General features: G+C 42.9%; 1 protein-coding gene across 2 annotated transcripts; it reads left to right on the top strand.

Moving 5' to 3' along the window:
* Positions 1–20,633: 20,633 nt before the first annotated feature.
* On the top strand, positions 20,634–225,505 carry LOC129814859 (copine-5-like). Of its 2 annotated transcripts, XM_055867956.1 has the most exons (21): positions 21,359–21,380; positions 77,416–77,456; positions 77,907–77,953; positions 83,965–84,068; positions 85,771–85,810; positions 87,664–87,678; positions 87,976–88,052; positions 148,179–148,242; positions 164,232–164,335; positions 166,331–166,435; positions 178,738–178,779; positions 179,641–179,716; positions 185,246–185,299; positions 186,595–186,656; positions 193,901–193,947; positions 203,957–204,138; positions 204,428–204,555; positions 207,547–207,649; positions 218,887–218,944; positions 221,393–221,466; positions 222,166–225,505. In XM_055867956.1, the coding sequence occupies exons 1-21, from the start codon at positions 21,376–21,378 to the stop codon at positions 222,352–222,354; spliced, it is 1,617 nt and encodes a 538-aa protein (XP_055723931.1). In that variant the 5' UTR covers positions 21,359–21,375; the 3' UTR covers positions 222,355–225,505. The 2 variants fall into 2 exon arrangements, with proteins under 2 accessions (XP_055723930.1, XP_055723931.1); XM_055867955.1 differs by lacking the exons at positions 21,359–21,380; positions 87,664–87,678 and adding an exon at positions 20,634–20,827.
* The last annotated feature ends 14,069 nt before the right edge of the window (positions 225,506–239,574 follow it).

The following is a 239,574-nucleotide window of genomic DNA, read 5'->3' as shown; positions in this document are numbered from 1 at the left end:
CAAATATTTTTGTTCACTCATCAAACTGCACACTATACCCCCTAATGACCAAAGCGAAAAACAGGTTTTTAGAAATGTTTGCAAATGTATTAAAAATAAAAAACAGATACCTTACTATAAGTATTCAGAGCATTTGCTATGAGACTCTAAATTGAACTCGGGTGCTTCCTGTTTCCATTGATCATCCTGGAGATTGGAGTCCACCTGTTGTACATTCAATTGATTGGACATGATTTGGAAAGGCACCCACATGTGGTCCCATAAGTTGGCAGTGCATGTCAGAGCAAAAACCAAGCCATGAGGTCGAAATAATTGTCTATAGAGCTACGAGACAGGATTGTGTCGAGGCAAAGATCTAGTGAAGGGAACCTCAAAATGTCTGCAGCATTGAAGGTCCCCAAGTACACAGTAAATGGAAAAAGTTTGGATCCACCAAGACTATTCCTAGAGCTGGCCGCTTGGGTCAAACTGACCAATCGGGGAGAAGGGCCTTAGTCAGGGAGATGCAGCAGAGCCTGGACCTGCTAGAGCAGTACTGCCAGACCTGGGCCCTGGCAGTATACCCCAAAAATACTAAAATAATGATTTTCCAGAGAAGATCCAGATCTCAGGGAATTAGACCAAAGTTCTCAATTGGTACAAAATATATAGAGTACTGCACACACTACAATTACTTAGGTTTAAAAATAAGCTCAACTGGACACCTTAATGAGGCAGTGAATGAACTGAGAGAGAAAGCACGCAGGGCATTCTACGCCATTAAAAAGCTTATTCAAATTGAAATACCTATTAAAATTTGGCTAAAACTAATTGAATATGTCATTGAACCAATTGCACTTTATGGCAGCGAGGTGTGGGGTCCACTTGCAAAACAAGATTTCATAAAATGGGACAAACACCCAATTGAAACCCTGCATGCAGAGTTCTGTAAGATTCTCCTACATGTCCAGAGGAAAACTACAAACAATGCATGCAGGGCAGAATTAGGCCAATATCCACTAATAATAAAAACTCCAAAAAGAGCAATTATGTTTTGGAAACATCTAAAATACAGTGATCCCCTCTCATATCATTACCAAGCCCTGGAATGCCAAGAGCTGAGCAAAGAAAAGTCCCCTCATCCAGCTGGTCCTGGGGATGAGTTCACAAACCTGTTTTACTAACACACTGAAGCCTCAGGACCAGAACATCCAATCAATCAGAATAAACCAAAATTACAACACAGTCAAAACAAAACTACATTGCTTATTGGGAAGCACAAACACAAAGCAAAATGCAGTGCTATCTGGCCCTAAATCGACAGTACACCGTGGCTAACTATTTGACCATGGTTACTGATCAAAACCTTAGATAAACCTTGACAAAGTACAGGCTCAGTGAGCACAGCCTTGCCATTGAGAAGGGTAGACACAGGAAAACCTGGCTCCCTGTAGAGGAAAGGCTGTGCAACCACTGCACAACAGCAGAACCTGAGTCGGAGCTGCATTTCCTGACAAAATGTGAAAAATATAAAACAATTAGAGTGTCATTTCCCCAAATTTGAAACCCTTATTCAAGGTTTCTAAAATGACTAAATGACTGTTGGGGGAGGACGCAGAGAGCTGTGGGTTGGCAGCGCACTACATTGCTGCCTGCCGTAAGTTGAGGGACAGTGTCTGACAGACCAATCAACCTGCACATGTCCTCTACTGTATGCTTATTGTTATTGTTCATTGTTTGGTTCTTTTGACCCTTGGTTATTGCTGTTACTGTTGTCCCGTTGACAATTTTGATTACCACTATTTTCATATTGTAAATATCCAAAACAAGCTTTGGCAATACGTACATTGTTACGTCATGTCAATAAAGCAAATTGAATTGAATTGAGATGATCAAGAACCCAATGGTCACTCTGACAGAGCTCCAGCGTTCCTCTGTGGAAATGGGAGAACCTTCAAGAAGGACAACCATCTCTGCAGCACTCCACCAATCAGGCCTTTATGGTAGAGTGGCCAGATGGAAGCCACTCCTCAGTAAAAGCCCGCTTGGAGTTTGCCAAAAGGAACCTAAAGGACTCTTAGACCATGAGAAACAAGATTCTCTGGTCTGATGAAACCAAGATTGAACTCTTTGGCCTGAACGCCAAGAGGCACTGCTTATCACCTGGCCAATACCATCCCTACGGTGAAGCATGGTGGTGGCAGCATCATGCTGTGGGGATGTCTTTCAGCGGCAGGGACTGAGAAACTAGTCAGGATCGAGGGAAAGATGAAATGAGCAAAGTACAGTGATCCTTGATGAAAACCTGCTCCAGAGTACTCGGGACCTCAGACTGGGGCGAAGGTTCACCTTCCAACAGGACAACAACCCTAAGCACACAACCAAGACAACACAGAAGGGGCTTCGGGACAAGTCTTTGAATGTCCTTGAGTGGCCCAGCCAGAGCCCGGACATAAACCCGATTTGAACATCTCAGGAGAGACCTGAAAATAGCTGTGCAGAGACGCTCCCCATCCAACCTGACAGAGCTTGAGAGGATCTGCAGAGAAGAATGGGAGAAACTCCCCAAATACAGGTGTGCCAAGCTTGTAGCATCATACTCAAGACTCCATGATGTAATCGCTGCCAAAGGTGCTTCAACAAACTTCTGCGTAAAGGGTCTGAAGACTTATGTAAATGTGATATTTCAGTTTTTATATTAAAAACAGTTTTGCTTGGCATTATGTGGTATTGTGTGTAGATTGATCAAATACAATTGTATCCATTTTAGAACAGGGCTGTAACGTAACAAAATGTGGAAAAGGTCAAGGGGTCTGAATACATTCCGAATGCATTGTATTTTTTAGAATATGTAAAAGTCATATTTCATTTTTTTTTTTAAATAAATTTGCAAACATTTAAAAAAATCTGTGTTTTTCCTTGTCATTATGGGGTATTGTGTGTAAATTAATGAGGCAATGCCTAGAGTGTGCAAAGCTGTCATCAAGGCAAAGGGTAGCTACTTTAAAGGATCTCAAATATAAAATGTATTTTTATTTGTTTAACACTTTTGTGGTTACTATATGATTCCATATTTGTTATTTCATAGTTTTGATGTCTTCACTATTATTCTACAATGTAGATTAATAGTAAAAATAAAGAAAAACCCTGACTGTACCAGGCAAAAGTTTGGACACACCTACTCATTCAAGGGTTTTTAGTTATTCTTCTATTTGATACAGTTGAGTCACAGACAGTATATTGAGCCAAAGCAAGTGATTGAAAATATACCATACTGAAAATCACTCTTTATCTCTCTCTCTATTTCTCACAGCCTCTGTTTGCCTGCCATCAAGGTCCCTTTGAGCCTCATCAAGGCTGTGGCAGCCAACCAATCATTGTACTGTGTGTGTGTGTGTGTGTGTGTTTGTGGCAGCCTCGCAATTATAGCATGTTTCATATTTGGCTGAAGCGTCATAGACACTCTGAGGTACATACCAATATACCAAGAGTTCTAATTCCTAATTATATGATTAGAACACACAATACCCTCTCTGTCTTACAGCAGCCTTGCAATACTAGCTATAGTTTCTCTGTCTTAGCAGAATTGCAGCAAAGTCCACTGCAATTACACTGAAGTTAAATGGCGCCAACAGAGAGGGTGCCTTGCTTCTAGTCCTTAGGAAACTTTGCAGTATTTTTTAAAAATATTTTTTATTTCTTACGTTGTTAGCCCAGAAAATCTTAAGTGTTATTACATACAGCTGGGGAAAACTATTGGATATCAGAGCGACGTCAACAGGCACTACGACAAGGAATCCGACTTTCCCGAAGCAGATCCTTTGTCCGCACCACCCAGGGCATTTTAACTGATTTTACAGGCTGAACCAAAACAACGAAGCTGGAGAAGAGGGAGACGGAGCGGTCTTCTGGTCAGACTTTGGAGGAGCGGACACCACCCACCTCTTCAGAGTATATTACTCGCTAATGTCCAGTCCCTAGATAACAAGGTAGACGAAATCAGGGCAAGGGTTGCTTTCCAGAGAAACATCAGGGAATATAACATACTCTGTTTCACGGAAACATGGCTCTCTCGGGATATGCTGTCGGAGTCGGTACAGCCACCTGGATTCTCAGTGTATCGCGCCAACAGGAATAAACATCTCTCTGGGAAGAAGGGCAGGTGTGTATGTTTCATGATTAACGACTCATGGTGTAATTGTAACAACATACAGGAACTCAATTCCTTTTGTTCACCTGAGCTAGAATTCCTCACAAGCAAATGCTGACCGTATTATCTCCCAAGAGAATTCTCTTCGGTTATTGTCACAGCCGTGCATATCCCCCCTCAAGTCGATACCAGGATGGCCCTCAAGGAACTTCACTGGACTTAATGCAAACTGGAAACCATATATCCTGAGGCTGCATTTATTGTAGCTGTGGATTTTAACAAAGCAAATTTGAAAACAATACTACCTAAATTCTATCAGCATATCGACTGTAGCTCTCACGTTGGAAAAACACTGGACCACTGTTACTCTAACGTCCGCGATACATACAAGGCCCTCCCCCGCCCTCATTTTGACAAATCTGACCACGACTTCATTTTGCTCCTCCCTTCCTACAGACAGAAACTCAACTGGAAATACCTGAGCTAAGGACTATTCAACACTGGTCTGACCAATCGGAATCCACGCTTCAAGATTGTTTTGATCACCTGGACTGGGATATGTTCCGGGTAGCCTCAGCGAATATCATCAACGTATTCGGTGAGAGGGTTCATAAGGAAGTGTATAGGAGATGTTGTACCCACTGTGACTATTAAAACCTACCCTAACCAGAAACCGTGGATAGATGGCGGTATTCACGCAAAACTGAAAGCAAGAACCACTGCATTTAACCATGGAAAGGTGACTGGGAATATGGTCGAATACAAACAGTGTAGTTATTCCCTCCGCAAGGCAATTAAACAAGCGAAATGTCAGTATAGAGACAAAGGGGAGTCGCAATTCATCGGCTCAGACACGAGACAGATGTGGCAGGGTCTACAGACAATCACAGACTACAAAAGGAAAACCAGCCACGTCACGGACATCGACATCTTGCTTCCAGACAAACTAAACACCTTTGCCCGCTTTGAGGATAATACAGTGCCACCGACGCGGCCCGCTAACAAGGACTGTGGGCTCTCCTTCTCCGTGACCGACGTGAGTAAGACATCTAAACGTGTTAACGCTCGCAAGGCTGCCGGCCCAAACGGCATCCCTAGCCGCATCCTCAGAGCATGCTCAGACCAGCTGGCTGGTGTGTTTGCGGACATATTCAATCTCTCCCAATCCCAGTCTGCTGTCCCCACATGCTTCAAGATGGCCACCATTGTTCCTGTACCCAAGAATGCAAAGGTAACTGAACTAAATGACTATCTCCCCGTAGAACTCATTTCTGTCATCATGAAGTGCTTTAAGAGACTAGTCAGGGATCATATCACCTCCACCTTACCTGTCACCCTAGACCCAATTCAATTTGATTACCGCCCCAATAGGTCCACAGACGATGCAATCGCCATCACACTGTACACTGCCCTATCCCATCTGGACAAGATGAATACCTATGTAAGAATGCTGTTCATTGACTATAGCTCAGCATTCAACACCATAGTACTGTACTCTCCAAGCTCATCATTAAGCTTGAGGCCCTGGGTCTCAACCCCGCCCTGTGCAACTGGGTCCTAGACTTCCTGATGGGCCGCCCCCCCCAGGTGGTGAAAGAAGGAAACAACATCTCCACTTCGCTGACCCTCAACACTGGAGCCCCACAAGAGTGCGTGCTCAGCACCCTCCTGTACTCCCTGTTCACCCATGACTGCGTGGCCATGCACGCCTCCAACTCAATCCTCAAGTTTGCAGATGGCACAACAGTAGTAGGCTTGATTACCAACAACGACGAGACAGCCTACAGCACAGGTGTCCAACTCATTCCACGGGGGGCCGAGTGTCTGCGGGTTTTCGCTCCTCCCTTGTACTTGATTGATGAATTAACATCACTAATTAGTTAGGAACTCCCCACACCTGGTTGTCTAGGGCTTTATTGAAAGGAAAAACCAAAAACCTGCAGACACTAGGCCCTCCGTGGAATGAGTTTGACACCCCTGGCCTACAGGGAGGAGGTGAGGGCTCTCGGAGTGTGGTGTCAGGAAAATAACCGCTCACTCAACGTCAACAAAACAAAAGAGATGATCGTGGACTTCAGAAAACCGCAGAGGGAGCACCCCCTGTCCACATTGACGGGACAGCAGTGGAGAAGGTAGAAAGTTTTAAGTTCCTCGGCATACATATCCCTGACAAACTGAAATGGTCCACCCACACAGACAGTGTGGTGAAAAAGGCGCAACAGCGCCTCTTCAACCTCAGGAGGCTGAAGAAATTTGGCTTGTCACCTAAAAAACCCACAAACTTTTACAGATTTACAATCGAGAGCATCCTGTTGGGCTCTACCACCGCCTGGTATGGCAACTGCACAGCCCTAATCCGCAGGGCTCTCCAGAGGGTGGTGCGGTCTGCACAACGCATTATTGGGTGCAAACTACCTTCCCTCCAGGACACCTACAGTACCTGTTGTCACAGGAAGGCTAAAATTATCATCAAGGACAACAACCACCCGAGCCACTGCCTGTTCACCCCGCTACCATCCAGAAGGCGAGGTCCCAAATCTGGGACCAAGAGACAGAAGTTGTGGTTCAATCTCAAGGCCATCAGACTGTTAAACAGCCATCACTAACACAGACACAGCTGCCTACATACAGACTTGAAATCATTGGCCACTTTAATAAATGGAACACTGGTCACTTTAATAATGCCATTTTTTAAATAATATTTTACATATCTTGCATTACTCATCTCATATGTATATGTATTCTATACTATCTATTGCATCTTAGCCTATGCCGCTCTGTCATTGCTCATCCATATATTTATATATTTATATTCCATTCCTTTACTTAGATTTGTGTGTATTAAGTATTTGTTGTGGAATTGTTAGATATTACTTGTTAGATATTGCTGCACTGTTGGAACTTGAAGCACAAGCATTTCGCTACACTCACAATAACATCTGCTAACCTAACCGTGTGTATACGACCAATAAAATTTGATTTGATTTAAAACTGAACAACTATTCCTCCTTATTTTGAGATGAGAGTTGTTCATGTTTGCTCCTACTCTGACAACAAGTTTGTGATCTCTACTGCTGCACACCTTATCTTACCCAGTTTGACATTTTATTCTTCTTCTCTTGCTTTCCTTCCACCTTTCCTTCCTTCCGTCTCTCCACTCCCCTCCTGGCCCGTGACAGCTGTATTTCCTGTTCCTTTCCATGGCAGGAAGCTGCAAGACACCAGGGCTGTGATGAGATATATGAGCATGCCTGTATAGTGCCCCACCACCAGGCAGTGCGGCTGTGCCAGGACGAACAGACAGAAGACGTTGACGCTGGCGCCCTCTGCCAGCTCCACCCGGTCCTCCTGACTGGCACTCAGCACACCGCAGAAATAGATCAACTCCACAGCCGGGTAGAATGCCAATTCCACCATGACGTTGTCCGAGGTAGATAGAGAGAGCTGCCTTGAATAGATGTGTTAAAACACACTTGTTCGAAGGAGAGAGTAGTGTGTTGATCTTGAGAACACACGTATAAACACACAGGGGTATGCAGACTGAAGTAAACGTGCAGGCACGATTAGGATATACAGTACAACAACAACAAACTCCTCTTGGAAGAAGAATATGTTTTACAGGTGAACAGAGGGCTTTTTAGTCACACACACACACACACACACACACACACACACACACACACACACACACACACACACACACACACACACACACACACACACACACACACACACACACACACACACACATGCCTTTTGGTCCTTCCGTCACGCACACTCACTCTCCCGCAGAGAGTCAGACACTCTGTAAGGGTGTGTCCTGTGGAGATGGAATGTTGGCCTGTGGAGATGGAATCTTTGATCATCAGTGCATTAACCAACTCAGGTAGTATCTAAACGGGGCAAGGCCCTCACAGCACACAGCTCTACTGACAAGACATTATCAATTTATAAAGGATTAAAATGCTTATTTTGGTCAAAATATACTTTACAGAAGACGTTTTTTCAACCTTCACCCTGACAGTGTTTTGCAGAGGAGGCTACATTGGGTTGTTGTAATGAGGTTCTCTTTCAGGCAAGTCGGTTCAACATCTCACTATGGGACACAGGTTCGTGCATGTATTCGCTTAAGCCTTATTCAATCACGCCTAACGGGCCAATCAGAGCTTTGAGGGTGTGAGCACCGCTCAATGCTCTGGTTTCCTCATTCTACTCCTTTTCACGAGTCTATTTGCTTGTGAACCGGTTTAGCAACTTTCTTCAGAAAACATACCTCTCTACTCAACTGTTCCCTTCGGTGTGGGTTACCACGCCACAACAGGGCGTTGAGTGGCTTCTTTTCTATTTTCAGGAATTCTGCTAACTTCGGCTTCTCTTTACAGCGTAACGTTAGCATGTTAGCAGCGCTGCTTATCGTCAGCTTTTCTTTGATGTGTAAACTTCTTGAAAACATTTCAATAAATGCAATTAACTTTTTTAAATGAATGATCCGATTGTGGAACTCCTCCACTCATTCAGTGAATGAATCAAAAGGGAAAGGGAAAACTTGCAATGCATTCAAGGCTTTTCAAAATCTCTGACCTAAATCTCAGAATCTAGGGTTTTTCTATTTCTTTGTTTTTCTCTTTCAATGGTGGAATCCGTTACCACAGCATCTAGTGTTGCTTGCTAGGTCTGTGAATGTCCAATGAATACATTTAGCCTACCTTGTATTATTTATAATCATGTTTTATGTTGGACGTGCGCTCACAATCAACTGTAATTGTTACAGTGTTTGGCCAATGATTTAATATTTATTAAAGATATTTCTTAAGGAGCGTGGCAGTCCAGCTTAACACAAAATAAATCGAACCCTACAAATAGGCCCATTTATTATAATCCACATAAGAATTAACACAAGACGCTGTAGCCTGCACGTACCCTATATAGGCTACTTGAACTGGTGCCCAGTGGACCTGCAGTCTAAGGTACAATGTAGGTACGGTACTGCATTTTCCCAAAACATCTGCTCCCTGGCGGCGATTCTAAATATTTCTTCAGATATTAAAATCCTCCTGCTGCAGTCTTATTTTCCACCTGGGAAGAAACGGATCAAATTAAGATCTGACCTCTGTAGTTAGCTAGCTATCATCACTCAGGTGGTGATGGCTACCTAATAAGCTAGCATCCCTTCTAGCGCTACTGTACTTTCACTACCCTAAATGTATAAAGACTGTCTTTATCTCCCACTCCCCTGGTAAATAAAGCATTCTGCCTACCTGGCTTCCAGCTATTGTTACCCCGTGTCTCGCCAGACTTCTCTATCTAGTTAGCAGCATGTGGAGTAGCTTGTCTTGGCAATTTCGGCCATTAACTTGTCCCAGTCTGATTCCCATCAGTTCTGCGTTACCTGCCTCAGCGTGGACCACACTGGCTCTCGTTGACCCTGCTAGATGTGCGCATAGCGGCCGTGCATGACTGGATCCACCGATCTACAGCTCAGGTGGGGCGCTCCGTTAATGCAGCTGCCCTCTTCTCTGTCTACATGGCAATACAGGCTAAGGAGCTGTTCAAACTCCCTGGCCGAAGGTGGTTGCACTGTTGACCAGGAGAAGTTATCAGAGTTAAGCCACCTTGCTGACCATTCCATCCGGACCCTCATGTGTACCGCTGAGGCTTCTGGGAGGGTCATGGAGTATGAAAAGCCCCCGTTCCCCACCACTGTTTCAGGGCTCCCCGTTCCCTCAGGGAACAGGTGAGTTCCCTTTCTCCTCACAGGGAGAAGTGGCTCACGTGCAGTCTCCCTTTGGGTCCTATGCATCGTAGGCCAGGGGTACAGACTACAATTCCTGGGGGTACCCTGCGTTTCATGGGAACAGTGCAGTCCATTTCTGAAGTGTACAGTGGGGGTCTGAAATGATTGACACTTATACATTAAGGTGGATGCTACCATGATTACTGATAATCCTGAATGAATCGTGAATAGTGATGAGTGAGAAAGTTACAGAGGGTCAAAGATCATACCCCCAAGACATGCTAACCTCTCACCTTTACCAATAACCGGGAAGGTTAGCATGTCTTGGGGGTATGATTAGGGCTGTGGGGGTCATTCAATTTTGTCAGCCGGTGATTGTCAAGCAAATAACTGCCGGTCTCACGGTAATTGACCGTTAATTAGCATAAACACATTTAGCATCTCCTGGCTTCCACACAGCCTACAAGCCACTGATGCTGACCTTTGGACCATCTACATGTTAAAAAGTAGAATAAATCCATGTAATATAGCATACAACATCACAATAAATCCATGTAATATAGCATACAACATCACAATAAATCCATTATTTATATTAGACAGGTCTAAAGAAACATGATATGAAGAAAATGTAGTCTATTTCAGAAGAACAGAATTGTATACTCTGAGTTGTTCTTATGTTAGGCCTGATGTGGCTATGGCTGTGGGTTACACTAGTTCATTTAGCAGACAAGATTTGCTTAGAATTTTGTGGCATTCTTTTTAAAATTATTTTCTAGTATGAAGAATACAATTGAACATAGCTTAATAAAATAGAAAGGATGTTTTCTCCAAATGATTTCAAAGGAAGTGTACACATCTGGCTATTCTGTGTTGAGCGGTTAACAAAGAAACTAGTAATCCTATATGTTTCATTTAGAATTATTTATGCAACTTTAGTTGTGATACAAACATTGGGCTATATGTTTTGATGTTTAATACATTCTAAGGCTGCATGATGGGACTCTAATGATGTTTAGAAAAAATTTGCACACACTTCATCACTCTCTCATTCACAATTTGACAAGCACTTGATAATATTCTCACTAGGCCTCGATATGCCCCCTAAATAATCCATGCCTTTTGCGGCCAAAGTCACCATTGTAACCTTGGGATGAATATAATATGCTAATTATAATTCCCTTCTCCCTTCTCCCGGCTGCAGTGCTCCGAAGCACCTCTCACTCACATGGCTCTCTCAGATGAAGCCAGTGCCCGTCACGTGATCGGGTCCTTCTCACAAGCATTTCAGATAAGAAGTAGGCTACAAGTGAAGACAGACACATCGGGGATGCAACTGCGCGTGTCCCTCTTGTCGAATTCTGAGGCGCATATGGATGATGTTAGATCTGTCCACATTTATCCTACTTTTCACCAGCCAACAAGATGAGTAGGCCTAACAAACAGCAAAAGCACCCGTCTATTGTATGTCAATCTACTACCCCCCATAGTCAAAAAAAAGTATCTATTTTATTGGTTAAAAGCAATGAGGCTCTTTGTTTAGCTTAAAATGTTGATAAACTATTAGGCTATTTTTTCACATTATAAACGCAGCAATGTTGTAACGGCTGTCGTCTTCCTCGTCTGAGGAGGATAAGTTAGAAGGATCGGAGGACCAATGCGCAGCGTGGTAATTGTCCATAATGTTTAATGAAAACATGAACACTACAAATACAAAAAACAACAAATGTGAAAACCGAAACAGTTCTGTCTGGTGCAGACACACAAAGACTTAAGACAACCACCCACAAAACCCAACACAAAACAGGCTACCTAAATATGGTTCCCAATCAGAGACAACACAAAACACCTGCCTCTGATTGAGAACCATATCAGGCCAAACACAGAAATAGGAAAACATAGAAATACAAACATAGACATGCCCACCCCAACTCACGCCCTAACCATACTAAATAAAGACAAAACAAAGGAAGTAAAGGTCAGAACGGGACAAATGTGCTCACGGCAGGAGGTTATAAGCGCAAATGTTCCAAAATGCAATCAATTAGCGAAAAAACACTGTTCTCCAAAGTGACTGCAAATATGATTATGCATGTAATGCTTTATTATAAAGGTGCATTTTTGTGGGTTAAATTATTTTCCCCAAACTTGAAACGCACACAAAGGTTATGTATGCCAGTTAGGTTCTACACCGGTTATAAAGTGGATTAATAATGTGCTTAATTTTAAGAAGTTACTTGACCACTTTAGTTGTGATACAAAGCTTATCAAAACATACAGTATAGGCACATGGGCTAGGATACATGAGGTGTGCGACTATGATTTGAAAAAGTCGCAGAAGAAGGTATGTTTTGTTTCTTGCCTTAATGCGCAAGCTGGGCATCATTCACAAGTGATAGGCTTATATTGTCACCCATCCGACTATTCTTAATTGAATGGTGTCTTTACATACAGTACCAGTCAATATTTTGGATACACCTACTCATTCAAGTTAAAACAAAAAAAAAACTATTTTCTACATTGTAGAATAATAGTGAAGACATCAAAACTATGAAATAACACATATGGAATCATGTAGTAACCAAAAAAGTGTTAAACAAATTCGTTAAAGTAGCCACCCTTTGCCTTGATGACAGCTTTGCACACTCCTGGCATTTTCTCAAATTTTGATTTGTTTAAAAAAATATTGGTTACTACATGATTCCATGTGTGTTATTTAATAGTTTTTACGTCTTCACTATTATTATTTATTAATGTAGAACATATTATAAATAAAGAAAAACCCTTGAATGAGTAGGTGTGTCCAAACTTTTGACTGGTACTGTATAATAAATAATATATGTGGGATATTAGTTTTGATTTAGAATGGACCATTATCATGCACCTGTCATCGGAACAAGGGCATGGGAAAAAATTATTATAAAAAAATTGCGAATGGAGGACGCTTTTCCCATGGTTCATTTTCATGTCAGCCAGGTAGGCTATACTCCTGTTGTAAAGCGAAGCAATGTGCTTAATATTAGGAAAGGTGAGAAATAAATATAGTAGGCCTTGTCTATAGAAAGCTGATGGGATCCTCCTGTTTTTAATAGAGGCCATCACTCTGTTTTCTCACGCAATTGCATAGCCTATAGAAATGTTGCACAACATGAGCTCATGGGCTCTCATGAAGTGTTTGATTATATTTTCGATCACTTTTGCATTGATGTCAGAGTGATTAGGGGGACAATAGAGTGCTGAGTACCAGGCAGTTAGCTAGTTTGGTGGGCTACTAATCACCAGCAGCAGCATCAGAGCTTGGAGCAGCCTAATTACCGTGACTAAACGGTCACGTGGAATTTGACTGCCGTCATGACTCGTGACCGCCGGTGTGGCAGTATGGTCACCATAACAGCTCTAGGTATGATCTTTGACCGTCTGTAACTTTCACACTCACATTATTCACAATTTATTCTGAATGATCTGTAATCATGGTAGCATCCACATGAATGTAGAAGTTTTTAGGAACATATTCTAAACATATTATATTCCTGTTCAGTGGATGATGTGTAAGATCCAAAATTATTTATTTACCTCTCTTACATGTGTGGTCTTTGTAAATGTCTTGGAGAGCCTTTTGCTTTCTCTCTACAATCTTACCACTGATCTGCACAACTCTCTCGGGTAATCTGACTTGTCCATGGGATGGAGCCAAACCAGGCAACTACACGAAATGTTAAGACAGGCTCCATAAAATATCTGTATAAGGAATATAAAACAGATTGATTGACAATCAGCCTTCTAAGTTTAGCAGGGAAAACAGTCTGGGTTGACATTTAGATAATAACACTCGCCCACTGTTGGCTCTAAAAGTTCCGCTTATTATCAACTATTGTACCGAAGTACTTATGCTTCTCCACTTGTTTTATGCTCTGGTCACCGATGGTGATTGCCTTTGGAGCTGATGGTTGCTTCCTAAAATCTATGATTAGGACTTTGGTCTTGGTGACATTCAGATCCAAGAAAGAAAGAAAGAAAGATAAATAAATGTTTGCCCGTGCTACGTCTCAATCCACTGCATCCGCCTGTTGGCTTTCTGCATCTGCGGTGGAAGGTGACCGAGCTACAGCTGTGTTTGTCAGACCATGAGACATCCCAAAAATCGGTCTTCTAACAATAACATATGTAGCGTCCGAACTGTATGGTCTATAGATATACCACTCTATGGAAAGGGGAGACTCTCACGGACATGATGGTGTTCTCCGTTTCGAGCTAGGATCCCCACAAGTGTAGCGGTTGTCGTCGGTGGAAGAAGGTGAGGACCAAAGAGCAGCGTGGTTAGTGTTCATCTTATTTAATAATAATCCAAAACTGAACACTTCAAATACAAAACAACAAAGTGAAAACCGAAACAGTTCTGTCTGGTGCAGACACACAAAGACTGAAAACAAACAAACAACCACCCACAAAACCCAACAGAAAACAGGCTACCTAAATATGGTTCCCAATCAGGGACAACGATTGACAGCTGCCTCTGATTGAGAACCATATCAGGCCAAACACAGAAATAGAATATCATAGAAAAACGAACATAGACAACCCACCCAACTCACGCCCTGACCATACTAAATAAAGACAAAACAAAGGAACTAAGGTCAGAACGTCACAACAACTGTCACAGGACTTGTCTGAAGTCTGTAACGCTGATGGGCCAACTTCAGTCTGTAGCATCTGAACCGTTTGAGCTACAAACTAATATGACCTCCACTATGGAAAGGGGAGACTCTCACAAGCACAATGGTGTTCTCTGTTTTGCTCTACGACAAGTGTCACAGGACTCATCTGAAGGTAACCTATACAAACAAATGGAAGTATAGAGGTAGTTTTGTGCAAACAAACAAATCATCAAATCAAATCAAGTTTATTTTATATAGCCCTTCGTACATCAGCTAATATCTCGAAGTGCTGTACAGAAACCCAGCCTAAAACCCCAAACAGCAAGCAATGCAGGTGTAGAAGCACGGTGGCTAGGAAAAGCTCCCTAGAAAGGCCAAAACCTAGGAAGAAACCTAGAGAGGAACCAGGCTATGAGGGGTGGCCAGTCCTCTTCTGGCTGTGTCGGGTGGAGATTATAACAGAACTATGCCAAGATGTTCAAAATGTTCATAAGTGACAAGCATGGTCAAATAATAATCATGAATAATTTTCAGTTGGCTTTTCATAGCCGATCATTAAGAGTTGAAAACAGCAGGTCTGGGACAGGTGGCGGTTCCATAACCGCAGGCAGAACAAATAACAAATATTTCCTGAGCCGCCTTATATCTCCTAGATATATTTGTATTTATATTTATTATGGATCCCCATTAGCTGCTGTCAAGGCAGCAGCTACTCTTCCTGGGGTCCGGCAGAATTAAGGCAGTTATACAGTTATAAAAACATTACAATACATTCATTACAGAATTCACAACACACTAAGTGTGTACCATCAGGCTTATACTCCACTACCACATATCTACAACACAAAATCCATGTGTACGTGTTGGTATAGTGCATATGTTATCGTGTGTGTGTATGCATGTGTCTGTGCCTATGTTTGTGTTACTTCACAGTCCCACTGTTCCATAAGGTGTATTTTTACCTGCTTTTTGAATCTGATTCTACTGGTTGCATCAGTTAGCTGATGTGGAATCGAGTTCCATGTAGTCATGGCTCTATGTAGTACTGTGCGCCTCCCATAGTCTGTTCTGGACTTGGGGACTGTGAAGAGACCTCTGGTGGCATGTCTTGTAGGGTATGCATGAGTTTCCAAGATGTGTGCTAGTATATTAAACAGACAGCTCGGTACCTTCAGCTTGTCAACACCTCTTATGAAAAAGTAATGATGATGTCAATCTCTCTTCCACTTTGAGCCATGAGAGATTGACATGCATATTATTAATGTTAGCTCTCTGTGTACATCCGAAGGACAGCCAGGCTGCCCTGTTCTGAGCCAACTGCAATTTTCCCAAGTCCTTTTTTGTGGCACCTGACCACACTACTGAACAGTGGTCCAGGTGCGACAAAACCAGGGCCTGTAGGACCTGCCTTGTTGATAGTGTTGTTAAGATGGCAGAGCAGCGCTTTATTATGGACAGACTTCCCCCCCATCTTAGCTACTGTTGAATCAATATGTTTTGACCATGACAGTTTACAATCCAGGGTAACTCCAAGCAGTTTAGTCACCTCAACTTGCTCAATTTCCACATTATTCATTTCGAGATGTAGTTGAGGTTTAGGCTTTAGTGAATGATTTGTCCCAAATACAATGCTTTTAGTTTTGGAAATATTTAGGACTAACTTATTCCTTGCTATCCATTCCGAAACTAACTGCCAGCTCTTTGTTAAGTGTTGCAGTCATTTCAGTTGTTGTAGTAGCTGACATGTATAGTGTTGAGTCATCCGCATACATAAACACACTGGCCTTACTCAAAGCCAGTGGCATGTCGTTAATAAAGATTGAAAAAAGTAAGGTGCCTAGACAGCTGCCCTGGGGAATTCCTGATTCTACCTGGATTATGTTTGAGAGCCTTCCATTAAAGAACACCCTCTGTGTTCTGTTAGACAAGTAACTCTTTATCTACATTATAGCAGGGGGTGTAAAGCCATAACACATCAGTTTTTCCAGCAGCAGAATATGATCAATAATATCAAAAGCTGCACTGAAGTCTAACAAGACAGCCCCCACAATATTTCTCTCAGCCAATCATCAGTCATTTGTGTAAGTGCTGTGCTTGTTAAGTGTCATTCTCTATATGCGTGCTGAAAGTCTGTTGTCAATTTGTTTACTGTGAAATTGCATTGTATCTGGTCAAACACAATTTTTTCCAGAAGTTTACTAAGGGTTGGTAACAGGCTGATTGGTTGGCTATTTGAGCCAGTAAAGAGGGCTTTACTATTCTTGGGTAGCGGAATAACTTTAGCTTCCCTCCAGGCCTGAAGGCTCACACTTTCTAGTAGGCTTAAATTGAAAATGTGGCAAATAGGAGTGTCAATATCGTCTGCTATTATCCTCAGTAATTTTCCATCCAGATTGTCAGACCCTGGTGGCTTGTCATTGTTGATAGACAACAATACTTTTTTCACGTCTTCCACACTGACTTTATGGAATTCAAAAGTACAATTCTTGTCTTTCATAATTTGGTCAGATATACTTGGATGTGTAGTTGCTGGCATGTCATCCCTAAGTTTGTTTATCTTGCCAATGAAAAAGTAATTAAAGTAGTTGGCAATATCAGTGGGTTTTGTGATCAATGAGCCATCTGATTCAATGAATGATAGAGCCGAGTTGGCATTTTCCCCAAAAATTTCATTTAAGGTGCTCCAAAGCTTTTTACTATCATTCTTTATATAATTTATCTTTGTTTCATAGTATAGTTAATTTTTTATTTAGCGTAGTCACATGATTTCTTAATATCACATACATTATCAAGCATTTCACACATATTATTCGGATACTGACTGTTAACACTTGGTGGTCTATTGCAGCTTCCCACAATAATGGGTTTTAGGTGAGGCAAGTGAACCTGTAGCCATATTACTTCAACAGTATTTAACATTAGATCGTCTCTAAGCGTTACAGGAATGTGGTTCTTTATATAGACAGCAACACCACCCCTGTTGGCATTTATGTATTTTCGGTAGATGTTATAACCATGTATTGCTACCACTGTATCATCAAAGGTATTATCTAAGTGAGTTTCAGAGATAGTCAGAATATGGATGTCTGTTACAAGCAAGTTATTGACTTCATGCATCTTGTTTCTCAGGCTGCATGTGTTCATATGGGCTATTTTTAGCACTTGTCTGGGTTGCTTGATTGTTTTTAATGCTTTACTGGGAAGCTTATCAGAAGTAGACTTGATAGTGCAGGGTGAGCTGCACAAAGTGGTCTTCCTAGTAAGGCACACCGCCTCAGGGCTAACAGTATAACTCTGGTTCATAGGCTCATGATTACTGCATCCAATAGCTGTTGGATTAACAGAAGTATTCAGGGAAATTAGAGGGACATAAATTAACTTACTTACATTGTGTCTGCCAACGGCCCTAGGGTAATGTGCATTTGATACAGCATTATGACGACTCATTGTCACAATGGTAGGGATTAACTGAGCTGGTCTTGGGTCATTGATAAGTCATTGTTTCAACGCAGCCTTGAAATGCGTGGACAGAGTTCCAGGAGCCAAGATGATTTGGATGGACTCCGTCATTCCTGTAAAGTATCTTCTGTTTCCAGAAGGTGGCAAAGTCATCTATAAAAGTAACTCCAGCAGAGCTACAGTAATATTTTAGCCAGATGTGTAATGCCAGCAGTCTGCTGAATCTTTCACACCTGCGGCCCAACGATGGCACTGGACCTGAAATGATTGGCTGTTTTTTGGAGTCTTTTCATGCTAGAATCAGTTCTTTAAAATGCATTTTCAGATGTTCTGAGCTAGTCCTCTTGATGTCGTTTGACCCCACATGGACTACAACAGTGTCAGCTCCCGGCATCTGTCATAGAACAGTCGGAAGCAGCCTTGTGATGTCCTGTGCTCGTGCTCCTGAGTAGCACAGGGTTTTTGCCTTGGGGACCGAGATGTTTCTCACCATAGAGCTGCCTATGATGACAGCTGGTGATGTTAAGTGGGCCGGTCTCTCAGGACAGAGACTTCAAAACCTTATTCCTTATGATTTATTTATTTTTACTCTATTTTTTTGCTATTTATGAATGAGTTACTCAATGCATTTCTGTGGGCTATAGTAGTAAAGGCTAAATTTAATAATTTATCAAGTAAAATGAATTATTAAGAAATGGAGACCTAAAGGGGTCCTAAAATTCTAAATCAAATAGCTAAATGATCCATGGTATGACTACCTTAAAACAATTCCATATGTTAGCTTAGTCATATTTATTTATTATTATTAAAGAAGGTTGACTAGAGGCGGGCACAGTAGGAGCTGCCCAGTTTACTGTGTGCCATTGTTATCACAGGGCCAGTGACAATTGTGACTAAGGCTGTCGCAATTACAAATGGCAAGGTCTCACTCCTCCTCCTCTTCCTCTATCTTTGCCAGGCCATGCCAACCCCCTTATTGGACACATCTGCGTTAACACCACCCACCCTTAGCCTGCACTCACCAACCCCAGCCACCATAACTACCATGCCCTTTACAGGCATGACTCTTCTACCAGGGAAAGTGGTGTGTGTGTGTGCCGTGCTGTGCCGTGAGAGAGAGAAAGTGAAAGGAGAGGGGTTAAGGGACGTTATCTTTGTATTTGTGTTTGTATGAGAAGGAGCAGGGTTGTGTGTGTCTGAGTGCATCTGAGAGAGAGGTTGGGTTGTCACTGTCAGCCTAGTTCCTGTTGTAGAGAGAGACCAGCGTGAGCCCATGTTGGGGTGTAAATTGATTTCTGGGAGCCAGACCCTTAGTAAGAACTGGGAGCATTGAGGTGGAGGGCAACTTTTACAGATGAAAAAGCACCACTATCCTGTGTGGCTTCTAGTCTCGAGATTCACTTTGTGTTCACTGTCTTCCACAGAAAAATTGTGGGGGGAAATAGATGATCGCTCGATAAAAGCGGGTCGCTCTATGAAAGCAGCACAAGCTGCGCCGACGACTTGGGAGCTGTCCACCAACGTGGTGCTGAAACGTGACACACTTTCAATGTAGCTCTGTACATTCTCTCTCGCGCTTTTTCTTTCTTTTTCTTTCTCTCTCACACATATAGTTATGTAACAGCAACAACTGACTAAATGAATCAATGGATCGATATCTAAAAGAGCAGACGTGTCGATAACTGCATAGGCCTAATGCATCCATGTCGGATTCAGGTTTCCTTTAGAGTTGGAAATAATGGAATTATAATTTTGGTAACCTACATTTTTTTAAATTTCTAGCAGCGCTGCAAAATAATTTTCTCACAGAAAATAACAGATTTAGTTTCTTCTTGCTGAGAGAAGTAATATTATCCCACCCACACCCATGTGTCAAAACGGCTGTCCATCTCATTATTACACTTGGAACTGTGACAGCAGCAAACCCAGAGCTGGCCAGCTGTAGGCTATGCATCTGGCTAAGAGGCGGGCATGGGCTGGTCTGGGAACGCCCGCGTGGAATAACTTGTGTAGAGAAGGGAGGTGGAGTACAGAGCAGTAGTGTAGTGTAGAAACCGCTTTCTCTCTCTTCAGTCTCTGGTCCGCGCAGTCTGAGCTCATCAGCCAGCGGTTCGAGTAGAGCTCTGCTTGACGCGCAAAGAGCAGGTCAGCAGGCTACTCCCCTACGATGCTCTGCCTGTCAGCGGTGCGGCAACAGCTGTAGCTAGCGTGGTAGAGCGGCACGTCGCTTTCATGGTCTCTCCAGCCAAAACTGCACTATCTTTGGACAGTTTGCTAAGTGCGCTTCTTCAGAGAAAGGCTGTTGGTGTCCGGTTTCCCTGAATACCTCTCTCCCACTCTCCCTCTCCCTCTCTCTCTCTCTCTCTCTCTCTCTCTCTCTCTCTCTCTCTCTCTCTCTCTCTCTCTCTCTCTCACTCTCCGTCTCTCTCTCTCTCTCTCTCTCTCTCTCTCTCTCTCTCTCTCTCTCCGTCTCTCTCTCTCTCCGTCTCTCTCTCTCTCTCTCTCTCTCCGTCTCTCTCTCTGGCTGTCTCTCTCTCTCTCTATCTCTCTCTCTGGCTGGCTCTCCCGGTCTCATCGCGGTGGGCTGGCGTGTGATCTGATCTCCGACCTGTCCTCGCGACCCACCGGGAGGGGGGACACGACACAATCACCACCCAACACGCGCTCGACTGGGGCCAGGCTGTGCGAGTCACGGATCGCTCCCGAGTCGCCCCGCGCGCTCGCCCTTGGGCTTGCGCCCATGGAGGGGGACGTCATGGACAAACTGGGGGACATGGCCTCGGTTTATGAGTTCGACCCGATCACCGGGAACATTCCCGCTACTAAAGTAGAGATCACCGTCTCATGCAGGTAAGTTGTTAACCCCGAGTGGACCGGGAGTCTTTGATATTCAGTTCTAAGTTCTTCCAATATTGTTCCAAAGCTGTGCTATTCTTAACCGCAGTGGTCCGTGGTCAGTTGTGGACGTCCACGTGTAGGAATATCCCAAGGCTTTTCGTGTATGCTGTGATGTTTGGCAACGCCTTTAGAGAACATACCGTTAGTTTTACATTTGGTAACACACCACTCAGCAAGTAGTCTTCAACTGCTGTTGAACGGCCCTAGGATAACGCACGACTGGCCGCGCGTTATGGCGAGGACAGATAGCCTATGGATCGTAGATATACAATGAGTATACAAAACATTAAGAACACCTGCTCTTTCCATAACTGGCCAGGTGAATCCAGGTGAAAGATATGATCCCTTATTGATGTCACTTGTTAAATCCACTTCAATCAGTGTAGATGAATGGGAGGAGACACGCTAAATAAGGATTGTTAAGCCTTGAGACAATTGAGACATGGATGTGTGGCATTCCGAGGGTGAATGAGCAAGACCAAATATTGAAGTACCTTTGAATGGGGTATGTGCAACTCAGTATTAGGAAGGTGTCCTTAATGTTTTGTACACTCAGTGTATAGTCTTGTGATTGTGCATAGCGTCAGTGCAAGATAGGGTCAGTGCAGATAGTTCAGATAGTAACCATTAATCAACTGAGATCATTAGCAAGCACGCTGTAGCAGCATCACATAGTCAATTCAATATTAGGAAGGTGTTCCTAATGTTTGGTGTACTCCGTGTAGACATGTAGACTAATGGATACGGGGGACTCACTGAGCGTGGAGGGGTTTTGGGTGGGACTGCTATCTGCATTCGACTCAGGTAGGCTGTGGCTGAATAATACAGGATAGGAAGTTACAGCTGAGATGTCAGTATCGCAAATGCTGTTATCTTTTTCACATCAGCTTTTTTTTTTTTAAATTAGGGATCAATTCTTTCATTGAGGAAAGTTACACTTGGATTGAAAACAAAAGTGTCAACTACACAGACCTGTGCGCTTTGTTTGTTACGTAATTATCATTGTGCTCCAGTGCCACTTTCCATCCAGCCGCTCTCCAGAACCTAGCTGGATGAATCACTTTTCATAGATCGGCTGGCTCCACTGTGTCACCATGTATTGGCTAATTATTTTGTTGTTGATGGTGGTGAATGATGCTCCAGTGTAGAGTACAGGTTGCAGGAATACGTGCACTTTGATGCACCCGCAGTGCACGGCATGTGTGAATGTGAGTCTGTGAGTCTTTAAGTGAATCGAGAGTCCGCTTATGTCCACTTTGCAGTGTGTGTGTGTCAAAATCAAATGACATTTTAATTGGTTGTGTACAGTACACATATTTTGCAGATATTATTGCAGGTGCAACAAAATGCTTATGTTTCTAGCGCCAACAGTACAGTGATATCTAACAATACACAACAAAACACACAAATCCATAAAATAAAAATTAAGAAATTAAGAAATATGAGAACGAGAAATCAGTCCGGAATATAAATATGTATATAAAGTGTGTGTACAGCAGTAGTTATATATGATGACTAGAATACAGTATATACATATGAAGTGGGCAAACCAGTACGTAAACATTATTAAAGTGATTAGTGTTCAATAACTATGTACAGTACATAGGGCAGCAGTCTCTAAGTTGCAGGGTAGAGTACTGGGTGATAGCGGCTAGTAACAGTGACTATGGTTCAGAGCAGTGTACAGGGCGGAGGCCGGCTAGTGGTGACAATTAACAGTCTGATGGCCTTGAGATAGAAGTTGTTTTTCTGTCTCTCGGTCCCAGCTTTAATGCACCTGCACCGTGGCTCGGGTGACTGAGGTCCTTGATTATCTTCTTGGCCTTCCTGTGACACCAGGTGCTGTAGATGTCCTGGAGGGCAAGCAGTGTGCCCCCGGTGATGCATTAGGCTGACCCCACCACCACCCTCTGGAGAGCCCTGCGGTTGCGTCGGTGCAATTGCCGTACTAGGTTGTGATACATTCCGACAGGATGCTCTCAATAAAACATCTGTAGAAGTTTGTGGGATTTTTCTTCTGCCCCCTGAGATTGAAGAGGTGCTGTTGTACCTTCTTCACCACACTGTGTGTGTGAATGGACCATTTCAGGTCGTCAGTGATTTGCACGCAGAGGAACTTGAAGCTTGTCACCCTCTCCACTTCTGCCCTGATGATGGGAGCATGCTCTCTCTGCTGCCTCCTGAAGTTCACGATCAACTCCTTCATTTTGTTTATTTTTATACGTTTGGAAAAAATTCAAAAAACTTGTTTTTGCTTTGTCATCATGGGGTATTGTGTGTAGATTGATGAGAGAAAAAAATGATTTAATACATTTTAGAATAAGGCTGTAACGTAACAAAATGTGGGAAAAAGTCAAGGGGTCTGAATACTTTCAGAATGCACTGTAGCTGGTCTGTTTGTACACATCCATGTTCACAGTCACCTTGTTGTGGTTAAATACGGTGCTTCGCGCTTTCAGTTTTGTGTGCGAACGCCGCCATCTGTCCACAGTTTTAGGTTTGGATAAGTTCCAATCATCACAGTGGGAACAAAATCCTCTATGCACTTCCTGATGAACTCAGCCACCGAGTCAGTGTATAGGCCAATACTATTCTCAGAGGCAACCCAAAACACTTCCCAGTCCACGTGAACAAAGCAATCTTGAAGCATAGATTTCTGATTGGTTAGGCCAACGTTGAACTGAACAGTCCTTACCACAGGTACTTCCATTTTAAGTTTCTGCCTATAAGATGGGAGGGGGAGGGGGGGCAGCAATGTGGAGGCGTGATCTGATTTGCTGAAGGGTGGGTGAGGGAGGGCCTAGTAGCCACCCCGGAAGGGAAAGGAGCAATTGTGAAGAGTGCTTGATGCGCAAGTAGCACAGAAGATGTTGATAGAATTTCGGAAGCGTTTCCCTCAGGTTTCCTATTTTAAAAGGTAGGATGCGAGAGTTTTTACTCACTAAAGTAAGCTCGCATCCGCTACAAGACCATGGTGCTTGCCTACGGAGCTGTGAGGGGAACGGCACCTCCGTACCTTCAGGCTCTGATCAGGCCCTACACCCAAACAAGGGCACTGCGTTCATCCACCTCTGGCCTGCTCGCCTCCCTACCTCTGAGGAAGTACAGTTCCCGCTCAGCCCAGTCAAAACTGTTCGCTGCTCTGGCACCCCAATGGTGGAACAAACTCCCTCACGACGCCAGGTCAGCGGAGTCAATCACCACCTTCCGGAGACACCTGAAACCCCACCTCTTTAAGGAATACCTAGGATAGGATAAAGTAATCCTTCTAACCCCCCCCCCCCCCCTTAAAAGAGTTAGATGCACTATTGTAAAGTGGTTGTTCCACTGGATATCATAAGGTGAATGCACCAATTTGTAAGTCGCTCTGGATAAGAGCGTCTGCTAAATGACTTAAATGTAAATGTAAAGTAACGACACAGTTTGGTGAAAGACTTAGTAACGTAGTTGTAGTCACAATGTGGTTATCTATAACTACAAACATAGTTATATTTGACAGTTTTTACATATGAACTTATTTCCGGATGTCTACCTACAGTGCACTATTTCTCAACGTCATATGGAGAACCGGTGCTACCTAGCTGGTTCCAGCTGGCTAACGTTAGCTACTAGCCATGCTAGAATGTAATTACATTCCAAACCAAGTGTTGGCGCTGGGGAGCTACTATGTACAGTTGAAGTCGGAGGTTTACATACACCTTAGCCAAATACATTTACACTCAGTTTTTCACAATTCCTGACATTAGTTCGAGTAAAAATTCCCTGTCTCAGGTCAGTTTGGATCACCACTTTATTTTAAGAATGTGAAATGTCAGAATAATAGTAGAGAGAATTATTTATTTCATATTTTATTTCTTTCATCACATGTTTTATTTCTTTCATCACAAGTTTACATACACTCAATTAGTATTTGGTAGCATTGCATTTAAATTGTTTAGCTTGGGTCAAACGTTTCGGGTAGCCTTCCACAAGCTCTTGGGCCATTCCTCCTGACAGAGCTTGTGTAACTGAGTCAGGTTTGTAGGTCTCCTTGCTCACACAAACTTTTTCAGTTCTGCCCACAGATTTTCTATGGGATTGAGGTCAAGGCTTTGTGATGGCCACTCCAATACCTTGACTTTGTTGTCCTTAAGCCATTTTGCCACAACTTTGGAAGTATGCTTTGGGTCATTGTCCATTTGGAAGACCAAGCTTTAACTTCCTAACTGATGTCTTGAGATGTTGCTTCAATATATCCCCATCATTTTCCTACCTCATGATGCCATCTATTTTGTGAAGTGCACCAGTCCCTCCTGCAGCAAAGCACCCCCACAACATGATGCTGCCACCTCCGTGCTTCACGGTTGGGATGGTGTTCTTCGGCTTGCAAGCATGCCCCCTTTTCCTCCAAACATAACAATGGTCATTATGGCCAAACAGTTCTATTTTTGTCTCGTCAGACCTGAGCACATTTCTCCAAAATGTATGATCTTTGTGCAGTTGCAAACCGTAGTCTGGCTTTTTTGTGGCGGTTTTGGAGCAGTGGCTTCTTCCTTGCTGAGCGGCCTTTCAGGTTATGTCGATATAGAACTCGTTTTACTGTGGATATAGATGCTTTTGTACCCGTTTCCTCCAGCATCTTCACAAGGTCCTTTTGCTGTTGTTCTGGGATTGATTTGCACGTTTCACACCAAAGTACGTTCATCTCCAGGAGACAGAAAGCGTCTCCTTCCTGCGCAGTATGACGGCTGCGTGGTCCCATGGTGTTTATACTTGCGTGTTATTGTTTGTACAGATGAACGTGGTACCTTCAGGCATTTGGAAATTGCTCCCAAGGATGAACCAAACTTGTGGAGGTCTACAATTATTTTTCTGAGGTCTTGGCTGATTTCTTTTGATTTTCCCATGACGTCAAGCAAAGAGGCACTGAGTTTGAAGGTAGGCCTTGAAATACATCCACAGGTACACCTCCAATTGACTCCAAATGATGGCAATAAGCCTATCAGAAGCTTCTAAAGCCATGACGTCGTTTTCTGGAATCTTCCAAGCTGTTTAAAGGCACGTTCAACTTGACCCACTGGAATTGTGATGCAGTGAATTAAGTGAAATAATCTGTCTGTAAACAATTGTTGGAAAAATTACTTGTGTCATGCACAAGTAGATGTCCTAACCGCCTTGCCAAAACTAGTTTGTTAACAAGAAATTTGTGGAGTGGTTGAAAAACGAGTTTTAATGACTCCAACCTAAGTGTATGTAAACTTCCGACTTCAACTGTACATCCACAAAGAAGAAACCATATAAATTCATGTGTAAAACTGTATCTCCTTCTCGTGTTCGTTTGGTTTTGGCAGTCGAGCGAGTGGGTGAGTTATTGTACTTTTCCCTTGTTTGTAGCAAGTGCAGTAATACCCACATAGTGCAGTAATATCCACAAGGACGGGGTTACGACTCATTTGTCTGCAAAAAACAAATACTACTGTTGCACCATCGAGAGCGTCCTGATCGGCTGCATCACGGTCTGGTACGGGAATTGCTCAGTCCTCGACCGCAAGGCCCTCCAGCTTGTGGTAAAGATGGCCCAGTACATCATGTGCTCCCACCCATCCAGGACATCTACTCGAAACAGTGCCCGACGAAGGCTGTATCAAGGACCCTACACACCCTAGCCACAAGCTGTTCTCTCCCTTACTGCTGGGCAGATGGTATCAGAGCATGAGTTCTGATAGAAACTGTCTCTGAGCCTGTTGGTATCTACAAGCCATCAGACTGCTGAACACTTGTACTGGACTGACCACCTGCTTTGATTGTCCGTACCTCAACACATATGCACACACCCACACAGACATACACACACACACATATACATTCATGCTACACACACACGCATCACAACTGCTGCAGCCAGACTCCTATTATACTGCTCAATTAATACACTTGCCCCCCCCCCCCCCCCCCTTCCCCAATACATGTGTAAATTTTGGACCATAAATTGTGCCTTCCTGTATTATACTTATGCTAAAATGTTTATTCTATTCTACAGCTATTTACTTTGTTTGTATTCTTCTTTTGTATCATTTCCTATTGTCGTTGCATTGTTGACAAAGGAATCTACAAGTACGCATTTTGTTGAACGACGTATACCATGCACATCCTGTACATACGACAAAAAAACCTTGAACATGAACTGGAACCAGCTGCTGTGCTGAGCATGAATGTGAAGCCTCTATTTCCAACCGACCCACCGGTACATCGCGAGTGTCAGCAGTGATGGAGATAAGCCGGGTAAATTCAATGTGGATTTACCTCACTTATGGAGTGAGTCCACTAAATCAAATTGCAGCATTTAGTTGAAGGATTGAGTCAAAATTGCGCAACATCGAGCAGAATAAGACCAAATTGCACCCCACTGGGCACACGCTGGTTGAAACAATGTTGTTTCCACACCATTTCTTTAAATTTACGTTAAACCAATGTGGAATATATGTTGAATTGATGTCTGTGCCCAGTGGGATATCGTCACACTTAAAAACACACTCTTTCAAGTGTGGGTGGGCGGCCCCTCTACCTCTCCATAACTCTCTTTTGTTAAATGTAGGTGTTAAGAAGCACTCAGCCAAATGGAGTGAGTCCACTGACTAAATCAAGACTTAATCCATTTGGCTGAGTGCTTCTTAACACCTATGTTTAACAAAGAGAGGTAGAGGGGGTGCAATTGGGTCTCATTATGCTTGAGGATGTGCAATTTTGGCTCAATCATACAGCTAAACGCTGTAATTTGATTCAGATGCAGTGCCACCTTTCCTTGTCCCAGTATGTCCCATACTGCTGAGGTGACTCATCTCTTTCGAGCGGTTTGATTCCATTGGCTTTCAGAGAGTGTTCCAGAAAGATGAGGATATGGGAAAATGTGTGTGTGTGTGTGTGTGTGTGTGTGTGTGTGTGTGTGTGTGTGTGTGTGTGTGTGTGTGTGTGTGTGTGTGTGTGTGTGTGTGTGTGTGTGTGTGTGTGTGTGTGTGTGTGTGTGTGTGTGTGTGTGTGTGTGTGTGTGTGTGTTAGTGATGCACGGGTCAGCTGTTTGTTCACCCGCTGCGTAATTGCTAATAACCCATCCACAACCACCAGACTATATGTGATAAAATGAATGTCTGAGGCCCGCACCCGACCTTAACCCACAAATGAGTCGATTGAAAAGGCTCTGTAGGCTGCAGTCAGAGACGTCAGAACGAGTTTCTGACAGGGGTTGCAGGATACATTTTTTTAAAGCCTAATTTAGGTGTTTTGATTTCTGACATTTTGGTAGGCGTTTTGCTAGTGAACTTGTCTATAATTAGGTACATGCAGCTTCTCTTCTATCATTACTGCCATAGAAGACTAAATTAACTCTTGCTCACCAGAATAATATCATAAATCGATGAACGCTTCAAACTATGCAACCTCTTAAAACCTGTTAAGGCTAGGGGGTGCTGTTGTCACTATTTATGGAAATCGTGTAATTTTTGAAACGGCTTCCTACAAAATTCTTGATCGTACAATATGCATATTATTACTATTATTGGATAGAAAACAGTCTATAGTTTCTATAGGCGTTGAAATTTTGTCTCTGAGTGGAACAGAACTCATTCTACAGCAATTTCCCTGACATGGAGTCAGATATCACACATTTTGGCCCCTGTTCTGGAGTCAGTTTTAAGGCCACTGTTATTCCTATGAGTATACGGACACTGCTTACGTCTTCCCCTGGATGCCTTTACGTGATGACGCTTTGAATGGTATCGATTGCCCAATCACAGCCACTATAAATGAAAAAATCCTGAAGGTAGGAACTCTTTTCTTGGTGCGTCAGGTGCGCGGAGGACACCGACCTACTGTTTTTCCAAGCATTAGTGTAGCCAGTTATATTTCTCCGGTCATATTTTTACTCGTTATAGGAGTTAAAAACATCATAAGGTAGTTAATTTAAAGCGTTTTATAGCAATTTATATCCGTTTAGTGCGATTTTGGGACATTTATTTCTGAGCCACTGTGAATCTCTGGGCAACGTTCCAGTTCATGCCGAACGCAATGTGCATTTCTACATGGCAAGAGTACAGCTTTCGACCAAAAGACGATTAGACCCAAGAAAGGATTCTTTGACCAAGATTCTGATGGAAGAACAGCTCAAAGTAGGAACAATTTATTATGATAAATCGTGTTTCTGTCGAAAAATGTTAGTGGCTTAGGACGCCATCTTTTTTGACGTAGCTTCGCTTGGCGCAAACTGTATTGAAAAGTAAGGATAATTTAAAAAATGTAATTCCGCGATTGTATTAAGAATTAAATTGTCTATCAATCGCTGTCCACCCTATATTTTTTAGTCACGTTTATGAGTATTTATGTATACGACTAGATCACTGTCTAATATGGCGCACGACATTTTCTGACCAGCTGGGCTACTTTTCTCATTGTCTAACCATGATTTTGGTGGCTAAATATGCACATTTTCGAACAAACTGTATATGTATGTTGTAATGTGATGTTACAGGAGTGTCATCTGAAGAATTCTGAGAAGGTTAGTGAAAAAAATTAATATATTTTGGCGATGTTTACGTTATCGCTCTCTTTAGCTAGAATCAATGCTGGGGTAATGTTTGCACATGTGCTATGCTAATATAACGATTTATTGTGTTTTCGCTGTAAGACACTTAGAAAATCTGAAATATTGTCTGTATTCACAGGATCTGTGTCTTTCGATTAGTGTATGCTGTGTATTTTTACGAAATGTTTGATGATTAGTAGTTAGGTAAACACGTTGCTCATTGTAATTATTCTAGTCCATTTGTGACGGTGGGTGCAATTGTAAACTATGACATCTACCTGAAATATGCACATTTTTCTAACAAAACCTATCCTATACCATAAATATGTTATCAGACTGTCATCTGAGGAGGTTTTTTCTTGGTTGGTGGCTATCAATATCTTAGTTTAGCCGAATTGGTGATAGCTACTGGTGTTGGTGGACAAAGAAAAGATGGTGGATTATGCTAATGTGTTTAGCTAATAGATTTACATCTTTACATATTGTGTCTTCCCTGTAAAACATTTTAAAAATCGGACATGTTGGCTGGATTCACAAGATCTGTGTCTTTCATTAGCTGTATTGGACTTTAATGTGTGAAAGTTAAATATTTAAAAAAAAATGTTTTTTGAATTTCGCGGCTCTGCCTTTTCAGTGGGGGTGGGGGGGTGTGTGCCGCTAGCGGCACCCCGGGGCTAGACAGGTTAAGGATTGGACCCTTTTTTCCCCAAATTTCGCCTAAAATGACATACCAATAGATAACTGCCTGTAGCTCAGGACCTGAAGCAAGGATATGCATATTCTTGATACCATTTGAAAGGAAACACTTTGAAGTTTGTGGAAATGTGAAAATAATGTAGGTGAATGTAACACATTAGATCTGGTAAAAGATAATACAATGAAAAAAACATGCGTTTTCTATTTATTTATTTGTTCCATCATCTTTGAAATGCAAGAGAAAGGTCATAATATAATATTGCAGTTTGGGCGCAATTTATATTTTGTAGTGAGTGTGTGTGCAAAGTTTCAGATTGATTCAGGGAAGCATTGCAATACTGCACAGTATTTTGTATCAAGTCTGCCCAAATGTGGAAAAATTGGTTAATTGATACATTTTCAAGTACATAACTATAGGGAACATACAAAAATGATATGGTAATACAAAATGTAAGTTTACACACTCCCAGGAATTTCGTACATGATGGATCATTAGCTTATACACTAACTTTCACACATCTAGATGGCCGGGCGGGGTGGGTGTGGAGCCAGAGACAGCAAGGGTTCAAACTGTAGAACCCAGTTCCTACATTTAAAATATAAAAATAGATTTTATCAAACAAAACAATGCTACATTTTATCTCTGGGACCCTCAGGATGACAAATCAGAGCAAGATTACTGAATGTAAGTACATTTTTTACCTGCAGAGGTGAATGTATCAGACCAGTTGCCGTGATAAAATGTTGTTGTTGTGCACTCTTGTGAGGCTGGTTGGACGTACTGCCAAATTCTCTAAAAATACATTGGAGGCGGCTTATTGTAGAGAAATGAACATTAAATTCTCTGGCAACAGCTCTGGTGGACATGTCCATGGGAGGGAATAGCGGTGGGAGGGGGAAGCAGGTAGCTGATTAGTGGTGGCTATTCAGCTGCCTGATGGTCTGAGGGTAGAAACTATTGGCCAGTTTTTCAGTTTTTGCTATGATGTTCCTGCACTGGCGCATCTGAGTAATTGAAGCGGGGAGAACAGGGCATGGTTAGGGTGGCTGGGGTCCCTGATGATCTTCTTGGCTTTCTTGGGACACCTGGTGTTGTAGGTGTCCTGTAGGGCACCCAAATGGTGCGTTCGGCTGCACGTATCAATCTCTGAAGAGCCTTGAGGTCCGCGGTACATCACAGCCTGCTGTACCAGGCTTTGATGTAGCTCGACAGTATGCTCTCGATGGTGCTCCAGTAGAACACAATGAGGGAAGTTCTTTAGCATACTGAGGTTAAAGAGTCACTGTCGTGCCTTCCTCACTATGATGTCCATGTAATTAGACCATTTCAGCTTCTCTGAGATGTGTACGCAGAGGAATTTGAAGATATTGACTGTCTCCACGGTGCCCCATTGATGAGGATGGGGTCGTGTCCAGCCTGGTTCCTCATGAAGTCCACAATCAGCTCCTTTATTTTGCTAACATTGAGGGAGAGGTTGTTTACTTGGCACCACGCCGTCAGAGTGTCTACATCCTCCCTGTGGGCTGTCTCAACGCTGTTGGTGATCAGGTCTACTACTATCATGTCATCAGTGAACTTGATGATGGAGTTGGAACTGTGTGAGGCCATGCAGTCGTGGGTATACAGAGAATACAGGAGGGGACTGAGGATGCACCCTTGTGGGGCCCCCATGTTGAGGAGATAATGTTCTGAAATGGTAATGAAAATAAAATAAATAGGAAATGGATAGCATCCACTTCTCATATTTCGTCAACCCATTTTTCACTACCATGTTTTTATGTTGGGATTTGTATTTTGTAATGGATGCTTCTTTTATGCTCCTTTTATGTTGCCTACCTTCACCACCTGCGGGCGGCCCGTCAGGAAGTCTAGGACCCAGTTACATAGGGAGGAGTTCAGACCCAGGGCTGTGAGCTTTGTTTATGAGCTTATAGTGCACTATGGTATTGAAGGCTGAGCAGTAGTCGATGACCAGCATTCTCACATACTGTATGCATTCCTTTTGTCCAGGTGGGTAAGGGCAGTGTGCAGTGCAATGGCGATTGTGTTGTCCGTGGATCTGTCAGGGCGGTAGGCGAATTGGAGAGGGTCAAGTGTGTCGGGGAGGGAGGAGGTGATATGGTCTTTGACTAGCCTCTCGAAGCACTTCATGATGATGGAAGTGAGTGCTACTGGTCGGTAGTCATTCAGTTCAGTTACTTTCCCTTTCTTGGGTACAGGGATGATAGTGGACATCTGGAAGCAGGTGGGTATAGAGGCCTGAGCTAGGGAGAGATTGAAAATGTCAGAACACAACAGCCAGCTGGTCTACACATGCTCTGAGAGCACGGCTAGAGATGTCATTTGAGGCGACAGCCTTGTGAGGGTTAACACGTTTGAGTGACTTAGATACGTCCTCAGTGGAAACTGTCAGTGTGTAGCCCACGTTGTCATCGGGGGCTCTCCGTGGCAGCTCAGGGTCATTGTGCTTGAATATTGAGAAAAAGGTGTTTAGCTCGTCTGGTAGGGTGGCATTTGTGACCGTGATGTGGCTGGCTTTCTTTTTGTAATCTGTGAATGTTAGTAGCCCATGCCACATACGCCTTGTGTCCAACCCTCTGGATTTCTCCTCTATACTTGTGTTTCACCATCTTGATCAATCTGCGTAAGTCATATTAGTACTGTTTAACAAACTATTGTCCCCAGTCACCTTGCTCTGTATATAAGCAGCATCTCTATCTTTCAGTTTTCCCAAAGGCTGCTATCAATCCACATTTTTTTGATTCGGGTACGTTTTGAAATATACAATCGGTATCATGTCATCTATGCATTTTTTGATGAATCCCGTGACTGAGACAACATATTCATTGACATTATCTCCAGAGGCAACCCGGAACATATTCCAGTCTTGGAGTGGGAATTCTGATTGGTCGGACCAACGCTGTACAGACCTGATCAACGGAGCTTCCCTCTTGATTCTTTGTTTGTAGGCAGGGAGAATCAAGATGGAGTCCTGGTCGGATTTTCCGAAAGGAGGACGGGAGAGGGCCTTATACCTGTGTTTAAAAGGCGTGTAGCAGTGGTCAAGAGTAGAATTTCCGAGGGTTAGACAGTCAATGTGTTGGTAATAATTTGGGAGCCCCCCCCCCCCCCCCCCCCCCGCAACAATGAATGCTGCCTCTGGGAATCCAGTCTCCAGTTTGTTCAGGACCCAATGAAGATCTTTGAGAGCCTTTTTGCTGTCGGCTTGGTGCGGGATGTACACAGCCATGGCGATAATCCCGGTGAACTCTTTCGGAAGTTAAAAAGGAAGAAATTTTATGACCAAGTATTCCAAGACGGCGGAGCAGAAACTCGGAAGATAGGAGCCCGCTTCCTATCCGCTCGAAAAATTGTTAAATCCCTCCGGTTGTATATAATCCATCTGGGTGTTGGAAGAAAGCCAAGACTCAGAAAAATGGAGTATATTGCCGGATCTGATGTTCCTCTGGAAGGAGATCCTCGCTCTGAGTTCATCAAGTTTGTAAATTAATGATTAAACATTGGCAAGTAGTATTCTCCACTACTGTTCCCGAGTCGAAATGTACAAGGGGTTTATCGTTCTACTGCAAGAAAAGCTTAATTTATAATAGTTCATATAATATTAGGCTATGTGAAAAGGTTATAGACCTACAGTCAGTGTCCAGATTTCAGTTAGGTCATTATTCGATTTAACCCATCTGAACAGGCTAGAGTTTCCTTGATGTGCCATATTTGAAGTCCCAGTCTTGCGACTCTCTAATTTGTATAGCGCCTCACAATCGTCACACATAACATAGTCGTCACACATAACACCTGCCCCACAGATATAACCACGGGGACTGCGGTTGTGGGTCAACCCGCCTATTACTAGTGTGCGTGTGTCTGTGGTATAATATTGTCACACCTGGAAGTGGTGTAGATGGCATTGATGGGGCTCTCATGACACTTGACCTCTCCTATGGGGGTGAAGTTGTCAACTGCCATTTTATGGTGCAAAACAATTCATCTTTGAATAGAATTTCTGCATGTCTGTGACACCAAATGACACATTGCATCAACCTGGCCTTCCAAAACTATACAGACATTATACATCAATCTGTCACACTTCTCAAGTACGTCCACATCCAACCGTTTAATATTTCAAGGCATTACAAATCTATCTTAATGGCTTTTGCTAAGGCTGTGAATGAAATGGCAATGAATAAAATACATTCAGGTTGTATTACGGGCAGGGTTCTAATCTATATTGTAACAGTACATTCTCTCCCCAAGCCCCCCCCCCCCCCCCCCCCCCCACACACACACACACACACACACACACACACACACACACACACACACACACACACACACACACACACACACACACACACACACACACACACACACACACACACAGACACACACACACACACACACACACAGAGACACACACACACACACAGAGACACACACACACACACACACACAGAGACAGTAATCATAACCATTCAGTGCTCATACATACTGTCAGAGACTACCAAAGGGAGTAAACTACCGGGCCTGTTGAAAATGTCTGGTTATCATAATGGGTGGTACATGTGGGATGGAAAATAGAATGTTGATTTTAGAATATCCTATAATATTTATATACAGGAATGTATCTTTGCAGAAGACAGTTGTTGTGAGTAAAATGTTATTTTTTTCATCACATACAGTACCAGTCGAAAGTTTGGGCACACACCTACTCATTCAAGGGTTTTACTTTATTGTATTATTTTCTACATTTGTAGAATAATAGTGAAGACATCAACAATATGAAATAACACATATGGAATCATCTAGTAACCAATATTTTATTTTATATTTGAGATTCTTCAAAGTAGCCACCCTTTTGCCTTGATGACAGCTTTGCACACACTTGGCTGGGGAACGCTGCTGCACAGCTATGTTCAGGTCTTTCCAGAGATGTTCGATCGGGTTCAAGTCTGGGCTCTGGCGGGGCCACTCAAGGACATTCAGAGACTTGTCCCGAAGCCACTCCTGCGTTGTCTTGACTGTGTGCTTAGGGTCACTGTCCTGTTGGAAGGTGAACCTTCGCCCCAGTCCGATGTCCTGAGTGTTCTGGAGCACTCTTCATCAAGGATCTCTCTGTACTTTGCTCCGTTCAACTTTGTCTCGATCCTGACTAGTCTCCCAGTCCCTGCCGCTGAAAAACATCCCCACAGCATGATGTTGCCACCACGCTTCACTGTAGAGATGGTGCCAGGTTTCCTCCAGGCGTGACGCTTGGCATTCAGGCCAAAGAGTTCAATATTGGTTTCATCAGACCAGAGAATCTTGTTTCTCATGGTCTGAGAGTCTTTAGGTGCCTTTTGGCAAACTCCAAGCAGGCTGTCATGTGCCTTTTACTGAGGAGTGGCTTCAGTCTGACCATTCTACCGTAAAAGCCTGATTAGTGGAGTGCTGCAGAAATAGTTGTCCTTCTGGAAGGTTCTCCCATCTCCACAGAGGAACTCTAGAGCTCTGTCAGAGTAACCTTCGGGTTCTTGGTCACCTCCCTGACCAAGGCCCTTCTCCCCCGATTGCTCAGTTTGGCAAGGCGGCCAGCTCTACGAAGAGTCTTGGTGGTTCCAAACTTCTTCCATTTAAGAATGATGCAGGCCACTGTGTTCTTGGGGACCTTCAATGCTGCAGAAATGTTTTGGTACCCTTCCCCAGATCTGTGCCTCGACACAATCCTGTCCTTCGACCTCATGGCCTGGTTTTTGCTCCGACATGCTATGTCAACTGTGGGACCTTGTATAGACAGGTGTGTGATTTTTCCAAATCATGTCCAATCAATTTAATTTAGCACAGGTTGACTCCAATCAAGTTGTAGAAACATGATCAATGGAAACAGGATGCACCTGAGCTCAATTTCGAGCCTCATAGCAAAGGGTCTGAATAATTATGTAAATAAGGTATTTCTGTTTTTTTATTTTATATATATTTGCTCAAATTGATAAAAACCTGTTTTCGGTTTATCATTATGGGGTATTGTGTGTAGAATTACAATTATATTTAATCCATTTTAGAATAAGGCTATTACGTAACAAAATGTGGGAAAAGTCAGTTGGTCTGACTACTTTCTGAAGGCCCTGTAAGTATAATTAAATAGTCTTAATTGGTCAACCATTGTAACTGGTTGATGAATGGTTGGGTCATTTAGAGTCAAGTCCCAGGTGACTAGGCTAGGCAAGTTGTGATGGACGGTTAGAGATCAGGGGTCAGACAGGGTGAGTTATGGCAAAGTGAAATACTGTAGATCAAAGTAGTGAGAGGAAAACCCCATCACATGATTACATCATGCTGCACTTCCTGTGTTTTTGTTGAATGACCGCTCCTCTTGAGAACGTAGTACAGTGTAGCACATGGGTACTTTTTATATGAACTGAATATATTTATTGAAATGGATATTGTACTTGTAAAAATGACAAAACAAATAGAATCTTGGGTAAAAAAAACAAACCGCAAATAACATAGCTAGTAGTACAGTGTGACAGAGACAAATAGGAAGTGCTGCTTCTGTGATCTGTTACTACTGTTACTACAGTATTTGGAGCCCTCTGGGTTTCACACTGTAATATGGGGTAAACTGGTCATGAAACTGAGAAACACATCTATTTGAGTTACTTTACATCTAAGAGATGAGGGAGATCAAGAGAAAGTGGATGGAGGTATGGAGAGAGAGACAGAGAGAGAGATACTTCTGGGTTGGTACCATCAACACAGTAACATCTCCACTATACTGTATTCAATATATTTAGATATAAATCCCTGAGTCTCCACTTTAAATTACCATAAAGTTGTATGCATGGTTTCATATGAAACCAGACACTCTCTATCTGTATCTGATGGTTGAGTTCCCATTCCTTTTACAGTGCACTACTTTCTACTGTAAAGTAGTGCACTATATAGGGAATAGGGTGCCATTTTGGGCACATCCTATATCTGATGGTTCGTCACTGATCTGGGGCAGATTGGACAGCAGCACATCATGAGGTATTAAATCCCGGAGACTAGACATAATGTCGCTACGGTAACTCCCACTCACCTTCAAAAAGGGTGTGTGTCCTTGGCTGCTGTACACTTACTGTACTTCTTCACACTATGGAGGGATAGATGGATGCATTGACTGTGGACGTTTATGAAGTGCATGAATATTCAGTATTAATATTTAGAGTGTAGAGAATATGTTAAGCGAGAAAGCCGGCAGACAGACGTGGTAATAATCTCAAACACAGCTGTTCAGATCCATCCACATTTGGCAGGACTGTATGGAAGACGCTAACCTGGTCCAAGATGTGATTGGAATTGGAAAACAGATCTGAGAACAGGCTAGGAAGAAGCTTGTATCATCTCCACAACTGTCAGTCCCTAAACTCCTTGTCATACACGGGTTCTACTGTCCTCAGGTCAGTCTCAGTCTCCGATAGGAAACAGCTGCAGTCTAAAGCCCAGAACAGAACCCAGAGACCTCAGGTCACAAACACTGTGGAGCCCATACTTGCGAACATTAGAAGAAGTTTCTTTAACCTGGACCTCCGTCTCAAAATGCACATCAGCCATTTACAATCGTTGGTGTAGTTGCGCGTGATAGAACGCTACATTGTAGCTTTTCCCATCAGATAACCTAGCACACCTTAACCTTATGGTACCTCACCAGCTGACAGTGATTACTTCCTGTAACAAATTACGCAATCAGCCTATCACGTATCTTTGACTTTATTTCCACCAACCAATGGCAATTTCTTAAAATAAAGGTAGATTGGGCCTCCAAAGGGATATTTTAAAACTCAAAATTCTAGGTCTGTAAAGTGTAGTGTCCCATTAATATTGTATGACTCATCCTTGACTAGGCTACTAGATACTAAATTCAAAAGGCACCTTTTCAGGTATATGACAAATTCACCCGTTTTTCCGTTTCACACACATTCATGTGCTTTCACAGCAATAAAGATGTAGGGTGATTATACAACATGTAATTTTATATGCGTAACAGCATTTTTAAGTCGAAGACGCTCGTGGTCATGTCAAATGGCTGTCATTTACCCCTTACTGCTATCGCTAATTGGTGGTGTGATCCACTAAGGCGTTAAGCCCAGAGACATCGAGATATGATGTCGCCGATTTCGGCTCCCCTCGGGGCAAAGGTTTTTATTTGAGGAAAGAAACGACAACTATTGGTCCTCACGCATATGTGACAAAGTACATTTTTATACAAATGCATGTAGAAAGTTGTAGGCCTACATTTAGGCATACACATTCGTGTAGTATAGCCTATGCAATATGACTATTAGGCCACAGCAGTGTGCTTGTCTATAAGGCTGAAGAAAGACCTAGCGCCTTATTAAATTCATTCTTAATCTTCATATTCAAACGGTTGGCTGCACTTCCTTCTCAGCGCACTAAAACAATACATGTTATTCTACATTTCAAAGGGGGGAAAACTCAAACCCGTGCCACATTTATGAGGAGGTAGGTGCTCTACTCTGTGAGCTATAATATCAGTCAGTCAATTTTAATTGGCTGTTATGGGATTTGAACCTGATATAATCACAGCCAGCTGTGCAGGTTAATTTTGCCAGGTTATCTGATTGGAACACCTAACATATAACGTTTGATCACCTGCCACTATGTCAACGATTGTAATTGGCTGATGCGCATTATGAGACAGAGGTTCAGGTTAAACTGAAGCTTTTTCTAATGTTCACAAGTATGGCTCCACTGTGTTCCAACTACAACAGCCCGGAACCCAGAGATTAGTCAGGTCACAAACGCACTGTGTTCCAACCACAACATCCCAGAATCCAGAGACTAGTCAGGTCACAAACACACTGTGTTCCAACCACAACATCCCGGAATCCAGAGACTAGTCAGGTCACAAACACACTGTGTTCCAACCACAACATCCCGGAATCCAGAGACTAGTCAGGTCACAAACACACTGTGTTCCAACCACAACATCCCAGAATCCAGAGACTAGTCAGGTCACAAACACACTGTGTTCCAACCACAACAGCCCGGAACCCAGAGACTAGTCAGGTCACAAACGCACTGTGTTCCAACCACAACAGCCCAGAACCCAGAGACTAGTCAGGTAACAAACGCACTGTGTTCCAACCACAACATCCCAGAATCCAGAGACTAGTCAGGTCACAAACACACTGTGTTCCAACCACAACAGCCCGGAACCCAGAGACTAGTCAGGTCAAAAACACAGTGTTCCACTAACACAAAGCTCTGAGATACTGTAGGTCACCAACACAAAGCTCTGCCTCGCTCCATGTTCCAACCTGCAACACATTTCCACTCCAGAGTCGAGGGAGGAAGGGGGAAGGAAAAAGACGAAAAGAGATTGATTTTTGTGACAGAAAGGAGAAAAATAGCAGCCTGGTCAAAATGTCATAACACGCCCCAGGACAGAGAGAGAGGTTTCTCAAAATGACAACAGGCAGGCAGGAAGTTATATTTATGTAGGGGGGGGGGGGGGGGGGGGGGGGTGTTAGAGGTGCAATAGACAAGACTGACAAGATCTGTTTTAGTCAGTCTATTTCCATGTCAGACTCAGCCATTTCTGGAGCTAACTGGGTGGACAGCTGTCTAGTGAGAAAATGTGCTGATGTGTGAAGCCACAAATGAAAGTTGCCTTCTGTCGTAAAGACACTGTTACGCTGGGTGTCGATGCGCTCTACAAAGTGAACTCTACAAGGTGTCGAAATTCTTCCGAAGGAATGCTGGCCCAAGTTGACTCCAATGCTTCCCACAGTTGTGTCAAGTTGGGTGGATGTCCTTTTGGGCAGTGGACCATTCTTGATACACACAGGAAACTGTTGAAAAACCCAGAACCGTTGCAGTTCTTGACACAAACCGGTGCGCATGACACCTACTACCATACCTCGTTCAAAGGCACTTTATTTTTTGGGGTTGCCCATTCACTCTCTGAATGGCACATACACAATCCATGTCTCAAAGGCTTGAAAATCCTTCTTTAATCTTAAGGATCTCTACAGATTGGTGTCCCACCCACTGGACGGTTGAGTTACTTAGCATGACGTTGTAAGTAACAAGAACATTTCTCAGAACATAGACATATCTGATATTGGCAGAAAGCTTAAATTCTTGTTAATCTAATTGCACTGTCCAATTTACAGTAGCTATTACAATGAAAGAATACCATGCTATTGTTTGAGGAGAGTGCACAGTTATGAACTTTGAAAAGTTATTAACAAACCAATTAGGCACATTTGGGCAGTCTTGATACATCATTTTTTTACAGAAATGCAATGGTTCATTGGATCAGTCTTAAACATTGCACATACACTGCTGCCATATAGTGGCCAAAATCTAAATTACGCCTGGGCTGGAATAATACATTATGGCCTTTCTCTTGCATTTCAAAGATGATGGTACAAAAAAAAACAGTTGTTTTTTTCTTTGTATTATTCTTTTTACTAGATCTAATGTGTTATATTCTCATACATTCATTTCACATTTCCACAAACTGCAAAGTGTTTCCTTTCAAATGGTATTAAGAATATGCATATCCTTGCTTCTGGTCCTGAGCTACAGGCAGTTAGATTTGGGTATGTCATTTTAAGCAAATATTGAATCAAACGGGCAGATCCCTTAATTAACCTGTCTCCTCCCCTTCATCTACAATGATTGAAGTGGATTTAAGAAGTGACATAAATTAGGGATCATAGCTTTCACCTGTATTGACCTATGTCATGGAAAGATCAGGTGTCCTTAATATTTTGTACACTCAGTTGCGGTCGGTGCCGTTTAAGATGAGGGAGGATGATTTTCTTTTTTTAAATGAGCATGGCCTTATTTCTATTACAGCATATTGGATGACTATCATTCATATTCCATTCACCCAGTTCAATGTAACAGTGATAGGTTTAGGCTACTACATGATAGTCAAATTTTCCCTATACCCATCATGAGGTTGCTACAACCTCGCCTATGAATGAAAGTTTACAACGTAGGTGCACACAGGTCGAGTCAAAAATTTGAGGTGACACGGACAGACAGTGACACAATCAATACCACCTTGCACACTCTTGCCTGCATCTAGCTGATATAGGGTGTAATCATTAGTCCAACAGTTGCAAACAAGAGTTTATATTGGACAAATTCAGGTATGTCCCCGTTTTGTTCTGTTTGCTTCCATTTAAGAAACATTGTTTAATAGAATCTGTGGAATTAATACACCCCTGATCACGTGTTCACTTTCATAGCAGCCATGTTTTTTTCCTTCTCGCATTTATGCGCTCTCCTCATCTCACATTTTCCCTTTGCTTGTGGACTTCAAAGCACGTCACAGCACACGAAAATACCTTTCCAAACCATATCATAACCGCTACACATAGCCTACATTGTTGTCACCATATTAGCTAAAGTAAAGTCATAGTCAACATAACTAATAGAACTAAATTGTTAGTAAACCCGCTACAATCATGCAGCAATGTTACAGTGTACAGTCAGTAAGCAGTTTAGCACTTACACTGGCGGGCTCAGGCGGCAATAAATTTGTCAAACCAAAAGACCTTGACTTGGAAGAGTTCCAGTGTTGTGTTTGATAGTCATAGCCAGCTAGCTAACATAGCATCCCTCTCTTTGAGCAGGGTGTTTGAGTAGGCTAAACTAGCAAGCTGCATTTACTAGCTAAGTAAGTTAAACTGAAAGGGCCTTTTTTTACAATATCTGTCTATCTTTCTCTTGCTTCTACTTCATTTTGGAAGAAAGTAATTTGTTCAAACTGTTCAACTATTGTCTTTCTCTCTCTCTTTGAGTCAACTACTCACCACATTTTATGCACTGCAGCGCTAGCTAGCTGTAGCTTATGCTTTCAGTACTGCTGTAGATTCATTCTCCGATCCTTTGATTGGGTGGACAGCATGACAGTTCATGCTGCCAGAGCTCTGATAGGTTGGAGGACCGTCCTCCGGAGTTGTCATAATTACTGTGTACAAGAAGTCTATGGAAAGGGGTGAGAACCATGAGCCTCCTAGGTTTTTGTATTGAAGTCAATGTAGCCAGAGGAGGACAGAAGCTAGCTGTCTTCCTGCTGCACCATGGTGCTGTTGAGGCTACTGTAGACCTTAATTTCAAAATAGTGTGTTTTAATCAATTATTTGGTGACGTGATTGTATTTAGTATAGTTTTATCTAAAAAGGATAACTTTAAAAAATATATATATACTGTATATAAACATTTTATAAAAATGAAATTCACTGAGGATGACTCTCACCTTCCTCCTCTGAGGAGCCTCCACTGGTGTACATGCATCTCTGACAGGCAGTGGTGTGTGTCTCAGAGCACAGATATTGGTCATGTGATCAGTCTGGCATTCGAAAATGTTCTGGAAAACGTGGTGACCGTTTTAGAGAAAACCCATTTCTGTTTTGGAGTGAAATGTTGGCCCTTCAAGTCGCAAATGTTTACTCACTACAATATATGATCATGATACTGTGTTCAGTTTGTCATGTTGAACTGACTAAAATATCCATGTATGTGCAGATGCCAACCAGAGTGAATGCAATGTCAATGGGACAAACTGGTTAAATTAGCTAGCTAATTACATTTAATTTCCCGCATTCACATCTTTCTAGCTTATGATTATGGAGTTAGAAGTTTGCTGAATCTCGTTATCGTCATGTCTGCATTGCCATTGACTTGACTGGCAGCAGGGTGAATGGCTGGACAGACCAGGGACAGTACCACCTTGTTTGTTAGCTTATGAATTTCAGCACAGATGTGGCTGTTAACTGGCAGTAAATAACAAGCTATAGGAGATTTGTAAATAAATTGGGAAATAATGTTTTAAATAAATGTATAAAATCTATTATTCATGTGCATCTTGCTCATTGATCATCGTTGCTCCAGTGTCTCATACCCCTCTCACCGTTACCAGCAACCAGTAGCCGTGCGGGGGTAAAATCACTGGGGAAGCCCAAAAAGAAGCCATATTACAACCTGTGTTGTGATAATTGCGTAATTTGCTCTATAACCTGTTAATTCATATGCCTTGCGACTGTGATATATAGGCCTAAAGGCCGAGACAATAAGGAGTCACAGTGGCAGAATAAATTCAACCACACCTTTGTTTCATCACAAAACCAAATAGCAACCTCTGTCTTTTTAAGTCCACAAAGCATATTGCATGTAACAAACAGTTACATAACCTACATTTTACATTTTTTTAAACATTTTTAGTCATTTAGCAGACGCTCTTATCCAGAGCGACTTACAGTAGAGTGCATACATTTTATAATTTTTTTTACATACTGAGACAAGGATATCCCTACCGGCCAAACCCTCCCTATCCCGGACGACGCTATGCCAATTGTGCGTCGTCCCACGGACCTCCCGGTTGCGGCCGGCTGCGACAGAGCCTGGGCACGAACCCAGCCCAGCCTGGGCGCGAACCCAGAGACTCTGGTGGCGCAGCTAGCACTCCCTAGACCACTCCCCACCCGGGAGGTAATGGGAGGTAACCGGGAGGTAACCTACAGAATGGTCAAGCAAGTTCATGTTTCTGACATTTCTGGACCACTACACAACTATTGATTTAGAACCACAGAGAGTTACCACAAGTCGCAAAGAAAACAGGAGCTGCCTCCACTATTCCAGCACATTTTCAATTTCAGCATCATCAAATCACCTCTGGTTAGTCTAATACAGTGATAACTAAAAGATACCAAAAACAATTTAGTCCAATCAACGTTAGCTAAATATGATGTGGCTGTCAATGGTTCTGATTTCTGTGTGCGTGTGTGTGCGTGCACGCTCAAGCAAGTAGAAAAACATGTTGGCTCACCCTACTTGTATAGAAACGCTAATGCCATTCTCCTCTTTCGTGTTGACAAAACGGGGTATCACTCTGTCATACAGTAGACACTTTTATTTTGTGGCTAAAATGCTTGCTCGCTAGGCTATATTCCATTCATGGGCAATGTTAGCTAGTTAACATTAGCCTTCTACGTCTAGCTACATATTGAACTTCCAAATCCCTATCTCCATCCATGGTTAATTTAGGAACGGGCCCATTTTAGCTAGCTAGCTAGCCACTGGAGGAAAACAACAGTACAAGATGCAACAATTCAATTTATTTCTGTCAATGATGTATTCTCTCAATGCGATTTGATAGCCAAAATCCAAGCTGGCTTCCCTCTACTCTTTTTTTTTTTTTTTTTTTTTTTTTGGTGTGCCAGGACCATTCACAGTTGTGTTCTCTGTTTACCTCAATGTGAATTGGCAATAAAAAAAAAAGAGCCAAAAGCTCGCTGGCTTCCCTTGCATTCAATATTACGGGTGGCAACAATGTCATACTCGTTTGGACCACACAGGATCTGATTGATGGCCTACACACACAGAGACAGGGGTGCTGTCTTGCTCACTCTGATCCATTATCTTATGAGATTCATTCAGCCTCTCGCGAATTGAAAGAAAATTATGAAAAAATCTGAGACGAAAGATACATAAAAAAAAAAAAAATCTATTCTTAGTCAATTTTGGGGGGAAGCCTGGCTTCCCTTGGCATCCATGAATACACACCACTGCCAGCAACATTGCTCTGTGATATTGCCACAGAAATTGCCAATGTATCGTGGCCTTTTATGACAATGAGTTTTCATTCATCATTTTTTCTCAGCATCATTTCATTCTTAGCGTCATTATGCATGACTATGCACACCAGATAACTAATTGTAGTCTGTTGCAGAGAAACCCACGTACAGAAATATGGCATTGTCAATAAATGGAATATACAGTGCCTTCAGTGAGTATTCACACCCCTTGACTTATTCCACATTTTGTTGTGTTACAGCCTGAATTCAAAATGGATTAAATATATGTTTTATTACCCATCTACACACAATAGCCCATAATTAGTTATTATTTTGTTGTTGAAATTTTAGCAAATATATTGATAAGTCAGTACATGTTAGAATCACCTTTGGCAGTGATTACAGCTGTGAGTCTTTCTGGGTAAGTCTCTAAGACCTCTGCACACCTGGATTGTACAATATTTACACATTATTCCTTTTAAAATTATTTTTGCTCTGTCAGGTTGGTTGTTGATCCTTGCTAGACAGACATTTTCAAGTCTTGCCATAGATGTTCAAGCTGATTTAAGTCAAAACTGTAACTAGGCCACTGAGGAACATTCAATGTCGCCTTGGTAAGCAACTCCAGTGTATATTTGTGTTTAGGTTATTGTCCTGCTGAAAGGTGAATTTGTCTCCCAATGTCTGTTGAAAAGCAACGTTGCTTTTTATCCCTCAAAAATCCCTAGTTGTTGCAAATGTGTGTGTGTGTGTGTGATAATCTACAGTATGGCTGGTGTCTTTGAGAGAGTTAATCAGAGTTAGTCATTGCCATGCAGGCAGAGGCCAGTGGTAGAGGAGGAGTTGAACTATGCGTTAGCTCTTTGATGTGAGGAGGAGTTAAGTGTAGAAGACTACAGTCAGTCAAAGTTCTGTCTCTGTGTGAAAGCCTTTCTCCCATTAGGATCTGGATGAGTCAGAGAAGCCTCAGAGTACATTCAAAGTTCTGGTTGTGAAAACCTTTCGTTAGTTTGATTTGGTCTTATGTAGCAAAATTTGAAATTGTCTTTTTTTTTTGCATTGGATAAAAGCAGAGACACAGAGCTACAACATGGTATATCATACACTGTATTTGAGGAGCGATGGGAAAGTAATTATGCTTTGAAAGTTGATCAACTTGTAACCTTACTGTTAAGAAAATGGCTTTTGAAGGTTTTTGGTACCTACTGGAAAGCTCTTCTTTGTCTAAACCCATTCACATCGTTCACACCATCTTAAGCTTTAGCTCCACCATCTCTTTAAGGGTTGATCTGAGTGTTCTGTCCTAACAGCAGCAGTCAAGCACCCAAGCTAACTGGCTAACAGTTGTTGCAGTGACATTCTATTAAAATGGACACTTGCATAGTGGAGTCTTTTGTTAAGACATGTAGCTAGCTCGTTAAACAATGAACCATAATCCCAACTCATGACATTACTACCCTGCATGAATCTGCAGCTAGCTAACCAACCAGGTTCAATGTTAGCTAGCTAACATTAGGCTATAACTAGCCAAGCAAATGGCTCTGAGATATGAATAATAAGATCATACACGTAACAGTAGCTAGTGAGCCAGACAGCTAACATTAGCTACCTAGCTAACAGCCCACTTTAACTTGACATGAAATCGATTTTGTCAAAATTAGAAACGTGTAATATCTGAAAATGTAGCTAGCTAGACTATCTTACCCATATACATCATGGTTGGATGCTTCTCCCTGTCACGGATGCCATGGTTGCACTTAGTTTGAAGATGTAATCCGGAGACAGGTGTTTTCTCCATCTCCTTAGCTGTCATACTCTAATTCCACTGATTTCAAAACTCGGTCCTCCAGAAAGTGGAGAGCAACACTTATGCAGCTCTACTAAGCAATATATATATTTTAAAGCAGCATTAGACAGGATTACCTACTCATATTCACCAGCTCAAATAGACAGAAGTGTGCTATATGGCAGACCAATCTGGACTCATCTTTTGGCATGTCCAGCCTACTCATTATCTTAGCCAATCATGGCTAGCAGGAAGGTTGCTGGCTTTTTCTTTTCTAGGCTCATAACTTAACAATGTTGTTTGTATTTACAGATGGCATACACGTTTGTTATTGAGACACATTAAAGTTCACATGTTCCAGAAGGCATCTCTGCCAAAAAAACACATTATGATAAAAAAAAAAGAAGGATTATATTCAAATGACTCTCGTGTGAAGTCGTGACCCGCGACATATGCCTAGTTTCCTGAAACGGGACACAAAATGTAGGGTTTAGGATGATCAGGGTTTGGGATTGTAATGCATAGATATAAAGATGAGCCAAATCGCTTCGATGATTAATATTCACATAGAACATGTCATGCATCAAAGGCCAGTTGAACGGTGTTTCCTCTGACACATTGGTGTGGCTGGCTTCCCGGGTTAAACTTGGAGGGTGTTAAGGAGCGCGGTTAGGCGGGTCATGTTTCAGAGGATGGATGACTCCACCTTCGCCTCTACCGAGGCCGTTGGGGAGTTGCAGCGATGAGACAAGTTCAAAAAAGGGGGTAAAATAGAAGAAGAATGTAATAAAAACATTTTAAAAGACCACCTGGGAACATGAATGAACCCCTATAACCTTTTCCCAGGTAAAGTATTCCATAGAGTGAGTACGCCCACTCCTGGCGAGGAGACATTAACAATACATCACTTTCTACATACATCCCTGTAAAAAAAAAAGACTTAGAAGTAAAAGAACTGTAAAGCATGAGAAGAACATGTTAGTTGTTAGGGGATAAAACATGACAGTAATCCACATCCTTACTATACCGTGACTACAATATGTAAACACAGAACACTTTCAGATAAACAGAATATAAATTATAAAAATAAGAAGGGATAGGAGATTGTGCAAAAACAATTTGGGAAAGTACATTTGTAATCTGTTTATATGATTGATCTGAAAGTGTTCTGTGTTTGCATGTTCTAGTCATTCCGTTACCCATTATCTCATGGACATGGTTTGAGACCGCACGGCCCACTGTCAGCTACTCCTGTGATAGTCCAAGAGAGTCCAAGCACTATATATTTTTTACCAGACAGGGAGATGTTTTTTTGTTGTGTCACTCATTTTCTTTTCTTGAAAATTTTTCTCTCCTTTTTTTTCTCAAAAATCTATCTGGAAATCATAGTCCATCAGCTGCTGTGGCTTCTGTATATGCCCCGAGGGGACCCTGTCGGAGTGCTCTCACAGGAGTAGCTGACAGTGGGGCTGCCTGTCTCAAACCATTTTCATGAGATAGTGGGTGACTGAATTCAAAATACCCCTGAGAGGGCAGTGAGTGGGGGGTATGGGACTTGACTGAAGGTACAAAACCCTGCTGACACTTGTGGCTGCCTATTGGGTGGGGGATTCTTTGCAACGCCATCATAGAATGATGGATAACTTTTGGGGTAGTTTGAGGCGATTTCAAGTCCACTTTTCAAGTCCCAGTACCTTGTATGTGACACCAGGCTGTCCATCTGTGTCGAACTGATGTAGGATTTTGCAGGGGCCCTACCAATGTGGTGCTAGTTTACAGTGCAGCTTGCCTGGATCTGTCATGAAAACCAGATCACCAACTTAAAATGGTTTGAAAACAGTTCCCTTGTGGATATTTAACTACAGTCGGTGCTGTTTGGTTTAGGGTAGCATAGAGATTGTCATATTTTGTGAAATAGTCCATTATGACCAAATTGTATATTTTTCCACCAGTAGTGGGGTTCAACTATGCAAAATCTGTAGTCACTTTCTGAAATGGGCGTAAAGCTATTTTTTTTGCTTGAGGGGAGCTTCGAATTAAGCGTTGGGGAGTGGCTAGATTGACATGAGAGGCAACACTGACAAAAGTGGCCAATATCTTTGTTCATGAATAGCCAGTAACAGAGTTTCCTAGCCCGCTCAAGTGTTGTCGCTGGGCCCATATACCCACAGAGGGTGTCCATGTAGGTGGGCTAGGGTTTCAAGGATCAGTGCATCTGGAATCATAACCTGCTATGCCAGCGTATCACCTGGAGGAAGGAGGACTTCTCTACACAAGAGACTGTTGTGGATGAGAAGCTTGGGGTACTCCTACCACAATTTCCAAAGTGCTGCAGGGGAGTTTTGAGGTGGTCTCCCCATTGGCCTCATCTGATCCAGTTTGAGCCAGTGGAACACTTCCTGTAGTACTGGGTCAGCGTGTTGGGCAGCTTGGAGGCTATCTAAATGTGGTAGGTCATCCTCAGGTGGGGATGGTTGCTCTCCAGTAACTGAATCAGGTGAGTGTGGTGACGTTTGGTCAAGCTTGGCAGGAGAATATTGCACAGCTGCAGAACCTGACTGGGCTTTTCCTGTGTCTGATTTGGTCGACGCTTTTGTAGCAGAGGCGGAGTGTTAGCCGCGTAGAGGGGTCATCTTCCATTGCTCGAGCTGGGCAACGGATCAACGAGTCAGCATTGATATATTTTCTTCCTTCCCTGTGTTCGACCATGTAGTTATAAACATTGGGTTCCAGTGCCCATTGTGCTCTCCACCCTGTGGGGTCATTGTCCAGTGGGATCTTCCTGAGTGCCACGAGTGGTTTGTGAAAAGTTACGACCTTGAACGGATTGCAGCCTAGATAATGTCTGAAATATTGGATGAGTTCCTTGTCATATGTGGACCAGTTTGACTCAGACGGGTTGAACATGTGACTAGCATAGGTGATCACTGTTTCTCTGCCATTCTGCACTTTACTGAACTGAGAACAGCACCAACTGCCAGCTTGAATGCATCACAGTGAATGAGGAAGAGCTCGGAAAATAATTACTGTACGGTGGATCTGAGAGGGTCTGTCAAGTATTTGAAAGCTGCTCCCCTTGACCACTCAAAAGGAATGTCCTTGTCTGTGGGCTGCATTTTGGGCAAAGTTTCTTATTAATTAGAACCTTCCTGTAGTATGATCACAGACCCACGAATGCTCTGACTTTTGTGGGAGAGGATGAGACAGGCCAATTTTTCACATGCTCCACATTTCTGGGATCTGGTCTCAAGTCCTGGGCAGACACAACATGGCCTAGAAATGTCACTTTGCTCTGAACAAAGGTGCCATTTTGATGGCTTCAGCTTCAAACCTGCTGACCTGAATCTCCGGAAAACTTTGTTCAGTTTATGATGGTGTTCTTCAAAGTTCCTGCTGAACACGATGACTTCATCCAGGTAAACTAGGCAGTGGTTACCGTGACAACCGGCATGAATTTATACCAGAGGCCGCTTCTTGTGTTAAACGACGTCTTCTCCCTGTCTGTAGAAGCCATGGGAACCTGCCAGTAACCACTGGATAGATCAACCGTACTGAAAATACGTGTTTCCGAGCGACTCTAGACTGCCATCCACTCGAGACAGGGGATGGGAGTCACATATTAAAGCATGAATATTTCTGTAATCGACACGGAACCTGTAGCTTCCTTCTTTCTTTTTGACCATAACCGCTGGAGAAGAACAGGGGGCTGTGACTTGGTTCGATCAGATAATATTCAAGCAACCGATCAACATTCTCGTCAGTCATTGCACGCACACTAGGTGGAGTCCTGTAAGCAGGCTGTCGAATCGATGCTATGTCTCCCGTCCGGATATGATGTTTCGTTAGCTCAGTGTGTCTGTAATCCCTTTTGTGTTTGTTGAAGATACACTACATATACAAAAGTGTGTGGACACCCCTTCAAATGAGTGGATTCGGCTATTTCAACCAAAATCGAGCACACAGCCATGCAATCTCTACAAACATTGGCAGTAGAATGGCCTTACAGTTGACCGGGGCAGCTCTTCAGTAAGTGCTGTTATTGAACCTCACAGAATGGGACCGCCGAGTGGTGAAACGTATAGCATGTAAAAATCTGTCCTGGGTTGCAACACTCACTACTGAGTCCCAAACTGAGATCCCAATGCGCAATGCCAAGCGTTGGCTTGAGTGATGTAAAGCCCGCCGCCATTGACCTCTGGAGCAGAACTGAAAAGCGTGTGCGTGCAAGGAGGACCTACAAACCTGACTCAGTTACTCCAGCTCTGTCAGGAAGAATGGGCCAAAATTCACCCAACTTATTGTGGGAAGCTTGTGGAAGGCTACCCAAAACATTTGACCTAAGTTAAACAATTTAAAGGCAACGCTACCAAATACTATTTGAGTGTATGTAAACGTCTGACCCACTGGGAATGTGATGAAAGAAATAAAAGCTGAAGTAAATCATTCTCTCTACTATTATTCTGACATTTCACATTCTTAACATAAAGTGGTGATCCTAACTGACCTAAGACAGGGAATCTTTACTAGGATTAAATGTCAGGAATTGTGAAAAACTGAGTTTAAATGTATTTGGCTAAGGTGTATGTAAACTTCCTACTTCAACTGTAGCTAGCTAACTTGTTCAGTGCTGTGGTCGGTAGTGCCGTCATACAAAACAGCACATAAAGTCCGTAAATCCTAACAGAAACTGGAAAGTTATGTTCCCCAGACGCTGTCACTATTTATGTAAGGCGGGGATATAAAGATTTGCCGAATAACTTTGCTCTTAGATAATTAATATTTAATATCCAGCAGCTAGCTTTACATAGAACATGTCATACATCAAAGGCTAGTTCAAAAAGACCACCCGGGAACATGCATGGACTTCAATAACCTTATCCCAGGTCAAATATTTCAGAGTGATTACACCCACTCCTGGCAAGGAGACATTAACAATTTTTATAGTTCTGAAAATTACAAGCTGGTCCCAAATCACTGAGATATCTTCATCAGAACCCGAGTTATGAGCTTTTAAAGTTGACTTCAGCTAAAAAATAAAAAAAAGGAGGAAACAGCATGCGAAAATTCCATTGAGAGGCATTAAAAAAACACTAACACTCAGCTTGACTGTTTCAAAACAGCATCTGCTGGTATTGTTTGCATTAAATAATCATTACTAGAACAAATGATCATACTGTACAATAATAGATTCATATATTTGAATTGGAGCCAAAATAATGTACATTTCAATGCAATTATGAACCGTCAATAACACATCCTTTAAAAAGAAAAACATTCAAAAAAAATATCTGTTTGATGTGACAACACTGGATGGCATGAAAATTCAGCTTGTAGGAACGGGTAGTGGAACGATTTGCCTACGTCTCTATGGCCAGGAGGAACAATCTCATCTGCTGAGAGATTAGATGAAATTAGTTTTTCATACAGGCAAAGTAAAAACAATGTAAATACTCACCAAACTAGAAGACAATCACACGAAACCTAAATATAACTGTAGAGGCAAATAAAAGAGTACAGTACTAGTGTGCAAAAGCATATAAAGTGATTGGGTAGTGTCGTGTGTTGACTGTGACCTGCTATTGTTGATGGCCCGGATTACAGTTGGCAAGAAGGATTTAATTAATATTGATATGAATGAATTTGACTCTCTCTCTGACAAACAAACGCAAAGAGATCTCTAACACACACAAACACAAACTACTACAGTAGGTCTTCATTCTTGCCTTAGCCGAGTGCTCCATGGTGACGACCTTACTGGATCCAGCGCTGACCACTAGATCCATAAGCTAGCCTCTTCCCTTCACCGTCTTACCCTGAGGGGAAAAAACATGTTTCACTGCATTAGCAGTCTTATTTATTTTGGCCCAAAATAAAGTCAATTGTCATGGAGACCCAAATGTAATAAAAAAAATGACATTCTTGTTAGCTAGCTAACATGTTTTGTAGAACACAGGGATGAAAAATACCACGGCTGGTGAAATAGTCAGTGAAACATTTAGGCTAACATTAGCTATAGCTGCTTGTCTTCAGACTTGTCTTCAATAGTACTGTCACTCCAACAACACTGGCTAAAGCCTACTGTCACGTTCCTGACCTGTTTTCCTTTGTTATGTATTTGTTTTAGTTGGTCAGGGCGTGAGTTGGGTGGGTTGGTCTAGGTTTGTTTTTCTATGTTGGGATTTTTGTGTTTGGCCTGGTATGATTCTCAATCAGAGACAGGTGTGTATCGTTTGTCCCTGATTGAGAGTCATACTAAGGCAGCCAGGGTTTCACTGGTGTTTTGTGGGTGTTTGTTTCCTGTGTCAGTGTTTGGGCCACACAGGACTGTTTTCAGGTTAGTCACGTTTGTAGAGTTTCGTAATTTGTAGTGTTTGTTGTTTGTTCATTAAAGCATGAATACCTACTACTCCGCATCTTGGTCCAATCCATGCTCCTCCTCGTCTGAGAAGGAGAGCGACTACGACAACCTTAACAGAAACACCCACCAAACAGGATCAAGCGGAGTGGAGAAGGAAGGCAGGAACAACAACAATAGGGAAAAGAGGAATGGACTTGGGAGGAGATCCTGGACGGTAAAGGACCCTGGGCAGAGCCAGTGGAGTGTCGCCGCCCCAAAGCGGAGCTGGAGGCAGCGAAAGCGGAGAGGAGGTTGTATGAGGCTAAAGCAAGGCAGAGCGGCTGGAAGCCCGAGAGGCTCACCCAAAAATTTCTTGGGGGGGGGGGGGGGGGCTAAAGGGGAGTGTGGCGAAGCCGGGTTGGTTACCTGAGCCAACTCCCCGGGCTTACCGTGGAGTGAGAGGGCGTCGTACTAGTCAGACACCGTGTTATGCGGTAAAGCGCACGGTGTCCCCAGTACGCGTGCTTAGCCCAGTGCGGGCTAATCCACCTTGCCGCACTGGGAGTGCTAGGTTGGGCATCAAGCCGGATGTCATGAAGCCGGCCCAACGTATCTGGCCTCCAGTACGTCTCCTCGGGCCGGCGTACATGGCACCAGCCTTACAGGTGGTGTCCCCGGTTCGCCTGCATAGCCCAGTGCGGGTTATTCCACCTCGCCGCACTGGCAGGGCTACGGGGACCATTCAACCTGGTAAGGTTGGGGAGGCTTGGTGCTCAAGAGCGCGTGTCCTCCTTCACGGTCCGGTATATCCGGCGCCACCTTCCCACCCCAGCTCAGTACCCTACTCCACGCACCAGGCTTCCAGTGCGTTTCCAGAGCCCTGTTCCTCCTCCACGCACTCTCCCTGTGGTGCATGTCTCCAGCCCAGTGCCTCCAGTTCCGGCACCACGCACCAGGCCTACTGTGCGCCTCAGCAGGTCAGAGTCGGCCGTCTGCCCAACGCCGCCTGCGCTGCTTGCCTGGTCAGCGCTGCCCGTCTGTCCCGAGCCTTCAGAGCCGTCCAGCCAGGACCAGCCAGTGCCGTCCAGCCAGGACCAGCCAGAGCCGTCCAGCCAGGACCAGCCAGAGCCGTCCAGCCAGGACCAGCCAGAGCCGTCCAGCCAGGACCAGCCAGAGCCGTCCAGCCAGGACCTGCCAGAGTCCCTCGGCCAGGACCTGCCAGTCCCTCGGCCAGGACCTGCCAGAGTCCCTCGGCCAGGACCTGCCAGAGTCCCTCGGCCAGGACCTGCCAGAGTCCCTCGGCCAGGACCTGCCAGAGTCCCTCGGCCAGGACCTGCCAGAGTCCCTTATCCCGGTGCTGCCCCTTATCCCGGTGCTGTCCCTTATCCCGATGCTGCCCCTTCATTTAGGTGGGTTTAGTTGGAGGGTGGTCATTGGGAGGGGGATACGGAAGCGGGGAGTGACTATGGTGGGGTGGGGACCTCGCCCAGCGCCAGAGCCGCCACCGTGGACAGACGCCCACCCAGACCCTCCCCTAGACTTTGTGCTGGTGCGCCCGGAGTTCGCACCTTAAGGGGGGGGGGGGGGGGGTTCTGTCACGTTCCTGACCTGTTTTCCTTTGTTATGCATTTGTTTTAGTTGGTCAGGGCGTGAGTTGGGTGGGTTGGTCTAGGTTTGTTTTTCTATGTTGGGATTTTTGTGTTTGGCCTGGTATGATTCTCAATCAGAGACAGGTGTGTATCGTTTGTCCCGAATTGAGAGTCATACTAAGGCAGCCAGGGTTTCACTGGTGTTTTGTGGGTGTTTGTTTCCTGTGTCAGTGTTTGGGCCACACAGGACTGTTTTCAGGTTAGTCACGTTTGTAGAGTTTCGTAATTTGTAGTGTTTGTTGTTTGTTCATTAAAGCATGAATACCTACTACTCCGCATCTTGGTCCAATCCATGTTCCTCCTCGTCTGAGGAGGAGAACGACTACGACAACCTTAACACCTACCTTGAACAAATACAAAGTAGAGGCAGGTAGTGAAGGCCTGATGGTTTTTAAAGTCTCGCTAATGCACGGTGTACTTAATGAGCTAGCTAGCTAGCTTAACATACCTTGCTAGCTCCTCGTTGAAAATGCTCTCAACTCTTCATCCATTATAAGGTGACAGACGATCGTTGGGACCACTCGTAAAATAATCATTGATTCCTGGTGATTCAGAGCATAGTGGCAGCTTTGCTCGAAGTAATGACAACTAACTAGCTAAATCAAACAACAAGCAACATCGTTATTTATCTGAGAAGTAGCTGTCAGCTTCAACGATGGTTGATGACTAACTAGAAATGGGAAGACTGTGTGCATGTGCTACGGTACTACTAGGATGACAGGAGCACAATCCCAATTCGCACCCCTTGTCGCCTGTGCACTCGTTCAGACCCCCGCAAAGATTAAAAGCAGTGGCTTGGTGTAACTGTATAGGTATACAATTCATCTACTGCTTTTACATCTTTTGAGGGGAGTGAAGGCGAGGGAATAAAACACCAAATGTAAAATACAACAGGGAACTCTATAAATAATCCATTTTGTTTTTCTCCCTCCAACCTTTAATTTTATTCCACTGTTCATTTTATTATATTCCCTTTGGAAGAAAGAACAGGTACAAACTGCCCTGGTACAAAGAGCTTCTTATCAACGCTAAGCAAACATAATTAATCATAGCTCCTCTGTGTGCTGGAACATGGGTCTCTGTGACACGTTCCATGATAGTCAGTTCCAAGATTCCCTCTGTGGCTGTCGGCCGGTAACTGGTGTGTGTGCGTGTGTGTATATTTGCAATTGCGTGTGTGTTTGCATATGTGGTGGCTGGCTCCTGACAGGGGATCACCCCAGAGAGAAACACTTATGAATAATTAAGGGCTCTCTGAGAAAATGATCCAGCTCCGCCATCGATCCCACATCCACCCTGGGAAGACCGACGCTCATCCACCCTGTGAAGACCGACCTCGAGTCTAATGCTAGAGGTCTGCAGGGGGGCAATGCCATCCCTCATTCCGTTACTGCCTTTATCCTCCTCTATTATGCTCCTTTCTCCTCATCCGTCCCTCTCTCCTCACAACTTGTTTCCTTACTCCTCCACCCTATTTCTTCTCTCTCTCTTCCCTTCCTTCATCCTCCTCTCTTCTCCCACACCATTACCCTCCTCCTTCCCTTCCTTCCCTCCGTATCACCGTCTCCATCTACTCAGCAGCGTGCAAAGCCCTTCATTCCCTACTCTCTCCTCCCTCTCCCCCTCCTCTGTCCTCCAAACATTCTCTCTCTGCTGACATTAATCCCAGGAGTGATTGAGGACTAGGGGCGGAATATTAAAGAACTCTTATTTCTGCATCTAGATGCTGCTGTGTGCCTTCTATATTCTGATTTCAGAACTGTGGTGTGTCTCCCCCGGGCGACAATCAATCAACTTTGTGTGGTTTCTTTTTTTGTGTATTTAGGGGTGAGAGTCGAGCTGATCTCATAACTCACAATCAGATCATATCCTGTAAATTGCTGTCTGGATGATACTAGTGTGGCTGTGGCTGAGGCCATCGATTGGGATCTAATTGAGAAGCACAGATGGTTTGTGATTTTATTCAGACAGTGCAGAGCTAGAGAGGCGAGCAGAGGCAGGGAGAGGGAGAAGAGGAGGTAGGGCAGCCAGGTCATACCAGATCCACTGCAGTATTAGATGATTGCCCAGGTCCCCTTGTGCATGCATGCAATTCCAATAGGTTTCCTACTGTCCACTAGGGGCAACGTGAGCACCTTTTATCATCTCGTAGGCTTGCGGCTTGCTAGGAGGGTGTTGTGGATGGGGATAGAGGAAAAGCTTAAACTGCGGCTCCGAGGATCGGGAATTCAATCCCAGTGCTTGACACGTTTTTATTAGAAATGATTTCTGTTTCAACCTTAACCCAAACCATAACCCTTACCTTAATCACTAGGAATGAATGCCTAAATTTAACCGTTGAGTTTCACTTTTGGTTTCAACTGGCGCAGTTGCAACATAGCAGGTCTACCTTCACTTCACACACAGACGTTTTTCCCTCCCTGGACAAAGATTGAATACTGAAGTGAGAACATGAGGTCTTTTTGGGTAGGGAGAGGCAGCTCACCAAACAATGAATATGTTTGGCGAGGTGTGCACCCCTTTTCCAGATCGTTTTGTTTTCATTGCGATTCAAATGCGAGGTCATGCCTTGATAATATCCCTCCTCCGTTGTGAACATAATCTCAGTGGCATTCAGGCCCGAGCAGAACATCAGCCTGGTTGAGTCCATTAGCTGTCCATCAGCCTGGTTGAATCCATTAGCCGTTTTTGACCAGCAGATGTATTTCTTACACAGTATGCTAGAGCTGAGAGGTCAGATAAACATTGACCTTTGTATACATATTCATGTTATGCACCCACTAGTGGAGAGCCTACTGTGCATACAGCTGGCCAGCTAGGGTTGGAATACACTCTGGATGTGAACTTTTGGACTTAGAAGATACAGCATTCAAAATCAATAGGACTGTTTAATGGGAATGAATGGCAGTAGATGCATAATCCGGATTTTACTGATGCAGGAAAATAAAAGTATGGCAAATCAAATAAAAGTTTATTGGTGGCACACACTGTTTAGATGTTGTTGCAGTTATAGCAGGTGCAAAGCAGTAAAATGTCAACCAGTACACAAATAAATCAACAACCGCAAAAAAAGTATAGTAAAACAAGAAATATTAAAATGTCAGAAAAAATCCAATGAACTCAAATAGCACTGTAACAGTAAAATGCAATCTCTACATGTAAGCTGGATGAATTTACACAAGATATACTAAGAATGATATGTACAGCAGTAGATATGGTAGAGTGAGATGTGTCAAGAATCCAGTATATAAATGAATATGTGGTATGTATAAGCAATGTAACTAAAACGCAATGTACAGTGGTAGAAATAATAGAATGAGCTATGTCGAGAATACAGTATTTAAATACACAGTACAAAAGCCCATAGCAAAATGGATAGAATTGCAAGAATTTAGCTTCCGGACCAGGGTCCAGAATATATATCTACAGTGCTGTGAAAAAGTATTTACGCCCTTTCTAATTTTCTCTACTTTTGCATATTTCTAATACTGAATTATCAGATTTTCAACCGAAACCTAATATTAGATAAACGGAACCTGAGTGAACAAATAACACAACAATGACATACTTACTTCATTTATTTCATAAATAAAGTTATGCAAAAAGTAATTGCCCCCTTCCACATTTAGCTGCTATGACTCCAACCAAACACTTCCTGTAGTTGTTGATCAGTCTCTCACATCGCTGTGGAGAAATTTTGGCCCACTGTTCAATGCCGAAAGTCTATAACTCAGTGACATTTGTGTTTTCAAGCATGAACTGCTTGTTTCAAGTTCTGCCACATCATCTCAATTGGAATTAGGTCTGGACTGACTACGCCATTCCAAAACATAAAATGTGTTTATTTTTTAGCCATTTTCATGTAGATTTGATTGTGTGTTTTGGATTATTGTCTTGCTGCATGACCCAGCTGCGCTTCAGCTTCAGGTCACAGAAGGATGGCCTGACATTCTCCTGTAGAATTCTCTGATACAGAGCAGAATTCATGGTTTCTTCTATTAAGGCAAGTTGTCCAGGTCCTGCGGCAGCAAAGCATCCACAAACCATCACACTATTACCACCATGCTTGACCGTTGGTATCAGGTTCTTACTGTGGAATGTAGTGTTTGGTTTTTGCCAGGTATAATGGGACCCATGTCGTCCAAAAAGTTCTACTTTTAACTCATCTGTCCATAGAACATTCTTCAAAGAGTCTTGATGATCATCCAGGTGCTTTTTGGCAAACTTGAGTCAACTTTTTGGATGACATGGGTCCAACAAAAACCACCGATGTCAAAGTTTGTATCGACACAGTTGTTCCTGTAAATGTTTTTTTTTACCATTTTCTGTGGAAATTGTTAAAACTAGTCTTTGTGGATAGAGTTCTATGGTTTGTTTAACATTGAAATCTATGGTTTTTGTTTGGTATATATCAACTGAAAAATCCATTACCATGGAATTGCCCCAACTCCTTGACCTTTATCCCATCATAAGGTCCATGTCCATTCTCGTGTTCTAATTATATGGGCAAAACTCTGTTTAAGTGCACATTTAGAATTGTTATGACCACCATGTTGGCATCAAATGTTCCATGACATTCCAGATAGAAGATAGATCACATTCTAGAGTGGTGGTTGAATGTTTGGTGCCAAAATGGCAGACCGTTAGCTGAGCCACCGGAAGACAGCTCATAATAATGTCTGGAATACAGTGTAATGGAAGGAATTGAATGGTATCAAACATATGAAAACCACGTGTTTTATACCATTCCATTTACTCGATTCCAGCTATTATTCGGAGCCATCCTACCCTCAGCAGCCTCCACTGCTCTGTGCACATAGTAGTGGAATAGAACTACAGATGCAAGTCTATGGCAAGATCCCTAGCCACCAAACTGTCATCCTGTCCTCCGATTTAGGGCATGACACTCAGTCACCCCATCAGAGAATATGTGGATGCAGTATTTTTGCATAGGGAATCTCAGGATCCAGATTTCGCCACTCTGGTGTTGTCTCTTATTGCTGATATTTACTTGGCGTTTATATAGGACGAAATCTCACCTGCTTGCTTCTTAAACTGCACACTGTGTACTATTTAGCACATACTGTTTAGTAAAGAAATATGCATTATGCCACAGCCAAAACGTCTTACTTTTGGTGTGTTCAAGACAACTGGGAATTCAGAAACAAAACGAGCTCAGACTGGGAAAAATCGTGACGTCTGTTACCTTTAGGTCGGAGACATCGGAGCTCTAGAGTGATGCCGGAGTTACTGACTTGCAATTAGTTCCAAATTCTAGCTACTTTTTACTATGTATTTGGAATAAACTTGTGTACCATAGGCCTCCGCCTATCAACTGAAGAGTCACCTGAAACTTGAGCGGAATGGGAGATGCAGTGACGAGGCAGAGAAGGCGTAATGACTGGCTACTACTCTGAACTGTGTGGCAGGCTTTCTGGCATATAGAGCTGCTGGGGCATCACCCAAGTGGGTGCCATACAGTCGTGGCCAAAAGTTGAGAATGACACAAATGTTAATTTTCACAAAGTTTGATGCCTCAGTTTGTATGATGGCAATTTGCATATACTCCAGATTGTTATGAAGAGTGATCAGATGATTTGCAATTTATTGCAAAGTCCCTCTTTCCCATGCAAATGAACTGAATCCCCAAAAAACATTTCCACTGCATTTCAGCCCTGCCACAAAAGGACCAGCTGACATCATGTCAGTGATTCTCTCGTTAACACAGGTGTGAGTGTTGACGAGGACAAGAGTGGAGATAACTCTGTCATGCTGATTGAGTTCTAATAACAGACCGTAAGCTTCAAAAGGAGGGTGGTGCTTGGAATCATTGTTCTTCCTCTGTCAAACATGGTTACCTGCAAGGAAATACGTGCCGTCATCATTGCTTTGCACAAAAAGGGCTTCACAGGCAAGGATATTGCTGCCAGTATGACTGCACCTAAATCAACCATTTATCAGATCATCAAGAACTTCAAGCAGAGCGGTTCAATTGTTGTGAAGAAGGCTTCAGGGCGCCCAAGAAAGTCCAGCAAGCGCCAGGACCGTCTCCTAAAGTTGATTCAGCTGCGGGATCGGGGCACCACCAGTACAGAGCTTGCTCAGGAATGGCAGCAGGCAGTTGTGAGTGCATCTGCACGCACAGTGAGGCGAAGACTTTTGGAGGATGGCCTGGTGTCAAGAAGGGCAGCAAAGAAGCCACTTCTATCCAGGAAAAACATCAGGGACAGACTGATATTCTGCAAAAGAAACAGGGATTGGACTGCTGAGGACTGGGGTAAAGTCATTTTGTCTGATGAATCCCCTTTCCGATTGTTTGGGGCATCCGGAAAAAAGCTTGTCCGGAGAAGACAAGGTGAGCGCTACCATCAGTCCTATGTCATGCCAACAGTAAAGCATCCTGAGACCATTCATGTGTGGGGTTGCTTTTCAGCCAAGGGAGTGGGCTCACTCACAATTTTGCCTAAGAACACAGCCATGAATAAAGAATGGTACCAACACATCCTCCGAGAGCAACTTCTCCCAACCATCCAGGAACAGTTTGGTGACGAACACTGCCTTTTCCAGCATGATGGAGCACCTTGTCATAAGGCAAAAGTGATAACTAAGTGGCTCGGGGAACAAAACATCAATATTTTGGGTCCATGGCTAGGACACTCCCCAGACCTTAATCCCATTGAGAACTTGTGGTCAATCCTCAAGAGGCGGGTGGACAAACAAAAACCCACAAATTATGACAAACTCCAAGCATTGATTATGCAAGAATAGGCTGCCATCAGTCAGGATGTGGCCCAGAAGTTAATTGACAGCATTCCAGGGCGGATTGCAGAGGTCTTGAAAAAGAAGGGTCAACACTGCAAATATTGACTCTGCATCAACTTCATGTAATTGTCAATAAAAGCCTTTGACACTTATGAAATGCTTGTAATTATACTTCAGTATTCCAGAGTAACATCTGACAAAAATATCTAAAGACAGTGAAGCAACAAACTTTGTGGAAATTAATATTTGTATCATTCTCAAAACTTTTGGCCACGACTGTACACTGTGAAGGAGAAGTCCAGTGGCTACACAAATCAGGCTGGTTCCCAGATTAGCCCTCTACAAGATCGTTACCAGATTCCATCTTCATCAACCATCTCCCTGACCACCTTCCTCTGATCAAGCCATGAACTGTCCCTCTCCATCTTTAGAGGATCCATGCACTCAGACTTGGCCTCTAGTGGTTGACCTAGCCAACTATAGCTAGGCTACTTGTGATCATGTATTGCTTATTCGTTTTTTATACTTTTGATGTGCTTGACATTATGAAAAGCGCTATAGAAAATGCCAATTATTATACCACAGATGGTTTATTTAGTTTAGTAGAGCAAAAAAGCTCTGAAGGCCAAGAGGCCAACACAGGATGCTAGCAAGAGCAGTGTACAGGTTTCTTTTAACGTATCTAATTGTTACCATGCACCTGCAACAAGATAGCTCAGAGGTGCGAGTGCATTTTTATGTTGAAAGTAAAACACACCAACAGTAGATGTTCCGGTAAACACTTTTTTATTACAAACAAGAAACACTTTTCTTTGAGAAAACAGAAATCTACTTTTGGTTAAAAAAAATAAGAAATTCACCAAAAACAGTAGAAAATGAATAAATTAATAGCTATAAATGACTAGGGTGGCTGGAGTATTTGACAATTGTCTTTGACAATAAAATACATTCTCCTGCCTCCACATCTGGACCTTTTGTGGGAGGGAGAGGAGCCCACAGCTGTAGTGTATGTTTTGTTTAAGCCTAAGGTTCTCCCACTTCTTTTTAACCCCCTCCAGCTCACACTCTTTCACATAGATCCTGAAAAATACATAAGACGAAGTACAACATTAACCAAACATGAACCAAGCTATTGCTGTGCGAACTTTCTGTAGCTAGACTGACTCATACTTTATCAAATTGGAGTGCCATGGTGAAACAGTAATGAGTGCATTACTTTTACCATAATAGGGGTGTATACTCCTAACAGTTGCAGAGTGTTCCGTTTTGTAACAAAAACTAGCATTTCTATTGGACAGGTTCAGCAAACAGGGAGGGACCTACCTGAATCTGTCCAATAGAAATTCTTGTTTTCATTGCAAAACAGATCGATCTGCAACTTTTGTAATAACGATTACAACCCTATGTGCAATGAAACTCGCTAACTAGCTAGGCTAATGTTAAATATGAAGTTGTCGCTCAACAGCAAGTAACCAAGTAGCTAATGTTACTGTTCAGTTACAACTTCTAGTCCTAGCTACTAAAGCATATAGCTAGTTAAATGCACGGCAGGCAGTAGGCTGTAAATCTATTTTCAAATATGTATGATGGAATAGTCGATCAGAAGCTTTGCTATTCACCATCTTCCAAGATGTTTTGTTGTTTACTTGAAGAGGTCTAGCTATCAGAACTCACAGCCCTCCTCTTCCAATGCATTGTGGCTGTGAAATTCCAGAAAAGTGTGCAGCGAATTCTACTAGATGAATAGCCAAAATGAGTATAACATTCTGCATATACAGCATACTCGATATATTCAAACACTATAAAACGTTCTATTTTCGCATACTGAGAATGCATCATGTGCGATTGCGATGTTTCCAACTATTGGTTCACTTCGATAGTGCATCCCCATATCTAATTGACAGCTGATTATCAGCTGTTGTCAAGGCCGAAATGAATATAACATCCTGGCATTTAAAGTTTACTAGATTTTCTAAATGTCACATACTATAAAACGTTTTTTTCCCACGCATACTCAAACAGCCTACTATTTAGGACACAAGTATGGGCATTTGGCCACTGTCAGCTGCGGCTCATAGAATATTCCGAGTCCATGCATGTCTCTACTCTCTAACATAGCAGTTTAAGGCGTAGATGAGAGTTTTTAGTGTATGGTCATTGTCATGATTTTCATTCCGTTGACAAGGGACATTGGGTTGATTTGGATTGACACCATTTGATGTGTGTATGACAATAGGATTTTTATTTTTTAGGCTTTTGGGATTGACACCATTTGATGTGTGTATGATAATGGGATTTTTAGCTTTTGGGATTGACACCATTTGATGTGTGTATGACAATGGGATTTTTAGCTTTTGGGATTGACACCATTTGATGTGTGTATGACAATGGGATTTTTCGTTTTTAGGCTTTTAATCTCAATAGTATTTATTCAGTCAACAGTACTCCATTCACCAAAGCTGTTCAGTTGTTTTTTTATCAGTCTGCTATGATGCTGTCTATCAGACTTCCACCGAGTGTTGAGAGAGAGAATTTCAGTTTATCATCAGACAGCTGATGAAAGTGAGTAGAACTTCTGTCTGTAATAAAGCCCTTTTGTGGGGAAAAACCCATTCTTATTGGCTGGGCCTGGCTTCCCAGTGGGTGGGCTCCTGCACACTCATGTGAAATCGCATAATTAACTTATTTCCATTGACTCGTTTCCTTATATGAACTGTAACTCAGCCAAATCATTGAAATTGTTGCATGTTGTATTTATATTTTTGTCTATTATATATATATATATATATATATATATATATACACACATATATACATATATGTTACATGTTATGTAAATTTCATAAAATCCTCAAGTTTCCTGTAGATTTCTGGTAAACTTTTAAATATACCCTCCCCTTAATCTCAATAAACATTCCTTGGTAAAAAGAAAAGGTCAATGATAAATTATAATAATATATATCCGTATGCTTGTCATTAGACCAATTATGATAAACAATCCAACTGACGCCAGCATTACCTTATGCATGGTTTTAAAGCACATGGAGTCATACTGGTGAATTATCCTAATGGATTCCTTGTTGACAGTTTTAACAGCTTCGTAAAGCTTCATGCCACTAAAATGTATGATTAGCTGTAGGCTAATTTGTAAATGGCCAGTACTTAAGCCACTATAGAGCCTGTTTTGGCGGTTATCTTTTGTCCGTGTCACTTAGGCCGTATCAGTGAATCAGGCCTGGGTTCAAATACAGTGCTTTCAGAAAATATTCAACTCCCTTGACTTTTTCCACATTATGTTGTGTTACAAAGTGGGATTTTTATTTATTTAAGAGTTGTTGTTTTTTGTCAATGAGTTACAAATACTCCCCCCCAAAATTCTACAATTTGTAAAAAAAAAATATATATATATATATATATATATACATAGTAATACTAAAATATCTTGAATTGATAAGTATTCAACCACCTGAGTCAATACATATAGAATCACATTTGGCAGCGATTACAGCTGTGAGTCTTTCTGGGTAGGTCTCTAAGAGCCTTGCACACCTGGATTGTACAATATTTGCACATTATTCTGAAAAAAAAAAATATTTAAGCTCCGTCAAATTGGTTGTTGATCATTGCTAGACAGCCCTATGACGCCCACAAGCCTCACAAGACTCGTCTGAAGGTCCCCGTACCGTCTGAAGGTCCCCGTACAGGTTTAACAAATGAATGGAAGTACATATATGGAGATAGTTTAGTGCCTTAAACAAGGAGATCAATACTAGTAAAAAATAATATAAAAAATCCTGACCTTTTTTATATCTCTCAGATATAGGACAGACACTTCAGAACAAACTTCATTTTGATTATGTTGGGACTATCTGTTGCTCCATGTTGTGAATCTGTTATTCAATGTGTTTCTATTGGCTAATATATTGTTTTGATATCGTAAGGGGTCTTAAAATGAAAAATCAAATAGCTAAATGATCCTTGGTATGACCAGCTTAAAACAATTGCATATGTTAGCTTAGAACAGCCCCCTCCCCTGGCTTGTGTTTTAGGTTATTGTCCTGCTGAAAGGTGAATTTGTCTCCCAGTTTCTTTTGGAAAGCAGACTGAATCAGGTTTCCTCTAGGATTTTGCCTGTGCTTAGCTCTATTCAAATGTATTTTTTATCATAAACTCCCTAATCCTTGCCGATGACAAGCATACCCACCATGCTTGACAATATGAAGATTGGAACTCAGTGATGATTGTGGACTTCATTTTTGCTGCGTCTCACGAATGTTCTTCTTTGTGATCCAAACACCTCAAACTTATATTCATCTGTCCATAACACTTTTTTCCACTCTTCCTCTGTCCAGAGTCTGTGTTATTTTGCCCATCTTAAACTTGTATTTTTATTGGCCAGTCTGAGATATGGCTTTTTCTTTGCAACTCTGCCTAGAAGGCCAGCATCCCAGAGTCACCTCTTCACTGTTGATGTTGAAATGGGTGTTTTGCGCATACTATTTAATGAAGCTGCCAGTTGAGGAATTTTGAGGTGTCTGTTTCTCAAACTAAACACTCTAATGTACTTGTCCTCTTGCTAAGTTGTACACCGGGGCCTCCCACTCCTCTTTCTATTCTAGTTAGGGCCAGTTTGCGCAGTTCTGTGAAGGGAGTAGTACACATCGATGTACGAGATCTTCAGTTTCTTGCCAATTCCTCGCATGGAATAGCCTTAATTTCTCAGAACAAGAATAGACTGATGAGTTTCAGAAGAAAGGTCTTTGTTTCTGGACATTTTGAGCCTGTAATCAAACCCACAAATGCTGATGCTCCAGATACTCAACTGGTCTAAAGGTCTTTAATGGTCTTTAATCAGAACAACACTTTTCAGCTGTGCTAACATAATTGCGAAAGGGTTTTCTACTGATAAATTAGCCTTTTAAAATGATAAACTTGGATTAGCTAACACAACGTGCCATTGAAACACAGGAGTGACGGTTGCTGATATTGGGCCTCTGTACAAGTATGTAGATATTCCATAAAAAATCTGCCGTTTCCAGCTACAATAATCATTTACAACATTAACAATGTCGACATGGTATTTCTGATCAATTTGATGTTATTTTAATGGACAAAAAAAAATTGCTTTTATTTACAAGGACGTTTGGAGGATTTGGAGTAAGTATTGTTGCTGTCTAACGTGCACATGACACACACACACACACACACACACACACACACACACACACACACACACACACACACACACACACACACACACACACACACACACACACACACACACACACACACACACACACACACACGGATGTTAAAGCAGGGACTGTAATATAAAGCTGCTTCAACAGCTGGAGCATCAAACACCAGCACCATTCATTATTCATATACATCTTAAAACAATTCCATATGTTTGCTTAGTATGGTTATTTTACCTCCATTGTGGAGGTCACTAATGAAAGAGTTGTCAAGCGCCTCAGTCTCACACACACACATGCACACGCACACGCACACAGAAAAACAGACACAATGCAAACTGCGAAAAGCTTACGGGGAAGTGTTTGGAGTGCAGTGTGATTGTGCTCAGACAGGCGAGGAGCTGTATTTCTCTTAAAGTATAGTCTCTGTGTTGTTGAAAGTCCACAGAGAAGAAACAATAGAATCTTTCTTCTTCTGGTGAAGAAATGAAGATGAAGGGATTGAGATGAAGGATAGAAACAGTGTAATAGATCAGCTCTATCAGCTCCCTCCTCTCTGCCTTTCTTTCTTGCATGCACACGCAACCATGCATGCAGGCAGGTAGGCCGCATACAGGCAGGCACACAGGGACGCACGCCTGCGGGCACGCACTCACGCACAAGCACACACATATACACACACACACTGTTCATGTTGATGGGGTCTCAGAGGACAACAAAGGGCTCGAAAATGGTTCTTTGACTGTCTCCGTAGGCGAACCCTATTTGGTTCCAGGTAGAACCCTTTTTGGTTCCAGGTAGAACCCTTTTGGGATCCACGTAGAACCCTCTGTGGAAAGGGTTCTCTATGGAACCCAAAAGTGGTTTTCAAAGAGTTCTCCTATGGGGACAGCTGAATAACTCTTTTTTTCTTAGAGTGCATTGTAGATTATTGGGATGGAAATAGAAACGGCCACAGCCACCTTGTCTCGCCCACTTCACTTTATATACTTATACCCAACGCCTCTCCTCCCACACACGTCCCTGTTGCTCTCTGGCCGCAATCTAAGATCCAGCAGGTTCATTAGAGTAAGTGTTTCTCTCTTAGGTTCATTAAGTCCAGGAGTGTGTAGGGGGAGTTGAGGAGAGTCGGGGAAGTGTGGTAACTTTCAAGCATTCAGATTCCCAGAGTGCGTCTTTTTTTCCTCACTATCTTGCCGTCTCACTCAGTCACACGCTACCCCACCCCCTCTCTAAGCCACACCGGTCTCCTTGCATTGTAGTCATTCAGCAGACGCTCTTATCCTTGGATTTACATGGGCAATTAGGGTTAAGTCCCTTGCTCAAGGGGCCACAAACATCTTTTTCACCTAGGGGATTCGAACTACAGCAATCTTTCAGTTACTGGCCCAATGCTCTTAACTGCTAGACTACCTTCCGCCCCATCAATGCACATTTTCTTCATCACACTCAACTGGCACTGTTTTTCTCTGGGCTCCCGTAGAGGACTGTTTCATTAAAGACATGCTCCGGAACTTTGGCGACTAGTAAGTCTTTTTAAAACTGTCGCGTTGGGATGGATTTGTCAATGTGAAGTTTATAGATGCATAATCTATGAGTAGAATTAACTTCTTCGAATCGGTGTCCCTTCCACGGAACGGTTGAGCTAACGTAGGCTAATGCGATTAGCATGAGGTTGTAAGTAACAAGAAAACTTCCCAGGTAATAGACATATCTGATATTGGCAGAAAGGTTAAATTCTTCTTAATCTAACGGCACTGTCCAATTTACAGTAGCTATTACAGTGAAAGAATAACATGCTATTGTTTGAGGAGAGTGCACAATTTTGAACATGAAAAGTTATTAATAAACAAAGTAGGCACATTTGGGCAGTCTTGATACAGAATTTTGAACAGAAATTGAATGGTTAATTGGATCAGTCCAAAAGTTTGTGCATACACTGATGCCGTCTAGTAGTCAAAATCTAAATTGCACCTGGGCTGGAATAATACATTATGGCCATTCTCTTGCATTTCATGGCCATTCTCTTGCATTTTTTCTTTGTATGTAAGGCAATAAAACTTCTCCATTCTTGTGTGTAAAGCCATTTCAAATAACCTAGCTGCATCTTTACCCTCCATTTTAAAGATTCTCCGGTACTTATATACTTTTTAGCTAGTAGTTCTGAAAGTAGCGGTCACGAGCCAAAAATGGTCCCAGAAATGTGTCACATATGTGCAGATATGGACACCACGTCATTGCTCTCACTCTTGCTCTGCTGTGTGATCATCTTGCTAGATGTCACTCAAATGGCAAGGAGCTGAAGCTCATTAGCTAAAACTCAAATTTCTAGGGGGCTGGCCTATGTGGGGGAAAATATAGGTAAAATGGAGCCGGAAGCATCCAGAAACCAGTCACTTTCAAACTAGGGATTTCATGGCTATTTGAGGTAAGACATGAATTCTGCTCATAGATTATGCATGTATGTAACTACACATTGACACATCCAGCCCAACGTGGCAGGTTTACAAAAGACTTACTAGTCGCCAAAGTTCCAGAGCATGTCTTTAATGAAACACTTCTCTACGGGAGCCCAGAGAAATACAGTACCAATTGAGTGTGATGCAGAAAATGTGCATTGATAAACATGACAGATGGCTTGTGTGTGTGTGCGTGCGTGTTTGTTAGCGCGCCTGCATACCTGCGTGTGCGTGTGTGTGTGTGTGCACATCCATGTTCAAATATTCATCATGATGTGATTCATCAGCCCAAGAACATAATGTGAAGATAAAAATCTAAAAATCATGACTATCCCATCAAATCTTCATATTAGTGTTATTTAAATGTATTTATCTTTTTGTGGTTGGTTGTTTGTGAGCTAATTTCAACAGCACAGAAACAGAACAACAGTTCTAGAAGGATGCATTGCAAACATTGTGATGTGTTAACTATTAGATGCTATAATTCTATGATATTGAGTGTGTGTGTGTGTGTGTGTGTGTGCGTGTGCGTGTGATATCGTTGATAAGCGTCAATCTGGTATGACTGTGCAAAAAGATAGACATCAAGGAACATGGCGCTTATGCGAATATATTGCATTCAATGTCAGGGTGGTTAGCCTTACACTATTGACGCCTAGAGATGGGCATCAAACGACATTTCTAATAAGGTTTACATGGAGAAAATCGGACCTCTGTTTTACCTAAACCCTCCCTGAACGCTTAGAGGAAAAAACAAGGGACCCTCTGCTATACCCCAAATAATAATTCAAACAAAGTGGATAACAGAGAACATGTCTACCGTTTATCCTCACTTCTTGGTCAGACAAGGGCTCTGGATATGCAGTTTCAGAAACTGTTTTTTTGCATCCTGTAAACATTATATGGCAACACAGGAGTTTTGATGGCGCAGATGGCTGCGGGCCAGAAGGTTGTGGGTTTCTCAGACCACCGTGGACAAGAGTAGAGGTGGAACGATCTGCTTTATAGTAAAAGCATTTCATGAATCTATCATTGCATTTGAAGGTCCAAGAAAAAAGTAGCCTTTCATAAACATTTCATGCAATTCTAGATAATTTTACATAATAGCAGGTTATTTTTATTTTTATGCCACACAAATTACCATAATTACAGGCAAATAGACAGAGAGATGAGTCTATGCGTTCATCTTCATATTTCTCCAATGCCAAATCAGTGTCTTGTTTGCAATGAAACTGTCCCTGTTTGCAAAGAGTGTGCTAAGCTGTCATTTAAGGCAAAGGGTGGCTCTCAAATATGAAATATATTTTGTTTTGTTTAACACTTTTTTGGTTATGATTCCATATGTGTTATTTCATAGTTGTGATGATGTCACTATTATTCTACAATGTAAAAAAAAAGTTAAAAATAAGAAAAAATAAGAAAAACCCTTGAATGAGTTGGTGTGTCCCAACTTTTGATTGGTACTGTATATATTTATAAAATGGTTGGTTCGAGCCCTGAATGCTGATTGGCTGACAGCCATGTTATATCAGACCGTATACCACAGGTATGACAAAACATGTATTCATACTGCTCTAATTACATTGGTAACCAGTTTATAATAGCCATAAGGCACCTTGGGATTTTGTGGTGTATGGCCAATATACCACGGCTAAGGCCTGTATCCAGGCACTCCGCGTTGCGTTGGGCATAAGAACAGCCCTTAGCTGTGGTATATTGGCCATTTACCACACCCCCTCAGGTCTAATTGCTTAAATATACAGTTATCCATGACTTGTTGGAAAGGTGGCATCCTATGATGTTGCAGTATACAGCTGACAAGGAAAACTGAACAATTGCTCATCAAGCATTGATGAGTCCATGGAGTGTGATCTTAATCTAGATAATACTACATGATTGCCACTGAAGGTATGACTGTGTAGTGCTGGAATATTTTATATGCAGTATGTTATATATATATATATATATATATATATTGTCACGTTCTGACCTTTATTTCCTTTGTTTTGTCTTTATTTAGTATGGTTAGGGCGTGAGTTGGGGTGGGCAGTCTATGTTTGTATTTCTATGTTTTGCTATTTCTGTGTTTGGCCTGATATGGTTCTCAATCAGAGGCAGCTGTCAATCGTTGTCCCTGATTGGGAACCATATTTAGGTAGCCTGTTTTGTGTTGGGTTTTGTGGGTGGTTGTTTTCAGTCTTTGTGTGTCTGCACCAGATAGAACTGTTTCGGTTGTCACTTTTGTTATTTTGTATTTTGAGTGTTCACCTTTATTAAAACAAGATGAACAATTACCACGCTGCGCATTGGTCCTCCGATCCTTCTAACTTATCCTCCTCAAACGAGGAAGATGACAGCCGTTATATACACTGCTCAAAAAAATAAAGGGAACACTTAAACAACACAATGTAACTCCAAGTCAATCACACTTCTGTGAAATCAAACTGTCCACTTAGGAAGCAACACTGAATGACAATAAATTTCACATGATGTTGTGCAAATGGAATAGACAAAAGGTGGAAATTATAGGCAATTAGCAAGACACCCCCAATAAAGGAGTGATTCTGCAGGTGGTGACCACAGACCACTTCTCAGTTCCTATGCTTCCTGGCTGATGTTTTGGTCACTTTTGAATGCTGGCGGTGCTCTCACTCTAGTGGTAGCACGAGATGGAGTCTTCAACCCACACAAGTGGCTCAGGTAGTGCAGCTCATCCAGGATGGCACGTCAATGCGAGCTGTGGCAAGAAGGTTTGCTGTGTCTGTCAGCGTAGTGTCCAGAGCATGGAGGCGCTACCAGGAGACAGGCCAGTACATCAGGAGACGTGGAGGAGGTCGTAGTAGGGCAACAACCCAGCAGCAGGACCGCTACCTCCGCTTTTGAGCAGGAGGAGCAATGCCAGAGCCCTGCAAACTGACCTCCAGCAGGCCACAAATGTGCATGTGTCGGCATATGGTCTCACAAGGGCTCTGAGGATCTCATCTCGGTACCTAATGGCAGTCAGGCTACCTCTGGCGAGCACATGGAGGGCTGTGCGGCCCCACAAAGAAATGCCACCCCACACCATGACTGACCCACCGCCAAACCGGTCATGCTGGAGGATGTTGCAGGCAGCAGAACGTTCTCCACGGCGTCTCCAGACTCTGTCACGTCTGTCACATGTGTCATGTGCTCAGTGTGAACCTGCTTTCATCTGTGAAGAGCACAGAGCGCCAGTGGCGAATTTGCCAATCTTGGTGTTCTCTGGCAAATGCCAAATGTCCTGCACGGTGTTGGGCTGTAAGCACAACCCCCACCTGTGGACGTCGGGCCCTCATACCACCCTCATCGAGTCTGTTTCTGACCATTTGAGCAGACACATGCACATTTGTGGCCTGCTGGAGGTCATTTTGCAGGGCTCTGGCAGTGATCCTCCTGCTCAAAGGCGGAGGTAGCGGTCCTGCTGCTGGGTTGTTGCCCTCCTACGGCCTCCTCCACGTCTCCTGATGTACTGGCCTGTACCGCTGACAGACACAGCAAACCTTCTTGCCACAGCTCGCATTGATGTGCCATCCTGGATGAGCTGCAATACATGAGCCACTTGTGTGGGTTGCAGACTCCGTCTCATGCTACCACTAGAGTGAGAGCACCGCCAGCATTCAAAAGTGACCAAAACATCAGCCAGAAAGCATAGGAACTGAGAAGTGGAGAATCACTCCTTTATTGGGGGTGTCTTGCTAATTGCCTATAATTTCCACCTTTTGTCTATTCCATTTGCACAACAGCATGTGAAATGTATTGTCAATCAGTGTTGCTTCCTAAGTGGACAGTTTGATTTCACAGAAGTGTGATTGACTTGGAGTTACATTGTGTTGTTTAAGTGTTCCCTTTATTTTTTTGAGCAGTGTGTATATACCTCACATGTGACCAGTAATGAGACTATGGAAATAATATAAACAAGGCCTATCAAGGAGTATATTATCTGACTCCAATAGATAAATAGCAATGTGTAAGCAAGACTCTTACAGAGTTATAGGAATATAGTATTAAGAGAGGTCTGAGAATGGAATACTAGAAGCAAATACAATTCATTACATCTTAAAATCAAGTCAAAATGTTTTGGTCGTATGTACACAGATTTGCTGAAGTTATCGCAGGTGCAGCACAATGCTTGTGTTTCTAGCTCCAACAGTGCAGTAATAATACCTAGCAATACAAACAATACGTAAATAATCCAAAAACTGAAAAGAAAAACTGAAAAGAAAGAGATGAAGAAACAAAATACACACTGCACGACCAAAAGTATGTTGACACCTGCTTGTCAAACATCTCTTTCCAAAATCATGGGCATTAATATGGAGTTTGTCCACCCTTTGCTGCTATAACAGCCTCCACTCTTCTGGGAAGGTTTTCCTCTAGATGTTGGAATATTGCTGCAGTGAATTGCTTCCATTCATGCACCAGAGCATGAGTGAGGTCGGGCTCTGATGTTGAGCGATTAAGCCTGGCTCGCAGTCGGCGTCCCAATTCATCCGGAAGGTGTTTGATGGGGTTGAGGTCAGGGCTCTGTGCAGACCAGTCAAGTTCTTCCACACCGATCTCAACCTCACCTTGGACCTCACCTTGTGCACGGGGGCATTGTCATGCTGACACAGGAAAGGGCCTTCCCCAAACTGCTGCCACAAAGTTGGAAGCGCAGAATCGTCTAGATTGTCATTGTATGCTGTAGCGTTAAGAGTTCACTTCACTGGAACTACGGGGCCTAGCCCGAACCATGGAAAAAAGCCTCAGACCATTATTCGTCCTCCACCAAACTTTATAGTTGGCACTATGCATTGGGGCAGGTAGTGTTCTCCTAGCATCCGCCAAACCCAGATCCGTACGTCAGACTGCCAGATGGTGAAGTGTGATTCATCCCTCCAGAGAACGCGTTTCCACTACTCCGTAACAGCACTTACAGTTGACCGGGGCAGCTCTAGCAGCACTGAAATTTGACAAACTGAGTTGTTGGAAAGGTGGCATCCTATGATGTTGCCACATTGAAAGTCACTGAGCTCTTCATTACGGGCTGTTCTACTGCCAATGTTTGTCTAAGGAGATTACATGGCCGTGTGCTCGATTTTATACACCTGTCAGCAACGGGTGTGGCTGAAACAGCCGAATTTACTTATTTGAATGCGTGTCCAAATACTCTTGGCCATATAGTGTATTTTGATGTGCAACCTAATCCAGTGATTCTCATCAATTGTGAGTTGACAATAGGGTATTGTTATAATATTTTACTATTAAAACAGGGCTCAAGAATTTTCTGCATTTTTTGTTCAATAGAGATGAATTTGCCTACATCTTTTTGTGCACTAATATCATAGGCTAATTCATTTTGGAGCTTATTCACCACGAGGAAATGAAAACTCCAAACACATTAGTTAGATCTCTAACACTAAATATAATACCCACAGCTAGTGGTCATGTATAGGGCTGTCATGGTGACCATATTACCGCCACACCTGCCACACAAGTCATGACCTCAGTCAAATTCCACAAGGGCACGGTAACTAGGCTGCTCCAAAGCTGCGATCTGATGCTGCTGTTGGCAATTAGTAGCCTACCACACTTGTTAACTGCCAGTCGCTAATGGCCTGGTACTCTGCACTCTATTGTCCCTCTAATCACTCTGACGTCAATGCAAATGTGATTGAAAATCTAATCAAACACTTCATGAGAGCCCATGAGCTCAAGTTGTGCAACATTTCTATTGGCTATGCAATTGCGTGAGAAAACAGAGTGATGGCCTCTATTAAAAACAGGAGGATCCCATCAGCTTTCTATAGGCTAGGCCTACTATATTTATTCCTCAACTTTCCTAATATTCAGCAGGTTGCTTCGCTTTACAACAGGAGTATAGCCTACCTGGCTGGTATGAAGATGAAACATGGGAAAAGTGTCCTCCATTCGTTATTTAAGTACATAGATAACATGGTTCATTCTAAATCAAAACAAATTCCAGACTGTTCAATGCATTTAGACTGTTCAATGCATTTAGCGTAGAGCAGGCCTAGGCTACATCCGATAAAAAAATTTCTTTCTTTGCATGGGAGGAATGTGGCCTTTTAAAAACACATTCCATCTAGTTCTACTACACTTTATATATGACTGGAGGCATTAGCAGAGTATATTTAATAGGACAAATTGAAGGGTAGTCTACTCTGATGACAGTGACGAAATATCAATAAAAATGACATTGTCCATATAATCGATCTATGAGAAGTGGAGACACAAATATAATATGACTTCCATCTAAACTGGAGGAGGAAATTATTGTCCAAAAATACATTTTTAAGTGGCGCTGACCCAACAATTATAAATAGTGAATATGCGCAGTGGGCAGTCACCGAGGATATTGCCGATGCTCTCCCGCTGGTGCTAATAAGATAGGCTATACTGTTGTTCGCTCAATTAACTTGGGAATTTTAAGAAACTAAAAGACAGAGTAGTCTTTTCATTGTCGTCTTTTTACAGCAATAACCATTTGCTTTCCAAACTATGTTTTCCCACAATTGTATTTTGAAATATTGCATATGCCTGGTTTGGCCTCTTTTCACAGACAGTTGCAACTCAACAATAATCTACCAAAATTACGCGTGCTGCATTTCCTTCAGACTATAGGCAATGCGATTTAAAACATTCCACTTTTTTTTTTTTTAAGAAACGAAATATCTTCTGTGGCCAAATTATGCTTTAGTAGCCTATTTGTAATGATTCTATGTATTTTTTTATTTTATTTAAAACGTATGCTTCCCCTAGCCTTATGGACGCTGCCTATTCTTGCATGAAAACATAACTGCACAACCTGCATTTGCTATTTGATGACATTTTGTTTTTGTGGGCCATTCTAATAAGAAATTATTCCACACGTATATCAGTAGGCTATATGTAAAGACCAGATTAAATTAAGAATAGTCTGATGGGTGAGAATATGATCAAATTCTTGTCAAATTGTGAATGAGAGACTGATGAAGTGTGCAGCCTGCACAAGACACAGAGTAGAGCTCATGCCTTTCATACAACATTATCTGGCCTTAGAATGTATTAAAAATCTAAACATGTAGCCTAATGTTTGTATTACAATTAAAATTGTGTTAATAGCTCTAAATTAAGCATATAGGAGGAAGTGTTTCTTTGTTAACCAGTCAATACAATACAATATTGCTGGGTTGCAGGCATTGGTTCAATACAGAATAGCCACATGTCCGCACTCCCTCGGAAATCATTGGAGAAAATATCCTTTCTATTTATTCAGATATGTTCAATTGTATTTTTCATACTATAAAATAATACAAAATAATGCCTCGGAATTCAAAGCTAATCTTGTCTGCTAAACGAACTAGTGTAGCCCATAGCCATATGGAGCCATGTGTTTCCCGCAAATTCGATTTTTAAATGTTATACAATCAGAAGCCTTTTGTCTCTCTCTCTCAGAGCACACATCAAGTGGCTCACTCATCACAGCAGGGGCCACTTGCCAGCGGTACAGGGCCCAGCGAAACAGGCCCACGGGCTGGGCAGACACTATAATTAGAGGAATCATGAGGATAATGCTCATTAGGACGTTTTGAAACTTTGAGCGAAGTGACCATGTAATGAATGTTCCACTTGCATGCAAGCAATTACAAATGTAACTTGCGCAGTCCGGTCAAATGGTCGCAAAATGCCAAATGATTGCAGTCTGGACGACCTGCCTGGACGACCTTGACATACTGTAGCTATCTTGTAATCAAAGTTGTGTCAAAATTAGTGGCCTGACAGGTTTCAGCAAACTACTAGCTAGCATTATCAATCTGTTATTAGCCTACCTTAGCGTAGGCTACATATTGGGATGGTGCACTTTTGGATTTCTCTTGAGGTAAGCAGTATTTTTCCTGGTCAACTTGTGGGAGCAAACGCTGTCGTCTCCCGTGGAAACATTGTATTCGGTCTTGTTTGAATCTGCACGATATGTAAAGTGGCTCCGAACATCTTCCCTTTTTCTACCGGGAGCTTTTACCACCAGGAGAGTAGCCATGGCATGTGCCTTATATGCATCAGTAATTTGTTGCCTCTAGATTGCAAATAACACTGAAAAGATCTCGTTTTTTCCAAAAACTCTTGCCCAGTCCATTTACTAGTCAGATTTTAGTCACAGAGATAACTTAGTCTCGTCTCGTTTTCGTCAACCCAAATGCAAAAGGATTTTGGGTATAATCACTCTGGGTATACGTCGTCATTATTTTAGTTGATGAAAGGAACACTGCAAGCCACTACAGCTGTTGGATGATATGAATAGGTACTCAGTCAGGACCTCTATGGTTAACTTAATAGATCTCAGGAGCAACTCTGAAAGCCATTAATGCCTGTGTAATGACTCATGCAATAACTGAAGCACAGAACAATTGGATGAATTGGTCTCTGAATTGGACTCTGATATGTTTCGATAAGATTATGAAGTTGATATTGCTTGACAGCTTTCCTCTTTCCTTTTTGCCTTTCAGGAATCTACTAGATAAAGACACATTCTCCAAATCTGACCCATGTGAGTATGACTCCACCTTTTATGTGCTCCTTGCCTGTCTACCTACCTTCCTTCCTTCCTCTGTCCCTCCCTCCCTCCTTCTTCTCTCTTTCTCCCTCCCTCTTTCCCTACCTCCATCCGTCCACCCCCCCTTCCCCATCCCTACCTCTCTGTCCCTGCATGATAGTTGACTTGAGGAGTAGATGTTAGCTTTGCCTTTAGCCTCCGTCTGTTGTTTGCTCAGTGTTCTGGGGCTAAAACTTTTGTATGAATCTGCACTGTTCAATCTGCCAGCATCTATTTCTGACTGTCTTTCTGCCCTGTATGTCTCGCTTTCTCTTTCACAATCTCTATATCACTCTCTCTCGCTTTCTCAATCTCACTCTCTATCCCTCCCTCTCTCTCTCTCTCTCTCTCAATCTCACCTCTCTCTACCCCCACCCCCTCTCTCTCTCTCTCCCTCTCCCTCAGTGTGTGTGCTCTACACCCAAGGAGTGGAGACCAAGCAGTGGAGAGAGGTGAGCGCACACACACATACACACACAAACACACACACACACACACACACACACACACACACACACACACACTTCAGAGGCTTCTAAAGTTCAATGAGTCCCTTGCAGTTGGGTATTGACTGTTTGTGAGGGAAATAGCTTCTCTTTATTTTTGTCCTTTTTTTTCCAAATACCAATCAATTTAGCCCAGTGCTGACATTTAAAAGTTAGGATTCGTTTTGGAATAAATGTAGCTTTAACTCTTCACACACCCACCTCTATACTCAACATATACAAGCCACAGCGTGAGATTCAAAATAGGACAAACTCATTACCGTAAGAACCTTTCTGCGTACATGCATGTTTGTGTGCATAGGGGGATGATATGTTTATTCAGAGCTGTTTAGTGGAGATCTGACAAGCTTGACCTTTTCAAGCCCTGATGGTCTGATTTGCCTGTTTGTGACATCATTGCTGTACACTCCAGGCGAGAGAACATGACCAGTTCCCACCGCCCGTGTCTGTGTGCTACCATACCGATCGCTGCCTGTGTAATCGCAGTATAAGTTCCGCAAAGGGAGAAACTCAAAGTTCCAAACTTTTTAAAGTAAGTGACCAGGTGACAGTCAAGGATAAGGTTGAGGGGGGCTGTCCTGTGAATCAGAGCCCCTCTAGTGCTGCCAGTGTGTTTGCCAGTGTGTGTATGTGTGATGGAAGTCTGTTTCAGACAGTTTTGAGAAATATTGAGCATCATAGCATAAAGAACTTACTCTCAGTGCACTGATCACTCTATCTATTACTACAATGTGTCTCTGGGAACACAGGACTGGCAAGACAGCATAGAGCTAGACAGAGGAAGAAAGCAAAATTGATAGATCTGTTGCATGGAGAGAGACTGAAAAACTGAGGGAGAGAGAGGGGTTAAAGAGAGAGAGAAACAGAAAAGCCATGATGACACACATCCAAATGCTACAATCCTCAACACCCTAAATCAGCTGCTGAACAGAAAACACCGTCAGAGAAGAACATCAATAACAGCCAATAGAGGGATGCAGTCTTCTATTACTACAATCTGCCTATCGGAACACAGGACTCTACCCTGTTATATTGTCACAGTGTCACTCTGTCCCTGGTTCTTCTCGGGACAAGGAGGTTGGTGGCACCTTAGTAGGGGAGAACGGGCTCGTGGTAATGACCGGAGCGGAATCAGTGGAATGGTATCAAATACATCCGACCCATGATTTCCAGGTGTTTGACACCATTTATTTGCTTTGTTCTGGCCATTATTATGAGACGTTCTCCCCTCAGTAGCCTCCTGTGTGTCACATGCAGGGAATTCAACTGGTTTAAGACTTTACTGTGAAATGCTACTGAGACCTCCCCAACAATGCAGAGTTGAAAAATAAAATAGTAACACAATATTTTTTTAAAAGAGGTATGTAGACACCCCTTCAAATTAGTGGATTCGGCTATTTCAGCCACACCCATTGCTGACAGGTGTATAAAATCGAGCACATAGCCATGCAAACTCCATAGACAAACATTGGCAGTAGAATGGCCCTTACTGAAGAGCTCAGTGACTTTCAACGTGGCACCGTCATATGATTTCACCTTTCCAACAAGTCAGTTCCTCAAATTTCTGCCCTGCTAGAGCTGCCCCAGTCAACTGTAAGTGCTGTTATTGTGAAGTGGAAACATCTAGGAGCAACAACGGCATAGCCGTGAAGTGGTGGACCACACAATCTCACAGAACAGGACTGCCGAGTACTGAAGCGCGTTGCACGTAGAACTCGTCTGTACTCGGTTGAAACATTCACCACCGAGTTCCTGCCTCTGGAAGCAACGTCAGCAGAAGAACTGTTCATCGTGCTTCATGAAATGGGTTTCCATGGCCGAGCAGCCACACACAAGCCTAAGATCATCATGCGCAAGGCCAAGCGTCAGCTGGAGTGTTGTAAAGCTTGCTGCCATTGGACTATGGAGCAGTGGAAATGTGTTTCTTTGGAGTGATGAGTCACACCTCACCATCTGGAGAACGCTACCTGCCCGAATGCAGGATGAATAACGGTCTGAGGCTGTTTTTCATGGTTCAGACTAGGCGCCTTAGTTCCAGTAAAGGGAAATACAATGACTTCCTGGATGATTCTGTGCTTCCTACTTTGTGGCAACAGTTTGGGGAAGGCCCTTTCCTGTTTCAGCATGACAATGCCCCCGTCCCCCGAGCGAGGCCCATACAGAAATGGTTTGTTGAGATTGGTGTGGAAAAACTTGACTGGCTTGCATAGAGCCCTGACCTCAACCGCAACGCCGACTATGAGCCAGGCCTAATTGCCTAACATCCGTGCCCGACCTCACTAATGCTCTTGTGGGTGACTGAAAGCATGTCCCCGCAGCAATGTTCCAACATCTAGTGGAAAGCCTTCTCAGAAGAGTGGAGGCTGTTATAGCAGCAAAGGGGCGGACCAACTCCATATTAATGGCCATGAAGTTGGAATGAGATGTTCAACGAGTAGGTGTCCACATACTTTTGGTCATGTAGTTTATCTCCCTTCAGGTGGGAGAAGGGCAGCGTGAAGTGCAATGGAGATTGCGTCATCTGTAGATCTGTCGGTGCGGTTTGCAAATTGGAGTGGGTCCAGGGTGTCTCGGATGACGGTGTTGACGTGTGTCATGACCAGCCTTTCAAAGCACTTCATAGTTACAGATGTGAGTGCTACAGGGGGATAGTTATTTAGGCAGGCTCTTGGGAACAGGGACAATAGTGGTCAGCTTAAAACATATTGGGATTACAAACTGGGACAAGGAGAGATTGAAAATGTGTGTGAAGACACTTGCCAGCTGGTCTGTGCATGCTTTGAGAACGCGCCATGTTATTCCGTCTGTGATTGCTAACCTGGTTTAAACGTTTTGCTCACATTGGCTTGAAAACATAGCTAAAATGGTCTGCAGTTTACTATGAGGTATTCTTTATCAGGTGAACAAAAGCTTGAGATTTCCGTCACACTTGAAGCAGCACACCATTTGTTATTCATGAAAAAACACACTCCTTTCGACTTCCCCGAAGACCCTGTACGATCCTGCTGCTGCTTGGGGAATCCACCGTCATCATCCAGCCACGTTTCAGTAAGATAATATTGCAGCTTTTCAAATCTCTCTGATAGGAGACTCTAGAACGAAGCTCATACACCCCCCCCCCCCCCCCCGCACAAATTATTATAATAAATAATAATATACAGTATATATTTATACTTTTTTTTATGAACTAAGTCCGGGTTTAAACCTACTCTTGAAAGCTGTAATAGTAGAATGCACAAGGTGCAATTTCGCAATTGGGTGGTGCATCATCAGTTCCTCTTGTCATGTCAGTCATTGCATACCTTCGAGACCTATTTATAAATTGTCAGAAAATGTCCCGATCAACTAGCCCATGTCAGACAACAATTTTTTTGAGTTCATTTTTTTAGCCCATAGATACTGTATGCATTGTATGCAATGTATGGAATTGTAAGAAAATGTCCTTGAAAACTGCAAACATTTCTTTGCCCCCCCGCCCTCCCCCCTCCCCCCCCATGACAAAATGTGTAGAATTGCAGGGAATAAACTTTAAACCTAGAAAATGATCTTGACCAACAAGAGTGGTTTGAACAGTTTGTGTCGTAAACATGACTCGGGATGTTCCCCAATACTGGAAGGGGGGCCCCAGAGTGACACTTAACCTCAAGGGATTGTATCCTGCATGATTAAATAAAGGATAAACGAGGTTAATCTCTGCATTTAGAGGGGATGTATTGATTGCAAATGTCACCAAGAGTAATTACAAAGTAAACACACAGAATCCCAAATGGCAGATCGTCTGCTTTCTCCGATAGGAATAGCAACGGAGAGAAAAAAAATGCCAATGAGGAGGCGTTGCTCCCATTACACATTGTTATTATTTAACGAGTCTGTTCGTCAGGAGATTAGAGCTGTAAACTCACAGCTATGTATCTTGTAAAAAGGTCATTTATTTCCAAAATGAAAAACAATTAGCATCATCTGAACAGTTCAAATAACTTTGCTAATTTATCCAATTTAAGTTGTTGAGTTCTCAAAGTTCTTCCACTTCTCGTCTCCAAATACGTAGGCGACGTTGACTCTCGGGACTCCCTTAAATAGTACAACTGAAGCCCTCTCTATTACGTCTTGTCCTCCAACTTCAGAGAATGGAGACGTTTTAACCTAAATCCTCTAACTTTTATAACTGGCCTTGTTTAGAAAACGACTAGCTTTCTCTCGAGTGTGAGCCAGGCAAGCACAGTTGGGAAATGGCTGTTTTATTCATGCATTATCAGAGAGGCTAGGTTTCTCTTCCTCTCTATTTCTGTCTATCTCTGTCGCTCTTTGCTTCCTCTCTCACACCTTCTCTTCTCCCGCCGTCTCTCTCTCTCTCTCTCTCTCTCTCTCTCTCTCTCCATTTCTCTACCTCCCCCTCCTTTTCTCTCTCGCTTTCTGTTTCTCAGTCTGAATAATTCATGGATCAACACAAATAGCTGTGAACAAACTGCAGCCCACCTCTGGGCACAAGCCTCCAGAGTCGACCGCATTCAACTACTGTGTTTCTACACCACACGACCATAATGCTGCTGTTTCACCATGCCGTACACTTGTTAAGGGCTTCAGATGTCGGCCCCGTTGTTACTCAGAAACCAGACTGAAACAGTGATTTTTCAGCAGTTTACAAAACATTTATAGCATGTGTCCCAAACGGCAGCCCATTCCTAATCGGCAGCCCATTCCTAATGTAGTGCACTACTTTTGACCAATACACCACGTGCTGCCTCTCTGTACTGTTTCCCCATACATTACAGACATTGGCCCATTTTACACGACCGCTGCAGACGGCACTGCCTCCCTGTTAAGGGATGTAGACAGACGTTGCCCCAGTTTGACTCCGAAGCAGCCATATTTCAGTAGTTTATTTACAGTCTCAATTCATGTGAGATCAATGGGTGTACTTCACCCCAATGTATCTCCTCATAGAGAGTTGCAATGAGAATCAGACCCCTTACTGGACTACATAGTCTTTGTTTCAGACATGTTTAAATGTATAGTCAGAGAATTCCCATTACCATATTGGCTTACCAGGTCTCCATGATTGAAACCCGTATCTTACAACAGCTATATTTAGAGAAGGGGTTGTAACCCCTACCGTATATTTAGGATTCCTCCATGGGCTTTACCAACAGTGTCATGTCACTCACACTGTCCTCTTTCGGAACTAGGTGGGGTGTGTGATTGGGTGAATTCCAAGCTTGCTGGCTTTATTCCTGGATCTGCAGCCGTTTGTGTAGGAGTGAAAATCCCAGTAATTAACTGGGTTTAACCCCCTGCCCATCTCCCCCCCTCTCTTTCTCTTTATTCTCTACTCCCCCTCTCTCTTTCTGTTTTCTCATCTCCCTGTCTCCCTTTTCCTGGTCCCCGGTGCTAATTCTGCCTCTTTCTCTCCTCCATCTCTCATACTTTGCCTTTTCATGTCTCTTGCCAACTCTGCCCCTCTGTAACGCTCTCTCTCTCTCTCCTCCCTCTCACCCTTCATCTCTCTACACTCTCTCGCCAAGCCCTCTCTCCTTCCCCCTCTTCTTCCCTCTTCCTATTCTTCTCTCCCTCCTCCCTCCTCTCCCTCCCTCCCTCCCTCCTCCTCTCCCACTCTCTCTCTTTCTCTGGAGGGTGAGTTGAGGTGATGAGTGGGTGTTCTCTGCCTCAGTAATTAGAATGGGAGAAAAGAGACGAGACAGGATCAAGGAAAGACACTCACACAACAGGAGTGTGTAATGTGTTGGTATCACGTGGTGATACTGTCTCCTAATCATCCCTCTTCTGTGTCTCTCTCTCTCTCTGACAGGTGTGTATGTGTCGGAGAGAGAGAGAGATAGATATAGAATACTAATGAAGAGATTGGAACGATAGATTGTGTATTTGGAGGATGTATAATGCTGAATAATGTTTTTTTTCTCACATTTCCTTCCCCCCTCTCTCTCTCTCTCTCTCTCTAGTTTGGGAGAACAGAGGTGATTGACAACACTCTAAACCCAGACTTTGTCAGGAAGTACATCCTGGACTATTTCTTTGAGGAGAAGCAGAATCTACGCTTTGACTTGTGAGTGATTATTTCCTTTACACACTGGCCCTGATGAGCCCCCACATGACAACCCTCCCTCTGTTCCCTTTCTTTCTCTGTCTGTGTCTTTCTCTTTTCCCCTCTCTGCGTTTCCCATTCAATTCAAGAGGCTATATTAGCGTGGAAAGTGTAGGGACCTAAATTGTCAAAGCAAACATGAAGAAACATATACACATTCCGTTATACTGTAGTCACTATTCCGTTCCTTGTTGGCCTCACATTCACACTGAGAGGAATCCTAGAGACTGTTTCCTCTCCTTTCAAATGGCGTTTAGTCACGAACAGTAAACATCAGACAGACACTATAATGGTTGGCCCACAGCTGTCTCATTCTCTCAAACATAATGTAACCAGGAGGAGGTTGTGCAATAACAGGGCTAGGGTGCAATTAAATGGATGCAAACTATAATCGCAAATGGCTGGGCGATGATGGAATATGGCAAGCTAATATAATATTCACAGAACATTAGGAATCTTCTCTTTTGGAGTTTAACAGTTAGTTCAAGTGATCTATGACTTCTATGATAAAATATAGGGCGATAAAACACATGTAGCTTTGGTTTCAACCCTCAGCCAGTCCCGTCCAGAGAGAACAGAGGAGAATGGTGGGGTAAGGACTTCCCATAGAGGTTCAATTCAACCCTGTCAGACGAATATGATTTCCCCAATTTGTATAGTGTAGAAGTACGCAGAGTCAGAAATAATGAGAAGCTACCCCTTTGCTCTGAGGTGATGACCCTTATTAATCTGAGTCATCCCGATTCATGATCTGTATTGCGTCATTGTGTGCGTGCGTGAGTGCCTGCTATAGCATGTGCGGCTCTCGTCTAACTCTGGGCTGTGGTGATCTATTGTATCACGGTCTGTTTCATCTTCACAGGGCTCATAGAGTTCACGTCCTTCTCCTTGATGTCTCTATGTTCAAGGAGTTCGAGAAATGTATTTAAGTGTCCCTCCACAGCGACACAATAACACAGAATACAGCAAAAGAAAATAAGAAACACATTGCGGACCACTCAGATTGAGCTTTGAGACACGGAAAAAACAACCAGTCAAACATGTCACAGGCCTCATCTATAGTGCATTACGTCATCTATACGCATGTATGCATCAACAAAATACAGTGGATCAAAGGACAATTAGGCAGTTCTATAGAAACGGAGGATAAGGTGGCAGGCTTTGGTGCAGGCCTTTCCACTCATGTGCCGATCAGGCCCGTAACAACTAGCCTCCAATAGTGAGATATCGTCCCACTAATAAGAAGGTGAAATGGATAACCAAGATGAAATACAACCCCCTTAGCATTCACTCACATACACTGATAGATGTGAAAATATTAGATCAGGGTTTCCTAAACTCGGGTCCTCGGGACCCCAAGGCATGCACGTTTAGGTTTTTGCCTAGCGCTACACAAATAATCCACTAATCATGAAGCTTTGATCATTTTGAATCAGCAGTGTAGTGTTAGGTTAAAAACTCAAACGTGCATGCCTTGGGGTCCCGAACACCGAGTTCTGGGAAACGCTGGATTATATGGATGTAAGTAATGAGCAATGGATAAACTTCATCTACCAGAGGCCTCGTTAGAGCTCCCTTTCTCTCTCTCTCTCCCTCTCGCTCTCTCGTTCGCTCACACACACACACACGCACATGTAACCCGTGTTACCTATCTCTCCTCCAGATATGATGTGGACTCTAAAAGCCCAGACCTATCCAAACACGTGAGTGACACACCCTCTCAGACCTACAGACACAGATGAACAGGTATTGGCCAATACTCCCAACAATAATCAACGTAATTGACTTGAAACCATTGATTTTCAAAGTCATTATTGATCAATACAAGCTAACAGAATTTCCCGCACAAAATAATCAGAGCTAAAAGCATAGGACTCATCATGGACAACTGACGGAATGTTCAGAGAGATGAAACGTGAGAGTCCTGCACTCTGATTGGCCAAACTCTCCTTATCTATGACTCTGGTCTGATCGTGAAGTTGCATGGTTTGATTAGTTGTGCCTGCTACATGTTGCATGCTCTGTCAACAAACTACCTTCATGGATTTATGCAAACCTAGTGGTTAGAGCGTTGGGCCAGTAACCGGAAGGTTGCTGGCTCGAATCCCCGAGCTGACAAGGTAAAAATCTGTCTTTCTGCCCTGAGCAAGGCAGTTAACCCACTGTTCCCGGGGCGCCGAAGACGTGGATGTCGATTAAGGCAGCCCCCCCCCCCCGCACCTCTCTGATTCAGAGGGGTTGGGTTAAATGCGGAAGGAAGACACATTTCAGTTTAATACATTGTTAGACAACTGACAAGGTATCCCCCTTTCCCCAAAGAACCATCCAGGTATCCAAATATACAGCATGAAATTGTTATGAACCTTTGGTTTGTTCATACAATGTGGTTGTTACTACAAGTACATACAATGGCTCCGTGACCATACAGTAGGGCAAACCTTCTGTGTGTTCAGTATGCCTGTGCATCCAGTGCAAAATAACAATTAGGCAATTATAAAGAAACGTCTCCATTGGAGGATAAGGTGGTAGGCTTTGGTGCAGTGGTGTAAAGTACTTAAGTAAAAATACTTTCAAGTACTACTTAAGTAGTTTTTTGGGGTCTGTACTTTTGGGATCTGTACTTTACTTTACTCTTTACATTTTTGACGACTTTTACTTTTGCTTCACTACATTCCTAAAGAATATAATGTTATTTTTATTCCATACATTTTCCCTGACACCCAAAAGTACTTCCATTTTGAATGCATAGCAGGACAAGAAAATGGTCCAATTCACGCACTTCTCAAAAGAACCACCCTGGTCATCCCTACTGCCTCTGATCTGACGGACTCACTCAACACAAATGCTTCGCTTGTAAATGATTGTGTTGGAGTGTGCTCCTGGCTATCCTTAATATATATATATTATTATCTCATCTGGTTTGTTTAATATAAGGAATGTGAAGTGATTTATACTTTAACTTTTGAGTATATTTTAGAAATTACATTTACTTTTGATACTTAAGTATATTTAAAACCAAATACTCTTTTTTACTTTCACTCAAGTAGTATTTTACTGGGTGACTTTCACTTTTACTTGAGTCATTTTCTATTAAGGCATCTTTACTTTTACTCAAGTATGACAATTGGGTACTTTTTCCACCACTGCTTTGGGTGCATGATTTACATTCATGTGCAGAGGATTAGTAGTTGTACTACTGTTGTAGAATAATGTACCTTCTGTGTCCTCAACCAGACTAGAATTGATCATGAAATGCTTTAGTGCATTTGAATTAGATGAACAGGATGTATGAATCATCATGTCACTATTTGACTGCTAATAAGAGGATAACAATCTTCACATTCTGTCGCTTGGGAGACTGTTGGATCAAAACGGTCTAACAGATTATTTGAGGTATTTGCATACAAAGAGACGATTTGCATATCTCCAACTGCATGATTTTTATTCATTGTATTCCTCCCGGTGCTAGGTGTTCTGGGTATTGTAGTGTTTGTGTGTACATGATGTGTTCTGTTGTTGTTGACCCTGCTGCCTGCTCTCCCCTGCCCTCTGGAAGCCTTCTGATCTCAACGTACGTCTCTGCCTCTTTCCTTTTCTTTTCGTACTGTAGCTGTAGTATATTGTAGCTAGAGATACAGAAAACACACGCAGCTGTAATGCATGTAACACACTCTAATAACCTAGGTATATTACCTCCCTCCCTTCTTTCGATCTCGCTATCACCTTGTCCAATCTTCTCCCCAACTCCCTTCATCCCTGTTTACTTCCCCTCTCCCCATGTTTCCCTTTTGTAACCCTATACCTCCTCCATCCTGTCTCTGTCTCTTATTCCCTCCCTCTCTCTCCCTCCTTCTCCTCCTCCTCTCAGGACTTCTTGGGTCAAGTGTTCTGTACCCTGGGGGAGATCGTGGGGTCACCTGCCAGTCGACTGGAGAAACCACTGGGGTGAGTCTCTGATAATATCATACCTTTTTTTCAAACCGCTGTTGTCCTAAATGAGACCATTACGGGTGAAATGTTGGCCACTGTCCTGTGGTGGTGAACGCCAGACCTCTGGGATATGGTTTCACCTCTGTCCATGGTGCTGAAATCTCCGATCCCCCACTATTTGCTTGTTGTTACCTTAAGCACCATTGGACCTTTTGCTCTTGTTGTGGCAAAGTCACACACCCTTGTTTTCCACAAGGGTGTCAGTTGGGATTGTTTTTCTGGAACCCCTAATGTTGCTGAAGTAGCTGCCTGAAAAGTACCTACCTGCCTGGACCCCCTGCTGGTGCCCAAAACTGCTGGGTCCATTTCAAGGCTGTTGGTTGTCACTGCGTGATAATGAGAATAGACAGGAGTCTTATTTTTTTTTTTTTTTTACATATTCTAATGAGACTATGTTGACAGAAAAGGGACAGAAAGACATACAAAGGAAAAAGAATGAGAAAAGAAGATTACTTAAAATGAACAGAGAGGGAAAGAAACAAAAATAAATAAAATTGTACTCGTTCCGACAAATTATTGTCATTAGAGAAAGGGGGTGAGGCGCTGAACCAGAATTACAACAATTAGTAGTAATAGCGCCTTGGGATTCATTTAAGATACTCTTTGAAGACGTAGGGTTTCAGACGTTTTCGGAAGATGGGCAGGGACTCTGCTGTCCTGCTTCCACCTTAGGGGTGCCAAGAAAGAGAAGAGCATTGACTGGGCTGAGCGGGAGCTGACCCCCCGAAGAGGTGGAATGGCCAAAAGATCACATGTAGCAGAACAGAGTGCTCGGCTTGGGGTGTAGGGTTTGAGGATACCCTGAAGGTAGGGAGGGGCAGTTCCTTTTGCTGCTCCGTAGGCAAACACCATGGTCTTGTAGTGGATGCGAGCTTCAACTGGAAGCCATTGGAGTTTGCTGAGGAGTGGGGTGACTTGGGAAGGTTGAACATCAGGTGGGCTGTAGCATTCTGGATAAGTTGCAGGGGTTTAATGGCACAAGCAGGGAGCCCAGCCAACAGGGTTGAAGTACTGTAGTCCAGATGGGAGAAGACAAATGCCTGGATTAGGACCTGCGCTGGTTCCTGTTTGAGGAACGGTAGTACTCTAAGGATATTGTAGAGCATGAACGTGCAGGAGCTAGTCACTGCTTTGATGTTTGCAGAGAATTACAAGGTGCTGACCAGGGTCACACCAAGGTTCTTTACACCTACAAGGGGGACACAGTGGAGTTGTCGACCATGATGGAGAGGTCTCGGAGCGGGCAGGCCTCCCCCGGGAGGGCGAGCAGCTCTGTCTTGTCGATGTTGAACTTAAGGAGGTGGGCCGATATCCAAGCTGAGATGTCTCCACGTCACCTGGTAGGATCGACCTCCCAGGTAGGATGCAATCCAAGAGTGTGCAGAGCCTGAGACGCCCAGCCCTGAGAGGGTGGAGAGGAGGATCTGATGGATGAGAACAGAGTAGAGAGTGTCAGCTTTGGCAGAGTGGAGAGCCTCCGGGACTCAGAGGAGAGCATTCTCAGTTGAGTGAGCTGTCTTGAAGCCTGACTGGTTAGGGTCAAGAAGATTGTTCTGAGAGAGATAACGGGAGAGTTAGCAATAGATACGCTCAAGTGTATTGGGAAGAAAAGAAAGAAGATCCTGGTCTGTAGTATTTGACATCAAAGGGGTCGAGTCTTCATTTCTTGAGGAGGGGAGCGACTTTGGCCATCTTGAAGTCAGAGGGGATGAAGCCAGTGGTCAGGGATGAGTTGATGAGGAATGGGAGGTCTCCAGAGATGGTCTGGAGAAGGGGATGGGGTCGAGCGAGCAGGTTGTAGGGCGATTTGGATATCACAAGTTGCCAGATTGCATATGGAGAGAGAGGGGCAAAAGAAGTCTCTTCTTTTCAAAGTGGTTGACTAAGTTGACCATGGAGAGGGAGGGGGAGGAGGTTGAGGAATAAGGAGGGAGGATCAGAGGCAGAAGCTTGAAATTTAAAGTGATAGAAGGTTCTCCGTAAGTTTAGTTTTCCTCCATGACCTCTCAGCTGCCCGCAGCCCCATTCTGTAAGCTCGGAGTGTGTCACTACGCCACAGAGCAGGAGGGGATGGCTGAACCAGCCAGGAGGAAAGGGGACAGTGAGAGTCATAGGATGTGGAAAGGGATGAGAGTAGGGTCATAGAGGCAGAATCAGGAGACAGAAGGAAGAGATGATAGGATAGGAGAGGGAGAGCAAAGATTGCGATGGTGCACGCCCATCTGGATAGTGGCTGAGTGGGTAGGGTTGGAAGAGAGAGGGAGAGAAAAATAAACAAAGTATTGATCAAATACACGAAGGGGGGATAGTCGTGAGATTAGTAGGCAAACAGTCTCTAGTAAAGATGAGGTTAAGTGCGTTGCCTGCCCTGTGAGTGGGAGGGGACTGGGAAAGAGTGAGGTCAAACGAGGAAAGGAGAGGAAAGAATTGAATCGAAGTCAGGCATCAGGAGGTTTATGTCACCCAGTACGATGAGTGGTAAGCCATCTTCGGGAAATGAGCTTATCAAGGTGTCAAGCTCATTGAGGAACGTGCCATCCGCTGGGCGATAGATGGCATCAATGTAACGTTTGAGTGGACAAGTGACAGTGACAACATGGAATTCAAATGAGGAGGTGAGACGGGTGAGAGGGGGAAAAGATCAAATCTCCACAGGAGAAATGAGTAGCCCTGTGCCACCACCGCGATGACCAGATGCTCTCGGACTAATCAGATGATGATAGAACAGCAGGAGTAGCAGTGTTCTCTGGGGTAATCCGTTTCTCCGTCAGCAACTAAAACTGTAGAGACTTAAGGGCAACATAGGCTGAGATGAACCAGTTATGTTTAACCAGTTATGTTTATGTAGATCTGTCCACAAGAGATTAAGTTGGGGCCTATATGACAGAACTGAAAGAGGGGATAAGAATGTGACGGGTGAAAGTGGGGACGAGTGGGAGTGCATGAAGAGTGTGATTTGAGGGGGTAAGTTGAGGAGATGAATGTGTGACGAGAGTCAAAGTGGCAATCGTGGGAGTTTGTTTGCTCACTTCATGATTAAAGTACAACACTACATTTCCCACCCTACTGCAAGTATACAGGCTGCTTTATTAAAACAGAGATTGCATGTCTAATAAGAATCTGAAGGAGGCTTTGAAATTAAATGAAAAGTCCAAGCCATTGGCTTAAGCTAGTGTACAGTATGGAATTGTTTTAGCTATTTAGCTATTTGATATTGAATTTTAGGACCCCTTTAGGTATAAAAAAAATATATTGAATTTGGCTACTACTATATCCCATGGAAACACATTGAATAACACATTCATAAATGGCAGTAAAAAAAATAAATCATAAGGAATTAGGTTTTGAAAGCTCAGGAAATATATTTGAGTTTTTTGGACACATATTTATCCCCTTATTTTTGTTGGCACAAAACTACCTCCATACTTCCATTCATTTCTATGGGTTACCTTCAGACTAGTCACGGGACACTTGTGGGGGTCATAGAGCAAAACGAAGAACACCAATCGTTGTTAGGTATGCGTATCTGGCTGTAAGGGAGTCTGGTGCAGGAGAGCAGAAATTGGGTAGCCAAAGGAGCCTTTTATTTCGGCGAACAAAAAACATGGCACTAAGAACATTAAACACAGACATGGGGGGAACAGAGGGTTATATACACGTCTAATACTGATGGAATTGAAACCAGGTGTGTAGGAAAACAAGACAAGACAAATGGAAAAATGAAAGGTGGATCGGCGATGGCTAGAAAGCCGGTGACGCCGCCCGCCGCCCAAACAAGGAGAGGAACCGACTTCGGCGGAAGTCATGACAATCGTGTTCGTGAGAGTCTCCCCTTTCCACAGACATTTTTGTAAGGCCAATTTTCGGGATGTCTCATTGTCTGACAAACACCGCTGTAGCTCGGTCACCAAGTCCGACATAGGCGGATACGGTGGATTGCGACGCAGCCCATGCTTAAACTGACATAATTCTATTTTTATTATGTTAAGAGTCAATAGACTCTTAAGGATTTAAAAATAAATCATTTTACCCCTTTTTCTCCACAATTTCGTGGTATCCAATTGGTAGTTACAGTCTTGTCCCATCTCTTCAACTCCCGTACGGACTTGGGAGAGGCGACGGTCGAGAGCCATGCGTCCTCCGAAACACAACCCAACCAAGCCGCACTGCTTCTTGATACAATGCACATCCAACCCGGAAGCCAGCCTCACCAATGTGTCGGAGGAAACACCGTACACCTAGCAACCTGGTCAGCGTACACTGCGCCCAGCCCTCCACAGGAGTCGCTAGTGCACGATGAGACAAGGATATCCCTGCCGGCCAAACCCTCCCTAACCCGGGCCAATTGTACATCGCCCCATGGGCCTCCCGGTCGCGGCCGGCTGCGGCAGAGCCTGGGCTCGAACCCAGAATCTCTGGTGGCACAGCTACCAGAGTTTGTTAGGATCAAAAGAAATATGACAGGAGCAATTTTTACAAAAACTATGGATATACAGTATGTTGCCTTAATAAGAGTTATGCAACGTTGGTAGAATGTCATATTCCAAATATTTCACAGCTGTAATGGCTGCCAAAGGTGCTTCCACCAAATATTAACACAGGAGAGTGGAGACTTATCCAATTATAATATATATTTTATTGTATTTTTTCTTGATTTGGAAAATGTTCTCTAACTTTCTTTCACTTTGCAAATGTGGAGTAGGTTGTGTCGATATGTAGGTTAAACAATCTAATTGAATCCCTTTTTAGATGACATTTTAAGGCAGCAAAATGTGAAACAAAGTTGAAGGGGTTTCTATAGGCACTGCATTTACAGTTGCTAATGGTAGAGAACATATATACGATGAGGGTCATAAAATATGGTGTCTCTAGCACTATCGATCTGTGGGTAATTAGGAAAAAAACAAAAAGTGTTACTTTCGTCCCAGTTGTCCCCTACCCACACATCAAATTGATTTCAACAGTACTTGAGCGAGTCCACTAGCTTGCTGCACTGTCGTAAAATGTCACTATTGCATATGATTTGTATATTAACATTTTGGAGAACACTTATGGATTTGCCTAGACGCATACTGTACATACATCTATTTCTTTTCACTGTAAACTGATTTTCATTTCTGTGGTGAAGTCGGGCTAACTAATGAGAAATGGTGATCCAGGAGAAGTGCAAATACAGCCTACTTTGTGATATCAAAAAGTGTAAACAATGTGTGCGTTAAGCTATTCTTTACTTCAGATGCACAACGTCCAGGGGTGCGTTGCAAATGCCATCATACTGTAGGCCAGTGGTTCCCAACTCTGGTCCCCGAGTACTCCCAACAGTACAGTTCTATTGTAGACCCGGACAAACACACCTGATTCAACTTGTAAACTAATCATCAGGCCCTCAATGAGTTGAATCGGGTATGTTTGTGCTTTTGGAGGTATGCAAGGACTGGTGTTGGGAACGACTGCTGTAGGCGTATGGCTGCACTGGTGTTGCATGCCATTATCAGTTAGAAAATGGGTTCAAATGGATGATATCCTGAAAGAATTGCTTATGACGGAACAAAAAGGTCATGTTCATTTGAGAATATAACACAGAAACACAGACATATTAGAGACAGATTCCCCTTCCCCTCTATTGCAGGATTGTGATCTGTGATTAATCAACATCGACACTAGTTCGTCTTGAATAATAGTTAAGTTAACAATTGAAACAAGTTTAAACACTTAACTTCAAAGAATCAACACTATTTCATATAATGTCAAAGCGTAGACGTAAGCTAACTCATATGTCAAGGTTAGACAATTTAGTAACACGTAGGCTATTACTACTAAAGCATAATTTCAGGTGAACAACAAAAAAAGCCAAAACCAGAGGTGGCCAACCTCACTCGACTGATCGCTGATCTACTGGGTGAGCAGACTTCCGTTCCAGCCCAGCAATAGCACACGTGATTATTAACTAATTCGGTTTGACACATTGAATCAGATGTGTTAGTGCTGGGCTGGAAAAGAAGCGTGCACACCCAGCAGGGTTGGCCTGCTCCAGTTGTAATAGGTTAATACATTCTGTGTGACTTAACATGTATTTTTGCTCACAAAATGTGCCAATAAAGGTACACATATAATCCATGGTATACAAGGATGTACCCTCATTCTCTTGGAACATTCGTTTGGACCTCTTCATCTGCAGACAGGGTTTCACGGCTCTATCTGAGGACAGAAAACATCACAAAGCAACAGGCTGCATTATACAAAAAAATAGACAGCCCTGAATATTATGTTGCTATATATCTCTGTCCTCAGTTTTTCTCGCTAGGGACTGGTACTGGAGACTATTTCCATAATGTCCTCCCTAAAAGGTACCTGTTCTATCCAGGGTAGCCTACTCACCCTTCTCTGACAGCTGGAACTGCTAGCTAATCCTTTCACCCTATTCCAAGGTTGTTAGCTAGCTAACTAACCCTAGCTACAAATGCATTTAGTTATAACATTAAATACATAAAGATAGCTAGCTGACTAGGTAATATGAAGTTAGCAAGCTGGTGATATTTAATTCACTTAGCTAGGTAACAAACATTACTTTCGCAGCTCATTTGAGTTTGCCTACACACTAAGTTTATTTAGCAAGCTAGCTAATAATAGCTTGTTTTTTGATCATTTTCTAAATATATTTATTTCCTTGAATATATGTTCTTCCACTGCCTCAGTTTTATGCGTCCTTACAAAAAATAAAATAATGGGCAATCTTCCGGAAGTTTCTGGTGGGTGCAGAACGCAGCCAGCCATGTGGACTATTGGAGGCATCCAACAGACTGATTCTGGTCTTCCAACATGGCGCCGGGTGTGGTTGCTAGGTGATTTGTGACGCAGATGCAAGCCCTCTATAGCCATAGCCAATTTTGACTTTGTGGCTGTGGTAACTATTGACAATCAGTCCAGACCGGTTAGGAAACTGCCATTTGTGTTCATCTTTATCAAATACCGAGGTGAGAGAGCGCGAAAGAGCGAGAGGGATGGAACCGAGGGAAGGCTTTTTGAGAACAGACGAATAAGAAGGGCGGAAGGCAGTATATTAGGGAAGCCATTTGACAGGCAAGTGTGTGAGGTATTTTTTCCTGCTCAAGCAAATTTGTGAGAAGGAGTAAACAAAACAGTTCTGCTGGGAGGGAAGTTTTATGCCACGATTTATTCCTGTTCCACATCTATCGTCAAGACCCTCTCCTTGTGTCATTGTCTGGAGAGTCCCACACTTGTGTGGAGGGAGGACAGAGACTCACTGGTAATTAGTTACGGAGTAGTAAGGAATGCATGATGAGATTCAGCTGCCCCAAGTACTCAGGAGACTTGATACATTTCAATGTGTTATAGCTTAAATACTTTAATACTCTTTAGTTATTCGTGACATGCCCAGCTACAGCTTCAATTGAGCTGTATTCAATCAAAGCATATACGTGGAAGTTTACAGGAATATAATATTTTCCTTGTGTTGTGAGGAAGTACAATACCTTCAGAAAGTATTCAAACCCCTTGACTATTTCCACATTTTGTTGTGTTACAGCCTGCATTTAAAAAGGATTAAATTGAGACATTGTGCTTAACAAGTCACATAATAAGTTGCATGGACTCACTCTGTATGCAATAATAGTGTTTAACATGATTTTCTTTAATGACTAAGTCATCGCTGTACCCCACATATACAAATTATCTGTAAGGTCCCTCAGTCAAGCAGTGAATTTCAAACACCGATTCAACGACAAAGACCAGGGAGGTTTTTCCAATGCCTCGAAAAGGAAGGGCACATATTGGTAGATAGGTTAAAAAATCAAAAATAATAAGCAGACATTGAACATCCCTTTGAGCATGGTTGGATGGTGTATCAATACACCCAGTCACTAGAAAGATACAGGCATCCTTCCTAACTCAGTTGCTGGAGAGGAAATAATCCGCTCAGGGATATTACCATGAGGCCAATGTTGACTTTAAAACAGTTAGAGTTTATTGGCTGTGATAGGAGAAAACTGAGGATGGATCAACAACATTGTAGTTATATCACAATACTAACCAAGTTGACACAGTGTAAAGAACGAAGCTTGTACAGAATACATTTTTCCCAAAACTTGCATCCTGTCTGCAACAAGGCATAAAGTAATACAGCAAAAAATGTGGCAAAGCAATTCACTTTTTGTCCTGAATACAAAGTGTTATGTTTGAGGAAGATCCAACACAACACACTACTGAGTGTAACAGTTTAACTTTACGTCCGTCCCCTCGCCCATACCCGGGCACAAACCAGGGACCGTCTGCACACATCAACAACAGTCACCCACGAAGCATCGTTACCCATCGCTCCACAAAAGCCACGGCCCTTGCAGAGCAAGGGGGACCACTACTTCAAGGTCTCAGAGCAAGTGACGTCACCGATTGAAAGGCTATTAGCGCGCACCACCGCTAACTAGATAGCCATTTCACATCGGTTACATGAGTATCACTCTCCATATCTTCAAGCAAAGTGGTGTCTGCATTATGTTATGGGTATGCTTGTAACATTTAAGGACTGGGGAGTTTTTCAGGATAAACGAGAAACAGAATGGAGCTAAGCACAGGCAATATCCTAGAGGAAAACCTGGTTTAGTCTGCTTTCCACCAGACACTGGGACATTTTAGCAGGACAATAAACTAAAACACAAGGCCAACTCAACACTGGAAATGCTTAGCAAGAAGACGGTGAATGTTCCTTGAGTGGCCGAGTTACAGTTTTGACTTAAATCTACTTGAAAATCAATGGCAAGACCTGAAAATGGTTGTCTAGCCATGATTGACAACAATTTGACAGAGCTTGAATAATGTTGAATAGAATAATGGGCAAATGTTGCACAATCCAGGTATGGAAAGACTTGAAATCACTGCAAAGGTGCTTCTACAAAGTATTGACTCAGTGGTGTGAATACTTTCTGTATTTCATATTTATTTTTTTATTCTATAAACATGGTTTCACTTTGTCATTATGGGGTATTGTGTATAGATGGGTGAGAAAAAATAGCAATTTATACCATTTTAAATATAGGCTGTAACACAACACAATGTGGAGTAAGTCAAGGGGTATGAATACTTTCTGAAGGCACTGTATGTTATGGCTGATATCCAGGGATTCAGAACCATTTGGAGAACCATAGCCTGGTCAAACGTAGTGCACTGTGTAGGGAATAGGGTGCCATTTGGGACACACCCAGTATAGTTCAAACAAATGGATCCAGGCTGGGTGGCCAGTCCTGGAGGAGGGGGTGGTGGAGTGGACACAGTTTGAAACCTATTCAGTCAAACACCTGTTGGGATTGTTGGAAGTCAAAAATGAAAGCGTTATATAACGAATACACGGTTGATTTTTGGGGGGTTTGTTTCGTATCTAACCTTTTGTTGTTGCCCATGAGGTTTGGACTGATTGCCACATCTCCTCTCTACATATAGGATCATCTAGTTTTCCATTGTAACGGTAGAAGCCAGGCTAGAGATTCCAAATGTGCACTGAAACAAGACTGATGTTTTCACCGTATCTCCAGTTCCACCTGGATTTGGTGTTTGTTTGAATAGTGTCTTTGTTATTTTCCTCCAGAACGACTCCGGTGTTCTGTCTCTAACTCTGTGCTTCCTGGTAAAGAATATTTACTGATGTTGGGTTGTTGGTTGTTAGTGGGCCTCAAGCACTGGTGTAATTTGGTTGTTTAGTTGCTAGGTAATTTGAATTAGGCTGCCTATGCCTTGCAGGGGAGGCAAGGAGCTGGTGGAGAGCTACACGAGTGGTTTCTGGATGTCTCGAGCACACACAGGCACACACACACACTCCATCAAGAGGAAAGGAAAGGAGCTGCAAATGATCAAATTACCTCATTAAGATGTGGTGCTTGAGATTAGCCCATTTAGCAAGCAGGTACTTGTGTGTGTTCTCAAATTTCATTAAATTACATGTTTCTGTAAGTGAGGAATGAGCTGTGTGTGACTTAGCCGATATATATTTGTACCTTTATTTAACTAGGCAAGTCGGTTAAGAACAAATTCTTATTTTCAATGACAGCCTAGTGGGTTAACTGACTTGTTCAGGAGCAGAACGACAGATTTTTTTACCTCGTCGGCTCGGGGATTTGAACTTGCAACCTTTCAGTTACTAGTCCAATGCTATAACCACTAGGCTACCCGCCGCCCCAGCTTAAAGCCATCTACCAGCTGCTACTACATTGTAGCATGAATTGTACATTAGCATGACCTGAAGGGTTCAGAAGCAACCCAGGTGCAGTTTGTTGTAGTACGGTAATGTGGTCCGAACAAAATGGGTTGATTTACGAGCAGTGCTTGTGGATGCAGATTGCATTGCAGTTCACTGAGCACAGTAGGCGTTGTGGAATGTTGTGGCGTTGTTGTTATCGTAACGAAATGGCTTACAAAGCATTATGGCCTAAGCCTCATAGGAATTAGTTTGTATTATGTATGGAGAGGAGGAGAAGGCAGAGAGGAAAGAGAGGAGAGGGAGAGGAGGGATACCAGGGCGAGGGTGGAGAGGAGAGCGAGATATAGGATAGAGAATGAGGAGAGCGGTACCAAGGCAAGAGGTGGTGGAGAGGAGACCAAGAGATATGGGTGGCGGGGGAGGAGAGGGTGAGGAGGAGAATAGTTGGGGTGCGTAACAATGGGTTAGAGTGAGCGTGGCCTTTGCAGGTTATGTGTTCTATCAGTAGGGATTAGTGATACAGTGTAGCAGAATGAAAGGAACGTTCTCGGGAACATTAATAGAACTGTATGACGAGAACAGAGCATGGAGACATCCTGGTGGGTCTCACAATGACAGGCGCACAGAGTCAAAGTGGGGAAAGAGAAACAGAGATGGTTCGGTCGGTGAACTATAGTCACGTGATAATAAAATATGTGTTCGCTCCTCGGACTAATACCTTCGGCTTTAGCTCAGCAGTCGAAGACAGTCTTTTCACCTAATGTACAGTATCATTGTACATCGCGTGCCTACACAGTACATTGTGTTTCGTTTTATAGCGAATCCCACTCAATCAATCAATCAATCAAATGTATTTATAAAGCCCTTTTTACATCAGCCGATGTCACAAAGTGCTATACAGAAACCCAGCCTAAAACCCCAAACAGCAAGCAATGCAGATGTAGAAGCACGGTGGCGAGGAAAAACTACCTAGAAAGGCAGGAACCTAGGAAGAAACTTAGAGAGGAACCAGGCTCTGAGGGGTGGCCAGTCCTCTTCTGGCTGTGCCGGGTGGAGATTATAACAGTACATGGACAAGATATTCAAACGTTCATCGGTGACCAGCAGGTTCAAATAATAATAATCAGAGTGGTTGTAGAGGGTGCAACAGGTCAGCAACTCAGGAGTAAATGTCAGTTGGCTTTTCATAGCCGATCATTCAGAGTTAGAGAGCAGGTGCGGTAGAGAGACTTAGTCAAAAACAGCAGGTCCGGGACAAGGTAGCATGTCCGGTGAACAGGTCAGGGTTCCATAGCCGCAGGCAGAACAGTTGAAACTGAAGCAGCAGCACGACCAAGTGGACTGGGAACAGCGAGGAGTCATCAGGCCAGGTAGTCCTGAGGCATGGTTCTAGGGCTCAGGTCCGAGAGAAGATGGAAAAAGAGAGAGAGAGAATTAGAGGGAGCATACTTAAATTCACACAGAACACCAGATAAGACAGGAGAAATACTCCAGATATAAAAGACTGATCCTAGCCTCCCGACACAAACTATTGCAGCATAAATACTGGAGTCTGAGATAGGAGGGGTCGGGCAACACTGTGTGTCTGACGATACCCCCGGACAGGGCCAACCAGGGCCAGCCAACCCACTTTGCCAAAGCACAGCCCCCACACCACTAGAGGGATATCTTCAAACCACCAATTTACTACCCTGAGACAAGGCCGAGTATAGCCCATGAAAATCTCCCCCATGGCACAAACCCGGGGGGGCGCCAACCTGGACAGGAAGATCACGTCAGTGACTCAACCCACTCAAGTGACGCACCCCTGCTAGGGTCGGCATGGAAGAGCACCAGTAAGCCAGTGACTCAGCCCCCGTAATAGGGTTAGAGGCAGAAAATCCCAGTGGAGAGAGGGGAACCGGCCAGTCAGAGACGGCAAGGGCGATTCGCCGCTCCAGTGCCTTTCCGTTCACCTTCACATCCCTGGGCTACACTCAATCATAGGACCTACTGAAGAGATGAGTGTTCAATAAAGACGTAAAGGTTGAGACAGAGTCTGCATCTCTCACATGGATAGGCAGACCATTCCATAAAAATGCCTCCCAACTGTTTGCTTAGAAATTGTAGGGACAATAAGAAGGCCTGCGTCTTGTGACCGTAGCGTATGTGTAGGTATGTACGGCAGGACCAAATCGGAAAGATAGGTTGGAGCAAACCCATGTAATGCTTTGTTGGTTAGTAGTAAAACCTTGAAATCAGCCCTTGCCTTAACAGGAAGCCAGTGTAGAGCGGCTAGCACTGGAGTAATATGATCACATTTTTGGGTTCTAGACAAGATTATAGCAGCTGTGTTTAGCACTATCTGAAGTTTATTTTGTGCTTTATCCAGGTAGCCGGAAAGTAGAGCATTGAAGTAGTCTAATCTAGAAGTGACAAAAGCATGGATGAAATTTTCTGCATAATTTTTGGACATAAAGTTTCTAATTTTTGCAATGTTACGTAGATGGAAAAAAGCTATCCTTGAAACAGTATGTTCGTCAAAAGAGAGATCAGGGTCCAGAGTATCGCCCAGGTCCTTCCAATTGCCGCCATCCACTTCCTTATGTCTGAAACACAGGCTTCCAGGAAAGGCAATTTTGGGGCTTCACCATGTTTCATTGAAATGTACAGCTGTGTTGTCCGTATAGCAGTGAAAGTTAACATTATGTTTCCCAATTACATCACCAAGAGGTAAAATATATAGTGAAAACAATAGTGGTCCTAAATGGAACCTTGAGGAACAGCGAAATGAACAGTTGATTTGTCAGAGGACAAACCATCCACAGAGACAAACATATCTTTCAGACAGATAAGAGCTGAACCAGGCCAGAACTTGTCCGTGTAGACCAATTTGGATTTCCAATCTCTCCAAAAGAATGTGGTAATCGATGGTGTCAAAAGCAGCACTAAGGTGTAGGAGCACGAGGACAGATGCAGAGCCTTGGTCTGACGCCATTAAAAGGTAATTTACCACCTTCACGAGTGCAGTCTCAGTGCTATGATGGGGTCTAAAACCAGACTGAAGCGTTTCGTATACATTGGTTGTCTTCAGGAAGGCAGTGAGTTGCTGCGCAAAAGCTTTTAAAAAATGTTTTGAGAGGAATGGGAGATTCGATATAGGCCGATTTGTTTTTTATATTTTCTGGGTCTAGGTTTGGCTTTTTCAAGAGAGGCTTTATTACTTGCACTTTTAGTGAGTTTGGTACACGTCCTCTGGATAGGGAGCCATTTATTATGTTCAATATAGGAGGGCCAAGCACAGGAGCAGCTCTTTCAGTAGTTTAGTTGGAATAGGGTTCAGTATGCAGCTTGAAGGTTTAGAGGCCATGACTATTTTCATCAATGTGTCAAGAGATATAGTATTAAAAAACTTGATCATCTCCCTTGATCCTAGATCCTGGCAGAGTTGTGCAGACTCAGGACAACGGAGCTTTGGAGAAATACGCAGATTTAAAGAGGAGTTCGTAATTTGCTTTCTAATGATCATTATCCTTTCGTCAAAGAAGTTCATGAATTTATCACTGCTGAAGTGAAAGCCAACCTCTCTTGGGGATTGCTGCTTTTTAGTTAGCTTTGCGACAGTATCAAAAATACATTTTGGATTGTTCTTATTCTCCTCAATTAAGTTGGAACAATAGGATGATCGAACAGCAGTGAGGGCTCTTCGATACTGCATGCTCTGTACATTGTGGACGTGTTGATTCTCCTGTAGGAATAGTATGGGGAGATACTATTGGACAGCCAATCTCCTCCAGTAGCAGAGCTTGTTGCACTTCAGTGACCCAAGTGTAGGACAACAATATGTCAGCCATGCTTTCACAGATGGAGGGATGGATAGAGTTTGCTCCATAAAATTAAGAATTAGTATACTAGAATGGACATGAACCTTATTATGATGGGATACATGCCAGCCATTTTGGTCAGGGAGTTGGTCAAATATGGTTTATTTGAAATGATAAACTGGGTGGTTCGAGCCCTGAATGCTGATTGGCTGAAAGCCGTGGTATATCAGACCGTATGCCTCCGGTATGACAAAACATTTATTTTTAATTCTAATTATGTTGGTAACCAGTTTATAATAGCAATAAGGCATTTTGGGTTTGTGGTATTTGGCCAATATGCCACGACTAAATGCTGTATCCAGGCACTCTGCGTTGTGTCGGGGTACAGTAAGAACAGCCCTTAGCCGTGGTATATTGGCCAAATACCAAACCCCCCTGTGCCTTATTACTTAGTCATTTTCAGAATTAAATCTCTTGAGATGCGCTAAGAAGAAGAAAAAAAACTAGACTTAGTGACAAGAATAATATTGCAAACACTGTCTTATAATAATAACAATGAAATAATATTAATAATACAAATAAAAAACCTACATTAACAGCATTTAAAAAGATGTTGTGCAACTACTAATACACCTACAACTAATATGAACTACTACTACACCTACTAATACAACTAATAAAATACTACTGCTACAACTACTAATACAACTAATAAAAACTACTGCTACAACTACTAATACAGCTAATGAAACGAAGTAAATATAATATATACATACGTATTTACAAATATCTTGTTTCTATTAGCTGAAAACTGAACAGTGTGTTCTTAACCTTTTGAAAAAAGGGTTTCTTAACTACACTTTTTGATTTTAATGCCCTGACTTCTATAGGTACATTTTTCCAGTCAGCTGGGCCATTGTATCTGAAAGATCTTACTCCAACCTCATGAAAGGAGTAGTCTTGTAAAGTTTGGTGTTCCTTAATATATAAACTCAGCAAAAAAAGAAACGTCCTCTCACTGTCAACTGCGTTTATTTTTAGCAAACTTAACATCTGTAAATATTTATATGAACATAACAAGATTCAACAACTGAGACATAAACTGAACACGTTCCCGGACATTTCTCGGGGGAATGGCCCTGGCACTCACTCTCCGATCCAACAGGTCCCAGACGTGCTCAATGGGATTGAGATCCGGGCTCTTCGCTGGCCATGGCAGAACACTGACATTCCTGTCTTGCAGGAAATCACGCACAGCAGTATGCCTGGTGGCATTGTCATGCTGGAGGGTCATGCCAGGATGAGCCTGCAGGAAGGTTACCACATGGGGGAGGAGGATGTCTTCCCTGTAACGCACAGCGTTGAGATTGCCTGCAATGACAACAAACTCAGTCTGATGATGCTGTGACACACCGCCCCAGACCATGACGGAACCAACACCTCCAAATCGATCCCGCTCCAGAGTACAGGCCTCGGTGTAACGCTCATTCATTCGACGATAAACGCGAATCCGACCATCACCCATTGTGAGACAAAATCGCGACTCGTCAGTGAAGAGCACTTTTTGCCAGTCCTGTCTGGTCCAGCGACGGTGGGTTTGTGCCCATAGGCAACGTTGTTGCCGGCGAAGTCTGGTGAGGACCTGCCTTACAACAGGCCTACAAGCCCTCAGTCCAGCCTCTCTCAGCCTATTGCGGACAGTCTGAGCACTGATGGAGGGATTATGCGTTCCTTGTGTAAGTTGTTGTTGCCATCCTGTACCTGTCCCGCAGGTGTGATGTTCGGATGTACCGATCCTGTGCAGGTGTTGTTACACGTGGTCTGCCACTGCGAGGACGATCAGCTGTCCATCCTGTCTCCCTGTAGTGCGTCTCACAGTATGGACATTGCAATTTATTGCCCTGGCCACATCTGCAGTCCTCATGCCTCCTTGCAGCATGCCTAAGGCACGTTCCCGCAGATGAGCAGGGACCCTGGGCATCTTTCTTTTGGTGTTTTTCAGAGTCAGTAGAAAGGCCTCTTTAGTGTCCTAAGTGTTCATAACTGTGACCTTAATTGCCTACCGTTTGTTAGCTGTTAGTGTCTTAATGACCGTTCCACAGGTGCATGTTCATTCATTGTTTATGGTTCATTGAACAAGCTTGGGAAACAGTGTTTAAACCCTTTACAATGAAGATCTGTGAAGTTATTTTATATTTCTACGAATTATCTTTGAAAGACAGGGTCCTGAGAAAGGTACGTTTCTTTTTTTTGCTGAGTTTACAAGGAAATGTAAGTTGATACATTGGTACCAATGCTGTTGTCTTCTGTTTGGTAGTGACAGCCAATTTAGTGATTCATACATTGTATAATGGTGTGTCTTTATAATGGCATCCAATAATTAATCTGCAAAGATTGTTATAAATGACATCTAAGTCATAAAGTAAGGTCTTGGTTGTGCTTTGATAGATGTCACCATAGTCTAGGATAGGAAGCAGCAGTTGGGTAACTAAGGTATTTCTAATGGATACAGTGAAACTATTCTTAGATCTGTATAGTAACCCACGCTTACAGTTAATTGTCTTTGTAATGTAATTCATATGCGTTCCAAAAGATCATTCAGAATCTATCCTCAAACCCAGATATTTCAAACAATCAACACTTTCAAGTTTTGTTCCATCCCCTGCATTAATTTTGAAATTGCTCGCTGTGGAGTTTATTCTTTGGCATGTACCAAACAGCATGATATAGGAATTGTTTGATTTAAAACCCAATTATTTGATATAAACTTTTTTTTGTAAAATGTTAAAATCATCTTGGAGAGTTGGTTGTATCTGCAAAATATTAGAACCTGATGTATAGTGCATTCGGAAAGTATTCAGACCCTTTGACTTTTTCCACATTTTGTTATTTTACAGCCTTATTCTAAAATTGATTAAATCGTTTTTTTTTTATCAATCTACAAACAATACCCCATAATGGCAAATCATGTGCCTTTAACTAAGGAGTGGCTTCCGTCTGGCCACTACACCATACAGGCCTGATTGGTGAAGTGCTACAGATATGGTTGTCCTTTTGGAAGGTTCTCCCAACTCCACAGAGGAACTCTTGAGCTATGTCAGAGTGACCATCGGGTTCTTGGTCACATCCCTGACCAAGGCCCTTCTCCCCCGATTGCTTAGTTTGGCTGGTCGGACAGTTCTAGGAAGAGTCTTGGTGGTTCCAAACTTCTTCTATTTAAAAATGATTGAGGTCACTGTGTTCTTGGGGACCTCCAATGCTGCAGAATTTTTTTGTGACTTTTCCCAAGATCTGTGCCTCGACACAATCCTGTCTCGGAGCTCTACGGACAATTCCTTCGACTCATGGCTTGGTTTTTGCTCTGACATGCCCTGCCAACAGTGGGACCTTATATAGACAGGTGTGTGCCTTTCCAAATCATGTCCAATCAATTGAATTTACCACAGGTGGACTCCAATCAAGTTGTAGAAACATCTCAAGGATGATCAATGGAAACAGGATGCACCTGAGCTCAATTTAAAGTCTCATAGCAAATGTCCTGAATACTTATGTAAATAAGGTATTTCTGTTTTTATTTTTTATAAATTAAAAACCTGTGTTCGCTTTGTCATTATGGAGTATTGTGTGTAGATTGATGAGGATTTTTTTATTGAATCCATTTTAGAATAAGGCTGTAAACGTAACAAAATGTGTAAAAATTGTCTGAATAGTTTCCGAATGCCCTGTATAGAGCACTGCATCATCAGCGTATAACTAAACATGTGTATTCTGACAAATTAGAGGCAATTCATTTAGGAATATAGAGGAAAGAAGGGGGGCCAATACTGAGCCTTGAGGTACACCTCTACTGAGTCCAAGTTGTGATTTGTGTCCTTCTATGAAAACACATTGTTTTCTATTGCTAAGATGTACATGGAATCCGTTTAGTGATCTGTTAGTGAAACCAATGTTTTGAAGTTTTCCTAGTAAGTAAAATGTTTTGATTAATCAATAAAGATGACACCAGCTAGTTTGCCTTGGTCAGATTAAGAATGTGTATAATTAGTAACTTTCACTAATGCTGTAATGGTAGAATGGTTAGGTCTAAAGATGGAAAGGGTGAAATTAAATGAATCTATGTATTCATTTCTCAAAGATTTTTGCTATCGAATAGATTACTGATAGTGGTCTATAGTTGGTTATTTGGGTCAAAGGAGTTTCCACCTTGATGAAGAAGGGTCACTTGGGCACATTTCCATACCAAAGGTATTTCACCAGTCGTTGAAGACATGTTGAATAGATCTGCTAGAGGATACATTATAACACTAGTAGACCACTTTATAAAGTACATTTGTGTTCCAGTCCATCTAGGCCAGCTACTTTGTATATATTTATTCAGTTGGTTTAATCTTTCTAAAGCGAAATGTCTGATTTGGGGTGTTGATCTCCTGGTGCCATGTACGGTATACCTAGCAATGTGGAATTGTGGGTGAAATTATTAACAGATGAGAAATGCTGATTAACAACATCAGCTATATCTGCTGGCTCTTGAATGACACTGTCATTTAGGATTATTTGCTGAATAGGTTGATTATTTGACCTATTTAAAAGGTCATTTGTGTATTTCCAGAACTGCTGTGGATTTGTTTCATTCTCTGTAAGACTATCCATATAGAAGGAGGCTTTTGCATTTCTAGGTTGAGTTTTACTGGCGTTTCTTAATTTTCAATAGGACTCCCAATCAGTTGGATCTTTGGTTCTACGGTACTTAACCCAAGCTTTATCCCTTTCTCTGAACAGATGTATCAAGTCAGAGCTAAGCCAGGGCCGATGACGACCCTTAACTTTCACTGTTCTCCAAGGTGCATGTTTATCACATAGCTTTGTGAATTCACTGAGAAAGTAATCCCATGCATTTTGGGCTGCTGAGATTAGTTGGAATATTTTAACAGTTTATGGATATCAAGAGTCACTCCACAAGGAGTCGCTAGAGCGTGATGAACCAAGTAAAGCCCCCCCGGCCAAACCCTCCCCTAACCCGGACGACGCTGGACCAATTGTGTGCCGCCCTATGGGACTCCCGGTCACGGCTGGTTGTGACACAGCCTGAGTTCGATCCCAGGCTGTAGTGACGCCACAACACTGCGATGTAGTGCCTTAGACCACTGCGCCACTCGGGAGGCCTCATGTAGAGTTATTTTAACAAATAAACGTTCAAAATCTAAAGGGACAATTTTAGGTGAAATCCTCATAGGCAGTAATTTATCGAGGACATAGGTTGCTACTCCCCCACCCCGAGTGCACCTATAAATTCTATTTAATATGAAACACTGGATTTTTAACTCAGTCTCTAAAATTGTTAATATCTGAGGCTTATAAGGTTCTACTCATGCTCTGAGCATTGTCTATTTTGGGTAGCAGGCTTCAAATGTGTACATGTATCATTTTTAAGCCTTTATTATCTGTTATTCTATCTGGACTTGTCATGCGTAAATAATAACAATACAATGAAGAAAAACCAAATGAATGCATCAACCGACTGCAGATGATGTTCAGGAGGTGTCTTCTTTATTTGATTCAGTTCAGAAGCTGCAGGGTTTGCAGGCCTGCGTGCGATCTCAGCATAGCTCTCCGGGTGAGCTCCTGGGATTCGCTCAGCTGACTATTCTGGAGCTCTGTTGGATGGGACCTGTGGGTGCTCCCCTGGACGATACTGTAGCGTGACTGTCCCTCTGGGTAGATGGCTGGGGTTTGCTCATCTCTTTCTCAGGCTGCTTGTGTTGTTCAGGTATGGGTGTTGCGTTGCCTTGGTTTAGAGACCCGTTGAGGTTATTGTGGGTTGGTTGGTCGTCTAATGTTAGTGTGGTTGTTTGACCTGATGTCCAAAGCTGTGTCCTTCAGACCCTTTCCAAAGGCTGTCATCCCTTCTCTGTTGAATGTGGATGTGGTCATAGAGTTGGTCGTGACAAATGTCCTTGTGGTGTGCTACATGCACATTCTGAATCAGAGCACAGTTACGAGACGCCTCGGCATTTATCCCGCGGATGACTCTCTGGCGTACATCCGTTCTGGGCTGAAGGGTGGAGACGATGATCTTGGCTGTGGGGGTAAGGCCTGTGTGGCTTTCATAACCACCTGGGTCAGCGCCTTGACTACATCCACCCTGCCCGTGCTGAGATCATCCGTCACTGCGTGGAGATTTATGTGGGTCGGGGCTCTCAGTCTCTGCTCTGCCAGGAATCCAGGGGCAGGATGACAATGTTGTCCTCTGTCTGCTGCTCTGGCTGGGTGCTGGGTGGTGTCTGGAGTGATGCTCACCATGGGAATGTGTGTTTGTTAGCGGTGGGTATGTTGGTTTTGTGGCTGTCAATGCAGGGGGTTGAATGCACGTCAGTGGCATGTGTGATGTTAGTATGATTGTCAGTGTCAGGAGTGGTGTGTGTGTGTGGAGGTTTTGGAGAGGTTGTGGGTCTGTGTTCCAGTAGTGTGTGTGTGGATGTCTGTCTTCAGGGTGGAGAACAGGATGGTCCTTATCTTTTCCAGCTGTCTCTCCAGGGACTGGCTGTGCTGTTCCGCCTGATGACTTATGCGGTTTAGCTCCATTACACAGATCCTGGTTTGTCTCGTCAACCTGCCTTACAGCACAGCACATCTATCGTATCTGTGCGATTTAGCTGGTTGCACGTCTGTTGGTCAGGTCTGGTCTGGTTGCTGGAGATGGTGTAGACTCCCTGTTTAGCCTGGCTGTCTTTCAGAGCGTTAAACTTTGGGGAAGTGGCGGGAATGAGGAAGTGGGGAGGGGTACCATGTTGTTGTGTCGGTTGTTGACACATCTTCACGGGTAGCGTTCACCTCTGGCTCCTCCTGTTGAAAGTGCTCTCTGGCCGCTTTTAGTGTTGGGAACTCCTCCAGGCTGCTCTCAGGACCCTGGACCATTGTTGCTCCATTGTTATGAATGTTAGCTTCAATTCTTCCTCTTCCTGTTCTCCCTCCACAGTGATCTGCCTGCTTTTGCAGATGCCACCCTTCCTGGTATAGGGTAGGGCAGCAGTGATAACAGAGTGACAAACTGTAGGGTATGGGGGTGAAGAACAGCAGGTTGCATCTCACTCTCCTCTCTTCAGGTCCACTGAAGTGCCTCAAAAGGGTCGCTGGGCTGTCCCAGAGGGTAGTTAACTTTGAATTGCTTCTTTGCTTTGGTTGTTGTAATATCTTTAGGGTATTCAGTTTCAACACCTTTGTTTTTATTTCCAAAAGATGCACCTGGGCCTGCATGGCTTGCTATAGTCCCAGTCAGTATTGACTTATTCATTAGGATTTTTTTCTTGACCACGCCCACAAATTGGGGAAAACCAACATTCTTTCCTAATGACCCTCAATTTAAAAGAAGCAACTTTGTTGTCAATGTTTTGTTTGACAGAAATAACTAAACATGCCGAAAAGCTGCTGTGTTGTTCAATGTACCTTCAGGAAGTATTCACACGCCTTGACTTTTTCCACATTTTGTTGTGTTACAGCTTGAATTTGAAATAGATTAAACTGAGATTTTTTGACACTGGCCCCCACATAGTACCCCATAATGTCAAAGTGGAATTATGTATTTTCTTTCTTCTATTTAATTTTAAATTAAAATCTTTAATGTCTTGAGTCAATAAGTATTCAACGCCTTTGTTAAGCCAAGCTTAAATAAGTTCAGGAGTAAAAATGTGCTTAACAAGTCCCATAATAGGTGGCAAATAGTGTTTCACATGATTTTTGAATGACTACCTCATCTCTGTACCCCCACACATACAATTATCTGTAAGGTCCCTCAATCGAGCAGTGAATTTCAAACACTGATTCAACCACAAAAACCAGGGAGGTATTCCAATGTCTCGCAAAGAAGGTATCTATTGGTAGATGAATAAAAAAAAGCAGACATTGAATTTCCCTTTGCGCATGGTGTATCCAAATGTATTAACTACACTTTGGATGGTGTATCAATAAACCCAGTCACTACAAAGATACAGGCTTCCTTCCTAACTCAGTTGCCGGAGAGGAAGGAAACCGCTCTGGGATTTCACCATGAGACCAATGTTGACTTTAAAACAGTTAAGGAGTTTAATGGCTGTGATAAGAGAAAACTGAGGATGGATCAACAACATTGTAGTTACTCCACAATACTAACCTAATTTACAGAGTGAAAGTAGGAAGACCGTACAGAATACAAATATTCAAAAACATGCATCCTATTTGCAACAAGACACTAGTGCAAAAAAAATGGCAAAGCAATTAACTATTTTTTCTGAATACAAAATGCTATGTTTGGGGAAAATCCAATACAACACATTACTGAGTACCACTCTCAATATTTTCAAGCATAGTGGTGACTGCATCATGTTATGGGTATCATTGTAACCTTTCAGCAGGATAATAACCTAAAACACAAAGCCAAATGTACATTGGAGTTGCTTACCATGCTTAAGATAGAGAACGTTCCTGAGTGGCCAAGATACAGTTTAACTTAAATCTGCTTGAAAATGGTTGTCTGGCAATAATCAACAATCAATTGGAGCTTGAAAGGGAAAGGGGGATACCTAATCAGTTGTACAACTGAATGCATTGAACTGAAATGTGTCTTCAGAATTTTGAAAAGAATAATGGACAAATGTTGTACAATCCAGTTTAAGAGACTTACCCAGAAAGACTCACAGCTGTAATCGCTGTCAAAGGTTATTCTAACATGTATATTCTAACATGTATTGACTCAGGGGTGTGAATACTTAAGTAAATTAGATATTTCTGTATTTAATTTTCAATAAATTAGCAAAAATGTCGAAAAACATGTTTTCACATCATCATTATGGGGTATTGTGTGGAGATGGGGGAGAAAAAAATTGGCTGTAACACAACAAATGTGGAATAAGTCAAGGGGTATGAATACTTTCTGAAGAGAGTGACTGTAGATTCTTCGCACAACAACTTTATTATAAGATTTGCAAAAATGGAACAATCAACATCACTCAAATAGTTCAGTTGAAAAGCCCGACGAACAGTTGGCTCGCTCCTTTTATAGAAAGTACATACTCTTATCTATGTGACAGTTAGCAAATGTAGAGAAACAGTGCTGGGGAACAGAGTTGTAAAAAGTAATTTAGCTCATCTGTGCAAAGCAAGATAGCTGGTATTGCCACCATTCTCTGTTCCTCCCTGCAATTCCCACATAGATAAATTTCAGTCGATTGTGAACACAGGAGGTCAGATACTGCGGTCGTACCCAAATAGCTCATAAATCTGTACGTTCAGATTTATGACTAAGTCACACAAGAGAGTTTTGTATGAGTAAAAAATACTAGTATATAACAATTGACAATTCTTTAAGTAAAAAACAGCATAGTATGCCTAATTAAACAGCATAGTATGTCATTAATTACTTTCCTCCACAACATGTAGCCAGGTCAAACATCCTGGCCTACCGTTCTCAATGCTCCCATATAGGGAAATAGAGCCTGCGAGAAGAGCCCTATGGCTTCAGGCTATTCGGTGTGGGAAAGTAGGAAATGTGGGGGCGCGGTGTCCAAGTAGACTACACGTAGCTACGTGTGTGGAAAACATTTAATCACAGGTAAGACGTTTAACTTGTTTAAAACAGTCCGTTTGTAGCTGTGTAGTCTGTTTGTTTGTGTTGTTGGTCTTGGCAAGTTTAAGTTTAATGTAGCTACCTTGCACTCACTCAAATAGCTGCTAGCATCATCATGAAAAAGGGCAATACAACATTTTTCTATGTAGTGAGAACGCTAGGGAGCAGGCAATGTTGAAAAGTAATCTTTAGACATGTTGTACTTTTCTTAAATGTAGTTTTGTTGTCTACTTGTTTTAGTCAATTACAAGAAAATTGCGTTTGACAAAGGTCAATTTTTTGCAGTGAACAAATGTGGTAACCTAGGTAACCACAGGTTGTTTTCCCCACAGGCGGGCCGGGTCCCGACGTTCTATACCGACTGGAGGCGAGTTCAACAATGCTTCTGTTTGAGGCGAACATGTTGCCAGAGTAACAATTTCAGTTTCACTATTTCTATGAACATTCCAAAATGTTCTGGTGAAACATCAAACAGTTACTTTTAGGATTACTGTGGCTTTTTACCGTCAATATTCAAACTGAAAATGACTTCGCTTTTCCTACTAAATATAGTAGAAAGTTTACATGGCCACTTTAATATTTTTAGCGTCAGTTTAGACCCAAAACAGACACTTACGTTCGCTGCACACCACCTTCTCAGACTGTTAGCTAACGTTAGCGAATGGTTGTGGCTAACACAAAACAAATGGAATATGTTAGTTAAGTGTTAGCCAGTGTTTGCAAACTATTTTCCTTGTTGAACGCACCCTGGGTATATGGCTTGGTTTTTCATTATCACATCAGCATTTGTTCAGCATGTGCTCCCGAGCTTGTTTCTTGATTTAGCTAATGCTAAGTTAGCTTTTAGTTATTTTCTTGTTTGGTATTTCAGAGGTCTTACCTTCTGTGCTTCTTCTGCCTCTGAGGTTTATGGTTTTATGACAACTATCGTTTTTCTTATTCTGTTAAAAAATTTAACAAATACCCCCAAAAAATAGATCTTTTCCAGAGGCAAATTTTGCTTGCTGCCAGTTGCAAAGGTTTATCAGGAGTGTGATAAGATATTTTGTAAAATAATGAATTTGGAGAATTTATCTGCATTTTATATTTGTTAGCTAGCTAGTCAGACAGTTTTATCGGAATGGCAATATGCCAACATTCCATAAAAAAACAAACATTTTCACTGTATCTTCGGTTCCACCTGGTTTTGGTGTTTGATTGAATAGCATCTTTATTATTTTCCCCCACAACAACTCCGGTGTACTGTCTCTAACTCTTACTATGTGAGAAATAATTACTATGATGGTTGTTAAGGGGCCGCAAGCTAGAATTTGTTTGTTTAGTTGCTATGTAATTTGAATTAGGCTGTGTGAGTCAAGGAACAGGCGGAGAGCCACACAAGTGCTCTGTGGATGTCTCAAGCACACACACACACACACACACACACACACACACACACACACACACACACACACACACACACACACACACACACACACACACCATCAAGACGAAAAGAAGAGGAGCTACAACTAATCTCGTTAAGAAGTAGTGCTTGAGATTAGCCAATTTAACAAGCAGGACTTGTGTTCTCAAATTGCAAAAAAATAAATATGTTTCTGTAAGCGCTCTGGATAAGAGCGTCTGCTAAATGACTTAAATGTAAATGTAAATGTAAGCGAGGAAAGACCTTCTTAAAGGTAAACTCGACCTAAAAGCTATCTTTTGGTATTTGTTTCATTAGTACATTGTCGATATAGTCCCAAAATGTTTTGCATGTCAACCAGACTAGTTTATTCCCAGACTAGTTGAGTATCTGGAGCATCAGCATTTGTGGGTTCGATTACAGGCTCAAAATGTCTAGAAAAAAATACTTTGTTCTGAAACTCATTAGTCTGTTCTTGTTCTGAGAAAGGAAGGCTATTCCATGCGAGAAATTGCCCCAAAAATGTGCTTTTCTTTCAAATACAAGGACATTTCTAAGTGACCCCAAAACTTTTGAACGGTAGTGTATATATATAAAACCCAACCATCGCACCATAATAACAATCAGGAACACTAAGTTAACACTACCAATACAGCCACCATGGCAGCGTGGAGAAATGCATGTCAATGTGGCGGGGAGTGGAGCTGCCTCCCGTGTTAGAACCCGTTCATTATGTTTCTATTTTAAAAAGCACAGATGTCTTTGATTTCTATGTTTACCATAATTGTCGTGTTGAAGTGTAAAATGGTTGGTTCTCCTGATCGCCAAGGAGAAATAAGCAAAGGAAAAGGGACACAAGCTTTGTTTTACCACATAGAGGAAGGACAGTGAAATTGTCTGAAGCCATGAAGGATGCGTTCCTTCTAAAACAGGTGTGCGCGTGTGTGTGCGCGTGTGTGTGTGCATGCCTGATTTTGAGCGGAGTCGAAGCGGCAACAATATGTGGAGATGCATTCTAATGTTCACCGGGGTGGCGGATTTGAGAAAACAATTACAGAAATGCCACTGGCAATTCTTTGGAGCGGCAAGTAAAACTGAAGACCTTTATCTGGTATTAGCCCCCTAAATTGCTTTTATGAATAAAGTGGTAGAAAGGGAGAGAGAAAGATACAGGCAGAGAGAGGTACAGGAAATTTGAATTTGAGAGAGGTAGAGAGAGGGAGAGAAACAGTGAGGGAGAGAGTTAAAGATAGGTAACGCCCGATGCTTGGGCTGCACGGGGATCCTGCCTCCTACAGTTTACACGGAGCGAGGAAAGAGCAATGCTCATTATTGATTTTCCCTCAAGTGACTTTTCTGCCTGGTCTTGACGTTTGGCAGATATTGCTATCGCTTTGTCTAATGTGAGAAACAACTGTGGTGCGTGGGGATGTGAGAGAGCGAGAGCGAGAGTGTCAGCGTGAGAAACACGATGAAGAGCCCATTTTACGACCTTCTGTTAAACTTTGTGTGTGTGCGTGCATGCATGCGAGCGTGTGTGTGTGTGTCCAATGAAGTCTATCCAAATCAAATTTTATTCGTCACATGCTTCGTAAACAACATGTGTGACCTAACAGTGAAATGCTTCCTTATGGGTCCTTTTCCAACAATGCAGAGTTAAAGATAAATATTTATTTTACATAAAATAAATAGGAATAGTTCACTTGTGTGTGAGACACACCAAGCCCGCAGCTACAGTAAAATGTTAGAGCTCATCCTTGTCCCATGGGTCCGGCTGAAGATATGATATTGGTCGAACTCTCCCGAGGACCGGCCTAGTCAAAGAAACGATCAGGAGAGAATTGACCAATCGGGTTAAAGGTTAGGGTCAAAGGGTAAGGTTGACGGCATTCAATCTAATGCTCCCACACCCCATACACACACCACGCCCACCACCACCATTAAGACATTGTCTAACCTTTGATTCCAACCTCTCTTCCACTAGACCTTTCCCCCGATCCATCCGCTCTCGGACCTCTTTCCCGATCCGTTCGTTCTCAGACCTTTTTCCTGATCCATTATCTCAGCGATCACTTTCACAACTCCAGACCTTTCTTGCCTACCAGAGTTCGATCCTCCGGTATAATTTGTATAAAAACCCATTTTAACCTGGCGGGAACTCTGGTTCAATCTCCTCTTACATTGTATTTATTACTAGATACTGTATCTCCTGGCCTTCTTCCCATATGCCCGAAGCCTTTCTTAGGTGTCACAGGAGCAGCTAGCTAGCTAAACCTCACTTCTGCACCCTTATAATAAGGCAACAAGCTGGGGGCATGGGTTGAGCCAGGAACTGTAGATGTACAAGAGACACATTAGTTTCATAGCTAAGCTATATAGCAATGCAAACATTGTGCATGGTCCTTGAGAAATACATTAAAAGTTTGATCATTTACATCTGTTGAATAAGAAGCTAGGTGGCGTATGACGCCCACTGTTATGACCTATAAGATGACAGTCATTCGTAAGGCAGCATGCGTAGGCTGCACTGTGGCATGCTCTTCAGGTAAATAAACATTACTGAACACTCCCTTTACATTTTCATTGCTCTCTCACTCCATCTCTCCCTCGCTTCAGTGATCTGTCTCTTCTTCCGTCCTCCCCTGTTTCTCTCTCTCCCTTTCTCTTCTCTCATTCTCTCTGTTCAGTGACATCTCTTGCTTCATCTAACTTCCTCCCCCGCTTTCTCTCTCTTCTGCTCTTTCCTCCTCTCTCCCCTCTCGTCCTCTCATTTTCTGTCTTCCCTCTATCCCCCCCCTCCTCCTACCTGTCACAATGCAGCATGTCTCTACTCTGTTGCATGGCTACCAGCTATTTCTAACCCTCTGCGACTCCGGTGGGCCTTGTCATTACCTATCTGGAATATGCAGATGCACACAAACCCATACCCGTATAATAGGGTCCTGTTGCAACCGCTATAGTTGGCTCTGTGCTGGCTGGCATTTTGGTGTGATAAGGGCCGTATTTTTAGCTCTTGTGAAGGAGTTGGACAGAGTGACATTTTGTGTCTGTGGAGGGGAGGCTCGTTGGGCTCAGGGACTTCAGGGGCTTTGGATCTACTTCTTTGTGTGATTGTCATGGTTCCAGGGTTTCAGGCTGTGTCCCCCAAATGGCACCCTATTCCCTGTACAGTGCACCACCCAGAGCCCTATGGGCCCTGGTCATAAGTAGTGCACTTTAAAGGAAATAGGGTGCCATTTGGGATGCAGACAGGCTCTCTGGGTGGAGTTACAGTATATGTCTTCAGACGGCAGGTAGTTTTCCTTACAGCTTCAGAACCACAGCAGATCACATGCCTGGACCAGGCAGAGGGCCAGAAGGAGAGATTTCACTTTCTTTTTCAGAAGGCTTAAAAATATACCTCCTGGTGGAAGGAGTGGGTTTGGGAGCCTTTGATCAGGATTAAGAGGCTGCCAGGAGACAGCAGATGCTGGCGCTCTATGCTGCCACTATAAGACTCTGGCTCCTTTGGTTTGGAATTATGGGTTTATTTTTCCTCCTTTGAGGAACTCTGCTCCCCTCCGAATACCCCCTACCTCACCTTAGATTTTCCCCACACAGTGACTAAGCTGAGTTGGAGCTGTAGGGGTGCCAGTGCAGTCATAGGGGTGCCAGTAACCCCCCACCAGGAGCACACACCAACCCCCTAGGCGAAAAGGGACACCCCCATGGCGTCTAAACACCCCCCCCCCTCTATGTTCGTCCACCTCCTCGGGCATGCTACTACGCCAGATAGAGCCCCAGTGGAGATCTGGGATCTGGAGCGACCACAGGTCTTTGATAAAGCTGTCACATCGTCTCTGTTCTCTTCTCCCCTCCGTCTGTGCTCTCTTCATCTCTCCCCTCTCTCCTCCTATCTGCCCTCTCCTCCCCTCCCTTCGCTCTCTTCTTCCCTCTCCATCCCACCCCAACTTCCTCCGGGGCTAGTTAACACAAGGCAAGGCAACACAACAAAAGAGAAGCGATTCATAACTACCGCAAATAATGGCTAGCCTCGCAATCCACCTGATCCTGCGAACTGGCGAGTCTATGACCCCGGTCTGCCTCTCTTCCTCCATAAGGTGCCATTACAGAACCCTCATCATTACATCTTTATATCTCCCTAATTTCCGCCCATCAGGATCCGTTGGAGGAGTGATTATCTCTAACTGGTACAGTCCACATATGAATTCCATCACTCACACTGTAAACCCAGCACAGGACTGGTCTGTTAATGTGTAATGAGGTTGACTGGGGAGTGTGTGTGTGTGGTGTGTGGTGTGTGTGGTGTGCGTGTGTGCGCTTGTGTTTATAGGAAGGATGTTGTTGCTAATTTGTTAGCATCGCCATTTTCAAGATTCACTTTTTTTTTTTTTTTATGCTACGGTTCAAATGATCATCATCTGGCGAGTGGAACTGTGTTTTCTATTGCAGATCACTTTCTGCTGTTCGCCATCTCTTTGAAAATAGCGTTGCTCCATTTCAACTTTAGATCACCGGTTCCTTTGTGTTCTGAATGTGAAAACCGTGGTTTGCAATGGGAAGCAGTAGTCGTGCATTTTGATTGGGAAATGCTTAGCCTAGCGGTCGTGTTTTTGTGTACTTACGCTTGGAACCTACTGGATTATCATGTCCGAGGGAGTGGGCTGCCTACCCTATAGCATCACGCTGTGTGAATTTCTATCGTCCCTAAGTGTTTTACAAAAAGTGCGCTCTCTCCTACATACGCTGAGAGTACACTGTCACGCTCACATCCTGTGATATGTCACTGTTGTCACTGTTTGGTAAACAGTGTTATAGGGACGGCGTAAGGCTACCGTCGGGTTGGGGAAGCACCGTGGTTGTTGTCGCTGGTAGCATTATCAGTGCGGGTGCTGTCTCTACTATGTGAGTGGCAGCCCGAAGCACAGCTCAGGCTCAGCCTTGTTTGATTTAGTTGGGCACATTAAGTGATGCTATGTTTCTGTAATTTGTCTTGATTTTTGAGTTTGGTACAACGTGTTAGAAGATCCCCCCCCCCCCCCCAACTGAAGACCTAGGTCCAATTACCACGGTTCGCCACGGTGTGTGGCTGATGCAGTGATGAAGTCTCTGGTCCCTATTGTGGAGTTGAAGAGAGAGAGAGAGAGAGAGATAGAGAGAGAGAGAATGGTAAAAGAGAGAAGGGTAAAAGAGCCTGGGTCTCTTCTCTGGTGGTCTGAGCCTCTTGAAGAGAGATGAGATATGGTTGGGTTAGTAATTACAGAAGGTGTGTATGTCTGCTACTGGTCCAGCACTGGTTATGTGTGGAGAGGAGGAACAGGGATGAGCTCATGCCTCATCAATTCCTTCCTTTCTTCTCTCCTTCCTGGGGGTCTGGGTGGTCGGATGAGAAGAGTAATGGCTCACCCCCCTTCCTCTCATTCTCTCTATCCTCACTGTATCCTGAGCAGCAGGGTGATGGTTATACTACGGCAGTTCCTGATACTCTCTACATGTGTCCCCAAATGGCACCCTATTCCCAATATACTATATATATATATATATATATATATATATATATATATATATATATATATATATATATATATATATATATATATATATATATATATATATATATATACTTTTGATGATGGCCCATAGGGCTCAGGTCAAAAGTAGTGCATTTCGTAGGGAAGAGGGTGCCATTTTGAACACAGCATCTATATGTCCAGGGCGCTGTAAAACCACAACAGGTTCTTTGCCAACCAGGAGATTTACTGGAGATTTGTGCAGGCCAGGGCTTTAATTTGTTCTGGTGTTTCTGTGTCTGTCTGTGCCTCTGTGTGTGCGTGTTGATGTGTCCCTTGAGCTCGATGAGACTCATCATATATTGACCTGGCAGAGAGATTGTAGGATCTGGTCTAAAGCTGCCATTGATGAAGAGAGAGAATAGCCATAAAAACAGAGAGAGGGATAAAAGAAAGGCAGCTCCTCCCTTACTCTTACTCTCCCTCTGTCTGTTCTGGCATGGATGAGACGACTTTGATGGAGTGATGAGATGTGACACGTGAGGCTAAAGGCAGGTAGTGATTGAGAGCTGTGTGTGCTATTCTGTGTGAAATAAAATGAATAGTTCAAGGTTCAGAGCAGAGCATGGCACTACTAATGCTAGGGAGGAGAGCTTGGAGCCCTGTGCATATTAGCCCTTGCTTCAAAACACCTACGTGCCTGTCCTGGCTGTCATATTCCATGTTCCAGATTCTATATTACATATTCCATGTTCCAGATTCTATATTACATATTCCATGTTCCAGATTCTATATTACATATTCCATGTTCCAAATTCTATATTACATATTCCATGTTCCAGATTCTATATTACATATTCCATGTTCCAGATTCTATATTACATATTCCAAAATGTTTGGAAAAGACTGCCGCTGTCTTATTAACGGTGAGCTATCTCTGTAAGCCCAAAACTACAGCTGGTGCTGTGCTGCTCGTAACAACCTTCCAGAGACCAGCACGATCCAGCAGCAGCAGGGGTTTCGGTTGGGGTTTGGTTAGACAGACAGACAGATGGCTGATTGATATTTCCCTACAGGCTTCACAGGCCAATCACCAGCTAGATCGACTGATACTACCAGCAGAGAATGGACAACTGTTACATATCCGAGCTCTAGGGTAGCCCTTAACCTGCAGTCAATGACCAAAACCGCCCTCTTTGGCCTCATGGGTGGAATGTTATTAATGTTTCATAACTTAATTAATAAACATTATTTATTTAAAAAATGACTCAAATCTGGTGTTTATTGAGTGTGATATTGGGGTGTAAACTCAAAATGGAATACAATTCAACTCTATATCTGACATGGTACAGATTTTTTAAAGTCCATGACCATGTGGGTGAGGTGATCACTTTTGTTTCAAATCAGATTTGTTGAAGACTACCGAGAATCACTCTGTGTGACCCTGATTCAGCCCACTGCAGTAAAAGGTTATTCATGTTGCAGCTTTGATGGGTAGTGCAACTAAATGGCAACCTTGGAATGTAGGCTAATGTCGCCTTTTTGCTGGGTAATGAAAGGGTATTACTTAAAAGGTAACCTTTTGTCTTGAATTAAGCGAGGGTGTTTGAATTAAACTGTTTTAAGGGATTTAATAACAGTTGACTCTAAGTCTGAGAAGAAATAGACAGTAGAGAATTTAATTAAGATATTCTACAGTGACGCAGGTTGGAGAAAATGGATTTTGTTCTCTTTTGGGAGAGCAGAAACAAACTTTTAATATATTAAAGGGAGGAAGGTGAATGATTTGTCGTCTTGCTGTCTCAGCTTCTGTCTCAGCTTGCCTGCTCATTCTCCTGCTGGAAGAATAATGGCAGAATATTTTGTATATACACAACATTATGTACACTTCATTGTCTATATGTGTTTGAGATATGTCGTCAAACTTGTGTGTGTGTGTAGGTGTGTACATACCTGTATGCGTGTCTCCTTGTGTTCATGCATGCGTGTAATGTCAGTGTCATGTGCGTTCATTTCATTTGTGTGTGTGTGGTTCATGATGATTAACGCCGTGTCGCTGTAAGCCTATCGTGGCGATGCCCTGATGGATCAGCGCCTGACAACCATCCGTCTCGACTCTCACTGCATTATGGGTTAGATCTCTGGAGGCTGTGTATTTGTCAGGAGGAAAAAAACATCCTTTATCAATAGGTGTGTGTGTGTGTGTGTGTGTGTGTGTGTGTGTGTGTGTGTGTGTGTGTGTGTGTGTGTGTGTGTGTGTGTGTGTGTGTGTGTGTGTGTGTGTGTGTGTGTGTGTGTGTGTGTGTGTGTGTGTGTGTGTGTGTGTGTGTGTGTGAGAGAGAGAGATCCCGGGGGTTATGTATTTGTACAGACAATATATTTCTAGGAGGAAGAATCATCCTTTGGCCAATACGAAAGTCCTGTGTCTTAGTCTCTTCACGGCAGGAGTCCTTTTAAACCATTTCCTCTCAGAAGGTAGAATCCATCAAGTTTCTCACACTCGTGTTATCTGTAAGTCTGGCTGTTGGTGTGAGCGCGCGTGTGGTATTCTTCGGGTGTAGCTAGCTGAGGTAAAACAATCAGTCACAGTTCCTATGGCAGTGGTCCAATGGCTGCTCTATAGCACTCAACATATTTAGGAGTGAAGTTGTGGAGGGAAAATAGTGTTTAAAGGCCCAGTGCAGTCCAAATTATATTTTCCTGTGTTTTATATAATAATTTTGCTGGTTGAAAATACAATCTACACAGGACTGTTTAATCAGTAGATCTGCTGAAAAAATATTTTTGCTTATTTTATTGGAAATATTTTACAGTAAGATACTTAATTGTTACCCTGAAATGATTTGATATTGATATAAAAATGGCTGCATTGGGCCTTTAATGTTTCATGGGTAATTTTGACCTTTGAACCATTGAACCTCTTCACTTCTGGCAGGTCTCTGCTGTATTAGGGCCTTTTTGACCTCAATTAGCCTTGTTACAGGAGTGAGAGATAGAGAGAGAGCTTACTATTCATTGCTACCATTCTATTGTTGTTATTTATATTATTTCCGTATTTTTATAATTACTTTTTTATCACTTTTTTTCATATAATTATTTTAATGTTGTTTTTCATGTCCAAAAAAATCACCTTAAATATGAGAGAGAATCAACAAAGGTCCCTATTCAACATAAAGCAACAGTTCTAGGATCAGGTCCTGTGTCTCTGTTCTGACTCCGTCGACAAACATTGATTTCCCTCCAAACTCCAAATGAATTAACAGGCCCAGCAGCCCTGATGGCAAACAAAGCATAGATAGTTTGGTTGCCTTGTCATTGTTACACACACACACACACACACACGGAACTAATTGCCTGGGGTTTAATTTGCTCTCCCCAACAGGTGCTACAAAAAACAATAATTGCCTTGGCTTCACCTTCCCCTGTTGCTTAGCAAACCAGAGAGAAAATAAATCCACTAAACCAGATGGAATGGAATTAATTCTCCCAGCTTGTCTGATGTGAGGTAGTGTGCGATGCTTTAAATGTGATGCTTTAGATATACTACTTTGAATATTATGAATCCTTTTCAAAATGGTTATTATTTTTGCCTCATTTGCCGCGTAAATAGATTATATTTTAAAAATGGATGATGCGACAGCTTGTAATGACTGGGATTAGAAAATAAAGGAAACAAAGGAAATAAAGCATATGTTTTATGAGCAGTGTGAATAATAATGGTGACATCCATCAAAGGATGTGCTGGAGCTAATGATCTTCGTATTTTACTGCCTCACTGCCAGGGAACTACAGCCAGGGAACTACAGCCCTACAGAAAGAGCGCTATAAGTAAGACACGACAGAGAGCTGACATTTTGAAATAGGCTCTGTTTGAGACGAGGAGAGGATGAAGCTCATTGGGATCTGCTGGTTTTATATTGACATAGAGCGAGAGAAAGAAAGATGAAGAGAGAGAGACAGAAGAGACACAGCGCCAGACTTTTTGGTTCCTCCTGTGTTCCTCAGTTTCCCCCTGTGGCTGTCTGGGTCTCTGTATTATTCTTTATCAATGGAATTTTCTCTCCCATCCTACTATTAAAGTCGGAGGTGGTCTCGGCTGGCTGGGGCTTTGTGGAATCAGCAGCCTGTAAATTAGGAAGTGGATCTCCCCTCCCCTTCTTTCTTCTGACTCTCCCTTTATATATATATATATATCTTTTTCTCTCTCACTCTCTCTAGCTATATTGTGTAGTTGTCTCTCTTTCTCTACCTCTCTCTCAATTCAATTTCAATTTAAGGGGCTTTATTGGCACGGGAAACATATGTTTACATTGCCAAAGCAAGTGAAATAGATAATAAACAAAAGTGAAATAAACAATATAAAATGAACAGTAAACATTACACTCACAAAGTTCCAAAAGAATAAAGACATTTCAAATGTCATATTATGTCTATATACAGTGTTGTAATGATGTGCAAATAAATCAACATAAATATAGGTTGTATTTACAATGGTTTTTGTTCTTCACTGGTTGCCCTTTTCTTGTGGCAGCAGGTCACAAATCTTGCTGATGTGATTGCACACTGTGGTATTTCACCCAATACATATGGGAGTTTATCAAAACGTGATTAAATTTCAAATACTTTGTGGGTCTGTGTAATCTTAGGGAAATATGTGTCTCTAATATGGTCGTACATTTCGCAGGAGGTTAGGAAGTGCAGCTCAGTTCCCACCTCATTTTGTAGGCAGTGTGTGCGGCCTTTCTCAATAGCAAGGCTATGCTCACTGAGTCTGTACATAGTCAAAGATTTCCTTAATTTTGGGTCAGTCACTGTGGTCAGGTATTCTGCTACTGTGAACTCTCTGGTTAGGGCCAAATATTATAGTTTAGCATTCTAGTTTACTTAGTTTTTTTTGTTAATTCTTTCCAATGTGTCAAGTAATTCTCTTTTTGTTTTCTCATGATTTGGTTGGGTCTAATTGTGTTGATGTCCTGGGGTCTGTTTGTGTTTGTGAACAGAGCCCCAGGACCAGCTTGCTTAGGGGGCTCTTCTCCAGGTTAATTTCTCTGTGAGTAATAGCTTTGTTATGGAAGGTTTGGGAAACGCTTCCTTTTAGGTGGTTGTTGAATTTAACGGTTCTTTTCTGGATTTTGATCATTAGCGGGTATCGGCCTAATTGTGCACTGCATGCATTATTTGGTGTTGTATGTTGTACACTGAGGATATTTTTTGCAGAATTCTGCATGCAGAGTCCAAATTTGGTGTTTGTCACATTTTGTGAATTATTGGTTGGTGAGTGGACCCCAGACCTCACAACCATGAAGGGCAATGGGTTCTATACTGATTGAAGTATTTTTTGCCAGATCCTAATTGGTATGTCAAATTTGATGTTCCTTTTGATGGACCGCTCACTCAGATCATTCACACCTTTGTGGAAGTTAGCTGTGGCACTGATGTTTAGGCCGAGGTAGGTATCGTTTTTTGTGTGTTCAAGGGAAACGGTATCTAGATGGATTTTGTATTCGTGGTCCTGGCAACTGGACTTTTTTTGGCACACCATTATTTTTGTCTTACTAAGATTTACTGTCAGGGCCCCAGATCTGACAGAATCTGTGCAGAAGATCTAGGTGCTGCTGTAGGCCCTCCTTGGTTGGGGACAGAAGTGCCAGATCATCAGCAAACTGTAGACATTTGACTTCAGATTCTAGTAGGGTGAGTCCGGGTGCTGCAGACTGTTCTAGTGCCCTCGCCAATTTGTTGACATATATGTTGAAGAGGGTGGGGCTTAAGCTGCATTCCTGTCTCACCCCCCTGGCCCTGTGGAAAGAAATGTGTGTTTTTTGCCAATTTTAACCGCACACTTGTTGTTTGTGTACATGGATTTTATAATGCCATATGTTTTCCCCCCAACATCACTTTCCATCCATTTCTATAGCAGACCCTCATGCCATACTGAGTAGAATTTTTTTTATTTGTTTAATCAACAAAGCATGAGAAGACTTTGCCTTTGTTTTGGTTAGTTTGTTTGTCAGTTAGGATGTGCAGAGTGAATCTGCCGTACGGTAATTTGGTAAAAAGACAATTTGACAATTACTCAGTACTTTGTTTTCACTGAGGAAATATACGAGTCTGCCGTTAAAGATAATGCAGAGGATTTTCCCAAGGTTGCTATTGACGCATATCCCAAATTTGTCTCCACTTTTGTGGATTGGGGTGATCAGTCCATGGTTCCAAATATTGGGGAATGTGCCAGAGCTGAGGATGTTGTTAAAGAAACATGAAAAACAGCCTCAGACCATTATTCCTCCTCCACCAAACTTTATACTGTAGTTGGCACCATGCATTGGGGCAGGTAGCGTTCTCCTGACGTCCGCCAAACCTGATTCATCCGTCGGACGGCCAGATGGTGAAGCATGATTCATCGTGATTCATCACTCCAGAGAACGCATTTCCACTGCTCCAGAGATAGAAGATTTTTACTCGCTATGTGCTTCAGCACTCGGCGGTCTGAACCAACTATATTAATTTGGGGACAGGTCGAAAAGCATTAAACATTTATGGCAATTTAGCTAGTTAGCTTGCTGTTGCTAGCTAATTTGTCCTGGGATATAAACATTTAGTTGTTATTTTACCTGAAATGCACAAGGTCCTTTGATAATTAGCTCCATTAATCCACAGATAAAAAGATAAACTGAGTTGGTTTCTAGTAGTCTCTCCTTCTTCAGGCTTCTTCTTTGGACTTTATATTGGCGGATGGCAACCAACTTTAAGATGCATTAGCGCTACCAACTGGAGCGGAGTGTGGACCTCAGTTCATCTTCCAATCACCCACGTGGGTATATTCTCTTAAAAACCAATGAGGAGATGGCACGTGGGTATATGCTCCGAAAAACCAATGTGGAGATGGGAGAGGCGGGACTTGCAGCGCGTCAATCATCACAAATAGAACCAAGTTCTATTTTTGCACCTGGTTACGCAGACTCTCATTGACGCGTGCGAGCGGTGTGTGTGCAATGGTTTGTATGTGTAAATACATTTTGCTACGCTTGTGCACGCAATGCAAGTGGTGTGGTCAGCATGTTACAGTTGACCAGAGCAGCTCTAGCAGGGCAGAAATTTGACCAACTTACTTGTTGGAAAGGCTCTTCAGTAAGACCATTCTACTGCCAATGTTTGTCTATGGAAATAGCATGGCTGTGTGCTCAATTTCATACACCTGTCAGCAGCAGGTGTGGCTGAAATAGCCGAAACCACAATTTTTAAGGGGTGTCCACATACTTTTGTATATATAGTATAAATGCTATCACATAAATAATACTTTGGTTGTGTTTATGAAGGCCTTATGATTAGAATACAATTGTTTTCCTACAGATAACAGAATAGTGTTTTCATTAGTTTATTTTACTGTAGGCTATATGTAAAAACGAAATAACCCAACCAGTGGCGATTTTAGAATGTACATCTCGGTGGGGCTAAAAAAAAGAATGTTGAGGATGCATGCCTGCAAAGCCACTACACAACACAACACTAAACAATACATTAATTGCACTATAACGGTGACAAACGGTGCCCACAAATTGTTAGTGCCTACATAAAGCTGTCCCAACACCTTACCACTGCTACACCTGGCTATCAGCGGAGCCTAGTCTGGCAGCGAAAGTTCATTCAGCCTCCTTTACTGCCTTTAAAGAAAACATAGCTGATATGGCTGACTTGTTTAAACAAATGTTCACCGACCACCTTGATTCAGTCTTATGTAGCAAATTTTGAAATTGTGTTTTTTTTACATTGGATAAAAGTAGAGACTCAGAGCTACAAAATGGTATATCATACACTGCATTTGGGGAACAATGGGAAAGTCATTCTGCTTGGAAGTTGATAAACTTGTAACCTTACTTTTTGAGAAAAGTGAGATTTGGTTGTCACGCTTTAACTTGGGGTATTTTATTTAGACATGTAGCTAGTTAGCTAGCTAGCTAAACAATGAACCATAATCCCAATCCATAGAGTACTAGCAATACAAACCAAATGTCATAGCTAGCTAAAGTTAGTCAAATAGGTTCAATGTTAGCTAGTTAGCTAGCTAAAGTTAGGCTATTGGTTGTCACGCTTTAACTTGGGGTATTTTGTTTAGACATGTAGCTAGTTAGCTAGCTAGCTAAACAATGAACCATAATCCCAATCCATAGAGTACTAGCAATACAAACCAAATGTCATAGCTAGCTAAAGTTAGCCAAATAGGTTCAATGTTAGCTAGTTAGCTAGCTAAAGTTAGGCTATAACTAGCAATGCAAATGGATTTCTGAGATAATTTTACGACACAAATCATGCACGTAACGCTAATGTAAGCAAGCGAGCTAGCCACCTAACGTCAGCTAGCTAACAGTATGCTTTAACTTGCAACGAAAACAACTTTCTGAAAAAATTATAAACATATAATATCTGAAACTGTAAAAAGACTATATACAAGGATGAACGCTTCATGGCAGGCTGCAATCCCTTTCATTAGATAAGACGTCCTCTGTCATTTCCGTTTTGTTTGTACAGCTTGCTTGGCCCGTTGTGTCAAGTCACTCTAGTTCACACTGACTGTGTGCAATGCCATTAGAATCATCAGATCTTTTTCCTTCTCTGCCACGGATGCTATGGTTGCCCTTAGTTTGAAGATGTAATCTGGAGACAGGTGTGTAAGACAACAACCTTCTGTGTTCTCTTTTTGACTCCCTCTGGATTTACAATCAAACTCCAGAATTGTATTAATATCCTTATCATACTCTGCTTCCACCAGACATTCCACTGATTTCAAAACTCAAGTCAACTTCTTCTGTGACAACAACACTGTTGATCGCCGTTTCTTCCCCCATCACGGTCATCAGAAGACTCTACAATGAAAATGTTTTTACCGAAAATCAAGGATTTCCTCATCGTCTGATTCATTTCCAGAGAGAGTCAGCACGGTACGATCATCCTCCTGAAAGTAGTCCATCACAACTTTTTCCCCACTGACCTTTGTCAATAGTGCCTGATAAATTCAGGGCAGCAATGTTATTGAGAGCATTAGCAACACATTTGCAGTTCTCCATTGCTAACATTATATCTTTCGGAAAAAACTGCAGTAGAAAGAATTTTCTACACATAACGAGGAGCTCATATTATAGACAGAAGATGCTACACAGCAGACCAATCAGAAACTTATCTCTCAGCATGTCCAGCCCGTTCATTATTTCAGCCAATCATGGCTAGCGGGAAGGTTCCTCCCTTTTTCTGTGGCTAAACCAACTAGGCTCATAATTTACCGACTGTATTCATATTTACAGATGGCATAGAAGTTAAAATGTTCCAGAAGGCATTTCTGTCCCAAAAAAAGCATTTTGATAAAAAATAAACTTGCGACATACGCCTATTTCTTGAAACAAGTGTGGTTTCTACTGACAATTGAGATGTACAAACTATGGCATAACGGGACGACAAGCGGATAAGAGGCAATCCGTTATTTAGATTAAGACATTAATGAGCGCGCTTGGACGAACGTTGTCAATATAACTATTTTTTTCAGCACCTTTGAAATGTACAGCGTCAGAATTCAGAACATGGGCCGTTCTTACAGTGTTCTCCCTGTACACAAAGTCACAACCACAGAATAAATAAAGGGGGTATATAAGCAGACAATGAAAGCTCTTACAATATTCGACGATTACATTTCTCTAAAACCTATAGGCTACATGTGCAACACCAAGTCAGAATAGTAGGCGAAATTAAGAGGGGAACATAGATCACATTTTTTGGGTGAGGCACATGGGCTACTAACAGCTTACTACACAACATGCACTTAGTATTACTTTCTTAGCTACAGTATACATATCTCCCTGGCATATTACATCATTTCTGCAGCAGCATACAGGACATTTTTGAACTCACCTTGTTGTGCTGTGGTCACTTGAACAGGAAGGTGGCGCGGTGGTCCTTCATGATCAAACTTTGTCATCAAAGTCTGTCATTCTCTGGATTTATGGTGCTTTCAAGACAACTGTGAACTGTGGGGAAAACAAGGTTGAATCATGATGACGTCAGTGATCTTCAGGTCGTAGCTCTAGAAAGAGGCCCGAGTTCTAGACTTACAATTCCATGTTGGATGACCGTTCAAAACATATTTTCCCAGTCGGAGCTCGTTTTTTTCCTGAGTTCACACTTGTCTTGATCTCACTGAATTCAGATTTCCCAGTTCTGAGTTAACAGTTGTTTTGAGTTCCGAAGAAATCATGCTGGATTGACAGCATGGCCAACGTTGAATGTTTATCATTTTAAGCTTGAAAATAGATCCTTAAACCGAGAATTGGGACCACACACCCACTCCACTGAATAGCAGGCTAGTGATTGCTTTGCAATGCTTGCAGTTAGCCATTGATACCTTCCAAACTAATCATTGTTTAATTTGCAATTTCCAAATTATTGTGTAATGTTTATGTCCAATGGCCGATGAGCACCGATACATTTTAGCTATAATTTCTCCCCATTATTTATCTTCATATGACAACTATTAAAAAGGATTTGCCAGTAGATTGTTGATACATGATGATTCATGATGATGACTGCTAGCTAATATTTTGAAAGTCTGATGTTGACATGATCAGTCCAATCAAAGCTACTGTAGATATAATGTGATTTGATGTCATTTTATCTGTGGCCAATGACCTCGAGCCTTCTTGGATGGGCACTTATAATCTTCCTCTATGGCAGCACGCAAGGTGCTTGAAATTTCTAGCTCTACCCTTAGATTTGGCAGTGACGTAGTGTCCCCATGAATGACAGAACACTGAGCCAATCACGGCGCACTTAGAGATCATTACCAACCCCTACGCTCTGTATTTTCTGCTGGCTGCCCCACCACCACAGAAAGCACTGAGCGAGGCTGAAACACCTACATTTTGGAGCTGCCTTACTCAAGAAAACAATAAAGAGACCATGTTTGTATGGAGGCTTTTTAACTCAATGCATTTTTATATATTTTTTTACATTGTTTAGAAACTGATATGTGAAATGTCTGTTTTGTCATTCTTCAGCACTGTTTGTGGAGTACAACAGCTGTGCAGCTGCTTATTTTTTGCGCAGATGAAGGGAACTCCCGTCTCACTTTGTTCATGATGCCAGCCAGGCTTGTTTTCTTTGCAAGCAACTTATTCGCCAATGACGGTGAAGTGAAGAAATTGTCCATGGTGACATTTCTCCCCTTGCCAACTTAAAGTCCCACAAGCCTCGTCACCACATTCTCCAACACTTGCTCACCTGCTGCCCGATATTGAAAGTCGTTCAGCACGTACAATTATGCACGCTCTCACAGTGTAGCCTGCTCCAAGTAGGCCAGAGTTGACTGATAAGACTGCTGGGATTCGGTGGACTAATATAGGGTACATACCATTTTGAGATTATAATTAGAATAGATCAATACAATAGAATGGCCTGCCCTTTCCTTCATTCACAATGTTGATTACATAATTATGTATAGTTCGCTTCCCCTCGCTCATCAACTCGCCCATTCTCATACTTTACTTAATGTATTAAATCTTTTGTTATATGTGTGAAATTAGTTATGGTATAGTTTAAGGTTCCGTTTCGAGACAATTATCCGGCGATTATCAGCTGGACACGGCACTTTCAACTGTCTGGAGAATGAGCGGAGCAGACCCTACCGTCGGGAGGGGCAACGGGGATAACCATTCAAAAAAATGACATGCCCTCCTAAAACTGGTTATAATGCCAGGTCTGTTTGTGAGATTGAGATTCTAAAAACAACAGTATGTCATATAGACTTAGTTAGGAAAAGACAAGGACGGAAGGGGATATGAATGGCAGAGTAATATTGTTTTTAAATGAATGAGCAGTCAAAATGACTGCTTTAGCAGTTCTAGTGTTAAGCCCTTCCTCTATCCCTGTCCACAACACCCTCGCAAGCCGTGAGCCTACTAGATGGTAATAGGTGCTCATGTTGACCCTAGTGGGGACCAGGACAAACATCTAATACTGCAAGGGGTCTGGTGTGATTTGGCTGCTCTTTATGCGCATGCTTTGAATTAGTGCTTCGGAATACTTTGGTGCAGTTTCACAGTAATTGTGCCAGAGAGAGAGACTGTTGCCTGGTGTAGCAGTGCAGTACTGTATCTCTGGTGCTGTATATGTAGGTTGGTGAGGCTGTATTATACTGACATGAGTTGCTGGCATGGAACCAAATCCTGCACACCTGTCAGTGTCCAGGTACAGTACATCACTAGCTAGATCAGGCGTGCACCTCTAGCCCTCAAGAGACTTTCCTGCAATGAAAAGATAATTCATGATTGACAGGTCTAATGTCAAGTCAGAATGGACTGATCATCAATCATCATTCATCAATACTTTACCCTGTCAACCAAGCATCTGAAACTAGACTGGGTATGACCCATGTTCATTATGTAACACCCACAGCAATCAGTGTGGTGTCAGTCATGATCAACAAAGGATATCAGGGTGAATTGTATTGTTGATTCCATGCTTCCTGTTATGTTTGTCTGTAACCAGATCACTAGAATGCACAATATAATATATTGGGTGGATTTAATAGACCCTGTGACGTTATATCATAGCATAGTGTACTTATATTAAGAGGAGGTGTCATGGCGGGTAAAGATCAAAAGCTACAAATGAAGCAGCGGGTACTCAGAGATACGTATGCTGCAATCATACCAGAGATGTAGAGTGTATCTGTGTCATTGTGTCTGTGTCATTGTGTCTGTGTGTCTGTATGTAGGGGTGTGTGTGTGCCTGTGTCTGTTCGATGAGTGTGTTGGTGTTCTCACGGCATGTGGGTTCTCAGTGTATTCACTCGGACGCACGTGTTTGCCCATCGCCTCTCCCTACCTGACCCTTGGGAAACCCTTTGACTCCTTTAGAGCATCACCGATCATCATTTTGTCCAGAGAAATACCAGTCAAAGTTAAGTCTCTACAGGGAATAACTCGAGGTTACTTGCGTAACCCCTTTAAGTTCCCTTTCAATTATTTGTTTCGATATCTCACATGTGGGGATATGGCCGACTCTCGTATAGCAAAGACATGCTCTCTGCAGCCAGGGTAGTCCTAACATCGGCAACAGTCAGAGGTCACGGAACTGAGGGAGGGTACAGAAACAACAACCTCATAACAAAGCCCAATACCAGGCGCGCACAATCTCAGTTTAATGAGGAATTACCCAAAAACAGTACCCCCACCCTAGCCATTATCAATACATTTAAAATCCAGCACGACATCATCGAAGAGAGAAGGGCCCACCCACTTCTGAGGGTGGTAGCTCGATGAGCGAAGAGCTTAACACCCTTGCCTGAGCTCTCCTACAATCCCAGTAGATGAGGACCGGACGTACTGGACAACGATGTGAAGGTGAAAAGCCATAGGTGCGACAATGGAAAGAAGTTGACCCGAGCCTAAGATGGGGTTTCAGATTCAGCAGGAAAGAGAAAGAATGTCCATAGAGGGAGTAGCAGGTAAGGTAAGTTCGAGTTGAGGGTGTGTGTGGGGGGGAAATGTCCATTGGGCGAGGAGCCGGTGTGGGGGGGGGGGGGGGGGGATTAGTGGTGGCTATTCAGCAGCCTGATGGTTTGAGGGTAGAAACTATTGGCCAGTCTTTCAGTTTTTTCCATGATGCTTCTGTACTTCCCACGTCTGAGTGATTGAAGCGGGGAAAACAGGGCATGGCTAGGGTGGCTGCCGTCCCATATGATCTTCATGGCCTTCCTGCGACACCTGGTGTTGTACGTGTCCTGTAGGGCAGGCAAGTGTGCACCCAATGGTGCATTCGGCTGCACGTATCACTGTCTGGAGTCTTGCAGTACGCGGTGGTGGAGTTGCCATACCAAGCTGTGCTGCAACTCGACAGGATGCTTTCGATGGTGCTCCTGTAGAACACCGTGAGAGCCCTCGGGGGCAGGCCGAATTTCTTCAGCATCCTGAGGTTGAACAGTCGCTGTCGTGCCTCACTACAATGTCCATGTGGTTAGACCATTTCAGCTTCTCTGAGATGTGAATGCCAAGGAATTTGAAGATATTGACCGTCTCCACGGTGCCTCGTTGATGAGGATGGGGTTCTGTCCAGCCTGGTTCCTCCTGAAGTTCACAATCAGTTCCTTTATTTTGCTAACATTGAGGGAGAGGTTGTTTACTTGGCACCACGCCGTCAGTGCCTACCTCCTCCCTGTAGGCTGTCTCATCGTTGTTGGTGATCAGGCCTACTACTGTCATGTCGTCAGCGAACTTGATGATGGAGTGGAACTGTGTGAGGCCACGCAGTCGTGGGTATACAGAGAATACAGTAGAGGACTGAGGATGCACCCTGTGTTGAGGATCAGAGTCAAGGAGGTAATGTTTCCTACCTTCACCTGTATACCACCCCCAACCTTGTCACAACACAATTGATTGACTCAAACGCATTTAGAACGAAAGAAGAAATTCCACAAATTAACTTTTAACAAGGCACACCTGTTAATTGAACTGTATTCCAGGTGACCAGCTCATGAAGCTGGTTGAGAGAATGCCAAGAGTGTGCAAAGCTGTCATCAAGGCAAAGGGTGGCTACTTTCAAGAATCTCAAATATATTTTGATTTGTTTAACACTTATTTGGTTACTACATGATTCCATATGTGTTACTTCATAGTTTTGATGTCTTCACTATTATTCTACAATGCTGAAAATAGTACAAAATCAAGAAAAACCCTCGAATGAGTAGGTGTGTCCAAACGTTTAACTGGTACTGTATGCCTCATCACAATCTTGGAGGTCTATAGAGCGTTCTTTGGACTTCATGGTATAGGTTCTGCCGTGACATGCACTTCTTCTTCAGCGGAATTTAATGCCAGTTGGCATCCAATCTGTTTCACTATGCCCCCAACTAAAATATAGTATGAATCCATTACACTCTGTGATACGAAAAGGGGAAACGGGAAAAATAAAATAAAAATATATATTTAATTACCCTGCCAACTAACTTTAACCCTATCTGATCCTACCCCAGGCCAACGGCCTGAGAGGACGGGACACAACCACTCAACACACACTGTAACTCTTTTGAAGTTACAAATCTCATAACCCCAAGTACTTCTCTGCAGCTGCTACCACATCATCTATTTTCTGTGACTCACGTTCCATATCTGCGGTACAGTTGATAACCATTGCTATGAAAGCTAAGAAGCCAACCTTTACTGAAACATATCACTCATTGGCCTAACCCTCTGTTCTGGCACAGATCTACTATTCAGAAGGATCCTCTCAGAATCCATCACCTTTGATCCAACCTCCTCTACTTTCTTCACTGCCTCAGCATACGACATCTTCTGCACTCCTCTGACCCTGGCCACCTCAACCTGCCCCTCTCACGCCGGACACCTCCGATCCCCAGCAACATGGGCACCCCTACAGTTAACACACACAACTTTTTTCCACCAAAACTACACATTCCTCTGTCCCATGTCCTCCTGCACTCCACTCACATCTTGAAATCTCCCTCCTACACACTGCTGCCCATAAACGTGACACCTATAACACCGCAGTGTATTCGGCACAAAAGCTCTAACAGCGTAACTCATCTATCCTAACATTACTTTGTCAGGTAAAGACTGAATCAAAGCTTAAAAGATCAGACTGTGTCACCTCTGTTTCACCACGCTCCCCAACAGATCTGTGTCGCACCAAACGGAAGACATCACAAACACCAGGAATCTTCAACTTAAATTGCTCCACCTCACACTCAAAACTACCCCAGAAATCACTCCCTTCAATGGTGCCCTATACCTAAGCATAAAGCAAGATAGAAGTCTTTCCCCAAGAGGTGTCCCGTGGGAGTGCCTGCTCCCTCTGATCTGAAGAAACAAAAACAAACATCACAAGCTCACTTCGGGTTACCTTTACCGACTCAACAGCACCCACCATCATTTCTACCCAACCTGAAACCTGAAACCTAAGCCAAAAGGCCTGGTTCTATCCTCTTCAAAAATCTCACTCCCACTGGACCAAACTTATCTTTATCATGACCATGTCCATCAATGCAAGGCCCGGGCACCAAGCTCCTCACAACACCTTCTACCCCTTCCATTTCACCTCCCGAACTCGAACTGGCATCCGGCTCACTCTGTTTGAACTTGACACCAATCTTCTTCGACATACCCTCTCCCTTGCTATTGCTAGCTTCAACAGATTTAAACCATCCCCTCAGTCTTTTCAACCTCCTTTCTCTTTCCCTCCAATCCTCCTCCCATAACCAATTACCCGACTCCTGAAAATATTCAACTCTTCCAAGCCAAAATCTCTTTTTAGCCTCCTCAAAAGACATGCTAAGCCCTGTACTCCCTCCACTTCAAACTCCAACTCTGACATGCACTACTTCTTCTTCTTTGATATCATGGCAGTCCCCATACAGTTGTTTAAGTGCATGTCGCTACCTACTGTGCTGGAATGTACGATCAATCACGATCTGCCCAATTCTGTACTACCATGCAAATAAAATAAAAAACAAATAAATCCCTACAAACTTTTACCACACTGTCTCCCTCCCCCCAAAACTCCTCCCCAACCCCCCTGCCCCATTAAACTTGATTTATATCATGCAGAACCACTTCACCCTTAGGATTGTTCAGCATGTCAACAACCATTTCAAAAGTGACATCTGTTACCCCCAATATCTCTTTTGCCGTCTCCACAATAACCTTCAACCCGACATTTCTGCTTTCCACAACCCGAGTCGTATTGATAACCTTACCAATAAAAGCTATGAAGTCAACTTCACTTCAACTTCACTATCAAAGTGTCCTTTGATACCGCACATTCACGAGGGGCAAGATTTCTGAACAGGCCTCCCAACCATGCCAGGACCAGCAGAAACACCAGCCCTGACATTAGGTCCACTTATTACAGGAGCAGCCATGGAAGCTCCATCGTTACAAACTGTTTTTCCACCAATCTGTCTTACAGCCTCTGCATACGATGCATCATGAGTAATTATATATCTCTGAGCCTCTCTAGCCTCTCTCTGCACCTGGCACCAAATGCTGGGCTATGCCCCCCACAATTACAACACTTAACCTTCACATTGCTCCCACATTCAGCACAATCATGTTCCCCTCCACACTTGGCACATCTTTTCCTTCCTTTACGTTGAACAGCTACATGTCCCAGTCTTTGGAATTTTAAAACACACAATGTGAATGGGACAAATTCTCTGACATTGAAACTAAGGAATCCTATCGGTACTTTCCCAGGCCTAACCTTCTCAAACCTCAGCAGCACTGATAGGCTTTCACTTCTTTGACCTTCTTTCCTACTGATCAACCTTTTGGCCTCAATCATTCTGCCTCCCTTCACATTTTCTTTAATATCATCTATGGATACAGATATTGGAATCCCAGTGATGACTCCCCTCAATCTAGCATAACATGGCAGTTAATCTTCTTCCCATTAAGCTTTTCCATTTTCAGAAGATTCGCTTGTCCAGCCTGGCTCTCACAAAATATTAACAATCAACCATTTTCAATGAACCGAGCTAATTTCACTTCACCTACCACTGTCTCTACGGCATTAGTTGGTCGGATAGGGTGTAAGTGAGACCGTGTGGTCTCATCAAACACTATCACCACTGGGGCCTCCTGAGTGGCGCAGCGATCTAAGGCACTGCATCGCTGTGCTTGAGGCGTCACTACAGACCAGTGTTTGATCCCAGGCTGGTACAGCCGGCGTCACAGTCAGCCACGACCGGGAGACCCATGTGGCGGCGCACAATTGGCCCAGTGTCGTCCGGGTTAGGGGAGGGTTTGGCCGGTCCGGGATTTCCTTCTCCCATCGCGCTCTAGTGACTCCTTGTGGTGGGCCGGGTGCCTGCAAGCTGACTTGCAGTCGCCAGTTGGACGGTGGTTCCTCTGACACATTGGTGCGACTGGCTTCTGGGTTAAGTGAACAGTGTGTCAAGAAGCAGTGCGGCTTGGCAGGGTCATGTTTTGGAGGACGCATGGCTCTCGACCTTCGCCTCTCCCGAGTCCGTAGGGGAGTTGCAGTGATGTGACAAGACTGTAACTGCTAATTGGGGAGAAAAAGAAGTTAAAGTACAAAAAAAGACAATATCACCACTTTCCACTCCAACACATATTTGCTTCCTACCTTGGCCCTCTTTCTGCTTTCTTTATGCTCCACTGCTTTCTGTATCATGATCTCTCTTCTTCCTATATTTTTCCACTACCGACCATTCCGGTCCTTGACCCTCATCCTCCCGCTCCATACCATCAGAACTGACACCCAGCACAGATGTTGCTTCACCAACTTTTCTCAATTTCCTCCCTTTTGTCCACACTACTCGCCGCCATTTCTGACTCCTCGGCTCTAGCAGTCCCTGCTGGCTGTCAAAACAACATTACGGACAAAACCACTTCAACAGCAGGTGATGACACGTGCTCTCTGACATGCACTTCTTCTATGGTATATTGGCACAATTCAATGTGCATCCCGCCACCTACTGTGCGGGATGGAAACAGGATTCCCAAAAATTTTACAAAATCCCAAAATACATTTATGAATCAACTAAACTAAATCAAACAACTTTTATGTAAAAAAGAAATAAACAGATCTGATTCCTACACAGGCTCAAGGGGAATGCGGGAGGACAGGTCTTCCAGCGCCTAGTACCCCTTGCAAGTCTTCAGATGTAAATTCCTTGAATACCAAAAATGTTTCTGCCGCAGCCACAATAATGTTGAGTTTCTTAGACTTCTTTGAGACTTGTGCCGTACAGTTTATAACTGTGGCAATGAACGCCAGAAAATCTATCTTTTGAATGGCAGCAAACATTTACTACAGGCTGTGGTGTGTCCACTACCATATTTTCACTAGCATCACTTGTTTTCTCAATTATTTTAATCGACTCCGCATCGGAGATTTGATTAACCGCTTTAACTTTTGCCATTTCAATCTCCTTCACCCTTACAGGGCATTCCAGGAACTCAGGATCCTGATCCCCACCACAATTGCAACCCTGTCGTCCTTCTACACACCGTTCTTCAATATGCTCTGTCCGTCTACACACACTTGAAACATGGCCAAATCCTTTACAATTCTTACACTGCAATGGTTTGGGGACAAAAGCTCTTGCAGCGTATCTTACATAACCAAGCTTCACATGTGTAGGTATCAATGGAGGCTCCTCAGAGGAGGAAGGAGAGGACAATCCTCCTCAGTGAATTTTTTTAAAGTGATAATTTTTAGATAGAACTATACTAGATATAATCATGTCACAGAATAATTTATTAAAACAGCACTATTTTTTGGTGTCATTTTTTTCACTTTGTTTCACTTACTTAGCTAGCAAATGCATCTAGCTAGTTTAGCCTACGGAAACACCATGCTCAAACAGAGGGATGCTATGTTAGCCAACTGCATATCACTATCCAACAGAAAACTGTATGCTTTTGGTCGAACTAATTTATTGCCACCGGGGGTCGCTGGTGTAAGCGCTTACTGACTGTACACTATAACATTACTGCATGAATGTAGCGGGTTTACTAACTAACTATGACGTGTGGCTTGGAAAGGTTTTTTCGCCTGGTCTTATACAGCTGATGTGTTGTGCATTGAAGTCCACAAGCGATGGGAAGAGGTGAGAGAAAGAGAGTGCAAAGATGCAAGAAGGAATACAACGTGGCTGCTATGAAAGTTAACTGTGTTTACGCTTGATCAGGGGTGTATTCATTCCGCGAATTCTGTTCAAAAACATTTCTTAAACAGAAGCAAACGGAACAAAACGGTGATAGACATACCTGAATTTGTCCAATAGAACCTCTCGTTTTCAACTGTTGGACTAATGCTTACACCCTATATCAACTAGATCCAGGCAAGAGTGTGCAAGTTGGCATTGTATGTCACTGTCTGTCCATGTGTCACTATCTGTCACCTCAAATTTGTCTTTCAACCCGTGTGCAGGTATCATTTAGCCTAAACCTATAGCTGTTACATTGAACTGGGTGAATGGAATGTGAATGACAGTCATCCAGTATCCTGTAATAGAAATAAGGCCGTGTTCATCTCTTTAGCAACAAACAACAGGACTGGCGGGTCAGATGCCGGGCACGATCCACACCAGGAACTTTCTTCAGGTATTCAACCTGAACATAAGGCGTCACCCCTGAGATTATTCCATTAACAGGTGCTTTTCTCCGAAGTTCAAAACTTCTGTTGTTTTGATTCTTTTGAGGCTCACTGCTATCTTCCTCTGTTCTTCAGAAACACAATTAATCCTAGCAAGACCACTCCTGGTCACTCTGACAGACTCCACTTTTCCGAGCACATACTTCACCATTTGACACCTCAAACAGGTTTCCCACATATGCATCCTTACTCAACAAACGCATCCCAACAAGAAGCGATTCATTATCTTTAATACATCCATCCTCCACTCCAATTTTAGGCAACTTCATTTTTTCCCCAGTTTCTGCTACTATTGTTGTCCATTCAGAACATTTTTCTTGACCAACTTTACTCGACGCGCTGGTTGATTTGAACCCAGCATCCACCTTTGCCATCTTTTTCCTGGACCAGAACTGTATTCCTCTGACATGCACTGTGAACTGTGGGACTTTATATAGACAGGTGTCCAAACAATTGAATTGGCCACAGTTGGTCTCCAATCAAGTTGAAGTGACATATCAAGGTTGATCAAAGGAAATTGAATACACCTGAGCTCAATTTGGAGTGTCATAGCAAAGGGGTGTGAATACATACAGTACCAGTCAAAAGTTCGGACACACCTACTCATTCAAGGTTTTTTTTTTTTTTTACTATTTTATACATTAATAATAGTGAAGACATCAAAACTATGAAATAACACATATGGAATCATGTAGTAACCAAAAAGGTGTTAAGACTGTTGGAAAAGCATTCCAGGTGAAGCTGGTTGAGAGAACGCCAAGAGAGCTATCATCAAGGCAAAGGGTGGCTACTTTCAAGAATCTCAAATATAAAACATATTTTGATTTGTTTAACACTTTTTTGGTTACCATGATTACATATGTGTTATTTCATAGTTTTGAAGTCGTCACTATTATTCTACAATGTAGAAATTTGTTTTAAAAAATAAAGAAAAACCCTTGAGTGAGTACGTGTGTTACAAACATTTTACCAGTATTGTATATAAACTAGATTTTTCTGTATTTAATTTTCAATAAATGTGCAAAAATGCCTAAAAACAAGTTTTCACTTTGTCATTATGTGGTAACATAACAAAATGTGGAATACCTTAAGGGTTATGAATACTTTCTGAAGGCACTGTATATCAGTGGAGGCTGCTGCGGGGAGGACAGCTCATAATAATGGCTGGACCGGTGCAAATGCAATGGCATCAAACGCAAGGAAACCATGTGTTTGATGTATTTGATACCATTCCAACCATTCTGCTCCAGCCATTACGACAAGCCCGTCCTCCCAAATTAAGGTGCCACCAACCTCCTGTGCTGTAGATGTACAGTTGAAGTCGGAAGTTTACATACACTTCGGTTGGAGTCATTAAAACTCGTTTTTCAACCACTCCACAAATTTCTTGTTAACAAACTATAGTTTTGGCAAGTCGGTTAGGACATCTACTTTGTGCATGACATAAGTAATTTTTCCAACAATTGTTTACAGACAGAATATTTCACTTATAATTCACTGTGTCACAATTCCAGTGGGTCAGAAGTGTACATACACTAAGTTGACTGTGCCTTTAAACAGCTTGGAAAATTCCAGAAAATTATGTCTTGGCTTTAGAAGATTCTGATAGGCTAATTGACATCATTTGAATCAATTGGAGGTGTACCTGTGGATGTATTTCAAGGCCTACCTTCAAACTCAGTGCATCTTTGCTTGACATTATGGGAAAATCAAATGAAATCAGCCAAGACCTCAGAAGAATTTGTAGACCTCCACAAGTCTGGTTCATCCTTGGGAGCAATTTCCAAATGCCTGAAAGTACCACGTTCATCTGTACAAACAATAGTACGCAAGTATAAACACCATGGGACCACGCAGCCGTCATACCGCTCAGGAAGGAGACGCATTCTGTCTTCTCGAGATGAACGTATTGTGGTGCGAAAAGTGCAAATCAATCCTAGAACAACAGCAAAGGACCTTGTGAAGATGCTGGAGGAAACAGGTACAAAAGTATCTATATCCACAGTAAAACGAGTCCTATATTAATAACTATATATTAACCTATACTAACCTATATTATAACTTAAAAGGCCGCTCAGCAAGGAAGAAGCCACTGCTCCAAAACTGCCATTAAAATAGCCAGACCACGGTTTGCAACTGCACATGGAGACAAAGATCGTACTTTTTCGAGAAATGTCCTCTGGTCTGATGAAACAAAAATAGAACTGTTTGGCCATAATGACCATCGTTATGTTTGGAGGGAAAAGGGGGAGGCTTCCAAGCCGAAGAACACCATCCCAACCGTGAAGCACGGGGGTGGCAGCATCATGTTGTGGGGGTGCTTTGCTGCAGGAGGGATTGGTGCACTTCACAAAATAGATGGCATCGTGAGGTAGGAAAATTATGTGGATATATTGAAGCAACATCTCAAGACATCAGTCAGGAAGTTAAAGCTTGGTCGTAAATGGGTCTTCCAAATGGACAATGACCCCAAGCATACTTCCAAAGTTGTGGCAAAATGGCTTAAGGACAACAAAGTCAAGGTTTTGGAGTGGCCATCACAAAGCCCTGACCTCAATCCTATAGAACATTTGTGGAAAGAACTAAAAAAGTGTGTGCGAGCAAGGAGGCCTACAAACCTGACTCAGTTACACCAGCTCTGTCAGGAGGAATGGGCCAAAATTTATCCAACTTATTGTGGGAAGCTTGTGGAAGGAGGATCCAGGCTCTGAGGGGTGGCCAGTCCTTTTCTGTCCCTGCCGAGTGGGGATTATAAGAGTACATGGCCATTTAAGGCCAGATTGTTCTTCAAGATGTTCAAACGCCCATAGATGACCAGCAGGGTCAAATAATAATCACAGTGGTTGTAGAGAGTGCAACACAACAGGTCAGTACCTCAGGAGTAGATGTCAGTTGGCTTTTCATAGCCGAGCATTCAGTGGTCGAGACAGCAGTTGCATTAGAGAGTCGAAAACAGCAGGTCCGGGACAAGGTAGCACATCTGGTGAAAAGGTCAGGGTTCCCGAGCCGCTGGCAGAACAGTTGAAACTAGAGCAGCAGCACGACCAGGTGGACTGGGGACAGCCAGGAGGGGTGCAGGTCCTCCGGGAGGGGAGGGAGAGAGAATTAGAGGGAGCATACTTAAATTCACACAGTACACCAGATAAGACATGAGAATTACACCAGATATAACAGACTGACCCTAGCCCCTCGACACATAGGCTATTGCAGCATAGATACTGGAGACTGAGACAGGGGGGGTCTGGGGACACTTCCGACGATACCACCGGACAGGGCCAACCAGGCAGGATATAAACCCAGAACACTAGAGGGATATCAACAGACCACCAACTTACCACCCTCAGACAAGGCTGAGTATAACCCACGTATAGCCCACCATTCCATAAAAATGGAGCTCTATAGGAGAAAGCCCTGCCTCCAGCTGTTTGCTTAGAAATTCTAGGGACAACAAGGAGGCCTGCATCTTGTGACCGTAGCGTGCGTGTAGGTATGTACGGCAGGACCAAATCGGAGAGATAGGTAGGAGAAAGCCCATGTAATGCTTTGTAGGTTAGCAGGAGGCAATGTAGAGAGGCTAGCACTGGAATGTACAGTATGTGGGGTGTTAACCTGAGTATGGAGATATAACACAGTCTTTTCATTACCGTCGTTGAAATATTATGTAATAATCAAATACTTTAATCGTACTTTCTAATATCAATTCAAAATATATTTATTTTGAAAATTATAAATTAAGTCAAATTTACACAGGCGTGTTTTCCCCCACGATATTGCACTGCTTTCTAAGGATGTCTCTACCTTTCTCTCTCTAGTCAGAGGAATATGTTAAGGTTTACATATTCATAGCGTTTTTTTTTTTTTCCTTTGTTGTCTCCCTCAAGAGTATTGTACGGTAATTAAAGCTTGTCAACGCTGATAGTAAGTGTGTGTGTGTGTGTGTGTGTGTGTATGCACACCCAGCACCCACACCCCATTTTGCCCTCCCTCCATTTCGCAGTTGCATTTTAACAGTGCTCTACTTTAATCTTCAAACACCTGTCTTCTCCCTAGGCTTTGAAGCTGTGTATTAATGTCTGTATTACACGTGCAGGGAGATGGAGAGGACATGGCCGCACCGTCGCTTTCTCTGTCGTACGTTTTTTTATGCGGTGTGGTGGGAGCACTGTTCACTTCTTCAGTGGTCCTCGCTTTGCTTCAGTGGGGAGAGCCGCTTCCTTCCGTATCTCATCTTGCAAGATTCAAATAGCACTGCTTATTGCGTTGGGTCGTCTGTGGGTTTGGTTTAATGTTTTGGTGCTGTGGCAGGTTCTCAATAATGACAGGGGGTGTTGTGGAACTTTGTGTCTCTCATGTATGAATGTGGTGAGGAGTGAATAGGATCTGATTGGATCTTCTCCCATTCTCTAGTTCCCTGGTTTCATCCAAAGGCGAACTGTCTCCTATTATCTACATTCACACACACATGCACGCACACAGAGAGATAGAAAGGAGTGTTCAGATCCTACAAGGAGACAGATTGCACTGGAGCAACTGCTCGTTATCTGAGGCTGTTTTGAAAGGACCATAAAGTTGTGAGAGAGACCGAGACAGAGAGAGAGAGTGTGTGTCTTGGGGTTTCAGTGGCCTTTGAAGGTTTTCTCAGAACTCGTGGAATGGTGATGAAATAGCCGATAGCGGGAAGGGGAGGGTGTACTTGTGTGATCTCTCTCTCTAAGAAAAATCCATAATGACGTAGCGTGCCGTCTTCTCTCAATCTTTCTGCTCAGAGCATTATTAACACTTTACCACCAAGTAAACAAAGTATGTTAGGTTCATTCTATATTCTGAATAAAAGGCGAAAAGGCATCTTTTCCGGCCGTTGAAAATGCGTGTTGTCCGGACGTTGAAAATGCGTATTGTCCGGATGTAGAAAATGCGTGTTGTCCGGACTTTGAAAATGCGTGTTGTCCGGATGTTGAAAATGCGTGTTGTCCAGACGTTGAAAATGCGTGTTGTCCAGACGCTGAAAATGCGTGTTGTCCGGACGTTGAAAATGCGTATTGTCCAGACGTTGAAAATGCGTGTTGTCCGAATGTAGAAAATGCGCATTGTCCGGGCGTTGAAAATGCGTGTTGTCCAGATGTTGAAAATGCGTGTTGTCCAGACGTTGAAAATGCGTGTTGTCCAGACGTTGAAAATGCGTATTGTCCAGACGTTGAAAATGCGTATTGTCCAGACGTTGAAAATGCGTGTTGTCCGGACGTTGAAAATGCGTATTGTCCAGACGTTGAAAATGCGTATAGTCCATACATTGAAATCAGGGTACATTTTCGGTTCTGAATTGAAGTTGAAAAGGCGTAATTTAAAGATGTTGAAAATATGTATTTTGTAGAATCAATGGCCAGATTTCAACTGCACAAACATTCTCAATGATGTAAGCATTATATCACAATAATTATGTTTAAATCCATTTAATATAGAAAAAAGAGGAGCCAACTGAAGATCGCAGCATAGTATATTTATTATTGCTCCCATCTGTCACATGCACTTACTTACTTTTCAAAAGCTTTAAAACGGTCAGCGATGATGTTCAATGTAGCTCAACCTACAGAACAAACCACTTCAACAACAATAACATTATCAGTAACAGAAGTATATTTACAGAATATATTTTTCTTGCTATGTCCGTGATATGTTGTTGTTGATCTACCTTAGTTGAATGCAATGATTGTAAATCGCTCTGGATAAGAGTATCTGCTGAATAACCAAAATGGAAATCGAAAACAAACACTTGCAAAGCATTCTGGTTAATATTCTAATGAGCTCCACCCCCCAAACAAGTACAAATGTGGTTGGTTCCGGACCAGACCAAATCTGAACGAATCATAGACGTCTAGGTTATGTTTCTCAAGTTTGAACAGCATAGTACAGTACGGCACAGTTCAGTACGGTACAAGACAGTATAGATTGATTCAGTAGAGTACAGTACAGTTTAATTCAGTAGAGTAAAGTAGGGTACAATACAGTTTATTATACTGTACTATACTCTACTCTGCTGGTCTGTATTGTACTGAAATATACTTTACTTACCATTACTTTGGTTCAGACCGGTCAAAAAAATTGGAACCAAACATAAATAATTGTCTGTTTGGGCCAAATAACGGCCGGTTCATATTCTCCATTTTCATTCAAGATAACATTTTCTTTGAAAGAATGCACCAAAAATGCATTGTATGTCTTTTTCCACAATTTGCTCTGGACAGGTCCAGTCCTGGAGTGTCTTAACAAAATAAAGCACAAATATTTAGGCTGACTTCATCCAGTGTTCCAAAAATTGTATTTGTGCGATATACAAATATGTGCATATTTAATGAAATATTGCCGCATTTGCATATTGTAATACAATATACAATGTATTCAAGGTTTAAAAAGGCTTCTAAAGTTTGTAATTTCTACTTTAAAATATCAGACTTGATTTGCCCTAACAAAACGTCTATCAACCCACACAATAACAACAATATTTCACATTTCCTGTTGCTGCGGGATTCTCTTCCTGCTGTAGCAAACTGGCTCAAATTAAAATCCGTAGGTAAATAAGTAGGGGATTTTAAATAAAAAGGACAGTTGTTTTAGATCTATTTTACCTTATGATTGCTGGAGACAAATGTTAAAATAGTAATTTCAGCGAACTGAAAAGCATTGGCAGGTATTTTGGGCCTCTTTTCCACAATAAAGTATAAATAGCTGTGTCGATATTCCACATTTTTATTGTAGGCCCGTGGCTTCATCATTTGCGGGGTGAAATTCGGAGACCCAAGTCGAGGCTGTAGCCTATGGAAACCTTTGCGCACTGATGGTAGTGCCAAACCAACTGAGTTGATTTATGCACTGTATAATGTTTTCTTTATATGCCCTTTTGAGATATATATATACAGTATTTTAACCATTTCCATCATATTAAATATGAGCAACTATCAGTAGCCACCATCAGTAATACCCACATGCATAATAATAACTGTCACTTGTGCCGTGATCTTTAATTTCCTTCAATTTGTAGCCTACATTCTGCATCATTCCATTACATCGTTAGTTTATCTTTTTTCCCTCTGTCAGGTCTATACGGTTGCTCCTGAGGATCGCTAGCAACAGTGGATCGTGTTAGGCGAACGCATTAGAAGTTGTGCAATAATTTGGGACACGTTTCCTACAGTATTTGAATCATTGTCGAAGGCAGACCATACAGGGAAGTTTAAACCTGGAGCCTGGCTCACAGTTCACGATGACTGGACCGTTGTCATCACAGCTCCTTGATTAGTGAGGATTAGGGTAGATTTATAGGAGTATTGTTCAACCTATTGTCCACTTTTCTCACATTCCAATATTTAATGGTTTTGATCAATTGAATATGGCAACTTTCAGGATGAATCAAACTACTGTATTTTTCAATATATTTACTGTTTAAAGCCTCTCCAACTCTGTTTATGTATGATTCATACATACTTTTCTAACCCTACATAATCTACACGATCAGAGTATTTTAAAATCTACCCATTGGTGCTGAAAAGGAGACAAATATGTGTGTACGTACGTCACAGGAGGTTGGTGGCACCTTAACTGGTGAGGACGGGCTCGCGGTAATGGCTGGAGCGGAACTAGTGGAACGGTATCAAATACATCCAACAAATTAGTTTCCATGTGTTTGATGCCATTCCATTCACTCTGTTCCAGCCATTATTATGAGCCGTCCTCCACTCAGCAGCCTCCACTGATTTACATTGCTTAATAAAATTAAAAGGTACACCAAATTTAAAGGGATGGATTTAGATAAATGTACTGAAAACCCTATTGAATTAAAACACCACAATAAATGATTTTGCCCCAAAAAGTGAGAGGGTTTTCAGAGTTGAATTCAATTTATTCAGCCCGTGCAAGGGAATCCAGCCTGCAAAGCCCATTACGTACCTACATAAGGTAAGTCTGAAAACCAATCACTGAGAAGTGAGCATTTCCTTAGTCTGAATTGGTCCCTAAATTCATAAATAAATCCATTCCCTGACCCTCTCCTCTCGTTGAGTGACCTGGCAGTGTAGCTCTGAAGGGATCCTTAGGGACCACTGCCTTTTTGACCTCCAACCAGCACCAATGAGCTTCATACTGGAACATCAGCTTCACCATCTAGGAGGGAGGGGATATTGGGAGAGAAGTTGAGGCAAAGCGAGAGATGGATAAGGATAATGGGGAATGACACACACGCACACACACAAACCCTGCCCTGCCACCTCACCCATTCTCAGTCATGTCACATTGTTAAGATACAGCCCCCTCCTCTCTTGACACACGTCCATTGATGAATGAGCAAATTAGCAGACATCCACGCCGGTGTCATTAAACCCCCTGGTCAAACAGAGAGACATCACACACAAATACACACACGTGCACACACACACACAGCACTTCCCTCTAGTGCATAATGAACAGCACAAACTAACAACTCACTTTAATGGCGGCTGTAACTCTCATGGCTGGGTTATTGCAAAGGTCAGAGGAATTATGGGATATTGGAGAAGCAGCCTGTCGTGTCTGGTAGAGGCACGATGGATCCATGATGGGTTTTAATGAGTGCTGGTACCGAGGCTCTTATACACACAGTCGCTAGAGAGAGGGGGGAGAAAGACAGAGAGAGAGAGAAAAACAAAGAGAGATAGAGTGAGTGAGAAGTCAGAAAGGTGCTTTTCACTCAGCCTCAGGTGTTTCCCCACCTCTCCTCTCCTACTCTCACCTCTCCTCCCTGTCTGTCATCTTCCTAAGTGATCCTCTCGCTCTCTCTCCATCTCTCTCTTTCTCTCCTTATATATTACCATATTTGGCTGGTGGCTGCTTTGTTCACTGATCTGTAAACCTGTAAAAACTCAAATGATGACATTCATAACACGCTCGTTGGAGGGCATTGGAATAAAACAAATCATATGGATCATAACATTAATCTGTCCAGGTATTATGTCTCCTAAACGGAGGGAATGAACAGGAGCAGGCACTGCTGAAGGGTGACAGATGGTGTTTAAAAAGAGAAGTAGAGAGGATAACTCTATTCAGCACCACGGACAACAACTCTCCACCTTGCGCTCTGGTTGGGTTCAGCACCATGGACAGTGACAGAGAGTAACGTGCCGATTCTGGTACATGCAAATCAGGGACTCATTCTGACCTGGACAACCAGGTGTGTTTCATCTCTAGCTAATTGACATTTCCTGATCAATATGTGCCAACAGATCCAGACACTCTGGCCCTGGAGGACTGGAACTTGGCACCTCTACTGTTACAGACACCTCTACACCTGCACCTGGCTAAACGTAACCATGTGTTGTCCTCTCTCTTTCTGTCCCTGTTTTCTACAGGGGGATAGCTGGGAAGAAATGTGGCACCATCATTCTGTCTGCAGAGGAGCTGGGAAACTGTAGAGTAAGTAGAGCTACTACTACCTTCTGACAATACTATCACTATGAAGTAGACTGTAAACACCACTACCTTCTGATATTCCTATTTACTGCCTTGTCACTACGTACAACGTAAGCATAATTCTCCAAGCACTGTTACCCGTCACTGCGTATCTTTATACTGTACTGTATATAACTGCAGAGAAAGCACAAATCTACCTTCTTACATTACCATCACTGTTACGGCACACAATATCATATAAATATCATGGCAACACTGCTTACTCTTACAACTGCCTCTACTACCTCAGATTCAAATCTGGACCTTGGAAACTAGTCCCGCTGCTTTTTTTCATTGTTTACATCTAAATTAGGGACTGATTTAGACCTGGGACACCAGGTGGGTGCAATTATATTTGTCAGGTAGAACAGCAAACCAGCAGTACTCCAGACCTTGTAGGGTAAGTTTGGAATACCCTAGACTAATCATAGCATTGCTTATAGCAGATTTATAACGGAGGTATTACCACTTATCATTGCTTCTAAGACATCCTTAATAGCTCATCATGTTGACACTGTATTCAGTGATAGTCTGTTACTTCCCGACTGTCTGATTGTAGATACAGTGTGAGTAAGGTTTCTAGCTACAGTACTCACTTTAGATGTTGACTTGAGGCCAAAATGTTCAGACAGATTTCACAGATCAGAATGATACATACATATCCTTTGGTCCTTGGGTCTACATGTCACAAAGTGATGAAGCACTTACTTATTTAAGCACATGGGATCCATAAAGGAGACAAACTGGACATACAGTACAGAACATCCTTGGAGTTGTCTGGGAGACTTTCAAACTAGCTGAAAGACAGTTGATGTTTATAACCTTTCTAAGCGTTTAGTGAAGGAACAAAGGATGTACCGTCCCTGTTCAGCTATTAGAATGGGATGGGGCTGATTTATCAGTATACACGCACACACACAGATACACAAACACACTTACACACATTTCACACATACTCTTAAGTTTACCGTATGCTTACCAGTCTAAACAGTGTGTGCACACAAAACAAATTCTTGAGGCAAGTCAAAGTTCGGTAGCCGAAGTCTACGCCCCCTTCGTAGGTGATTGGTCAACAGTATTATAGCTAGTAGGAGTGGGAAAATAAAGTGTTTGTTGTCATGGAATGAGAGACAACTTGTTTTCAAGCACATTTTTTCACTTGAGAAATACTGTGAAATACTGCACTAAGACTAAGACCTCTTTGGCCACAATGTCAAAAATGAATGTCAGATTTTCTGACACATCTTTGATTAATTTAGTCTTTTGAGGAATTGTTTCTGGCTATGTTGTTGCTACGGTGCCCCAAGAGGGACAAACAACAGTAATATTGCCGTTTTTTTCTCATTGTTCAAGCGAATGTTTTTAGGGAGTATGCGAGCACAGACGTTCACTTAGCCGAGTTCTACTAGGTGCCAACCGAACCGGTGTATGCGGCCATTTACCCTAATAGTGGACACAACTGAATGCATTTAAACGAAATGTGTATCCCGCATTTAACCCAACCTCTTTGAATCAGATAGGTGTGGGGGCTGCCTTATGTGACATCCATGTCATTGGCACCTTGGGAGCAGGTGTTGTTGGGGGGGGTTAACTGACTTGCTCAAGGGCAGAAAGACAGATTGTTCCACCTTGCCGGCTCGGGGATTCGAACCAGCGACCCTTCCGTTACTGGCCCAACGCTCTTAACCGCTAGGCTACTTGTCACTGTAGCCTGGGACGGGTGTGATATATCAGTGGAACGGTGTGTATCTAATGAAATGACACAGTGAGATGATAAGAGGAGGTTGAATAGTCCCCTTGGCTCCCCTAGCTACTCTGGCTGTCCTCGGCTTCTACAGGCTCTCCACTGGGCTCCACTGAGCTATGGCATGACAGATTATATCTCTGTGATATCTAAGCTCTGTCATCTCTAGGCTCTGTAATCTTTGTCAGTTATATGGCTCTCAGTACTAGGCAAGATCTGACACTGATGTGAGAGACACATAGAGACAGACAGAGAAAGAGGAGAGGTAGGGAGTGAGAGAGAGAGGAGAAGAAGATAAATAGATGGGCGAGAGGATAGGGAAATAAATACAGAGAGGGACATAGAGAGAAACAGACACGGAGAGATGGAGAGAGAGAGAGAGACAAAGAAAAAGAGAGAAGAAATGACAGACCGAGAGGAAGGAATCAATAGTGGATTATATTGATGCTCTGTGCAGCTCTGGCTGTAAAAGCTGCTACAGCTGATCGTAATGTGTGACTAAATGGGCTTTAATTAAAACCCAGCCTGACCTTGTATCAAACTGACTGGGGGACAAAAACGTTACAGTACAGCTGGTAAAAGGACCAGTAGACTTGTCACCTACTAGCAATATGTACAGTAACAAGACCGGTACAGTGAGAGAGATCACACACACACAAACACAGCAATGCATGCACTCACACTCTCCAAACACACACACTTACAAACATACGCACAATATACGTACCCCCCTATAGTAACCCCATGTGGCACCAAACAAGCTAACACAGAGATTTCTTATCATGTTTCTCTCATCCTTCTCTCCCCCTTTCCCAGCCTCTTCCTTCAACAGGGGCGCTAAATTAATCACAATGTCTCCTATATTCTCTCTCTTATTTCTCTCTCCCTCTGATCCATGTGTCTTTCATGCCTCCCTCCGTTAAAGCAGCAGGTACGGAACTAACAGAGGACTTGCATCCCGACTGTCCTTCCTGCCTATCTCTCCTTGCATTCCAACTTACCACCACCCTGTTCCCTTAATTCTCTTAAAAGCCTATATTCATCCCCTTCTCTCTCCTCTACACCACCACCACCACCCACCCACCCTGTCCACTTCTTTCTCTACCAAACCTTTCTTCATCCCATTCCCTCTCCTCTTCACCACCACAGACATGATATGTGATACCCAGCATTCACAATACCAAGCTTTTCAGATCTCACTCTCTCCGTCATTCTCCTCTACCTCCTGTCCCCACCGTCCCATCAATCCTCCCCACCCCGTTCGAATATTGATATATTTATTCTGCCCACCTTACCCATCCAATGTTGAACACAGACTTTACGAGGAGGCATGTACAGTGGCTTGCAAAAGTATTCACCCCCCTTGGCATTTTTCCTATTTTGTTGCCTTACAACCTAGAATTAAAATAGATTTTTGAGGGGTTTGTATAATTTGATTTACACAACATGCCTACCACTTTGAAGATGCAAAATATTTTTTCTTGTGAAACAAACAACAAATAAGACAAAATCAATTACAGCTGCAAGTCTCTTGGGGTATGTCTCTAAAAGCTTGGCACATCTAGCCACTGGGATTTCTGCCCATTCTTCAAGCCAAAACTGCTCCAGCTCCTTCAAGTTGCATGGGTTCCGCTGGTATACAGCAATCTTTAAGTCATACCACAGATTCTCAATTGGATTGAGGTCTGGGCTTTGACTAGGCCATTCCAAGACATTTAAATGTTTCCCCTTAAACCACTCGAGTGTTGCTTTAGCAGTATGCTTAGGGTCATTGTCCTGCTGGAAGGTGAACCTCTGTCCTAGTCTCAAATCTCTGGAAGACTGAAACAGGTTTCCCTCAAGGATTCCCTGTATTTAGCGTCATGGAGAGCTCATTGGTCTTCATGGTGCCACTTGCTTGGTGGTGCCCCTTGCTTAGTGGTGTTGCAGACTCTGGGGTCTTTCAGAACAGGTGTATATATACACACTGAGATCATGTGACAGATCATGTGACACTTAAATAAAGTCCACCTGTGTGCAATATAACTAATTATGTGACTTCTCAAGGTAATTGGTGGCTCCCGATCTTATTTGGGGGCTTCATAGCAAAGGGGGTGAATACATATGCATGCACCACTTTTCCATTTTATTTTTTAAAATAATTTTTTGAAACAAGTAATTTTTTGAATTTCACTTCACCAGTCTGGATTATTGTGTGCATGTCCATTACATGAAATGCAAATAAAAATCCATTTCAATTACAGGTTGTAATGCAACAAAATAGGAAAAACGCAAAGGGGGATGAATCCTTTTGCAAGGAACTGTATGTGTCACGGAAGTGTCACAGCTCCCTAAGGAAGCTGGAACAGCCATGGAGATCCTACTAAATTACTAGAGAGCTATGTCATAAACCCTAAAAGTTCCAAAATGGTCAGAAAATGTCAGCAACTGTTTTGTGGTCAGGGATAAATCCAACCCGGTGCTGCCAACTCTCACACATTGGCCGCGAGACACACGTATTTGACCATCTTGTCACACAAGATGCATACCTCATATCTCACACATTGAAAAGTACTGCTTTTAATTTGTCTAATTAGTCCATTGTATTGTCAGCGCGTTCTTTTCAACTGTGCTCTAAATCGTTTTGAAGTTCGAGCGTCTTCGCCTACAATTTTACGTCATATGCAGAGCCTCTATCATTGTCGTGTCTTGCCACATCACTGTTTTATCTACAATGTTGGCAACAAAATTAGGTTGATGTTACTCCTGTCCCTATTGCAGAATGCAGCCTGTTGACAGCATGTACTAAAGTCGATTTAATCCCAACTCGCATTAGTCCCCTCGTTTGGTGATTGGCATTTGTGCTGTGACAATGAAGAGCAAGCAGACAGACCTACAGTATGTTATAGCAGGGAAGTTTGGTAGGGTGACCTGATTTGTAACTATGAAAATAATTGAGTCAAACATTGTAAACCCCAAATTGTACGTTTTATTCTAGAGGGGGGACAATAAATAGAATATAATTGAGTTAGGGTGTGAGGGCAGATTTATGGCATCTTGTCTTCAGGAGATTTTGTTATCTATTTACTTTATTTAGCCTGAACAGAGGAACAACTCTCATTCTTAACAATGGGCTAAAATATAGGGTAATTACTGTGCTTGGCAGCAAGAACACTTCTGTTATTCACCACATTTATTTTATTTTTACACTTCTTCCCATGTTTGCCGTTGTAATCACATATTGGAAATCTGACATGCCTCTTTGTGTCTTTTGAAAATGAGTTATATGAGGCGACGTATTTTTGCAGTAATTCATGGACAGTTCTAAATAGGTCGTACAAATAAGCAATGGATATTAAATGCTCCAGGAATCCAAAAATACATTTTGTAATTTTACTATTGTGCACATGCTAGGCAGAGATGGTAGGGGGACTCAACTCATAAACGCATCATATTCTTTTCAATGTAGAGTAAGATCATGGTAAGGATCTTCAACTAGTAGGAATAAACCATCTGAATACTGATATTCATTCGATTTTACTTCAAGGTTGGGTGATTATGCCAAATTAGCCCTATTTTAAATTTGCGAGTTCGCCCAAATTACAAAATGTTTTTGTCCTTACCTTGAAAGCAGTCTATGGACAAGGAGACAGCAAGGAGACTGCAATCTATGATTTGGTTACCGACTGCCATCAACCATTAATATATAAGCCATGTCAAAACACTTAGAATTGCAAGAAACAGTAAAAAAGTCCTGGGGGAGGGCGCCCAGTCCAGCAGTTTTGGCAGGGAATGAAATTCACCTAGAAAATCTCACTCCAAGCTTTCTTCAAAAGTAATCAGCCCTGAAAACCAGTCTAATAGGCCTCTCTCTCATTTACAGGTTAGAACATCTGTTTTTGGGAAAGTCGGGGAAATTGTCTTTTCTCAATAGAAATGGCGCAAACCAAGAGCAAGTCCTGTTGTAGCGTACCTCTTTGTTCAAATTCGCCTCGCACTTTGAAGTCAACCCGGGATGGGCTGGCCTTGGTTGGCTAGCTCACATTGTGTTTCCACTGCCTCCAGAATATAGAAATGATTTCATTTTGCTAGCTGGCCAATGTGGCCATAAAAACAGCTTTAGCTTAGTTTTGAAGAAATACCTTTTGTTTTTCTTTTACTGGAGAATTACTTTTGATATACCAGTAGCAAATATTTGTATATCTGGCTCCTTGTTCTATTTGTTGTCTGTAATGTAAAGCAGCTGCCATTACTACAGCAACGAAAAACCAGAAAAGGTCATTCCCAGAAAGTCCCCTGCAATTTGTCTAAGTCCTATCATAAACTGATTTCAGCCAGTGTATGTATGTCTGGGGATTGACTGCATTGTTTGAATGTGATGTTGGTAATCATTCCTCTAAAACTGTCTAGCTAGCTAGCTAACAAACACACAGTGCAGATAATCTTTTAGATATTGTGTAAAACAATTAATTTGATCACAGCACTGGCAAACCATGGTTGACCAACTCCTTTACAAAAATGGCTGACCTTTTATACCATCATACAGTAGATGTGGCAAAGATGTCAATGGAAAGCAGACTCTGGGGGATTGAAGAAGGATGCCGGAATGGAGCACATTCAACAAATCTGATCTGTGGATATTTGTCAAATACGTCATGACTTACAGTACCAGTCAAAAGTTTGGACACACCTACTCATTCAAGGATTTTTCTTAATTTTTACTATTTTCTACATTGTAGAATAATAGTGAAGACATCAAAACTATGAAATAACACATATGGAATCATGTAGTAACCAAAAAAGTGTTAAACAAATTAAACTATATTTTATATTTGAGATTCTTTAAAGTAGCCACCCTTTGCCTTGATGACAGCTTTGTCATGGTGGTCCCTGTACTCTTGGCAATCTCTCAACCAGCTTCATGAGGAATGCTTTTCCAATAGTCTTGAAGGAGTTCCCACATATGCTGAGCACTTGTTGGCTGCTTTTCCTTCCGTATGTGGTCCAACGCAACCCAAACCATCTCAATTGGGTTGAGGTCAGGTGATTGTGGAGGCCAGGTCATCTGATGCAGCACTCCATCTCCTTGGTCAAATAGCCCTTACACAGCCTGGAGGTGTGTTTTGGGTCATTGTCCTGTTGAAAAACAATTATAGTCCCACTAAGGGCAAACCAGATGTTTTTTGGTGGTTACTACATGATTCCATATGTGTTGTTTCATAGTTTTGATATCTTCACTATTATTATAATATGCAGAAAACAGTTTTAAAAAATTTAAAAAACTTGAATGAGTAGGTGTGTCCAAACTTTTGACCAACCCTAGTGACAGCATTCCCATTGGGAACAATGTTAAACTAAGGCGCTAATGCTATCCTGACATTGATCCAGATGGGAGTGCTGTTGCGCTAACACTGACCAACACTAGCACTAGTTAAAACATTGTTCCCAATGAGGATGCAAAGGCGCTAATGCTAGTCTGCGTTAGTAGCCGGACATTGCTATTGCTATTGTTGCTATTGTTCTCAGTGCTCCCTCCACACAAAACAATGGTCCCTGTATTCAACAATCCAGGATGGTGTCTCTGTTGCCCTGAATGACCTTCCAAATTCCCTTTTCAACTGTATTACTGCTGATCTGAAAAAACGAAGCTCTATGAAGAAAAATAAGCAGTATAGTGGGTATGGAGATGACAGAGGAGCTAGAGGGAGTCAAACCATAAGTCATTAAGTCAAACCATACAAGTAGAATGTATAGACAATGTGAAATTCCGTTATCTTATATTTGTTTTAGAATGGACTGAGTCGATTTTATTCGCTCTATAGGGAAGATACAGACTCCGTCCCAAATGGCACCCTATTCCGTAGATAATGCATAAACACCATGAACTTTTCCTTTTAACATTGCCTTACATTTAAAGCAGTTGCACAAAGCATATTAAGGTAAAAATGTATCCTTAAATTAAGTGAAAAGGTTCATGGTGCCCAAGAGGTCCCTTGAGTGCTTAATTCAGTATGAATATCAATCTAAACAGCATTTCTGTGGTGGTGAATGTTGCTTTCCTCTGCCCTGTTTACAAAAGTAAAACATCTACCACTTACACAGTTAAATAATGGAAGATGCACAATAATGGCTTCAAAGCTATTTGTGTAACGGCAGTCTGAGGAGTAAGAATGGTCGGACCAAGATGCAGCGTGGTGAGTATTCATATTTATTTAGAATACTTTCAAGAACGAACAAAAACAATAAACTGACAAAAATAACCGAAGACGCTACAATCCCGAAATAGTGAACACAGAACAACGGAACACACGAACAGGAACAATCACCCACAAACCACAAAACAAAAACAGGCTACCCAAATATGGTTCCCAATCAGAGACAATGACTAACACCTGCCTCTGAGTGAGAAACATATCAGGCCAAAAGACAAACCCAACATAGAAACACAAAACATAGATAACCCACCCAACTCACGCCCTGACCATACTAAAACAAAGAAAGTACAAAAGAACTATGGTCAGAACGTGACAGTACCCCCCCCCCCCCCCAAAGTGCGGACTCCGGCCGCAAAACCTGAACCTATTGGGGAAGGTCTGGGTCGGCATCTGTCCGCGGTGGCGGCTCTGGCGCTGGACGTGGACCCCACTCCACCATTGTCTTAGTCCGCTTCAGTAGCTTCCTTTGAGCGGCGACCCTCGCCACTAACCTTGGCCTGGGAACCCTAATAAATGGGCCCACGGGACTGAGGGACACCTCTGGATTGAAGGACGCCTCTGGACTGAAAGACGCCTTTGGACTGAAAGACGCCTTTGGACTGAGGGGCAGCTCCGGACAGAGGGGCAGCTCCGGACTGAGGGGCAGCTCCGGACTGAGGGGCAGCTCCGGACTGAGGGGCAGCTCCGGACTGAGGGGTAGCTCCGGACTGAGAGGCAGCTCCGGACTGAGGGGCAGCTCCGGACTGAGGGGTAGCTCAGGACTGAGAGGTAGCTCAGGACTGAGGGGTAGCTCAGGACTGAAGAGCAGCTCCAGACTAGCGGGCGGCTCTGGCAGCTCCTGACTGGCGGACGGCTCTGGCGGCTCCTGACTGGCGGGCGGCTCTGGCGGCTCCTGACTGGCGGGCGGCTCCTGACTGGCGGACGGCTCTGGTGGCTCCTGACTGGCGGGCGGCTCTGGCGGCTCCTGACTGGCGGGCGGCTCTGGCGGCTCCTGACTGGCGGGCGGCTCTGGCAGCTCAGGACAGACGGGCGGCTCTAGCGGCTCAGGACAGACAGGCGGCTCTAGCGGCTCAGGACAGACGGGCGGCTCTGACGGCTCAGGACAGACGGGCAGCTCAGGTGGCGCTGGACAGACGGGCAGCTCAGGCGGCACTGGACAGACGGGCAGCTCAGGCGGCGCTGGACAGACGGGCAGCTCAGGCGGCACTGGACAGACGGGCAGCTCAGGCGGCGCTGGACAGACGGGCAGCTCAGGCGGCGCTGGACAGACGGGAGACTCAGGCCTGCTGAGGCGCACAGTAGGCCTGGTGTGTGGTGCCGGAACTGGTGGTACCGGGCTGGGGGCACGCACCACTGGGTGAGTGCGAGGAGCAGGAACAGGGCATACTGGACCCTGGAGGCGCACAGTAGGCCTGGTGCGTGGTGCCGGAACTGGTGGTACCGGGCTGGGGACACGCACCACTGGGCGAGTGCGGGGAGCAGGAACAGGGCATACTGGACCCTGGAGGCGCACAGTAGGCCTGGTGCATGGTGCCGGAACTGGTGGTACCAGGCTGGGAACACGCACCTCAGGGCGAGTGCGGGGTGCTGGAACTGGAGGCCTGGTGCGTGGGGCTGCCACAGGAGGGCTGGTTCTTGGAGAAGGCACCGGATAGACCAGACCGTGGAGGTGCACTACAGGTCTCGAGCACCGAGCCTGCCCAACCCTACCTGGCTGAATGCTCACTGTAGCCATGCCAGTGCGGCGAGGTGGAAGAGGCCGCACTGGGCTATGCACGCGTACAGGAGACACCATGCATAGGGCTGGTGCCATGTACCCCGGCCCGAGGAGACGCACTGGAGACCAGATGCGTAGAGCCGGCTTCATGGCACCTGGCTCGATGCCCACTCTAGCCCGGCCGATACGAGGCGCTGCTATGTACCGCACTGGGCTATGCACACGTACTGGAGACACCGTGCGCTCTTCCGCATAACACGGTGTCTGCCCGTACGCTCGCTCTCCACGGTAAGCACGGGGAGTTGGCTCAGGTCTCCTACCTGGCTTAGCTACACTCCCCGTGTGCCTCCCCCAATAAATTTTTGCGGCTGCCTCTCTGGCTTCCAGCCGCGCTTTCGTGCAGCCTCCTCATACCACCGCCTCTCCGGTTTCGCTGCCTCCAGCTCAGCCTTTGTGCGGCGATATTCACCAGCCTGTGCCCAGGGTCCCTTTCCGTCCAGAATTTCCTCCCAGGTCCAGGAATCCTGCGATCGCTGCTGCTGCTGCCCGTTACCACGCTGCTTGGTCCGGTTGTGGTGGGTGATTCTGTAACGGCAGTCTTCGTTCTCCTCGTCTGAGGAGTAAGAATGGTCGGACCAAGATGCAGCGTGGTGAGTATTCATATTTATTTAGAATACTTTCAAGAACGAACAAAAACAATAAACTGACAAAAATATCTGAAGACGCTACAGTCCCGAAATAGTGAACACAGAACAATGGAACACACAAACAGGAACAATCACCCACAAACCACAATACAAAAACAGGCTACCTAAATATGGTTCCCAATCAGAGACAATGACTAACACCTGCCTCTGATTGAGAACCATATCAGGCCAAACGACAAACCCAACATAGAAACACAAAACATAGATAACCCACCCAACTCATGCCCTGACCATACTAAAACAAAGAAAATACATAAGAACTATGGTCAGAACGTGACAATTTGGCTTGCTAGCTAGCTACACTGTGTAATCTAGTTTGTCGAGCTAGAAAGGATTAGAAACAAGTTGAGAAAAAAGTAACTAAAAGAAAAGTGTTTTATTATCATCTGAAACAATTCACTTCTCCTGTCTTGAATATAGAGGTTCTAGTTTGCGGTTTCCCAGAATAAATGCCATCTCTTTGACGAGGCGTTCAATGTTGCCAACTATTCCTCAGTGAGCATCGCTATTGGCGCCTTGATTTGTTGCTAGAAGTCGCTAGATGACATTTTGCCATTGCCATGACAATGTCGCACCAACAATTTTTTTAATTATTATTTTTTTTTTCTTTTTTTCTTTTTTTTTTTTTTTCGCACCAACAATTTGTCCTGCTGCGGCACAGCTACAGTACCCGTCATAGCGTTGTCGTCCCATCTCCCACCCACTCCACTCGTGCTGTGACATTGCTGTGACTTCTGTTGCACAGACAGCTTTTCCCACGCTCGTTCGCGGCAGAATTCAGTGGGAAAAGTCGCTAAATGCTATCAGAAACGGACAAACCCTCGGTGTCAAAACTCCCCAAAGGCAGCCTGAGAAGTAGCGGAATTTGTCACTAGACTCTTTTACAGTAAGTACAGTAAACATATACAGTCCAGTAAGTACAGTTTCCCTTATCTAAATGTTGCAGAGAATGTCCTCTTTCAGATGCTCTTTTCCCAGGGGTTGATAAAAGATATAGCCAAACGTTTGAAGCATGTAAATAGTCACAAATCCATCAGATCGTCGGTGATCCGACGTCGTAAATCATAATTTGTCAAAATCAGTTTTAGCTCAACTTCAGATCAGTGTTGCTCAGCATGGTTGCCCCATTCCTGTGCAGAAAGCATCTTGTTTCTTGACCCAGAGCATCATGAATGTCCCTCATTTATTTGTATAACTGTTTTACAAGTTTGAGACCCATACCTAGGAGAATAGATGAATGGTGGAAAAATTACGTTAAATTGTATTTTAGTGATTTCAAACATCGGGCCACCGTGGAGAGGAGTGTGTTTTTACTCACTGAACACAGCCTGCAGTCTAAGTCTGACTGGGAGTGATAATGAGACAGACACACACAAACCATGCACAGCGACACACACACACACGTTCTCTCTCTCACCCAAACACAAACCATCACACTCACACAAAGTAGATCTGCTTCAACATTAAAAAGCCATTAGCAGTATCATTACGAGGTGCAGCTAGCGCCGGTAGTGTCCAGTGTAGAGCCTCAGGCCCTCCAACAACAACAGGAGAGGTGTTTATCTTCCTGTTGCCCACTGCCTTGGCTGTCTGCTGGCACTTCAGCTCTTTAGATAACAAAGCTATTCAATCTGTACTCCCGTGGTAAGATTAGCCAGCTACAAACTCTGCCCGGGCTGATTTATAAGGAGCTCCTACAGAATAATGGCTCTTTGTTTGGTTTTTTGCATCTGTGTCCCAAATGGCACACTATTCCCTATATAGTGCACCGCTTTTGCCCGGGGCCCATTGGGCTCCAGTCAAAAGCAGTGCACTGTGTAGGGAATAGGGTGCCATTTGGGACTCAGGCCATAGCTATAGCTGAGTGTCTGAAGCAAACAAACATAGTGGTCCCCAGAGAGAGACAGAGTTAGACAGACAACAACAGTAATTTAGAATAACGCTTGAATTATTCAAGTCTTTCTGCTAATTTACATTCTTAAAGGAGAAGTTAGCTTTTTTTTTTACAACCAATTCTGTATTTTGGATGTAAATGGCATGTTATAGAAGTGTCCAGACATCATTTTTCTTGTGATTTCACTTGTTTTTTGAGAAACTTACCCCAACCAGCGATACACTTCCTCATCCTCGTTCTGTACCCAAATGCGCAATTTTAGACCTGTAAACGCTCGCAATGTAGTGATGCAGGTCTTTAGATGTTGTACACATGAAATGGTGCGATTCCAAACTTTATCCACACCGTTATATCCCATTTTGTGCAACTCGAGTGGTTTTCCCTATCCAGCTGTTCCATTCTCCGTGTAGCCTGCTGCTAGAATGGACAGAGATGTTAAGCTTGAGTTGCAACAAAATGGAATTTACAGTGCCTTCAGAAAGCATTCAGACTCGTTGACTTTTTCCACATTTTGGTATGTTAAAGCTTTATTCTAAAATGGATGACATTCGTTTTTTCCCTCATCAATCTACACACAATACCCCATAATAAGACGAACCGAAAACAGGTTTTTAAACACAGTCCCTTTGCTATGAGACTCGAAATTGAGCTCAGGTGCATCCTGATTCCATTGATCATCCTTGAGACGTTTCTACAACTTGATTGGCGTCCACCTGTGGTAAATTCAATTGTTTGGACATGAGTTGGAAAGGCACACACTTGTCTATATAAGGTCCCACAGTTGACAGTGCATGTCAGAGCAAAAACCAAGCCATGAGGTCGAAGGAATTGTCCGTAGATCGCCAAGACAGGATTGTGTCGAGTCACAGATCTGGGGAAGGGTACCAAAACATGTCTGCAGCATTGAAGGTCCCCAAGAACACAGTGGCCTTAAATGGAAGAAGTTTGGAACCACCAAAACTTTTCCTAGTGCTGGCTGCCTGGCCAAACTGAGCAATCTGGGAGAAGGGCCTTGGTCAGGGAGGTGACCAAGAACCCGATGGTCACTCTGACAGAGCTATAGAGTTCCTCTGTGGAGATGGGAGCACCTTCCAGAAGGACAACCATCTCTGCAGCACTCCACCAATTAGGCCTTTATGGTAGAGTGGCCAGACGGAAGCCACTCCTCAGTAAAAGGCACATGACAGCCTGCTTGGAGTTTGCTAAAAGGAACCTAAATACACTCAGACCTTGAGAAACAAGATTCTCTGGTCTGATGAAACCAAGAGTGAACTCTTTGGCCTGAATACCAAGCGTCACATCTGGAGGAAACCTAGCACCATCCCTATGGTGGTGGCAGCATCATGCTGTGGGGATGTTTTTCAGCTGCAGGGATTGGGAGACTAGCCAGGATCAAGGTGAAGATGAATGGAGCAAAGTACAGAGAGATCCTTGATGACAACCTGCTCCAGAGCGCTCAGGACCTCGGACTGGGGCGGCGGTTCACCTTCCAACAGGACAATGACCAACACAGCCAAGAGAATGCAGGAGTGGCTTCGGGACAAGTATCAATGTCCTTGAGTGGCCCGAACTTGAACCCGATGGAACATCTCTGGAGAGACCTGAAAATAGCTATGCAGTGACGCTCCAAATCAAACCTGACAGACCTTGAGAGGATCTGCAGAGAAGAATGGGACAAACTCCCCAAACACAAGTGTGCCAAGCTTGTAGCTTCATACCCAAGAAGACGCAATGCTGTAATCGCTGCCAAAGGGGCTTCAACAAAGTACTGAGTAAAGGGTCTGAATGCTTATGTAAATGTCATATTTTCGGGGGGGGGGGTTTGTTATTCAATTTCTAAAAAGCTGTTTTTGCTTCGTCATTATGGGGTATTGTTTGTAGATTGAATGGAACTAACAATTTTAGAAGAAGGCTAAAGTGACAATGTGGAACAAGTCACGGAGTCTAAATACCTTCCGAATGCACTGTAACGTTGCAGATAAAGTTCGGAATGACACAATTTAATGTGTACAACATCTAAAGACCCTACATCACTATACTGTGAGAGCTTTGCAGAATGAGTAATGAGGAAGTGTATCACGAGTGGGGAAATTAAAAAAATAAAATAGAGATTTGGTTGTATTAAAGTAAACTTCTCCTTAAATGGATTGTCATTGTCTTGGAATGTTTTAGCTATAATAACTTTTCGGTGATGTAGTAATTGAATTTGTAATTTGGCAGGTAGGCCTACATCAGCGACGATGGAAGAGCAGAAGGGAGAGCGCTATGGGAGGGAGGGCTATTTGTCTGACCATCATTAGTGATGGTCAACGATCATGCACAGTGTCTACTGTCTGACAGGTCTGAGAGGACATTAATGGGACTGTCTGATCTGAGGAGTTTTACTCTTGCTGCTGTGTCACTGTTAGGAGAATTATGTTCTCATGTTCATGAACCAATTCAATTTAATTACTCAGTCTGCTATATCAGGATTTGTACGATACTGATAGGAATAAAAACAGACAGTCTACAAAAACCACCAGTCTACAATAGTCAAATGTTTATTCACGGAACGTTCTGGCGTGCACAGTACAAAGACCTTCATTTTATAGTGACACACATACTTCCACACAAACCATCAGGTATCTGCCCCGGCGACAGAGATTAGGGGAGTCCGTGAGAATAGCTTCTTCCTGCCCTCCCCTAAGATAGGGAGAGACCTGAGACTGGGAAGTTCTCAGTGTCCCAGCCAAGGTCGGCACCGAATCTGGCTCAGACAGACAGTCTGTTATCAAGATACTAGACACATTGTCCCCAAAACGTTGATTCTGACTAAGAACTACACTCCAGGATATATTATTATTCTACAGACTAAAACCACACACAGCATTAAAATAATCGAATTATTCTAATCACTTTCATACATGCGTTATAATAATCTAATGATTCTAATCAATTTCATACAATCATATGGTTTCAGAGATATGGTTTCAGAGTGTAATATTCTAACCATTTATTAAAACACAATTAAAACATATTTCCTTATCAGTTACTCTTTAGGATCAGTCATACTGGCCAGTGGAATCAGTGTTGGTTTGACTGGGGATTACTGACTGGTTGGAGAGCATGCCCCCCCCCCCCTCCCCTCACCAACCATCAGAGATTGACCTAGGCACCATGGAGTTAGAGGTTGTAACATAATCTCGTCAGCATCCCAAAAGGCACCCTATTCCTTATATGGTGCACTATGTAGGGAATAGGGTGCCATCTGGGACACAGTCCTTTTCCAGGACCTGGTGATGAATAGGGTTGGTTTGTAGGCATCATTACTGTAGAATTTATGTGGCTCTGTTTCTCCCAAGAGCTCCGGTGTACCCCTAATGAGCTCTCATATTCATCCTACTGCAAGAGATGAAACACAAGCACACGTGTGCTCTCGCACACATAGACGCACACAAACACACAAACTGAGATGGAGGTGGCTTGGTTGTAATTGTGGCAGTAGTGGTGAATTGATTAGAATGCAAAATGCATTTTGCCTTTTATTTGACACAGATGAGTGACTACAACAAACAGGGGAAAGAAGCACAAACAACAATATTAATCAACTGAATCATTAAGTTGAAATATTTTCTTATTTTCTCATTCTCTCTTTCTGCCCTTTCTTTCTCTCCCTCTCTTTCTCTCTCACCCTCTCTCTCTCTCCGCACCCCCAAAGGACAGTGCAACGATGCAGTTTTGTGCCAACAAACTGGACAAGAAGGACTTCTTTGGCAAGTCAGATCCTTTCATGGTGTTCTACAGGAGCAACGAAGACGGAACGTAAGGCTCTGTGTTCTGTGATTCTGTATCCTGATCCTGTTAAAGGGATAGTTCACCCGAATTACAAAATTACATATTCGTTTCCTTACCATGTAAGCAGTCTATGAACAAGGTATGACAGCAACCCATGCTTTGGTTATGGGAGATGTTAGCATTTTCACGCTTCATGTCCAAATCATCCAAAATATCAAAAAACAAATGTGTAACTCAATGATGTTACTTATAGAAAATGTGGATATGAAATGCAAAAATGCTAATAGGTACCATTAACTTGCATTGGATTTGTGCCACAAATGCAAAAAAGTTTGCATTTGAAACAGTGGCCAGGTAAACAAAACCAAAACATGGGTTGCTGTAGTACCTTGTCCATAGACTGCTTAAAGGGTAAGGAAACCAATATGTCATTGTGTAATTTCAGTGACCTATCCCTTTAACATTGAGGGGGGTATTAATAAAAATCACCTAATAGCAGGAACCACACCACCTAGTGGTCATAACCTGGTAATATGGACATAAAGGATGGGGCATGAACATAACTTTAATGACAAAATTCTCTGAACACTGTTTTTTTTAACCAAATTCACTGAGAATATATTACATAGGATGAAGGAACAATACTCCGACCCGCAGCGCCATACTACTTGTCAGACATAGAGAACTGATACTGTATACGCGTTGTTGGATTGGGGTGGGGTCTGGGAGGTCTGTGGGAGGCTTTTGACAATTTCTTTGGATTCCTCATGTCATTATTAGAAAAGCATTTGTTAGGTACTATATTTCTTGAATATTCTATGAATCGTATAAATTAAAATGTCCAATTTGGGTGGAACCAATTAGCTTAACTTCCCAGAAATCAAATTATATTCCCACAAAAATAATATTGCAGGAATGCTAATCTTATCCGTTTCTAAACTATTTCAGAACAATGGGGGGTGCCATGTCATGCTAAAATGACCCCATTACCAATCACACTGGTTTACTGTATCTCTACAGTGTGACAAATTATGCAGTGGAGAATTGGTGCGGTGGAGAATGCAATTAGAGAGAACACACAGAAGGCAAACAGGTCGTTGTATAAATAAACTCAACACACCAGTAGGAATGAGCCAAACCCACCAGGGACCATACTGCACCTCACCATTCCTTAACAGGCTTCCAGCGTGTGTGTGTACGTGAGGTGTATGTGTGCATGAACCATACCCAGAGAGAATGCGCTATACAACACCTCCCAATCCTCTAACAGGCTACCAGAGTGCACTCTGTTGTCCCAGAGGCCCTTGCAGCGAGCGGTGTCAGACCATTTAAGGGCCGCTGGCTTAGAGAGAGCCTGCACTTCTTAGCCCTTATCTTCATTCAGGCATTTCTTAAAGTGACAAGAGGGGATAGTGGCCAGCACAGATGTGCTAAAAGGAGAGAGGAGAGGGACAAATTAGCGAGCGGCACGGCACACACACAAACACACGTAGAAATGAGTACTTGGCGGATGCTGCTAAATGGACCATGCTGTTCTAATGGCCGAACGGCCGACGGCAACGAGACAAGATGAAGTAAACCCCGCAGCTCAGGATAAAAGAGGGGAACACACAATATTGTGCAAATCTAGATCTGCTCAAGCAGAATCGTGGTGGGTGGACAGACTTTGTTGGCGTGCGGTCCCCGTTAGGTGAGGCACTCAAGTATCAAAACAATGTGCAAATTGTATCACACCTGTGTGAGGGAGGAGAGAGTCCTTATCAAAGTGAAGGCCAGAACACGCACCTTTGCTTGGACAGCGATGTCGGTAAACAAAGATTATACTCTGATGCTATCATGAAGTTGCTGTTTTCAACACGATGAATTGTCTGTCTTTTAACCGGATATATTCTGTCCTTGTCTGTGTCTCTCCTCGCTTATCTTTCTCCTCTGGTCTTCTCTTCTTTCCTGTCTCCTTTCTTTACTCCTGCCCAACTCTCTCTATTTTCTCTCCTCTCTCTACCCCCTCACTCTCTCCTGCAGGTTTACTATCTGCCATAAGACAGAGGTGGTGAAAAATACGTTGAATCCAGTTTGGCAGTCATTCACCATTCCTGTCAGAGCACTCTGCAATGGGGACTTTGACAGGTATAGAACTCGCCTCTCTCACTCCCTCTCGCCTCTCTCATCCCCTCTTACACCCTCTCATCCCACTGATCCTTCTCGCCCTCACTCTTCTTCACTGCCAGGCAATCGGGGCCTCCATAGAGTATGTACTGAACATGTTGGGAATACATCAGCTCATGATCTTTGTTTTATTCCCGACTGATTTGTAACCGTGGAAGTGGCCTCACTCATGCTTACAGAAAGCTATGCACCTTTCTCTTCTGCACATTATCGCTAGCAATTTGGCTGGAAAGTGCTTAAAAGATTCACAGAATATCATCAAAAATCGAAAAGGATTGAATTATGTTTCAGGGGTCAGATTCTTATTTAGTAGGTTTTATAGGCCTAAATGTTTTTTTTACCAAAGCAACAAAAATGTGACCTGCTGAAAAAATGACTGTTTGATTTGATTTCCTCCAAAATCATTGATCAGTGATAACTTAGTAACATTGTCACGTTTATTAATCTAGATGTACTGAACTACAAATGTATTAGGGATCATGGGATGGGCTATGATGGAGTCCTAGGCCTAATTTTCCACCTTTAGATCTAGCCAGTGTGGACTTCTATAACATTTCCATAGACGAGCCACCGTAGGCTATAATATTACTGTCGCCTATTATTTTCAAATCTGCAACTGAATTAGACTATTCTTCACGTTACAAAAAAGTTTATAAAGCACTCAGCAGCTCAATAACTCTATCCACAGCACTGTCAGAATGAACAGTGGGTGGTGGGATGGTCATCCAATACTGCTTCCAGCTCAGAATAGAACGGCCATTGGATTTTCCCGTTGCCACTCCTGCTATTACAGTCCTTGGCCTTTCTGCACGATATTTACCTATATTTGATTTTGCACTGGCATTGAACATGGGAACGGCAGAACTTTTTTTTCTCATTTGGGACGATATCTCGTCATAAATATCTTTATTTCTATACTGTATGCGTTATCTATTTTCGATTGGACTGTGGCATCCAACCAGAGTGCCAGGAGGTACAAGGTTTCTAATGAAGACCATGATCTTATTTCTGGAGGAATTGTAGAGGTATCTTTGTCCATAATTACCTTAACTGTCCGGTGTGATTTCTTTTTAGAGGGTCACCAAATGCTTTTTTGGAATGTGCAGAGAAAGTTAACGTCGATCCATGGAGGCATAAATAACAACGTCGGCGTATAATTCAATAAGGGAAAAGCTGCGAAATGGAGAGTTGAAAATAAAGAGTAAAAGCGTTAAACAGAGGATGATAGCAGTATTAGGCACTATGCACATTCGACTGTCACAAGACCTGAACTTCAAATAGGCTCATGGCATGTCAAGGGAACGGTAGCCTATTGTTCAGATGGGTTAAATGAAAACTCAAATCTGGACACTGACTTTAGGTCTAAAACCTTTCACAGCCTTAATATTAACTCCTGCAGAATAAAGCATTTCCTTGGAGTAAAACTTTACACCAAATGTCGACGACGTGAAATAGGCGGGTTCTTTTTTTTGTCAATGTTTTGTAAGAGCCTCCTCGATGTTGGCTGAGAGAACTCTTGCCCCTCTCCTATTTGGATGCAAGCCATCCAAAACTTGGGCCTCACCCAGAATTTGTCAAAATTGTCAATGATCTCCAAATCCGTCGATTTGCTAATGTTAGCTCCAGGAGTTGGTAAAACCCAGCCGAACACAGTCTGTTAAGAACAGCGCTAACACCGCGGTCCCGAAATAAAACGATTAAAACAATAGTTTTAAAGGTATAAAATGTATGTATCTTAGGAATATAAAATGTGTAAGTGTTTTTAAAAGTGTAAAACACGGTGGTGTGTCGCTACTCCAAACTTTCTGCTTCTTACTTACTGGTCACGTAAACTTTGACAGGTAATTAACATCTACAGTACATTTCTCTTAGCCATGTACACTCTCATGTCCATAACGGGTTGTGTTTGCGGAGTGACCGTGATTAAAAGTTGAAATAAATTTCAAGAAGCAAAATGTCAGTCAACGATTTTAAACCAAACGGAATCTTTACTAGAGTACTTATTTAACAACGACAGACTCTTTGGGCTGAAATCAGTGTTTAAACAGGAGGTCTGGTTATGATTTTTGCCCTGAATGGCCTGGTCTCGGGGATAAGCCTTTAGCCATAGTGTTAACAGTCAACATAATCACATGGTAATCTCCACATGTTGTTCTGTCAGGGTCCACTTACCACTGTAAAGCCCCCTGAAACGGTAAGCTGGAGACGATAGGCCCTAAGACCATTAGGCCGTAAGATAGGCCCTATGACCACTTAAAGCTCGAATCCTTCATTAAAACAGTAACAAAGCCGATACCCCACTTCTGTTTAGGTAAAAAGCTGAGGGATTGTCCTGGAGAAATGTAACCACTCTAAAATTCATAGACAGAGCAATGGTTACATGGACCGTTCATCCATGATATCACACTTCTAGCTTCGAGGCTTTGAGTGTTTGTTTACATTTACATTGTTTGCAAACATTTGAGTAAAGCAAGCTTATATTTTGGGTTCTGATGGGGTACGACAGTTGAACTGAGCTCATGAGTCATCTATAAGTTATATTCTTCAAGAATCAATGGGTATATATCATTAATTTAGAAGTTAAATGAATGTAGCAACTAATGGGAATGGGGATACATACTCAGTACAAGTGAAATGTGTCTTCCGCATTTAACCCAACCCCTCTGAATCAGAGAGGTGCGGGTGGCTGCCTTAATCGACATCCACGTCTTCATCGCCCGGGGAACACTGGGTTAACTGTCTTGCTCAGGGGTTAACTGTCTTGCTCAAACACAGACACACGCCTACCTTGAGACCCCGGAGGATCTGGTATATGAGGAACTGAACGTGGTCGTCCGTCAGTTTCTGACACTTGACGATATTGTTGAGGTCCGCCCCCATCAGGTGGGTCACCAGGTACCTGACAATCACAACCCAAAAAAAGGAAAGACGGGCCCAGTGCTCTAACCACTAGGCTGGATTCTAGCTTTAAGAGATGAGATGGTGATATAGCAAAATGCACTTCAGATATATGGCTTATGTAAGACATAATAACAACAGAGAGAGAGGAGTTTAGATAGAGAGAGAGGAAGACAGAAAGAAAGGGGAGGGAGGAGGAGGACTTAAACACGAGTCGACTATAGAGAAAGAGAGGAAGAATAAGAAAGCGAGAGAGAAATGAGAAACTGGATTTTTTTTAAAGACCATACATGTTGGATGCTCTGTACAGGTCAAAGCAGGATTTCCCTATAGCCTGCCTTCCTGCCTTCTCTCGCTCCCCCTCGCTCTCTCTCTCTCTCGTTCTCTCTCTCTCCTTCCCCCCTTTTTCTCTCTCTCTCTCTCTTCTCAGAAAAAGCGGAATTGCTTAGTCTTCTTTGACAAATTACTACACCCAAATTTTGCAGAAATAAATCAAAATATCATTCCCAGGCTTTTTCTCTGTGTCTAGATACAAATGTATTGGGGGTGCCCCAAAGGAGTGTGGGTAAACAGGTCGGGGTCACTGAGTGTCAGCTGACAAATCAAACATCAGACATAGTGAGATCATCACCCTGTCAGAACCAATCAGACATGGGGGATTGAAATGTGTTACAGGAGAGCCTTTCCTAGAATGCCTCTCTGCCTCTCTGCCTCTCTCTAACACACAAACACACACAGACACAGAAACAAAAATACACACACGCAGAAACACAGGCATGTACGCACGTGCACACTTGTATGCACACACACATGTATACACACACACAAACACACATGCGCGTGCACACACACACACACACTCCGCCTCAGTGTGAGTGAAATAGGATCTGACAGGGGCAGACCTGGAAACACTACATGTGTCATGAGATATCACAAAGCCCAGAGCAGAGAACAGCCAACCGGTTACACACTGGGTTTGTGTAGGTGGTGTGTTCAGTATAATGTGTATGTTGTGTGGTTTATATCTCGTGGCTATGTTCATCTTGTTTAGCATCAATCCATATCGTAAATGACAAGTACCAACAGGCTGTGATTTGTAGACAGAGAGTCAGACACCACACAACCGACGGACTCATTTATTAATATTGCATGTAGATGTACCCCGTCCTCTCCTTGAGTGTCCCGAGAAGAGGGGGATGAGAGGAAAGGAGAGGAAATGGGGATGTGGTGAATTTTGTCGGTCCTGCCTACGCTGTCTATATGCTTCAGAGGACATTCCATCCCAGGACCCGTCTTCCTCATTAGCATGGTAGCCCATATGAGTCTGTCCGAGTCAAAGCAACTATTTCTTTCCGCGGCTGGAGATCGCAAACGGAGCCATGAGATTAGGACGGAAGTGGTGTTGTTGTTTTTCACAAGCTCAGTAGCTCACCTACTCATTCCTGATCTCTTGTGGGGTGTGTTAGGTTATTAGTGAAGGAGACATATGCCCGTTTGAATCATCATCGTGAATGATGTTAGGAACTCCACTTGGAAGATTGGTTTATTAGAGAGACAACATGAGGGGTTTTAAAGCATGATTTCACCGGGAAGACATGACTCCCAAGACAGCAACAGATGAAGACATCCTGCCTTGCGTTACTGTTACTGTGTATGTTTGGTCTGGACTACACTCATTGAAAAAAAGGTGCTATCTAGAATCTAAAAGGATTCTTTGGCTGTCTCCATAGGAGAATCCTTTGAATAACCCTTTTTGGTTCCACTTGGATCCCAAAAGGGTTCTACCTAAAACCAACAAGGGTTCTCCTAATGGGGACAGCCGCAGAACCCTTTTAGAACCTTTTTTTCTGAGTGTACAGACCTGTTACTGCTTGGCGGACAGTCAAAGAGAGGATGACTGATAGGGCCTGCAGGGCATGGTGTCTTTCATGTTCCTCTCCGACATAACACACACGCGCATGCACACACGCATAAGTAATAATGCACGAGAAGCCGGTGTTTGAAGGAAATATTGGCACGGGCGTTGTTAGGCCCGAGATGAAGTTGAGGGCTGGCAAACCATGTCAATAATGCATAAATCATTTTTTCCAATGCTAATTGCTTACAGCATCAATTAAAAACTTGTCACGAGTTATCAAAACAACCATTACAAACCACATTCGTAAAGGACATTCGTAAAGGACTTCATCCGGTTATATTATAGGACAGTGTATTGTTTCAGGGCAGGTGACAAAACACTTTCACTTCTGTGCCTTCTGAAAAGAAAAACATATTAAATCTGTTTTGTTTTTGTTTTAAATAGTTGTTCTTTTTCAATACATTTTTTTTTTTTTACGTTTAAATAAAAACGCTGGGTTGGCTGATTTAGGAAAAGTTACTATTAACACATTTATGTAGGGTCTGAATCATCATCAACTAGTCATTCGTTCTAAATGTTCCATTGTCATACTGGCTGGCAACGTTCTTATCCCTTGCTTGCTACCTAGTCAACTACGGCTAACTTACAGTCACGTCAAAAAGTGCAGCCAGAATAACAGCAAAGTAGCTGCATTTGCATTTGTTTAAGCTGTTTTCAAGTGACATTTTTTAGGATACATCCATAACAATGAGCTAATGAGGCGTGATTTCGCCTGGCATAGAACATGTGTTCTCTCGTCAGGGCACTGTTGTTCAGAGGAGCTAGCCAACAACACAGCTAACACAATCACTTCATACTGAAGCTGGAAAGACTGCTAACGAGCTGCACTTTGTTTCGTTTGACCTTTTTTCAGTTGACAATTCTTTGTATATATCCATAAAAATTATGCCAGCTGATTCATGATTTCGACTGGCTGAGAAACGCTGCCTGCCTGTCTGTCTCGTTCCGACTTCCGACACGTTCATTACTATGTGGCAGCTGGAGATTGAATTTGAATATTCAAACAATGTTGAAAATGTCAGAGAGACAGACGGCAAGTTTTATACAAGTCTCCTCTGTTGAAAACGACATTTTAGTCGAGATAATGTCTAGCTGCTTTTTATAGTGGTGATCAATTTTATAAATTGCCTGGCTGGGATGATGAGACAGTGGATTGCGCAGTCAGATCGAACTGCCATCCAGGACCTCTATACCAGGCGGTGTCAGAGGAAGGCCCTAAAAAATGGTCAAATCCACCCTAGTCATAGACTGTTCTCTTTGCTACCGCATGGAAAGCGATTACCGGAGCGCCAAGTCTAGGTCCAAAAGGCTTAACAGGTTCTACCCCCAAGCCATAAGACTCCTGAACAGCTAATCAAATAACTATCCAGACTATTTGCATTGTCCCCCCCACCCTCTTTTACGCTGCTGCTACTCTGTTTATTATCTACTCATAGTCACTTTAACTCTACCTACATGTACATATTACCTCAATTACCTTGACTAACCTGTGCCCCCGCACATTGACGCTGTACCGGTAACCCCCTGTATATAGCCTCGCTACTGTTATTTTACTGCTGCTCTTTAATTATTTGTTATTTTAACTTTTTACTTATCTATTTTTTACTTAACACTTATTTTATTTAAAACTGTTGTGTTTGAAATAGGCATTTTAACGTCATATATTTAGTCGGTGGTAACTTGTGGAATAGACACCTGTTGGAATGCCGTTTTAACCAATCAGCATTCAGGATTAGACTAACCCGTTGTATAAACACACACACACACACACACACACACACACACACACACACACACACACACAGATTTCTTAGTTGATAGATCCTCTGGGGAAAAGGCTCACAACCTTGAAGATACTGCCACTACAGGTAGAAGAGAGGAGGGAGGGAGAGAGATGCAGGGAGCGAGGGAGGGAGGTAATTTGTTAGATGTGGCTCTTTTTCTTAGCGGCAGAAAACATCTCTGATGTCTAACTCCATTTTATAGTCGGTTGATGTGGAAACGTGGAGAGTAGGCAGAGGAAGGGAGGGAGAGAAAGACGGAGAGGGAAGTATTTTAGCTGTGCCACTTTTTGGCTCTGATGTCTCTTAGTTAGAATCTCATCTGTGTTTAGTGGGGGCTGGGGGAGAAAGGGGAGAGGGGCGAGACGAGGAAAGGAGAGAGAAAGATTTAAACGAGAGAAGGATGAAGCGATGCTTCTAACGTTTTATAAGTCTGCAACAAGAACTCTCAACGGCATCGCGTTTGTCACCCCCATCATCGATTTGTCATCTGCTTTTGGGAAAATGTGACGGCAGGTATTTTTAACCTGAGCAAATTTGCATTCGCTGCGGTTTAGCTCCGAATTTTTCCTTCTCATAGATATAAGTTGATCCTTCCTCTTTTGAAAATGTCAGCAGCAAGCCATAGGCTCTGATTCTACCGATACAACGTTTCTTGCAGCCATGCCAGAGTGAAACTTTATCTCAGAGTTCCTAACAGTCACAGATGAAAATGTATTAAAATACAGGGAAAAAATATTTACATTTTTCAAATCCATTACACATGCTTGTGGAGAGTGTTGGGTTAGATGTACAGTACCCGTCAGAAGTTTAGACACACCTGCTCATTACAGGGGTTTTCTTTATTTTTACTCAGGTGATCAGGTCTTTCTCACAGGCTACACACAAGTGAAGACAGGCTCATCGGGGATGCAACTGCGCGCGTCCTTATCCAATTCCGAGGTGTACAGTACTAGTCAAACGTGTGGACACACCTACTCATTCCAGAGTTTTTCTTTATTTGTACTATTTTCTACAGTGTAGAATAATAGTGAAGACATCAAAACTATGAAATAGCACATATGGAATCATGTAGTAACCAAACAAGTGTTATACAAATCAAAATATACTTTATATGTGAGATTCTTCAAAGTAGCCACCCTTTGCCTTGATGACAGCTTTGCACACGCTTGGCATCCTCTCAACCAGCTTCATGAATTCATTTAAAATAACATATGTGCCTTGTTAAAAGTACATTTGTGGAATTTCTTTCCTTCTTAATGAATTTGAGCCAATCAGTTGTGTTGTGACAAGGTAGGGGTGGTATACAGAAGATAGTCCTATTTGGTAAAAGACCAAGTCATATTATGGCAAGAACAGCTCAAATAAGCAGAGATACGACAGTCCGTCATTACTTTAAGACATGAAGGTCAGTCAATTCGGAAAATTTCAAGAACTTTGAAAATGTCTTCAAATGCAGTCGCAAAAACCATCAAGCGTTATGATGAAACTAGCTCTCATGAGGACTGCCACAGGAAATGAAGACCCAGAGTTACCTCTGCTGCAGAGGATAAGTTCATTAGAGTTAACTGCACCTCAGATATTGCAGCTCAAGTAAATGCTTCACAGAGTTCAAGTAACAGACACATTTCAACATCAACTGTTCAGAGGAGACTGCGGGAATCAGGCCTTTGTGGTCGAATAGCTGCAAAGAAACCACTACTAAAGGACACCTATAAGAAGAAGAGACTTACTTGGGCCAAAAAACACGAGCAATGGACATTAGACCGGTGGAAATCTGTTCTTTGGTCTGATGAGTCCAAATTTGAGATTTTTGGTTCCAACCGCCATGTCTGTGAGACACAGAGTAGGTGAACGGATGATCACCGCATGTGTGGTTCCCACCGTGAAGCATGGAGGAGGAGGTGTGATGGTGTGGGGGTGCTTTGTTAGTGACACTGTCTGTGATTCATTTCGAATTCAAGGCACACTTAACCAGCGTGGTTACCACAGCATTCTGCAGCAATACGCCATCCCATCTGGTTTGCGCTTAGTGGACAATGACCCAACACACCTCCAGGCTGTGTAAGGGCTATTTGACCAAGAAGGAGAGTGATGGAGTCCTGCATCAGATGACCTTGCCTCCACAATCACCCGAACTCAAACCAATTGAGATGGTTTGGGATGAGTTAGACCGCAGAGTGAAGGAAAAGCAGTCAACAAGTGCTCAGCATATGTGGGAACTACTTCAAGACTGTTGAAAAAGCATTCCAGGTGAAGCTGGAATTCCAAGCGTGTGCAAAGCTATCATCAAAGTAAATGGTGGCTACTTTGAAAAATCTCAAATCTCAAATGTATTTTGATTTGTTTAACCCCTTTTTGGTTACTACATTATTCTATATGTGTTATTTCATAGTTATAATGTCTTCACTATTATTCTACAATGTAGCACAAATAAAGAAAAACATTTGAATCAGTACTGTAGTTGTGTCCAAACGTTTGACTGGCCGTGCTGCTGCTCCAGTTTCAACTGTTCTGCCTGCGGCTATGGAACCCTGACCTGTTCACAGGACGTGCTACCTTGTCCCAGACCTGCTGTTTTCAACTCTCTAGAGACAACAGGAGCGGTAGAGATACTCTGAATGATCGGCTATGAAAAGCCAACTGACATTTACTCCTGAGGTGCTGACCTGTTGCACCCTCTACAACCACTGTGATTATTATTATTTGACCCTGCTGGTCATCTATGAACATTTGAACACCGTGGCCATGTTCTGTTATAATCTCCACCCGGCACAGCCAGAAGAGGACTGGCCACCCCTCATAGCCTGGTTCCTCTCTAGGTTTTTTCCTAGGTTCTGGCTTTTCTAGGGAGTTTTTCCCAGCCACTGTGCTTCTACACCTGCATTGCTTGCTGTTTGGGGTTTTAGCCTGGGTTTCTGTATAGCACTTTGTGACATCGACTGATGTAAAAAGGGCTTCATAGATACATTTGATTGATAGATTGTTAGTCCCCACGAGGTCAAATGCTACTTTTAGGGGGTTAATGTTAGAATTATGTTAAGGTTTATGGATAGGAGCTAGGGTTAGGTTTAAGGTTGTGGTTAGGTTTTTGGGTTAAGGTTAGGGTAAGAGTACAGGTTAGGGAAAATAGGATTTTGAATGGGACTGAATTGTGTATCCCCGCAAGGTTAGCTGTACGAGTGTGTGTGTGTGTGTGTGTGTGTGTGTGTGTGTGTGTGTGTGTGTGTGTGTGTGTGTGTGTGTGTGTGTGTGTGTGTGTGTGTGTGTGTGTGTGTGTGTGTGTGTGTGTGTGTGTGTGTGTGTACACAGTGTATCATACCTCTACAGTAGTCGTTGGGATCCTCCTGCTCCTTGTCATCAGAGCCCAGTATCTCCTCATCCTGGTCTGGGATAGGAGAGTCATTCTGCTTGGACGCACCTCTGTACAGCACTTTGAGATATCAGCTGATGTAAGAAGGGCTTTATAAATACATTGGATTTGATTTGATCCTGTTTGTTGACAGGTAGATATTTCAGTGGACTGGATAAATCACCTTTCTGCTGCTCCCTTGGAAAATGGATTATCATCGCAATGGGACTCATCTGGTTAAATAAAGCATCAATTAAATAAAATCCTCACGACTTGCCCCTTTCATAATCTGTCAGTTTATTATGAAAAATACAATCTCTTGTTTCCCCCCTCTTTAATCTGATTATTATGTTTGTTTTTCCCCCCCCTAGGAATTATGAATAATGAATGCTGCTGTTGTCTGTTTAGCGGTGAAACGGTAAAACCACCAAGCCTTGAAATTACACAGCATGGAGCTGCAGAGACGTGGCTTCCTGAGTGCTTTTGTCAAGGAGGCTCGTTTGTTTATTAGGGGCTTGAAAAGCCTCAGTGAAAACTAACTAATGACCTTGTTGGTGAGGTGAGGCAGGGCTGTACAAAGACATTTGGAGTGCTTTATTTTCTGCAAAATCACACTCACCCCACTGTAAGCAAGACTATAGCCTACTGCTCAAAGAGCCGGGCAAAGAGGGGTGGGTTATTAATTTATCATGGCGAATGTATATTATGTAAATCAGCTAGCTAGTTAGCTATGCTGTTGAAACCATCTAACTAGTATTTACCGGTGATTGGCGTTTGTTCTGATGCTGGCATCTTGCTTTTAGGCCTACTAAGAAACAGTCCATATGTTCCTGACTGTGAGATGACACATGCAACTCAAAAGGGAGCCACATCCACACTACCGTTCGGCAACGGTAGCTTCTGCCAGCAGGTCGAGTGCAGTGCGCGCTCGTGTGAGGGCAGAATCTACAAGATTCAAAAATGAGAAATAAGCTAGTTTGCAATTCATTTAAATAATAAGAGAGAAAATAGACTACAAGTGAAATAAAAGTTGAATCATTAAAAAAAAAAAAATCTGAAAGGGCACTTTTTTCATAGGAGGGCAAAAGGGCAGTTGCTTAGGCAACCTGATGTGCGTGTGTGCCGCTTAGTTGGTAGAGCATGGTGCTTGCAACGCCAGGGTTGTGGGTTCGATTCCCATGGGGGCTCGATTGAAAAAAAAGTACAAATGTGTATACTCTCACTACTGTAAGTTGCTCTGGATAAGAGCAGGTGCTCAGTCTGCTGAATGACTCAAATGTAAATGTTATTGCTCCTCATTAAAGGCCCGTTGCAGTCAAAAATGTGATTTTCTGTGATTTATACAGTATATATTCCCACACTATGAGGTTGGAATAATACTGTAATGATTATGATAATGCCCTTTTAGCTGTTTGAAAATACCCGCTGAAATATCAGCCTGTTTTGGTGGGATGGTGTTTTGGCCTGCCTGGTGACATCACCAAACGGTAAATGAGTTAATAGACCAATAAGAAAGAGAGATCCAAACATCTCTGCCAATAACAGCTAGTTTTCAGTTTTCACCTCCCAGACAGTCCTGTCAAAATTCTTGCTTGAGAAATTACTATTTGATAAGAAGCTATTTCTGTTTCTTTTTGACCGTTTTAATTGAAAACAATCACAGTCAGGTTCAGTCTTACCCAGACATGATTTGATATTGAGATCAAAAGCAGTTGCATTGGACCTTTAAGAAAAGGCTGTAATGATCATTGCTCTCTGTCTTGTTTGATGTTTGTTTTAAAGCAGAACAAACACACACACGATCACAACACCTGCCTCAGGACATGTTCCTCTTTTCGGCTTTGACTGATGAGTCAATCCACAGCGGCAATCTTACGCGGCTTGAACCCAATTACTCAGAATGTGTGTTTGTGTGCGTGCATTTGTGTTTTCTAAAAGGTTCTAAGGACACCCGTCTTCTATAGCATCTCTGACCACTCAACCAAGACATTCCACGACACTAATTACTTCATAAATAATGACCAACAGCTAAAGTTCAATAGCCTACAATAGCTCCGTGTACTACTTATAACAATGGACAGATGGTGATTCATTGTTATATTTCTACCATGTCTCTTGTGTGTTACACCCATGAGCCATAGATGGGTGCTGTAGATTGCCTAACATCTGTAATGGGTGTGTTTTCACAATGCAAATATTGATTTATCAGTCTGTAAATTGAAGCCACGTTTTTGACTCTCTGGTCTATGACAACCTTGAGCAAAAGGTGCTTCAGTAACATCCGTCTGTTGTTCTGTGTTTTCTGTCGTTCCAGAACGATCAAGATAGAGGTGTATGACTGGGACCGAGATGGCAGGTGAGTGCAGGTGATGGACGGATAGATTAGGAGGAGAGGGAGTGTAAGCCAACAGTTTGTAATCAATATGTGTTCTCATGGATTCACGATGTTGACTTTGTCTTTAGTAGTCATTGTATTACACTGAGTATACACTGAACACCTTCCTATTATTGAGTTGCACCCCCTCTTTCGCCTTCAGAAAAGCCTCAATTCATTGGGGCATGGACTCTACAAGGTGTCGGAAGTGTTCCACAGGGATGCTGGCCCATGTTGATGTCCCACAGTTGTGCCAAGTTGGCTGGATGTCCTTTAGGTGGTGGACCATTCTTGATACACACGGAAACTGTTGAGCGTGAAAAACCCAGCAGCGTTGCAGTTCTTGACACAAACCGGTGCGCCTGGCACGTACTACCGTACCCCATTCAAAGGCACCACATTTTTTTTGTCACCCTCTGAATGGCACAAATACACAATCCGTGTCTCACGGCTTCTCAATCCTTCTTTAACCTGTCTCCTCCCCCTTTATCTACACTGATTGAAGTGTATATAACAAGTGACATCAAATAGAGGATCATAGCTTTCACCTGAATTCACCTGTTCCTAATGTTATGTACACTCAGTGTATGTGTCACTAAGAGTTTATTACTGGTCCAGAGGAACCTGAATGTAATATTGCCATGTTTATCCTATAACTTTCACTAGCTCAAACCTAAATGAACGGTGAAGTCGTAAAGACGATGTTATTGAAATGACGGATGTCTTCCCGACTTCTCCCCGTCCTCCCTACACCTTCTCTCTCCTGTGTTCTCTCTTCTCTCTTGTTCCCTCTCTTCTGCTCTCTCCTCTCTTGTCTGTTCTCCTCTCTCATCTCTCTGTCAGCCATGACTTCATAGGGGAGTTTACCACTAGTTACCGGGAGCTGGCTCGAGGCCAGAGCCAGTTCAATGTCTATGAGGTGAGCTTTTCCTTCATTTATTTCATCAGATAGCTTCTGTTAGGGGGTCATAAAGTTTAGGGGCTGCGTCCCAAATGTATTTTATTTAACAAGAATAATACCCTTGATGTCCTCTTTTGCAAGGGGGACCTGGGCAAGGTCGGGTGATAACTAATGCCACCCTATTCCCTATAGAGCACTACTTTTAACCAGGGCCCATAGGATTAAAGTAGTGCACTAAATGGGGAATAGGGTGCCATTTGGGATGCACTCTAAAAACTCCTCGACTTTCAGTCCTCCAGGATCACAGATGAAGTGTCTGTTGTTTTCCTTCCATGCTGCCTTTTCTTTACGCCTCTGGTCTAAATCGATGACTAATTGACTGGGAAACCAATGTTACTGTTGTCCTCAAGCATTAGAGTTCTTGAGCAATTAGGAATGTGTATAGAAAGTCTTACCTTATCCAATGACTGTTGCGTTGGGTATTAAAGGTCTTTCCAGAGGCATTCCTACCACGTGTTTTTGAGGGGACTCTATGCATGACATGCAGGTGGTTCAAAGACAGCGTTACAAATATGTCAATGCCCTTACTGCATGACAACTCTCTTCCTCTCGTCCTCCATCACCCCTCCGCCCCCACTCCTCCTCCCTCGTCCTCACCCTCATTCACCCTGCTCTATTCTTGTTTATGTGTTTATTTTGCAGTAGAACTAATGAATGCTCCTCTCTGATCCCTCTGGTCCCCCCCCGACACACACGAACGCACAGGTGCAAACACACACACACACAGTTCTGTTCTGTCAGGATTATAGAGAAACCATCTCTGCATCGTATAACGTCAGCAGAGATTTATTCCATGCATTCATAATTCCCTTTGTTTAAGACTGAGTGTGTGTGTGTGTGTGTGTGTGTGTGTGTGTGTGTGTGTGTGTGTGTGTGTGTGTGTGTGTGTGTGTGTGTGTGTGTGTGTGTGTGTGTGTGTGTGTGTGTGTGTGTGTGTGTGTGTGTGTGTGTGTGTGTGTGCGTGCGTGCGTGCTTCTGTCCCCAACCAAGGAGGGCCTACAGTAGCACCTAGATCTTCTGCACAGATTCTGTCAGACTTGGGCCTTAACAGTGAATCTCAGTAAGACAACAATAATGGGGTTCCATAAAAGTCCAGTTACCAGGAACACAAATACAAATTCCATCTAGACGTTACCCTAGACAACACAAAGAACTATACCTGCCTCGGCCTCAACATCAGCACCACAGGTAACTGTGAAAGATCTGTGAGACAAGGCAAGAAGGGCCTTCTACGCCATCAAAAGGAACACACAGTACAATGTGCACAACGTAAAACACCAAATAATGCATGCAGAGCAGAATTAGCACGATACCCGTAAATGATCAAAATCCAGAAAAGAGCCATTCAATTCTACAACCACCTAAAAGGAAGCAATTCTCAAACCGTCCATAACAAAGCCATCACCTACAGAGAGATTAACCTAGAGAAGAGTCCTGCAGCACATTTAGACCCAACCAAATCATGAGAAAAACTAAAAGATAATTACTTGACAGATTGGAAAGAGCAAAACTGGGATGTTATTTGGCCCTAAACAGAGAGTATACAGTGGCAGAATACCTGACCACTGTGACTGACCCAAAATGAAGGAAAGTGTTGACTATGTACAGACTCGGTGAGCATAGCCTTGCTATTGAGAGTGGCCGCCGTAGGCAGACCTGGCTCTCAAGAGAAGACAGGCTATGTGCACGCTGCTCAAAAAATTAGGTGGAAACCGAGCTGCGCTTCCTAACCTCCTGCCAAATGTATGACCAGCTTAGAGAGACATAAACTCAGCAAAAAAAGAAACGTCCTCTCACTGTCAACTGCATTTATTTTCAGCAAACTTCACGTGTAAATATTTGTATGAACATAACAAGATTCAACAACTGAGACATAAACTGAACAGGTTCCACAGACATGTGACTAAGAGAAATGGAATTATGTGTCCCTGAACAAAGGGGGGTCAAAATCAAAAGTAACAGTCAGTATCTGGTGTGGCCACCAGCTGCATTAAGTACTGCAGTGCATCACCTCCTCATGGACTGCACCAGCTTTGCCAGTTCTTGCTGTGGGATGTTACCCCACTCTTCCACCAAGGCACCTGCAAGTTCCTGGACATTTCTGGGGGGAGTGGCCCTAGCCCTTACCCTCCGATCCAACAGGTCCCAGATGTGCTCAATTGGATTGAGATCCGGGCTCTTCGCTGGCCATGGCAGAACACTGACGTTCCTGTCTTGCAGGAAATCACACACAGAACGAGCAGTATGGCTGGTGGCATTGTCATGCTGGAGGGTCATGTCAGGATGAGCCTGCAGGAAGGGTACCACATGAGGGAGGAGGATGTCTTCCCCGTAATGCACAGCGTTGAGATTGCCTGCAATGACAACAAGCTCAGTCCGATGATGCTGTGACACACCGCCCCAGACCATGACCAGAGTACACACCGCCCCAGATCCCTCTCCAGAGTACAGGCCTCGGTGTAATGCTCATTCCTTCGACGATAAACGCAAATCCGACCATCACCCCTGCTGAGACAAAACCGTGACTCATCAGTGAAGAGCACCTTTTGCCAGTCCCGTCTGGTTCAGCAACGGTGGGTTTGTGCCCATAGGCGACATTGTTGCCGGTGATGTCTGGTGAGGACCTGCCTTACAACAGGCCTGCAAGCCCTCAGTGCAGCCTCTCTCAGCTTATTGTGGACAGTCTGAGCACTGATGGAGGTATTGTACGTTCCTGGTGTAACTCGGGCAGTTGTTGTTGCCATCCTGTACCTGTCCCGCAGGTGTGATGTTCGGATGTACCGATACTGTGCAGGTGTTGTTACACGTGGTCTGCCACTGCGAGGACGATCAGCTGTTCATCCTGTCTCCCTGTAGTGGTGTCTTAGGCGTCTCACAGTATGGACATTGCAATTTATTGCCCTGGCCACATTTGCAGTCCTCATGCCCCCTTGCAGCATGCCTAAGGCACATTCATGCAGATGAGCAGGGACCCTGGGCATCTTTCTTTTGGTGTTTTTCAGAGTCAGTAGAAAGGCCTCTTTAGTGTCCTAAGTTTTCATAACTGTGACCGCAATTGCCTACCGTCTGCAAGCTGTTAATGTCTTAACGACCGTTCCACGGGTGCATGTTCATTAATTGTTTATGGTTCATTGAACAAGCATGGGAAACAGTGTTTAAACCCTTTACAATGATCTGTGAAGTTATTTCGATTTTTACGAATTATCTTTGGAAGACAGGGTCCTGAAAAAGGGACGTTTCTTTTTTTGCTGAGTTTCTTTCCCTCAGATTACGCAGACCCACAAAGAAATCTAAAACATATCTAGTGAAGCATTGTAAATACAACCCATATTTATGTACATTTATTTTCCCCTCTGTACTTCAACTATTTGTGCATTGTTATAATACTGTACATAACCATAATATAACATTTGAAATATCCCTATTCTTCTGAAACTTTTGTGAGTTTAAGGTTCACTGTTAATTTCCGATAGTTTATTTCACCTTTGTTTATGATCTATTTCACTTGCTTTGGCAATGTAAACATAGAGATTTGCTGACACAGGGCACACACACACACACACACACACACACACACACACACACACACTCGCCGGCCCATCTTTTAGACATCACCTTGCTTCTGTACATGGTGTTCACCATTAGTATTACCTGGCAGTGGGACAGGAACAGTGACAGAAAGGTCCTTTAGTTTCAGCATCAGCAGGTCTCTTTGCTGTCTGCGTGTCAACCAGATTGTCTTCCCTAGATTGGATTAGGGCCTGTCACTGTCTGTCACTTCCAGGCCCCTTGGCGCTACAGGGGACCTTAATGAGACCAGGCAGCTTTTGTCTTTGGAAGCACAAACGAAAGAGGGATTTTTCTTTCGACTTTGATTCTTACTTTGGCACCGAAACCTCCAGTGAATCTTCTGCTCATCACTCTCTCTCCCTAATTGTAAAAGGACTAATGTTGCCTTGGATCTGTGGTTTGATGTAATCTAGGGCTAGTTTCCCAGACTCAGATTACAGTAAACCTACTTCTGGATAAAACATCTTGCTCCTTGCAATGGGGAGCTAATGCGAGTCCTCAGTTCTCCGTCACGGTTACACATCACTCAAGTATGGTTCACCGAACCATCTCCACAACACCTCCATTAGACATGCAGCATGTGTGCCTCTCCTCTGTTTGTTCATGCACCGACAGTCAGTTCCCTACCATCAGTCTTCCTCCCACATCCAGCCTGTCAATAGCGTGGATCTGGCCCTCTCTCCAGCCCCATCTTCCAGTCCTGCCTTCCATCAGTCAGACCTGGGTTCAAATACTTTTGAAATCATTTTAAATACTTCAAACTTTTCCTCTAGTCTGCCTGGAGTGCCAGATGGGCGGGGTTTTGACTTTTGCAATTATTCTATTGGTTCCATTGTGCCAGGCAAGCCCAATCAAACCCAGCTAAAGTAGTTTAAATGATTTCAAATAGTATTTGAACCTAGTGCTAATCTAATGCTTCTATCCATTAGAATGCCTCTATGGTGTCCCTCCCTCCTACACACCCTCTCATTATGTTGGTTACAGAACTTAATTAGGGAGGAACAGGGATGGACAGGGAACAGACGGAGAGAGAGGGTGGGGCGGGGGATGCAGGGAGGGGGGGGGGTGGAGAGAGAGAGAGAGGGAGAGAGAGATAGAAAGAAAGGGAAGCAGAGATGGAGAGGGAACGGGTGTGTATATGTGAGGAGAGAGAGAGAGGGGGGAGAGAGAGAGAGATGGGGAAAGAGAGAGGGGGAGAGGGAGAGGAGAGAGATGGGGAAAGAGAGGTGTGAGAGGGAGATTGGGAGAGAGAGAGAGAGAGAGAGAGAGAGAGAGAGAGAGAGAGAGAGAGAGAGAGAGAGAGAGATGATGATGATGGGGAAAAGATATAGGAGAGAGAGAGAGAGAGAGGTGATGGGGAAAAGATATAGGAGAGAGAGAGAGAGAGAGAGAGAGAGAGAGAGAGATGATGGGGAAAAGATATAGGAGAGAGAGAGAGAGAGAGAGAGATGATGGGGAAAAGATATAGGAGAGAGAGAGAGAGATGATGGGGAAAAGATATAGGAGAGAGAGAGAGAGAGAGAGAGAGAGAAAGATGGGGAAAAGAGATAGGAGAGAGAGAGAGGAAGGGGGGAGCAGAGAGATAGAGAAAATAGATTGAGAGAATTAGACAAAGAGGCTTCTTGGAAAAATACAGTACGTATACATTTGACAGTTGACTAATGGAACATGAAACCTGTATCACACTCTCTCTCTCTCTTTCAGAGAAACAGCCTTTCCCCTACAGGAGATGTATGGTACTACACTTCTCATCGCTGCCTCCTTTCTTACATAATTACTTGTTTTTTTCCCTTCCTAAAAGCCCCCTGCTCTGAGGAGAATTCCCTCCATGTCCACCATCACATAAATCTCTCCTTAACGTAACACAATTGTGAAATTCTTTCCTCTCTAATTTGGTCATTTCGTTTCTTCTCTTAGGTGGTGAATATCAAAAAGAAAATGAAGAAAAAGAAATATGGGAACTCTGGAACGGTGATTATAGCCTAGACACTATGAGCGTCGCTGTCATCCTTCGCTACTATCCATCCATCCCTCCCCCTTTCTCTCTCCCTCACTCCTCACTCGCCTCCTCTGCACTTTCTTCTTCTGGTAATTATGATGGTTTTCTCTGATGGTTATCTGGGCTCTGTTGAAAGGAGCAGCACTACCAACCATAGACGGTGATTGTCAACGCAGGTTTTGCTCATTAACTGGTATCTCCTCTTCTCTCGCCTTCCTGCTAATTAAAACTTGTGAAAGTGAAAGATGAAGAACACACATGTCTGTCCGCTTCAGCTGTCTAAAGACATTAGACAATAGTGCCCATCTCTGTCAGAGAAACACGCAGAGCAGAGCGGTGAGTTTTTAGAGCCAGCTAACTAGCTAGTGTACTGTACATTGTTTCGTAACATTGACAGATGGAGGGAGGCTGTCGAGGGAGGAGGGGTGAGTAGGTAAAGTAAAGTTAGCGAAGCGATCGAACAAGCGAGGGGTGAGGGAGGTTCTTGAACAATGACAACAGCAGAGAGACGTGGGAGGAAGGAGACGGAAGAGAGGAAGAAAGGAATAAAGAAAGAAAGGATGGAAGGAAGAATATGAAAGTCTCCCCTCACACCCCAGGAGAGATCAGAGAGTGGGAGTAGTGGAGTTAGCATCTCGCAGCACGCGGCGGCTAATGTGATATTGGCTCGCTACGAAGACTGATTACAGGGCCCAGATCCCACGTTCCCATCTGCTCTCTCTCTCTCTCTCTCTCTCTCTGTCTCTCTCTCTCTCTCTCTCTCTGTCTCTGTCTCTGTCTCTGTCTCTGTCTCTGTCTCTGTCTCTCTCTCTCGCTCTCTCGCTCTCTCTCTCTCTCTCGCTCTCTCCCCCTCATAAACCCAGATGGAGCTGTACATACGCATCCCATCCTCTCTCTCTCGCTTAATGTTGTTCTATCTATATGTCTCTCGCTTCCCCTCTGTCTCCCCTCTCCCCCGTGGTTTCAGAGAGTGTAGTAATGAACTCATCAATCATCTACAGTATGTGTCTGTGATGAGAGTAGGTTGCACCCCGCCACATCCCACGTCTTGTTTCAGGATGAGGAGGGTGATGGGCTATTGGGTAGCGTGGCTCCGTCTGAGTCAACATATGCTGCTGGTCTATGTGGGGACTAGGGAGTGTGTGCGTGCGTGCGTGCGTGCGTGCGTGCGTGCGTGCGCGTGCGCGCGTGTGTGTGTGTGTATTGAGAGGTCTGGATGTGAATGGGTACTGAGGTCTCATGTTTCTGTTTGTGCTTTCTCTCCCAGGTGACCCTCCTCTCCTTTTCAGTGGAGTCAGAGTGCACCTTCCTGGATTACATCAAGGGAGGGTGAGTGGGAGGAGAAGGGAACACACACACACCACATACAACACAAACACATACACAACCCACACTCTGTGATATACACAATTTAAACAAAAGTATGTGGACACCTCTTCAAATGTGTGGATTTGGCTATTTCAGCCACACCCGTTGCTGACAGGTGTATACATGCGTTTCGCTACACTCGTCTTAACATCTGCTAACCATATGTATGTGACCAATAACATTTGAATTGATTATGCAATCGAGCACACCGCCATGCAATCTCCATAGACAAACATTGGCAGTAGAATGGCCTTACTGAAGAGTTCAGTGACTTTCAATGTGGCACCGTCATAGGATGCCACCTTTCCAGTTAGTTTGTCAAATTACTGCCCTGCTAGAGCTGCCCTGGTCAAATGTAAGTGCTGTTATTGTGAAGTGGAAACGTCTAGGAACAACAATGGCTCAGCCGTGAAGTGGTAGGCCTCACAAACTCACAGAACAGGACCACCGAATGCTGAAGCGCATTGTGCATATACATCGTCTGTCCTCGGCTGCAACACTCACAACCGAGTTCCAAACTGCCCCTGGACTCAACGTCAGCACAATAACTATTAGTTGGGAGCTTCATGAAATGGGTTTCCATGGATGAGCAGCCGCACACAAGCCTAAGATCACCATGCACAATGCCAAGCATCGGCTGGTGGTGTAAAACTCTCCGCCATTGGACTCTGGAGCAGTGGAAACGCGTTCTCTGGAGTGTTGAATTACACAGTCCGACAGACAAATCTGGGTTTGGCGGATGCCAGGAGAACGCTACCTGCCCGAATGCATAGTGCCAACTGTAAAGTTTGGTGGAGGAGGTATAATGGTCTGAGGCTGTTTTTCATGGTTCAGGCCCATTAGTTCGAGTGAAGGGAAATCTTAACACTACAGCGTATAATGACTCTAGACAATTTGTGCTTCCAACTTTGTGGTAGCAGTTTTGGGAAGGCCCTTTCCTGTTTCAGCATGACAATGCTCCCGTGCACAAAGCGAGGTCCATACAGAAATGGTTTGTCGAGATCGGTGTGGAAGAACTTGACTGGCCTGCACAGAGCCCTAACCTCAACCCAATCACACACCTTTGGGATGAACTGGAACGCCGACTGCAAGCTAGGCCTAATCGCCCAACATCAGTGCCCAACCTCACTAATGCTCTTGTGGCTGAATGGTAGCAAGTCCCCGAAGCAATGTTCCAACATCCAGTGGAAAGCCTTCCCAGAAGAATGGAGGCTGTTATAGCAGCAAAGAGGGGACCAACTCCATATGATTGCCCATGATTTTGAAATCCGATGTTCGACGAGCAGGTGTCCACATACTTTTGGTTATGTAGTGTACTTTTATGCACATCCACAGCATCGTACATCTCTCAGCGCTTATCCCTGACAGGAATTATTCCATGCATTAATGATTTCCTTTCTTTAAGACATACATTCTAGGCCATATATACTGTACGTACATACATATGTACATTAAATAGATATTAATAACCCACAAATAATATCCTTACAGCAATACACAGCCTGGCATAAATCCCATATCTAAACAGCCTAGTTTCTAAACAACAGATGGCTACACACGTTGGCGGTATCGACTTTATTATGGTGGTGAAGTGTCCCTTCAAGTCATCGAGGACAATGCTTTGATCACAACATCCGTCACAAGGAGAGAGGTGACATTTCAGAGGTTTCGGGGCTTTTCAGATGTAGCAGATTTGACAACTGTGACAGAGCTCACTGACACCCTTCAGCTTTGGTGTGTTGACAGTCGGTAGCCCCCCCCAGCTGGAGGGCTCTAACAAGAATTATGACACTTCTACTCTACAAGATCAAACATTACCTGACCTCTATTCTCTGGGGAATGAAAGTTGAGACAAATGCAAGGACGAAAAACAGGATGGGTCTAGGAAGAACCAACTATCTATGAAAAGATGTTCAGCTGATGAAAATGAGACTTATTGAAAGCTCATTGAGGCCTTCATCAGATATATCAGGATGTTCCCCCTGGCTATGACCAATCCTCTAGAAACCACTTAGGACCATCAGGGACCGTTTAGGACCATCAAGCCAACGCAGACACTTGGGATAAAAAGCCCTTAACTTCATAAAACGGTCATCTCTCTCTCTCTCTCTCTCTCTCTCTCTCTCTCTCTCTCTCTCTCTCTCTCTCTCTCTCTCTCTCTCTCTCTCTCTCTCTCTCTCTCTAATACAATTCAAAGGGCTTTATTGGCATGGGAAACATATGTTCTCTCATTCATTCATTCATTCACATCGACTGCAATGGCCCGTTCCATTCAGGATCACAATAAAGGACAGGGTGGTAATGAGGTGAGAGGATAAATGGCCCTATATCTCTCACTTTCTGGTTATGGTTTATGGGCCCTCTTAGGAGGGAAATGATTTAAACTACATCAGCCACATCTTGACAGAGAGGAGAAAAGTTTTGAGATACGAGATGACTGGGAAGGAATGGGCGAAGGGAAAAAAGGTTGGGTTAAATTCAGGGCGACTGAAAGGAAGGACTATAGATAGAGAAAAGTGCATTGAATATTGACCTGGATCTATACTGACTGGGCAGGGCAATGTGTCAGAAATGGGTTTTACAATTCATTTTGAAATATCGCCCAGAGTCGAGTGGTAGCGCGGCTGACTTGGGACCACACATTGCCCCTTGCGGCATGGGGCAAGGCACACCCCGCCTGTGCCTTCATGTGTGTATTTATCTTCCCCCTTGCCGCAACCCTTTCATTCGTGACATTCTATTTCAATAAAGAGGAAAATACAACAGCAAAAAGTTTGTGCCTAAGCAAGTGAGCCTGTGAACTGCGGAGTGATCTCGGGTATTGGTAGTGGGTGTTGTGTGCGAAGGAGATGCTGACAGTAAATTGATTAAGTGCCAGCTCCAATCAAAAGAAGAAACTGCAGCAGATGCAGCCAGTCTAGTGCAACTACTGGGAATAATTTGAAAACACCTCAAACAGTACTTAGGAACACACCCACTCACACAGCACCCGGGCTACCTCTCTACGCCGTAAAGAGAACACTCCAAGGAATGGTAGCACTGAATGCAAATGTATTGTATATTACAGAGAATACAGACTGGAGAATGGAAGGCAGGGTTGTATGTACAGTTAGTCAGTCAGGCAGGAAGAAAGGGTGTGGATCTCTATGTTAACCCCAATGCCAGAGCTTCTTACTGGACATAGGTTCTCTATCAGAACCAATGTCAGAGTACTTATTGGACACCGGGTCACTTTATGAAAAGAGACTGAGAGGAGCTCCCCTGCTACCTCCTTTCTCTCACTCTGATTGCACACACTGACCTTTACCTAATCTCACACACATGGCCACACACACACACACACAGCTGGGTTGAGGGAAGGAGATCTGACAAATCTAGCCTGGTTAACCAGACTGATAAGAGAAATTAAGCAACGCTGAGCTCAGTATTCAGTCTGGTTTGCCCAGGGAAGGTGTTGTCAGGGGAGCTCGGCTCCTCATAACTAATAATGAATACCTGGATCCTAGAGGTTTGACCGTCACATCTCTCCTCCCTCCATTTCTAACTCTGTAGTGACCACGTAGGGACCATAATATAGTGGCTATATCAAGAAAAGCCAAAGTTCCAAAGGCTGGGCCTAAAATAGTGTATATGAGATCATACAAAAGATTTTTGTAATGATTCCTATGTTGAAGATGTCAAAAGTATTTGTTGGTCTGATGTGTGTAACGAGGATCCATGCTGAACTTGTTGCATTTATGAAATGGTTTCTTCCCGTTATTGAGACGCATGTACCTTTTAGGAAACCGACTGTTAGAACTGTTAAGGCTCTGTGGATGGATGAGGAATTGAAACATTTTATGGTTGAGAGAGATGAAGCAAAGGAGTGGCTAATAAGTCTGGCTGCACAGCTGCTTGGCAGACTTACTGTCAATTTAAAATATATGTGACTACACTGAACTACAAGAACAATAAATTGTATTATGAAACCAGTCAATTCAATTCAATTTTGAGCACTTTAAGTTAAATTGTGGGCAGAATGACCAATTCAACTTCATTGAATGAGAAGGCTCATTCATCACAAAACCTTTTGATATTGTCAATTATTTTAAAACAACAAACTGTGAGCCATCATATTTATGCATAAAATACCAAATAATGAAAGAAACACATTGTAATTTAGAATTCTGTAAAGTTAGTGTGGGAGAGGTGGGAAATTATTGCTGTCCATCAATAGTGAGAAACCGCCTGATATTGACAACAGATGGAAAGCTACTGAGGATGGTATTGGACTATATTTATTTATTTTACCGTTATTTTACCAGGTAAGTTGACTGAGAACACGTTCTCATTTGCAGCAACGACCTGGGGAATAGTTACAGGGGAGAGGAGGGGGATGAATGAGCCAATTGTAAACTGGGGATTATTAGGTGACCATGATGGTTTGAGGGCCAGATTGGGAATTTAGCCAGGACACCAGGGTTAACACCCCTACTCTTACGATAAGTGCCATGGGATCTTTAATGACCTCAGAGAGTCAGGACACCCGTTTAACGTCCCATCCGAAAGACGGCACCCTACACACAGGGCAGTGTCCCCAATCACTGCCCTGGGGCATTGGGATATTTTATTAGACCAGAGGAAAGAGTGCCTCCTACTGGCCCTCCAATACCACTTCCAGCAGCATCTGGTCTCCCATCCAGGGACTGACCAGGACCAACCCTGCTTAGCTTCAGAAGCAAGCCAGCAGTGGTATGCAGGGTGGTATGCTGCTGGCAATATTGCCACTCCTGTTTTTCATATCTTTAATCTGAGCCTGAAAAAAAGTGTTTTATCTTCACATTTATCTGCTAAAGTCATTCCGATACCCAAGAATGGTCAAGTACCCTTTTACTAGATCTAACAGCCTACCTATCAGCTTCCTGACGGCTCTTACCAAATCTTTGGGGGGGAAATTGTTTTGACCAGATACAATGCTATTTTTCTGTGAACAAATGAATAACATACTTTCAGCATGGTTATAGAGACGGGCACTCAACATGTACTGCACTGACACAAATGACTGATGATTGGTTGAAAGAAATGTTTCATAAGAATATTGTGGGAGTTGTACTGTTAGATTTTATTGCAACCTTTGATATTATTGGCCATAATCTGTTTTTGGAAAAACGTATGTGTTATGGCTTTACATTCTCTACAATATCATGGGTTAAGAGCTATCTAGGGTCTTCTTTAACCTTTTACCGCAGTGGACTAAATCAGGGTCACACAGAGTGATTCTTGGTAGTCTGAAACAAATCTACTTTGAAACAAAAGTATACACCTCACACACATGGTTATGGGCTTAAAAAAGAAGACCAGTACCATGTCAAATGTAGAGTTGAAAGGTATTAAATTTTGAGTTTGCATCCCAATATTGTACTTTATGTACATCACAGAAGACTGAAATATATAAAAACAATATTCGACATAGAAATACTGGATTTTAGTCCTAAAAAAAATAAAATCTTTATTAATAACATTCCACTCATGAGGCCAAAGGGGCGCTTTTGGTCATTAACTGCAAGAAAAGGCTGCTGGAAAGTTCTCTAATGTAAAATATGTAAAGTGTGGTGTTCCGCAAGGCAGCTGTCTTGGTTTCTATTTTTACCAACGATCTACCACTAGCCTTAAACAAAGCATGCATGTCTATGTACGCTGATGTTTCAAGATTATACACGTCAGCAACCACATCTAGTAAAATCACTGCAACCCTAAACAAAGAGTTGCAGTCAGTTTTGGAATGGGTTGCTAGTAATTAACTAGACCTGAACATACAGTATCTAAAACTAAAAGCATTGTATTTAGTACAAATCATTCCCTAAGTTCTAGACCTCAGCTGAATCTGGTAATGAAGGATGTGGCTGTTGATCAAGTTAAGGAAACTAAACGTCTTGGTGTTACATTAGATTGTAAATGGTCATAGTCAAGACATATTGGTTCAAATGTTGTATAGATGGGAAGAGGTCTGTCTGTGATAGAGAGATGCTCTGCTTTTTTAACACCACATTTGACCAAACAAGTCCTGAGCCGGCTCTGGTTTTATCACATCTTGAATAATATCACATACAGTTCTGGCAGACGTACATACCCCACCAGACATGCTACCATTGGTCTCTTCACAGTCCCCAATTCTAAACAAATTTAAGGCAACACACAATATTGTATAGACCCATGGTTACGTGAAATGCCCTTCTATCTCAAATTTCTCAATCAAACAACAAAATCAGCTTAAAAAAACGAATAAAACAACACCTCCCCTATCTGACCTAAATAACTTGGATGTCTATGTGAAGTAATATGTTTCTCCTAAGTGTTTTGTCAGCATAGCACCTTTTTCATTTCTATATTTATTTTTAAATGTATGTAGCTCTGTCCTTGAGCTGTTCTTGTCTGTTCTTGTTTCATGTTCTGTGTGGACCCCAGGGAGAGTAGCTGCTGCTTTTGCAACAGCAAATAGGGATCCAAATAAAATCCCAAATCTCGCCATCCCTCTTTCCATCCCTCCCTCGATCCCGAAATATGAATATTATATATTTGACTCTTTCTTATTGTTGTTTCCTTTCTGGATTGATCTCTAACGAGGTAGTCTGGAGTTCATTCTCACTCATACATTAGCGTTGCGGCTAAAGAGCATTTCATCAGTCGGAAAATTGGATTATGGTTATGTTTTCCCTTAAGTGCTCCAGCAGTCTAATTGCTTGTTATTCAGCTCAATGTGAGGATGTCATGCACCTCTCGCCCCTGCTCCTCTTCCTAAAGGGAATGAGAATAAGAATTTTCAGTCCACACACACACACACACACACACACACACACACACACACACACACACACACACACACACACACACACACACACACACACACACACACACACACACACACACACACACACACACACTGATATAGAGTGAATTAATTACCAGGGTCACTTAAATATGATTGTGACTACAATGCAATTAGCAACAATTCCCATGTATTAAATTTACATTCTGTGTGTCTGTGTGTGTGCATGCGTGTGCTTGTGCACGTGTGTGTGTCTGCGTGTGTGTCCAGAGAAAAAAATCTTTAGTTTGACCTTTGCATATATTTATCTGGTGGTGTGTAATGGAGTTTGTCTTGTAGGTGTGGTTACCTGTACTTCTCTTGTTGATTTTTCACTCTCTCTTCTATTTCCTCCTTTCAGGACCCAGATCAATTTCACTGTGGCCATCGATTTCACTGCGTCTAATGGTAAGGGATTCTAAAGGCTGTGTGTGTGTGTGTGAATGTGGTGCGCCACTAGGGGCGATAAAGACCACCGTTACTCAACCCACAAACAAAAGCTCAAACAGGGAGTACCTGTGACGTGCTCTGTAGAAGAAGGGCCTACCGAACCAGAAGCTATGCTGCAGGACTGCTTTGCTAGTGCTGACTGGGACTCCGCCGATAGCATCGACGAGCTAACCACCTCCGTCATCAACAAATGCATCGCCGACGTCATCCCCACAGTGAAGATTTACTGCTTTAGCGTTCAAAAGCCCTGGATGAACAATGAGGTGGGCATTAAGTTAAAGGAACGAGCTACCACTCACAGGGCTATCACAACCAACTCTGAGGCTACGGCTGATGACACAAACGCATACAAGAAGTCCCGTTACGACCTCCACAAAGCCATCAAACAGGCAAAAGGGCAATATCAGAACATGGTGCAATCCTGCTATACCGGCTCTGACTACCTAGCCACGATCTGCCATGATCTGCACAACGATGCCTCTCTACCAGCATTTTTTGAATGCTTCGATAACAACACAGATCCCTGCATGAGGGCCCCCGCTGATCCGGAGGAATGGGTGATCTCCTTCCCCCAGGCTGATGTAAGATTTTTAAACGGGTCAACACCTTTAAGGCCGCCTCCCGAGTGGCGCAGTGATCTAAGGCACTGCATCGCAGTTGCTAGCAGAGCCACTAGAGATCCTGGTTTGAGTACAGGCTCTGTCGCAGCCGGCCGCATCCGGGAGACACATGGGGCGGCACACAATTGGCCCAGCGTCGTCTGGGTTAGTGGGGGGTTTGGCCGGCAGGGATGTCGTTGTCCCATCGCGCTCTAGAGACTCCTGTAGCGGGACGGGTGCACGCACGCTGATACGGTCGCCAGGTGTACGGTGTTTCCTCCGACATAGTGGTGTGGCTGATTTCCGGGTTAAGCGGGCATTGTGCCAAGAAGCAATGCAGCTTGGTTGGGTCGTGTTTTGGAAGACGCATTGCTCTCGTATGGGAGTTGCAGGATGAGAAAGACTGTAACTACCAATTGGATACCATGGAATTGGGGAGAAAAAGGGGTAAAAGTAAAAAAAAATATATATATATATTAATATATATATATATATATTAATAATAAATAAAAACACTCTTAAGGCCGCAGGGCCAGACGGTATTTCGGGGCGTGTCCTCAGGGCATATGGGCTCCCGTGTGGCACAGCGGTCTAAGGCACTGCACCTCAGTGCTAGAGGCGTCACTACAGAACCTGGTTCGATTCCAGGCTATAACACAACCGGCCGTGATTGGGAGTCCCATAGGGTGGCGCACAATTGGCACAGCGTCGTCCGGGTTTGGCCGGGGTTGGCCTTCATTGTAAATAATAATTTGTTCTTAACTGACTTGCCTAGTTAAATAAAGGTTAAACAAAATAATGTGCAGACCAGCTGGCAGGCGTCTTCACAGACTGACATCAAGTTTGCTGACGACATGCTGGTGGTAGGCCTTATCACCAGCGGCGATGAGAGCCTACAAGGAGAAGGTCAGGTGGTGTTGAGAAGGCCTGGAAAATTGCCAGAGACTAGCCACCCGAGACATGACTGTTCTCCATGCTCCCATCCGGCAGGCGGTACCGGTGCATCAAGGCTCAGACCAACAGATTCCTAAACATCTTCTATCCCCTGGCCATAAGGCTGTTAAATGGCAAAGAACTACTGCTCTCCTTCTCCCACAGACACGCCACACTGACTCTATGTCCATCCACAGGTGTCTACCCACTCAGACACACACACCTTCACTGTCACTCTTACACGCAAACTCATTACTAACGCCACACTGCTGCTCAAATGATTATTGATTAGATGTATTACTACCACTACATTACTGTTCATTGATTGCCATTAGTATATATCTATTTTATCCTGCTACTGGTCACTGCTACTCCTGTTTACATTACCATTAATATATTCCTGCTCTCAGTCCCTTTTCAGTCCTGTTTACATGTATATCCACCCATCAGGCCTACATTTAAATTGTTTAAACTCGAATCCAGAGTAAATTACAGGAGCAATTAGGATCAAGGGCAAATCAACAGATTTGAATCTTGGAGATTCAAACCAGCCACTTTTCAGTTACTGGCCCAACTCTGTTAACCGCTAAGCTACCTGCCGCCCTACACTGACACTCTTGCACACACTCACACACACACACACACACACACGTTAACACCCACACACTTACACTTATACACAGTCACTCACCGCCACGCACCATTTATACTGCTGCCACACTGTTTACTATTATTATTATTTATCCTGCTACCAGTCACTTTCTCCTCATTTCTGCCTATGTACAGTATATAAGGTGTCTACCTCAAATACTCCAGTATCCTGTACATTGTATATGTGGTACTGCCACTGACCCTGTACATAGCTTACATTCATATTTTTTTCTTTCTCTTATTTTCTATTTCTCCTGTTTAATTTTGTATTATTCTTTTCTTATTCGTTATACTATTTTGATATTGAATACTGTACTGTTGGGTAGGGCTTGCAAGTTAAGCATTTCACTGTACTTGTACATGTGACTAATAAAACTGGAAACACACACACGCAAAAACTCACTATTCCGCCGTACTATACGTGTTGCTCTGGGTTTGGGTCACCCCCTGCCTTTCTTCCTGAGTGCCTATGGTCAATACCACCACGCTGTGCCTGAAATGGATGACCACTGTGCCCCATAATAGCACTGCTTCAGAGTCCAAATGCCACCCAAAATGGCCGAATGCACCCTCCTTACCACAGTCTAAAAGGCCACACTTAAGTTTAATCACTCCACTTATTTGGAGCCTCTAGCTCAGCAGTTCATTTTCTATTTCCCACCCTTCCATTAAGCTCCTAGCCTATCAGAGTATTCCTTCCTATTCCCATTCATTGTGTGACGGGGTTGGTGAGAGCAGGTGGTAGTTTATCTCTGAAGGGTTGAAGAGAAGGAGAGTTCTAAATCGTTGTTATTTTTTTTTTGCTGTATTCAAATCAAAATCAAATCAAATCCAATGTTATTTGTCACATGCGGACAAACACAACAGGTTACAGTGAAATGCTTACTTACAAGCCCTGAACCAACAACGCAGTTCAAGAAAGAGTGAAGAAAATATTGACTGAAGACACTAAAGCAAAAAATTATAAAAAGTATGCAAGAAAATAACAATAACAAGGCTATGTACAGAGGGTACCGGTACCGAGTCAATGTGCAGGGGTACAGGTTAGCCAAGGTAATTTGTACAAGTAGGTATGGGTAAAGTGACTATGCATAGCTCATAGACAGCGCGTAGCAGCAGTGTAAAAACAAATGGGGGGGGGGGGGGGGGGGGGGGCGTCAATGTAAATAGTACGGGTGGCCATTTGATTAACTGTTCAGCAGTCTTATGGCTTGGGGGTAAAAGCTGTTAAGGAGCCTTTTGGTTCTGGACTTGGGGCTCCGGTACCACTTGCCGTGCGGTAGCAGAGAGAACAGTCTATGACTTTACCATTTTTTGGGCCTTCCTCTGACACCACCTAGTTAGGGCCTGGATTGCAGGAAGCTTGGCCCCAATGATGTACTGGGCTGTACACACTACCCTCTGTGGTGCCTTACGGTCAGATGCTGAGTAGTTGCCAGACCAGGCGGTAATGCAGCCGGTCAGGATGCTCTCGATGGTGCAGCTGTAGAACTGTTTGAGGATCTGGGGACCCATGCCAAATCTTCTCAGTCTCCTGAGGCGGAAAAGGTGTTGTCGTGCCCTCTTCACGACTGTCTTGCTGTGTTTGGACTATGATAGATGCCAAGGAACTTGAAACTCTCGACCCACTCCAATACATCCCCCGTCGATGTTAATGGGGGCCTGTTCGGCCCGCCTTTTCCTGTAGTCCACGATCAGCTCCTTTGTCTTGCTCACATTGAGGGAGAGGTTGTTGCCCTGGCACCACACTGCCAGGTCTCTTACCTCCTCCCTATAGGCTGTCTCATCGTTGTCGGTGATCAGACCTACTACTGTTGTGTCGTCAGCAAACTTAATGATGGTGCTGGAGTCATGTTTGGCCACACAGTCATGGGTGAACAGGGAGTACATGACGGGACTAAGCACGCACCCCTGAGGGGCTTCAGAGTTGAGGATCAATGTGGCAGATTTGTTGTTGCCTACCCTTACCACCTGGGGGCGGCCCGTCAGGAAGTCCAGGATCCAGTTTTAGAGGGAGGTGTTTAGTCCCATGGTTCTTAGCTTAGTGATGAGCTTTGTGGGCACTATGGTGTTGAACGCTGAGCTGTAGTCACTGAACAACATTCTCACATAGGTGTTCCTTTTGTCCAGGTGGGAAAGGGCAGTGTGGAGTGCGATTGCGTCGTCAGTGGATCTGTTGGGGCGGTATGCGAATTGGAGTGGGTCTAGGGTTTCCGGGATGATGGTGTTGATGTGAGCCATGACCAGCCTTTCAAAGCACGGTAATCATTTAGGCAGGTTACCTTCGCTTCCTTGGGCACAGGGACTATGGTGGTCTGCTTGAAACATGTAGGTATTACAGACTCGGTCAGGGAGAGGTTGAAAATGTCAGTGAAGACACTTGCCAGTTGGTCCGCGCATGTAGTAGGATCAGTAGGATTCATTCAGCCGGTGTAGTAGGATTCATTCTTAATCCTGTATTGACGCTTTGCCTGTTTGATGGTTCGTCTGAGGGCGTAGCAGGATTTCCTATAAGGGTCCGGATTAGTGTCCCGCTACTTGAAAGCGGCAGCTCTAGCCTTTAGCTCGATTAAGGGTGTTGCCTGTAATCCATGGATCTGGTTGGGATATGTACGTACGTTCACTGTGGGGATGTCGTCGTCGATGCACTTATTGATGAAGCCAGTGACTGAGGTCGTATACCCCTCAATGCCAATTCAACCATTTTGTTAGTTTCATTGATATATGGAAATTCAAATACAATATTCAGTTCATACGCATTGACTGTAATACCGCTAAGGCAGGGGTAGACAACCTCATGTTTTTGATTTAATCGATCTGGAAGACCAGGTGTGTTGAATTTAGGCAATCACTGAACTGATCAATTAGCTCAGTTTGGCAGGGTTGCGTTCAGTACATAAAAACCTAACAGAACGTTCAATTGAACGGAAACATTGCTGTACTGAATGACCAGTTGAAAAACAGAGAGGAGTCGGGTTGTGCGCTCAAATGCACCACTGACCTTTAAATATGTCACTCATTGCTTCAAGCCACACCCCAGCACATCCTCCAAACCTAGCAAACATATCTAAAAGTCTGTTTTGGGAAAATGTGTCATTCAGTACAAACCGTTCCGCAAAGTAGCAAATGTTCAAGCGAACTGTTTGATACCTAGTTGGAACAAAATCCTGAAGTAACTGCGGCACTCCACGAATAGGGTTACCTACCACTGCTCTAGGGTCCTGCGGTGAAACGACTGCTGTGCTAGGTATTGAGCCACAGCTTTCTTCCAGGGCCTATATTCACAAAGTGTCTCAGAGTAGGGATAGTGATTAAGGATAACCTCCCCCTTGTCAATATAATTGTACTCAGTGTGAAGGCAAAACGGATCCTAAAATCATTATTCCTACTCTGAGATTCTTTGTGAATATGGACCCTGGCCTGTCAGCATGCTGGCCTGTCAGCAATGCCACTACACCTGAAATGCAACAAAAACAAAATAATTAACTTAGTCAGTCAGTAACTTAGCTAACTAGCTATTGAAACACTCATGTAAATGTGCACAAGCCAAATTATATGAAAACAGCACAACCTATTTGCAGTGAAAATAGGAGGGGCATTTATCTTGCCAACTTTCAGTCAACAATACATCAATAAACAGGCAGGGGAACAAAGTAGTTTGACAAAAAGTGTTCAATAGTCAGTAACTAGCTAGTCTTTAAAATATAGCTACCAATTTGTATGTTATTTTCTAGAAACCTAGATACAGTCCACTTAGCTAGCTATCTATCTAGCTAAGGTGAACTCTGATGGTGGGAGTAAGCTAGCGTTAGCTAACTTTCCCCTAGCCCTTGATCATGACTCTCAGTTCCATGACATTACACATAAGAGTCATTGGACGAAGACATCCTCTGTAGGGGGGTTTGTTGAGAGTCGCAACACTTGGTCTGAACATTATCACGCATTGCTTGCTGTATGGTTTAGGAAGCATAAGGACCTGATATGCTTACTCCCACCATCAGAGCACCTAATCCAGCTAGCTAGATAGCTAGATAGCTAGCTAAGAAAACTGTAGCTAGGTTTCATATCGGCAGGAAAAAATAATAAAAAATAAAGGTTAAATTGTTATACACCTTTTATAGGGTTATAGATAGCTAGCTAAGTGAACTGTAGCTAGGTTTCATATCTGCGGGGGAAAATAATAAAAAATAAAGGTTAAATTGTTACACACCTTTTATAGGGTTAGGGTTATGGTTTCCAGATGGCCATTTTTTCATGTTACACCACTTGTTAAAACATCTGGTGAAATTGCAGAGCACGAAATTCAAACTACAGAATTATAAATATTTAACTTTCATAAAATCACAAGTGTAATACATCAAAATAAAGCTTAACTTCTTGTTAATCCAGCCGCTGTGTCAGATTTCAAAAAGGCTTTACGGCGAAAGCACACCATGCGATTATCTGAGGACAGCGCCCCACATACAAAAGCATGAAAAACATATTTCAACCAGGCAGGTGCACCACGAAAGTCAGAAATAGCGATATAATAAATGCCTTACCTTTGATGATCTTCTTCTGTTGGCACTCCAAAAGGTACCAGTTACATCACAAATGGTCCTTTTGTTCGATAATGTCCTTCTTTATATTCATAAAAACTCAGTTTAGCTGGCACGCTTCAGTCAATAATCCACCCAGTTTCCCTCCATCAAAATGCATACAAAATGATTCCCAAACGTTACTAATAAACTTTTCCTAACAAGATAAATAATGTTTATAATCAAACCTTAGGTACCCTAATACGTAAATAAACGATCAAATCTAAGATGGAGAATCGTTATTGTCTTTACCGGAGAAAAATACTAAAAAGCGTGCTCTCTTCCAAGCGCTTGGAAACACTACAGCCAAAATGGGAGCCACCTAGAAAAACTGCAATTTCTGGCGAATTTTTCCAAAAACCAGCATGAAACTCTAAAGACTGTTGACATCTAGTGGAAGCCCTAGGAACTGCAATCGGGGAGGATTTTGCCTTATATTAAAAGTGACAGCCATTGAAAACAGTGGTAGGCCGAATTTCTTATTTGGGGGGGGGTGGTTTGTCCTCGGTGTTTCGCCTGCCACATCAGTTCTGTTATACTCACAGACATGATTTTAACAGTTTTAGAAACTTTAGAGTGTTTTCTATCCAGATTTACCAATTATATGCATATCCTAGCTTCTGGGCCTGAGTAACCGGCAGTTTACTTTGGGAACGCTTTTCATCCGGACATGAAAATACTGCCCCCTACCCAAGAGAGGTTAATTGAAAACAGACCGAAACAGAGTGATCTACCTGTGCTAATTAGCTATCTGCATCTCCTAACACCTGTGTGTAAACAGAAGACAGACGGCACAAACGTGTTGTCAATAAAAAAATACTATCGGCTGCAACTGTGTTATCGGTTGTTTTTAAACTGTATACAGTAAGTATGTATATTGCGTTTGCTTTCATATCACATCAAAATAAATTCACAGAGGGATTTATGTTCCTAGAACTTTACCGCAATTGAGAAACAGAGTATGTAAGCTCCTTGCACTAAGGAGTAACTTTAGGCTCCTTTAATCCAATATTGGGCTAGCTTTCCCACAGCAGTATAGCTGGCTAGTTAAAGCTGCAATATGTAACTTACTGGTGATCCAACCAAATTCATATAGAAATGTGAGTTATAGATATGTCATTCTCATTAAAAGCAAGTCTAAAACTGGTTCTATGTGTGCTATTTCTATACTTTTTGTTCTTTTACTTTTGGTTTTGTACACAAGCTTCAAACAGCTAAAAATACGATATTTGGGGTTATTGAAAATATATTTCACAGTGGTTTAGATGGTACAGTGATTCTCTAGTCTACACTATATATTTCGTGTTTTGTGACATAAACTGAAATTAGGTGAACTATTCGAATTTTACCAACTAGAAAATTGCGTAAATAGCTCGCAAAAATATTTGTACACCTATGTGTCCCTTGTAGCAGCTAGCTGACCAAAGTTTTCAATGCATGCCTCCACACAGAAGAGCAGGTAATCTGGAGATGAGTCGTATTCAGTAGAGGCAAGCACTGCCAGAGCCACCTATGTGAAGCTAGACACAATAACGATTAGCCACAATAGTGGAATTTGCTATTTGCCTTAAAAATAAAAGTCCCTTATTGAAACGAATGCAAAAGGATACAAATAGTGGAATCATGCCGTATTTGGACTACAGTTGTGGGCAAAAGTTTTGAGAATGACACAAATATACATTTTCACAAATTCTGCTACCTCAGTTTGTATGATGGCAATTTGCATATACTCCAGAATGTTATGAAGAGTGATCAGATGAATTGCAATTAATTGCAAAGTCCCTCTTTGCCATGCAAATGAACTGAATCCCCCCAAAAACATTTCCACTGCATTTCAGCCCTGCCACAAAAGGACCAGCTGACATCATGTCAGTAATTCTCTAGTTAACACAGGGCTGGACAAGGCTGGAGATGACTCTGTCATGCTGATTGAGTTCGAATAACAGACTGGAAGCTTCAAAAGGAGGGTGGTGCTTGGAATCATTGTTCTTCCTCTGTCAACCATGGTTACCGGACAAACAAAACCCCACAAATTCTGACAAACTCCAAGCATTGATTATGCAAGAATGGGCTGCCATCAGTCAGGACGTGGCCCAGAAGTTAATTGACAGCATGCCAGGGCGAATTGCAGAGGTCTTGAAAAAGAAGGGTCAACACGGCAAATATTGACTCTTTGCATCAACTTCATGTAATTGTCAATAAAAGCCATTGACACTTATGAAATGCTTGTAATTATACTTCAGTATTCCATAGTAACATCTGACAAACAATGTCTAAAGACACTGAAGCAGCAAACTTTGTGGAAATTAATATTTGTCATTTTCAAAACTTTTGGCCACGACTGTAGATAATGCTTAAATTTGGAATGTTTTTATATAAATTCAACAAAAGACAATAATTAGTTAATTTAGCAAAAAAGTACAAATCAGTTGAAATCCTACTTCGGATGTATAAGACTTTATAATTGCAATGGGGGCATACTGTATGCACTGTACTGCCTTACCTAGGGATCTTGGGTCCATGACATGGGGTATTAGCCTACTCAGTGACACCCACACAACACAACTGTGAAGAGTTTACCCACATATTAGCGTCGTAGCTCTTATTGATCAACCTATTAGCGTCGTAGCTCTTATTGATCAACCAATGGTGTGTTAGATACCACCCACCGACGTTTGATTGACACCCCGTTATTATCATATTGGAGGAAGAAATATATATAGAAATAAATATAGCAATTAATGAAATTATTTAAAGTTTGAATAATTAGACAATACATAGGTAAATAATTAGATACATACATTTGTGTCGAGAAAATGAATGAATTTTGGTCAGTACTTTAGTATTTCCTTGCTCGTTTATTTAATTATGTGCGGACGTATTTATTTATTCATTTATTCATCTATTTATGTGTGCTTTTATTTATTTATTTCCAATTATGGCAAGTTTGTCCTCCGCAATAGCATGTCACTAAGAACACCAGCTTGTGCATGGCAGCAATCAGATAATGTGTGTACAGAACCTGATTGACTAAATAGACTGCCATGTTAACGTAGAGCAACATATTCAGGCTGATGACAATACTCGGGTTTTCTGCATGAACCTGCTGCGCTTGATTTAGTTGCAACAGCATTCCAGCCCCCTTCCTCAACAATGAACAAACTGGTCATACTGTATATTGACCTATGCCTTCTGCCCCTTCCCTAGGTAACCCATCCCAGTCCACTTCTCTACACTATATGAACCCATACCAGATGAATGCATACGCCATGGCCTTGAAGGCTGTAGGGGAGATCATCCAGGACTACGACAGTGATAAGATGTTCCCTGCCTTGGGCTTCGGAGCCAAGCTGCCCCCGGATGGACGGGTCTCACACGAGTTCCCACTGGTGAGTCAAACACAGAGCCCTTTCTTGTCACTTGTTATTGAACTGAACTGGACAGGATTGGACTAAACTGGACTGGACTTGACTGGTATTGAATTGACTTGACTCACCAAATTCATCTGGTGATTGTCCACTCCAGAAAGAAGATATTGATTTATTAAATACAAGAGATTTTACCCTGTTGATTGTTTCTCCTCTCCAGAAGGCGAGAGAAGCCCGACTTTAACGGCACAGATAAACATGAGCAAACTGTTTTAAACCTGTTGATTGTTCTGTTGTTTCTCCTCTCCAGAACGGTAACGTAGAGAACCCCTACTGTAACGGTATAGATGGCATCCTGGAGGCCTATCACGAGAGTCTGAAGACGGTTCAGCTCTACGGACCAACCAACTTCGCCCCTGTAGTCAACCACGTGGCCAGGTAATGGACGCATACACGCGCACAAACGCACAAAGGCAGGCGCGCGTTTGCAAACACATACATATACACACGTCCATACAGGCAGACTCATGCACAAATGCACACTCATATACACACATGCTGTACACACAGGCAGACATAGAGGCACACACACTCACAAGTCTGCTGTCACAGATGATCAGCAGTGGAAGCCAGAGTGAAATGCCTCGTTCTCTGCTGCTGTCAGAGATCAGCCTTGCCGTCTAGTTGTTCGACTACAGTAATCCCAGTAATTCACACTCAGTCTTCCATCCCCGGGCTTCACTCCTGTTCTGACCCCAAAGGCTGTGACGATTGGCCTTTTAATGGACAGAAAACCCCCAAAACACAGGATGTGACACACATTAACGCCCTGGCACTGTGAGCGAATGAATCAATTACTGACTCGCCAGGCTGGCGGCGGAGCACTCGACGTAAACATATCAACATAACTCGGAGAGTCAGAGAGGGCAAGCACTCTGATCACATTAGAGGAGGAGTGGGAAGTGGAGAAATGAGAGATGCATGCAGACGCTGCTGTACACACACTCACACACTAGGGATGGCGGTTAATAAGGAAGGAGGGGTGATGGGGTACACACACACACACGCTAGGGATGGCGGTTAATGAGGAAGGAGGGGTGATGGAGTACACACACTCACACGCTAAGGATGGCGGTTAATAAGGAAGGAGGGGTGATGGGGTACACACACTCACACGCTAGGGATGGCGGTTAATAAGGAAGGAGGGGTGATGGGGTACACACACTCACACACTAGGGATGGCGGTTAATAAGGAAGGAGGGGTGATGGGGTACACACACTCACACACTAGGGATGGCGGTTAATAAGGAAGGAGGGGTGATGGGGTACACACACTCACACGCTAGGGATGGCGGTTAATAAGGAAGGAGCGGTGATGGGGTACACACACTCACACGCTAGGGATGGCGGTTAATAAGGAAGGAGGGGTGATGGGGTACACACACTCACACGCTAGGGATGGCGGTTAATAAGGAAGGAGGGGTGATGGGGTACACACACTCACACGCTAGGGATGGCGGTTAATAAGGAAGGAGCGGTGATGGGGTACACACACTCACACGCTAGGGATGGCGGTTAATAAGGAAGGAGGGGTGATGGGGTACACACACTCACACGCTAGGGATGGCGGTTAATAAGGAAGGAGGGATGATGGGGTACACACACTAGGGATGCGCGGGTTGACTCGTAACCCGCATTACCCGGGGTTTAGGTCCATGAAATACAGTATTGTGTGGATGAGGAACGTATGGGTGCTGGTCGGGTTGAATAAAGATAAAACAATTGCACACAAAAAAAATCATAAATGTATAATTCCTGTGCAATTCATATCAATAGGCTACGTTGAGGTTTTTCTTTCAGAATTTTTTATCTGCCGTTAGTGTGTAGCCGAAGCTTTAGGTTCTAACTGTAGCATGCCAAATACACGGCAATTGCCTTTTGGGAACTTGAACAGTAAAAGTTAACATCGATCCACTCAGGCAAAAAGACTGTCAGTTTAATTCAACAAGAGAAAAGCTGCGAAATGGAGAGTTGAAAATAAATAAAAGGGAGGACCAGAATAGTAGTCTAATGTTTGGGGAAGATTTGGTGAAACGGTAAAAGAGTACGATAGCAGTTCCAGCTTTTCCAGCAATTTTTCTTTCAGCATCTTGAGAGAATGAATGTGCTGTTAGGGACCGTCTGTAAAGGTGCATACTTTATCAGCATCATAAAAGCTGATAGCATTTCAACCACAGTTAGGGGCCGTCTGTAAAGGTGCGTTCTATATCAGCATCATAAAAGCTGATAGCATTTCAAAAACATAAAATATGCATCCAAGCCAAACTGAAATCTTATCAGAAACATGTTCCCCATTCCCTTAAAACCGGTCAAACTGATGTCATTTGGAAATGTGCCCGTAATTTGTTATCGCATGTTCTCCACAGTCCCTAAACGTCTTTGCTGCTCGAGGGAAGCAGAGATATAAGAGGAAAATAAAACAAGCTTTTACCTATGTCAACTAGACTGAAGCATTCATTCTATCCATCTATGACATGATTCTGGTGAGGAAAGCGTTTGTTTAGACTTCCGGGGCAACAAGTAGGCCTAATAACAGAACAGAAGATGCCTGTGTCTATAGACAAGTTGACGAACAAATAGCCTACCAAAATGTTGGAAATTATGAGCAGTAACATTGGCTTATCTAAAAGGCCTGTCATTTGCAGATTGGTTCGGGTACGGGACTCAGATTTTCACTTTATCACATACAGTCTGGTGGTTGCGGATGGGTTATTAGCATTGGCGGGCTGGTGTGGGTGCTCAAACAGCTGACCCGCGCATCACTAACACACACACACAAACACACAGGCACACACACACCTAGTCCGCAGTCTGATAACTTTTCAAACAAAGAGTTTAAGACCATAGAGATAAAAGAGTTCTGAATATGTCCCTCCAGGCACAGTAACAGTCAGTCCTCTAGCCATTACCATGTGAATGGAGTTGGGCTGAAAGGGAGAAAATGACTCCAGACAGAGGGAACAAATGAACACAGACACTCAGTTGATCACTGAAACCCACGGCGTAGTTCGGCTTCATATCCTGCCGTGTTTGAGATCAAAGTGTTTTCGAGGTATGATAATGAATAGAATGAATGTTATCAATCCGCAGAATGATATCAGAGTATAGTATTTCAATTTAATAGACATTGGAATGTAGAAGGGACTGGAGTGGAGAAGATGGAGAGGGAGTACAATGACTTTAGATAAAGAATGACATTCAAGCTTGTCATTGGTCACAGTGAGTTTGAGTTTGGTTCAGGGCGTGTTCGCTTTTTACTCACACTCCGCTTGTGTGTGTGTGTGGGCGTGCGCGCCTGTTTGTGTGTGCGCGTACTTGCCTGCATGCGTGCGTGTGTGTGTGCGGTTGTGCGTGTGTGTTCCTCTTCAGTTATGCTGCAGCGGTTCAGGACGGGTCCCAGTACTTCGTCCTCCTCATCATCACAGACGGAGTCATATCAGACATGGCTCAGACCAAGGAGGCCATCGTCAATGTAAGTCTGGAGAGAAGGAGAGATGGAGAGAGAGAGAGAGAGAGAGTGGTTGAAGAGGAAGGAGGAAAGAGAGGGAGAGAGAGGGGGAGAAAATGGTGGTACATGAAAGAGAAATGAGGGGAGATGTGGAGAGAGAGAGAGAGAGAGAGAGAGAGAGAGAGAGAGAGAGAGAGAGAGAGAGAGAGAGAGAGAGAGAGAGAGAGAGAGAAAGGTGAGAGAAGCATAGAATGTTTGGAGAGAGAAGCAAACGAAGAGAAAGAATGAAGAGAAAGTCACCTGCGTGGAATCGGCCAGACCTCCAGCACACTGGATTTAAAGGGAATTTGCGACTGTTAGTTAAACCGTTAGAACAGCCACACCTTCCTTTTAAGATCTTGCCTGCTGCTCTATCTTGCTTGGCCTCTCTGACTGACCACTGCACCTCTACCTGCATATAACCCTGCGGCCTCTACTCCTTTCAGTTCTGCTCTTTTGATGGTGATGGAATCTAATTTTGGGTAACATTGATTATTTGAGTGTTTTCTCTGAAATAGGAGTGTGAAGTAGAAATGCTTTGAGCGTCCTCTTCAGTTCAAAGAGCTGGACAGGATGGTGTGTGTGTGTGTGTGTCCTCCGGAGAGTGTTTTCAGGAACACTGACCTACTTCTCTACAGCTGGCGGAGGGAGGAAGGGAGGGAGGTAACGGAGGGAGGAAGGGAAGGAGGAAGGCGAGGGAGGTAACGGGGGGAGGCCCATGCTGTGTATCATTCATAACACAGCTGGAGCAGGGGGACAGGACACTATGGAACCTGTCACTCAGTTAGAGAACACAACAGTACTCCAAAGCAAAGCAATGCTCTCTCAATTAATTATTTCGCTCTACCTCTTTTTCTCTTTTCATTTCTCTCTATTTCTGTCTTGCGTCACCTCTCTCTTTCTCTCTTGCTTCGCCTCTCTTTCTCTCTGTCTCTCCCTACCTCCTTCCCTCTTTCTCTATGTACCTCCCTCTCTCTTTCGCTCTTCTCCTCTCAGGCTCTCTCTCCCTCTCTCTTCTCCTCTCAGGCTCATGTCATGTTAAAACAGTTCATGTCATATCAGGGCCCCTAGTGAATCAGACACTTTGACACATTTCTTTCTCCACTCAACGATTAATTGTGTCATGCGTGATTCTACCACGGCCCCGTGGACACCCTCAGACCCTACAGGAGCCTCACGCTACATCCTGATGTTAGCATCAATCTGACTCTGCAAATGTCACAGATCACGTTGTTCATGTCTCTCACACTTTCGGAGGAGGTTTCAAAACATGGCTTTACTCGAGGTACAGTATATCCCTTCGAGATGAGTTAGGTGGCTAGCACACTGCTTCTCTATTAGTCTGCCATAGCTTGATAGTGTATTGAGGTGTGGTTTTCTCATTATTGGTTCCCCGGTGTTTCCAATGTGGTTCAAATCTGTTTTGGACATCATTTATCCAGCACTCCCTCTGTAGACCTGTTCTGTAGGCTACTCTAGTCCAGGACCCATACACGGAGAGAGTTTGGACATTGCAGTTTCAACCGAGACATAAAGGAAGACTCAGCGAGACGATGTTGCAATGAACAGCACCGCAGATATTGAGATCACACGGTCACACAGAGTATCTGCTCATGTGCACGGGTGTGCTTCACGCTGCTACAGCGTGGTAGCTTCGGGACCAAAACAGGGGAGAAGTTTAGCGTTGTGCTGCAAAGCTCTTAGTTGGATTCACACATTAATTTGCCACTGTGGTATCACACTGTGGTATCACACTGTGGTATCACACTGTGGTATCACACTGTGGTATCACACTGTGGTATCACACTGTGGTTCTCAAAGGTCACTTCTAGAGGGGAGTTCTCCAAATGACGTGCTAGGCTCAATGTCTTCTTCAGTCAAAGTCTGGGATGGTTTCTTGTCTCTCTCAGTGGGACATCACAGGACATAATTGACGACTTGTGAATGACGTTATTTATGAGTCACAGACTCCGACGTAGGTGTAATTGGCTTCTCAGGCTCTGGTCAGAAGTCCTTTGGTGTGTCACACAGAAGACGTTCCCCCGCAGATGCTCACTGTTCTCATACTGTTTCATCAGCAGCAAACACACATACGTGCACGCGCGTCGCCTCTGAATGAGTGTTATAGAAACAGACAGGACTAATCAGTTAGACAGCCCCAGGCTTCCTACACATTTTTTTATGGACGGTGGTCTCAGAGTGGATGATGGACATGTTAAACTACTGTGACATCACTTCCTGTGGTGTACTGCTGGTCCAGTACTTGAGTAAAAGTAAAGATACCTTAATAGAAAATGACTCAAATAACAGTGAAAGTTACCCAGTAAAATACTACTTGAGTTAAAGAGTAAAAGTATTTGGTTTTAAATTTACCTAAGTTTCAAAACTAAATGTAATTGCTAAAATATACTAAAAGTAGAAATATAAATCATTTCATATTCCTTACATTAAGCAAACCAGATGGCACCATTTTCTTTTGTTTCTTTTTTTGAGGATAGCCAGGGGCACACTCCAATACTCAGACATCATTTACAAATTAAGCATTTGTGTTTAATGAGTATGTCAGATCAGTGGCAGTAGGGATGGCCTGGGACGTTCTCCTGAGAAGTGTGTGAATTGGACCATTTTCCTGTCCTGCTATGTATGAGTACTTTTGGGTGTCAGAGAAAATGTATGGAGTAAATAGTACATTATTTCCTTTAGGAATGTATTGAAATAAAAGTAAAAGTTGTCCAAAATATAAATAGTGAATTTAAGTACAAATACCCTAAAAAACGACTTAAGTAGTACTTTACACCACTGTGTAGGATGTGTCCCAATAATGTCTCCTTCACCACTTCCCACAAAAGTAAAAGCCTTGGATTGGTGTAGCCATGGGCTAGTGGGAGTTTCCATCAAATGTCTTATACCAGTCATTTCCTTTTAAACCAGTGTAGGGAAGTGAACAAGTGTACACTTTCGGAGGAAGGAGAGAAAATTGGGCTGGAACCTGAGTCTTCACCCACTCCCCTTTAGCTCCCGAAAGTCCAGCTGTCCACACAAGAAGGCCTGATACCTCTGTTGAAATGGCCATCCCTTGCAAAACAGCTGTAAGTAGTAGTAGAAGTACTGTTGTTAGTTAGTTTACTCCAATTAGGGTAGGGATGGTAGGGTAGGGGTGAAAAAGTCTATATAAAAAAAAAAATTTGAGAAGGAAAAAAACACTAGAACCGCCATACGCCAACGCCTCCTACCGTTTGATTTTGTAACTAAAATAAATCAGCCATTTTGAAAGCAACATCCTCCTGCTTCCCTGACTTCCTAAATCATTGCATTTTACATTACTCAGCTGTCAAAATGTTTTTTTTTAATCACAAACAGAAAAGTATTTAGAGCCTGTATACCTGTTTTCTTTTTCCCACACCTATTCCTAACTTAACCCTTTGACGCGTACGACCACATCTTTGTGATCATTGTTGAGGTGGTCCCTGGAGTGTACCATTGCAGATATGTGACCGAAAGCCTTGATTCGGTCTTATGTAGCAAAATTTGAAATTGTGTTTTTTTTTACATGGGATAAAAGTAGACAGAGCTAGAACATGGTATATCCTACACTGCAGTTGAAGAACAATGGGAAAGTAATTCTTCTTTGAAAGTTGATAAAATTGTAACCCCACTTTTGAGAAAATGGCCCTTTTAATGTTTTGGTACACGTACTGGAGTGCTCCTCTTTGTCTACACCCATTCAACATCGTTCACACCCTCTTAAGTCTTAGCCCCACCCATCTCTTTAAGGATTCACATGTGAGGCCATTTGCTGAACAGGGTGATTAGTTTAGTAAACAACCTAAGATTTCAAGACTAAAAGTGGTGAAAGTAGTAGCCTACAATAAGGAAAAACTCCAGGTAAAAATACACTTGATCTAGTCCTTGGCCTATATCCTAATCTGTCTTTGGTGCAGGTCATGTTGTTCTTCACATTACCGTCTCTGGTAAACACACACTGTATCAAATAAAATAAAAAGTTGATTTGTCACATGCACTGGATACAGAAGGTGTAAACAGTACAATGAAATGGTTAGTAGCAATATCAAAAACAGAAAGTGTCTAGATAAAAATATTTTATAATTATTAGATGACACTTACCTGACACACTTGTCTAAATTGATGGGTCATGTGAAGGAAATTCTATAACCACCCCACAGCCACATCTAGCTAAGTGGATGGGTCACTATTGACTAGACATGAAGCTAGCTAGCTACACAATGAACCGGCATAATTCCAACTCATACTACTACTGTACCAACCAATACAAACATTGTCATAGCTACAGTATGAATCTGCAGGTAGCTAAAGCTAACCAACCAGGTTCAATGTTAGCTAGCTAAGATTAGGCTACAACTAAGAATGGATTTCTGATTCAAATAATATTACTACACAGATCATACATGTAACGTTAGTTAGCGAGCCAGCAAGCAAACGTTCACTAGCTAGCTAACAGTACACTTTAACTTGCAATAAAAATGACTTTCTGACAAAATTAGAAACTTATACTAACTAAAAATGTAGCTAGACTCTTACCCGTATACATTGATGAATGCTACACGGCAGACTGGAACCATTTAACTCTTAAGTTTTGTTTGTAGCTACATCTTGTTTGGGCAGCGTTGTGTCAAGTCATTCCAGTTCACACTGACTGTGGCGTGTGCAGAAAGTAGCAAATCACTTTTCCCAACTGATCGGTCAATAGCGCCTGCTAAATTCAGGGCATCAATGTTGTTGAGAAAAGTAGCAACATTTTTATTGTTCTCGTTGGCTAACGTTATATATTTCAAAAATGGTGCGGTAGAAAGGGCTCTCAACACATACTGAGCAACTCACGTTATAAACAGAAACATGTTACATGGCAGACCAATCCAAACTCATCTCCCGGTATGTCCAGTCCATCCATTATCTCAGCCAATCATGCCTAGCGGGAAAGTTCCTGGCTTTTTACGTGGCTAAACCAACTAGGCTCGTAATTTAACAATTTTATTTGTATTTACGGATGAAATACAAATTTGTTATTAAGGCACATAAAAGTTCACATGTTCCAGAAGGCATTTCTGCCAAAAAAACACATTTTGATTAAAAAAAATATACACTACTGTTCAAAAGTTTTGGGACACTTAGAAATGTCCTTGTTTATGAAAGAAAAACACAATTTTGTCCATTAAAATAACATCAAATTGATCAGAAATACAGTGAAGACATTGTTAATGTTGTAAATGACTATCGTAGCTGGAAACAGCAGATTTTTTATGGAATATCTACATAGGCGTACAGAGGCCCATTATCAGCAACCATCACTCCTGTGTTCAATGGCATGTTGTGTTAGATAATCCAAGTTTATTATTTTAAAAGGCTAATTGATCATTAGAAAACCCTTTTGCACTGGCTCTAACCAGAATAGAAAGAGGAGTGGGAGGTCCCGGTGCACAACTGAGCAAGAGGACAAATACATTAGTCTAGTTTGTCTAGATTGTCTACATTGTCTACATTGTCTAGTTTGAGAAACAGACGCCTCACAAGTCCTCAACTGGCAGCTTCATTAAATAGTACTCGCAGAACACCAGTCTCAACATCAACAGTGAAGATGCGACTCCGGGATGCTGGCTTTCCAGGCAGAGTTCCTCTGTCCAGTATCTGTGTTCTTTTGCCCATCTTAATCTTTTCTTTTTATTGGCCAGTTTGAGATATGGCTTTTTCTTTGCAACTCCGCCTAGAAGGCCAGCATTCCGGAGTCGCCTCTTCAATGTTGATGTTGAGACTGGTGTTTTGTGGGTACTATTTAATAAAGCTGCCAGTTGAGGACTTGTGAGGCGTCTGTTTCTCAAACTAGACAATGTAGACAATGTAGACAATCTAGACAAACTAGACTAATGTATTTGTCCTCTTGCTCAGCATCTGTTTCTCAAACTAGACACTCTAATGTACTTGTCCTCTTGCTAAGTTGTGCACCGGGGCCTCCCACTCGTCTAATGAGGTGAAGGAATGGTTCACTCATCTTTTGGGTAAACTTCCAGAAGTGAATGCAGGGAAGTGGATGATCGTAGATGACACTCCCCCTTCAACATGCATACTATAAACAGATCAAACTCATCTTGTCTCCTCTTATTATCTTTGGTTGATGTGAAAAAACAAACATTCCGGCGCGCACAAACTACCCATCGTCGGATTACTTTTGATTTCTAGAAAGTGTTTTACTCAATTATTTCAATCAATGATGAGCTCACCCGTGATGTGATTAATTATAAATAGTAATTGCTATTAGCTAATTCATATTGTAGTTTCTGTCAGCCAAGAACTATAAAAATATGACCGCTTGTGTTACGTCAATCTTTCCGCTAGGACAAATGTAGCCTACATTTTCTGGGTTTGGATGATTGTGTTATGTCTGAACTTCTGTGAATGTCTGAACATTGCATCTAAAAATAAACTGGTCACATTCTGGACATAACTTTGTAAGGACTGTGTTTGTGAAAAATGTTTCTGTGAAAATAAAGTGTGGCCAGCCCAAATGCTGATTGTTGTGTCAATCGAAAATGGACGTTCTAAATAAGCGTTCCAATCAAGTGTTCTAATCACACTGGTTTGATTATACGTAACAGGAACCTCTATAGAATGATCACACCGGTTTGTTAGTACAGTACGTGTGAAAAGGTTAAGAGGGTGTGAACGATGTTGAATGGGTGTAGACAAAGAAGAGCTCTTCACTAGATACCAAAACATTCAAAGGACAATTTCTCAAAAGTGAGTTTACAAGTTTATCAACTTTCAAAGCATAATTACTTTCCATTGTTCCTCAAAAATGCAGTGTATGATATACCATTTTGTAGCTCTGGGTCTCTACTTTTATCCAATGTAAAAAACACAATTTCAAATTTTTCTACGAAAGAGTGAATCCAGGTGGTGAGTCACATATACAGAAAGAATAATGATAGTGTAATAAGGCACTTACATTGATAGGAACGCAGACATGTCCAAAGTTATTTTTAGTACGGAAAACAACAATGAAGGCAATATCGGGTGCCAGCCGGAAAACGTGTCAGGGGGAAAAAGTTTGTGCAAGTTATTTTCTGACTGGAGATGTGCAAATGTCTGGGAAAGTGCTTAGGCTCTCCTCAAAGAGAATAGTTTGTCCGGCTCAGTAAAGCCTCAAACATTAAATTATCTGCAACAGTGAAATGGGCTACTTCTATGTGAACTAATGAGGCGGAACACACCTAAATTCAGCCTGTTGTTAGAAAATAAATCTTGTTAGAAAATCATTTGAAATCGACAAGTTGAAACTGTGTCCCACCCGCTGGTCATCTAGAAATGAGTCCCTTGCCGCACAGAGATACAAATATGTGGACGTAATGAAGGCCCTCGCCAAGATAGTGCTTTTAAGTGACAAGAAGGACGAGAGGGATGATGCAGCAGCACTTAAAAAGAAAATGGAAAAATGTAGTTACATTTTGGGTCGTTGTGCAGACTGCTTAAGAAAATGTGAACGCCGTCTCAAATGCCACAGGCCAAAGACGCAGACCTGCACAGGGCAGTCAGCCTACTCAAGGACATGATAGAGGTCCTGTCCGGATTCCGACAGGATTTTGAGAAGGCCAAAGTCACTGCAAAGACCCTTGCTGACAAATGGGAAGCTCAGAACGCATTTGAAGACATTCGGAGAAGGAAGGTTAGGCGTCATGTTGATGAGCTATGCGAGGACGAGCGACTGTCTGATGGGGAGAGTAGTTTTAGAGTCAACGTCTTTAATGCAAACCTTGACATCGTTATCCACCAGCTGTCAAACCGTTTTAAAAGTATGCGGGCAACAGCGAGTCTGTTTGACTCCATCCATCCCACTACCCTGGCCAACGCAGATGATGATGCGCTCTTCGAGACAGCCAGCCAGCCGGCCGGCTGAACATTACAGCAAAGATACATCAGCAAGCTTCTCTGGCCAATTACTCTCTTTCAGGGCCTGTTTCTAAGAATGTAAACAATTCAGTCACTACCACATTTGGGGAAGTAGTTACAGCGATGCTCTTTTGTATGACTCTGCCTTTAACGGTAGTCAGTGCCGAGCGCTCCTTTTCCAAACGGAAAATAATGAAAATCATACCAAAGGAGCAGCATGGGACAGGAGAGACTTTGTGGGTTGGCCATTCTGTCCATTGAAAACACCAGGGCCAGGACCATGAATTTCAATGTGATTGTCAACGACTTCGCAGAGCGTAAGGCCCGTCGAATGCCAATCAAATGAGTGAGTAAGCTTAGATTTTTACAGGGCAGGCTTCCCAGACAGCCGATATTCATTTACGTTGCTTGTCAATCTACGATCTATGCTCGACCTGTCTTTTGAAACCATGTTCTGAGCCATTTCATGGTCATCATAGCCTATACACGTTTAACTAGGCTATAAGAATAATCGTAAGCACATACGCATCATATACTGTTGAAATGCATGCTGCCATTTAAGCAATCTGTTTGAATGGTCCACTTCATTGATTTGCTGGTGTTTTTGCTATAGGCCTCTGTGGGAGGCAGATCATTTGAAATTCCGGTATGTCAGTTTTGCCACCGTGCATAACTTTAGCGAGCATGCATTCGGTCATTAGCTGTGTTTCGGTGTTTCAGTCAAGAGATTGATCTATATATTTATGTTTTGTAATATAGGCTATTGCCTATTATTTGCAGATAAAATAGGGTGTTTTTTGACCGCTTTGTGCTTTCCGTGGTGCTGATCGACTTATACGGGTTTATTTCTGACCGCTATCCATAGCGTTGAATGTATTGGCTATATCGCGGCTTCTCTAGAAACAGCTTCAAATGTGCCCTTAGATTAGGTTCTGCTCTGCTGTTACAATGCTTAGTAATAATAACACACAGCCTTACCAAACAAAATTATTTCAATTTTAAGGGAAATATGGGTGGTGATAGGGGCCCATATTTTTTGGGGGCATCTGGGCCCGTCATGATTAAACTACGCTACTGCACAGACAGTCACCTCCACACACTGCTCCTAATCTGCATCTTTTTTTGGTCTATAAACCTTTTAAGGAGATTGGTCGTTTGCCAATTTAGGCATTATAAAACACTACCCTTTTTTCTGATCAGGAGTATCAACTGTCAATTTACGGATGATATTATTAAGAATACGAGTATAGCCCGGTTGTCATAACAACACAGTGGATAATTCTGATAAGTAGACTAAAGGGGACGCCTGATAGCGGTACATGGAGGCTGAGAAGCCCAGCGGTTCTATTGTTAACTGACTACAGTCCCAATCGCCATGATGCATCTCTAATTCAAGCTACTGTCAGTTTCAGTGTGTTTGAATTGACAGGAACGACAGAGGGGGAGAAAGTGAGGGAGGTGGGGAGCAGGAGAGAGAAAAACAGGCCTCTCAATCCATTCCTCAATCTAACAGTTATTTTATTGGTATATTTTTGTAGTTTAATTAATTCAAGTCCACCCACTCACACTCCTAGCCCCCCCCCCCCCCCCCCATACACGTCAGCCTATTTTAGCAGCATAAATACTTGATGAGCTGTGTGTGTGTGTGTGTGTGTGTGTGTGTGTGTGTGTGTGTGTGTGTGTGTGTGTGTGTGTGTGTGTGTGTGTGTGTGTGTGTGCGTGTGCGTGTGCGTGTGTGTGTCGTATACATGTAGCGTGGGAGGACAGGGACTGTGACAGTGTTGAACACTGATACTTTGGGATCATCAATCTGTTTCGGGGAAATAACAGAGATGACAAGACAGAGAAGTAGATCTCGCCCCCGTAACAAACCAGGTCAGCTGACACGCTGCGTTAGTCTTGGGCTGGAGACAAATGCTGTTTCTGTGAGAATATGCATCCATCTGAAATATATATTTTTTTATGATTTAAGCACAAATAACTACAAGGTATTTCAGATCAGTTCCCTCAATCCTAAGCACAAAAAAAACGCTAAATTGACCTTGGATCATAGTCTCGGAGTAACTTCCTCCAGCTTCTGTTCCTGTTTCCGCCGGACTTGTCTTGGGCGTGGTTGGGAGGGTAATTGGCGGGAAGGGTTGCCTCCCCACTCCCACCTCACAGGCATCTTCAATCTCCCAACTCCTACCCAATCGACACGTTACCAATGTTTATTGGCTTCCTTGATCAAGATGAGCAAAGAAAGACTGTGCTGTATGGAATAAATAATACCAATACTGAGCCACTGTGTATTGCATGCGCCAATTCTGTTATTTTATACTAATAGAATTGCTCAGAGAAAGAGATTCTGTTTAACAAGTAATAAAAACAAAATATAAAGATAACGGTCAAAATAATTAGATCCCCTGTTTTCAATACTCCAGCACCCTCCCCTTGCTAGGGTACCGACACTGAGCTTTTGGCATTGCTCTTTCGAAAGGCCAAACCCAGCATTGGTGTGCTTGACCAAAGACCTCTATTTTAATGTCATCTGACCATACCACCGCCTGGTAATTAGCTAAACGGCAATGGCACTTAGATTGGAACTGGTGCTATGGTCATATAACTTGAAAATAGTGGTCTTTGGCCACGCACACCAGCGGTGGGTTTGCACACAGAGAGAGATGCAGACAGTTCAGAAATGGTTCAGATCACGCAGTAACAATGCCCTGCTCTCTCTCTCTCTCTCTCTCTCTCTCTGTACTCCATGTGTCTGCAGCAATAAAGACCCATTCATAGTTAATGGTCCTCCAGCAAGCGAAAGTGCTCTCCTCTCCAGAATATTAGTGGTGTGGTGTACTAACCTATAACTGGGTGTTTAACCATGTAGCTGTCACAGAATATATAGCATGGAGATCACATCTGGGTCAACAACAATGGAGACTCACTGTGATGTTGAATGAATGTGACTGCCCTCTTGGGAGCTGTGTGAGTGTGCATTCGTGTGTAGTATAGCATGTAAGAGACTCATTGGTCTCTCCGGAAAGTAAATGACCCATGTCTCCTACACGTCTCTAACTTCTACATGATTATGTGTGTAATAGATCAAGTTGAATGGAACAGCCTCGAATATATTTCAATGTTTCTCCGTCTGTCTATATGGAATAAAGAGAATGGATGTACTTTACATGTATGTCATATCAAGAGTGTTTTGGAGTTGTGAAGTGGTCATGTCGAGGGTTAAGCGTGAGGATTTGTTGGTTGTGTTGAACGACCATCAGAGTCTCCATGACGTTATGGTGTGTTCCTGTTCTTCTCCTCAGGGGGCTAAACTGCCCATGTCCATCATTATCGTGGGAGTGGGACAGGCTGAGTTTGACGGTAAGTAGCTACATCTCACTTAGAGTTTACAATACTTGTTGTTGTATATTTTTTTAATAACAATACATTTCAAAGGAAAACGTTACTACCTGGTATTATTGCTCAATACTCACATTGCCTGAAACTCTACTAAAACTCGTTTAAAATGAATGTTTAAACTTTAACCTAGTATTTAATGTTTCAAATATAACCTGGTATTTAATGTTTCAAATATAACCTAGTATTTAATGTTTAAACTCTACCAAGATCCAATTATGTATAATTGAATGTATGAGGCTGATTGTTAGTGCCCAATTGATACAGTCAGACAACTAATCAAAAAGCAATCTACGCTCCGTCCATATTCTCATTATCACCATTAACCTGGCCTGAAAGCTATGCTGAACAAAAATATAAACGCAACATGTAAAGTGTTGGTCCCATGTATGAATTAGCTGAATTAAAAGATCCCAGAAATGTTCCATACACACAAAAAGCTTATTTCTATAAAATGTTGTGCACAAATTTGTTTACATCCCTGTTAATGAGCATTTCTCCTTTGCCAATAAAATCTATCCAGCTTGATGGGTGTGGTGTATCAAGAAGCTGATTAAACAATAAAAGGCCACTCTAAAATGTGCACAATGTCACAGATGTCTCAAGTTTTGGGGAGTGTGCAATTGGCATGATGACTGCAGTAATTTTCACCAGAGCTATTGCAAGAGAATGGAATGTTCATTTCTCTACCATAAGCCGCCTTCAACGTCGTTTTAGAGAATTTGGCAGTACGTCCAACTGGCCTCACAAACGCAGACCACGTGTAACCACGCCAACCCAGGACCTCCACATCCAGCTTCTTCACCTGCAGGATAGTCTTGAGACCAGCCAACCGGACAGCTGATGAAACTGTGGAGTATTTTCTGTCTGTTATGAAGCCCTTTTGTAGGGAAAAACTTTCTGATTGGCTGGGCCTGGCTCCCCAGTGGGTGGGCCTGGCTCCTCCCAGGCCCTCCCATGGCTGTGCCCCTTTCCCAGTCAGTTGAAATCCATAGATTAGGGCCTAATTTATTTATCTAAATTGACTGATTTCCTTAAACGACTGTAAACTCAGTAAAACCGTTGAAATTGTTACATTTTATATTTTTGTTCAATATAAGTTATTGAGAGCGATTCAATTTCTACAATTCACACACAGCAGCCAGGTACAGTAGCTGTAGCCCCTACTCGCTCTCACTTCTAGCAATTAGTTCGACGAATTGGCCTGCAAGACAATTAGCAACTCATTTGATTCAGTAGAGGAGAGGGAGGGAGAGAGAGACAACACGTCTGCCTACTGTACGTGCAGTGCATGCGTGTTTGTGTGTGGAGGAGAGTGGAGTGGTATGGTGTTGAGGGGGTTTTAATGTAATGTAGTTTAAAGTTATCAGGGCTAATGGCTGGGTTCATCCTGGTTCTGACGAGTTCCACGTAGAGTTCTAAATTACAAACTGGGTACCAAAAGTACCAAAAAGTACTTTTTACTGTTCTAATTACATTGGTAACCAGTTTATAATAGCAATAAGGCATCTCAGGGTTTGGTTCCTGTCTCGGAGCTCTACGGGACAATTAATCATGGCTTGGTTTTGGCTCTGACGTGCACTGTCAACTGTGGGACCTTATATAGACAGGTGTGTGCCTTTCCAAATAAAGTCCAATCGATTGAATTTACCTATGGTGGACTCCAATCAAGTTGTAGAAACATCTCAAGGATGATCAATGGAAACAGGATGCACCTGAGCTCAAATTTGAGTCTCCTAGCAAATAATCTGAATACTTATGTGAATAAGGTATTTCTGTTTTTAATATTTAATACATTTGAAAAGATTTTCTAAAAACCTGTTTTCACTTTGTAATTATGGGGTATTGTTTGTAGATTGCTGAGGATTTTTATTTATTTAATCCATTTCAGAATAAGGCTGTAACGTAACAAAATGTGGAAAAAGTCAAGGGGTCTGAATACTTTCCGAATTCACTGCATATAAGTTGTTTGTCGTAAAATATGGTGTCTCTAGTTCTATCGATCTCTAAGTAATTAGAGACAAAAAAACAACAAGTCTTACTTTCGTCCCAGTACTTCCCTGTATTTGAGGTTTAAAAAGGCTTCTGAAGTTTCTAATTTCCACTTTCAAAACTTTAGACTTGATGTTCCCAGAGGAAAAATGTGTCAACCCCTACAAAAATGTATATGAATTCTAATCTACGTAATAATAATACATGTTCGGTTGCTGCTGGATTGTTATCCTGCTGTAGCAATACATCTCTAATGAAGATCCTACATCTGTACTAGGCAAACACACCCTTGAAAATGCACAGAACACAGAAATTGTAGTTCGTCATGTTCATCTCAACGAGACTAACCTTGAGACATATTGGTTCAAAACAAATGTGTGCGTGTACATGTCCGGTTTGTGTGATCTCTTTACCTTGCAGCTATGGTGGAGTTGGATGGTGATGACATCAGAATTTCATCCAGAGGGAAGCTTGCAGAGAGAGACATTGTCCAGGTGACTCACACCACACACACACACGAGCACAGGCGCACACACACAGTTCAGTGACGCAAACTGACCATGAACACAGCTATGAACAAACACATCATACCTTGAGCGGTAGACATGTCCGGGTTTTCCACGAGGTCTTTATCCAGAGTAAGGCTTTGTACAGGCATTGTACAAGAGGGGTTTAAGTAAATGGATGAATGGAAGGTTACATTGCTTTGTTAATAAATTGCTTTCAAGAGGAGTTTCAACGAATTTCAAAACAGGAAGTACACAGAGTAAAAATCCTGGGAATGCCGGTTAACTGTTGTGTAAAAGAACAATAAGGTGAAGGCCGTACAAAAGATGAGCCTTATCTCTATTAATGTTTTTTTTTTGTTTTTTTTAACCTTTATTTAACTAGGCAAGTCAGTTAGGAACAAATTCTTATTTACAATGACGGCCTACCGGGGAACATTGTGTTAGCTGCCTTGTTCATGGGGCAGAACGACAGATTTTTACCTTATCAGCTCGGGGATTCAATCCAGCCACCTTTCGGTTACTGTCCCAACGCTCTAACCACTAGGCGACCTGCCGCCCCCGATGGTCATTTATAAAGGATGTATAAGTATGTATAATGCATTATTAATGAAAATGTTCACATACTTTACTGCTATCCCAGGCTGCTTCTCACTTCTTATAGTGTCTTTGCTCTCTCCCTGTCAGTTTGTCCCATTTAGAGACTACATGGACCGGACAGGAAACCACGTGTTGAGTATGGCCCGGCTAGCCAAGGATGTCCTGGCTGAGATCCCTGATCAGTTAATCTCCTATATGAAGAGTCGGGGCGTCAAACCCAACCCCACACCGCCTCCCTACACACCCCCTGGACACACACACCACACACAGATCTGAGTCCACCGCACAAACCTCTACACTGACTACTGACGAGTCAAGGATTTGCAGACCCTGGGAACTCTCTACTTCCTGGTTGGAATGTTGGGACGGGAAGTGGTGTGATAGGAAGTTGTTGAAGCAATAGGGTGTTTGTGTCGGGACTCTCCCAGACAGGTGACTCTTTGGAGAAGACGACAGCGTTTCTGTCCATTCTGGTTCTATCTATTCGGTCTGTTTCTCTGAGGAAGAGAGACGGCAATGGACAGACCATACAAGGACTTGTCTCTTTATCAACATACATGGGCCAGTGACTGTTTCTTCTTGTCTTGTTTGAGAGCAGGTGGGTGAAGGGGTCATGTGGGGTCATGTTGTGGTTGAAACTTGTGCCTGTCTGTGATCTGGTTGTCTAACTGTAATGGGACAAGTGGAACCCTCATCTGAACTCTGATCTGTGACTTTTGACCTAGCTCGCCATTGGTGTATTAGAGTGTGTGTGTTAAGGTGATGTTTTTGGATACTTTTCCATTCATTTTTGTTTTGGGCTTAAGACACATTCCCATATTGATTTGTAGCCTTATTATTTAAGGTTGGGAAAAAAAGAAAAGTGTATTCACCTTGTGAGTTTTCTTTTTAAGTCATTGGGTGTCTTTGCTTTTCATACTCCCATAAGTTGTACACTCTTCTCTTGCTTTCTATTTTAAAGCATGTTCGTATAGGATGGAATTCCCCATATGTCTGTATTTATAATGTATCAAAAGTGGCATGGATATGTAATTAATGTGACCATCCAGTTTGGATTTCTCAATTACAAACAAAGATAGTTTAACAATATGGAAAAGCACAAGGGAGAGCTCATCATAGCTCTCTAAACCACTTAACCACCACCACAGGAATGTAACTATGCACATCAGCGTTTGGACACAATAACCTGTCTGTGACATACATACATACATACATACATACATACATACATACATACATACATACATACATACATACATACATACATACATACATCAGAAGTATTGCTTTCTTTTTTCAAAGGTTCTGATAGTTTACCATGTCCTATTTGGTATCAGTCAAAGAGTGAAAATATATACTAATCTTTCAACTACTATTTTCTTCTCTCTCTCTTTCCATCTCTCTTTCTTTCCATCTCCCTAATTCCCATAGTGAATGGATTTTGGTTTATTGACATTAAACTGCTGGATAAAGACAGCAAATGTATTCACTTGAATCGCATTTAATTCCACTGAAACCTTTTCATAATCAACAATAACTCGCCCACCAGTCCTTTTACCGTCCACCCCTCTCTCGCTGGTCACCCAACAGCTTCTCTGCTCCCTGAGAATAAGCCATTATTGTGTTATAATCAGATGAAGCCAGGCTGAAATGAAATCAAGCTGAGGAGTATAGACAGTCTGGACACCTGCTGCACAGCACACATAGACAGACAGAGGGACGGATCTCCTCAGCTAGCTAAATACTCTGTAGGCCTTAACGTACTGTAGACAGCATTCCAACCAAGCCTGATAAACAACTAAGGTTGACCAGTTCTGTTAACTTTTCCAAAATGTTCAGGTTTTCCAGAAATCCTGCTTTGAAAATTCCTGGAATCACAAGGAACATTCCTTGAAAACCTAGGAATTTTTTGAAAAGTTACCGGAATTTTGCAACCCTATACACGTCTCTCTTCTCTTGGAGTTATAATCGCTAAAAGTGCTGTATGTTTTGGAAATGGCTAAGTCTGGTTTTGTACAGTGTTGTGTGTAATATATGGGGATAAAGACAAATGGTATATCTGATATCTATACAGTTAATTATATGGCTTGTTTTTTCTTACTAAGTGGTGTGGACCTAGAGTATCAGGAGTGAGTGTGTGTGTGTTCAATAATAAGAGTGGTTTACAACAGTACATATTCCTCCTGTTAACTTTAAGGAAAGCACTTTATTCTATTCCTTAAGAGGTGTACTGCTACTTCGACAGTATGTTTATTTATACATTTTTAGAAATGGTGATCTTATTGATATATTATATGATTAACTTGATTTTCTTCTGGAATTTGTATGATTAAAAGCCATTTATTCTGCCGACAACGCCACAATAATAGAAGTAGACTTGCACACTGACTTCAATGGGGATGTTATTCGTTCTAGTAATTCTATTTCTATGGCCACACTATAAAAAAGACAGTATCTCTCCTCAATCGACCCCTGATCTGTAGGATTGGCAGATTGTGTACAAGATCCATCCACTCACCTGGGATGCATTGACAGTGTTTTATATTCTGTGCCAACCATCTGTAACACTAGCCCCGTTTATAACTGGTTCTAGCTTGCGTCCTTGTCCTGATCTTGTCCACATTCTGATTGCGCATTTTTTGACCGGTCTAGACAATCAAAAGACACATTGTGATCTGATTGTGATCAGATCATTCTGCCCACCTCTGGAGGTAGTCAGACACACATCGTGTCTGGATATCTTACAGGTGTAGACAGATCTGGACAGAGAAACTATTTCAATCATAATTATTCAGCCATCTAAAATCATTAAAAAGTGGCACCAATAACCGATTACATCAATATGTGTCTTACAATAAATACATATTATTTTGAATGAATAGCTGTGAAGCTATTTGCAGAAAGGAAGTGCCAGGAAATCTGGTCACAATGCAGACGATATCAGACACGTTTTAAGCGCATTTCTGTGTAGACACATTTCTGGAAATGTGGGCACAATCAGAATGTAGACAAGATCAGGACACAGGACCCATATAGCACCAGGTATAAAGGGGATTATAGACACCATTTCATCTGGATTAATGGCCACAAGTTCAGTGGACTGTTTGCTTTCTCTTCTCTCTCTCTCATGCCTGGCCATTTCTGCTGTTACCGTGAGATCTCTTGACAGGAGGAGAGATCACACATGGGGAAACTGTAACCGACCAGCATGTTGCAACAATGAACTTTTTTTTTTATCCTCTTTTCACTTTTGTTGTTTATCCCTATGGGTGTCTAATGTGCATGGTTCCCCTTTTTATTTGAAACGTTTTTTTGTTGTTGTTGTTGTACATGATCGTTGTCATACGGTGGGTTGTGAAATGCTTTGTATTGGATTGCCTTAAATGAAAATGAATAAAACAAAAACAAATGACTACTTTTATAAAAATTGTTGCAGAGTTGTACTTTGATGTCCCAATTAGTTAGTTCAATAAAGTTCAACCTGGACTGCACTGTGTATAGGCTGTAGAACAAACATTTTGCCACACAGTAACAATATACTGTGGTCCTTCCTACAACAAATGGTGAATTAAATGGTTTGTGATAAAAAAAAAAAAAATCAAGCTAATATTAGCCTATGGTCAGCTGAGAAGTTAATTTGTCTCGTTGTCAAATCTCCCATCGACAAACAGGACACTACGGCCTAAAGGGGTCATTCCTCAGTGTCCTGTAAAAAAAAAGGCCACATTGACACTAACGCCAGAGTCCAGTGATCGACTTCCCCGGCCTGAACCAGCTGACCCCCCCCCAACGTACATTTACCCTGCCGCCGCCTTCCCCATGGACATTTAGAATTGCTACAGTGTACAGTTGAATTCGGACGTTTACATACATTAAAAGTCATTTTTCATCCACCACAACTTTTGGTTAACAAACTATAGTTTTGGCGGTTAGGACATCTATTTTGTGCATGACACAAGTCATTTTTCCAACAATTTTTCCAACAATTGTTTATAGACAGATTTCTTCACTTATAACTCACTGTAGCACAATTCCAGTGGGTCAGAAGTTTATATACAGCTTGGAAAATTCCAGAAAATTCCGTTAAAAAATATTGTAGACCTCCACAAGTCTGGTTCATCTTTGGGAGCAATTTCCAAACGCCTGAAGGTACAACGTTCATCTGTACCTCAATACTATAGAAAATTTGTGGGCAGAACTGAAAATAGAAAATTTGTGGGCAGAACTGAAAAAGCATGTCTGAGCAAGAAGGCCTACAAACCTGACTCAGTTACACCAGCTCTGTCAGGAGGAATGGGACAAAATTCACCCAACTTATTGTGGGAAGCTTGTGGAAGGCTACCTGAAACGTTTGTTCCAAGTTAAACAATTTAAAGGCAATGCTACCAAATACTAATTGAGTGTATGTAAACTTCTGACCCACTGGGAATGTGATGAAAGTAATTAAAGCTGAAATAAATCATTCTCTCTACTATTATTCTGACATTTCACATTCTTAAAATAAAGTGGTGATACTAACTGAGCTAAGACAGGGAAATTTTACAAGGATTAAATGTCAGGAATTGTGAAAAACTGAGTTCAAAATGTATTTGGCTAAGGTGTATGTAAACTTCTGACTTGAACTGTAAATATGTCTATATTATAATTTTTTCTTGCTGTTCTATTCACGTTTCACTTCCCTCTGTTCTGCTCCCCCTAAGGACATACCCCAACGGACTCTTCCCTTGCCCCCATCACCCAACGGTCATTTATCATTGTGTATATAGATAATTATTATTATCCATATTTTGTCTCATTCACTTCTCTTTTAATTTCATATACTGCATACTTTTAGATTTTTGTAACCTTTGTTCACTGTACCCGACAATTGCATCTGCGTCCCTGTGCACGTGTCTAATAAACTCAATCTAATCTAATGTTTCCCAGAATTCTAACTCTTTCAATTAAAAAAAGAGGTATTGTATTTCCTAGTAATCTAACACCTTCACATTTCTATCACACAACACATAATCTCCTCTTTATCTGTACTGCCAGACTAGATCTCTGACCTGCTCAAAGTGTGAGCTGATGTATACCAGTCCATCCATCCAGTCATGTTGGCAATGGTACACATCAAAGAGTAATCTGGATAGTACCAACACACTCTACTCTACATCTACTGATGGCACATCAAATTCAAGGGTCAGGCAAGACAACAGTACTTGCCAATGCCTGGTTAACTGGGTAACTGGGTAACTTTCAACCTTGATGTGGTATTGGCGCTCATTGTGATGTCTGATCCTTGACCTCTATGTGACACCGTCCTGGGTGCTGCGGTACTATTCGGGTCCCTGTGTCGTGTTTAGAAGCTCCCCGACACCACCGAGCAGATAGCGCTAACACACAAACACCATGGAAATATACAGAGCATGCTTTGTGTTGGCCTGACGTGCTGCTATCAGACTTCTGCACTTGGATAGAACCAAGAGCACTCTATTATGTTGATACGGTGTACAAGATTTTGTTAAGTGGAGAAAATATTGCATAATCATAAATTCAGTGATAGTTTCCAGGTTGTTTTTAATTAAAACTGGTAGTTACTAAACTGTAGCTAAGGGCTTTATTCAATCTGTATTGTTCAATCTGTATTCTTGAAGAGTTACAGATCGTGAGATAGAAATGTAAAGGTAATTTTCCGATTGAGCCGTGCATTTATTGTGAATGCAGTCTCCGCAAACGCGGGAACATTGCCTTTCAATTTCAATCACGCTGTAACGCTGAACTTCCAAGGCACGGATTGAATAGAGAGCTAAACCTATACGTAATATGTCACCCTACATTACATATCACTAATATGTCCACTCACGTGACAGAACTACAATAGTTAAATGTCACTATCTTGACGTATTCTTTTGAGATCATGTCCATAGGAAACGCATTGTCATTGAGTCTGTCAGGTAACAGAGTCTCTTCCAGAATGATGTCTGAATCAAGGTGACAGCGGAGGACGCAGATGTTCAGGATGCAAATGTTGAGGCACACACACACGCACACGCACACGCACACACACACACACACACACACACACACACACACACACACACACACACACACACAGAGGCTTTGATGTCCACCATGTATAATTTATGAACAACACCTGGCCTAATGTGCGAAGCTGTGAATTGACAGTGAAATTTGCTCTCCTTTTTTCTCTCCTCCCCCTCTCCCCCTCTGGTCTCTGCACAAGACACAATCCAAACTCCAGATCATTAGGCTGCCTTTGTACCAGATAATTCGGGAGAGATTTCAGCTGATGCTTTGGGATTGCATCACGTTTTGTCCATAGAAAAACCCTTAAACCCCCACTCACGACCACACCACCACTCATGGGAGAGAGGTACGGACACTTGTAAAACCATTTCCCCACTCAGAGGGCCAGAGCTAATGGACACAGGAGTGTTGGCAGAGAGAGAAGTAGAGGAGATGTGAGAAAGGGGGAGAGAGAGAGGAGAGAGAGAGAGAGAGAGAGAGAGAGAGAGAGAGAGAGAGAGAGAGAGAGAGAGAGAGAGAGAGAGAGAGAGAGAGAGAGAGAGAGAGAGAGAGAGAGAGAGAGAGAGAGAGAGAGAGAGAGAGAGAGAGAGAGAGAGAGAGAGAGAGAGAGAGAGAGAGAGTGGACCTTTTAAAGCACTAAAGTGAAGTGGGAACTAAGGAAAATGTTTTCTACACTCATCCGTTGCCATGTATGTTTTTGGCAAGTTCAGGTGTGGCTGTTCTGAGTGCTGAGTGGGTAGAAGAACATCATCTGAAATGAAACATCGCCATCTACAGCTGATGAAACACATTACTGCCAATGGCACAGCCAAAAAGAAGGAAAGGACTCATACCCAGACTCATAACACTACATCTAGGTCTTGTCACATACGCTCTTAGAAAAAAAGGTTCCTAAAGGGTTCTAAGTTCTAGAAGCCTTTTATCCACCTCATTTTCGAACGCTTTAACGCTTTTTAAAACACGGAAGCTAAACGCTGAAACTATGGATAAAACTTCCTCCGTGCTAGCGCATTATCATAAATCAGATGCACGCCACTAGAAATCCCTGCGTTGGCGTGTTTCTGTCAGCTGATACATCATGACAGATTACACCATGTTACTGTCCTGCTAATGTGCCTGGCTAAACTGCAGAGAAGAAAAAACACCTGGTATGGCAACTGCTCGGCATCTGACCATAAGGCACTATAGAGGGTAGTGCGTACGGCACTGCGGCCAAGCTTCCTGCCATCCAGGACCTATATACCAGGCGGTGTCAGAGGAAGGCCCAAAAAATTGTCTCTATTTTCTTAACTATTTTTCTTGAACTGCATTGTTGGTTAAAGGCTTGTAAGTAAGCATTTCACGGTAAGGTCTACACCTGTTGTATTCGGTGCATGTGACAAATACAATTTGATTTGATTTGATTTAAATTTGAATAAAATAATCAACTGTGTAATCATGCTGGAATGGCAATTGGTGTTTGAATCGAAATGGCAGTTAAATACTTTTTTTTAATGTGTATGCTTGTGTATGCTTTTATTAAACACTATTTCCTCTTGCTTCTAGCTCCCATTTAGTTTGCAACAGCACAGGTTTTTACGAACCTTGCTGTTTGCCACTCAGACCTTTGGCAACAATGTTGAACAATATGAATTGGATCTTTCCCCTGCTGTCATTTCAGAGTTTGATGTGACAGTGTTAGATTTGATTAACTACTGTTTTCTAAAATCCCCATTAGGGAATACATACCCAGCCATCACCTGTTTCTCAAGACATCTCAAGACGTCTTCACCCCATGCCATTTTGTGCCATGTCTTGAAAACATGCAATGAAATGGGACATGTCTCAAAACACTATTGAACACTATTGTAATACCATGTATAGAGACACCATTTAGACAGCACCTGACAAAAATATATGCATATATACATATATATATACATATAGTTGAAGTCGGAACTTTACATGCACCTTAGCCAAATACATGTAATCATAGTAAAAATTCCCTGTCTTTGGTCAGTTAGAATCACCACTTTATTTTAACAACGTGAAATGTCAGAATAATAGCAGAGAGAATGATTTATTTCAGCTTTTATTTCTTTCATCACATTTTTTATTTCTTTCATCACAAGTTTACAGTATTTGGTAGCATTGCCTTTAAATTGCCTTTAAATTGTTTAACTTGTGTCAATCGTTTTGGGTAGCCTTCCACAAGCTTCCACAATAAGTTGGGTGAATTTTGGCCTATTCCTCCTGACAGAGCAGGTGTAACTGAGTCAGGTTCGTAGGCCTCCTTGCTCACACACGATTTTTCAGTTCTGCCCACAAATGTTCTATAGGTTTGAGGTCAGGGTTTTGTGATGGCCACTCCGATACCTTGACTTGTTGTCCTTAAGCCATTTTACCACAACTTTGGAAGTATGCTTGGGGTCATTGTCCATTTGGAAGACCCATTTGCGACCAAGCTTTAACTTCCTGACTGATGTCTTGAGATGTTGCTTCAATATATCCACATAATTGTCCTCCCTCATGATGCCATCTCATGATGCCAAAAACATGTGTGCTTTTTAAAAAGTTAATTTGTGGAATTTATTCCCTTTTTAATGCGTTTGAGCCAATCAGTTGTGTTGTGACAAGGTAGGGGTAGTATACAGAAGATAGCCCTATTTGGGAAAAGACCAAGTCCATATTATGGCAAGAACAGCTCAAATAATCAGAGAAGTGGCAGTCCATCATTACTTTTACTTTTAAAGGTCAGTCAATTCAGAACATTTCGAGAACTTTGAAAGTTTCTTAAAGTGCAGTCGCAAAAGCCATCAAGCGCTATGATTAAACTGGCTCTCATGAGGACCGTCACAGGAAAGGAAGACCCAGAGTTACCTCTGCTGCAGCGGAAACGTTCATTAGAGTTAACTGCACATCAGATTGCAGCCCAAATAAATGCTTCACAGAGTTCAAGTAACAGACACATCTCAACATCAACTGTTCAGAGGAGACTGCGTGAATCAGGCCTTCATTGTCGAATTTCTGCAAAGAAACCACTACTAAAGGACACCAATAAGAAGAGACTTTCTTGGGCCAAAAAACACGAACAATGGACATTAGACCAGTGGAAATCTGTTCTTTGGTCTGATGAGTCAAAATTTGAGATTTTTGGTTCCAACCGCCGTGTCTTTGTGAGACGCAGAGCAGGTGAACGGACGATCTCTGCATGTGTGGTTCTCACCGTGAAGCATGGAGGCGGAGGTGTGATGGTGTTTGGGTAATTTGCTGGTGACACTGTTTGTGATTTATTTAGAATTCAAGACACACTTAACCATTATGGCTACCACTGTCACGTTCCTGACCTGTTTTCTGTTGTTTGGTATGTGTTTATTGGTCAGGGCGTGAGTTTTGGGTGAGCAGTCTATGTTTTCTGTTTCTATGTTGGTTTTGGGTTGCCTGGTATGGCTCTCAATTAGAGGCAGGTGTTTGACGTTTCCTCTGATTGAGAGTCATATTAAGGTAGGTTGTTCTCACTGTTTGTTTGTGGGTGATTGTCTTCCGTGTCAGTGTATGTTCGCACCACACGGGACTGTTTCGTTGTCGTTAGTATATGTAGTCTGTTCCTGTTCGTGCGTTCTTCATGTTTTATGTAAGTTCTCTCGTTCAAGTCTGTCTACTTCGTAAAATTATCAAGTGTTCTTCGTGTGTTTAGTTTCGTCTTGTTAAATAAAGTTCATTATGTATTCACACCCCGCTGCACTTTGGTCCAATCCTTGCTACTCCTCTTCGGATGAAGAGAAGGAGGAAGCCCGTTACAGAATCACCCACCAAACCCAGATCAAGCAGCGGGTTAACGGACAGCAACGACAGCGCAAGAAGGAGGAATGGACATGGGAGGATGTTTTGGACGGTAAGGGTTGCTACACATGGGAGGAGATCCTGGCTGGAAAGGATCGCCTCCCATGGGAACAGCTGGAGGCAGCTTGGAGAGCGGAGGAAACCGGAGAGAGGAACCGGCGTTATGAGGGGACGCGTCTAGCACGGAAGCCCGAAAAGCCCGTGAGTACTACCCAAAAATGTCTTGGGGGGGGGGGGGGGGGGCTAAGAGGTAGTGGGCCGAGCGCAGGTAGGAGACCTGCGCCCACTTCCCAGGCTAACCGTGGAGAGCGGGAGTACGGGCAGACACCGTGTTACGCAGTAGAGCGCACGGTGTCTCCTGTACGCATTCATAGCCCGGTGCGGGTTATTCCACCTCCCCGCACTGGTAGGGCTAGATTGGGCATTGAGCCAAATGTCATGAAGACGGCCCTACATATCTGGCCACCAGTACGTCTCCTCGGGCCGGCTTACATGGCACCAGCCTTACGCATGGTGTCCCCGGTTCGCCTACATAGCCCGGTGCGGGTTATTCCACCTCCCCTCACTGGTCAGGCGACGGGGAGCATACAACCAGGTAAGGTTGGGCAGGTTCAGTGCTCAAGGGAGCCAGTACGCCTACACGGTCCGGTATATCCGCTCCCCGCACTAGCCTTGAGGTGCGTGTCTCCAGTCCGGTACCACCAGTTCCGGCACCACGCACCAGGCCTACTGTGCGCCTCAGCGGGTCAGAGTCGGCCATCTGCCCAACGCCTTCTGCACTGCCTGTCTGCCAGCTCCGTCTTAGCCATTCGTCTGCCCAGTGCCATCTGAGCCATCTGTCTGCCCAGCGCCTTCTGAGCCATCCGTCTGCCCAGCGTCGTCTGAGCCATCCGTCTGCCCAGCGCCTTCTGAGCCATCCGTCTGCCCAGCGCCTTCTGAGCCATCCGTCTGCCACGAGCCATTAGAGCCGCCCGTCTGTCCCGAGCCATTAGAGCCGTCCGTCAGTCAGGAGCCGCTAGAGCCGTCCGTCAGTCAGGAGCTGCCAGAGCCGCCAGCCAGTCAGGAGCTGCCAGAGCCGCCAGCCAGTCAGGAGCTGCCAGAGCCGCCAGCCAGTCAGGAGCTGCCAGAGCCGCCAGCCAGTCAGGAGCTGCCAGAGCCGCCAGCCAGTCAGGAGCTGCCAGAGCCGCCAGCCAGTCAGGAGCTGCCCTACAGTCATGAGCTGCCCTTCAGTCATGAGCTGCCCTACAGTCATGAGCTGCCCTACAGTCATGAGCTGCCCTTCAGTCATGAGCTGCCCTTCAGTCATGAGCTGCCCTTCAGTCATGAGCTGCCCTTCAGTCATGAGCTGCCCTTCAGTCATGAGCTGCCCTTCAGTCATGAGCTGCCCTCCAGTCATGAGCTGCCCTCCAGTCATGAGCTGCCCTCCAGTCATGAGCTGCCCTCCAGTCATGAGCTGCCCTCCAGTCATGAGCTGCCCTCTGACATTATTACTGATGATAGGACGACATAAACTGTATCTTGGAAAGTCTACTCATTCTAGTTATCAGATTCACATGGAATTGTTGTGCAATTTAAATGTTTAAATATGAAACTATTTGTGAAAAGATTAAATGTAATTTTAGCTTCTTAAATGAGAGAATGGTTTGTCATAGAGAAACCCTGCTCACTCAGAGGCCCGCCCAAGTGAACAGACTTTGGTTGTAAACTATGAAACACGCCCTTCTTTCACCACTATATAAACCCTTAGACAAAAATTCAACTTCCTGTTCCAAGGACGTGTGGACTTGCGGTCCCTGCGTTAAAAGGACAAGATCACCTACAGAACTAAGCCAACCTCCGCGTGAGCTCTGGTTGAACGACAAGAACCTAACGAAATTAGCATCGAATCTCAACGTGAAGGTGACGGCCTACACGCCGAAGGATGAATTTCGACTATACCAGCCAGAATATAGCATGAGCTTAAAAGTATGGCAACTTGGTATGAACTTTGAACTCTTATTCACTAAAGAAGTGATACCCTCTCCGCCCGCTAAACTTGGGCTAGGAGAGGACGGACAGAGTATCCATTCTACCACGCTCCAGTTCACCACTAGACATTCTTCAGAGGACCAGAGATCCATGCTGGCCCACCGCCACCTATCTACAACCAATCTACTGAAGCGCAGCTCAGAGTAAATATTTATTGCATTTTCCTTTTTCAAATGGGCGGTTATTTAGAATCCATAAGATACTGTATTTACGATAGCATAGCTGCCTACGGCCCAATAGAGAAACAAAATATTTTTGTTCCTCATTCTTCCCGCTCTGTCATTCAAAACCCAACCCCCTTTCTTTGTGTAACCAGCCGTCATATCTGTACCGTCCGCAAGGGACGTTTTCCTTTATGACATAATTTGTAATCAATGTATGATCCATTCTGTGTAGTAATTCTGTAGTAATTCTGTGTGATTATTTAGGTATTTAGTAAATAAAAATTCAACCAAATTTTGTATTGCTGATTCAACTTGTTAGCCAGGGTTCGTGAAGATAACCAAGAATTTACAACTTTCAGATGAGACTAAATAAGGTGACGATTAAATATTGACTGCTATTGAGGTAAAAGATTACCAGGTCTTTAAGAGTTTATTCGGAAGATAACAGCTCTATAAACATTAGTGTTGCCCCGACTTTCTAGTTAATAACATTTACATGATTAGCTTAATCAGGTAATATTAATTACAGAGAAATAATTTTATAGAACAGCATGTCATATCACTTAATCCGGCACAGCCAAAGACAAGACAGGAGGCTTGTGTGTGGCTGCTCAGCCATGGAAACATGAAGCTCCCGACGAACAGTTATTGTGCTGACGTGGTTTCCAGAGGCAGTTTGGAACTGGGTAGTGAGTGTTAAAGCCAAGGACAGATGATTTTTACACGCTACACACTTCAGCACTCGGCGGTCCCGTTCTGGGAGCTTGTGTGGCCTAACACTTCGCGGCTGAGCCGTTGTTGCTCCTAGACTTCTCCACTTCACAATAACAGCACTTAATGTTGACCGGTGCAGCTCTAGCAGGGCAGACATTTCACGAACTGACTTGTTGGAAAGGTGGCATCCTATGACGGTGCCATGTTGAAAGTCATTGAGCTCTTCAGTAAGTGTCACGCCCTGACCTTAGAGATCCTCATTATTCTCTATGTTTGGTTAGGTCAGGGTGTGACTCGGGTGGGAAAGTCTATGTTTTCTATTTCTTTGTTTTTGGCCGAGTGTGGTCCCCAATCAGAGGCAGCTGTCTATCGTTGTTTCTGATTGGGGATCATATGTAAGTTGTCATTTTCCTTTTGGGTTTTGAGGGATCTTGTTTTCTGTTTAGTGTCTGTGCCTGAGAGAACTGTTCGCTTTCGTTTTTTGTCTTTGTTATTTTGGTGTCATCAATAAAAAGACGATGTACGCCTACCACGCTGCGCCTTGGTCCACTCTTCATTCTACCACCAACGAGAGCCGTTACAGTAAGGCCATTCTACTGCCAATGTTTGTCAATGGTGGTTGCATGGCTGTTAGGCTCGATTTTATACACCTGTCAGCAACGGGTGTGGCTGAAATGGACGAATCCACACATTTCAAGGGAGGTCCACATACTTTTGTATATATACTGTATCTCTCATTACCTGCTCACTGGCTCTGACCACTTTACCTAGAAAGTGGGGGTAGATGTAATCTTTCTCTTTAGTGATGGCCTTTAGTTCCTGTCTCATGATGAGTAGGTCCACTGCGTTCTGATGGGCTAGATCTCACTCCTGCGCTGATTTCGTCTCGGTGGAATGAGGAACAGACAAAAAAGCAAAACACGCACATAAACACACAACTTCGGACAGACTCCGGGATTGAAGATTATGAACTGGTCGAATGGGGTGTGGTAGAGCAGGGCTGGAACGAAAGCAGGCACCCATTAGCTGGAAGAAGGTGTCGAAGTTCTTTGAGGTCTTCCTTTATCTGGACCTCCCTCTCCTTCAGTTTTTTATCTCTGACACGCTGGGCCATCAGGGGTCACGTTAAAGTCCTGGCAGAGACGGACAGACAGAGACAGACAGGAGAAGAGGGCAGACGTCAGAGGTTACAGGCCAGAGATTCAGACGTTGTGGGGTAAGAACTATTATGTGTGTGTGTGTGTGTGTCACCTCTTGAAGGGCCTCCATGACCTTGTGTATGTTCAGCTCCTGTCTTCCTAATAAGGCGAGTCGAGGGAGCCAAGACATCAGTGGACGAGGCCGCCTTCCTGATGGACAACAATAACAAGTCAGTGTGATTTCTTTTTGACATTTACAACCTTTTTATGGGTAAGGAGCCTATCCCAAAGTAAAATGATCATCATGAAAGTCATGAGATTATTTGTGACCTTACAGCAGTTTTATTTGAAGTTTGTTCCCAAAGTATGTTTTGAAGTCATCTGTCAGATCTTCTGCTGCCTTATCGTCCATGTCTGACAGTCAGTCTGGCTGTGTCAGCTACTGGTAGCATCAAGACACCTACTGTGGACTACTCCTGTCATATCACTACATGCAATATCTAATGGGTGGTTTTGGTCATACCTGGTCACGAAATACTTAGCAATGGTGTCCTAGCAACCAACTAGAAGGGGCTATTTGTTTTCCATAGAGGTAGAGCGGGAGTAGAAGTTCTCTGTTACCCACAACTAGCAAAGAACCAGAACAGAGTTGGGGGAGTTCTATAGAAATAGAATGAATAAAAAGGTTGTCTACATTCAAGTCAATGGTGGCATATTGGATGGACTGGCAGCCATTGAGGGTGCCCATCCCAGGAAGTAAAAGCAGGAAGTGTACCCTTCAATCTGTGCTGTGATTTGTTGAATCAACTCAACTGACATTACAAAGAAAATACATTCCATTGCATGAGCCACATCAGATAGCAACATTTGAACGAACATTCTACGTTACCGTGGCGATCCAGCGTCAGTTGATAGAACATTCCAAAATACTGATGGAATCGTCACAATACAAGGCAGCCATTGCGAGTGTACCAGTCATATTTCCAGGGTTAGAGCTTCCAAGACCGTTCTATTCATTCTATTTCTATGGTTCCACATTCCATTCCTACACAGTACGTTCCAAAGAATTTAGAATCATTGCTGTAGCTTTAGCGTAGTTGTAATTATACGCTCATTCTAATTCTATCCACTGGGTGGCACCAAATGTGTCTCCCCAGTGCCTGCGTCATCACATACTGCATTTGTCTTCTGTTTACTGCCTTTCAGAAGTACTATCTCTCAGCATTTTAAACAACATTGATTTCTATATTTGGAAAAGAAGTTTAACAAAAATATATAAGTTAGTAGATGATACAACTAAATCACAAGGATCACTATTGCTCTTAAGACAAAATCATCCTCTTCAGCTTCTGGTCTTGAACCATATTGTTGGGTCTTGAACATCTTAATGTCTCTCCAAGATGAAAGAAAACAACATCCATCTTGAATAACTTGCTACAGCGTGACCTCTATTATTGAAAGGGATTTTGCCCTTTAAGCCTGTCCACAACTTCTCCCCCAACAAAACACTTCTGCGGAACAAAGATATTCTCTAAATGGTTTGAAAAAATACATTTGTGCTTGATTTACTGATTTTATAAAGGGAATATACTCTTATAGAAAGTTCTTAGAAACATAACAGCCCGATACATTAAATAATGTAATTATATATGCAAAACAACATTTACTCAATTAATGAAATCGTGTGTACCGGAGAACATGTGTACCGGAGAACATGTCAAGAGATGTACAACTTGTTAGAAGGTTGTCCACTGCTACATAACAAATATAATACTAAATTAATAAGGGAACTTTTTCATTTCAAGAACAAGTTCTCACCCAGAAGGAAATTCTTCTGGAATGCATATATTACTGAAATTGAAGAAACACGTTGAAATCTTACAAAATATACCCTTGTCTAAAATCATGGACTTAGAGGATAAATGCGTATTTTGTGATGAAGAGAAAACTATTATTCACATTTATGAGTGCGACTGAAGTTATTTTGAAGGGAGCTACACTGTACAAAAAAATAAATGCAACATGTAAAGTGTTGGTGCCATGTTTCATGAACTGAAATAAAAGATCCCAGAAATTGTCCATACGCACAAAAAAACGTATTTAAAATGTGGTGCGCACACATCCCTGTCAGTGAGCATGCGTGGCTCATGTCTGTTATATTTCCATATAGGCTATGTAACTATTTGTAGAAATCTTCCCATTATTAAATTGGTGAAATTATTTCATTGAGCTTTGATTTTTATTACTCTTTTTATTCACTTAGTTACTTACTTTTTCTATTGATGTTGCATTGTCGAGAGGTTGACCTGCAAGTAAGCATTTCATTGCACAGTGTACTCCATGCATATCATGTGTACACTGAGTATACAAAACATTAAGAACACCTGCTTTTTCCATGACATAGACTGACCAGGTGAATCCAGGTGAAAGCTATGATCCCTTATTGATGTCACCTGTTAAATCCACTTCAATAAGTGTAGATGAAGGCGAGGAGACAGGTTAAAGAAGGAGTTTTAAGCCTTGAGACAATTGACACATGGATTGTATATCTGTACCATTCAGAGGTTGAATGGGCAAGACAAAACATGTAAGTGCCTTTGAACGGAGTATGGTAGTACGTGCCAGGCGCACCGGATTCTGTGTATGCATCAAGAAAGGTCATCCACCCAATGGACATCCAGCCAACTTGACACAAATGTGGGAAGCATTGGAGTCAACATGGGCCAGCATCCCTGTGGAACGCTTTCGACACCTTGTAGAGTTACAATGTTAGGAAAGTGTTCCTAATGTTTGCTATACTCAGTTTTTGACAAATAAACAAACGTGAACTTAAAAGGGAAGGGGGAGGGAAGCCAGAAAGAGGGGGGAAAATATGGTGAGCTTTGTGGTTAGATTGTAGGTGAACAAAACATTGAAGATACATAGGCCCTTAAATTGTGTCCTCAAATCTGAAAATCACACATTAGCTGATAGAACTGACAAAAATGAATAATAGAGGTCTTATAACTGATTTCATTCTATAGTTATTTTTTTTTGGCTCATGTTTCTTTATGGTCATATGGCCTAGGGGCTATGTGGCTTCTAATCTGTCATGTTCGGAGTTGTGTTGCTCTGTTATGCGGACACTTGATTTTTCTTTACAGTTGAGTTTAAAACGTACTAATGATATGTTGCACCTCTATCTTGCTGCCTTGCAGATAAGCCAAGGAGGGGGACACATGAGAACAGCTGGCCAGTGGAGCACTTTGAACCTCTCCCTCAACGTAATCAAGACAAAGGAGATGATTGTGGACTACAGGAAAAGGAGGACCGAGCACGCCCCCGTTCTCATCGACGGGGCTGTGGTGGAGCAGGTTGAGAGCTTCAAGTTGCTTGGTGTCCACATTACCAACAAACTAGAATGGTCCAAGCACACCAAGACAGTCGTGAAGAGGGCACGACAAAACCTATTCCCCCTCAGGAGACTGAAAAGATTTGGCGTGGGTCCTCAGATCCTCAAAAGGTTCTACAGCTGTAACATCCTGACTGGTTGCATCACTGCCTGGTACGGCAACTGCTTGGCCTCCGACCGCAAGGCACTACTGAGGGTAGTGCGTACG

Source organism: Salvelinus fontinalis, chromosome 18, assembly GCF_029448725.1.
Source record: "Salvelinus fontinalis isolate EN_2023a chromosome 18, ASM2944872v1, whole genome shotgun sequence".
NCBI classification, from domain to species: Eukaryota; Metazoa; Chordata; class Actinopteri; order Salmoniformes; family Salmonidae; genus Salvelinus; species Salvelinus fontinalis.
This window is presented reverse-complemented; position numbering and strand designations above follow the sequence as displayed.

Bases quoted from the DNA above. Each gene is read 5' to 3' on its own strand.
- LOC129814859 (XM_055867955.1), top strand. From the start codon at position 20,718: ATGGAGGGGGACGTCATGGACAAACTGGGGGACATGGCCTCGGTTTAT. The intron at 77,954-83,964 runs GTGAGCGCACAC...CTCTCTCTCTAG, and splicing joins AGACCAAGCAGTGGAGAGAG to TTTGGGAGAACAGAGGTGAT. The intron at 88,053-148,178 runs GTGAGTCTCTGA...TGTTTTCTACAG, and splicing joins CGACTGGAGAAACCACTGGG to GGGGATAGCTGGGAAGAAAT.